The sequence below is a fragment of the Lissotriton vulgaris genome, chromosome 9 (genome assembly GCF_964263255.1).
Source record: "Lissotriton vulgaris chromosome 9, aLisVul1.2, whole genome shotgun sequence".
NCBI lineage: Eukaryota > Metazoa > Chordata > Amphibia > Caudata > Salamandridae > Lissotriton > Lissotriton vulgaris.
Genome location: NC_141697.1, coordinates 1,219,764,426 through 1,219,978,940, shown reverse-complemented (window position 1 = coordinate 1,219,978,940; position 214,515 = coordinate 1,219,764,426). Strand labels below are relative to the sequence as shown.

Here is a 214,515-nt window from a genome sequence, read left to right as displayed (position 1 = left end):
AGCCACAATGCTAAGTAAAAGGTGGTAAGCATCTCCTTGAGAGGGCCCCAGTTAAAAGAAACAGCCACAAAGGGAAGAAACAATTTCCTTAGAATTAATTGTATGACGAAAATAAAGAAGACGAAAAGAAAGTCACCAAACCACCCTGAATTCAGGGTAAACAAAGTGCCAAACATACAGTCATACTGAAGATAGAACTGAACAATAAGACTACTGAAAAAAAGAGTGAAAATAGAGAGACAAAAACGCATCAAAAAATGAGAAGAAAAATAGTGGAACAAATGTGTTGTGCCACATCCTTCTCGGACTTATGCCATCTTATATGAACCAGCCAGAAAATTACATACCAGAAAAAAGGATGGCATCATGGATATAAACGAATTTAAGGCTAGTTACGTGCACGACTTCAGGAGAATGGTGGTTTAGAGAATTGGCTATCTTAGGAAAAAGAATTCCATGTTTGACATCCTTCAACTACACTGTGCTTTCACACTTCGACAATCATTTCCTTTCGGCTGAGTGCAGATATTGGCTGAGTAAAATGAAGGAAGACAGCTCACCACACCCAGCATTACGACCTAAAACCAGCTTTCTTCTTCTCGCAGGACTATTATGTACTTCGACTTCAGGCAGGGTTTTAATCTGCAATAGTAAAACTGTTAGATGTGCACAAAAATCAAAACATAAAATCAATTTTTGCTATTGAAGATAGCTTATCAGGTTGCAGGATTGCAGCCACGCTTCTTGTTCAAACTTTGCAATGCTAGGATCTTCGAAGTGGGATTTGGCAGAAACCTAAGTTGCCCAGAGCCCACAGGGGTGAACAACAATCTTCTTGAACAGAGAACAATACATTTCCTCTACAATGTGGTCAGGGGTTGCCTCTATTGGCCACGGAGCGCAAACTGACAAAAATATGATGACCAAGATTTCTGAAGGCCAAGAGGAAACCTGCGAGGGGAACCTCACAAAGTGTTATACCTTTATTACTTGTATAACATGTACTCTAGCCCTGCTGCCTCCAGCTGCTCAGCCAGAGTGTGAGTTGGCCATTGGAATGTTGGTGTGCCTGTGATGCGTGGAATGCCTGGGTGTCTGAATGGGATGAATGTTGGCAGTTGGAGATGGGCTGAGCAGCTAGGCAGGCTGCTCCTGGTGGGGCTGGTACCACACTAGGCTGGCTGGATTCAAGACAGATGTATCCTGAACTAGAGACTTCATAAAGAAGACCTAAATATACATCCTGGCGTCTTTCCACAGAGGACACAACATAATTTTGGCCACGAGCAGACTTGAACCCTAGAGACTCTTGGTACATCACTTCATAAACAAGACCTAAATATACATCCTGGTGTCTTTCCACAGAGGACAACACAAAGGTTTTGTATGTTGGCTAAATCTTGACAAAAAATACCTAGATGAAGGCTCTGTTTATTGCTGTAAGGTGGCCTAATGTGAAACTGGCATCTTCTCTGCATAGCTTTGATGGAGTAACATGTGATCAACTGGTTAGTCTCCCTGACGAGGAGAAAAACCCCTACATTAGAAAAAAAAAAGAGTCTATTGGTGTTACTCTCTACCACAAAACATTAGTGATGGCTATAATCTAAAACGCAGCATGAGACTTTAAGAGAAGGGTAACTTTACTATTTCAAATCTTCAAATCTCAGATGATATTTTCCTCATGGTCAAAAAATAGTTAGTAAAGTGCAAAAGAGAGCAGAATCACAAAAAAAGATCAGTGACTAACATGTTAAGTCTATTTTTTGTAGCATCCGGGTGACTATGAAACTTTCGTGCACGGTGCAGATCAAATTATTTCTCTTGGAATTTGCTCTTAGTTGATGTAAGTGTGAGGCCTTTTCTTTGGGTCTTGGGCTGGAAGCTGCAGCGTTCTGGAATGTCTGAAGTTAATGCATGGGGTATTTAGATAAACCCAAATAAAGGCCGATATCTATATTGCCTTCCCTCTTTTTATTAATACACAACTTGGAAGTATTTCATATAATTTGAGCTCTGTGTATGCTCTCCTCTAAGTGTCTGCAATGAGCATGCTCAACCCTACAAAAAAACTTGTCTGCAAATACTCAAAAACAAAATGTTAGAATTAAGCATCTGTCTTAATAACAAGACTTTAATCAAAAAAGACTTAAGATAAAGTCAAATTCTGCTGGAATAAATGTTTCCTTCACATGTGCAGGTTACCATTTGGCATCAACTGCGCCATCTCTGTCTGCCATATGGACAATAGCCACTTTTGCTTCAAACACCAGACCACTTAACTATGCACCACCAATACCATGCATAAAGGAGGTCACCTTTCAAGAGTTACATGCAACCTACTACACTATTACACCTTAAAACAACTATGGAACTCTGTCACAGTTAAAGCAAAGTGACCTTGCCATGGTCCCTTAAGGTATATGAACAATCTTCTACATGCCAGTACCTTCAACCTTTTCCGCCGTATGAGCTTTAAGATGTTGGTAAACCTCTGCAATGTCCACCCTTTACTAAGCACTAACCTTCCAGTGAGGTTTAACGAAGCCTTCAGCAAGTAGGAAGTTTGTGTAACAACAAAACCCTGAAAATAAAGTACATCATATGATACGGTCAGCATTTAGAGGACCGTTTAAATGATAAATATGACGTCAGATGATTTTCGTTTCTTTTTGACACTAGCGCTGACTAGGAATCTGGCACTAATTGCTCTCTCTCTTGGAAATGATGTTCTATTTATCACAAACTATTAGACGGTCGCTAAACAAAACTGCGACATGCACAAACAGAAGTCAAGAAATTAGTACTTCCAAGATCCTATCTTGTGCATCAATTTCTAAATAGGGTGCTTAAACTCAGAGGCATGAATGTCGATTACAGGGAAGAGGTTTACCGGAATTATGGCAGGCTCAATACAGCTGTCTTTTGAGGAGGTCAGCAACTGGAGATACTGTGCATTTCAATTCTGGACAACTTGGGGAACTTGGTACCTCGAAGAGACCTTCTTTCAGATTTTCAGTCCACTAGGCCTTATTCAGGTCTTCTTGGACAATCCGGTTCAGTTCCTCTCCACGTTGGGAAGTGCAACTTCTCTTCTAACGCTCAAGTCATGGCATAAATATTCTCTAGGGCATAGGACTATTCTCTAAAGGAAGGGATATGGAATCCTATCCAGAACAGACCTAATTTTGGGATGGAAGCTCAATGGATAAAAACATGCAACCACATTTTCCATTTACAAAGGCATGTGCTGCAGGGCAACTCATTTTGTGGAGCCATCCTTGTGTTTCCAATGTACATCAAGTGTCAATTTCAAACAATGAAGAGCACACACATAACTCATACATATATTCCTCATGAGACAAGGCAAGTGGCCCCAGTTTGGAGGGCCTGTACAGATCTTTGTGGGTACAGCAGTCTCCCCACCTTTTTAATGATACAGTGGTGCAGTAAAAAAAACACCTGTCAACTAGGATTCCATTGCTGAGCATCTACTATCTTCATGTTTAGTGACATGCACCGCCTTTAGTTTGGTTGGGGATAAACCTGGATGTAGCCCTTTTAAACAGACCTTCTCTGCTGTTAAACACCTCTTGCTAAAAGTTAGAGCACCCCCAGTGGGGTTGCAAAATATGGAGTTCATAGGAAGAACATAAGGCAGGTTAGAAAAAAATATTCAGGGCGACACAGCTTTAACGAGCCATGCAGAGACTGCTTACAGGAGACAAATAAACATGGGGAAAACTAACAGGGCTGGCTTTTTAGTAGGGAGCGCATTTGGTAATAGCTGGGCCACTTTATGTGTTTTCCCAGGCTGTCTTGATCGAAAATCTAATAATGGAGCAACACTTTAAGCTACAACACGGAAGATGGGAAACAGGACCCCTTTCGCTGAACGGACATTAGATTTAATCTGTACACTCAAAGAAGAGGATTATGAAAATGAGTCAGAGGTCTGTGTTGCAAGTGCTGCATAATCAACAAAATACTGCATAACTTTTCCTTTTGTTAAAGGGTAGTTTTTGGTGGCTCTTTAAGAAAGCCTATGTGGGGTGCACGTTTTAACTTATTGGGCAAAAGCTGTTATTTGAACATTTTATCAAGAAAATAATGTAAAACATATGAATGTACAGGTAAGATTAGGGACCAACACCGTCTCGTTAATACCACCTAAATTATACAAACTGCATATCCTTTCTAAACAAAGGTGCCACAAAGCAACAAATGTGATATGGTTACACCAGCAAACATATATACTGAGTCTCAGTTACAAGCTCCCCTCTCACTTTGACCCTCGGGATGGTGGTTATTTGACTGTTTCAACCACCTGCGTTTTTCTCCCATTCACTGTATACATAAGTATTATGTCTTTGCCTATATTTTTATGCATCCTCATGTCATACAATTTCTTTCTTTTCCTCTGTGTATGTAAAGCGCTCTGATATACACGGGTCTAGCTAACGCTATATAAAACTTTATAAATAAATGCCCCATCACAAAAACCTGAAGGGAACCAACAAAGAGCTTCTTCTTGTTCCCTCCTCAAACTGGACTGGCTTTTATGGACGGCCCTCCCAAGCCATGGCAAACATAAAAACACTCCATAATCAATGGTTGAAGAAGGGCAACCCCAAACTCTCTGTACTGCTCGTCACTGTCTCTCTTGTTAGATTTGTTCAAATTGGTTTTTGAAAAATGTAAACACGTCGGTAGCCGGAACTAAAAACTACGTTGAAAGGAAACCGTTGAATGGATTGCGAACAAGTGGGGCCTCCTTGAACCCACCGGCAGCCAGGCCCGAGCAGGGCCTCCTCACACCGCCACACAGGCCCTGGGCCGAAGGCAGTCCCCACGCTCCCTGGCTTCATTGGAGCACAAGAGACCCGTCAGAATTCACAGGAGCTAGCACCACTGATGTTTACAAAGGTCAAAGGAGCCGTTTCGGAAAGATACGTGGTACAAAGCATAGGTTTTGATGCGCTCCCGGTCCCCCTCAGGTAAGACCGAACCGCCCTCTGTCAACGACTGTCACTCTCTACCCGGGCCCACTGCGCATGCGCCGCCGCTTCCGGAGGGCCCCAGAGGATCTAACCAGGCGCGCGCGCCCCTTTAAGCCGGTCTGTCGAGCGGTGCGGGGCTCTCGCGAGACGTGGCGCGCGCCCCCGGAGCGCCCCGCTCTGATTGGTCGGAAGGCGGGGGGAGCGAGAGTGCCTACCGATCGTAAGATGGCGCCCGGGGAGCTCTGAGGAAAGAATAAACACACGGCGGAGGAAAAGTGGAGCGGGGGAGAGCGGCGGGCCCGGTGCCACCCGCCATACGGGAGCGAGCCGCGGGGGTCAGCGCGTGGGTGCGGTGAGTGCCTGGCCCTGGGGACTGCGAGGGTGGGCGGTCGGGGCGGGTATGCCTGCAGGGTGGGCCGGCCGCCACTGACAGCTTCATGGGAGGCCGCGGTGGGGGGTGGAGGAGAGGGCAGAGCCGGGGGCTGCAGGGCCTCAGCCTTCAGGTGGGAGGGAGGCCGGCCGCGGGTGGTGCGCACGGTGCCGGGGCGGCAGAGAGGCCTCTCCAGAGGTGGAGAGCCGCTGCCTGACCGGAGCCTCCTCCGCCTGCAGCCCCTGGGCTCCAGGCCGCCTGCAGAGCCGGGGCTCCGGCCTGCTCGGGCTGCAGGTCCCGGCACTGACAGGCGCGCTCTAGATCCCGGCCCTGGAGTTGACATGTTGTCCGTGTCAGTAGAAAGCGGACTGGGACGGGCAGGAGCATAGACATAGGAGAAGGGTTCCCGGGCCTGGCTGCGCGTGCACTCACGGGCCGGGGTTTAAAGGCTCGTGAGTACTCCCGGGACTGCTGTGGGGTTACTGTGTCTGCAGAAGCAACGAGGGAGAACCCTTGGAAGCCTTCTGCTCATATAGTATTGTATATACGTTCCTGCCACCTCCACTAGAACGGAAACTCCTGCGATCCCTTGGATTGGGAAACATATGTGCTCTCCAGTTATGCAGTGGGAAAGGATCTCTTCCTGTGTTAAAATGCATACCACTGACATCCTAGGGATATGTGATTGAAACTTTTTAAGCATATAATGTGCTCTGATCACCATGATTAGAGTAGGGAATGTTGTAATCCAAGGGATTAAACACAAAATTAACGTGGCCACATGGGGTTTGTATTGATCCTTGAACGCTGGACGAAAAATCTGTTGCCGGAAGTATGGAATGTAAATACTGTGACCATATTGAAATAAATAGTAATGTTGCACCCGATTGGCCATATTTGTTGGAAATGCATTTGTGGAGAATTGCCTTGCAAATGAGCAAGCGACATACATATTCAACATTATATGATGTCGTATAATATCAGGTTGGAGTCCAGTGAGTAGTAATGATGCAATAGTCACCGAGTATTTAAAAGTTTCAGGACATTCACAGAATTCAAAAGTAGACAACAGTGGGAAGCTACAAAAGCCCACCATAATATGTTAAACACCGTAGATAGAGAATGCATTGCAACGAGGGGAACGCCCGGGCAAAGAAGCAACTCTGAAGTTCAAGCCATTGAAAGCATACAGGTACAATTAAGAGACAGCCTTTTGCTTTGGCAGTGCTTGTTTCTCTCATGCCTCTGTGAACATGTATTGTTGGGGAAGCTGTCATCTGTCAAAAAGAATTGACTAAAAGCGAAAATATTGTTTGCTGTGAAAAGGCTTAGTTGTCACTGCCACTGAGGGTACTGGTTTGTGTGTAGATGTATTCCTTTTGAAACGACCAAGTTTTTCATTCTCGGTGAAGTGGGCCAGCTGCTGAAGTAGGTCGTTCCCTTGAAAGACAAATGTAGTTGACACAACAGACCAATTGACCAAGGGGGCTTTCTCAAAGCCCCAATTTGTAAGCATTCTAATCATACAATTTTAGTGACATCAAAAGATATTGGTTAATCTCAAATTTAAACACTGAAGGCACGCTACAGGTTGCACATGTTACAAACATTACAAGTATCATTATAGCATAAGAGAAATACCAAACCGAGAACCTTTGTAAAATGCAAACAAGTAGAAGGAACAGGACAACATGGAGATATGACACAGTACCATAAATACCATCAAAATACGAGTAGTTGACACATTATTCTGTGTAGAGAAAACCGAGGAAAACGGCCGCATCTTCAGACACTGTGGCTCTAGAAATCATTGGAACATTACAGTCCTTCAAAAGTAAGCATCGGGCAGCCAAAAAATGATGTGACCCAACGGCTAGGGCAGTGGACTTCGAAGCTAGGGAACCGGGTTCGTGTCTCAACAGGGACGCTCAACATCCTGTGATTTTGGGCAAATCACTTAATCTCCTCGTGCCTAACGAAAAATTAAATGGGTCAGTCTGTAACCAACTGCTGCTATGTAAAGCGCTGTAACCAACTGATGCTATGTAAAGCGCTCGGATACCGTCGGGTCTAGTTCTACATAAAAGTCCAATAAAGGAAAAAAAAGGATGTGAATGTGGCGAGTAGTAGACATCCATTAAACTGACTATCATTCAAGCACCAATAGTACAGGAATGGAAAGAAATAACAAGCATTGGAAATGCAATAGGTCTCGCACCATTAGAGTTAGTGCTTTTAGAATTGTTTATGGGTTTTTTTTGTAAATGTTTAGCATTTTTGTTTCCTGTAGCCAATGCTAAAGTATTACAAATAAAAAAAGCCATAAACATTTCTAAAAGCTCTAACTGAAATGGTCTGAGAACTATTGCACTGTGTGAGGGTGGGTGAGGGTGAGGGTGAGTGAGGGTAAGTGAGGGTGAGGGGTTGAGGGTGAGTGAGGTTGAGGGTGAGTGAGGGTGAGGGTGAGTGAGGGTGAGGGGTTGAGGTTGAGGGTGAGGTGTTGAGGGTGAGTGAGGGTGAGGGTGAGTGAGGTGTTGAGTGAGGGTGAGGGGTTTTGAGTGAGTGAGGGGGAGTAGTTGAGGCTGAGTGAGGGTGAGTGAGAGTGAGGGTGAGTGAGGGTGAGTGAGAGTGAGGGTGAGTGAGAGTGAGGGTGAGTGAGAGTGAGGGTGAGTGAGAGTGAGGGTGAGTGAGGGTGAGGGGTTGAGGGTGAGGGGTTGGGGTTGAGGGTGAGGGGTTGAGGGTGAGTGAGTGAGGGTGAGGGGTTGAGGGTGAGTGAGGAAGAGTGAGGGTGAGGGGTTGAGGGTGAGTGAGGGGGTGAGGGTTTGAGGGTGAGTGAGGGTGAGGGGTCGAGGGGGAGGGGTTGAGGGTGAGTGAGTGAGGGTGAGGGGTTGAGGGTGAGTAAGGGTGAGGGGTTGAGGGTTAGTGAGGGGTTGAGGGTTAGTGAGGGGTTGAGGGTGAGGGGTTGAGGGTGAGAGGGTGAGGGGGTGAGTGAGGGTGAGGGGGTGAGTGAGGGTGAGGGGGAGTGAGGGTGAGGGGTTGAGGGTGAGTGAGGATGAGAGAGTGAGGGTGGGTGAGGGGTTGAGGGTGAGGGGGTGAGGGTGAGGGGTTGAGGGTGAGTGAGTGAGGGTGAGGGGTTGAGGGTGAGTGAGTGAGGGGTTGAGGGTGAGTGAGAGTGAGGATGAGTGAGAGTGAGGGTGAGTGAGGGGTTGAGGGTGAGGGGTTGAGGGTGAGTGAGGGGTTGAGGGTGAGTGAGGGGTTGAGGGTGAGTGAGGGTGAGGATGAGTGAGAGTGAGGATGAGTGAGAGTGAGGGTGAGTGAGGGGTTGAGGGTGAGTGATGGTCAGGGTGAGTGAGGGTGAGGGTGGGTGAGGGGTTGAGGGTGAGTGAGGGTGAGTTTGAGGGGTTGAGGGTGAGGGGTTGAGGGTGGGTGAGGGGTTGAGGGTGGGTGAGGGGTTGAGGGTGGGTGAGGGTGAGGGTGGGTGAGGGTGAGTGAGGGTGAGGGGTTGAGGGTGAGGGGTTGAGGGTGAGTGAGTGAGGGGTTGAGGGTGAGTGAGGATGAGTGAGAGTGAGGGTGAGTGAGGGGTTGAGGGTGAGGGGTTGAGGGTGAGTGAGGGTGAGGGGTTGAGGGTGAGTGAGGGAGAGGATGAGTGAGAGTGAGGATGAGTGAGGGTGAGTGAGGGGTTGAGGGTGAGTGATGGTCAGGGTGAGTGAGGGTGGGTGAGGGGTCGAGGGTGAGTGAGGGTGAGTTTGAGGGGTTGAGGGTGAGTGAGGGTGAGTGAGGGTGAGGGGTTGAGGGTGAGGGGTTGAGGGTGAGTGAGTGAGGGGTTGAGGGGGAGTGAGGGTGAGGGGTTGAGGGTGAGTGAGTGAGGGGTTGAGGGTGAGTGAGGGTGAGGGGTTGAGGGTGAGTGAGTGAGGGGTTGAGGGTGAGTGAGGGTGAGGGGTTGAGGGTGAGTGAGGGGTTGAGGGTGAGTGAGGGTGAGGGGTTGAGGGTGAGTGAGGGTGAGGGGTTGAGGGTGGGTGAGGGGTTGAGGGCGAGTGAGGGTGAGGGCGAGTGAGGGTGAGGGCGAGTGAGGGTGAGGGGTTGAGGGTGAGGGGTTGAGGGTGAGGGGGTTGAGGGTGAGGGGTTGAGGGTGAGTGAGTGAGGGTGAGTGAGGGGGAGGGGGAGGGGTTGAGGGTGAGTGAGGGTGAGGGGTTGAGGGTGAGTGAGGTTGAGGGTGAGTGAGGTTGAGGGTGAGTGAGGTTGAGGGTGAGTGAGGTTGAGGGTGAGTGAGGTTGAGGGTGAGTGAGGTTGAGGGTGAGTGAGGTTGAGGGTGAGTGAGGTTGAGGGTGAGTGAGGGGTTGAGGGTGAGTGAGGGTGAGGGGTTGAGGGTGAGGGGTTGAGGGTGAGGGGTTGAGGGTGAGTGAGGGTGAGGGGTTGAGGGTGAGGGGTTGAGGGTGAGTGAGGGTGAGGGGTTGAGGGTGAGTGAGGGTGAGGGGTTGAGGGTGAGTGAGGGTGAGGGTGAGGCTGAGGGGTTGAGGGTGAGTGAGAGTGAGTGAGGGCTTTAGGGTGAGGGGTTGAGGGTGAGTGAGGGTGAGTTTGAGGGTGAGTGAGGGTGAGGGGTTGAGGGTGAGTGAGGGTGAGTGGCGTCGGTGTGGTGAGAGGCGGATGTGTGGCGACACAACAACAAAGAAGCAGCGAAAACAAAGCAACATATGGCTGGGGAGTTGCAAAGACCGTAAATTAATTATAAAGGGAGGTGAGATAATGAGAGCACGTGCTCAGTCCCCTTGAAGGGGAGGGGGCAATGGCGGGCGCGAGGCAGAGACTGCAGAGTGATGCGAGGCTCCGGCGGGGTGGAGTGTGCCTTACTGGCACTATTGTCTGTTTAACACATTCCCATTGCACATCAAATTACACCATATCGGTCGTGTTCATATAATGAGTATAACTCTGTCATAAGCAGCGAGGATACTAGGGCAGCGACGCTCAAGTCTAAATTAAACTTGTTGTTGAATGGTCTGCAGCAGATTCTTTGAAGTCACAACAGGATAAGAACGCAAACTCCGAAAGTGACGGGTGGGAACTCCAAGCTGCTGACATCACTGAGGTGCAGGAAGAGGTTGAAAAGAAGAGGTCCGAATGAACTACAGACTTGGGTATAGGTCCCGTTTTCTATTTCATGGGCGCCTTACTACATGCGGAGGAAGATGAGGATAACTACGCTCATTAAACACTACTAACACTCTATTCCGCCAATATCCTGCATATAGGTACTGTCCGTCTTTTAACTTGCACTTACCTGGGTGTGGGCGGCCTCCCGTCTGCTTGGGGCTCACGAAGCCAGATGTTTTCCAACAAGTGGTAAAAATCCACACTGTTTTTACAGCCTTACTCGCGCCGTACCGGCCAATATGGCCTTACCACAGCCCAACAGCACGCCATAGAGACATGCGCATGCGTGTAAGGGCTGGACGAAGCGGCAGGTGTGACGTAGCCAACTCGCCAATAGACTTAACAAAAGACTGTGGTGTATACTATTAGCGGAACGACCATATTGAAGTGGTTATATTTTGATACAGACATAACTTCAAATGAAAATTGAGTTAAAGTAATATTATTTTAAGGAAAAATATACATATTTTATTATACGAGTAGAGATACTTCACGTCTGCAGTATACTTCGAATATGGAATCTAAACTGAGCCATTCATTATTTTTCTGAAGTCGCAATAAAAACAATACTGATAAATACAATGTTTGTTGATTTTCTTTAGTGATGGCGCCACTTGAAGGAGTAAAAAAAATGAAGGAAACTTACATCCAAAATGTTTCACCGTTTTCTACCGGGTTCCCAAAAACAAAACAAGTATTGTCCGTATTGCGGAAACCTGAATGAAGAATAAGTGAATATTGTAACAAAATACAGAGAGAGTAAGAGGCAACGAGTAACGGCTTGAGGAGGTGAGGGAAGGGCTAAAGGCAACAATGTCACCGGGTGAAAAAAAGCGAAAGAGAAAGCAGGGTAACCTGATCCAGGAGGGGGGAGGAGGGAGGAGAAATGCGTCTCGGCCGGAGCAGGGGGCGGAACCGGGAGAGCGGGCTTTGAAATGTACTTCACACGGCCGGCCGGTCGTGAAACTGAAAGCATGGCCGGCCGGCCGTGAAAGCCTTTGATGCCGCAGGGGGTGGAGCGGCACCAGCTGGGAGAGTAGGCAAGGCAGGCGGCTGGGGGCATGTGCACGCGCTTTTAAGCTCAATGCGCATGCGCATTGAGCTTAAATTTCTCGTGCACTGCAAGGAATCGCCACGATTCCTTGCAAGTTGGATAAAGAGTGGATAAGCCACCATAGTCTCGCTTGCTCGATGCGCATGCGCATCGACAGGCGAGACCTAAAAAACCAGTGCTAAGGGATTTCAATGAAGGATAGCGACACCAAATACTTCTAAAATAAGCTTGCAAGAAAGCCATAGAAACGGAAAGTGGGTGAGCAGTGTGTTCCGTTGGGGCATATACCACTGCGATCAGCCGTTTGGGGGGGGGGGGGCACAGTAATTAGCAGTAAGGGCACAAAAGGAATAATTATACTCTCACACAGGGTCGTAGCCGGAAGTGCCGCCTACTTGCGGACGGCCTCCTTTTATTACCTCCCCGCAGGCCACGTCTGGCCTGCGGATGTATGAATGCGTGAGGGTGTAGTGTGCGTAACAACTAGAACGGGGACCATTACATCTCTATCCAACTATAACCTTTTCTTTGAAAAACAGTTCTCAACAAAAGTTAAAAACGTTATGTGCCTGACCGGTTGCAGGTGCGACATGGCTGTTGCTTGCATGTCCCTCACTTGAAGGATTAGGAACTCAGCAAACGGGCATAGTCTCTGAGTCTTTGACTTTGTCGCGGATTTGGCCGCAATCCATAATGCTGCGAGCGGGCTCCTCCACTTTGTGCGTTTTGCCCCGGGCTGCTCACCATGGCCTCAGATGTCATCGGACCCCCCGTTTGCTCTTCTTCCACGAGTTGTTCGGTTCCGGGTGTTTCACTTCCGCACTCGGTGGCCATGTTCCCCTCAACTTCTCCTTGATCGAGGATGACGCCCTCCCCTTCAGTTGGTGCAACCCTTTTGAACCATGAGGTGTTCCGTGACACCTCTTCTTCTCCTTTCAGTGCTGTCACCATGGTTCTGTTGGTTGAGGTGACGGTCCAGGGACCTGGTTCGAAGCGGGTTTGGAACTTTCCTCCTGGCCGTCTGTTCCTCAGGATGACCGACGTTCCTGGCTCCATCCGGTTGAGTTTTGCCCTCCGTGTGCTGCTGGTTGCTCTGTCTTAGTCTTTCCTGGGTGTCTTCCACAGGAGCCGGGGTTAGTGTCCACTCTGGGCTGTTGGGGAGGAGATCTCTTCTGAGCCCCTGGAACATGAGGCTCCATGGACTTCTCTGAGTGGTGCAATGAGGGGTGCTCCGATATTCACGCAGGAATACATGCAGCCTGTGTTCTGGATCTGCTTGCTCCACCAGGGCTATGCGGTAGGTCTTGTTAAGTGTGCGCATGAACCTTTCTACGTCCCCATTGGCTTGGGGCCATTGTGGGGTGATGCAGCGGTGATGAATTCCCCTCTTCTGAAGAAACACGGCAAACACATTGCCCTGGAACGGAGGCCCGTTGTCGCTGCGCAATACCTGAGGGTACCCGAACATTGCGAAGATCTTTTCCAGTGCTGGTCCCACGTGGCTGAAGGCTGTGGAAGCTACTATCTCCACGACTGGGTACTTTGAATATGCATCAATGACTACTAGGGTGTGTCCCCCTCCGGGGAAACTTCCAAAGTCGACGCTTACTTTGGTCCAGGGCTCCACACACGCCTCTTCGGTGATAACGGGCTGGGGCCTGTCTGGGTCACTTGTCAGTTGTCATGGCATGCAGCCCCGCACATGTTCTTCGACCATTTCGTCCAGGTCCAGGAACCACATTTTTTCCCTTATCCTCGTTTTCATCTTGGTGATCCCCTGGTGTCCCCCATGGGCAAGTTGTACTGCCCGATGTCGCAGAGCCTGTGGGATGACTAGTCTGGATCCTCGCAGTAGTATGTTGTCTTCAGTGGCGCTTAGTTCATGTCGGATCCGCCACACTTTCGTGAGTGCTTCTTTGTCCTGCTCATTCTAGGAGTTGGTGTGTCGAAGGTATTCCGCCCAGGATCCTCCTTGTACCGCTCTGTGTTCGGGCATACACAGCGTCGGTGGTGGCAGCTTCTTTGATGTCCTCGAGTGTCATATTTTGAGGGCATGACGTTAGTGCTACCCACTGGGCGAATTCGTCAGTCTCCATCTTCTCCCATCTGACTTTGTTCCCCTGGATGGCGGGATAGAAAATCCGAAGGGTTTTTGGCGCCCGGCCTGTAGACTACCTCCATTTCATAGGGTTGTAGCTGTATCACCCACCTCTCAATGCGAGGAGGGGGGTGTGGTGCCGTCCCCTTGAAGAGGGATACCAGTGGTTGATGGTCGGTGACCATGACGAAGGGGTGTCCTCGCAAATACAGGTGGAAGTGGCTGCATGCCCACTTGATAGCAAGTGCTTCCCGTTCAATTTGTGCATACCTTGCCTCCGTTCGGTTGAGCGCTTTGCTGGCAAACGCCAGTGCGGTCCATTGTCCTGGTTCTTGTTCCTGGGTTAGTACCGCTCCCAGACCTACGGGACTGGCATCAACCAATACTTCCGTTCGTTTGTCCGGGTCAAAGTAAACCAGAGTGGCTTTCTCCAGTAGCGCATCTTTGATTCCTTGGAACGCTTTGTCTTCCTTTGTTCCCCACCTCCAGGCTGCTTCTGCTTTGGTCAGTGCCCGTAGCGGTTCGCTCCAGGTGGCCAGACCAGGTATGAACCGGCCGCAATACGTGGCCATCCCTAGGAAACTTCGGATTTCCGTCGGGGATTTTGGTGCTGGTGTATCTTTGATGGCTCTTGACTTTCTGGGATCCACCTGTATGCCCTCTTGACTGAAGACATACCCGAAGAATTCAATTGTGGGCTGGAAAAACGGACACTTCTCCTTGTGGAGTGTCGCACCGTGAGCGCTCAGTCGTCTTAAGGTGTCTCGGAGATATTTGTGATGTTCCGTCGCCGTTTTGGAGTGTATCAGTATGTCATCGCTGACATTGATGACACCCGGTAGGCCAGAGAGTAGTTCCCTAATGGTGTTCTGGAACACTTCCGCTGCAGACGATATCCCGAAGTTTAGCTTCTTGTAGTGTCGCAGTCCCAGATGTGTGCTAAAAGTGGTGATGAAACGACTCTCCTCAGCAAGGGGTAGTTGGGTGGTACCCGGCATTTAGGTCAATTTTGGAGAACCACTTTGAGCCGTTTACGTCTGCAATAATATCGTCCATCGTGGGTGTCAGATGGCGTTCCCTTCTGATGGCCTTATTAGGGAGGCGCATATCAATGCACAGACGGATTGCTCCAGATTGTCAAGGTTTTTCAACTATTACCATTGGGGACACCCACGGGGTGGGCCCCGATACTTGCTCGATGACGCCCCGGCTCTCCAGTTTTTCCAGTTCTTTCTCCACCATTGGCCTTAAGTGAAAAGGGATGCAACAGTGTCGCAGTGCGACAGGGGTTACTGTCTTGTCAATGTGCAGTCTTACGGGCTCGCATTTGATGCAGCCTAACCCTCTGAAGAGCTCGGGCAATTGATCCAGCAGTTCGTCCTCTTGATGGGATCAGATCCGATTTGCGAATGCTATCAGCCTTAAATCTTCAGCCGTGTGGCTACTTAGCAGCGTGTCGGCTACTCTGTCGATTATGTGGATGGTTGCCATCACCTCCAGGTCATCCGCTTTTATTGGTACTGTGACTTTTCCTTTGAGGGGAAGTGGAGTGTCTGCTCCATAGGCGAAAATGCAAGTTCTTGAGGGAGCTATCGGCGGGCGGGGCCGTAGCTTTTTGAACTGTGGTAGGCCCATGACATTTACCGTGGCTCCGGTGTCGATCACTGCCTTGACTTCATTTCCTCCCACCTGGACGAGGCATGTGGGCTGTGGCCGTCTGCGCCGCTTCAGTTCCCGTGCGAACGAGATAATGTGTACCTCTTCATCTTCCGAATCCGATGATTTATCTACCGTCGGCAGATATCTCCCAGGATTGTAGTGGGCTCCTCCCGGAGTTGGTGGGTCACTCACGGAGAGTTGTCGTACTGCCTTGGTCACCGACTGTGGTTTTCTTGAGGGTTTTGCGTAGTTGCGTCGCCGGCACACTGATGCAAAATGGTTTGGAATCCCACAGTGTGTACATGTCTACCCCTGGGCCGGGCAGTCTTTGGCAGCATGAGGCTCGTGCCCACAGTATCCACACTTCGTTCGGGAATTCTCCCTCCGGGTCTCCTTGGGGTAGCGACTCCGGGTCTGCGTCTTCACGGCATCCACTCGTTCTGTCTTTACAGCAACATCAGTTTTTCCTGGAGGTTTGTTCAGTGCTTGGTCCATCACAGTGGCTCTGACAGCTGATAGGTCGTGCGACCTGGTTAGGATTAGGATGTCCTCTAGCGTAATTCCGGGCTTCCTTAAGATGAGTCCTCGCAGTGTTTTGTCTCTACAGCCTTGGATGATCTGTCTTCGTATGGCTTTAGGTTGATCTTCATCGGTACAGGTGCTGGCGAGTTCCCTTACTCGGGCGTAAAACCGATCCATGGACTCACCCTCTCGTTGCCTTGCTTGGCCCAGCTTGAAAACCTCAAAGTCTAGATTCAACTGCGGGTCAAAATGACCGTTCAGTGCTCTTACCGCCACGTCGTAATCTCCTGCAGCTCCGGTGTCAGGTAGGTGTTTGAACAGCTTGAATATTTCATTCCCCGCGTAGTGGAGTAATAAAGATCTCTTGACTGTGTTGTCTGTTTCTCTTGAGACCACAAAGTAATTTTCCAGCCGCTCTAACCATATTTTCCACTGTGGCGATGCAGTGGACGGGTCTTCCAGTTCACTGAATGGTGGTAGGACCCCTGATGCGGCGTGCTGAAAAGGGATATTTATCTGAGCCGCAGGTGCGTCGTTGTCCCCCATGTCTGGTGATGATACTTGCTGTGTTTGCAGTTGTCTGAGCTTTTTTTTTTCTCAGGGCCCCTCTGTTGTTGTCCTGACTGTGTGCCAGTGCTTGTTTTGGCTGTTCCTGCTTGTGGAGTGTCTTTGTGGTCACCGCGGCTGGTGCTGTTTGTAGCTGCCAATGCTTGTTTCTTCTTTTTTTTGTTGTTGTTTTTTTTCCTTCGTTCCTCTGTGTCCCTTATTTCTGCTTCCCGTTAAAAACTGCTTGTTTTTGTCGTTTGTTGTGTTTTTTTTCCTCTTCCTCTAGCGGGCGTGTCTTGCGCTGCTCCCCACGTGTCTCGGGCCTCCCCGCCGCCTCAGTTTCTCCACACGCGGCTCGCGTGTTGCGTGCTAGGCCTCGGTTGCCAGTGCGCATGCGCGCCTGGCCTGGCTGGTGAACGACGTCGAGCGGCACCCAGCTCCCTGGCCCTGTTTGCGCTTTCGGCGTTCTGTCCCCCGCTGGTCCCTCCTCGCAGCTCCTGGCATTCGCTGCTTACCGGCGGGGTTCTCTTTAGCGGATAGTCTTCGTCCGGACACCTCCCGGCAGTGGTTCCACCGCGTCTCCTCAGCAGGCAGTTTGTCAGGCCCAGGTGAGGTTCTGCTGCTGTGCTGTGGCATTCAGTGATCCCACCCTCCGTCGCCAGTGTTCTGTTGGGGCATATACCACTGCGATCAGCCGTTGGGGGGGGGGGGGGGGGGAGACAACAGTAATTAGCAGTAAGGGCACAAAAGGAATAATTATACTCTCACACAGGGTCGTAGCCGGAAGTGCCGCCCACTTGCGGACGGCCTCCTTTTATTACATCCCCGCAGGCCACGCCTGGCCTGCGGATGTATGAATGCGTGAGGGTGTAGTGAGCGAGCGTAACAACTAGAACGGGGATCATTACACAGTGAACATTTAGAAGCGCAAGACAGATGTTTACAAGTCATTGGCAAGCCCACAAGTAACAAAGCGAAAGGCATGGAAGTTGGTGACTCATAAAGCCAAATGAATAAAATGCTGTTCGGAAAACAGAAAGCTGAAGAAGGTGACATACGGAGTGCATTATATATCAAACACCTATGAGCAACTCAATGGTGGTGAAGCCGGAAGCTTACAGAGATGCATCAAGAAAAGCCCAGGTGAATAGATGACTGAGCAGTCCAAAACCAATTAATTCGGTATTCGAACACAATTAAGCCAGGTGTGCACTATAAACATATAGCATCCACGAAATTCATAGAAATAAAACTCCGCTTCATAATAATTCAGATTGCACTAGCAAGCAAATGATAATCAACGTGGAACACAGTAAAAAAATAAATAATAGGAAGCCGATCACATTGGGGAAAAACAGCAAGAAATGGAATGGCGAAAAGAAGGAATTATGTTGATTAAAAAACATGGAAAACTGACTAAAATGAGAGAAGTACAATGCACGTTAAAAGTTATACAGTACACATATAAAGGTGCGCTTGCTTTGGAACACCATTGAAAGAAATGTTTCTTCAGTAACCATGAACCTTCATAATTAAAAAAATGATGGGCCGTGGGAGTGGTTCTTACCTGAGAACGATGCACACGTAAACATTCTATGTAATAGATGTACTTCAATTTGATTACAAGGCATATGTAAACATTCTGGGAGACCAGTTTATAGTAGAGTTGAGGGGAGGGGTGAGGGGGATGTAATTCTGAAGCTAGTTGAATGCTACTGCACAAGTTGTAATACTTCTGCGTCATGCAGTTTCTTTGCATTGTGTCAAATCTGCCATTACTTTAGTTATTTTCCATTGTGTTCACTTCACACTCAGACCCTTATCGGGAATAGAGATGTTCTGTGTTAACATAGTTTTTTAAAGAAAATGATATTCTATTTGCTCTGTGACTTCACAGACGCCGGAACGGGACTGATAAAGCAATATTTGGCAAGATGTTGGAATTCGAGAGATAAACCAGGTGTCGGCTGGAGGCTGATAGGGGAAGACCAACAGAAAGCACCGATTACGAAAGAGCTCTTAAAGTCCCATGAACCTGATGTTGTGTAATATCCTTAAAGCCTGTTTAATATGAGATCTTACGAGCATCTTCCTTTTCACTTTTCACCATTACAGATGCAAAATTGTATGAACATTGACTGATTTTCTGTAAAAGTCGGTGTTACAGAAAACACTTAAAATAATCCTTTCTTAATTTTGCTGTTTGCAGCAGATTAGCTTGCACCTATGCTCCATCTCCAACTTTCCCACTGTGGCACTTATGGAATTAATTTACTTTTTGCCTCCCTTTCATTGTATCTGGGGGTCTGAAAAAATTGCATGTTCTGTTCCTACCCCAACACGCTTTTCTCCTTTGCAGCTCCTATGATTCGAGTCTTGTCTTGGGGTCAATAAGGCACGAGGCTGCTGGCAAACCGCCATTGCAGCCCGGAAACTGGCTTTCAGTCGAACCATAGGTGCTTTGCGCTCTTTTTCTGATAAAATAGGTGGTAAACCAGTCAAGGAATTAATTCAGGTTTACAGAGCAAAGTGCGTATCCACAGCCACTTATGGCGCAGGGCTATGGGGCATAGAGAAAGATCATTCCCTACAGAGTTGTGAAAATCAATTTCTTTGCCACCTATTGGGAATGTCCAAAACAACATCGACATATATGTCACACATCGAGGTGGGAGTCACCTATATTAGTGACACTATTAAGATGTCCCCTATCCTGCTCTGGCATAAGGTATGGGCTACACAGGAAGCTAATCTGAATAGAGACCTTATTAAAGATTGTCTAGCTCTGGATGGGGTAGGTAACATTACATGGTTATCCTACGTGAGAACCTTACTCACTGAATTGGGTCACCCCGAGTTCTTTGATAACCCTAGTACCCTAGAAGGGATTTCAAGAACAGCACTGAAAAAAAATATGACTATCCGTTTAGATACCATCAGATGGAATAGCGAAAAATCAAAAACTACAGTGCTTAACTATCAGGAAATCACCCCGAAGGATGGAATCCAATCTTACCTAACCCTGGTGCAGATCCCCTACCCCAGAATGCTGCTGACCCGTTTACGTTTGGGGTCTTTTTTCCGTATGGTCACTTTTCCTACTTATAATGATTGGTCTACTACCAAACTTATATGTCCTTGTGATAGCACATCATATCAATCTAACATTCACATCATGTTCTTCTGCAAGTTTTACTCAAACCCCAGGAAACAATATTTGATACCTTTCCTTAAACGTTGGGGGATTCGTAAATGCATATCCGCATACATGAAAATGCTACAGCTAGAAGATAATCATGTAGTTTACGCTGTTTCATGTTTCTTAACACCTTGAATGCTAAAGGTAATCCTCCAGGATGCTGACTTTTCTTGATTCCCATTGTTCATGACGAGCTCAGCTCGTCATGAGTGTATGGAGGTGTACATCATGACGAGCTGAGCTCGTCATGAGCGTCCAAGGGGTTAAAAACTGTTGTAAAATGGAGAAAAACTATGCTCTAAGCCTTTTTGTTTATCCTGGACTGACGATGGTTTTAATGAACTGCCTGCTTTTTAGCAACTTTTAATGAATTTGGATGTAAAGATCTTTTTTCGTACAAGCTATTCCAGTACTGTATTGTCTAATTTAATGATATTTTTAAGTGTTTTTTAAATGTATATATGGATGTACAAATGCTTTTATGATTTTAACTAAAAATCGAATAAAGCTTGTTTTGAATTTGAATTTGACACGAGGCTTCTCCCGCATTTTGCACACTTTTATCAAACTAAGAATTGCTCAAATAGCAGTTGTCAAAATGTTGGCCTTCTATACTCTCTAATACTGAAATTTGTTAATCGAACGGGGCACTATATATTGTGTTTTTTGTCTTGTATGTGATCTGGAATACTCAAGTTTGATTCCACATTGCAAGTAGCAAGGATTTCATCTCTTTAATGAAAATCCACACTTTTTGTTTATTTTTTGATTTTAGATTGCAAATTCAAAACTTTTTTTTCTTTTAGTTCTCCTTGATGTATTTCCATACTAATTACCTATTTCATTCCACTCATTCAGTTTGTTTCCCATTCTGGATATCGAAGGCCCCTTTTCCACAGAGTTTAAAATTCTGTTGAAAAATAGAGTTGAGTATCTAGAAATGGACCGGTCACCTCGCTTTTCCTTTTTTTATTTTTTTTAAATGTAATTATTATTTTTTTTAAATGTACTTTCTACTCCTACGCTTTTTTTTTTTGTTTTTTTTTTTGCATTTACAGGATTGTCTTTCCACTGGACATTCCGTTTCCTTAAATTTACTTTGGGTTTCCAGACCTCAGTTCGTGTTCTCAAAGCAATCGCTGTGTCTGTCATGGAAAGCGATGTTGTTAAAGTGTAATTAGAAATGTCTCCAGTAGGATAAATCGCAACCTGATGTCATGGAGGTGGGGGGAGGGGGTTGTACTGAAATAAAACTCTTAAGTTAGAGCGAAACAAATGTAATATCTGACACGCTTGCTTTAAAAGCACACTAGTCAGTTAGAATGTTCATATTTGGTAATGTCCAAGAAAGTGAATACTCACGTCTGGACCAAGCTAATGTAAAACCCTTTATATACTGAAACTTAAGTTATTAAAATAGAATGAAAGTTAAGAGGAGATTTAAAAAGCAATAAACTTATAACCGAATAGAAATAGTTGCTGCATCTGGTTTCTTATTCTTGACCGATGCCCTCAAAATAAATATTTAACCCCTGGATGTTGTGGTTGTCACAAATGGCAATGTTGCTTATTTGGCTATTGTATCTCCTAATATAGAATGCGGCATCAAGATATGCTTGACTGTAAAATGCTGCTGCTTTTTAATTGGTTAAAGGGTGTCATTTATTTTTAAATATTCTGATCCAGAATATTCTTCGAGGCGTTTTGCCATTTCATTTCTCAAGTGGCGGACAGGCTTATGTTGATTGGGTTGCGATGCCTATTATAAGAATACAATAATCCATCAGCATAGTTTAGGTAACTAGACCAGCCATAAAGACAGCCTGGCAGGCGCTCTTAAGTCGTTGTTGCCTTAACTATGGTTCGTACTACTGTGTTGATGGTATGCTCTCTGTTTGGGTCAGAGATTACATATGTTGGAGGGTTCTCTTATGACCAGGACAAATAAATAAAAGGTTTCAACTAGGCTCTGTACACCGTTTGATCAAGTGCTGTGATTAAAATAGCCTGTCTCTTTTACCAAGAGTAATCAGCATTTGCATATCTACATCCAAATTTAGAGCCTACTGACCTTCTTGACCCTAGTGGTGCAAATACGTATAGATTAGTTGATTTTAGGGTGTAATTAACTGTCTCTCGTTAATCTATGGTCAACATATTATTTAAGAGGGTATAACATTTTCAATCTTTTGAAGGTACTCAGTATAGATATTGAGGAACAATTATTATATTTTATTTGTAGATGTATATAAGTTTTGCTCATCAAATTTCTAAATGGTGACCCTGAAGGGGCAGGCGGTCATCTGAAGACAGTACCATGCATCGAAGTTCTTGGCAGATGCCCGATTCGATGTCTGACGGCACTCTACAGTTAAAACATGTCAAACATAGAGCCATTAAAGAAAACCAACTGTCTTTATAGATTTAATTGTTTAACTATTAATTGTCTTGAGCTGCTTCCTAGATAAAACATGAGTTCTTTAAGTTCATGTTTGAGGCAAGGGATTTCAGGCTTTCAGGCCTCTGACTTGTAGTTTTTTTTCCTAATTGACAATGTTTATGTAGCCTATTGTGATTCGTACTGTTGTAATGTCTGTTACTTCTTGGAATGGTGTACATAGCAGAATAAGTTGTCGAAAGCGAGCCTTCGGATTTTATGGACAAGGAAAAAACATATAAAGTCTCTAATCTACTGCATTTGAAGTCAAGGAAAGTACAGCTATGTATCTGGGTAGTTATAATCATAATCATATAACATTTTGGAGGAAAAAAACTGTAAATGGTTGCCACTAATAATTATATTGACCTTTTTCGTGTTAGTATTGTGGCCTTTCAGTACTGGAAATGGGCTTAAATTCAGTGTTGAATGAGTGGAATGGGATATGGCTTGCTTAATATTTAGAACCAAGATGCTCCTCTGCTCCAGAGTCTTTGCTGATGCTAGCAGGAGCAGCACAGAGCCTGAAGGCACTTGGAATAGGCAGGAGGAGACGCCACGCTCCGTGAGGCCCCAGCCGATTGACGTAACGTCTGAAGGATCAATGAAAAGGAGGACTCACAAGAGGAGTTTTGTTCTTCGTTTCTCACCTCACAAGCTGGTCTGAAAGACATAATCTGAGTGAGGTCGACTTGAATGGGGTGTCCAACACTAGTGCTGTGACGAAGTGTCTGGCCCTGAAGAATTTGCAGAAAATTTCATGGCAAAGAAACATGTTGGCATGTAGTATTGGTATGCATGGTTAGCAACCAACTCATTGTTAAATTGACAGTACACACTTAGTAACTAATAAAGTAATTGTGATATAAGTGTGATTGCCAATTTTAATCACTATTTGTCACTTTTGTGGAGTGTTCTTGTCTATCACTCTACTGCACATACACATTTTTATGTTTGTTTGGACACTTTTTCTTTGGATAAAATGACCGCCAATGATGAAAATAGTGGGCTTATCTGGTGAGTACCTACCAGTTACCCCAGTGTTGGTGCGCCCGTGAGGGGTCATTTTGTCCTCCACATATTTTGTCACTTTTAAGCTGGTGAAATTTTGGTGAACTGAATGTATTGAGAATTACTTTAAAGTCAGTTTTCAGTCACTGTTTACCTTCTTGGGGACTGTCAGTTGAGAAATGTTTAACAAAAAAAAAAAGCAGGCAAAAAGTGTTACAAATCACTATATAAGATAATAAGAATTGTGGGTTTTTGTATAAAAAGATTTTGTAAAGATACATACACTACGCAGAGTTGAAAAACCATAGCGACATACACTTTTTGTAAATTATATTGCCTTAGAGACCGGGTTCTTTGTGTATTCAATACTTGGAATATGGGGCCTTGGTTGCAAAAAAGAATCCATGCGTGCACTCACTGTGTGTTTTTATTTTTCTTGAACACAGTTTTTGATCAAATTTATTTTATTGAGTTCAGCAAAGCAAAACATTACAGTATTCACAGTTTTAATATAGAGAGATTGAAACTTTGTCCGTTTGCATTTATCCTGCCTCCATACTGTAAGACGAATGCCATCTCAGTATCGTTGACACACCCCATGATGCAGTGCACATCTCTCTGGCTTTCTGCAGCTAACCCTGTATGCTTCATTCTGCTTGGTGACATGAGCTTCACTCTCATTAGCGGGAGTGAAGGTTTAAGTTATGGGCACATATTGAACATGCTTTGAAATGGCAACAGACCACTAATCCAACATAAGCAGGAGTTCCACACTTCTGAGAACGTTGGCTCGGAGATCCTCTCCCATAACATTACAGAGCGCCATTTCATTAAACATTTAATTACAAACCAAATAAAAGACATTTAAATAAGAAAATTAAATTTTAACGAAATTCAGGTTATAATGAAGGGGTAGGGTGAAGACTATAGATATGAAAAAGTCGTCCGGTTCAGAGATATGGTTCATAGATGGGTTAACCGTTTGAATGAAAGATAGCCGTAGGGTACTGGGCAAGATTGTTTTTGATTAGGGAAGGGAATAAAGAATACAGGTTCATGTTTGGGCGTATGATCAGGACAAAGGCTTGGGTCTGGTCAGTGTTGAGATAAACATCTATTAACATATAAGGTCTGAGTAATAATTGGTCCAGCATAAGGGTTTGAGTGGCGTTACTTTGAAAATAGGAGGGAGGGTAGTGTCATGGTTATGATAATCCAAAGGGTGGATTATGTTGGGTCCGGTTTAGGATTTGATGAAGGGTTAATAAAGTTGGGTAACCTCGCAGTATGGTCCCTGTAGGTGAGGTTCAGGTCAGCATTAAGGTTTGAGTACGTTTATGATGTAGAGTCGGATCAAGGCTAGAGTGCGTGCATATGTACCTGGTATTTATATAGCGTGAACCTAGCCAAAACAAAGGCAGCAGAATGATGTACAGTGTGAAAGGCCAGGTTATGGTAAACAAGTGTTAGGGGAGGTGGCTAGTTTGTGGACTGTTAATGCATTGTGATTTAGTGTTTTGAAAGAGTTGGAGTAAGGTTTGTCAGAAGTATGGTTTGGTTTTAGAAAATATTTTGGGACATATCTTTTAAAATATTTACAATTTGTGGTGTTTTTTAAAAAAATCAGTGATGTCTTTGAACGCAAACTATAAACCAAATAATTTTCTACGACATGTCAGTGCAGAGTACGACAGGAGCTGTGGGTTCTTAGAAATTGGTTTGAATTGAAAAAAAATAGGCACATAGGTGATGGTAAGTTCTATCACGAAGTAAGTTTGAATTGTGATGTACAGGTATGAGTAATGTCAAATTTTCACTTTTTTGCACTTTCTGCTACAGGGTGACGTTTCCCTATTGCTGAAAGTATTTCTTACTGTTAGCCAGTTGTGGTAATTTGTGACTTGGGAATAATGAAAATCACCTGTTGTCTTCTGAGATTCAAACTTGTGTACGACCGATTGATGCATCAGAGGCTTAAATCAACTGAACTGTACTATTTGTCTAAAAGAGGAACAATTAGCTGGGTTATTTATCTGTATGTAGCGCGTTATCCTTTTTCTGTACTCTACCTGGAATAGTTAAACCTGTTTTACAAAAAACGAAAGATTTAATACATTTTTGTTTCTTCCAGACACTACAGGGAATAGTCTTTTTCTTCATGTTGCTGTTTAAAGGCATAATTTTGTAGTCGCGTAGATGGATTTTTATATGAAAGTTCAATCGAATAATTAAATTCCTCTGTTTCAATACACAAAATACGTGTCTCTGGAAATCCAAATTTGTAATCCTTTTGTGTGGCACTTTGCCGGAGATTTATCCCATGTAGCCTCGAATTCTGAATCTGAATAGTTGTCAATTTACCACCTCCTCCTGTTTCTCCTACCTTCGCATTGGTTTCCCTTGACTTGCAATTTTTACTATCCCCTCACCCCTTCCTGCAAAATCTTCGGTAGTGGTGGTTGTTAGTTGGTCTCCTTCATTTCAGCCTGAATGTTCTGTGTATTGTGGTAATATGGATACCTTTTCTGCTGCTCAGAGCTTCGTGCTAGTTCCTTCAACAATTTCTTCCCAACTCCTGTCAGCTTCCAGTGGGAGCAACATAATAAAGTATAGGCGGCAAGTAGTGTATGGATAGACATGTATTCTATACCTTGGATCATGAGGATAATTCTGTGCTGTTGTGCCGTTCGGAAATTGTGTGACTTAATGAATTTCTCAAGTCTCTACCCTAGTTGACACTGCAAAGAATTTGTGCATATATGCACTGTTGTACCAGTGCGTAATCTGTGTTCCCTGCATTCCATGACGATTACCCAACCGTGAGGTACAGTGTGTAGTTTATTCAACGACAGAGTGTCTGCATAAATGAAGTAATCAGTGGGGCGAGTCGATCATCTTGGCGTATTATTTGAATAGTCCTCAAGAAATTGAAATGGTCCGTTTTCAGAGCGTTTTCCAAAAGTATTGTTTGCTTTTGCATGTAGTTCGTAGTTCCTATTTAAAGTGTGTGATATCAGACTACTATTCGGATTTTATGAACCGTAAGATATTTGCATGCATGGAAAACGACCTTGTAGCTCGAATGTGACACGTGCCTTTCGGTTTCTGGTGATAGGTTAGTGATGTCTACGGTTTTCTGTGCATTATATAGTTCTGCTCCATAGCTCATAAAAAGGTTGCCAGGAGTGTTTTTTTTTTCTGATTTCGATCTCTTGGGAGCCGCTATGGTGTTTGTCCTTTCTGTTTGGCCCAAGGCTAGTAGAGCTTGTCGTTCAAATGCTTTTGCTTTTATGGATGTTGGTAGCTAATTGTATGTCCAGTTAATTATGTGTCTGTTGCCCTGGGCTGAGAGAAGAAATTAGATGCTTTTATAGTCGAAGTGAGTATTCATGTGTGCCAGCAAGTTTCATATGGTATGTGTGTGAACTTTCACGCAAGCGTCCTGTAATTCTCACAAAAACGGATTTAGTACCCGTGACTCACAAGATTCTACATGTGGGTTTTCATGGTGAAGCACCGTCTTTCAAGATGGAGAGGCTTCTGCTTAGCTTCGAAGCCTTAAGGAAAACAATTTTAACGTTAACTCGTATGAAAATGGCTCTTACACTTTTTTTATTTCAAAGTATTTTATTAAATTTTACATACAGTTATCATCGCTTTACCATTACAGGGTATGAGCCCAAACTGGCTGTCTTTGTCATGGTTACATGTTTGACTGTCCCCCTTTCCCCTGACTTGCTAGGAGAATGAGTGGTTGAGAGGGAAAAGAAAGAGAATAGAAGAGAGAAGGGAGGAGATATACAAGAAGATTACTTTAGTCGTGGGCCTATTCTGGGCTTGTGGTGTTATGCTTTGTGGGCAGGCGCCCTTCTTCAGCTGAGTTCACAGTGGTTCGTAGGGGTCCAGGTAATCGTCCAGTGATGTCCACATTCCCCTGGTTGCTGGTCTCCAGGGTGAGTTCCGCAGAGCGGTACTGTCTGCGCCTCTGAGGTACGTCACCCAATTGAGCCAGCCATTGAATGTCGCCTTAGCTGTATCCTTCCAGTTGGATAGTGCAATTTTCACTGCCAAGGTCAGAAGGAGATCCAACAGGTCTCTGTCGTGCTGTGAATCTAGCTCTGTGGTCATAAATACTGTGGCATGGATAGAGAAATATTTTTATGAAAATTACTATTTTCTCTCAGAACACTTTAATTTTTGGACAGTAGAAGATGAGGTGTGCTAGGTCCCCCTTTTTCGTTGTTGCAGTTCCAGCACAGGTCGTTTTCCCAGAGGTCTAGCACTGCTAGACTAGCTGGGGTCCAGTAGGTCTTGTGTAGCGGCCAGAATTTTGTCTGAGCTAGTACTGGTGAGATTTTGTTCCTTGAGGGGGAGGCCCAGACGAGATTCAGTTCCTGCTCGCTTAGTGTGGTGCCATGTTTTTTTGCCCAGTAGTCCGCTGGTTTATCATTCATTTTGGTGGCGCTAGGGCGTAGTAGCTTGTATAGGTGTGATAACCTGGTGGCCTATTCTGTTGAGTTTCGTCATGTATTGTATAATTGATGGGTTATGTTGTTCTAAGTTTGCTTTTGTCAGAGCTGTTCTGATTTTTAGGAAATTGTAGAGCTCGATGTCTGGTAGGCTACGTCTCTTTTAGCGTGGTGAACGTGATGGGGTTGCCTCCCTCTTCCAGTTAGGCTGGGTAGGAGAATCCTTTCATCTTCCATGTCTCTATGGACAGGGCTTCCCCCTTATACTTAATCTTGGTGTTGGCCCACAAGGATTCCAATTTAGAGTTCCTTGCACTGTTCTCCATTTTCTTGTCTATTTTGAACAGGGACATTTTTGTGTTTTTGAATATTGGGCTGGAGGTGTGTGTGTGTTTATTGGCTGTTAGGAGTCCCAGTGGTTCTGGGTTGTTTAGGATGGCTCGCTTGATTAATTTCCATATTATCGCCAGCTAATACTACTACTACTACTACTCTCAAAATAAAATGGCTAGTTTGCATAAAACTAGGCATGAGCTGAAACATAGTACGACCATGAAACTCTGAATCTGGGTAGGCAGATACAAGGATCTGTGTGAGACATACACTTGGCACACCCCGAAAAATCATGGGCTTTAGCTATAACTAAGGACTGTCAACAGACGCCTGTTCTAATTTCTCTTGATGATTCCACAGACTTTCTATATTTTTTGCTTTGCCTTTCATATGATTGTTTACCAGTTTCTTTTTTTTTTCTTCCATATTAATATATATATTTTTCAAGTTCTTTTCATTGATCAGTAGTCAGCACTTCGCCCCATATTGGGCAATACAAGAGATCACATCAGGGTTGTATACATACACATATGTTTTTCCATTGATGGTATAACAATAAAACAGAAAACCACCACAAGCATTACCAGATACAGCTCCTAGGCCATTGCAGTGTCATCAAAGACACACCAGTTTGTCTTTAACATCCCATGTGCTTATTTTTAGGTCTGACAGAGTGGCAGAAGTAGCTGTCTCGCCAGCCTCCTAGTTTCGTAATAAAAATATATACATTAAGATGATGTGCTTTGTGTCAGGCCTCTTCATCCACGGTTCTGTTGAGATGTGATTCACATGCTCCACAGCATGAGGCACTGCATCAGCCCTTATTACCGATCAGATGCCTTTCAATGTGAGTGCCGCCATATTGCCAGTTCTTGGGCTCCGCTACCTGAAATGGAGTACCCTCCAGTGCACCAGCTGGTATGGCTCCGCAGCTGGACCAGTGCCGTATATTTGTTTACCATTTTTATTGAATCTTGCATATGTTTTCAAAAGTAAAATAATGTTTTGAAAATTGCACACTTAGATTTACCAATGCTTATTTAATTTACCCCAGAGTGCTCAATATACCTGTGTGTTCTATTCCACTGAGTTAGGTTGGCAGTTTAAATTCTCTTCTTCTTCTTTTTTTTTTTTTTTTTTTTTTTTTTTTTTTATAAATATTTTTATTTGCATTTATCATATAACAACAAGTCATGTCATTATCAGTCCACATAGCCCGCCTGCCCACCCTCCACCCCCCTAACCATACCATTAAAATCAATACTTCCGTTTTTATCTAGCACTGTTTCACCTGCACAGTCTGTAACCCATTCTGTCGTGTTCCCCCCAGAGTTCCCTTGCCCCCCGGTAGCTGTGTATACACCTGCTTCCCTCCCCCCCCGCTCACAAGCCCCCGTCAAGACCATGGTATTTCCTCCACTTAATCCAGACCCTGCCAAATTTTTTCGGGCAGCCCCGCGCCTTGTACGTTACCCTTTCAGCCGCCATATAAAGGCTGAGGCCTCTTCTCCATTCCTCTCTCCGTGGTGTCGTGGCTGCCCCCCAGTATTTTGCCACATCTCTCTTCGCTACTACCAGGGCCAAGAAGATCAACAGTGGGCGGGTGAGATCAATATCATTAGTCATACCATGTAGGACCAGTTTTGGGTCCTCCGGTAAAGGGGTTTCCAGCACCTCACCCAGTTCTCTAAGAATCTCCCCCCAGTAGGCCTGAATCTGCAGACATGACCAAAGTGTGTGGAAGAAATCTCCACCCTCTCTGCCGCATCTTAGGCAGTTTGTATCTCCTATCATCCCCATTTTATGAAGGCGTACCCTATCGAAATAGGTCCTATGAAGGACGGTAAATTGTATCAGACGTAACTGGGATTTAATCGCTACTTCCCTGGGATGCATGAGAACAGTGTCCCAGTCTCTCGTCCACGTCGCCCACATCACTTTCTCATTTTCGTCTATGTGCCCCTAGGTCCTCTGGCATGTTATTCATAAGGGTCCTGTACGTAAGTGACACCGCTCTCTCTGGTATGTGCTCCTGCAGTAGACGGCCCTCCAGGGGTGCATACTCAGGGAGTATGTTGACCTGGATGTCCTTTGCTTGCCACGTATGTCTCAGCTGAGCATATTTAAGGTATTGCGTGGGACGCAGGCCAAATTCCGCCCTAAGGGCTGGGAACGACTTCAGTGTCCCCTTCGCTATCACATCTCCTGACATCAAAATCCCTATATTATCCCATCCTTTGAACCCCTTTAGTTTATTCAAGTCTGGTAGCCATGCGCAGTGCCACAAAGGAGTCTGTCTCGTAGGCTTTTTTTCCCATCCGATAGTCCTATTCGCTCTGTACCACGGCACCAGTGTGAGCATGGTGGCCGACAACAATCTCGCTGTCCCTTTGCCCCCGCATAAGTAGTAATGGTAGGAGCGGGTACCCATCGCATATCTCTCTAGTGCATAAGTGGGGTGTGTAGCTGGGGTATGAAACCAATCGTTGATGGTTACCAAGTGTTCCGCCCAATAGTAGACTTCAGCGCTGGGAAGTGAGATCCCTCCGCTATATTGGTGTCTTTGCAAGGTCGACAGAGCTACCCTAGGTTGTTTACCAAGCCAGAGATAGGAGCGGACTTCCGCATTTATTTCCCGGAACACCCTGCGAGGGAGAGGGTAATATTTGTTCTGGAACGGATAGAGGAACTTGGGGCAGCGTCATCATTTTGAACATAGCCGCGCGACCCAGGAGAGTGAGAGTGAGGGTTAGGAGCCACCACCTAGTCGCGTCCTCTACAAAAGTGCGTAGCATCCATCCGACATTTTTGTCTTACGAGGCAGACCTATCGAGAGTCATAAATACTCCCAGATAGGTGAAGCCCTCCGTTGTCATCTGTAGCCTGTCGTGGAGGTTCGACCATTGCTCTAGGCCCCTAAGGTCGTAAAGTACCGACTTAAGCCAATTAATCTTATAACCGGCATGTGCTCCATAGCGTTCCAGCTCTGAATGTCTTGGCCCCATCTGGAAGCCTTTGATGTCTGGATGCTGTCGGATCGTTGCTGCTAGTACCTCGATTGTTAACGTGAAGAGCAAGGGGGGCAGTGGGCAACCCTGCCTGGTTCCCCGTCTCACTGGGAAGTCCCCCGACAGTCCCATTTACCTTGACTCTTGCTCTCGGATTCGTATATAGTAGACTGATCCATTGCCGAAAATTAGGACCAAAGCCCAATCTCACCAGGACTCCCTTTAGGAAGGGCCAATGGACTGCGTCGGACGCTTTCTCTGCATCTAGCGAGAGAAACCAATGTGGGTCCCGACGCTTACTCACCTCCTGCAACCAGATCGGGAGGTTAAATCTTGTAGCCCTACCCGGGAGAAATCCCGTTTGGTCCAAATGAACCAGGTCTGGGATCACCCTCCTCAGTCTAAGCGCCAGTACCGTCGCTAGTAGTTTCACCTCTATGTTGAGGAGGGAGATAGGACGGTAGGAGGTGCAATCCTCCGGTGGCTTACCTGTCTAAAAAATCGGGATGATTGTGGCCATACGGAGGTCTGGGGGGAGAGTCCCCTCTTGCCTCGCCTCCTCAAATAGTCACAGTATATGGCGGGACAGAAGGTCTGCCGTTTCAAAAAAAAAAAACTCCGCCGGGAACCCATTCGGGCCCGGAGCCTTTCCTGCGCGTAGTCTTGCCAGGGCTTGTTGAACCTCCTCCAGCTTAATGGGAGCCTCCAGGTCTGTGACATCTGTGTCTGTCAGTACCGGGAGTTCGATGTGCTCCAGGCGCCTTGATGCCTTCGGGCTTAGTTGCACGGTATAAATTTCATTTCATTTCATGTATTTCAGAGCATCTTCCTGAGTACCCAGGTCCCTCGCTTCATAGAATGCCCTGTAGTGCGCGGGGAACGCCTCAGCGATCTGGGCGTCTGATCCCTTCAGGTTCCCCTGGGTGTCTCTTACATGCTCTATCCATCGAGCGTCTCTCCCTTCTGCTCAACCATGCCAGCGGTTTGCCTGATTTGTCGCCTACGTCATACAGACGGTGTAGCGTCGCTAGCGCCTGTGTTTTGGCCTCTCCTGTTGCCAGGTCCCTATACTGACTTTGCGCGTCCGTTAGTTGACGGAGAGTCCTTGCGGCTTTCCCGTCCCGATATTCCCTTTCTAGTCTTGATATCTGGGTTTCCAGCGTCTCCAGCTCTTTCTGAACCTCACGTTTCGCCTCTGCTAGTCTGTTTTGGGCCCTGTCTCTCATGACTGTCTTAAAGGCCTCCCATAAGACTACTTTGGAGGACACTGAGCCCTCGTTTTCTGCCATACAGACTTAAACATCTGCGCGAATGCCCTTCAATATGCTCTGTTTCTGCAGGTCCCATACTGATATTCGCCATGACCTCTGTCGCTGGGTCCTTTTCCCCACCTTTACCACGATCGGGGAATGGTCCGATATCCCCCTAGCTTTGTACTCGGCCGAGTCATCTCTTGCTATCGTGTGTCTGGCAAGGAAGATATAATCCAGTCTTGAAAAGACCTTATGTGCACTAGAGTAGAAGGAATAGGCCCTCCCTACCGGGTGCAGCTACCTCCACACATCCGTCAGTCCTATAGCATGAAGTACACCAGAGAGAGTGGTCTGGTTCTGGTCTCTGTCCCCATCTCCCGTCCTATCGAGGGTCTGGGTCATTACGTCATTAAAGTCTCCTCCCAACACCTGTATAGTATCAGACGTATGAAGTAGAATCTCTGTGACTCCTTTCAGTGTCGCTGCCTGTAGTTTGGGTGGTGCATAGACCGGCACTATTGTGCATTCCTTCCGCCTCCATGTGCCTCTCACCCCCACATACGTCCTCTGTGGGTCTACCCAAATCTGCACTATCTGGAATGGTTGGGTTTTCCTCATCAGTATTGCCACTCCCCTCGAGCCTTTGGTGAATCCTGCATGTGCTAGGACTTTATATTACCCTCTCGCTAGGAAACGGCAGTTGCTCCCCTTAAGGTGCGTTTCTTGCAGCAGGACGATATCCGGGCCTATCCGCTTGATGTATGCGTTCACCAAGCCTCGCTTAATTCTACTGCCCAGCCCGTTCACATTCAATGTTATTATCGAGAGACCCTCCAGATCCTGTCTCTCTTCTATGCGTCTACCCGGCATCCCTCCATGTCCCGCTGTGTGTGGTGTTCTGGTTGCTCTCTATTGGAGTGTCCTGCAGTGCGGCAAGTGCGAAACTCCTGACATGACCTGTTCTCTTCTCCTCCCCCCCCCCCCCCATTCACACCCTCAACTGCTTCAAACAGGAAACACCCATAACTCTCCGCCCCCCGTTCAGTCTCAACTTCCACCGAAACAAGACTGTCGGCGGAGAGGGTCTGTCGCTGTCGGATGCCCCACAAGACTTACCTTTGCTTGTGAAGCGATTCTGCAGAAACGACAAGAGCCACCTCCCCTGTACCCACCTGACCCGTGCGGAGAGTGGTACCCAGCAGGGATGAGATGGAACCAGGGAAGGGAGCCAGAAAAAGAACGAAGAGGCTTTGGTGGTTGTGGAGCTTAGGTAGGATCTTTGGTGACAACTGGGGAGACAAAAAGATCTAATTAGTAAAAGACCACACCTCCCGCTTCCAGGGCAGACCTCTAAACACATACAGAAATGACCTCCTCATCCACAAACTCACCAGGGCTCATGTAGACCTCTGACCCCAGGAAATTATGGATGCTCTGATGAAGAAAGGAAAACTAAAGTATAGCGCTCCTGCACGGTAATGCACAACCAAGGTATAGCGCTCCTGCGCGGCAATGCACAACCAAAGTATAGCGCTCCTGCACGGTAATGCACAACCAAGGTATAGCGCTCCTGCACGGTAATGCACAACCAAGGTATAGCGCTCCTGCGCGGCAATGCACAACCAAAGTATAGCGCTCCTGCACGGTAATGCACAACCAAGGTATAGCGCTCCTGCGCGGCAATGCAAACTAAGGTATAGCGCTCCTGCGCGGCAATGCACAACCAAAGTACAGCGCTCCTGCGCGGCAAACGTGAAAACAATGAATAGTGCTCCTACGCGGCAAATGTACAACCACAATATATCGCTCCTTCGCAACAAATGTGCAACAAAGAATAGCGCTCCTGCACGGCAAAGGCAAACGTAAAAACAAATACTAGCGCTCCTGCGCGGTAGATGTGCAACAAAGAACTGAGCTTCTGTGTGGCACAGACCTGACAACAGTGCAAAATTGCGTTGCCTAAGTTCTGCCATAGCAAGCGCTCATACGGACACAGTACGGGAATCGGGAGAGCACACCCAGCGTTCACCTGCAGGAGACTAGTGGGTTCTGCACGGTGAAGGTGTCCCTAGTCTCCCTGGTCTTTGGGCTCCGATGGTACCAGGCGCGTATCCGTCATTCAGGAAGAATCCAAAGCACAGAGCCGGCGGGAAACGCAGCGTTTAAGCGTTTCCCCCGGAAGTGCTTCGGTGGAAGGCAGTTCAGAGAAGACTAGACCGGGACTCGACCTCTGCCTAGAAGTGAGGATCCTGATCGCCTGTATGTGTCTAGCGGCCACTCGGGGACGGCAAGACGCCGTAACATGACAGTCGCCCTCCCTTGGATCCCCCTCTCTTTAACCTACAATTGTGATCTACGTAGCGGGTGTGTGGCCCGTCCCCGCCCGATCAACCTGTAATGTACAAGAACATAACATAGGAATAAATAGCAAACAATAGGTAAAGGGGAGTTTGTAACTTGTGTGCCCCCTCAGTGATGAGCTGCAATCTCAGGTGCCAGTCCTGTCCCTTTTCAGGAATGTGAGTCCTGGGTCCCATTGCTTGGGTCTTCCACCAGTTCGATGCATCCTGCTCCATTTCTCGCATTGCTGTCACCAAGGGATGCAAAGAGTGCCTCTCCTCTTCTTCCCCTCCTGATGATCGCCCCCTGGGTCTTCTTCACCTTCAGAGCGGGCATTTCTTTCCAGACAGCTGAACCTAGACCCTGTCGCTGCTCTTCCTTCTGGTGACGCCGAGTTTCGTCTCCTACGTCCCGACGTGTTGACTCCCGGATAGGGCGTCGTCTGCATTCGTCTCCTGGTCTGCGGTTTTTTAGGTCTTTGGAGGACTTCGCCGAAGTCCAGTGGCTGCCAGCTCGTCCCTCACCCTATTTCCTTCGGCCTCCGCTCCATGGAATGTAGGGCGTTTCTCCAGCCACTGCCAAGCCTCTTCCGGATGGTTGAAGAAGTGCGTTCTGCTGTCGTATATCCCTTTCAGTTTCGCCGGAAAGAGCAACATGTATGTTATGTGCAAGTCCCTTAGCTTCGCTTTTACTGCATCATAGGAGCGTCGCTGTTTTTGTACCTCTTGGCTGTAGTCCGGGAATATCCTAATGTTCGTATTTTCTAGGCGGATCTCCCCCAACTTCCTGGCCTCACGAAGTATTAGATCTCGGTCCGCAAAATTAAGGAAGCATGCAATGACTGGTCTCTGCCTCGCACCCTCCGGCGGCTTCACCAACAGCGCCCTGTGTGCTCGTTCAATAACAAAGCAATTCGAGAACTGTGCTTTCGGAAAGGTTTTCCTCAGCCAGGAATGTAGATAAGTCACCATGTCTGTCCCTTCAATGCCTTCTCTAAAGCCCACAAAGCGTAGGTTGTTGCCCTGTTTTCTGCATCGTCCACCTTCCATAGCAGTTGGCGGTGCGATGCTTGGAGTTCCGCCATGTCTTTCCGGAGGGTAGTGAGAAAATCTTACGCCTCACTGATCCGCGTCTCCGCCGTCGTCACCCTCTCTGTCAGGTTACGGAAGTCTTGACGCAGTAATGTCACCTCCGAGCCTACCTCACCAATCTAAACCTCCAAGGCAGCCCGGGATTCTTGGATATCCGTCCTAGACGCTTTATTTCCCCTGTTAGCAGTTCAGTGTCCGAACGTGTGCCAGAGGCCGGAGGTGTAGTCTCTTTCTGTGGTCAAGCCGTGTCGTAGCTATCCATAGTCTCCTGCCTGGAGGCTTTGGCGGCCAGGTCTCTCTTCCCCATCTCATACCCCTCTGTGCTCTCACCCCCTCAGATGGCTTTCCCGCGCACTCTTCACAGCTTTTTTGTCATCCGTGGGCAGGGGTTGTCTTCCGTAGACCCTTGGTTTGGTGGCTTTTCTCAGGGCTGCAGGACTGGTTTTATCGTCTGATTTAAGGCAGCTCATCGGGAGCTACACCGGAGCCATGCCCAATTCTCTTTGATTGTTAGGTGGTGTTTCCAACTTGTTTTGAGCCTGTATAGCCTGTATAGATTTAAAGATGTCATTTATTTTACAAAGAATGTGTTTTTATGTGTTTATTTTTTAGCGTTGTTTTTCATGGTTGCACTGGCTTGGGTCGTTTTTCTTTTCCCATGGTTCAATATAAACGTATACATCCTGCTTGTGATTTAGTTGCTGGAAGCATAAAGACAAACAGGCCAATGACAACCATTCAGCCTCAACATTCCACCTTCTGAAGCTACTTTGTGAACATTGCTTTTTAGACCTCGCTTGACCGTGGTGCTGTCTGTGATTTATGTGATCGGCGGCAAAAGATCTTTAAGAAGCTGTATTGAGCCATTGAGGGCCATCTAGTGGTCCATGAGGGCTGCCATGTGGCCACCTCCTTTTTTTTGTTTTTCCCGGGGGAGAAACTGTCCAACTGTACTTTTGTATACAGTTGCAATTGTGTTACTATGTGCCTGGTTGTTGCCTTGTTAGAATGCTTATGCTCAGTATAGTAGGCCTGAGATGGTTATGGTCATAAGCCAATGATAACGGCTATATACTTGCTTGATGTACAGGGAAATGCTATGCCAATACCAAAGATCTGGCCTGTCTATATGAAAAGTCATTACAATGGCAGTTAGTCTGGCTTGTTTATTGTGAAAAGTATATGGTAAAGTCAATAGGCCTCATAACAGTGGATCATTATCACATTATGTTACAAGCCATAGAAAGGTATTGTTTGCATTTAATCTCTATTACCATAGTAGGCAAGGGTTTTGGTATTGGTCACCCACTCTGAGAAACCCTGGGAGTAGAATTTAATTGCGATAATTGATTCTTGTTATGACCTATTGAGCGAGACAGTATATGTTTTGGCCAACTTTAGTTTTGTAAATTTTTGAATAACCATCTTTATTGGCATTTTACTGGTTATTCCAATACTGTGTTTCTTATAAGATACATAATAATAGCGTACTTCTTTTTTTTAACAGGATCTGATTCTCAATTTAACACAATTATAATAACTTATATGCCAGTTACATCAAAAAGTTACTCTCCCGCCCTCCCCATCGCCCACCCACCCCTTTTGTGTCTTAATGTCCTTTATCTGTACTTTCTACTAAGGCTCAGTAAGCGTCATCCTGAATGGAGTACGTTTTATCCAGCTTATGAACTGTAGTTTTGTACATATATGTAGTTTTATGGAAGTATGCCTGAAGTGAGCAAGGAATATTTGCAGTGCCAGAATCCTTAGGCCATCTTAAAAGAGAGTATTTTGCTTTGTTGGCTTAACTTTTGTATGACTGATTGTATACTGATGGTTGCTTTGTGGGAAAGCTAAATCTTAGTACAGGAGGCCTGCGATTGTTATGGTGACTAGCCAACGATGACCGCTGGAGCCCTGATCGTTTCAATAGGTAAAAAAGAATTCCCATTTCATAGGTCTGATCAGTTCACTATGCACAATTATGATAAATGCAATTGAGTTTACATAATTGTGAAAAGCATACGGTAAATAGGGTAGGTTGTTGTTTTTCTGTAGTAATACCTACTGATATTTTGTTGCAAGAAATGTCAGATTACCTTTGTAGAGAAGGACTTTGGTGTTGGTTACCACCTCTGAAAATGCTTGGAATTCAATATTCATATTTATGCGTGTGTGTATATTTATATATGTGTGTGATTATGCACATACACATTATATGTGTATGTGTGTGTGTATGTATATATATATATATATATATATATTACATGTATGTAAATACCTAGAGGTCCTTTGGCGCAACGTCTGTCCTGACATTGGTCCGTCTGTCATTTACGTTCCATCCATGACTGCGAACTTTGTGGGATAATGGTTCAGTCATTGGTCTCTTGCCCTGCGAATGACAGCGTTTTCTTTACACATGTCCATCCACTTGAAAATGACATGGCTGTGGTTGGCCACTTTGTCTTCTTTCATTTTCTGTTTTCTCCTTTTTAGGTCTCGACCTCTGCCAATGCGCTTGCGCATTGCAGATTTCGAGACTTAAAGAGGTGGATCCACGAAAGCTAAACCAGGCGGATTGCGCCGAGTGCATGTGCCCGTGCACACGCTTTGCCTTTGCTCTCCGAGTCGCCTGCCTCGCATCATTGCATCAGACCTGCCACAGCAATGCCGAGAGCTTCACTTCAAAGGGATCCGCTCCTCCCGCCCCCTGCTTCACACTTCAAAGGAATGAGCCCACACAAAAGCGAGAGCATTTCTCGGCCGCTTTTAATTTCATTTCGCGAGCGATACGCATTTTAGCAGCCCTCTACCCACCGTGTTGCTCCCTTTCCCCCCACGCATTCCCTGCCCCCTGTTTCTTCCGCCCTTCTCTTCTCCTATTGCTCCCCTCTCCCGTGGCATTTGTAATCCGGCCCCCTCGCCCTCCACTGTGCTGGCGTTTTTTTTTCTCTTTTAGCGTGCTTGTCTCAATTTATTTGTAAGCGATACGCATTTTAGCAGCTACTAAATGGGAAGGAATGTATGAAAAGTAATCAGCCCAACATTTGACAATGTCTATAAGTGGAAAAATAACAGAGGAGGAACTACGCATTACTTTTTATAGGGTCGGAATACTTTAAAAACCGTAATGAAATGGTCTGTCGTGACTTCTAAGTGCCCTCGAGCCACACCTTCTACGCAGCTGTTAACCTCAAGCGGTGCAGAGGCATACCTTACCAGCTTACGGACTGCTCCTCCACCCGCCTCTTCTGCACTGTCCCCGCCCATCTCCCCCCAGTCCCACCTTCCCCGTGGGTGGGTTGGTAGCTCCCCGTCAGCCTGGCTGAGCCCTGCGCTTGCAGAGGGAGTCCCTCCTGCATGAATATGGAATAGGCTGCAATAGGACAGTGGCAAGTACAGCCCCGCCTAACCCCACACTACACACGTGTAAGAGATAGGAGTGGGACATTGAAGCAGACCGAGGGCACTGGCGCAGGACAATTTCCAGATTTATCGTGGCTCTGGTGCTGGCGGCCATCCCTGGAGGGGGCTGCTTTGACAACAAAGCTGCAGTGACATTGTAAGCTATTGGCATTTTAAATGACAATGCCTTTTATTTGTTTTAAAAACTAAAACAAAAATAAAAGGCATTCTCATTTTTTAACATGTTTTTGGCTCGTTTTTTCCGTTGCTGTGCGCTTGTGTTTTGTTTAACATTTGTTTTTGGGCATAACGCTAGCTGTCGCTCCTCCTCCTGTCAGCTGCTGTTGCAGCTTTACTTTAGCTTGCAATGTCTCCCCGAAACTATTCCAGGCGTAGCTTTTTAAAAGGGACACTTTACTGCCCTGTCCCACTTTACCTTTCTCCAGGTCACTTTCCTTCGCGCCTTTTCTAGATACCTATTGCAATTCTGTAGGATGTCCTGCCATTTCCTGTTGTGCTGCGGTCATCAGTCTCTACTCCTTTAATGATTTAATGAGAGGGTTGGCCATTCGTCGCACAGACAGAAACTGACTGCCAAACTTTCACTTTTGTTCTGATCCTCCCTATCGGTTCAGTGCAGTCTGGCATGAGGGACATGCATTGGTAATCAGTAAGTTGCAGTGTATTGCCAAAGTATGACCGATTATCTGGACGCATTATGATGTATTTTGGCGAAAAGCAACAAAGAAGTTGGAAAGAAAAATTGTTACCTCATTTTCTTGGGTACTGGATATGAAAACTAGTTGTAATGTGTGTTGTATCTCTTGTTGTTAGGTCTCGCTGTAGCCAATGCGCATTGCTTCTGTGAGAAATTATGTAGGGGCTCCAGGAAAGCCTAACAAGAGGGCTTTGGAATGCGGATTACGGCCAGTGCATGTGAGGCATTCAATTGCGAAGCTGGCATCTGGACTGCTTTCCCCAGCTCGCGCTCGGCCTCACCATTTGCTCCCCCGCACCCCTATCAGACTTGAAAGGAATGCACTCCCCGGCCCGCTATCTTGTTCTTTTAGCCCTACACTCGCCATGCATTAGCTAAAGCTCACCAGTGGGCCTTTTGCCCCTCACTAAAAGCTCCTCTCCTCACGTCTCTTTCTCGCACCCACGCTCTTTCTGTTACTCCTGGCTCTCTTTATCTCCATTCCTCCCCTGTAGTTCTCTCTCATTCTCGCGCTCTCCCCAAAACATCCCTCTCGCTAACCTACTTTCCCTTTCAATGCTGAATATTGAAAAACATAAGCAGTCGCCAGGTGTTTTTAACTCATTTTTTTTACACTTTCTACGTGCGCACCACTCGTGGGTAATTTTTTTTTCTCCTCCTACCCCTCTCTCTAAGTCTCTTTATCGCTCTCGCACCCATTCTCTTTCTGTTACTCCTTGCTCTCCCTCCGACTCCACCACTCGGAGGGGCACCACCACATCACTCGGGGGGGGGGGGGGGGGGGGCACCACCACATCACTCGGGGGGCACCACCACATCATTCGGGGGGGGCACCACCACATCACTCGGGGGCACCACCACATCACTCGGGGGGGGGGGGCACCACCACATCACTCGGAGGCGGCACCACCACATCACTCGGAGGCGGCACAACATCACTCGGGGGGCACCACCACATCACTCGGGGGGCACCACCACATCACTCGGGGACACCACCACATCACTCGGGGACACCAACACCTCATCACTCAGCACCACAACAGCACTGTCCTTGCTTGCTACCAACAAGCATTGCCATAGCAAATAGGACTCGCATTAGGAAAGTGTAAGCTATTGGCTTTGTGATTAACAATGCTATTAATTTATATATTTTCAAAGCCAACACATATTAAAACAAGCATTGGCATAGCCAATAGGTCTCGCCTTTGGGACCTTTATAAGTATTTAGTTATGCAGCACAATATCCTTGGTGCAACAACATCAACTGTTGGATGGATAAACACTTCTAAGGTCCCAAAGGCGAGGACTATTGGCTATGCCTATGCTTCTTTTGCCACTGCACTCAATAACTTGTAGTTACCTTTATCCAATTATAAAATAAGAACTGAACGTGCTCAAATGCATAGAAAATGTGGGCTGACTGAGTCCGCATGGGAAGGGAAACAGGGTAACTCTAAGGAATGTGTGCTCTTTAACAGAGGGTTAACGCCGGACCTGCTTTTGGTATGGGCGAGCTGAGCCAAGGCTGTCAGTTTTCAATAGGGCGTACAGTGCTGTCTGCATTAAGGTCATGCAGATACCAGAGTCCCTGTCACCTAGCTCCGGTGCTACAGGCACGGTTTAACACACAATCAGCCTGTTTCTTGGCCTCCCATCTCCTGCTGGCACACGCCATTAACCCCCCCCCCCAACAACTTGGCACTAGTGCGAGATGCTACACTGACAACGGCCGACTCTGGCTAGAACAAGGCATTAATTTCTGGAGAAGTTTGCTTGTAGGCAAACCTTGTAAGCCGGATACTACAACCTTGGGAGTAACCATCTGTGCTCCATAGCACTTCCTGGAGCGGGACATTTGTTAGGCTTAAAAATGACAGATGACATGGTTTTCAAACGGTAAACAGCTGCTACATTTGCCCTGAAAAGGGAACGTGGCTTCCAGAGATGACCAGAGTGGACCAAAAAAGGAAGGATCATTTAGTCTAAGTAGCGACGGCTGCACTGACACGGCGCTCTGGAATAGCGGTGCTCCCTCAAAAGAACGGACAACTGAGGTGCGCTCTGGAGTGTTCTGCGGTGAAGATACAAAAAACTCAGCTTTAAATACGGCCACACAAACCCAATGCTGAAACCACGCTCCTTTCTCTTGCTTACTTCTCACCAAGGTACCTGAAGCTGTTACCGTATGTTACACCCAAGGAGTCCTCTGACCTCTCGGTTGAAGATGGGGGGGCTCTAGCTGATATCGTCGCGGGCCTGGCTCGCAGTTTTACTCAGATGGGTGCAAGCAGTACAGCCACAGAAACACAACTCAAGCTCAACCTGCGCAGGCGCAGCCTTGCTCTCTGACCTGGTGGTTCGTACAATGTACATGAACGTCACCAGCCCTACGCAGCACGGCGCAACGCCCCCGCGTAAATGGAGGCGTAACTGTTTTTATTTGAAAGAGAAAGGTGAGTCTTGCACCTTTTATGTAGAGGCTTCAGATGTGAAATCTTTTAGAGAAAGGCCTCAATTCATGTGCACTGATTTACCGGATACCAGATGATGCGAGCAGATATCGCCCATTTACACCCTTCAGTAAAAAAAAAAAAAAGTTAGGTCACACTACTGCACATTAACAGCGTCCTTAATAATTTTAATAACAAAACGTTTTCTCTTTATAACGAAATTTTCTCTTCGTACCCTATTCTGACCTGGCCCAGGTACTGCCTAGAACGTATTTTCCAGATAGCCATGTGGTTGCTGTACTTGTTTTCAGAGGCGAACGTGATTGATTTTTTTATAGCTCGCCAGGATTATTACAGGCACCATATGCGTTTCAGTAGTTGGAACGTACGCCGCAAGCCTATTTTAGCCAGGAGATAAACACTACGCAATGCGGTATCGAGACAGACCGTGAACTGGGTTCTCCCTTTATTTAATCTTTCAGGGTTTGGGGAAAGTAAGTCACACCACATTGTAGAGCCTAGCGGCACTGTACTACATGGCGAGCAGCTTTTCAAAGGTAGTCCTAGGTTTTTGCCCTGGGCCATCATGCCCTCTGGGCATCACTTCTGTCCATGCAAAATTACCACCTTTGAACTGTTTCTTAAAATTCTTGAGGGATTTTTAACATAACCCCCCCCCCCCCCCCGTCCTCCATTTCAAACGCACACACAAAAATTCCAGGGCTGGAGTTCTATTTGTAAATGAGCCTCCTGGTCTGTTTTTTGTTGCACATTATACAAATATGATAGGATTATAGCTGGAACCTACTGGTTCTAAAGTAAAAAATATGCTACAAATCAGTTTCCAATAATTAACTGTAGTGTAATTAACCAGCACCGCCTCACCCCCAAAACCTCCATCTCCGAGGACTCCCAACGAAATGTCGGCACAAACGCATAAAAAAAAAAAACAGGGCGGAAACAGGATACTGATCCCGCCCCTCCAGGACTCCCTGACCTGCCTCATGGTTGCCAAGGCGATATTTCAAGAAATATTGTCGTGATACCGTAAGGCAGGTCATGGAGTCCTCGAGAGGCGGTATCCAGAGCAGACAAATCTGCAAAACAGGAACTTTTTCCAATGGCAGGCCTCCGTTTCGAGAGGCCTGCCAATGGAGAAAATGGGCGTGGCTTCATGCCGTGTTGAAAACCCCTCCTGACAATATCTCTTTGCCTGCAACAGCGCATGCGCTGCTAGCAGGTTTCTACCTAAAAATGTGTTGTTTACACTACCAATAGCTCACACTTTCCTAATGCGAGACCTATTGCATTACAAATAATTGTTATACCTCCCTTTTCATTTTGTTTCTTCTCCCCTTTTTTCATTGTTTACTTAATAGCATACTACACCTTTCCAGGCAGTGGTAAAGGGTCTCTTGGTTGCCAGTCATTTAGCCTCCATTGTGCCACATCCCAAGTGGCTGCTTCCTCTAAACCAGGAGAGCATTATAAGTGCTGTTTTCCATACTGTATAATTATTTCACCATACTCCAAGTTGGCCAAAACATTGTTTTAAATGTGGCAGTTATGTTGGAACTTTAAAACAACGATTGACTATTCTTTGCAGTACCTCTGAAAGACGGACAACCCTGCTGTTAATTTAGTTTTGCAGACAGATTCCCCCTATGTATGTCTAGGCAGCAGCATATTTTCTTTCCTCAACATGTTTTATTTTAATTTATCATGCATATGTTGCTGGGTTTGTGGGAGCATTCATTGGATTTGTGTCAGAGGGTAATTGAAAGAATGAGTCAATGGGTGGATATCTGCATGCATGATCGCAAAGATGAGAGAGGGCTTTTGGGATGGTATTGAGTCCCTAAATTCATAAATGACAATAAAGGCACTTCCATTTGTAAGCTAGTCCTATGTGATTGCCATTACTTGCTCTGAGCAGGCAGGGGGTGCATACATTGTAAACGTGCATAAGAATCTTGGTACTGAATGGTGCTGCAGTTTTAGATAATCTTTAAAAGTCTGTGCAGAATGTTGGGCACTGGCTGCATTGTGGGTTGTACGTGATTGGCGTGTAGTTATTTTCTACGAACGATTGGGGTTGTTTTTCGGATGTAATGGCTGCGCTGTAGGAGCCGATTGTCTGTTCTCTCTTTCCATGGACGGTCGGTCTAGCTCTAGCTCAGGGCTGCATTGTCTGTCGTCTCTTTCCATGATGGCGTCTGTTTGTTGGTAGGCGGGGCTTGGCTCGGGCAGGGCCGCGCGCCGCTGACAGTGAATGAGTGACGTCGCCTCGCGCCCCGTCCTTTCTTCTCGTCGCGCGCCACCCCTGGAATGCTCTTAAAGGGCGCGGATGCAGCCGGGCGGGCGGCCCCTCCGGAGGTAGGGCAGCTGGCACGGCTGGACGGCATTGCACGGGGGAGGGGCCCTGCTGCGCAGGTGGCTTCCCCGCCCCCTCCCAGAGAGGCGGCCATTGTCCAGCGGGCGCGCGCAGCGGCGGGGGCGCTCCTGGGACTCCGGGTACCACAGTGACAGCTGTGAAGAGAGAGGGAGGGGTGTGGTGTGGCACCCATAGGTGCTGCAAGGAATGCATCTACCACCGCCCACACCACTGCAAGCAGAGCCTCCCACCCAGGAGCTTTATCGAGTCTATGGTCCCTGCAGAGAAGAGCATGCCCCCTCCACCTGAACACCCCGGGGGGTGCAGGCACCATATGAGCATCATGAAAAGCACGCTCCCAATAATATCCTTACAGAGAAGAGAACCCCTCCCTACAGGAACACAGCTGAAAGAGCAGACCCCTACCGAGAAGAGCATACCCCCTCCACCTGAACACCCCGGGGATTGCAGGCACCTGCAGGGAAGAATATGATCCTCCTCCAAAGAGTATCATGGAAAGGGCGCCCCCACTCGCCTTACAGGGAAGAGGACCCCGCCCCCCCAGGAGCACAGTTGAAAGGGCAGGCCCCTACTGAGAAGAGCATACCACCCCCACCCCCTAAATACCCTGGGGAGCGCAGGCATCTGCAGGGAAGAATATGATCCTCCAAAGAGCATCATGGAAAGGGCGCCCCCACTTCCCTTACAGGGAAGAGGACCCATCTGCCCGGGAGCACAGGCCCCTACCGAGAAGAGCGTACCTCCTGCTACACAAATACCATGGGAAGTGCAGGTATCTATCTGCATGGAAGAATGTGATCCTCATCCGATGAGCATCATGGAGCCCCACACCCCTTTAGAGTTACAGGGAAGAGGTCCCCTCCCAGGAGCATAGTGGAAAGGGCAGCCCCCAGCTGTGAAGAGCATGCCCCACTTCACATAAACACAGAGGGGAGGGGGGGTTGCAGGCATCTGCAGGGTGGAATGTGATCCTCCTCCGATGAGCATCATGGAGCGCCCCCCCCCCCCACACACACACGAGCACAGGGGAAAGGGCAGGCCCCTACTGAGAAAAGCATACCCCCCCCTCCTAAATACCCTGATCCTCCTTCTCTGAAGAGCATCATGGAGCGCCCCCCACACACACAAGAGCACAGGGGAAAGGACAGGCCCCTACTGAGAAGAGCATGCCCTCCACCAAACATCGCTGTAGGGGAATGCCCTGTCCGGAGTGAAGATCGTGATCATCTCCCCAAAGAGTACCATAGACCAGTCTTACCCCTTCAGATACCTTTTCCCAGCCTTGCAGCATTGGAAAAACTATGCCGATAGAGCGTGCCTTGCAAACCACACTCCAAAGAAGACTGCATGATAAGTATGTACTCCTTTGCCCCTCATCAGCACACAAGAAGCCCTCCTGAGCGAATCCTACCTGATAGAGCAGCATGAAAAAAGGAGGATGGACGACCATGCCCTTCTTTTGCAGTTCTGATCCACATTTCAGTTGTCTGTGCCTTTCCCCACAGTGAGCCATTGCGGGACGGCAAATGTCTTTCATTATGCTGCTTCCAGTAAAGTAAGGTGAAACTCATCAATTCGATTTTTTTCTTCTTTCAGCACAATATATGAGCTGATACGAGATGCTTGTCTGCAGCAAGCAATTGTTTACTGCATGACTGGGGGGAGAAGCTGCAGTACAAGCGAGATCCTGGACAAATCGTGGACACATTCGCCTTTAGAAATACTAATGGGGAAAGTGAGACCCTACAGTTAAACAGCCCTTGATATGGTTTTTGTTTGAGACCCAGAGAATGACGTTCAATACCGGGAGTAGTACAGATCAAATCCTAAGTTAATACTTCAGTTTTCTCAGAAACACTATGCTATATTGCATTGCTACACTTGCCCAGTAAAGTTGCCTTCAGAGATATTAAAAAACTGGAGAAAAAGTTTCCGGTTTATCAAACAGATAAAATAGATTGAGGCTACTGCGAGTGTTATACATACAGCAGCTAAGGGATCCTTAAGGCACTTTAAGGAAGTCAGCTAGAACTGACCAGTTGAAGGAAGTCTCCTTATTCCATCTCCTTAGCCACAATAAGAGCAGTTGTAATTTGATTAGGTAATTTCTATAATCTAGCCCCACTCCTAGGTGGCAAATAAGGGTAGAGGTAGGTTTTGGTACAGCCAACGCCCCATATGTAACGTTTTAGCCACACTTTACATTCTAAACTGTCATAAGCCCACACGTAGGTCTGCCGCCAAATCTAGAGGTGAAGCTAAGTCATCCTCCTTACTTGCAAGAGCCGCAACTTTTGGCGGTGTTCAGTGGGCCCCCTATCGTTAAACAAAATCCAAGATACAGTTATGAAGGGGCTGTACTCATTTTCATATTTTTGACAATGCCCCAATTAACTGCGAGAAGGTTAGCCATGAAAACGCATAACCCCTCTAATATGCACTGAAGGCCAGTTGCAGTCCTGGCTAAAAGAACTGTCATCAGCATAAATCGGCGCCAGGCACAGCGCTACCCTACCCGCAAACAGTCAGTGTTACAGTAAAGCAAGTGTTTGTCCAGGCCGTTGATATATATAGAAATGGAGCCAAAATGCAACCCTGGTGTTCACCTCTAGCTAGTCAAAAGGTTTGGGTTGTCTCTACACTGGGCCAAACCGGACACTGCTGTTACTTCAGAGTGTAGTTCCCTCAGAAAATGAACAGTGCTAGCGTCAACCCCATTTTCGGTCATAATACCCCAGAGTTTGTATCTGTTGACCGAATGCTGAATTGAGATCTTTAAAAGTTAGCTGTAGATTCCCTTCCTTTGCCACAGTATATTTATCAAGAGATAAAGGTTGAGACATTGCTCAATTGTCCCAAGGCCAGTGTGCAAACCAAAGTGCAATTGAGAGAGCATATTTTTTTCGTGGACCCAGGTTTGCACTCGCACTAATACAATCCTGCCCATTATTTTGTTGCAGAATTAATGATTGATTTGGGGCGATAACGTTGGGTACTCTCTGTATTCCTTCTTAAAAATGGGCACTGTGGTCGCATGTGACCAAGCTCTAGGCGGTTCAGTGCTTTGCATGGCCTTGAAAACATTTGTCAAAAGGGGGGCCCACAAATGCATTTTTGCCTTAAAGAGATCCACAGTTATTCCATCAGGCCCTTGAGCTTTCCCATCCGGACATCTGTTAATAGTGTCTGATTTCCACAGCTATATTTAAGCCAGAGAAGAAGGAAAGAGGGGCGTTCAGTGCAATCGAATGTTGGTCTTGTACCTCAATACCGTGAGATCCCTCAGTAGCCTGTATCATGAGAATCATCAAAGTAATTTTGATATTCTGCTAGAACGTTTTTTTTTCTAAGAGTAATAGCAATAGTTACATTTTGGAAGGCTTCCTCCCTTCTCTCTTTTCCGGGCCGATAAGGCTTTCTTGTATTTCTTTCTGAGACTATGCACCAAATCGGGATCTCTGGGAGATACTTTAATCACTTTCAGTAAGCGGCAATGAGCCTTTGAGCAGTTGGAGTCAAGTCACTTATTTCTTTTATAAAGTATTTTGTGGGATGGTATACAAACTCCTGGTCTCTCTCTGGTGAATTCAAAGCTGGAAGTTGTTGCCCCACTGTTACTTTCCTCATTTCAACATGTTAAAAAGTCCACACAGGAAGGAGGCTGTAATTGAGAAAGGAATTGATCTTTTTCATTTTTAGATATAATCATTAGCACTCATTTGTTGCTGAATTAGACAATCATTAGTGGATTAATCACAACCTGAACTTTTTCAAAAAAGCAACAATGGATCGAGATTGCTTACACATTATGATCTCTGTGCACAGATTATAGGACTACATATTTTAGTCCATCTCATATGATCTTGGGAAAACAAGATAGTCAATTAGGCTAGCGCAGCCCCATCCAGTGTAAGTGGGACCTACTGCTGGGTCCCCAGCCAAAGAGTTAAGAGAATTGCAAATTGTACTTTATTTAGAGTAAATTGAAGGCTTCTCCAAAAAGACGGTTACAAAAGCGTGTGACAAAGTCTCCATCTGGCCCATAAATCCATTTTTTTTTTAAAGTAATTTTTATTGCAGACATACAATACGTAAAGCATTACCATATATACATTACATCTCGGTTCTTCCGTGCTCTTGTTCCCATATCGCTTTGTACACAGCCTGCAGGCCCACAGCCCGGAGGTCGGGCGGCGGTAGTTATAAGTACATCTGAAATCTGGATGCTTTTATTAGGTGTAATCTCCTCGCATGGAAATGTGCATGTCTGCTTTTCTCTTTTCAGTATTAACCCTTTTTAACACCCATTAACTAACCCCAACATCTCTACCCGCCCCCCTCCCCTCTTCCCCACCACCCACTCAGAAGGACTCGCTTTGCATTAGATCATGGGTACAATAATGGTCTATGAATTGTCTAAGTGTGTGATGCGCCCGGTGTTTCCTGGGAGCTGTTCCCGTCCAAGTCTGGAGTCTCCTCGTCCTCTAGCAGTATGCTATCTCTTAGGGCTTGTACCAGAGCCTCCCAAGCTGCTGCCGTGTCCAGCGCTCTAACGTCTGGTTTTCGGCGGGCTGCTTGGTATCTGTGTGCTGTCAAAAGCTGCCCACCTGAGGAACTTGTTGAACCATCGCCTGTGTGTGGGGCCCACCCTCGCCTTCCAATGTCGTGTTATCTCTCTTTTAGCGATGATCAGTCCCATGTCTATGAATTTGCTTGTGGTTTTGTTTTTGGGCATGTGTGGGAACCAGTGTAGTATGCATACCGCCATATCAAATTCAAGTGTTCTATCTGTTACTTCGTTTAAGGTATCCCCTATTGCCCGCCAATATTCCCGAAGGTCAGGGCAGGACCACAACATGTGTTCCAGCTCTGCTCCCTCCGAAGCGCATCGTGGGCATGCTGCCTCGGTCACCCCAAAATACTTCTTGATTTTACCAGGGGTTATATAAGCCCGATGTAGCACGTAAAAGTTAATTTGTTGAAACCGCGCATTTCTCATACTGTTCCGAGCTCGTCGCACTAGCCGGGCCCAAGTCGTCTCAGGGATTCCTTATCAAGGTCCGCTTCCCATTTGGTCTTTAGCGCCATTAGGGGCGGCAGGTTCTCGCGAAGCATTCTGGAGTATAGGCATGTTACAGCCTTGTAAGTCCCGGCCGCCATCATGGTGTACTGGCAAGCCATAGTCGTCGTTGGTTCTGCCAGCCCCCCCTTCCAGTGCGCCTGAATGGCCCCAACCACCGCTGCATGCAGAAGGTAACCCCCTCGTGGTAGGTCAAATCGCTCCCGCAGTTCCTGGTATTGAATGAGTACCCCGTCCTCGTAGAGGTCTCCAATAACTTGTATTCCAGCGTCCTCCCTGTAACTGCGACCAATCTCCTCCGTGGAGGAGTGCAGACAGCATGCCCAGGGGTATCTCCGGGGCACATGGGTGTCGCACCCCCGCGCGTCGTTGAGATCTGTTCCAGCCGAGCCTGAACGTTTGTTCCTCGAGTGTCAGGTCCCGAAGGGCAATCCTCTGCTGCAGGGCGATATAGGCCAGGACATGTCGTGGCGTGCCTCCACCTCTATCACTCTCTGGACCTCGGTACACTCGCTCCACCTCCTGCGTGAAAATCTGCAGTTGAGCAGCAAGATAGTAAAGCTCAAAGTCTGGTACATCAAGCCCTCCCTCGTCCTTCGGGCGAATGAGCGTCGCCAGCGCCACTCTGCATCTGCCTAGCCCCATAGGAACGTGGATAACTGAGACTTTAGTTGGCGAAAGAAGGATCTAGGTATCCAGATGGGGAGGGTGCAAAAGTAATACAGAAGCTGCGGCAGGGCGATCATTTTCAGCAAGGAAATGCGACCAGTGACCGAGAGCGGGAGCGTGGCCCAAAAGGCCATGCTTCCCTTCAGCGCCCGCACACATCGGCCCACATTACCCTCCAGCATGTCCACAGCCGTGTGGTATATGTATACCCCCAGGTATTTCAGACAGGTGGGCTCCCAGTGGAGCAAGGGTCGGTGGTCGGGACGACTAGTGTCACGCCGTAGTGGAAACAAGCAAGTTTTAGACCAGTTAACTTTCAGTCCCGAACGGTCGCCAAACCGCCCCAGCAGTCCCTCCGCTACTTCCAGCGCTGTCGTCCCGTCTTCTAAAAATAACAGAAGGTGTTCTGCGTATAAGGAGATAAATTGTTGGCCTTCTCTGCTGTCTATGCCCTTAAAATGCTTCCTTGTCCGGGCCTCGGCCGCGAGGGGTTCGATCGCTAGGGCGAATAACATGGGAGACAGGGAACAGCCCTGTCGGGTGCCCCGCTCCACTGAATATTGGTGCGAAACTAGGGGTCCTATCCGCACTCTTGCCACTGCCGCTGTGTACAGGACACGCGTCCAGCTAATATATCCTTCCCCCAGGCCAAAGCGTTCCATGACTCTATATAGGTAGTCCCATTCCAATGTCTATCGAGAGGACTAGGGGTGTTTGGGCTTCCGTGTATGGGCTCTCCAGCAGACGCGTGAGCCTCCTGATATTTATCGCCGTGTTACGTGCTGGAATGAATCCAGATTGGTCTGTGTGTACCAGGTCGGGCATGTCGTAGGAGCCTCGCTGCTAGTATAGCACTTAATATTTTGTAGTCTGTAGACAGCATGGAAAGTGGTCTATAGGAGGCTGGGCTGCAGCTCTCCCTCCCAGGCTTTAGCAGTGGGATCACGAGCGCCTCGCGCATAGAATGGGGTAGGCAGCCAGCTGTTCTGGCTTCGTTATAGATCGTTTGGAGTCGCGGTGCTAGCAAGTCTAGGTATTTGCTGTAGAACTCTATGGGCAACCCATCTAATCCCGGTGTCTTATTCCGGGCCATCCGTTTCACCACTCCCCTGATCTCTCCCAATTCTATGTCCCTACCCAATTCGTCCGCCTGTTCCTGGTCTAGTTGGGGTAAGTGGAGGCCCTCAAGAAAAATGTTGGTGTCATTCTCTTGCCCCACCAATGCGCTCTTGTATAGGCCCTCATAATACTTCTGAAAACTATTCAGTATCTCCGTTTTGGAGTAGTGAATGTGACCTCCTTCCCCCTCGATCGCCAATATTGGGGAGCATCGCTTAGTGGGGTTTGCCAACCATGCCAGCAGCGTTCCCACCTTATCTCCCTCAACATGAACCCTGAGCATGTAGGCTCGATGATCAAAGCTACGGAGGCGCTCCACTTCCACCGCAACTGCTTCTCTAGCTAGTTTGACCTCATCTTGGAGTTCGGGGTGGCCCGGCCTCGCTTTCTCCGCGTCTCGGAGTCCGCCTTATTCAGATCCTCTAGTAGTATCTTCCGCTTGCCTACATGTTTCGCTATGCACTGACCCCTAACTACCACCTTAAAGGCGTCCCATTCCATCGCTCTAGAGGCTGTGGACCCCTCATTTTCGGTGAAGTATTGGGATCGCCCCCCTTCCAGCGCCGCGTGAAACAGTGGATCTTCTAGGGTCTCGTGTCGCAGCTTCCAAGTCGAGACGCGTGGTATTTCAACTGCCCAGTCTAAACTGGCCAGCATGTGATTATGATCTGAGATTGTCCTGGTAAGGTACTCGGTCCGAGTTATAGTCGGCATCACGACCTGAGAGCACAGTATTGCATCAATCCGGACGTGGAGGTCATGTAGGCTAGAGAAGTGTGAGTAATCTCGTTCGGTCGGGTGTTGCATGCGCCAGGCATCCGTCAAGCCCCACCCCTCCTGCCACTCCAGTCTACCCTTCGTGAGGCGGTGTACAGGGGAGTCCCTCAATGGTGGATGGGATCTATCTAGAATTGTGTCCGCCACTGAGTTGAAATCTCCCCCAACCAGAATCGGGCCCGCTAAAAAGTGTGCAAGTGTCCCTGAGAGACCCGTTAGAAAGGACAACTGTTCAGTGTTCGGGGCATATATACTACACAGCACTATGTCCCTACCCCGTAGTCTGCTCTCCACCGCCACATATCTACCCTCAGGGTCTATTATGTGTGTAGTCGCCTGAAAAGGGGTGCCCGCCCTTATCCATATCAAAGTGCCCCTAGCGTATGCTGAGTAGGTGGTGTTAAAAACCTGACCCCTCCATCTTCTTTGCAGCGCTATTCCCTCCGGTTTTGTGAGATGTGCTTCTTGTAGTAGCGCAATGTGCACCCCCCTGCGAACCAGGTAGGCGTGTACCTTGCGTCTTCTCGTCGTATGCAGCCCCCGCATATTCCAGGTTATACATCGCAATGCATTCGCGCCAGCCATTGTCCCATAGTTCTCGTCGCCGCAGCTCTCAAATGTCCCCCTCCAGCCCGGCTAATGCCATACCCTTGTCTGTTGATTTCTAGTGTGATAGGTGGGCTTGCCCTTCTTACGCTGAGAGTTTCTTTTTAGCTGGTGGTGAAGAGCAGAGGGAATCTGATACTGGTAAACATGAAGGAGCATGCTCCAAGTGGACTAATGCATCGAGTGTGTCAACTACACAGATTTTTCCTTCTGGTGCCAGCGAATGCCAGGGAGGGGAGATTACTCTTGAGATCAAGGGCCTAGCTCCTTTACACTGCCAACTGATTATTTCATAGCAGTACTCATGCGTTCTTCCACAGTCAATTTCTTGCTCTATTTGCCCCCTTTGAATAGTGAGATAGGATACTATGGACTTTGTTTTAGCCATGTCGGCAGCTGGGTCCAGCGAAAGCGTGTGTATATTCAAGCAAGTCAACCGTCAGAAAAATAAAATATCAGGCTGGTGGCCCAGCCTCCTTCGGCAGTTGACTGGCAGATACGGGCCCAGTCAATTCAATTCAAAATATCTTTATTCGATTGTTTCGGCGCAATCATAAAAGTACAGATAAAATTTCATAGTTACAATGTTAAAAAAAGAGGATACAGTATAGAAAAATACAGGAATTCATTGGATTCATAGAACACAGATACAAGGGGGAGAAACAATTACAATTATAAAGTGCAGATTATATGACCATACGTTTCCATTTTATTTTATCAAAATAAAAGCATTGCTGGACATCGATGTATTGCATTATTCTGTGTTTTGTGGAGTTCTAAGTATCTAACTCACAACACCACCTTGAGTAAGCCGTGGATTGCTCGTCTTGGTATCCGCAGGGTCAATTACTAAATGTGTGTACTTGGTGCCCACTTTGCTTCCAGTAGTTGCCACCATAACAGGAGTACTAAAAGATGCTAAGTGTCCCAAGTGAAACCCAGTAACTACTGATTACCCGAATTTCTCGCACACTGTTAAACAATTCCCACATGAATTGCAATGTGGATTCATTGGTACTGCCTCAGAAGAAACCAGCCCTGCTACTGCCCATCTCCCAGACTACCACCTGCTCTGAGACCACAAATTCCAACAGCTGCAGTGGCAGTATTCAGTGGAAAAATAGCCATAACATGTCGGGTTGTTTCTGCCAGCAGCAGCAAGGCCTGTGTGGCATAACACACTGGATTCCCCACCTATGCTTGTTTACGAAGTGTGGCTAAGCCATGCTTACATACATGCTCTTCGGTCCATGTGCAGTATAGTAATCCTTTGGGTTGGTAAATCATGCTATCCAGTTCACTGGCTGCACTAGCCCACTGTGCTCACAAGGGCAGGTGGAGCACTTTAGGATTGGTAAAATCTGGGTAATGCAGCTGCTAGAACTTGCTGCGGAGCTGTTTGTATGAGGCTGGAGGCCATCCCTGAGCAAAGTGGGTGAATGGCTGTGTGCAGTTAGGCGCCCTGCTACTGTAGAAGTACTTGGTGACACCAGTAAACTCATTCGGGAGTGTACTTGATGTGGTGGTCGATGGGTGGTGGTGGACTGCCAGCAGTCATGAGCAAGGGTTTTTGGAAATAAGGAAATTACAAGCCTGAGTTAATGCCCCATGTCCCCAATCCTAGGACCTCTCCACATGGAAAGCGAAGCATCTTTGCTCACCGGTGGTGGAAGAGGACTTCACATAGGAGCAATTGCTGCAGCGTTCTTCCAAGAGTAAGACTCGTCCATATTTAAATAAGTATCCAGCGTGTTTTAAACCATTACTACGCAAGGGGATCTGTTAAAGCGTTTTTGTTGGTCAAAGCAACACCTTCCCAATACCGACAGCACACGCACCCTTCACAGAAAGCAAAATGGTAATACACTAACAAAGGCTCACACCACTCACATTGTGAATCTGCCACTACTGACGGCACTCTCGTGGCCAATAGAATAGCAGTCAAAACATTACAGGATGCACACTTGCCCTTCACACTCCGTTTCACACTTCAGACTATGCGGTCTCAGCGAGGCCAGCAGCCACGTCCCAAAATGCAGTCACAGACTAGCAGTAACAAGCCAACAGAGGCAATCTGTCCTCAGTGTCATGTAGATGTGAAGTACAAACAGCACCCACACACCTCACAGTGTAGCACTAAAGCCAGTTGTGCCTTTCTAATGAATGACGTATAGTGGTTTGATCAGCATTATAGGAAGGCATCAATATTGCTACACAAGGCCCGTAAGGAGCAACCTGGGGACTTATGTAAAGTACAAAGATGCAGAGCGGAATATAAGGCCTTACTACAGAACAGGAGTAAGGAACTGCAAAATCTGTCTTGGGGAAAACTGGTTAGGGCATGTAAGCTGAAGGATGCTAGGGCTTTCTGAATGGTGGCACATAAAATCAGATATATGTGTGCCAAGCCCAACTCTATTAACACTACCATCAGTCTGGAAGGCTGGGTAGACCATTTTAAAGATGTTTACGGGCTGCGCGCCTCTGACCATTCTGAAGAGGTGGAGGTGGTCTTCCCATTAGCCCTGGAATTTACGTATGATAAAGTTTTGGGGGCAATTAAAAGTCCATCCAATAGGGCCCTGAGCCGAGACTGTGTCCCTATGGACCTATATAAATCATCACTGGCTCTGTGGGCCCCCCCTCTTTTGTAATTGTTTTAATGTTGTCTGTAAAGTTGGTTTCCCACAGACTTAGCACTGTAATTGTGCCAATTTATAAGAAGGAAAGGCCGCAATCCCCTGGATGTTATCTTCCAATATCTCTTTTGAATTAATCTGTGAAGCTGGTGGGCAGAGCTGTACTAGAGAGCCTCCTATCCTGGGTTAAGGCAATGGTCACGCTGTCAGAAGTCCAATATGGAAAGGAAAGGTTGAGAGCCCAGAAGGAGGACTACACATTTAACAAATGGTCTGTAATAGAGTATGCAGGGATTCATATTTTTTCATCCCTTGAATCATATTTTGAATGGATCGATGGCTCATGTGATAGCCAATTGCTTACTAAGTTTAGGCTAGGATTTGAAAGGTGGCACCTTGGTTTGCTCCTTTGCCAGTTCGAGCCCTCAAAAGTATTGAACTCTTCCTGTGATGAATCCTCCCTACTAAGTCTGTTGCATTTTACTTTCTTTTGTAAATTTAATGTTGGTCTCACAAAAAGGTTTCTAATTCTTATTATAAGAAAGCAGGTGATTAGAAGCTCTAGACTAACCTTGGTGTATTTGCAATATCTCGACTCACTATCAAATTATGTTAACATTTGTTCTTTTCTAAAATGTACAATTAGCAGATAGGATTCACTGATGTTTTAACTGGAAGTTCTTATTTTATGGTGAAAGTAACATGCATTTTATTGAAACTGCTTTGTGACCGTGGCTCTATTCTTTGCACTTTATTTGTACCAGCCTGCAATGTAAGCCAACAATAAGTGTGTATTTTATTGTTTTTTGCAGTGTAAATGAATTTATGGCACTTTTGGGGATTGCGTGCAGCTGAATTTTATCAGAATTGTATATTCTCCTTTCTTATTTTTATGTGATGGACGGGTATGTTTTTATTTTTGCTTTCAAGGTTACATTTGCGATTGAAATAATGTGAATAAAGTGAAGAATTAATTTCAATATAGGTGGTATGTTGATTTGGTGAATGCAAGAATTGGCAAATGGGTGGATAAACATATGCAGAAATGCATGGATGAGTGCGTGATGGGATGCCTGGAAACATCCAGGCACTTTGTTATAAGCCAGAGGTATTCATGTTTTATTTTGGATTTGTGTTTAAGGCCTCCTCTCGACATAAGGTACAGATCACATGGCATAAATGGTTAGGAACATGTATGCACATTTTGTTTATAGATTTGCAATATGTACATTCACAATTATTATAGAACAGGTTCGACCTGCCTTACAATTTCCTGTTCCCTTAAAGTTTATAGAGAAGTGGTGATTTTTATACAAAAGGTACGTATTTCTAAGTCTTGTGACTTGGAGAGGTACCTACTGCGAAGGGCTGCTTGAATGTAAAGTGAGTGGAATTGTAAGATGTGTATTTGGGAAACTTCAATTGCACTAATGTGAACTTTTTGACGGATCCCCAGCAGCGGACAGGCTTAATTTAAAGGTGGAAAAACTCTGTTAAAGAGCAGCACAATGTGCCAAGTACATGACCACAGATATGAGACCGATGCTGCCTACGCATCTGTTCGTGGAGTTAAGTTCCCAGGAGAACATCATCCATATCTAGCATGGAAAGAAAGTCATCTGAACAATAGTTACTTTTTAGTTACTACTGAGGCCAACTCTGGCCTACACGAGATATTTGGGAATATATTGCGTAAAATAATAAGATTGAATCCCTTTGAACAAGCAAAAATCAAACTAACGTGGAGAAATTGATGGTTTTCAAACAGAAGCTGAAAAGGAAAAGAAGTCTGAACAAGGATAGAAAACAAGACTGAAAACTTGAATATGTGGGGCTAGAGTATGAAGAAGAGTCTTTCAGGAGACCCATATATGAACTTTAATCTTCGAAATACCGAAAGGGCCCTCTGGGGCGAAATTACTAAGTAAGGATAATCTATTACATCTAATTGTAGTTTTAGTGGTAGGAGATCAACAAGACTGTAACTGTATTCATTTGAAATTGATTGTCGGTTAAACAAACCAAAAAGCACCCATAAACCTTAGTATTACAAGAGATCCTTATTCCTTGAGCAGCCGTTGCAACTTCTAGGCTCCCACAGCCAACATGGCCTGGAGATGTGACTGATGCCTTTTTCAGCAAAAACATTGAATCCCAGTCTGAGAATTCTTTGGGTCATGAATCGGGTATACTGCTGCAACTTTCAAAAAGCACTGTGAAGTGCATGAAATGATTACGGAGAGAATGTCGTCAAATTGCAGGTGACCCTCCACTCAGTGTTATTTGTGTGATGTAGTCCATTAATAGGCGGCAAGGGTGTTATTTTGTAGGTCTCACCTGCGATAGCGCATGTGCTCTCACTTGCGATAGATGTTGTATACAACAAGGGGCTTGCGTCCTGCCCATTGCTTGACACTCTTTATTAGCTGCCTGCTAATTAACCAGCGACTGCTGGGTTCACTTCCTCTTCTTTCGGCTGAAGCATGGACCAAGTACTGATTGCTTCAGCTTCATTGTGTCCTTCCACCTATGGTGCTGAGATTGAGGTACTACTTTTTTTTTCTTCTTCCCTTTTTGAATCTCTTGTCATTTATAGCTGTTTCAATATGTCACACTCACTTCAAAGAAGCCCTTTTAATATTAATGTATATTATTACGGCAGATATTATCTGCTTACAAATGTATTTTCACTAAGAAATGGACAAAGCGTAATTGCTGTCTTCAAGTGATAGGATTTTTTTTATGCAAAATCTTATTTTTTCTCCTTCATGCTTTTGGAGATTAACTGATTTGCTTAGAATCACAGGGGTGTTGTGCCGAGACCTAGCAAGCATTGGCAAAGCCAATGGGTCTCGCCTTTGAGACTATTGGCTCTGCATTGCCTCTTTTTCATGCTGCCCAGCACTGACATTTCCGACTTTGGCATTGAATTGTAGCCATGCTTTAGAGCAGTGTGGCCGATGTCCAGCATGGCTAAAAATAATCATAAACAAAAGGAATATGATGCATGTTGCGCTAATGCACTTTAAAAAAAAGTGCATTAGTCCAGGCTGTCATAGCACTTTTAAAATTAGTTTTAGCTACACTGCAAAGCATTCATACTGCTGTCCAGTATGGCTACAAAGCATTGCTAAAGCAAAAAGCTCTCGTAGGCAAGACTTATTGGCTTTGCCAATGCTTGTTAGCCCTTAGTATCGCAACCTGAGTTACTGGATCTATATAGCTGTTTATACATTGCATTTGTGAGTGAACCGGGAGTGTGTGTATCTGGTTATCACTGTGTATGTCTGTATTGGCTAAACCTTGTTAGAGCTCCAGAATAAATGGTCTGTGCCCATCCTTGAATAAGGACTTATCTTGTTGCTTAGGTCAGTCCCATCTCTTCGTGATGTTCAAGGAATGTGTGTCTGCATTGGTACTCTACCTCACACTGTGTCTCTGATTTCTTTTGTTTTGTTCTTCAAGGCCCTTGTACCAAGAACATGTGGGTTTCAAAACAATCCAAGTTTCCCCTTGGTTTTCTGCTTCCTATTTTCATAGAATGCTGGTGCCAGGCTTCAGCCAAAATCCTCCATTTGCAGTTGATTTTATGATGTAATCTAGGAAATTCAGATGTTGGTCTCCTGCACTTTCTCATCTTGGTTGGGATGTTTTTTAGCGCCGGGAAACCCTTTTGGGGTAGCTGTGAGCTTTAGAAAACTATAAAATAAGTAAATAGTCTTAGAAGGTTTAAAAACTGCTCTGAAGGAGGCTGCAGATTCGAGGCCAACAATGCGTATGTGCTACTAATAATATGAGGAAGGCCAGGACTTCACCAACCATCTTCAACATTTCGACAGGTTTCTGTTAGTACTTAGATAGGAAATGGCATTGAATTATTTTTGGGAGAAAAGTTTTGCATTCTATTTCGCTGAAGCTTCTTTAATTTTCTCTTCTTTAACTCACGACATGATTATTTTTAGTTGTGGCTTGACAGCACAGCTTTCGGGAGACCGTATGTGATTAACAGAGTTTTGGGAGCTCTAATGTGAGCGGGGCTTTGGCTACGCCCACATGTTGGTCTTTTTCTGGATTTGATTTGGCAGAATTTGTGTGTTTTTACTGAAAAGGGGGCTTGTACTGCACCTTTTGCCTTGTGGGAACTGTCATGCTCAACACAGCAGGGCTAAGTTGATGATGGTGAGTCATCGATCAAGGCTACAGACCTGATTAGTTTATTAGGAAAAGACGCAGTAGGCCTGACTGATTTACTGTAAAAAGGTTTACTTCTATTAAAGTCAATAGACCTTTATGGGTGGATTGTCAGTGACTATACTGGATTAAAGCTTGTGTAAAGGCATCTTGTTACAGGAATTCTTACAGATTTCCATAGTAGGCAAGGGTTTTGGTGTTGGTAACCCACTCTGATGAACCTGGGAATTAAAACTTCATGGTGAAATACAATTAATAAAGCCAATAGGTATTTAACAGCGGAGTATTGCCCGGTGTTGAAGACTGATATTTAGTTACATGGAATTTCATAGATAAACATAGTAAGCAAAAGTTTTGATCTTGGTCTCCCTCGGATAAACCCTTGAGGTAAAAGTTTTGCGCTATAATAATCATTGTTGGACTTAATTAGGAGGGATTTTATACACTTTTGACAAATGTAATATACATATTTATAATTTGTCCAACTATTGGCCTGGTGACTGCCTTGGTGTCAATCTTATGCTTGATACATTAGCCCTTGGTGCTGGTGTTGAGCCTACGATAAAAGTTATAGGACTGATTCGTTTATATGTTTACTATGATAAAGACAGTGGAGCTGGCCTCTTTGTTGTGAAAAGCATACGTTAAAGCAAATAGGCCTATAAGGTTGGATTGTCATTACACTGAGTTAGACTGTAGGTGTGTAGTTTGTTACATGGAAAATCAGATTGCCATAGTAGGCCAGACCTTTGGTGTTGGTTATGCCCTGTAGCAAACCCTGCAAGTAGATTTTCACTTTGAGAATCATTGTTGGGCATTTTGAGAAGGGTCGCATTTTATTTTGACACCAATAGTTTTGCACATAGTTGCCATTCTATGGCTGTATACTGATTGCTGCTTTGTGGAAGAGCTTGTGTTCATTATCGTATGTGTGATGTTTTATGGTGACAAGCCAATGACTAGCATTGACAAAGCCAGTAGGTCACACCTCTGTACAGCGTGAGTAAATACAAAAGGCCATTTGCCTCTGCTGTGCTGCATTATTAAAAGAAAGAGATGTCACGAGTTGCTCAAATGAATTGTGCTGCTACTGGTGCGTGCAGGATCCAGTGCACTTGCTTCTGTGTGATGACTTATGCGCATGCATTTATCACCATGCATTTGCTTACCTACTGAATGGCGCAATCATTATTTTATTTTTTTGTTTACCAATTCAAGATGTCAGACACCACTTGGAGAGATAAATAAAAAATAAGCATTTCTGACAGCAGTGCAGTATGTGGGAGGTGGAGAAGCACATGGGAGAGAGAGCTGGGAGCATGCACTGCTATGGAGTCCTTTAAGATACAGTTAAGCGAATCAAAAGGATGAGAATGAGGCTAGGCTCCATGGGAGGTACAAGCACAAGAAGCAGAAGGCAAACCTTTGAATGAGACGCAAGCAGATGAGTGAAAATAAAGCCACCAACTTTAGGCCATAGTCTGTTTTTGATATTGTCCACAAGAGGCTTCCCCGTACAGACTGCTTAGGCGAGATCTAATAAAGGTTATATCCATGACCTGTTCATTGGGAACAAATTATGCCAAAAGCCATAGGGCTGAGCTGTTTATTATGAAAAGTTGCAAAAAAGGCAGTAGACCTAAATAATTTATTATGAAAAGCATATGTAAAATTTTGTTAAGCCCATTTATTTCTTTAATGCTTCCCTTGCATTTATTAACCAGCATTTACAATGCAATAGGTCTCGCATTTACGCAAGTTTAACCTTTTGGCATTGTAAATGACAATGCCTTTTATATATATTTAAAAACCAAAGATAAATAAAAGGCATTGTTATTTACAATGCCAATAGCTCAAACTTGTGTAAATGCGAGACCTATTGCATTGCAAATGCTTGTTTTACCTGGCCATGTTGCAGGGTGCAGTACCATATGTGGCCAATAGAGGTCCCTCTTTTGTCCTCTTCTGGTACTGCACCCTAGAGAAGATATAAATCCACCCGCCCCCAGAATGCATTGCATGCAAGACGGCAGGAGTACGACAGGGGAACCACTGATAACTACAACATTGTCAACAAATGGACCGCTGAAGCCAGCAGGGCAGAAAACAGCCTTACAAAGAAGTACTTGCAGGGAAGGGGAGACAACTAAAACAGTGCAAAGTATGGAGAAAGCTTCAGCAAACAACAGTCAGCTTCTTGGCCTGACTATACCAGTGTGGAGGCCATCAACATTAACAGAGGTCTCAACAGATACAGAGAACACTCAGGACTCACAATTAGGGCAGTCTGGTACAGCAACTACAATTTATGTTTTACCAAGAGTATATATGAAAGGGACGGGTATTAAACGGAGGTAACATTTTGCGTTTACTAAGGTCCATCAACTCTTTAAAGAAAATAAAAAGCACTGACCTGGAGTCAGTTGAGTTTAAAGAATCGCCTGATCACCCATGCACAGAGTCAACGAAAACAGTCTGGGCTACACCAGACCTAGTTGAGAGAATCCTAAAGGAAAAAAATAGGTTCAATGATTGGGGCATCAAACTCCAGCCACTTGAAAAACCAAGGTATCCTGACCCCTTGTTGGCCGAACCTAAGCACCAAGAAGAAAACCCTGGCTCTGGACAACCGAGCCCACGATTATTCTCAGTGCTGCGAGGGGCGCGTAGCAACAGCAGAGAGCACAGTGGGAATAGAGAACACATTGCACTTAGGGCATATGCGGACAGAAGCAGATCAACACCGGAGTGGAGCACGGTTACCAGGACAATAAACATCAAAACTGAAAGACCGTGACACTCTGAGAGGCATGCACTACCACTCAAAAATTCACTGAAAATCTGCTCCTAGAATATCAATGGGCTGGGAGATAAGACCTCGGACCTGAAACTGCCATCTTACCTGCAAAAATTTTATATAATTTCACTCCAAGAAATATGGAGTTAGGCATCAATGGCATTGCATGGCTTCAACATGCTTCGCCTACCGGCAACTAGAAACGCTAAATTCGGACACAAAAAGGGAGGTTTAGCTACATACAGCTCCGTAGGCAGTATTTATGCAGCAGAACCCTTACCATACAACCTAGCTCCACCAAACGAAATACAATTAATTCGAATTACTCTACAGGGGAAGACGAGAAAGAACATATAATACTTGTGAACCTCTACAGGGGGGGGGGTGAGTTTGGGGGTGTGTTCCTGGGTGGTGGGGAGTAGGGTGTTGGGGTTTGTTTTGGTGGTGGTGGGGGGTGTTTAGGAGGCATTATCTGTTGCAAGAATCATGGCTGAGTGGCAGAAACGCCTTTTCTATTGCATCAACGTATATATTCTTTGATTTCAGTGCTATAAAATCGAACTATCTTTGTATCATCAACATGTGTGTGTGCTGGTTTATACTATTTTTCAATAATGGGGGTAGACATCGACTTTGTAACTGGAACATCTGTGGGCTAAATGACGGGAAAAAACGTAGGATCTTCTCTAAAATCCTTCAAACTATCCCGGCTGATGTAATGTGTTTACAGGAGACCCACACTGTATGGACAATCGTGTTTTTTAAAGATTTTCTGGGTATGAGTTAGTTGCCTGTTCTCGACAAACTTCTACGATAAGGAGTGTTGCTATCTTGCTTAAGAATGGGGTTGGTTGTTGCAAAAGAGTTAAAGAGGATAAAGCAGGTCGGTGGGTGATTGCAGAATTATTGGTTAATGCTTGTCCTCTTTCAATCTGCTCTGTATATGGTCCTAATTTGGACGACCCTGAGGTATTTAGGAACTTGAATATAGAACTAGCGGCCTGGTCACACCCATTGGTATTTTGTGGCGACCTTAATATTAATGTTTCTAGTCAAATAGATCTGATAATTCATCGTAGCTATATTGGTCGGATTCCCCGAGTGTTCAAAGCCTTGCAGACATTAGCTGTAGAACATGGTTGATTGGTGTATGGCATTATTATCATCAAGATCAGGAGGGGCATACATTTTATTCTATTCCGCACAGCAAAATGGTCCGTCTCGATTATATTTTGCTGTCTGATCACTGTACTGGTGCTGCTAAAATTGAGTTCGCTCCAAGGATGCTATTGGATCATAATCCCATAATTCTTGATTTGCCATGGGATCGTCCTACCAAATTAGTTAGGTCATGGACATTCGACTGGAAACTGCTTTTAGACCAACAATACCAGCAAAATATGAGTTCCTGGAACTTAGAATTTATGGATATCAATCGGGGGACAGCCCAAGACTGCGTTATCTGGGATGCATTTAAGGCCGCGTTACGTGATGAAACAAAAAGCGTTGCATCTTATCAATGGAAGCTTGCCCAGTACCAGATTAAAAATAGGATGGATGAGTTAAGGATAGCAGAGCTTGAATTAAGTACTAATACTCGATTAGGGCATTCGTTGACACGGAGTCAGAAGGCGGTCGTTATATTGAAATCCAATTTGCTCGATCCATTTTATTAGGACTTGGCAGCTAAATGCACACAGTTCCGTACATCAATGTATGAATTTGGGGAAAATTCAGGCAGGGTCCTGGTGAAAAGATTGCAACAAAGGGCTATGGCAAATAGGATTATTCAGGTGAGGGACCATCAGGGTGACCCTCAGTAGACCCCAAACGGTGTCTTGGATGTCTTTGTGAGCTTCTAGTCCAGCCTTTACACAGAGGAACCCAGTATCATCCAAAATCAGGCCTGGCTAGACGAATTTTCAGATGCTATAGATACCCCAACGGTAACAGAAGAACAAAATCGCTCATTATCAGCACCGATCAGCTGGGAAGAAGTTCAAAACGCTATTAAATCCCTGGCCAACGGCAAGGCCGCTGGCCCTGATCTTATCCACCTTGAGTTCTATAAGACCTTTTTGCCAATATTAAGACAAGATCTGCTCACTATTTTTCGGGCGGCTCAAGCTGGTGATATTCCAGATTCTTGGGATATGCTACCATTGTCTTATTTAAGAAAAAAGGAAAAGACGAGCTGAACCCTGCATCATATAGGCCAATAACGCTTATCAATACTGATAGCAAAATTTATTCAAGGATTTTCGCATTCAGATTGATTCAAATTATAACCCCTCTTGTTTCTAATCATCAACATGGGTTTATCCCTGGTAGGGATACAACTGATCATGTTTGTCGCGTTGTCACCCTTCTCGACTGGGCGCAGGTCACCGGCATTCCCCTCGGGGTGATCCTGTTGGACGCCAAGAACGCGTTCGACAGGGTCTCCTGGGCAGTATTGCGTTTGAAGGGTTTAACTGATGGGTTTAACAATGCCCTTCAAGCGCTAGATCTCTCTCCGATGGCAGCTGTTCGCATATCAGGGAAAGAATCTGGGTATTTTAGCATTAGCAGAGGGTCTAGGCAAGGTTGCCCTTGCTTCCCTCTGCTATTTGCTTTATTCATCGAGCCCTTTTTAAGTATGATTGAAAACTGTCAGGATATCTCTTTGGCTACGGAGATGGATTGTAAAGCATTGGCATATGCCGATGACATCGTATTTTTAACGGATGATGTTGATTCCTCCTTTTCCGCCCTAGAGTCTTTGGCTGGGCAATTTGGTGCCATATCTGGCTATAAGCTTAATATCACAAAGACTCAAGTGATTCAATCCGCTGGTGTGTCTCCTTCATTGTCTTCAGCTGTTAGTGTGGCTACGTACCTAGGGGTACAGATTTCGCCAGAAGTGGACCAGATCCCTGACTTGAACTATCTTCCCGTAATTGACTCTCTCCATACCAAACTTGAGAGATTGGATCATTTACACCTATCTCTTCACGGGCGCTGTAATATTTTGAAGATGATTGTTTTACCGAAATTTTTATACCTTTTCAGGTCTATTCCTCTTTTGATTCCCCAGGTAACCCTGGCCCGAGCCGAAAGAATAGGCCAACGGTTCCTATGGGGATATCGTCGGGCATGAAGAGCTCCCAAGTGGACTCAGCTACCTGGGGGGATCGAGGTGGTTGGTCTGTTCCCAGTTTGTTGTATTATTATTGGGCAGCTATGATTCAACACTTTGGCTTGCCGTTGGTGGGCGATCAAGCTAATATCCATACGAGTTGCTCTCCCTCTGTTTATGATATTGTACTTGGTGATGCTGCTAATGGAGTTTTAACGCAAGTTTTAGAACCAAGCTATTTTAAGAAAATTAAATTTAAGACTTGCTGGACCTTGTTGTCCATCTGGCATAAAATTTGTCGTCGCTTTGCTATTTCCAAGCTTAATTACTATACCCCACTTAGCACCTCTGGTTTGTCACCATTCATTTTTCAGGATGGGAGAATGCTTAAATGGAGGCTGTCAGGCCTGAAGGAAATCGGTGACTTTGCCCAAGATGGGCAAATGGCTTCTTTCTCCTTTCTTAAGGAGAAATTTCAGCTCCATTCCAATCATTTCTTCAAGTATTTGCAAGTCAGAAGTTATTTGGATAAACAACTTTCTCAAAATACTAATATGTTTGTTAAGATTCCCCTTGTAGAATTCAAGAAAAAATCTAGTATAGGTGTTCTTTATCAATATATACTATCCGAACTTCCGGATGACTTGGAGGCACAGAATATCAATCTAGCTGCTAAATTTGATGTTCCAATAATAGATCTTACATTCCCACTTGAATTAGCCAGATCTGTTTTAATCTCTGGCACTTTAAGAACTCAAAGCTATATGGCTTTGTTTGATCTTTATTACACCCCTTCCAAGATAGTGAGCTGGGGTGGTGCTTGAGGATCTAGGGGCGACTCCTGCTCTAGATGTAAATTATTTGCTGCAGACGCAATTCATATGTTTTATGCATGTCGGGATTTGAATATATTTCTGAATGAAATTGAGGTTTTTCTTAATCAAGTACTTAAGATTCAGGTTCAGTTAACATCAGAGTTTCATATTACCGGATATGAATATTCAAGTGGTATCGAAAGAACAAGATATACCCGTTCATTTTGGTTTATTGTAATGGCTATGATCAGACTATATATAACATCACAGTGGTTAAGTCCTGAGGCTCCTACTTTTTGGAAAGCTAGGATGCTTGCATGGTATAAATTAGAGTCTTCTGTTTATTTGCTGAGGGGGATGACAAGATGTATAATCGCATCCAAGAATTGGGCCCCTTTTGAGGACTGGCTCTCACACTGAGATATAGTGTTTTTTATTTTTTTTACCGTTTTATTTGATTGATCTTTTTCTTAAACTTATTTATTGATTTACATAATCTGTTTATGTACCTATTTGATGTAATTTTGTGTTTCCTTAAACCTAATGTTTCTTTGTTTGCCTCCTATTAAATTGCAAAAAAAAAGTTAAAAAAAAGAAAATCTGCTCCTGGAATTTCAATGGGCTGGGAGATAAGAACTCGGACCTGGAACTGCCATCTTACCTGCAAAAATGTTATATAATTTTACTCCAAGAAACATGGAGTGAAGCATCGATGGCATTGCATGGCTTCAACATGCTTCACCTACCGGCAACTAGAAACGCTAAATTCGGACACAAAAAAGGGAGGTTTAGCTACATACAGCTCCATAGACAGTATTTATGCAGCAGAACCCTTACCATACAACCCAGCGCCACCAAACGAAATAAAAGTAATTTGAATTACTCTACAGGGGAAGACGAGAAAAGAACATATAATACTTGTGAACCTCTATCTGCACCCAAGCGACAAAAATAAAGGGAGTCAACAATTAAAGGAGGAGCTGGTGAAAGTTATAACAGAGGAGAAAACAAACAACTGGATAATAACTGGGGACTTCAACCTATACATGAGGAAACTAGCTGTTGATATCAAGTCAGAGGAGGATCCATTTGCTTGGGAGGAAATGCCCCAAGACATCAGCACAGATGGAAGATCCACAAACACCTCAAAATCTGTTGTCGTTCTTAGAGCAACTGGGCTCACGTGCATTAAACAGCAGATTTCCTGGAGATCGCCCACAAACAGCAGCTTTTAATAATGCATCAGCAGGGTCCACAATTGACTACACATTCTGCTCTCGCCATATGTTGACAAGAGTAAAAAACTATTGCATTGGAAGCGTAGATTTCAGTGGCCACTTACCCCAAGAAATCACAATAGATCAATCATTATACAAACTGCCCTCTGCAAACACAATCTGCTCAGAATGCACCAAAAACAAAAGAAGAGTAAAATGTAGAACCAGTGATCCCAAGGGACTCCTCTCTTTAGCAAAACAAATCTGGGAAGAAGGGAAAGCAGGCAATCCCGATATAATTGTAGGCTGGGAGGCATTAACAAACGCCCTACGTAATAGCTACAGAGATTTAAAGGGCCATTCTCGAAACAGGAGAATAAAGTGCTATTAAAACCTATGGTCAGGCCCCATCCTACGTAACAACGGCAAACTAAAACAGCTAAAAGTATGGATTAACTACACACTGCGGAGGCTGAAGAGTGATCACTCAGAACTGCGGCAGTTAAAAGCTACCCGGAAAACACTTTTATATGGCAAGACAAAAAGGAGGCCGAGGAATCTCTACACTTCTGTACGATATTAAAAGCAACAACAGTCCACAGTTCTGGAAAAAGATTAATGCCCTATCTAACTCGCAAGGTCAGCACAACAGCTCCAGTGTCACAGAAGATGCTTGGATAAGTTACCTTGAATCCCATTTTAACAAAAAACAGACTCCCCAAATTGGTTTAAATAACCCTGCGCCCGGCACGGAAACCCACCTGCACCAGTGAAACCTCATGGCAGAACACGACCAGAACCTCATGATTACTAAAAACCTAGTTTACAAGAGAATTTTGAAGGGTAGGCGAGAGGGAGTTCCTGGCCCAAACGGGATCCCACCTATACTATTCAAACAAGATCCTGAATTTTGGGCCATAGTCCTAAAACTGATTTTTGATAATATCCTACAGACATCAATAATACCATCATCGTGTAGGAGCTCAATAATCTCACCCATTTATAAAAAAAGGTAACCGGAGCGACCCAAAGAGCTACCGGCTGGTAGCTCTTCTGGACAATGAGGCTAAATACTATGCCGGAGTACTTTTACAGAAATTAACATCATGGGCCACAGAAATCCGAGCAATACCCTATATTCAAACTGGATTTGGCAGAGATATGGGCACTGCTGCTAACATCTGCGCCCTCTCACTAATGATTGACACTGCACTTGTAATCAAACAGCCTCTATACATGTGCTTCATCGATTACAGTTCAGCATTTGATCGTATAAACAGAAATATTCTGTGGCAAAAACTAAAAATGTTAGGTATCCCACCATTACTCCTGAGACAACTAATCCTTCTGTATAGTAACACCTGGGTACAAATAAAGTTGGGGGCAGGAGACCACTTATCAAAAAAGATCAACACAACCTCTGGACTAAAACAAGGGTGTGAACTTGCCCCAACACTTTTTTATCTATTTATGACCGAGCTTGCAGTCCAACTCCATGGAATTAATGCGCCTGCCCTGAAGCTAGGAGGTCGTCTGCTATCTAACATTCTACACTCAGACAACTTAGTACTCATCAGCAGGACACCCATAGGACTACAACGCCTGCCGGACACTACATTTCAATACTCCGACATCAATAGACTAAGCATCAACCAAGATAAAACAAAAGTCATGTGCGTAAATAAACGGAAAACAAAAACAAAGTATAACTGGCACCTGCCAAAAGTTAAGCTTGAAGTCGTACAAGAATATAAATACTTGGGAGTCATGATTGATAGCAAAGGCAACCACAAAGCGCAATGTGAGGCAATAAAAAAGAGGGCATTAACAGCGATTGCACTAAGGAACTTGAAAAATATAAAAGCTGGGCCAAGCTTTCTCCCTCTGACCAAGGTGAAGAAGAGGAGGACATAGTCCATATCATAACCATCTGCCCTGAGCTGATGCGGGAACGCTGGTCACTACTTAGACCAATTTTTAACAAAAAACAAATACGGTCGTGCCGACAGGCAGTGCTTGCAAGCTTTTCTGGCGAAGATATTCAATTAAGCGGCTACCTGGTTAAAATTTTAACTGCAGCGGACCTTCGATAAAAACGGACATCAACGGATCATAAATGAAGCTGTACTGGAACAGAGATGGCGACGACCTTTCAATCCTTTGCGCTCACATCTCTAACTATGTTTTTAAGCATACAATTTTAAGCATTTTTTGCACATATAAGCCTCCAAGGAAATGATCAATAGCCTATTCATCCTTGTACAAACTAATGAATGTTGAGATGGGACTATGCACTACAAACATGCATTTGTTAGCATGTCTTTATTTTGTAGCCAAGACTCTCACTAGCGGGGCAATTCTGTCTCATGAACTGCTGCTAACCTCAAATGATAACCCGTAGTCTTGTTTCTTCGTTTTTTTCAGGGTTGGTGGAGTGGATCCTTTCCGTGATCTCAACGTGTGCTTTTTAATTGTGGTCATAAACCTATTTTAAATTGATGTTTTACTGCTTACAAACGATATTCAATCTTTTTGTAATGGTTTTAATCAACTGCACAATAAACATATTACGTACTTACGTAATTATTACACTGCATGCAAGACAGTACCACAAGTACATTCAACTAGCTCTGTCCATATATACAATTATTGGCTTTGAAATGTGACAAAAGAATTCTATTATATTCCGGATTAAGTTCTACTCTGTGTGGAGCTGATGTAGGGAAGTTATTAGGTCTCATGTAAATGTGAGATGTGCTAGTGAGTAAAATAACCACTGCCAGCGTTACAGAGGACAAAGCTTTTGTTCTGTCTGTAAATCCTTTAAGAAAGCAGTGCTCTGAGGCTGTAATTAATACTTGGGGAGTAACAACACATGTACCAGGAACTACTGTCTGTAAACCCTTTAAGAAAGCAGTGCTCTGAGGCTGTAATTAAAACTTAAAGAGTAACAACATATGTACCAATAAGTGCCCTTATGGGAGGTTACAGGAAGAGACAAGGCGATACTAAGGAGGAACTACTAAGCCTATTGACCAATGAAAAGCCACCATTTTCGAAGGACCGGGACAGGGGCCAATTAAAACAATGTGGCAGAACGTTTCGTTTTTGTTTTTATTTGCAGTGGAATTATTATATTTGGTTTGCACTATTGCCAATAGTATAATAAGCAAAAGTAAAAAAGAAAATTGTCTTTAACACCAACAGCTCTAACTTTAACAAATTGGAAACCTATTGCATTAGAAATGCAATCGATTTTGCATTTGTTCGAGTTACTGGCATTATACATTTTTATCTAGACATGTTGCAGGGTACAGTACACATATGGTACTGCACCCTGTAGGAGATCTTGTAAATCCACCATACCCATAATGCATTGCATGCAAGACAGTACCACGAGTACATTCAACTAGCTAAATCCATATATAAAATTAGTAGCTTTGAAATGTGACAAAATAACTATTATATTGATTCCGGATTAAGTTCTACTCTGTGCGGAGTTGATGAAGGGAAATTAAGACTGTGTCATATAAATGTGAGATGTTCTTGTGAGTGAAGTAGCACTACCAGCCATTTTAGGATTAAGTGCGTGTCCTGCCTGAAGCCTTTTAATAAAATAGTCTCTTCAGGCTGTAATTAAGACCTAGGGAGTAACAACACATGTAACAGGGGTGTCCTCATGGGAGGTTACAAGAAAAGACTTGGTGGTACTAAGGAGGGACTACTAAGCCTATTGACCAATGAAAAGCCACCATTTACAAAGGATGGGAACAGGAGCCAATTAAAAAGATGGTAGGAAAGTGGGCAGAGCTTTATGCATATATCCTGAATACAGCGTATCTCGAAGAGACCGCGCAAGCACTGCCTAGGCGAGACCTAAAAAGGTCATTATGCTCGTTGCAGGGGGTTCTCCTAACCCGCTGATGACTGCAGTTGGCAGCACTAACTGGTAAATTCAAGTTGGGCGACCCAGCCTGTTCCAGGCTCTGATAAGCGCTGATGGGTCCTCTCTTGGCCTTGGCACACCCCACCTTGTGGGCTTCGTTGGCTGGCTTTAAGCTCCTGCTCGGAGCTTTGCTTCCTTGCCCCCGCCTCCTCGCTACCAACAGGATTCTAGCCCATGTGGTCCCAGAGTCAGAGAAACAAAGTGCCAGTCACTTGAACTTCCAAACCCCGTTAAATCCCCATGACTGCATACTGCATGGGGCAATGGGTTGGCCTGTTCCTGGCGCTGGCTTTATTTCCCTGTGAGTAATACCATTTTGCCTGATCACATTTCCTTTTTAAGTCAAGCCTGGGCAGCGCATGTGCTGCTCTGCGGAATGCTGTATTGGAGTATGGAATAGAATCCCCCCACTCTCTGCCCATGTTTGTTATTGGCTTGTGTCACTGCCCTTCATAAATGATGGCTTCTAATTCGTTTATCCCTAGACTTGTTAGTCCCTCCTTAGTACCGCCTTGTCTTCATTTGTAACCTCCCATAAGGACTGGCCCTTTTACTTCGGTTGTTACACGGAACGTCTTTTTTAGTCTGTAAGCACGATTTTCTTTAATGAGTTTCTCCTACTGCGGGCATGACCTGCTTTCCTGCAACTTTCAGTGCGCCATGCATGCTTTCACTTTCGGACTAGCCTGGGACAATGGTTCTCCAGTATTAGGGGTGTCTTTCATAGATTCACATGCTTGAATATTCCCCGTCGTCGAAGTGGGAGTCCCACGGTATATAAAATAGCAATAATGCTAAAATATAAATATATGTAATAACATAATACATAATAAAACCGAGATAATATACACTGAAAAACCTCAACAAAGGTTCCTCCATAGGAATGCAGTATAGAGAGAACTCATTTGCAACATATCCGTGTCATTATGTTAGTCCAAACTGCAGCCAATCAGGCTCAAGCACCCTCTAGAACCTTCTCCTCAGAAGCTCAAGCCCACAGATTTTCTACCGCACGTCGTGTGAAGGGAGTCTCCCTGAGCTCTGCTCAGTTTTCTTCATTCTTGTCTTCTACTTCTGTAGTTCTCAGGATGTCAAGTAAGAAAACTTTGTTTAGGCCTTGCTCCTCCTGTGGGAAGCTGCGTCTGTTTGAGAAGGACCCCCACCAAAAATGTATTTACTGTCTTTATCCTGAACATAAGGTGGCTGACTGCAAGTTTTGTAGAACTTTTCCTGCTAAGACTCTCAGGGACAGGGAAGGTCGTCTTCTTTTGTGGTTGAAGCGCCTTCAGGACAAGGAAGGAGTCTTGTCTGATGCAGAGAGTTTCCAGTCAAGTCCTTCAACTGCTCCTTCTAAGCGAGGCAGTGTTCAGGAGTTGCCTTCTCCTTTCCTGAAGGAGAAAAAGCTGGCCTTAACAGTAGCCCCCGTGAAACCTACTGCTACTGTCACTTCTGTGACTACGCCCACGAGACCTGGCTCTCAGGCGTCTTTTCCAGCCTCTACAAGTGTTTTTACACTTCAGTCAGCGCGGTCGTCGACGGGCTCGTCGACGACCATTCCATCGACGAAATTGGCTGCTGTGGCTTCGTCGACGGTTACTGTGACGACGACATCGGCTTCGTCGTCGTCGACTAGGGTTTCGTCGACTGCTTTCACGACTACGAAAGCCTCTACCTCCTCAGTCTCGTGGACCATTCCTATTATATCGTCGACGAAAAAGCCTCTGTCGACGAAGAAGTCATCATCGACGATGCATGTCCCGTCGACGGCGAAGATCCCGTCGACGACGAAGATCCCGTCAACCAGCTCGTCGACGACTTATATCCCGTCGACGAAGGCTTCGTCGACGACGAAGATAACATCCAAGGATTCGACGACTAAGTTCCCGTCGACGAAGACTCCGTCGACGGCTGTGTCGAACCACTCGTCGTCGACTAATACATCCAAGACATCACCGTCTCCGACAGCTGTTTCTAAATCGTCGTCGACGGCTGCTCCAGTTCAAACATCTACGTCGACGACAGCTTTGCCTTTACCTCCTGGAACACAACAAGAAGACTCAGCATCCACTTCAGGATCACTGTCTTTCGCTAATATGCCTTTAGTGCCTTTGGACACTTCCGCTCCTACAGTCGTTACGGAGTCTTCTTTGAGCAATATCCAGGACTCTGCACTCCAGTTGCCGCCTCCTACTCTTCAGCCACCTTCACCATTGTTGGTAACTGACCATGAAACGGAATCCATCGCAGATGAAAATGTTTTTGATGAGGCTCACAGTCCATCGGACTTGATTATCAAGTGTCAGGACACTAGTTCTGAAGATGACGAGGAGGAGATTGAAGAACAACAGGAGGAACAATATGTGCAAGTTCCTATGGCGACTTTTCCGGTATCGCTGTTTTCCAACCTCCAACATATGTTGGATGATTACAATAGGAGATTTCCTCCTACGCCTCAGGGTACCGGGTCTTTCTACCTCTGAGACCACAGAGCCTACTCAACCTCATCAAACTCCTCTGAGGCAGACTGCTCCACCGGAAGGGCCACATCCGGCTATCCCCACTAATTCTCAACGAGATGTGGAAGATGAATCAGAGCCGGAAAGAGAAGGAGAAGTTGCTCAAGATACAGATGATGACCAAGATCCGGATATGGCAGATTTCGACGGCTATCGAATACAAACGCCCTCTCCACAACAGGGCGATTCCGGCGATTCACCTCCGGTTGACATCGCTAGCTTCCATAATTTGATGGATAAGGCGGCAGACCGCTTCAAATTGCCAAGAGTGCAGCGAGACGAGGACTGCTTTCTCTATGACTTTAAAAATCAGCCTTATAAACAGGTCCACACCATACCTATTATTGAATTTGTGTGGAAGGAGGGATTAAAGATCATGCAGGCCCCTAACTCCTTACCTGCTCAGCTCCCGCGATTGGAGAAGAAATACAAGGCCCCGACGGGCTCACCTGCTTGCTTGCTCTCGCATCCTAAACCAGATTCCGTTGTGACCCAAGCAGCGCAACGTCGGGCGCGTAACCCTGCAACTCCTGTCACTTCTCCTCCTGATAGGGAGGGTCGACGTTTGGATGCGATTGGGAAAAAATTTTCATCCATGGCATCTACTTCAGCCTGTGCCGCTAATGCTTTGGCCATTCTAGGTCGTTTCGACCGACAAATGTGGTCAGACATTTCTGTGCTGGTTTTGTTGATTCCGGAAACATCCAGAGCAGAAGCACACCAAATCCTTCAAGATGGTAAGAGGGCTTCAGAAGAAATAATTGACTGTGCTGTGGACGTTGCGGGTACTGCTTTCCGTATCCTTGCCAGTGCTGCGGCTCTCCGGTGCCAGGGTTGGCTAAAGTCCACATCGTTCCGACAAGAGATCCAGTCGAAGATACTCGACATGCCGTATGACGGGGAGTCTCTTTTCGGCTCACATCGATGAGGCTTTGGAATCGATAAAGAAAGATACCGATACGGCAAAGTCGCTTGGTTCCTTACAATTCAAGAAACAGCCTTTTCGTGGTGCGCGTGGACGAGGCACCTCGTCCGGCATTTCTCGAGGAGGGCAGTCCCAGTACCGCCAGTACAATCAAGGGAACCAGTGTTACACCAACCAACAATCTACTCGTCAGCAGCAGTCCAATCCTTATAGAGGAAAAACTAACTATAGAGGCTCCAACAACAAACGTCCATGACTTTCCAGTTCAGCAGAGGGTTGGAGGCCGAATCTCGCAGTTTTACTCCCAGTGGTCTTTGATAACATCGGACCAATGGGTTTTAGACATTGTGCACAAGGGTCATGCCTTGGAATTCAGAGATTCCTCCACATTCTCCACCTTCAGGCCCGCCACCTTCCCATCTAGAGGAATTACAACATCAGGTTCATCTTCTGATAGAAAAGGGTGCAGTCGAAGTGGTTCCTGTGTCTCAGCGAGGGAAAGGTTTCTACTCAAGGTTTTTCCTCATTCTCAAAAAGACGGGGGAGTGGCGACACATTATGGACTTGAGAGCTCTCAATCTGTTCCTCAAACAACAATCTTTCCGCATGCTGACGTTATCGGAAGTCTTACGACTTCTCTGCAGGGGAGATTTCTTAACCACAATAGACTTGCAAGACGCCTATTTCCATGTGCCAATTATCCATCGACATCGGCAATACTTGAGGTTCAAGGTGGGTCACGATCTCTATCAGTTCAGAGTCCTGCCTTTTGGCCTAAGATCAGCACCTCGTGTCTTCACGAAAGTTCTGGCTCCGGTCATGGCTCATCTGCGTCTTCAGGGAGTTCAGATCTTTCCTTATCTGGACGAATGTCTTCTCAAATCCCAATCTCCTCAACAGCTGGCTTGCGACACACGTCTATGCCAACAAAAGTTCAAGGCTCTAGGGTTAACCATCAATGTGGAGAAGTCACACTTTACACCAATGCGAAGACGAAACTTCCTGGGAGCAATTCTAGACACAAACCTGTCAAAAGCCTTCATCTCCCTCGAACGACATCAGAAGATAATTCGTCTGGTCTCACTCATCAGGTCAAAGCAGTCAGTTTCTGTGCGAACGTTAAAGTCGTTTCTGGGGATGGCATCCTCTTCTATCGCACTGATCCCAAATTGCAGGTTACGCACTCGTCCGATACAGGAGGAATTGGACCTGCAATGGCGTCAAGTGTCGGGGTCGTTCAACGATCAGGTGACGGTCACACCCCGCATGAAAAGCAGTTTGCTCTGGTGGGAACAACCAGCCAATCTAGACGAAGGGGTTTCTTTCCTAGCCTATTCTCCGGATCCGACGTTGACTACAGATGCGTCCATGGAGGGTTGGGGCGCTTATCTCCTGGACCTTTCCATCAAGGGCAAATGGACGGCGACACAACGAACCTGGCATATCAGTCGGCTGGAGTTGATGGCAATCTTCCTAGCGCTCAAATCATTCTTGCCCGTAGTGCAGGGGGAATCGGTGCTGGTTCAGACAGACAACACCACCAGCATGCACTACATGAACAAACAGGGTGGCACAAGATCTCAGCCACTGTCTCGTCTAGCTCAAAGGATTTGGGATTGGGCTCTTCATCACCAAATTTCTTTGACGGCAGTCCATCTGCCGGGGGTGTCCAACATCCTTGCGGATTCACTGAGCAGGTCCGCGTCATCCACTCACGAGTGGGAGATACATCAACCGACTCTAGACCTGGTGTTCCGCCGTTGGGGTCGTCCCATGATAGACCTCTTTGCAACCCCAGTGAATCGGAAGTGTCAAACTTTCGCAAGTTGGCATCCCCATCCACAGTCCAGCGGAAATGCCCTTCTCATGGATTGGAGCGGACTGTTTGCTTATGCATTTCCACGATCCCGTTGGTGCCGAGGACGTTGTGGAAGATGAGCAGGCAACCCTGCCACTTAATACTGATCGCGCCGCGTTGGCCCAGACAGGCTTGGTTCTCGGAACTGCTTCTGCTATCACAATGCACACCCATTCATCTGCATCCACGTCCAGACCTCCTGACAATGGACGACGGTCAAATTTGCCATCCAGATCTATCCACGCTTCAATTATCGGCATGGAACCTGAATACGTTGAATTTGCGACCTTAAATATGCCCCAAGAATGCAGAGACATTCTAGCGTCTGCTAGAGCTCCATCAATCATCAAGACATATAAGCTGAAGTGGAAGCGTTTCTGTCATTGGTGCGCTGCATCCAATGTCCACCCAATCAACTCAACTCCGGAGCAGCTTTTGCCTTTCTTTCTGAGCCTCGCTCAGTCTGGTCTCTCTCATGCCACCTTGAGAGTTTTTCTAGCGGCTATTTCACACTTTCGGCACGATGGCTCAACGTCTCTCTGTTCATCCAGAATCACCCGACAATTCTTTAAAGGTCTCTTCAGAAAGTTTCCTCCAATTAGGCGCCCTCCTCCGGCATGGCACCTCAACGTGGTATTGTCACAACTTATGAAGCCTCCATTTGAACCGATCCACAGAGCAGACATCAAGTATCTTACCTGGAAGGTTGCTTTACTTTTGGCCTTAACATAGTCTCCTCGTGTCGGTGATCTTCACGCTTTCACGATCAAGCCTCCGTATTTACAATTTAAGCCCGATGGAGTGTCACTTTGTACCAATCCTTCTTTTTTGCCGAAAGTACCTACTGATTTCCATTTGAACGAACCTGTCTTCTTAAAGACTTTTTTTCCCGGATCCAAAATCTCCGGCAGAACAACGACTACATTCTTTAGACATCAAGCGTTGTCTGAAATTTTACATTTCAAGGACCACCCCTTTCCTTAAATCCGATCAACTGTTTGTAGCATATGGACGGATGCGGAAGGGACATTCAGTGATAAAGCAGACAGTTGCAAGATGGCTCTCAGCGGCCATATCCTTTTGTCACCAGCAAGCTGGCAAGCCTTTACAACGCCCAGTGAAGGCACATTCAACGAGAGCGATGGCGTCATCCACCGCTTTGTTTGCTGGGGTGCCTCTACACCAGATTTGTCGGGCAGCGACATGGTCCAGCAGGCACACCTTTACCAGACATTACTGTTTATAAGCCATCAACGAAGCGGATACCGCAGTGGGGCAAGCAGGGCTTCGTCATCTTTTCAAATAAGGTGAGCCTCTGTTCCCTCCTCCATTTCTTTTGAGATTGCTAAATGCTTTTAAGCTATATGTTGTTCTTTTCAAGTGTTGAGAATATTTTGCAATCTCAGCTTCTAAGGAGGTTACTGCTATCTATTTTATTCAAGCATGTGAATCTATGAAAGACACCCCTAATACTGGAGAAGAACAATTGTTACTTACCTGTAAACAGGTGGTTCTCCAGTATTGGTGTCTTTCATAGATTCACATGCGACCCTCCCTCCTCCCCTCAGAGGCTCTTTTCTCCTCATACGCTCTTATTACTTGTGCTACGAAAATCTGAGGGCTTGAGCTTCTGAGGAGAAGGTTCTAGAGGGTGCTTGAGCCTGATTGGCTGCAGTTTGGACTAACATAATGACACTGATATGTTGCAAATGAGTTTTCTCTCTATACTGCATTCCTATGGAGGAACCTTTGTTGAGGTTTTTCAGTGTATATTATCTCTGTTTTATTATGTATTATGTTATTACATATATTTATATTTTAGCATTATTGCTATTTTATATACCGTGGGACTCCCACTTCGACGACGGGAAATATTCAAGCATGTGAATCTATGAAAGACACCAATACTGGAGAACCACCTATTTACAGGTAAGTAACAATTGTTCTTGCCGCTTCTTTGAATAGGTCTTGAATTTACAAGAGTTTGAACTATTGGCATTGTAAATGACAAGGTCTTTTATCTATGTTAATTAGCAAAACAGATAAATAAAAGGCATTGTCATTAACAATGCCAGTAGCTTAAACTCCTGCAAATGTGAGACCTATTGCAGTGCAAATGCTTATGTTTATAATGTCCTGCAGCTCCCCAGACTGGTCTGCTTGCTTAACACTCATTTCATCTTCACGTTGCTGCCTCTTGAGCATTCATCTTGGAATGGTATTTGCCTTGTGTTTCAATATTATACTCTTCTAAGATAGCTGCATTGTTGAAAGTATTACGTTGCCAACTGTGGGTCAGCACAACAGTGATACGCTCAACACTTTAGGATCTGGGAATTGCAGTCCAGTATGAAGTTTACTGAGGGGATATCTTGGAATATTACTGTGCATCATTGTTTTTTCGTTCCAAGATGACCAACACATTGCTTCTAAATGTGTCCGCTATATTCGAACTTGAAAACAATACACTATATACAATACTATTGCAAGATCGCATCCTGCTGCTTTTTTTTTTATATTTCAAGCAAAGATAAGAGCTTTAAAATACACATGATTTAAAATGATGTATTTCCCTATGACTTAGGCTCCGAGGATTGGTGTGTCCATGTCCCTTACAGGTATTGTACAGTTTGTAACGTGTGATTTACTTACCTGAACCCTATACTTTTGTAGATGCAAGACTTGGATACCATTTAATGAATCGGTGCCAGCTCGGTGAAAAGGAGATTTTCCTTCGCCAGAGGTATGTATGACCATAACCTGGACTTCTGGAAAATGCATCATTTTATATCTTGTGTACTTAAGGGCCCTTATCTTTTAATTAACAGATGTCTAGACGGACTTCCTTGTCTTGATGAGACACGCGGCTTCTCTCCATCTCCATAGGGTCTAAACTTCAACACAAACCTGTTGGTGTCTGATAAAACTGTTCTTCGAATCTGGGTTCAAATGCTTTTTATTGCGACATAGATACTATATGTTAGGAGACCCCCCAGTGTTTTCTCTGTCCAAGTGTGTTGTGAGTGTTTGCTTATATCTATATATTTTAATGCCTGGAGCACCGTATTGCACGGCACCTTCTGAGCTTTGTTCTATCATTGAGGGCCGAATGATTTTGAAATATTACTATTGATTTTGCATACCAAAAGTGGCCCTTGTTTATGCACGGATCGATTCGCTATTATCCCAAGCAATGTATTATGACATACGGGGAATAGATCACGTATAGTGTAACCCACATGATTATAGTTTGTGTTCACCACACTAGAACTTTCACATTGTACTGAAATCAGTGTGTGTCCCTTGAACATGGATCAAGATGTTAATGTATGGTGATCATATGCTGTGTGTAATCAAACAAGCCCACTCCTTATGTTCAGCCACGCTCAAGGCCCGAAGAAAGAACCTATACATAAAGCCTCAGAGACTGAAATGTTTCGACATGGGAAACTGGGTCAATTAAAGGGTCCACACATTTGCATACGCAACGTGTGAATACAGAAACAAAAATTCGCTGAAAGTATGCCAAGACGTAAATTTCGTGTCTCGTGATGTGACACTGTTTTGTATGTACCGTCAGCAGGCAATGAAACATTTTGAAAAAGTGTAGGATTACATTCTACCTTTCTGTACTAAGTGTGTGCCTGTACAGAAGAACTCTACAAGAAACCGTGCTGAACACGCTCCTGCTTCATGAACACCAGCAACTGACAGCTCGTGAGTTGAGCAGTATTTAGTCACCCACTGTGCTACATCCCATTAAAATCGAGCATTCTGTACAAACGTTGGGTATTTCTGAAACGCAGCTATCGGCAGTGCAGCAGGTCAGTGACACCAGGCCCAGTTCGCCAGGTATAGCCGTCTCTTACTACCCAACAGAGGAGCTAAATTCCTTGCTTACTTTAAGATGCACGTTGCGCTTGCTTTGTCACTGTGCTATTGGAATTATAGCTCTGACAGCGGTGATGTCTCCCATGCCCACTGAAGCAGCAGGAGGAGGGAACAAACATTGGAAATGCAATAGGTCTCGCAGCATTAGAGTTAGTGCTTTTAGAATTGTTTATGGTTTTTTTTGTAAATCTTTAGCATTTTTGTTTCCTGTAGCCAATGCTAAAGAATAAAAAAAAAAAAGCCATAAACATTTCTAAAAGCTCTAACTCAAATGCTCCGAGACCTATTGCACTGTGTGAGGGTGAGGGGTTGAGGGTGAGTGAGGGTGAGTGAGGGTGAGTGAGGGTGAGTGAGGGTGAGTGAGGGTGAGTGAGGGTGAGGGTGGGTGAGGGGTTGAGGGTGAGTGAGGGGTTGAGGGTGAGTGAGGGTGAGTGAGGGTGAGAGTGAGGGTGAGTGAGGGTGAGAGTGAGGGTGAGGGTGAGTGAGGGTGAGGGTGAGAGTGAGGGTGAGTGAGGGTGAGTGAGGGTGAGAGTGAGAGTGAGGGTGAGAGTGAGAGTGAGGGTGAGGGTGAGGGTGAGTGAGGGTGAGTGAGGGTGAGGGTGAGTGAGGGGTTGATGTTGAGGGGTTGAGGGTGAGTGAGGGTGAGTGAGGGGTTGATGTTGAGGGTGAGTGAGGGTGAGTGAGGGGTTGAGGGTGAGTTAGGGTGAGGGGTTGAGGGTGAGTGAGAGTGAGTGAGGGTGAGTGAGAGTGAGGGTGAGGGGTTGAGGGTGAGTGAGGGTGAGGGTGAGTGAGGGGTTGAGGGTGAGGGGTTGAGGGTGAGTGAGGGTTAGGGTGAGTGAGGGGTTGAGGGTGAGGGGTTGAGGGTGAGTGAGGGTGAGGGTGAGTGAGGGGTTGAGGGTGAGGGGTTGAGGGTGAGTGAGGGTGAGTGAGGGGTTGAGGGTGAGGGGTTGAGGGTGGGTGAGGGTGAGTGAGGGGTTGAGGGTGAGGGGTTGAGGGTGAGTGAGGGGTTGAGGGTGAGGGGTTGAGGGTGAGTGAGGGTGAGTGGGGTTGAGGGTGAGTGAGGGTGAGGGGGAGTGAGGAGTGAGAGTGAGGGTGAGTGAGGGGTTGAGGGTGAGGGGTTGAGGGTGAGTGAGGGTAAGAGGTTGAGGGTGAGTGAGGAGGTGAGGGTGAGGGTGAGTGAAGGGCGCCAAAGGGATTGGGGGGATGGGGCACCAACGCAGGCAGCCACAGAAGACCCGGCGTAAGGGGTAAGTGGTAGGAAAAAGGGGTCGGCAGAGTAAAGGAATTGGTAAGACAAGGATATCCTGCACAAGTATATAAATAAGTCCAGACAGGCCACTCTGGATGCACACCTTCCCCCTCGCACGGCGCATGCTCATAGAGACAAGAAGCCGGACATGTAGGGGAAAGGTTTTGTGCACTCCCGGGGTGGGTACCGATCGTGAGCATTTCTTTAAGTAGGGAGGAGGGAGGAAGCATGTCATGGTCCAAGAGGGCAATTAAGGGGTCTAGCAGCAAGGAATGTCCCACGCGGCCTCCCGTCCTCCAGTCGAGCAGGAAGTGGGCGGGGCACAACAACCGAGGCGCTGGGAACAATATGATGGGGAAACAGGGGGGCTTCCTCTCACCCCAGGAGCAGGGCCGGCTCTATTACAGAAGAAGTGCTGAGCACTTGACTGACTCCTGCCATGCATGCCTTCGCGCCCGGGCTGCGTTGCCAAGGGGGAGGCGGTTGCTGGGGTGTAGCGGGGACGGACATGGAAGCGATGCCTTGGGAGGTACCGATCCGTGACCACGGAGGGGCCCGTGGAGGGGACACGGAGCGCTGTCCTGGCAAATCCGCAGTGAGGGCTCAATATACAGTACCGGCGGCGCCCCTTCCACCTGCCCTGACACTGGAGGCCAGGCAGGCGGATTTATGCCCCGTGGGGCAGCAGAGATAAATTTCCCGGTGGCGCCAGATCAATATGATGAGTGTTTCGCCAACACGCAAGGTGTTTTATGAGCCTGAAAGAACAGAGCGCGATCACTAATAATTAAATAAAGCCGGCCTATTAAGCTTATTAGGGGACAGAGCCAGTGAGGAGCGCACCATGCAGGGAGAGATAAGACAGGGAGGAAATGTACATACGGAGAAGTGTCTGCAGCAGCGAGCCGGCGAGAGAAAAGGCAACAGTGAAGGAGAAAAACACAAGAGGCAGGAGAGAAAGAAAACAAGACGGACGGACGGTAGAGAGGGGAGGGGGGAGGAGAAATGCGACACGGCGGGAAGGGGAGGGGGCGGAGCGGGTTAAATTAAACAAACAAACAAGACGGACGGAGGAGAGGGGAGGGGGGAGGAGAAATGCGACACGGCGGGAAGGGGAGGGGGCGGAGCGGGTAAACAAAGACGGACGGGCACGCGCTTTTAAGCTCAATGCGCATGCGCATTGAGCTTAAAAGTCACGGGCACTGCAAGGAATCGCCACGATTCCTTGCAGTGTGGATAAAGAGCGGATAAGTCCCAATACTCTCGCCTTGCTCGATGCGCATGCGCATCGACAGGCGAGACCTAAAAAACTAGTGTTGAAATTCTGCATCAACGGTGGCCACAGCTCTTTAGATACTGTCAGCCAATTTAATAAGAGTACTACTGTGGAATTATTGAAAAAGTATTGTATCAAACTCATGCCATATAACTGTATGTATTATGTGATTCATGCCGATGTTATGACTAACATCAATAAAACAGATTTTAAAAAAAAAAAGGTGGCCACAGCTCAGTGCATATATTGCGCTCCCTTGTCCGCAAAGGGTTATGCGAATGTCTGCGTTGATTGACGGTACGTTTAATGAAAAGCTTTAGGGAGGTGCATGTGGATCGCAACAGTAAAATATTAATTTTGAATTCAGTAAAGATTTGAGAACAGAAAAACAGCATCCAATACCGCGACCTGCAGATACGATGACACATTACGGAAATCAGTTAAAAGATCGCGGACATGTGATCTGTATACTAATTTGTTAATATATACCTTTTCCATTTGGCAGCAGGAGTGACTCCTTGCTAACCGTGGTACCATTAGCAACCCAACATTGGCAAATTTCTCTGATCTATTAGATGAGCAGGCCCATTTTTTAAAAGGATCTGGTTGCCCATATCTTTGATGGGGTACATTGACTTTTTGTGACACCGCTGGGGACTGGCAGTAATCGCCACCGGCTGATAGCCTTTCCTGTTTCGTGGTCAGCAGAGGTATTGTCATTGAACCAGCAATAGGGCCCACCTTCTCTCGGTGGAGGAGCTGCAGTGATTTCTCCACCGTGGGATATCTCTGCATAGAAAGCATCCATAACATTTTGGTTCTCTGCTGCGTCGACCCCCAGATGGGGAAAGGATCCATGCTAGCTTACTGGCAGTTTGCTTAAGTGTGCAGGGAACAGTTGACAATGCACTGTGTCGTTAATATAACATTCCGGTACAGATTCAGGTCCAAATAAATGCAGACATTCGCGTACCCGAGCTATTGGCTTTAATGTTTCTTATCATGTTGCTGTGCAGCTTGGCAGAAAGTTATTTTAAAAAAATGCTTGGACGCATCCTGCGCTAGCACTTTTTTGGGGGCGGGCGGGCGGGGATTATTGCTGGCGGGAAGGCAGGGGCTCATCTTATTGGAGGGAGGGTGTGCATCATGGAGGGTGTAGATACTTTCTGCCTCGCCATCGATTTAAAAAAAAAATGACATGGCTAGTGCTGGCTGTTATACTGCTTTACAAAAAATGAACTGCTGTACAATAAACTGTGCAACATGGCTAAACGTTGAAAAAGCCGTTCAACATAGGCACAACCTTCTGCCTTTGATGCTCGTCTACAGTTTGAAACAAGAATTCGCAAAGCTTGATGTCTTTGTTGAAATGTAGACCCTAGTCAGCAGGGCAGAGCGGGGATGAAAGGATGCAAACAACTGGATCAAGCAGGGCTAACAAACAACTGGATCGAGCGGGGTGGAAGTGAGGAGCATCAACACAGAGGAATGGCTAGGGGGAAGGGGGCGAGCAGCAATGTGGGAGAGAACAGGAGAGACAAGACAAAACCGTATGAGAGGGACGGGGCAAGCAACTGGACAAGAAGGGTCGAGCAAAATGGGAGAGAGTGGGTGAATGAAACAGCGAAGACTTGGACGGGGAGGTTTGGGGGTGACCACGCAAATGCATGCACCCTTATGGAGTGCTCTGTCTCCAAGAAGAAAGTGTCTCCGAAACTGGGAGCAATGGAAGGACATTAGACAAGTAAGCATCACTTGGGGCCATGCTCCGGGGGAAGGACAAGCACATGAAGAGGAAGTGAAGCCAGTATTACTGACTCAAGAGAAGCAAGGAAATAAGTGACCGTGCAGCCGGCAAATGGTAAGCAGTGGCCGAGCTCTAAGCCCTCTGTAAGTAAACAGGGGGGGGGGGGGGGTTAAAACAAACTAAAGAAAAAATGAACAAGGGGAAGGAACATGCTAGCTGGAGGAGAGCGGCACAAAGTGCAGGCTGGGAAGCAGACTTTGGGAGCTGGCATGACATGTCTAAGGGTTGGATCCCTGCTCAGGGATCACCCTCCTGCAGCAGTCCCCAAGCAGTGTTCCAGTATGAAGATTGTGCTGTTCAAAAGAGGAGAGTCTCCCCTTTTTAACGGCACCTCTCCCCTTGTGGTTGGCACTAGAGGGGGAATGAACTGTGCCTGAACACCAATCAGACTGATGGCAGCCAGATCCTAAAGGCTGCTTTCGGTTTTCCAGCCATAACACCAGTGCACATGTTGTGCTACATGTCACAGAAATCCAAGTATCTGAGGCCTCAAGGGCACTTCACACTTTTCACTCTAAAAGCGTTAAACTACAGCTGATCTGCTTTAGGTTTGTCACGTGTTTTGGAAACATCCATGTGAGTTTCTGTGCTGGAATTAATCTGTTATAGCAACACAGATCGTTGTTCTAATCTGAATTGTATGCCAGTGAACTTAAGTGGTCTAGTGCCACAGAACCGAGAGGACTTAGGTCTTCAACTCTCAAACAACAGTATCAACAGAACAAGGTTCTAAGCTTACAATGATCTTGTGCCACTCCATTTTGGGATAGACAGTCATTTTTACATGGTTTCCCTCGGCAGTGCATTGGGGGCACAGCCTGGTGTGAATGGAGTCACTCTGAATGTTGACCTTGCTGCGATAGAAGATAGCCTTCGCACATTTGACTCGGTTATACTGACCTGGCAGGGAAGACCCCGACTTGTATAATAAGGATATTGCAAGTTACAGAGGAGTTCCGTGACAAATTGAGGGGCACAATGGATTATCAAGTTTATTTAGGAGGTCCTGGAAGTTCGAGGTGACTTACAATGTCATCCTAATGTATGGCAGGGGGTACTTTATTCCTTATTGAACATGGTTACAGCATTAACCTTCCCATAAGGTTAATGCTGTAACCATAAGGTTAATGCTGTAACAATCCTTAGTGTGCTGCTCTTTCATATGAAAGAGACAGGATGTCTGCAGACAAGACAAAAACAGAATCTGTAGTGCGAAATTAAACACTCCAAACCGCTATTAGAACTTTGTTGCAAAACATGTTTAGAATTAATTTAATGCAAGTCATATATGACCAACATTTGCAATGCAATTCGTCTTGCATTTGTCAGACTTAGAGCTATTGACATTGTAAATGACAATGTCTTTTATTTATAGTGCTCACTACACCAGCCCATTTTTCATTCATCCATTCTCCATTTTCCAAATTCTAGGCACCCCTGTAGATTTCAATGGGACAGAGACGCAACAAAACAGCAGTGGCTATGGGGGCAAGTCAGTGAAGGCAGCTGGGCTGTTAAAGGGGTGATAGCTTATATGTGAGATAAGAGTGTCAACAGCCCACTGACGGAGAATATGGCTCTAACATACTGAAATGTCACTTCAAGTGACAGAATTGAGGGAACCAACATGGTATGGCTGTGGCATGAGGTTTTGAAAAGCCATAGTTGAGAAAGGTTAGTGCCAGGCCAGTGAGTTACTGGGCTGACTGGGTGATCTGAAAGGGTAAGACCAGGAAAGAAATGACACGCCTTGGACTAGAGTAACAATATGGGGAGGATAGTGGCAGGGCAGTTAACGAGACGCTCTGCTGTCAAATGACTGAAGTAATGGCTGACCTCAGGAAACAGAATGGTTTTAGACGAGGCTTTGTGGCTACTCCCTCTGCCCCACAGCTTTTAACATACCTCACACACCAGATCACTTGCAGCTGTACTTTCACGTGCTGTGCTCCTGCTGTCTAGTTGAGTGCGACTCCGGAATTGCCTTTTGCTCTGAAGCAAAACAACATGGTGGCAGAAGACGCGGATATGCCCACGCAGCAGCAGCCGCACAAACTGAGGAGAGCCACTAGCACAGAGAAGCCCACGCCGAGCCCCACATAGTGATTCTGTGGGGGAAAAAAGCTGTCTGTTGGCAATAAAAGAACTGAAACAGCTCATTATGTTCTTGCAACACTGCTTAAACAACGGCTCCATCTTGGAATGGTAAAATGTTCTTAGTTCAGACGTATTCAATAAATATAACAGTAGGGTGTCGTATGATATGGCGTTTTGTAAGGGCGCTAGTCATTCTAGGCACAACTGCTATTGTTAAAGCAGCAGCGCAGTGTACTGTGCTGGTGAAATGTAAACATATTGGCTTCTGAAAAAAATGTATGCGGTGTGCCGCTCTGCTTAAAAAAAATATATATATATATTATGTTCTGTGCAGTTTCTGTGAGCCGCACATAAGAAAAGGCGTGGCGGTGTGCCATGCTCTTTTTAAAAAAAAAAAAACTGTTGCTGGAGAGCGTGTCTCGTCTCAATCAATCAATCAATCAATCAATCAAGGCATTTATAGAGCGCACTACTTACCCGGAGGGTCTCAAGGCGCTTGCTGTTGCAGACTGGAGAAAGTCAATTAAGAAAATAGTGCTCACAGACATCAAGAGTAACAACACATGGGAGGTAACAGGAGAAAATGAGGGACTACTATTAACAAATCAAAACCCACCATTTACAAAGGACCGTGACTGCCGCCAATTGAAAAGGTGGGTGGAGCTTAAAGTCCAAACCTGAATGCAGCATGTCTCAAAGAGACCGCGCAAGCGCTGCCTAGGCGAGACCTAAAGAGGACTGCCTTCCCAGTCGGGAAAGCACATTTGCGTCCATGAGCCAAATGGCAATACACAACATATGCATCGTTTGTTGCCATTTGCATTAGGTGCATAGCCAGCTTCTACCGGGGGCAGCATAGTGGGGCTGAAGCATCAGATTGTGCTTGTCAGCCTCATCTATGTATGTTTTGTAAACCAGAACATGCACAGAACTGAGTGTGTTGTATCGTCATGTGTGATGGCCAAAAGATACACTTGCCTGCGATTCTGTAATTTGAGAGCTAGCAGTTCTTTACAGCGTAAAGGACTTCAGTCCCCTTTTATAATCTTCTGTTTAATCAGCTCAACTGGAAACCATACGCGGTGTTCTTAATTGTATGGCAAGCTGGTGTGGCCAGAGGAAAGAACTCTGAATAGTGAAATTCCTGTATAGAAATTGGCTAGATACAAGTGGTGTCGCTTGTTTGATAGAGGACTCGCAGGATCCCAAAACATTTTTCCACTAGTAGCTAATTACTCCAGACAAGCAGGTGGTGAAATGCTGGAGTCCTTCCCTGTGTAGGCTGTAGGTATTGATTTTACAAAGTAAGTACAATTTAACACTATACAGAGCTCACTTGCTTTTGATATACTGCTTAAACAGTGCATTGCTCCCCCATCGCACAGCTCCATCTGGTTTCTGTTGCTCTTTGCGCTTCCAGGTCACGTGTTCAAGGCCTTTTTCCGCCCACAAAGACCCACCGCCTTCGCCTCATTACTGAGGTGGTGAATATCTGCTTTCCTGTTCTCCTCCTGTGTCTGCTTTTTTTCCCTTTGCTTTATTGCTCTTTCTCTACGTTTTGCTATTTTTGCTCTCTTTTGCCCTATTTCTATTTCCTTCATCTTTCCTCTTAATCTGGACTTTTTTGTGGTTCCCGCCCCTCCCACCACTCGTCCCCTGCCCACCTTCAGCGCCACTTCCGTCTCCCAGCTGTCCAGCCTTTCCCCTCCCCTTCCCCACAGTTGGTGTAACGAAAGTGTGCCAAAGGTAAGCCCGTCTGTGCACCTGCCCACACCTGGACCTTGCCCAGCACCATGGATCTTTGTTCCGGACCTTCCACAGCTACGACGCCAGCACTCTCCATGCCGACAACACCAGACTTTCTACCTCCTGCCACCTCTCGTCACCGAATCACACCCAGGGCACATTCACCTACTGCAACTGCTCCTTCGTCTGCCTCTGCACACCAGACCCACCAACCGCATGACTCCCAAGAATCAGACCAGATAGCCTTCCTTACATCCTGCTCAACACACGCTCCCTCCACAAGCTTGCCGTAGAGATCCGCGACCTGCTCAACTCCATCTCCCCAGATATCACCTTATTCACAGAAACCTGGTTGAGTTCCTCCTCCGCCCTAGGCATCACCATCTTGCACAAAAGCACCCTCCACCTCACACCTAGCTCAGAAGACCCCTCGGCCAACATGGAGCACCTCCACTTCCAGGTCCAGATCAACCCAAGCACCACCGCCGCGGCATTCTTGTCTAGAGACGTCCCGGACTCTGTTTCCCCATTTTGCGAATCCATAGTCTTTCTCGCACACCATGCTTTCACCTCCACAGACCACATCCTTCTCATCTACCTTAATTTCCACCTGGACAACCTCAACAACCGCATCCCTACTGGAGAACCTCGCCACCATCTTACTCAAATTCCTGGTTACCTCCCTAACTCACTCAGCAGGATGCCCCCTCGAACCAGTCTCCTCCGCAAGCAACATCTCCATCAGCCCCACCTCCGAGCTACACTGGACCAACCATCACTACCTTTGCTTCTCCTTCACCACGCCCACCATACACCACCACGGCCATCGCTACCCTCGCAGAAGCTGGAGCAAAGTCACAGAAGACCAGCTCACCACCTCCCTCAGCAAAACCCCACTACTGACATCCACGGACACCAAAAAAATACCCACTACTGACATCCACGGACCCCAACGGCCCAGCAAGGAACCTCCACCTATGGATCTCCAACCTAGTTAACACACTGGCTCCCCTTCGGAAACCCTCAGGCAAGCAACTCTCCAAGAAAGCCAGCTGGTTCTCTCCCGCCCTCCGAGTCCAGGCGCACCTGCAGACAGCTCGAGAATAGATGGAGAAGCTGCAAGATCTTGACAGACCACGGAGTCTTCAAAACCTCTGTCACCACCACCACCACCACCTCATCAGTACAACAAAGAAAACTGCCATACAGGAACGCATCATCACCAACACACACAGCAGCAAAGAACTCTTCACTTTTGTCAAAGAATTCGCCAAACCCCACTGGGTACCACCTACTCTCAATGGCTCCAGACCTCTTCAGTCCCTGACCAACTGGACCACCCGCACCTCTGACGACACCCTGAGGATCATGAAGAGCATCCACTCCAGAGCCCCATCGGATCCCTGCCCTCACTACATCTTCAACAGAGCCGGCACCTCCATCGCCCCCAAACTCTGCTGCACCATCAGCTGCTCAATTGAGTCCGCCATCTTCCCAGAAGACTGGAAACCTACAGGGATTAACACCCTTTGAAACGAGCATTTACAATGCAATGGTTTTGCCTTTGTTAAAGTTAGAGCTATTGGCATTGCTCTTGACATTATTTTTATTTATGTTTTTTTAACATAAATAAATGGCATTGTCATTTACAATGCCAATAGCTTAATCTCTCGCAAATGCCACACACAAACACCCACAGAGAGCCCCCCCACACACACACACAGCGCCCCCCACACAACCACACAGCGCCCTCCACACATACACCCACACAGAGCCCCCCCCACACAGAGCAGAAGTATGCTACATTTAATGCGAGTCACAGGGCTTTAGATCTCATCCACAGAGGATACCAGACCCTTCTGGTGTGCATTAGTTATCATTCTGCGCAGTCTGTATTCGATCCATCAATCTCGGCGTCACTGGAGAGCGCGAGATACCCGGAAAAATAAAGTGCGCGCGCATGACGCAGCCCCCACCTCCCAATCCTGACAGGAGCCGTTCAACACCCCCTTCGTACGCTGCGCTAGCCTCCAATTTTAAAGAGCAGTTTAGCTAAGAAATGGCACTTAAGTGAGGCACACTGATATATCCGCGGTAAACACAAGTACAATAACCGAGAATATGAAAATATATTTTTTTTAAACCCAGCAATAGAAGCTAAAGAATTGAAGCACTGAACATACAAAGTAAACTGTCGTAGTAGGTGAATGCACAACAATACACAGTGGGCAAAACTGGACTGCAAACCACAGGAAGACTGTCACAGATTGGGACGTCCTCCAGGATGTGAACAGGAGATACCACGCCACCAACAGAGATAAGAACACCACTTCGCCGAGGACACAAAGCAAAACGCACTTTAATAAAAAGCTGCCAACAACAACATTACTGTTTAAGCCGGATTTGTTTATTTTTATCTGTGTGCCTGCCAAAAAAGCTGCATTTCTAGCGCGACTACCACGCCCCGGGTAAAATTATTCCCTATTCTGCTTAAAATAACGTTTCCCATTCAGTGAAGTAATTTTCGGGGGGGGGGGGGCGGTGGCCCCTGGCCCCTCCACGCTGAATGTGTCCTTTTATCCATTTCAAAATTCAGATAAATGTACTAATAAACACGGTGACTCAAAGTGGAGCATTTCCAGAATAACAGTGAAAAACGCAGGCAACGCCTGATGACAGATCTCAAGTGGTCACGTCAGGTGTGGATTCGTTTCCAGGGACTGTTTACCTGGGAATTCTGGAACGTGTGGTTGTGTATGTTCGAGGCATGTGGGCTGCTGAATTCATATCTGTGCATAGTCCGCCACCTAGTGTTGGGTCCGGATGATTGCACATTGTTGTCCTGGAAGAGTCTTCGAAGTATCACGAGATAGGTGGCTCCTCCCCTGGACTACAGTGCGCATGGGCATCGCCTCCATCCCCAGATTGTTTTTTTCCGCCATTGGGTTCGGATGTGTTTCGGTTCCCTCTATCGGAACCGATAGTTGTTCTACTTTTACTCGAGACCAAAAGGTCTTTAGGCTGGGCGTCGGTATAGGTGCGTTCGGGTTTCTTACTGACTCTCAGCTCCGTTCTCTTACTGCCCCTCCACGTGCTTTCGACGCGGACGGGCCTACACTACACCCTTTGCTATGGAGCGGACCCCATTCAAGAAGTGTCCGCTGTGTCACTCTAAATATTCGCACCTCGACGTGCACCCTGTGTGCAATACATGCTTGTCACCGGATCATCGTGAAGACACCTGCATGGCGTGTTCGAAATTTAGAAGTAAGAAGACCCTAAAGATTCGCCGGGCTAATCGGCTCCAGGCTCAATTGTCGGCTTCGGCACCCCCACCGGATGACATCTTCCAGGAATCTGTCGAGGGAGAAGACGACGTACAAGGGTCGGACTCTGGCCCCGCGTCCGAGGAAGAGACCTACGACGAGGAGGCCTACGACGAAGTCTCCGGTGAGGTAGGGGACGACGAACTGGTTTGTGCCACGATGGGAGATAGCTCGGAGGAAGAGCATCCCCAACCAGACTCGGGGTTACTCCCCGTTCTACGGCCCAGGTCGAGGGATCGCCTTCGGGCCTTACCCAAGATCTAACTATGAGTCCTACGTCCCCGCCTCCGGGCCCGGTCACGGACATTTCTAAGAAGAAACCGAAAGTGAAGCCAACTGGTCTCGCACCCTCGGATGCGAAACCGAAACCGAAAGTGGCGTTGGTGAAGAAGGTTCTGGAGGCGTCAACTTCCACGAAACCTAAAATGGCCGACTTGAAGAGCCACGCCAAGATGGCCGACCAGAAGAGCCACGCCAAAATGGCCGACCCGAAGCCCTCTGGGTCGGCGCCGAAGGTGAAGACCTCCGACGCGGCTGCGTCTGCACCGAAAGGGGTCGCGGACCCGAAGACGGCTTCGAAGAAGCGTCACGCAGACGGTGCGGTGCGCCTAGCCATGGGGCGTCGGCCCCGAAGAAGAGGCCTACCGGCGACCGGGCTCTCGGAGACGAGGAGTCGCTCGAGCCGGTTCAGCCCTCGGCATCCCTTACGAGGAAGGTGGGGGACTCCTTAAAGCGGATCCAACAGTCCACTGTGGTTCCCAGCCAGGACACTGTAGTGCCTAGGCCCACGCCGAAACCTGCTAAGGAGCAAACGCCCATTCGTTTTACCCTTCCACCCAAGTCGGCGCCGAAGGCCTTCGCGCCTAAACAGGGCGGACACTCACAGGAGGTATTGACGCCGAAAGCTGCCTTGGTGGTGTCGAAGCTTCGACTCCAGCCGCTTGCGGTGGAGGAACGTCGTGAGGTGCTCATCGACGCCAACACCGGAAAATTGTCGCTCCTCAAACGAAAGATTACGTCGGAGCCGGCCTTGGAACCTTTTAGGATTCCACTCAAGAACAAGAGGTACTCTGCGGACTCGTCGGCTCTGATGGAACCTCTGTCTCCACAAGCCCTGGAACACTCGCCGGCCCATTCCCCCGTGCCTGATGTGGACGAGGAGGAGGCCGAGTACACCTACACTGCGTACTCGGATCCGGAAGAGGAGCATGTGCCCTGGACAGCTGGAGGCGACGCAGACGACCCGCAGTCGGGGCAGGACACTCAACTTTTCGCCGCAAAGACGTCCCCGACGGAGGACTCGGCGGCCTTCAATGCATTAATAGAGAGAGCTGCAGCGAACCATGACGTCGAACTGCACTCAGACCCCGTGGATGCGGACTTTTTGGTCGACACCTTCTCGGTAGCCGAAAAACAAGTCAAGACACTACCAATGCTTAAAGGGGTGCTGAAGCATGCGCAGGAGGTATTCAAAGAGCCCACCCGGGCGCGGGTGGTCAATCCTCGCATCGACAGGAAATATAAAGAAGGCGCCCACGGATCCCACGTATATTAAGGGACACTTGCCATTGGACTCCCTGGTGGTTTCCAACGCTCGAAAGAGGGCGAATTCGCAGACTACTGGTGACGCTCCTCCCCCAGACAAAGAGTCTAAGATCTTTGAGGCATCAGGCAAACGCATTGCTGCACAGGCAGCGAACATCTGGAGGATCTTTAACACTCAAGCCCTGCTTGCTCGTTATGATAGGGCCCATTATGACACATTAGAGGCCATCCTACAACACTTGCCTGACCAATACAAGGAGGCGGGGGAGATGCTCATTCAGGAGGGTAAACTCATTACAAATGCATCCATCAAGTGTGCCCTAGATGTAGCAGACACTGCCTCCAGGGCTATCAATACAAGTGTGTTACTCAGACGTCATGCCTGGCTTCGCATTTCGGGGTTCAAACCCGACATACAAACCACGATATTGGGTCAAACAGTTAATCCTGACCATCTGTTCGGCCCTGAGGTGGACGCCTCCCTAGAAAAGATGAAAAAAGATACCGAAACTGCCAAGTCTATGGGGGCCTTACAAAGTCAACAGTTTCGGGGTGGTTCCTTTCGCCGCTCCAATTCAAGAGGCACCTCGAGGGGACAGGCATCCCAGTCCACACAATACTATAAGGGTAACACCCAGTCCTCGTACAACAACAACAAGGGCAGGGGTGGCTACAGAGGCAATAATAGCAAAGGCAGGGGACGTGGAAACAATGCATCCAGGTCCACCGCCACCAACAAGCAGTGACGTCTTGTCACTTCCCCCCGATCACACTACACCTGTCGGGGGGAGACTCCAGCAGTTCCTGTCGGCGTGGAGGTCCATCACCACGGACAGGTGGGTGAGATCTCTTATCCAGTACGGGTACTGTCTAGAACTTACGTCCATTCCACCGGACATACCGCCAAGAAGCCGTGCTATGTCCGACGAGCACTTGACCTTGTTGCAGCAGGAAGTTCTGGTCATGCTGCAAAAAGGGGCAATAGAGCTCGTTCCATTGCAAGAACGGGGAACGGGGGTTTACTCCCTGTATTTTCTGATCCCCAAAAAGGACGGGTCACTCAGGCCAATCCTGGACCTCAGGCCCCTGAACTGGTACATCAATTCGGAGCACTTCCATATGCTCACATTGCAGCAGGTGCTTCCCCTGCTTCAACAGGGGGACTTCCTAGCAACGCTGGATCTGAAGGATGCCTATTTTCATATTCCCCTGCATCCTTCCCACAGAAAGTATCTCAGATTCACAATCTTGGGCCAGCACTACCAGTTCAGAGTTCTGCCGTTCGGGGTCACCACGGCACCGAGAGTATTTACAAAATGCCTAGCGACTGTGGCGGCGCATCTCCGTCGCCAGCACGTCCATGTCTTTCCATACCTAGACGACTGGCTTATTCAGGCAAAGACGGAACAGCAGTGCGTAGACCACGTGTCACGCACCATTCACCTCCTGCACGATCTGGGATTCTCTCTGAACTACCCAAAGTCCCATCTCCAGCCCGCCCACGTGCGACAGTATCTGGGCGCGACAATCGACACTCTGGCAGCCACTGCGCAGCCGAGTTCAGGGAGAATCGCCAGTATCCAGGCGCTGATCCAACGATTCAGACCCCAACACTCGCTTCCAGCGAGGGTGTTCATGCAGTTGATAGGCATGATGGCCTCCTGCATCTCCATTGTCCCGCACGCGAGACTACATATGCGTCCGCTTCAGGAGTGCCTGGCACGTCAGTGGACTCAGGCTCATGGGCAACTGACAGACCTAGTGTTGGTGAGCGGTCGGGCATACAACTCTCTGCATTGGTGGAATCCACAAAACCTTTGCAAGGGCCGACCATTCCAAGAGCCTGTCCCACAGATCATCCTGATGACGGACGCCTCTCTCCACGGATGGGGAGCGCATGTACTCCACTACACTGTGCAGGGACTATGGACACTTCAGCAAAGGAAGATGCACATCAATGTGTTGGAACTGATGGCAATCTTCATGGCCTTAAAGGCGTTCAAAGTACATCTGTGCAACAAGGTCGTGTTGATCCGGACGGACAACATGACGGCCATGTACTACATCCAAAAGCAGGGAGGTACACACTCTCCACAGCTGTCTCATCTGGCTCAGAGCATGTGGAAGTGGGCCATTCAGAGGAACATCTTCCTCATGGCGGAGCATCTCCCGGGCAAGGACAATCAAATGGCGGATCTGCTCAGCAGGCACAGCCATCAGATGCACGAGTGGGAGATACATCCATCAGTTCTCCTACCGTACTTCCAAAGGTGGGGTCATCCAGAGATAGACCTGTTCGCCACAAGGGAGAACGCAAAATGCCAAAGCTTCGCCGCCAGGTTCCCACACCCCCAATCACAGGGCAATGCGATGTGGATGAACTGGTCAGGCAGATTTGCGTACGCCTTTCCCCCAGCACCTCTGATACCGCTGGTGGCACGCAAGCTCAGGCAACACTCGATGACGCTCATCCTGGTTGCTCCAACGTGGGCTCGCCAACCATGGTACACCACGTTTCTGGAACTCTCCGTGGTACCGCATCAAAGGCTTCACCTCACTCCCAGCCTTCTGACGCAGAGCCATGGCGACATTCAGCACCCAGATCCGCAACAGCTCAACCTGGCGATCTGGCTCCTGAAGTCCTAGAGTTTGGCTACCTCAATCTTCCTCCCGATTGCATGGACATCATTCGGGAGGCAAGGAAGCCCACTACTAGAGCTTGTTATGCGGCTAAATGGAAGAGGTTTGTCGTCTACTGCGTGGACCACAGCATTGACCCGCTAGACGCTTCCATTCAGAACATCATATGTTACCTCTTTCACCTGTATCGTTGTAATCTAGCTTACTCTTCCATCCGCATTCACCTGTCGGCTATGGCAGCATACCTCCAGAATAGGCAGCACCTGTCACTCTTTAAGGTCCCTGCTATCAAGGCTTTTCTGGAAGGACTCAAAAGGGTCATTCCACCAAGGACTCCACCAGCTCCAGAATGGAACCTCAATGTGGTTCTTACAAGGCTGATGGGTCCTCCCTTTGAGCCACTGCACTCTTGTGAGCTCCAGTTTCTAACTTGGAAGGTTGCGTTCTTAGTAGCAATCACATCGCTACGGAGGGTTAGCGAACTGCAGGCGCTCACCATCCAAGAACCTTTCTTCCAGGTACATGCCAACAGGGTGGTGCTCCGCACTAACCCTAAGTTCTTACCCAAAGTGGTCTCACAGTTTCACATAAACCAAACAATTGAATTGCCGGTGTTTTTCCAAAACCCAGAGACGCTGGCGGAGCGTATGCTCCACACCCTTGATGTGAAGAGGGCCTTGATGTACTATGTGGACAGGACAAGAGATTTCCGCAAAACCAAACAACTTTTTGTTGCTTTTGCCACACAACACAAGGGAAATGCAATCTCCAAAGCAGGAATCGCAAGATGGATAGTAAAGTGCATTCAGATCTGTTACGCTAAAGCTAAGCGCACTCTCACTATCCCACCGAGGGCCCACTCCACTAGGAAGTTAGGGGCCTCTATGGCTTTCTTAGGTAACATTCCCTTAGAAGACATCTGTAGAGCAGCCACTTGGTCTACCACTCATACTTTCACTAAGCACTACTGTGTAGACGTGCATTCCAAACAACAGGCAGCTGTTGGTCAGGCTGTTCTAAAAACGCTTTTTCAGACTGCTGCAGCTGGCACGGGCGGCCGCCGCTAATGGAGGGATTGCTATGTATTCTATGCACAGATATGAATTCAGCAGCCCACATGCCTCGAACTGCAAATGCTACTTACCAGTATGCATCTGTTCTTGGCATGTAGGGCTGCTGACATTCATATCGCCCACCCTCCTCCCCGGCGCCTGTAGCAGCTGCAGTATGTATTCATATACACACATATGCTCATAGCATGGTCATCACTCACTTTCTTCACTCCATCTCTGCCAATGGCTAAAAACAATCTGGGGATGGAGGCGATGCCCATGCGCACTGTAGTCCAGGGGAGGAGCCACCTATCTCGTGATACTTCGAAGACTCTTCCAGGACAACAATGTGCAATCATCCGGACCCAACACTAGGTGGCGGACTATGCACAGATATGAATGTCAGCAGCCCTACATGCCAAGAACAGATGCATACTGGTAAGTAGCATTTGCATTATTGCCATGGCGAAATGCACGTGTACAACAAGACGTTTGGCTTTTCCTGCCTTACTAAAAGAGACAGCACGTGTTTTAAAGTTAATATTTATCATTTTCCATGCTCCCTTCGAAACAAAGAAGAATGTCGGGAACGCCCCCGTGTCTGTAGTCCTTGCTTGCTAGAAAAACATATAAATCCATAACATAGTGAGGGGGTGTCCTTTGGGAGTTAGTAATAAGGACTAAGGTTAATATTTCCACATTCTACGCAACATCGGAGGCTTCCACATGTGCCCGTTTCCTAGTGCTGTTGTTCTACCTTCGGTGCTTAGTCAAGAGATAAGAATGCAGATATTTTGAGCGGACATCTCACCAGCCTGTTGCATTCTCAGTCGTGGGTCTCTCCAGAAGAAGCGGCAGAGGCCTTGGACTATGTCAATGACAGGCTGGCAAAAAAGACGCCAATCTATGCACCCGCCATTAACTTACCTTACTAAAAGAGACAGCACATGTTTTAAAGTTAATATTTATCATTTTCCATGCTCCCTTCGAAACAAAGAAGACGTGTGCATGAGTATCACAATATGGCTGCCGCCTGTAACGCACCAGATACAGTGACTTTCATCATTTTCTTTTACAGAGAGCATCTTGTGACAGCCTCGTTCACAGTTCCATCATTAACTTTCCAAATAGACACAAGGTGCAGTCAGAGCGTCTCTTCCGTTTCTTTATAAGGTTTAGTCCCGGCAATAGATTAGCATGGTAGCAAAACTGTTCCTCCGTTCATGTGTACTGCTAAGACGGTTAGACAAGAAAACAGTAAGGTGTGCCTCATCTGGAACCAAGAATCCGCTCCAATCACCGGTCAGCCCGTGCAAGCCCAGAAGCAGCGAGGTCCATCCATCTTTTGCAATCTGCAGGAGCCGCTCGTCCGAGGGGATCTTCCAATGCACCACCCAACCCTAACCCGAGAACTAAAGGTGAGAAATCCCCAATGACCTACCGAAGTTTTGAAATTCTAGGCGTGGCAGCAGACAAAGAAGATTGACTATGCTGCCTGCCTCTACCCGAAAAATGACCTCTTAACTAGCGATAAATAAAGGATTTATATGCTGAGGCTGCTCAGCCCATTTTGCAAATATGTGCTTAAAAGCCAAGAGCTTTCCGTATTGGTGGTGCACGCAGCAGGCCCGACTAGTCAACTCCAGATCCCTAGCCAAAAGACTACTGTGTGTAAATCATTTAAGTAAAGGGTCTGGTTTTCCCTCAAACAAACACTGGCCACTAAAAGGATGTTCAGCACCTGGGTGTGGACGTTCCCTGTCAAGCCTTTAGATCTCATCTACGCATATCAGCTTCAAGCCAACACAATGGCCCGGTTGCAGCATCAACCACATCCAGATAAGTCTGCATGGCTCTTTCGCCACTTCAATACCAAGAAATCTCAGATGTGACTTCGCAAATAGTCATGTAAACTGAAGACCACCGTGGAGGGTAACTTCCACAACCCTTTTGCACTCTAGGTCCTCGGATGCAGAGCATTACATGATCTTAACAACAGACTGCCTCATACAAACACCTTGGTCACCAGAATATCCAGTCTCTTAGCCTACCTGTTAGGAAGAACATAGAAAGAAAAATACTTTGCTTTTACTTGGCAGAAGGTGCCTGACCAACCAAACTTTGTAGTGTAGAACAGAAAGACTGGAACGGCACATCAGAGGGATCTGAGGCAACGTCCTCCGCATCTCCCGGGGTTCCCTCCAGGCCACGGGAGCCCCGCGGGCGCCGCCATACTTTTTGCCGTCTTCCTTCTTCCCCCGGGCTGCCGGGGGCGGGCACTTCCGGCCGGCCGCGCTAGGATTGGCCGGCCGGCCAGTCACGGGGCGGGAAACGGGGGAGGAGAGACGCAGAAGTGCCGGCAATGCCGGAACAGATTCGGGGGCGTTCCCGGCTTTCGCCTGACGTCGCGTGACGTCGGCAAAAGCCAAAGAATGTCGGGAACGCCCCCGTGTCTGGTCCGGCATTGACGGACAGGCCCCTCATCCAATGGCTAGGCTCCATTTACGGAGCCAGCCAATGAATGACGAGGGCCGACCCAAAGCACACTACAGTTCTCATCAGGTTTTCGCCTGCGCGAAAAAGATGCGCAGAGCGCATCTTTTTGGCGAGGCAAAACCTAAAAAGCCCTATGCTCACCCGACAGACCTCAAGAATTGCAGACCCATCTCTCTGCTCCCTTTTCCCAGCCAAAGCCATCGAGAAGGCTTCAACACCCAACTCGGAGTTAATCTAAGCAAACTACATCCTGGATCTCTCCCACTCAGGCTTCAGAAGCAACCACAGCACAGTGTTCGCATTCCTCAATGCCACAGACACCCTTCTGCACCCTCCTTGACCAAGGTGAAACTGCTGACCTCATCCTCCTTAACCGCTTAGCTGCCTTTGACACAGTCTCCCACCACACCCTCTGTGTAAGACTTCACAGCGCTGGCATCTGCGACAAAGCCCTAGAATGGATTCGCTCCTTCCTCACCGGTCGAACAGCTAGTTTAAAACAATCTAGAAAAACTTGATTGCTCAAAAATATTTTTTGTTTATGACAATTTTGATTCTTCAGTGGAATCGCTTATTAACCAAGCAGTATAGCAGATAAGAAGTCTTGTATCCCACCCCTGCACCACCAATGTAGGAAAGTGGCTCTTTATTGTATGATATATCAAAAAGAGATGTTTTGTAAAGAGTCCAGGTTTCCCTTATGAGTGGACAGGGTGCTTCCTATGTCAATCCCAAGGTGCCCTTTTAAGGGGTAGTGTGGTCGAGCAGCATTAGGCTCATCACAGAAGAGTGCAAGACATCTGAAAATACACTAAAAGGTCAATAAAATACGCATGACTCAAGAAGGATATCCACACCAAATTATAAAAATGGCAAGTATCTTTATATATGTTTAGGCATCAAAAGAATTTTTTTCAGGTAGGCACGTTTTTAAATATAAATTATTTTCAGTTCCAAAAGTCGACCATGCAATTTCTGGGGGCTGCAGTGTTATCCTATGGGAGGAAAAGTCAGTGTGGCGTTCAGGTATAGTACAGATACTTACTGGACCCTTCTCCAGGAGTTAGGGTGAGTGGTGAACAAGGTCCAAGGCAGCATCAGCAGAACACCAGCGGCACTAGGGCGGCAGGGTGCTGGGGTGCCAAACAGCATCGGGTTCCCAGTGTTACTCTACGGGAAACGATTGTGGTAAAAAGAGGCTTCAGGCTTTGATTGGCTGACCAGTTGTGCTGACTCAACAGGGGAGTTCAGGCCTCATGATGCTCTGGATGTAGGAATATTTTTGGTCCTCTTCTCCACGGCCAAGGGTTGACTGGTGCAGAGATGTCTTTAGGTGTCAGGTATTCTTACCTAGAGCTGTTGCAGTAGAGGAGGGGGGGGGGCTGCAGACGATGCCCAAAGGTCCACGAGGGGTGAAACCACGATTGACTCGAGCTCTGGAGGGCTTGGGTACCTCCATGGCACTGTTGGCCCATTTCAACTTGGGCTTGGAGAGACGGGTTAAGTGGTGGCTTCAGACGTCTGGTTTTAGCGGTTCCTGAGTCTTCAGAGTCCTTTCTTTGGAGATTCTGCAGATGCAGAGAACAGTTCCATTGTTCCTCCGGGTGTCTTGGTTCTTTATTGAATGCAGACAGTCCTCCCGTGTTTTGGAGGCACAACGGCTGCAGGATGAAACTTCTTAGGCGCAGTTTCAATGGGAAACATCAGACAGGCTGACAGGGCTGGGACCAAGTCAGTTGATGTTTTCAGTTTTTGCGGCTCTTTGTTTTCCTTCTTTGTAGGTAGTCAGGATCTGCTTCTCGGGGGGCCAGAGACTCTCCTAAATACTAAATTTAGGGGCACTAGGGGAGTGAAATGTAGTAGCCAACGGGCCCCTCACACTTGGGGTCACTTTGCCCCTATATGCCCACTTCCGTTTGAATTGGAATAAGGCTGTCCCAGAATTCCTAAGTATGCCATCACATAGATGGCTTCTTCTGAAAAGTCAAGGCTGTCCCAGAATTCCTTAGTATGCCATCACATAGATGGCTTCTTCTGAAAAGTCGTGTCCACCTAAGTTTAGCCCACCTTACGGGTGTTACTAACCTGGGGTGGCATGCCTACCTGACTAGCTAATCTTCTGACCTGTCCAGGTGCCAAAGGGCCTCTGGACAAGGGGGTTGGCTTCCTCTCCTGTGGGGTCAGGCAGATTTGCATTTCAAAGGCGGCACCTCTTGAAGCTTACCGCCTATAAAGGCTAATCAGCAGGTCACACTGTGGGAAGGGGTGTGACACCCCTTCACAGACAGGCTTTTGTTTGGGTCTCCTGAGAGCAGGGGGGCTCTCACTGGGGAGGTCAGAACAGTGTCTCGGGTGGCAGGCTGGCAGAAACTAGTCAGGGAGCACACCAGGGGGCACCGCTAGGGTGCCCTGTAGCTGCATGTATTGGTGTATCCAACTCTGGAATCGGTGTGGGTTTATCAATATGAGATGTTTGAAACTAAACATCCCTAGCTTCAGTGAAGCCTTCATTTAGCTGGGGATCACATTTTCACCAGTGTCCGTCACATGTATCTGAAGGAAACAGTTATAAATTTCTTACCTTCGAATTACCCCCAGGCGTCAGACTGGATCCAGAAAGTTTTTCATCAGCAGTACCCCTGCGTGTCGGAAGGTGGTGCTGGTCGACTCCACATCCGTTGTTTGTCGTCGTGGTCTCCAGACTGACGTCCTGAAGCTACATAGAAGCCGCTCGCCCGCGCTGACATCAGTTCTTTCTTTTTCTGCACCAGCAAGCGCAGATCCGTAGAGACCGGTACCTCCTGTCACTTTTTAACTGACTTTTTTGCGCCTTTGAGTCTCAACCGACTCCTGGTGCATGAGGGATGCCTGGCTTCAAGGCATGCGGTTCCTGTACCAGACTGATGTCGGTGATGGATCCGCACCGCGTGTGCCTCTACTGCCTGGAGCGCTACCAAGGCCCGAAGTCTTTGCGGGAGCGGTCCCGACAACTCCTCGAGGCCCGGCAGTCGGCTCTGTGTTGCTCAAGGTACCGGTCGTGTGTGAGATTAAGGGACCGATCGCGGAGTCCTCACCATTCCTCTTCTAAGTCTTCGCAATCCGAGTCAGGTAAGTCGAAACACAAGAAGTTAAAGAAACATTGTAGCTCTTTGACTTCCCCTCTGCCAACGTGACGAAGGGTGCGGGTGGTGCCACTCCCGCGGCACCGCGTGCAGAGCCTTCAGGGTTGACTCTGGCCTGACCGGGAGCGACCCCTGCCCAGCTTCGTCAATTTTACGAAGCGATGCACACCATCTTTGGGCAGCCCAACTCCGCCAGTGCGCCTTCAGGCTGACTTCTAAGGTTAAGGACATCCTTTGAGGCCCCTAGTTTTGTGCACCAGAGGTCAGTGTCTTGCATGGTTCTGCGCTCCTGGCGTGGAATGTCGTGTACAGGACTGACGTCAGTGCGCAAGGGTGGCGTCTATGTAGCTTCCGCAACGTCATCCCGGCGACCGCGACTCCAATGACTGAGGCGGAGTTGGCCAATGCCACCTTCCGACGCGCAGGGGTACTGATTACGAAAAACCTTCCGGATCCAGTCTCAAGCCTGGGGGTAATTCTAAGGTAAGGAATTCATAACTAATCTATGTTTCTTACAGATATATAGTTACCGAAGGTAAGTAACGCGCTCTTTAAAACTGCTTCCCTGATCACTTGTACTAGCAGAAATGGGACTGACTAGCCCAGGTGCATATCTGCTCATCCAGGTATGTTGTCATGTAAAGTTCAGCATCCTGCCTTAGGACTGTCAGGGCGCAATACACACTCCATTTGTGGGCCACTGCTTGCCATCAATAAGGTTATGACCTATCCAGAGAAACATCTAGTAGACAATTTACACATTAGCAGAACAAGCTAGATCTGTTATGCAAGAGACTGGATTAGTTTGCCAAATATTCTTTTCTCTTCAAAGTGCTTTGTAAATCCATTTTGGCACCTGCATTCCTATCTATGGGTCAAGATGCTGCTTTGAAAAGATCTGCAAGGGATTGTTGTTTGTAACTTTGTCAATTCTGGTCTCTTTAGGACTTTTAAAGACCTGGCGAGATGAATAACTCTCTGGAGAACACAGTTTCCTTCGAAGAATATGTTCGTATGAAAGCACGGACCATTCCACAGCACAGGATGAAGGAATTTCTTGACTCGTTGGCCACCAAGGGTTCGGAGGCCCTTCAGGAGTTCCAGCAGACAGCCACTACTACTATGGTGTATGAACAGAGTGGTAACTGCATCTACACGGACAGCACTGAAGTGGCTGGGTCATTGCTTGAGCTCGCTTGTCCTGTCACCTCAAGTGTCCAGCAGCAAGTCCATCAGCAAGTTCAGCAGGAACAGCAGATGCAGGTTCAGCAGCAGGTCCAGGTAAAATGGTGCTCCATTAACTGACTTCCATGTTATCATGTAGTGATTGGTCTTTCTTCCGTTGGAGAGAAGCAGCGCTCACCATGCTGCCACTAAAAAGTTGTTCTGCTAATGCTGGCATAACGTTTTTATACTTTGGGCACCCTTTTTACCGGAATGATTGCAATGTGCTTTTCCAATGATTGTCCCCTGAGTTGGGACCGCACCCTTAATGCAGAACCGCCAGTGCTCTCCTTGGTTTCCTGCAGCTCTGTGATGAACTCATCACATGCTGTTGCAGTGGGGTGCTTCCTCAATCCCTGCACCTCCACGTGGCGAAGCGCAACCCCCTCCACCCCACCAGGTCACCAACCCCTGCTCCTTTGCCATGCTTGGGAGCACAGGGGCCTTTTAGTGCATTGCAGTCATCCTCCCGGCGAGCACCAGAGCAAGATCTAGGAAACTGTTCGTAGCAACGCCTTCTTTTTTATGCTTGTAAAGGAAAAGCTGGCTGCAGTGTCTAGGACCGAATGGATTGTGACACAGGCAAGGGCCTCAGATCTCCGTTGCCACTCACTTTCTGACAGCTCCAAAACCTATAGCATATCCTCCAGAGGAACACAACCGTGATGGCAGTACGACAACCAGGTATATTTTATGTAATGTGGCTGGTGTTAAATAAGCTCTGAGCAGGATGTTATGTTAAATATACTGGAACCAGGTGTTGCAAGTCCTTGTGTGGATAACCCAGGGCTCTGCACCCACACCTCAGACCTCGCACCATCGATATCCTGTTCCCAGGTGTGTTGGAGCATCGCCAGTGGGTCATGTACCTTATAGGACATAGTCTTTTTGAGCCAGGAAATCAGAGGTTGCCCATTTGCTACTATTTACATGGTCTGCATCAGGGGATGCAGGACTGGTTCTGTCTGCAATTCCCCACAAGCATTCTAGCTCCACCAACGGGCATCTTTGCACTAAAAATTGACTTGCTGTGAGATCAGTTTACTCTGTCAGAAGGTCAAACTGGATCATCGCCTGCCTTGAAACACATCACCTAGGGTGCCCATTCCCACAGCCTCCCAAAGATCCGCTCCCACTCTGCTTACTGCTATCCGAGAGACGCCCATAGAGTCAAATGGTATCTCCAGGGCGTACCTGGAATTCCTGTGTGATTTTCACTTTGTTCCCCAGTGAATCCCATGCACCCCCGAAGGAGGTCATTTGAGGACACTGCCAGCGCCTTGCTAGAATGGAGTAGATCCAGAATCTAAGTTTGTGCCTACATTTCTGCACTCATGTCCACCAGGTTGTGCCCTGGGAACCACTGGTATGGCCACTGTGCTGGGCAGCTAAAGAATAGTGCTCAAACACCAGGGTCCTCAATCCACCGCATTCAGGCGACAGCTGCGTCTCCCCTTGTTCCAGATCCATCCACTCAGCATTGCATTCAAGAGGCAAAAGGTGGTGCAGGAAAGGAGCCTGGGCAACATCACCACTTTCGCGAGTACCGCCTGTTCCTGTACTGTAAGGGTAAGAGAGCACCAGAAAGCAATCTGAGGCAGCAGGGAGGATATTGCTTTTGTGAGGTTTCCATCCTATCATGTCTCGGGCCGAATAAAAGAAATTGATGCTCAGATACCTGAAAGACCGTGGCTCCCATCGAAGAACATGAGTCTCAACCTCCAGCGACTTGCTCAGGACAGTCAGGTGCAAAGAGAATAAGCAGGTCTTAGCCCAGTTGATGCCCATTCCATAGGCTGCTTTCAAGTTGTGTAAGATGTGTATTACATCGGCAATACCAGTGCACACGTCCCTTATATATACAAGGATATCGTCTGTATTTAGAAAAGGAGCATGAAACTGGCTACCAATCTGTATGCCCCAGACCTGTCTAGACTATCTTATCCTCTGCACCAGTGGCTCCACTGCCAGTTCGAAGAGCAAGGGCTAAAGAGGGCAGCCCTGACACGTGCCCTGCCTATCAGGAATGGCTGAGAGATCCGTCAACCTATCTGGACTTTACGTCTGCTCAGTGTAAAAGAGTTTAATCAAACGTAGTAACGGTCCTCGAACACCCATCACCCACAGCACCTCAAACAGTTAGTGCCAGACCAGGATGTTGGAACGCCTTTTCAACATCCAGGACCAGGCACACCAAGTGGGGCCAGCGCAACAGTGCCTCCTGCAAGATTCTGCCATTTCTGGATATTGAGTATTGTAGACCTGCCTGGTATGAAACAATTCTCGTCTTGGTGTATCAGTGTGGGAATGTGCTCCAGCAGTTGCGCTGCCAGCACCTTGCTAAGGATTTTATAATCACTACCCTTCATGGACAGTGGTCTGTTTGAGGCGCCCTCCACCAGTTTGTGCTCAGGCTACAGGAGCGACACCAGAAGCACTTTACTTGTGAATGAGGGCTGATGCCTTTCTGCCTGGGTAGTCAAATAAAGCTCCGACAACCTGGGGACACGGAGGATCTCATAGGTGTTCCAGAATTCGGTAGGTAGGCCATCAATGCCCAAGGTTTTCCAGGTAGGTGAAGCACGTATGGCACCCCATATCTCCTGCTCGGTTATTGAGTCATGAAGGGCCTCCTGCTCTTCTGCAGTATCCTCTGACAGAAATACCAGAATTGCAGGCCCTCACTTGACAGGCGCAAGCCGTAGAGGGCCCCGTAGTGCCTGAAGAAAGCACGGTGGATTGTCTCCTGCATGGTGGCAACAGAAGCGGGAGAGAGATGGATACAAGGGATCGGGTCGCTGTCAGATGCACAGCTTAGCAGCCTCACCAACAGCCAGTCTGACTTACCTCCCTCTGCATGCCTCTTAATTTAGTACCCCTTAAAGACTAGGTTCTGGATCGACTCGAACAACTGTGCATGGCGGTCCCGTGCATCCGACAGCACACCCTCGTCCAACAGCATTGCCCTTGCAAGGCCCCACATCCCAATCGTCTCCCTCCATGACTTCCTGACTGAGGTTGCCCCGCGCCCCAATGACTGCATGAATTCAATGACTGCGGATGACTGATTTTTGTGCCTCCTGCTTCAGAAGGCGCATAGTGGCTGTAGTACTATTTTCTGTGATCTGATGAGCCAGTATCTTGTGGACCATTCACAGAATACAGGATCCTCCAGCTCAGTGGGATGAAAACGCCAGGTAGTGATCTGACTGGGTCTTACCTAGGAATTCCGCCCCTGTTACCTTAAGCTGTAGGATAGGGTGAAAATGAATGCAGGTCATGGGGTGGGGAATGAAATTAATATTCTCTATGTCTAAACAATGCATGGCTTAACCAAGCAGTCTTTACAAGGACTGAGTCTTTGCCATGCATGTCTTAACCATGCATGCCTTCACAACAAATTTCTTTGTAAAGGCATGATTTCTAAAGGTATATATGGGGTAAAGATCCCACCTCAGACTCCCTGCCCTAAAATTCGGCCATCCTGCGCTGGAAGCCCCAGCCCCATTAACTACCCCGACCCCTCCCACCCAACTCTGAGACCTAAAACCTGACCTCCTGCCTCAAGAAAAAAACTACCCCACCCTGAGCCACTAAAACCGGCTCTGCAGCCCTGAAATCTGATCCCTCCCCCCTCCCTCAGCCATAAATCTTGGCCCCCTGCCCTGAAAACTGCTACTCCCCTAGCCCTAAACTCGGCCCGCCCTAAAAACTACCCAGACCCCCCCCCCTATCCGAGTGCAAAAATCAGCCCCCACACCTAAAACCTAGCCCCAGCCCAACTTACCAAGTCACATCCCAGCCCTTCCTGACGCATGCTTTCCAGTTCCTCTCCACGCCCATCTACTCAGATAGCTAGAAAGCTGACTACTTTAATCGCGCATATGTGTGGTTAAGATAAGCGTTCAGCTTGCCGCGAAACAGCATGCTTGTTTAGAGCCACGGTGTAAAGGCAGTTTCCACTCCAGAATCTTACAGTGACCAATGCGCAAGCCATTGTGTGAAGTGTTGCTGCGTAGGCTCTGAAGGAAGGGGGCGAGATCTGGGTTAATTACGCAGTTAAAGTCGGCCCAATGGCCCATGGCAGGAGGGAACCTTTCGTTAACATTGACGATATGCCTCAGAAACTGTGACTGAGCCATATTAGGCACATGTACACTATCTGGCAGCACCTCTTGCCCATCCAACCACCCCTTCGCTCCCCCACTCCACACACACCAGCACAATCAAGGAAAAGAAAGGGGGGCAACCCCCTTGTGTAGTCTACTGTGTGCTGGAGTCATCAGTACGTGGGACCATCATTTCACAAGTACAGAAACGGCTAGATTCTCTTGGAACTGTTAAAATTGCCTCTTTTCAATGAATAGAATCAGTCATACACATCTCATATATTCAGACTTCCACACAGCTCAAATGGAACACTATGAATTGGAACCCCAAAACCAATTGCACTATACACAACAATAAAGAGGTGTTCGAGGCATGTGGGCTGCTGAATTCATATCTGTGCATAGATCGCCGCCTAGTGTTGGGTCCGGATGATTGCATATTGTTGTCCTGGAAGAGTCTTCGAAGTATCACGAGATAGGTGGCTCCTCCCTCGGACTACAGTGCGCATGGGCATCCTCTCCATCCTCAGATTGTTTTTTTCTGCCATTGGGTTCGGATGTACTTTCCTTTACTCGAAGTTCGGAATCGAAAAAAGTTATTCTAAAAGGCCAAAAGGCCTTAGAGTTCGTCGGTATTGTTTTGATCGGTGTAGAGAAACTTTATTTAGAGTTATCCAGCTCCGGACGTCGAATTGGGCCGCAGGGCCTTCTCGATGCCCTGTGGACCGGTCGGCGATGGAACGGACTCCTTTCAAAAGATGCCCTCAATGTAATGCTAAATTCCCACATACAAACACCCTGTATGTAACAGATGTCTATCCCCTGATCATAACGAAGACGACTGCCTAGCCTGTGCCCAGTTTCGATCCAAAAAGACGATCCCGTATCGAAGGGCCGGTAGGTTAATAATGCAGCAATCGGCGCCGGAGCCAGAAAATATCTTCGACGAGGAAGAACTTGTCGAAGCCGAAGAATCGTAGGGACAGTCCGATCAAGACTCCAAACAAGAATCCAATTACTACGTCGACGACGAAGAAGACCTCGTCGAGGTAGTAGACGACGATCAAGGGATTGGAGCTGTCGAGGACGACTCCAGTGACGAAGCAGGGCGAACCGTGAGTACACCACCCCACAAAAACATTACGTCGGTTCCAAAGGCTCAGGTCGCCGGAAGGCCTTAGCCAAGATCTCGATACCGATTCTATAGCCCCGCACTCCAGCTCGGCTAAGAATATTCAAAAAGAGCCAGCTGATAAACGGCATCAAAAACTGTTAGTATCGAAACCAAAAACAGTGGAACCAAAACCAATAGACAATACAGTCTTCGGACCGAACTACGTAGACCCATCAGAGTCGAACAGTAAGGTCGCCAAGCCCAAGGCCAACATACCTATACAGACTCCGAAACTGAAGGCCGTCGACCCGATAAAATCGGCTCCGACTGCCAATAAAACAAAAGGGGTTCTTCAAGAAGGCCTCGATCCCAAAAGGGTTGTCGAACCGAAACAAAGTCAACAAGCCAAAAGTAGTTCCATCGAACTATCGAGCCGAAGCCAATCAATCCAAAGAGGGGCATCGAGCCGAAAACTCAAGGCATCGTTCGGAAACAACAGCTTCCGAAGACGCCTCAAGTTCAAAAGGGGACGATCGAACTGACTAGAAACGTCGAACTGATCAAAACATCAGCTCCAAAGAAACTAACACAGCCAAAAAACAGGGTTGGACTGCCGAAGCCTTTGGGACCAATTAAATTTGGACTTCCAACTCCCCTTGACAAAACGCAATAAACTACGTCAAGACTGGTCGACCCAAAAAGCAGTGTTGGACCGAAACAGTTAAAAACAAAGGCATCAGTGCAAAATACAAAAACTGCTAAAGAGGAGATCTTATACCCAGACCCCTCAGCAGAAGAACAGTCAAAACTCTATATTGACCCTAATACTGGCAAAGTTACTCTCTACAAAAGGAAAGTAAAGACTCCTATACTATCCCACTAAAGAAGAAAAGGGACTGTGCTACTTCCCCTATTCTATTTGAGCCTATCCATCCAGCTATGCCTAACCCATACACACATTCACCCACACACTCCGAGGAAGAGGTGATTGATGAAAATAATGAGGATTACATTTACCCAGTAGACCCTGACCCAGCACCCAGCCACAACCATGGGTGGACTCAGTGGACCCTTATAGCTCTACACTCATTCCAGATACACCTGCATACCCTGCTAAGCCTTCCCCTACAGAGGATACGTCTGCATTTAATGCCCTGATAGATAGAGCAGCCCTCAATCACAATGTAGAGATGCATGCAGACCCCATTGTGGAGGATTTCCTTTTTGACACTTTTGCTACATCAGAAAGGTCTGTAAAAACATTACCTATGTTGAAAGGGGTACTTAAACATGCAGGAGACATATTTAAGGAAACAACTAGGGCAAGGGTAATTAACCCTAGAATAGAGAGGAAATACAGGCCAGCACTATTAGACCCCACATATATTAAGGGGCAACTGCCTCTAGATCAGGGGTCTTCAATCTGTGGGGCGCGACCCCCAGAGGGGTCGTGGAGTCCTGGGAAGGGGGTCGCAGATTGTCAGTTTGCCTTAGTGGCGTAGGGCTGATTGAGGGTGCTCACGGCGGAGGCCTAATTCACACCGAGGGGTGAAAAACAACAAAGCCTCATTCACAAGTAAAAGGTCTTTTAAAGACCTGTTAAGTACTCGGGATGCGGCTTTGTCAGCCCGGCTCACATACACGAGGAGGGGAAGGGAAGGGATGGTGGGAGGGTGGCTGGGGGAGGAGGCTGTAAAGCACAAAGCACAAACCCTCATACCTGGCGCCTGTGTGGGAGAAATGTGCCTGAGAGTCTGTTCTTCAGGTGAGATGTTACAGCCTGTCCGCCCCCTGCCCCAGCAGGGAGGCACAGAGATGCCCTCCCATGAGAGAGGAAGAAGAAGAAGACGCAGAGAGATACTGACCCCGCTCCCCCCCTATGAGAGGGGCACAGAAAAGGTGGGTGATGAATGGATGGATGTGTGGATGGATAAAAGGTTGCATGGATCATGATGGATGCATGGATGTGTGAAAAGGTGGGTGGATGAATGATGGGTGAATGGATGGATGGATGAAAAGGTGGATGGATGAAGGATGAATGTATGGATGTAAGGATGAAAGGGTGGATGAAGGATGGATGGATATGTGAAAAGATGGGTGGATGAATGATGAGTGGATGGATGAAAGGGAGAATGAATGGATGAAGGATGGATGGAAGGATTAAAGGTTGCATGGATGAATGATGGATGTGTGGAAAAAGTGGGTGGATAAATGATGGGTGAATGGATGGATGAAAGGGTGGATAGATGAAAGATGTATGTATGGATGGAAGGATGAAATGGCAGATGGATGAAGGATGGATGTATGTATGTATAAAAGGTTGCATGGATGGTGGATGAATGATGGGTAGATGGATGAAAGGGTGGGTGAATGAATGAAGGATGGATGGATGGATGGATGGATGAAACGGTGGGTGAATGAATAAAGGATGGATGTATGGATGAAAGGGTGGATGTATGAAGGATAATAATAATAATAATAATCCACATTTGTAAAGCGCACAATCACCCGTAAGGGTCTCTAGGCGCTGGGGGCCGTCGGGAAGATTTAGCAAGCTATTGCCCAGAGTCACATGGTGCTGGGCTAATCTGCCGCCGGCCCTGGGGATCGAACCGTGATCCCCAGATTCCGGAGTCAGTCACCCTGGCCGCGGCAGGATGGATGTATGGATGAAAGTGTGGATGGATGAAGGGTGGATGTATGGATGAAAGTGTGGATGGATGAAGGATGGATGGATGGATGGAAGGGTGGATGGATAAATAAAAGGTTGCATGGATGGATGATGGATGGATGGATGGAAGGGTGGATGGGTGAAGAATGAATGTATGATGTAAGGATGAAAGGGTGGATGAAGGATGGATGGATGGACATGTGAAAAGGTGGGTGGATGAATGATGGGTGGATGAATGGATGGATGAAAGGGTGGATGAAAGGGTGGATGGATGAAGGATGGATGGAAGGATGAAAGGTTGCATGGATGAATGATGGATGTGTGGAGAAAGTGGGTGGATGAATGATGGGTGAATGGATGGATGAAAGGGTGGATAGATGAAGTATGTATGGATGGAAGGAAGGATGAAACGGTAGATGGATGAAGGATGGATGGATAAAAGGTTACATGGATGATGGATGGATGGATGTGTGAAAAGGTGGGTGGATGAATGATGGGTGGATGGATGAAAGGGTGGGTGAATGAATGAATGAATGAATGAATGAATGAATGAATGAATGAATGAAGGATGGATGGATGAAAGGGTGGGTGAATGAAGGAAGGATGGATGTATGGATGAAAGGGTGGATGGATGAAGGATGGATGTATGGCTGAAAGGATGAAAGGGTGGATGGATGAAGGATGGATGGATGGATGAAAGGGTGGATGTATGATGGATGTATGGATGGAAGGATGAAAGGGTGGATGCATGAAGGATGGATGGATGTGTGAAAAGGTCGGTGGATGAATGATGGATGGATGTGATGAGGTCTAACAGGCACATTTATGGTTGTCGATAGTTGTTGATGATGATGAGGAGTACCAGTTTCTAGAAACTATTGTTGGAAGGGGGTCCTTAAGCCTAAAAAGGTTTTACAAGGGGGTCTCGGCATCAAAAAGTTTAAAGACCTCTGCTCTAGATTCATTGGTTGTATCCCAAGCACGTAAACGTGCAAACTCTCAAACTACAGGAAAAGCTCCTCCAGACAGAGTCGGAAATTCTTGAGGCTTCAGGCAAAAGGGTAGCTGCCCAAGCAGCAAACACATGGCGTTTTGCAAATACGCAAGCCCTGCTAGCTAGGTACCACAGGGCACACTATGACACCTTAGAGACACTCCTCCAGCATTTACCAGAACCTTACAAGGAACAGGCTGAGGAACTAGTACAGGAGGGAAAGTTAATAACTAATGCCTCCATTAAATGTGCCTTGGACGTTGCAGACACAGCTGCCAGGTCAATTAACACCAGTGTTATGCTCAGAAGACATGCGTGGCTTCGCATCTCAGGTTTCAAAAATGAAGTTCAGTCCACTATATTAAATCAGCCAGTAAATCCAGATTTCTTGTGTGGTCCAGCTGTCGACCACATTCTGGACAAAATGAAGAAGGACACTGACTGCTAAGTCGGTGGGAGCCTTGCAGTCCCAACAACATAGGGGCTCCTTTTGTCGCTCCAATTACAGAGGAGCTGCTAGAGGTACCTTGTCACAGCACAGCTCAAACTACAAAGGGAACACACAAACCACCTACAACAAAAAAAATAATAGAGGTGGTTACCGAGGCAATAGCAACAAGGGCAGAGGGAGAGGAGGTAATACCACCAGATCCTCTACCAACACCATGCAGTGACTTCTTGTCGCTACCCCCAGACCATACAACACCGGTCGGGGGACGACTACAGCAGTTCCTACCTGCCTGGCAAAACATCACCACGGCAGGTGGGTAATACAAATTATCCAAAATGGCTATTGCCTAGAGCTCATCTCCACACCGTTCTATGTCCACAGAACATCTCAACCTATTGCAGCAAGAGGTTATCAGTATGCTGCAAAAAGGAGCCATAGAACCAGTACCTATACAACATCAGGGTACAGGGGTATACTGTCTATACTTCCTAATCCCCAAAAAAGACGGGTCTCTCAGACCAATATTAGACCTCGGGCCCCTAAATCAATACATTCAATCAGAGCATTTCCATATGCTCACTCTACAACAAGTCTTACCACTGCTGCAGCAAGGAGACTTCCTCGCAACTTTAGACCTCAAAGATGCATACTTCCATATACCGATACACCCGGCTCACAGGAAGTATCTCAGATTCACAATACAAGGTCAACACTACCAATTCAAAGTCCTTCCTTTTGGTGTGACAACAGCCCCACGGGTGTTCACAAAATGCCTAGCGACAGTAGCTGCACATCTAGGAAGACAGCATATTCATGTCTACCCGTACCTGGACGACTGGCTAATACAAGCAAAGTCAGCCCAGCAATGTGCCAGCCTCATGTCTCGCACCATTCATCTCCTACACAGTCTAGGCTTCTCGCTGAACTACCCAAGATCTCACCTACAGCCGTTCCATGTACAACAGTACCTGGGAGCAACAGTAGATACTCTAGCAGCGAAAGCATACCCAAGCACAGCAAGGATCAACAGTATGCAACTGCTCATCCAAAAGTTCAAGCCACAACACTCGCTCTCTGCACGAGTGTTTATGCAACTCATAGGCATGATAGCTTCAGGCATATTCATAGTCCCTCACGCACGACTACACATGTGTCCGCTACAACAGTGCCTAGCACAACAATGGAACCAGGCTCAAGGACAATTGAAAGACCTAGTGTGGGTAACCAGTCGTGCATACAACTCTCTGTATTGGAGGAATCCACAAAACCTTTGCAAAGGTAGACTGTTCCAAGAGCCTGTACCACAGATAGTCATGACGGCGGACGCATCCCTGTTCGGATGGGGAGCCCGTGTCCTTCAGTACACAGTGCAAGGCCTATGGACAACACAACAAAAGAAACTGCACATCAACTTACTAGAACTGATGGCAGTTTTTCTGGCACTGAAAGCATTCAAAATACATTTGTGCAACAAGACTGTGTTGATCCGGACGGACAACATGTCAGCAATGTATTACATACAGAAGCAGGGAGGAACACACTCTCCACAACTATCACACCTAGCTCAAAGCAAGTGGAAGTGGGCCATTCAAAGAAACATTTTTCTCATGGCGGATCACCTCCCAGGCAAGGACAATCAAATGGCGGATCTGCTCAGCAGACACAGCCAACATATGCACGAGTGGGAGATTCATCCCAAAGTGCTACAACAGTACTTCCAACAGTGGGGACAACCAGACATAGACCTGTTCGCCACAAAAGAAAACGCAAAATGCCAGTACTTTGCCGCCAGGTTCCCAAATCCGCAGTCGCAGGGCAATGCGATATGGATGAACTGGTCAGGCAGATTTGCGTACGCTTTTCACCCAGCACCAATAATACCGCTGGTGGCACGCAAACTACGCCAGCATCCAATGAACCTAATCCTAGTTGCTCCAACATGGACGAGGCAACCGTGGTGCACAACATTTCTAGAACTCTCCGCGGTGCCCCATCAAAGACTGCATCTAACACCCGCTCTTCTAACGCAGATCCATGGAGACCTACAGCACCCAGATCCGCAACAGCTGAACCTTGCAATCTGGCTCATGAAGTCCTAGAGTTTGGGTACCTACACTTGCCTCCAGACTGCATGAATATTATCAAAGAAGCAAGAAAACCTGCTACCAGAGCATGTTACGCTTCAAAGTTGAAGCGTTTTGTCATTTATTGTAATAATAATGACATCAGCCCATTAGATGCTTCAACGCAAAACATCATTTGCTATCTATTGCACTTATATTGTTGCAATTTAGCTTATTCATCTATACGAATACACTTAGCTGCCATAGCAGCTTATCTTCAAAACAGACAGCATCTTTCGCTGTTTCGAGTCCCAGCAATTAAAGCATTCATGGAGGGACTCAAACGAATCATTCCTCCAAAACACCCACCTTCACCAGTCTGGAACCTAAACATTGTTTTAACCAGACTGATGGGACCACCATTTGAGCCGTTACATTCATGTGAATTCCAATTTCTAACATGGAAGGTGACTTTTCTGGTAGCGATTTCTTCGCTTAGAAGAGTTAGCGAGCTGCAAGCCCCAACTATTCAAGAGCCATGTATCCAAATACATGCAAATAGGGTGGTGCTTAGAACCAACCCTAAATTCATGCCAATGGTTGTATCCCACTTTCATATCAATCAGACAATAGAACTGCCAGTGTTCTTTCCAAATCCACAGTCAGTACCTGAAAGAGCACTACATACACTAGATGTCAAAAGTGCTCTTCTTTATTACATTAACAGAACTAAGGATTTTAGGAAAACTAAACAATTGTTTGTTGCCTTTTCACCACAACACAAAGGCAACCCAATTTCAAAGTCCGGGTTAGCCAGATGGATCGTTAAGTACATTCAAATATGTTATCAAAAAGCAAAACTTGCCTTAACAGTTCCCCCAAGAGCGCATTCTACACGCAAACTAGGGGCACTTATGGCTTTCCTAGGAAACATTCCTCAAGAGGAAATATGTAGAGCAGCCACATGGTCTACCATACATACCTTCACAAAACACTACTGTGTAGATGTACATTCCAAACAGCAAGCTGCTGTAGGACAGGCTGTTCTAAAAAAACTCTTTTTCAAACTGCTGCAGCTGGCACAGGTAGCCACCGCTAAGGGAGAGACTGCTATACATTCTATGCACAGATATGAATTCAGCAGCCCACATGCCTCGAACGGAATATGCTACTTACCAGTATGCATCTGTTCTTGGCATGTAGGGCTGCTGACATTCACCCTCCTCCCCGGTGCCTGTCGCAGCTGTAGCATTCATTCTTTCTTGCATGGAAATCTCCTACTTCACTATACTCCATCTCTGCCACAATGGCGAAAAACAATCTGAGGATGGAGAGAATACCCATGCGCACTTTAGTCCGAGGGAGGAGCCACCTATCTCGTGATACTTCGAAGACTCTTCCAGGACAACAATATGCATTCATCCGGACCCAACACTAGGCGGCGATCTATGCACAGATATGAATGTCAGCAGCCCTACATGCCAAGAACAGATGCATACTGGTAAGTAGCATATTCCTTTACTCGAATGTTAAAAAAAGGGCACATATTTATTCAAATAGTTTAGCTTCAATAACATTTAGTTAAAAACATAACATTTATACAATAATTAGGAAAACGTAGTTCGCAGAAAATATAAAAACGAGCGAAGAGAGACAGACTAAATGTGAATATAATAAATCATGTTGAAGTTACTCCAAATGGAATCCATATATTAATAAATATCAGTCTAAAAACTCATGGTAATCTTAGACATCATGAGGTTCCATGGATGTAACGTATCACACAAAAAGGGCGTTGACGCGTTTCAATGTATGGACTTATACATTTACCACCTTCATCAGGACTCTAACAAGGTTCGTCTCTCAACTAGTAGGTATACAGTTCATAGGCCTTGTGCGTATTTCATTGACAATGAGAAATTTCCTACAAAATAACCTCAGGTATGTCGAGTCCTTTGAATAATGTCGCAATAAGTGGGGATCTCCTGGGACCTTCGTGACGAACTTGGTATACCACCATGTATACTCTGTTCAGAGCTATACTTAATAAAGCAATGAACAACTCTCTTGCACTCTGCTCAAGGAATTTCCCATTCATGAGTCTCTATGAATGAAAGATAGTAGATGTGGGCTCACAACCTGGTGTGTTATCGCTAACACACCGGAAGGCAGAGGGAAGCCGTGATGAAAGGACGGGACCCGTTTAAAACTATTCACTCTCTACACTAAGGTGCGGGAGTCTTTCACCAGATTGCACTTTATATGGTGGCTCGTACAAAAGAATACCTGATCAGGTTGTTAGAGTCCTGATGAAGGTGTACATCTATAAGTCCATATCAGCGAAACGCGTCAACGCCCTTTTTGTGTAATACGTTGCATCCACAGAACCTCCTGTTGTCTAAGATTACCATGAGTTTTTTAGAATGATATTTACTAATATATGGATTCCATTTGGAGTAACTTCAACATGATGATTTATTTTGTTCACATTTAGTCTGTCTCTCTTTGCTTGTTTTTATATTTTTTGCGAACTACATTTTTCTTACTGTATAAATGTTATGTTTTAAACTAAATTTTATTGAAGCAAAACTATTTGAATAAATCTGTGCTGCTTTTTAACATTTGAGTAAAAACTCTTTATTGTTGTGTATATTGTAATTGGTTATCACTGACTGGACCTCAATGAGGATCCCAAAAGTGAGCCGTTGGCGTAATCATCTATCTGCTTGTGTGGCAGCCCTAGAGAGACTGGCATCGCACCGTGGCAGCTTTCCCTGGTGCCACAAGTGTCTCGGTAGTTGTTGGCACGGGTAGGATCTCCGCAGGGTGGCATGGTTATCCTCCGACGAGGCATGTTGCAGTTGTTCTACCGAGTCCCATGCCTCATTCGGCTCTGTAAAGAAGTAGGATTTTCCATTCGCTAGTACTTTTACTTTAGTTGGAAACATGATTGAGTACTTAAGAGCAGTCTCTCTCCGCTTAAGCTTTACTTTACGAAAGGTTGCCCTCTTGCACTGAACCATGAGAGTAAAGTCCGGGAACAACAGGATGTTAACACTTTCAGGCACCTAGCGGCTAGCAGCACTCTGTCCCTGTCCTTAAAGGGCAAGCAGCTCCACAGATGTTTAGGGGCTCCCCTGGTCCTTCCAACGTCACCACTACTGCCGCAGGGAGAGAGGGGCCTCCCCCGATCACTCTAACAACGGGCTCCCCCGCAGAGGAGCAAGGTGAATCCTACTGGGCCGTTCATCCCCAGCCACTGCTGCCGACTGGTGTCCTTAGCTGCCCCTCCTCCCGCGCCACTCGCCACCGCGGAGTGGGTGATCCAGAATGATATTGCTCATGGTGCCAGACACAACTCACACCGCTCACCTTCAGGCCCTGTGCCCCAGCCCAACAGCAGTGTGAATCTCCTGGGTGTGGCTCAGCCGTAGTCCCGGAGTGCACCTCCCCATGATCCCTGGTCCCAGGCAGTACAAAGTTCTTTGATGCCATCGGAGTTTTGGGCCCCTCACACCGGAGTCTCACTGGTCTCATCCACCTTCGTGAGATGCTTAGCCAAACTCCTTCCTGTTCTACTCCTTTCGAGAAAACGAAGTGTTCAACAGCCTCCTATACATCTACCCTGACGGCTGTCTCCTTGGGCGGTATGATTTAGATGATAGATTCTGATGCCCTTTGATTAGCTTGCTTTCAAAGTTCTTTGCTGCTTCTATTATTTTCTGGCCTCAAGAATCAATTTGATTTGAACACAAGTGCCATCCTGAGATCTCTTGTGGCCATGCCACCAACAATTAATGAGATGAACTTCTAAAAGTATATTTGATACCAAAAACATTCCAGCATTCCATTAGTTCTTGTCCAGGTCCGCAACGGACTGACCGGGAGGGGAAAGGTTGTGCAGGATGATGAGCTGTTACAGAAAAAGTTTTTGCATTTACTTCTTCAGACTGAATACCCCATATCCTGCAGTGGTCTAGAACATAAAGCAGTTTGTTCTGCATTTTAGGAATCTTCTTTGAAGGCCTACGTTTTTAGAATTCCACACTTTGTGTTGGAACTCTTCACACACAAATATCAATAGCTAAATAAATGTTCACATATTCACAAAGGGGAAATAAAAGTCAAACATTTGCTTGGCACCCTACAAAAGCCTTCAGCAGGAGCGATTTTCCAAATTTAGACTTCCCATTGTGCCAGAAACTTTTTCTCAAAACTGTCCTCGCATTAACTGCTACCTACAGGTCTAGGTAGTGAGGAAATGTGCAGTCTGCGAGACTTGCGTTGTAGGTTTTAAAATAAAATAAATGTTCCCTTTAAGACTCCATAGGCTTTTGCTACTAATGATGCCTTGCACTGATAACTGCATCGATGGGTATTATCACGCCTAATCTCAAAATTCTCTTTTTGGCTTTCACTTGACATGCTTTATATCTGACAAGCGGAGCAGAGCATTTCTTCTTCCTATCAGAAGGCCTTTTCTATTTTTATTTCACTCTCCTGTGTGAGAAAGAAAGCTGCTCTAGACTCACACAGAATGATCTTCCTTCTATTCCATAAAGGATTGAACACACACACACAAAGGCGAAGAGTGCCTTAATAATAAAGAAGGCATAAGCTACTGTAGGATTTAAGGGGAAGGAGAAGTCCTTCAGGGATTTTTGCGTTTCCACTGGGATGTTGCCTACAACAGCAAATGACCCCCACAAAGGGGAATCTGAGCAAAAAAGTGGAATACAAAAAGGCAACATCTGTTGCATGCCCCGTGGCCATTGAATCCCTCTATCTCACACATGATCACCATTGAGAACTGATTAATTAATGAAGCATCACAATCTCATCCCCTCCAGAAAATCTTGAAGCACATAACTGCTTTACCATTCCATATGCATGACTGCCTCCCCTTTACTGTCAATCCTACCCAGCCATTTAATGTCTCCACCAATTCCTCAACTGGGTTACCACTGTCACTCCTCCTTGTGATGTTGCCCACATCGGCATCAACATTTGTGATGTCTATCTGTCCTGAGCTTCATACCCTTAAGAAAAGAGTGTGGCTGTTGCAGGAAGCTGGCTCTCTATATAGTGGACCAGAATGAGGTACACCATGTAAAGAGTCCAGGCAAACACCAACTGGTTTACATAGGCTCAAATGATAACCCAAATGCTCTCTTTTGTTATAATGTGGGCTAGCAGTTAGGCTTATCAGAGGGTAGTGCTAAGCATTCATTGTACACCCAAAGGCAGTAGGTGAAGGTCCAAGGAAACTAGAAGGTCACCTCTGGCGGCACTGGGGCGGCTTGGTGCAGAGGTGTATTTCAGCTTTGGCTGCCCATTTTACTTCCATGGGGAACGGTCTGGTCAAAAAGCGCTACAAGCTTGGATAAGTGACCAGTCCGGGTGACCCCACAGGGGGGCTCAGTCCTTGAAATGCTTAGGCATGTAGGAACACTGTCAGTCCACTTCTCCTCGGGCAGTATAGCTCGGGTGCAGTGGTGTCTTTAGGCGTCAGATTCATGCTGCAGGAGACACTTGTAGTTGAGGTTCATGCACAAAGAGGCTGCATGAGGTGACTGGGAGTTGAGTCTAGGCGAGCCCAAGGGTGTGGGCTCAGCCTTTCAGGGTCTCAGGACCTCGTTAGCACTATTTCCGCCCTCCGAATCGGGGCTTGGATCCAGAGGTGCTTTGAGGTTTTGGTTGGTGTCAGTCGGAGGCTCACTCTTTGTCTTAGTTCTGCCGAAAAAGGGGCAAACCGGATAGGTGGGTCTCACTGTCCCTGAAGTCCCTCGACGTACAGGTTGCTCTTTCTTGGTGTCTTGTCTTGACACAAAAAGCCTTGGTTGTTGCAAGGGGTCCTGTACCCCAGGTATTGGTATTTATACGTCTCTGGTCGGTCCTGGCATCCCCACACTTGGAGGGAGGATAGATCTAATGTGTGACAGCACAGCGACCTCTTCATGGGTGGCTGCTGTGTTGGTTGTCCCTATAAGCGGCAGGACCGTGAACCGAACCATGCTTCTTTGCTGCCTGCAGTCGCTGCTCCAAAGGAGTTCCCTGGCGATTTTGCCATGCGCTGCAGCCCTTTTGGTTTTTCGGATCCTGCACAGCAGCAGGATGAATCTGTTTCTCCAGGACGGTCGGGTGCAGCAGGCAGGGTTGGTGCCAAGTCAGTCAATGCTTCTCTGTTCTCATTTCATCAGTCTTTCCACTCCTTCTTTGTGTCTTTCGAATCTGAGGCCCTGGCGTCAGGAGTGCCACCTAAATACTGTATTTAGGGGTGTTACAGGGAGTGTCAGGTAGTAGCCAACGAGCTACCTACCTTTTTAGAGTACTAGACCCTCTATATTACCACTTCCTGTGGAAAGTGGGCATTTCCCTTCCCCGGAGGAACTCATTCCACCGAAAACCAAGATGATGGAATTTTCCTGATCGTGTGCACTTCAGGTTGCCCACCTTAGGGGTTGTATTAGTCTTAGGATGAACACACCACCTAACTAGCTAATTTTCCTGGTGCCAAATGAGCCCAGGGCTGAGGATTGGCATTTCCCCTATATGGGGAAGCCATAGGTCGCATATCAAGGCAATGGAGGCCTTTGAAGCCTCCTACCTTGATATGCTGATTACCAGTCATGCTGCTTGGAGGAGGTGACCACACCTCCTGCCAAAGCAAGCATTATTTCTGCCCTCAGAGAGCACAGGCTTGTACTTTCAGGGGGTCAGAAACCTGTCTGTGGTGGCAGGCTGAGCTACACCAGTCAGCTAGAGCACGAGCCGTCTGTACATTTTTAGGGGGCACCTCTAAGGTGCCCTCTAGGTGCATATACTAATGAATCCATCACTGGAATCCATCACTGTGAATTTATCAATGCAAGGTGTTTGATTCTGAACACTATAGGTTTCAAAGAAGCCATTATGGACCTAGGAAAATTGTTTTGATCAGTGCCTCAGTACATACCTTAAGATGTTTTCCCTGTTCACTTTTGCTCTCAATAATGGAACTGGCCTGCACAGGGGCATATCTGCTCATGCAGATATGTGCTCAAATGTAATATAATGCACCCTTCCTTAGGTCTGGAATGCCTTCTGTAGGGGTGTCTTACAAACATTACAGGCTGTGTTGGGGACATGGCACACAGGGTGTGTGTGCCATGTCATGTTTTTACTTTTTAGAACACGTTATGCAGTCTGCAGTGGCAGTCTGCCTGAGTTTAGTGCTGGGTCCCTTAGAGTGACACAAGATATGCTGTAGCTACCCTCTTCTGAGCATATGCCCTGGGTTCCAGGAGTACCACTTACTAGGGACTTGCAGAGGTGCTAAAGGCCTGGTCAGTTCGGGATAAGATGACCAGTTATCTTGTTTTGGGAGAAGAACACTGGCACTGGGGACCTGGTTAGCTGGAACCCAGTGCACTCCAGTCAAAGCTGCATCAAATACCAAGTAAAAAGTGGGGCGACCACTGCAACAAAAACCCAGTTTCCTACAACTTTCATCTGCTGTAGAGCACCGTCAGCAACATTTGTGTCTACCTTGCTTTATTGCTCTCTGCAGAGGACCCACTGCAGAGCCTTCTCTGGCCTCTTAACCCGTTGAGTGCTCTGCACGGTTGAGCTGCACTCATGACGAGCTGCACTCATGACGAGCTGAGCTTGTCACGGCCGTTGGAACGTTCGCACGTGGGGATAATTACCCCGCTGTGCTGAACGTTCGAAAACTGGTGTGGCTGTGACCCAGCTCCACTGTGCCTCATGACGAGCTGAGCTAGTCACAAACACAGCGACGCCGCCCTCCACCCCCGGCACAGCGGGAGGGGGGGGGGGAAACACCCCGCAGAGAAGAAGTTAATCTACCTCCGCCATCAAGAATGGTTTCATCACATGCTTCCTCCCTGTTTTTCTGAGTGCTTTCTTCTGTTTTCGCTCGTTTTTTTTATTTCTTCTTCCTTCCCCCCCAATTATTCTGAGTGCTTTTCCTTCTTTAGCCTCTTTTTTACTGCTTTCTGTTTTTCTGCATGCATTTGTCTAATTTTTACTGCTTTCTCCTTTATTTCTCCGTTTTTCTGAGTACTTTTCCAGCTTATGCCTAATTTTTTAATGCGTTCTCCTTCCTCCTTCCCCCCCCCCCGTTTTTTTTAGTGCTTTTCCTGCTGTTGCCCTGTGTTTTTTTTTACTGCTTTCTCCTTCCTTCCCCCTGTTTTTCTGAGTGCTTTTGCATAGTTTTTTACTGCTTTATCCTTCCTTGCCCCATAATGTTTTGAGTGCTTTTCCCTCACTTTTTTCTTCTCTTGCCTTCCTCTCTCCCTTTTCTTTCTCCTGCTTTTGCCTCTTTTTTTCACCGTTTTCTCTGTGAAGCAGCTAACCACTCCAGCACCTTAAGACCCTCACAATTGATTTGCTGCGCTTTATAAATCTTTATTGGTCACAGTTTAGAGTTTACTGCCTCTGACACCATAAAGCTCTCCGATTGACCATGTTCCACTTTACACTCCTTCAGCCTCCTTTCAGGGATTCGGACTCCCCACTAATGCCCAGAAAAAGAAAGCCGGAGATATTATATATATATATATATATATAATATATATATATATATATATATATATATATATATATATATATATATATATATATATATATATATATATATATATATATATATATAGATATATATATAGATATATAATATTCACTGAATTTATGTCATCACTTAAGAAATCTGCATAGGTAAATATCCATATGACAATTCATGAAATGGCAACTAGAACAAAAAAACTGCTACTTAAATTCTTCATATGAGCAGTGCTAACAGACACCTTTGCGCATTATATGGACAATATATACAGTTTATGCCATATATACATTAGTTACCAACTATATACATTTATTTACAATACATAGTCAGATGGTATTTAGCAAAACAGCGTCAATGCGTCGACGTTTCGGTCTCAGACTTCAACGTCTGTTGTAGCGAGCCTTGGATATTTGCGGTGTTTAAATCCCAGTTCAAATTCCATGCAGGCATTTTAAATATGCCCGAAAATCACGATTGAGAGTGTGGACCGGTCTTCCCTTAATATACAGATTCAGGAGGACTGAATCATTGTGACATTTCAATTATTCATGGTGCAACATTGGTCCTGAGGATGGTCTCGTTTAGTCATGAAGTCTGAGACCGAAACGTCGACGCATTGACACTGTTTTGCTAAATACCATCTGACTATGTATTGTAAATAAATGTATATAGTTGGTAACTAATGTATATATGGCATAAACCTTATATTTTGTCCATATAATGCGCGAAGGTGTCTATTAGAATTTAAGTAGCAGTTTTTTTGTTCTAGTTGCCATTTCATGAATTGTCATATGGACATTTACCTATGCTGATTTCTTAAGTAATGACATAAATTCAATGATTATATAAATATAATCTCCGGTTGTTTATTGAATGATGTTCATTTTTATGACATTTATATAAATCGCTAAATGATATGAAATAATTCCTTCTGGAACTTTTCTGTTTTTTGTTATTGATTATACCCAGTTCCGGGGGAATATTGGGTTGCCCTCTTCTGTGAATACAGAAAAAGAAAGCAGCACAGATAATGTCATTGTCACCTCCTTTGCTGCATTCAGTTCATGGGGATTCAAGGTCTTGGTCCTGTCCCACATCTGCAGGCTCATCATTCATAGATTATGGTGGATAATACAACCAACTTTTGCAATGCGTTAGTGGCTGGAGCCTCTAAATTGAATATCCCTATGTAGGCACCTCAAAACATTTTGGTCTGTGATTAGGACTACGTTTCAACCGAGGGGGGTCCCCAAGGCTGCTTCTTCCATTGGTGCCAGGCTGCTAGATTGGCAGAGTAATTCCTAACTTCTGCTCCTGTCAAAACAGCAACTCCACATTTGCTGAAAAAAATATAAATGTCCTCAACAAGACCCGGACTTAGTAAAGTGAGATCCCAAGTTGAATTCTTTAAATAGTGTTGGCTGTTATGAAACGGCATGCTTCTGCTCCAGAAACATATGCAGTTCTTGACAGGGAGAGCAAATAAATGGTTACAGGTAGTAGAAATGTGTGTTCAACAGCCACAACACTAAAGTTGGCCACTACCCTCCTAGAATATTATGCCTTAATATTCTAGGATGATCTAAAGTAATTCGCCGAAGGCTTCCCTAGGCATTGTGGGCGGGACTTTAAAGAGAAGTTACAAAACTGCTTTCTGGTGTCCAATGAGGTTATTTATTTGGCTGTAGACTCTGCCAATTGGCAGCTTTAGGATACTGCCATGAAATTACTTTTAATCCTGGTCCCTTGATATACCTCTGTGGAAAAATAAAATGGATGTTCAGAGATTTTCATTTTTGATTTGTGTTTTTGTATCGTTAGTGAAGACATTTTGCTTGGGTAGACCTTTCTAATCTAAGCTGAATTATCTGGGCGACATTTTTAAAAATGACAGATGTGTCGCTGTGATGATGTAACAAGATTTACATTATTCCTTTTAGTGTCAAAACATAGTTTTTTGGGGTCAAGTAGTCGTAGAGACTGAAAACAACTCCCCAGAGCAACCTTTCCACCATTTACATAAATAGGGGCTCTGTAATGTGATTTAGCCATCTTATTGGTAATTTATATTAATATTGTTTTTGTTTCAGGTTTTCTGTTGATTCAAATTCGTAAACATAAGCGAAGTAGGTGGTAGCAGAGGCTTTTTACCTCGCAACAGTGTTGCTAACTACAAAATCTGAGGATTCCTTCAACAAAGAAAAATGTGTCAAATACCAAAGTAATCCGAAAAAAGCTAACATCAACTACGGCTGGACACGAGAGTTCAAGAAGCTGCAGAAATACGGCAAGATGAAATTCACAAAAGATTGAAACTGATGGGTAAAGTCGATCAAATATTATATCTTAACAGCAAGTGCTACAAGTTGTAAACAATGGAAAAAAGCCTGGAAAGAAATTGTCAAAAAGTAACCCAAACCAATAAATCATAACAAGAGTCCAGTCTTCTAAGAAAGCGACCACAACCAAACCCAGTGCCCATCCACTTAGAAGATCGATGGCTACCCCCCTTCCACCTCCAACAACTGATCAGAAAGCTTCTGATCACAGTGTGTTATCCGTGGTTTAGCCAGAACAAGGGCCCAAAGTATTGACAAAAGAACAAAGTAAAGAGTATGTGAGTCTCAAAGGGCAAGCGTGTTTTCATCTACTGCTAGTTTCTTCTAAGATGAAGAGTAGCTGATCTAAACAGCAAGGTGAATGCATTTTCTGCAGATTTGCATGCCCAGCCAAACTGCATGTGTGCACACATTCGAAAATATTAATGTACAATGAGCTCCCAGCAGCAACATAACTGCTAGCCTTCAGTTAAGTTTGCACTCTTTGAAAAAGCAAAGGAAGTTTTAAAGCCACTCTTGAGTCCTGGCGACGGGTTTACAGTCCGTCAGATCAGAGAAATAATGGTCAACATTGATGAAACTGTATTGATCCATAATAATGAAAGTAAGATTTATTTGGTGAGAGGTTACAATGGCAATTCTAACAAAAAGAATGAGCCATTTATTATGTTCTCAGCTTATTTGACTCCTGAAGTTCTTGCCGTAATAAGATCACAGGATGCAGTAAAATCAGCAGGAATTATTTTAAGAAACTCCCTGAAAGATTTAGGTTTTGGACTTAATGACAAATTTGTGATGCCCCAGAGCTTAGCAAATCATGCAAGTCTACAAGAATGCCTGATGTTGTCTTAACATGTTTTTACATCATTGGTTAATATGAGCAGAGCTAAGCTGTTACAAACTAAGGTTCTTAAGTTCAGAACAGAAGCCAACAATATTAATGACTGCTTTGAAGATATAAGCGAAGTGGAAGACAATCCCATGAACCAACAGGCTTCTGTTGTGCAAATGTACTGTCTTTTCCAAATCCTGTTTTACATCACGGCAAAAAGAAAACTCCACAACACATGACTGCCCACTCAATCTGTGTCCAGTGCAAAATTAGAGACCTATTCGCTTCAATGAATAGGATTGTGTATCAACAAGTTAAAATGCAAAACCAACAGTTGATGGACAGAATGCAGAACAATGTCATACATTCACCCTAGTACAGAGATCTGGGCCTAAATCCATCACTTTTTTTGCTCACCACACCACCCCAGTTCAGACATGGCCATATGCAAATCAGCTTTGACCCTGTGCCTCATGGGAACAGTCCAGCCCGAACTGCCAAGCCATGTCTTCCCTGGACCGGAATCAAGCATCCTAGGACCGGTTTCTGGCTATCAGCCGTCAGCAGCCAGGATAGCTTGACTCCAGTGGTGTGGAGAGCACGGGACTCACATCTGAGCATGCATACCCGTCCCACTCTGGGTGACAAATGCAAAACCAATAGTTGATGTTAAAATGACATAATACGAAGCAGGAACTTGTTATGTTATGTTATGTTATGTTATGTTATTGGTTCATTTTTATAGCGCACGGCTACTCAAAAAGAGTGTCCCGGCGCTTTTATTGGAGAAGGCAAGAAAACTGCAACATAATAACATAACACCACATGAAAGACTAAAAGAGTAGTGAGCCAGAAATACCAAAAAGAACGGCTACTGAATAAAAAGCCACGTCTTAAGGCCTTTCCTAAAAGCCAATAAGCTAGTGGCACCCCGCAGGGCCAGCGGCAGAGAGTTCCATAGCTGAGATGCCAGCAATCCAAAAGAGCGTCCACCAAGGCGCGCTTTCTTTACCCGAGGGACGACAGCAAGGTGCAGGGATTCCGACCTCAGAGACCTGGTCGGATGATAAAAGACCATTCTCTTTTGGAGATACTTAGCTCCCCCCTTGTGAAGAGCTTTATAGACCAAGGTTAGAGCCTTAAAGGCGATCCTCTTGCGAATGGGCAACCAATGTAACGTTACCAGCAAGCCCGAGGCACTGGAGCGCCTACTAAGGCCGAAGATAGCCCTGGCCGCGGCGTTCTGCACCACTTGAAGGCGCTGCAGCAGGTACTCTGGAAGGCCCAGGTAGAGAATGTTGGAATAATCCAACCTGGACCCAATCAGAGCCTGAACTGTCAGCGTCCTATGTTCCACGGATAACAAAGGAAGAAACCTCCGCAGCATCCTAAGGATGCCAAAGCACATGCCAGACACCCCCAGGATCTGCGATTTCAAGGTTAACCTGTTATCCAGATTCACCCCCACTTGTTGGCAGCTTATGCTATAAAATCTTGTGACTCTGACAGCACACCCCTTCCAAGTCACTTTACCAGGAAAGAATTTACAACTGCTGCTCTTGATAATTTAGAATCTGAAGATGGCACTTTGTCTGAAACATCCAGCACACATGATACTGCCATGGTGCTTTTTCAGTAGCTGCTGGAAAACAAGCTGTGTCAGCTGTAAGGCATAAAGAAATGAAGCTTCAAACGGATACCCAACTGCCTTGCCAAAGTGTGCAAAATCACTACAAGCCATGAACACGTCCCAGTCTACCAGAAAGTTTCAAAGCAGCTGAGGATATAGATCTTCTTACCTGAAGCTGCGGTCCGCAAAACTGATTGTATTATATTGCTTATTTGGTGTGCACTGAAGTAAGATGAAAAGCCAGTTCCTCTGTGGGCTTGAATTCATGCTCTGATCTCCCAGAGTACCGGCCGACTGAAGGTTGGGTTTTTACCAATAATTCCATCTCCATTGACAATGTCCAAAACGTCCTTGCTCGGCTTGAAGACCAGCCTATCCTGCCAATTTTCCGCGATGAAGGTGTTTTCCATATTGTGGCTTACATTTCTATGTGCAATCCGGTACAATTTGATGATCTTTAGCCAATGATGAGCATTTTCCACATGACAAAAGTTGCGTTGCGTTGTGGTGTGCAGGAAGTTATCTCTGTGGATGTGGCATATACAATGCACTTATTGACGCTGAAATCTTTGGAAGCAAAACTGTCCGGTCAGTATTGAGTGGAACTCATTATGTTTGTTTATTACAAGGTAGGCTAATTTTATCTGAGGCTATAGAAACATTACGTTGGAAAGCTTTCTGGAACAAGAATAACAAATTTGGTTTTGCATATCTTGTCTTAGAAGTGAACAAGGCACCGGGTGCACTTCAAAAGACATAATGCAATGCCAGGCAAGGTTCAATACACTCAGTTTAAAACATGAAAACTATGTTAGCAGAGTTTGTCAAAGAATGTGAAGAAAAATCAGAACTTTGCAAGTACTGGGAAAATGTTTTACACTTGATAGCTCTAGTGAAGAACTTGGTACATGCTGATCGGTAAGTTATTGGGACCTGCATGTGAAGACTGATTACTGTGTTTTGAGAATTTGATTTAATAAACTACCTGAGATATGGGTTCTGGAATTTGGATAGAGTGAACAAGCTAGAGGTGAAGAAACCATACCTCCTACAGAAAATTCATCCAAAGACATTTTGTGCTAAAAAACAAAGAGTGAAGTTTCAATGCTGTGACTCCGGATATTAAACTGGAACAGACGATCCAGAGATCACTGAAAAGCTGCAAGGAAATTGTTGGTTAGATACGTAAAAGTGAACATGTTGCACAATGGCAGCTAGTTTACCATGAATTCCTTTCTATTTGCAATGTTTTCAGATAGATGACAAATTCAAAATTAATGGACCATCGTTAAACTGTTCCTCACCACAAACCTGTGGGTTAGAAAGGGGAATGTTTTAATAAACAAGTTGGCAGCCTTCTTCATTTCATGCAGCAGCAAGGAAACTCCTTTGAAACGACTAAGCCTGTGCAGCTGCACAACTTCGTGACCAAACAATACGTGGATAACGATATGAGATCATGTCTACTAGATGTCCTGGAACATGCATTGAAATTATATGCAGAATTGAAGCAGGAGAGATTTGTATTGGAAGAGAAAAGGCTGTTTGTCATAATCACTAAAGTTAAACTTACATGCTTTAATTGCCATAGTAAGAGTTTTGTCCTACCAGCTACTACAGAACAGGTTACAAGAAAACTACTTTCGCAAGCTCACCGAGATGAATGTAGCTTAAAAAAGAGGTGAATTTAGCAAGGATGTTCTGTTAACTCGTCAAAACATTGCTTATGTTTCAGTGAACACTGAGTTTCCAATTATTGCAAGTGGAATGATAGTCAATGAGCAGTTGGTGCCTGCAGAGAGATATTCAAAAGCTACGCGCCATATTGTTCACGAACTTTACAGCAAATTAGAGGAAGCCAACCTTTGTGTTGTGCCACATGTTAAGTGGGCTGTTCAAAATGGTTCCAATTGATTCATTATACTGTCAAATTACACAGCTGTTGTTATTGTGCTACTTAGATTTTTTGAAATGTTCATAAGTCCAGGATTGTCAGTTATTGATACGTTATGGAGCAGGCGAGAAAAGACACTTAATTCCTCTTCATATTCTGTACAAGAAACTTGACCAAGAGATGCCCAGTGTTCTTATCAAGGCACATATTCTTATCGGGGATGATACTATGAGCAAAATTGGAGCTGCTGAACCTGTGACGTTTCTAAAAAGATTTGCTGAGACAGAACAAGACTGACTTTAACTCCTTGTGTGCTTCAGACAGCGTCCGACGTCACGGTGGGCGTCTGCTGACTACGGCCGGGGGCTGTCCGAATCCCGCCCACTCAATAAAACCCCTGCACAGTGTGAAAATTCGTGCAGCGCGGAAGGGGTTAAAGAAGTAGAAAAATACTGTGTGTGACAGTCAGAACCATGAGTTCTGACTGTCACACATTTAACTAACTTAGGTATAGTGAGTTCAAGAGAACGGTCCCGCTAAGTGACCTTCCACCGATGTCATTCTGTGCATGGACACTTGAAAAGCGCATTCTGCTTGATCAGAAGATGTGTAAATGTTTTGGATCATGCATATGTAGGGAAAGATCCATGTGAATTTGGTTGGGAAGATGTTGATGGGGTGCTAAAACCTATGAAATTTCTAAAGCTTCTACCCACGGAACTTACACATACATGTACATGCAAAACCTGTGCTACAAAAAGATGTCCGTCCCTGTCGATAAGCTCTTCTCAAATATTCAACATTCAGCAAACGATTGCTGAAACAAATAGAGTGAATTATGAAAATGTGTCTAAAACAGGAGTGATGAACATTATGTTTGAGGCATGTGTGCGGTGGCTACACATACTTTGCATAGGTCCGCCATCTAGCGTTGGGCTCTGATGATTACAAGTTTTTTTTGTTCCAAGAAGTTTTCTTCGAGTCAGGAGGCTGTGATTCCTCCTCTTTGTAATAATGTGCATGGTCATCGACACCATCTTCAGATTCTTTTTTTCTGCCTTATTCGGATGTAATATTTTGCGCCCCGGTTCGAGACACCTTCAGGTTCCTTTCGGTTCTTTAGTATCTCAATGCGACGGTATTGTCTCAATCGGTTAGTTTATTGCATCTGAGTGATCACCCTTCTGCTTAGCAGGTCTTCGGCTTGCTCCCTAAGCCCACAGGCCAGCCCAGCCAGGCATACGTCCGACACTTTCAACTTTCTTCAGAGAATGACCTGCTAATGGAACGCACTCTGTTCCATTTTTGTCCGAATTGTTACTCCAAATATCCTCCTACTGACCAACGCTCCTTTTTCAACGTATGCCTCTTGCCTGATCATTGAACGGAGAGCAGTGAGGCCTACAAGTCTTTTACATAAAAAAAACACTCCATGACTGACGTGCTAGACTACAAGAAATACAGTGCATGCAAACGGCAATGTACCGGAGGACATCTTCCGTGGACAACAAAGAGGGTGAAGAGGTACACGAGGAATCACTATGGATCCATGATTCCGAGTCCCAATCTGATGATACCTCGCCCGCTTTTCAACTGGCACAAAAGCATCAGTATGTGAGTACTTAGACTGCTCATGGTCCACCACTGCAAAAAGCCATGGCGCACACTGAAAAACTGCTTTGGAAGCCCCGGCCTCCGGCTCATCCCCAAAAGTTTGGCCTGCAGCAGGGGCCCCCACCTCCTCCACAACTGGGTCTCCAGCCTCTCGATTTTCGGTCTTGGAACCAAAATCTTTTCCGGAGCGATCCTCAAGCAATTTCAAGAACGACTCGACCCAAAACAGACTCCAGATTCAGCATGGAACTAAAAGAATAGTGCTCTAATCAGCAAAACCATAATCTTCTAAAAATCAGTTCCTTTTGAAGAAGCTTTGGACATTCCTATTCAATCTTTAAAGAAGAGGAAGGATGCTGCAACTCGCCCATTGCACATCCCTATTCCATCTTCCCCTACCCACAAACAATTTCCAACATCTACTCCACCTCCTCACTCGCCACACTTATCTGAGGCATGTGACAAGTTTCCTCACTCACCAATAGGAGAAGATTATCAGGACATTCGACAAAACATATACCCTGGTGATGCTTGGGGTGATTAGGACATTAAACCACAAGTGGATGCAGACCCTGATCTATATCCCATAATACCATCTGTTGATGCTTCTGCATGTCCGGATTTAAAAGCATGTTCAGCAGCATTCTACCAGGTCCTTTTATATAAAGATTGAATAGAGGAGGATTTTAATTTTTTTAGACTTTATCTAATGCCCAACGTGGGTCACAATATTTACCATTACTTAAAGGCATGACGCGTCATGCAGATGACATTTTTAAAGACCCAGTCAAAGCGAGAATCATAACACCACGTATTGACAACAAATACAAGGCACCACTGTGAGATCCTACCTTCATTAAAGGTCAGTGAATCTCGAATTCTTTAGTAATCTCAAATGCATTCAAGAGGGCAAACTTGCAAGCATCAGGAGATGCACCATATTCAGAGAAAGAATGTAAGCTAATAGATGCTTCTGGATATTGTCTTGCTGCACAAGCAGCTAAACATTGGCGTATGGCCAACAGTCAAGCTCCATTAGCAAGATATGACAAGCCCACTGTTATGAAATGGAGGGGCCCCTTCAACACCTTCCAGAGGAGAACAGAAATGGGGGACAGAAAATTGTTAATGAGAGAACTCATTACCAATAATTCCATTACATACGCATTAGATGCAGCTGACACTGCTGCCAGAGGTACAAACACCAGTAGCCTCTTATGTAGGCATGCATGGCTACGGGTTTCAGGATTTAAGTCTGAGGTACGTCGGGCTATCCTAAATCTACCTTTCAACTAGGAACATCTTTTCAGACGTCAAGTGAATACAGGCCCTGAGAAAATGAAATCGGACACACAGGTCACAAAATCATTAGGGGCCCTACAGACAAGCAAATACTGTGGATCTTTTTGTAGACCCAATTACAATCCAGGTGCAAGATCTGCCACCTCTGACAGCACTGGGTCAGCATACAGAACCCAAGGGCAAACCTCTACTTCAAAAACCTTTTACAGAGATTCTTATAGTGGGAATCATTTTAAAGGAAGAGGCAGAGGGAGCAATACCCGTTCCCCAAATACCAATAGCAAACAATGACTTGATTACCATTCCCCTAGACCACTTAAGACCGAATACTTCATTGGTGTCAAAACATAGCTTTTGGGGGTGAAGTAGTCCTAGGGAAAGAAAATTACTCCTCAGAGCAACCCTTCCGCCATTTTCCAAAAAGGTTGTATAAAAGAGGAAGAAGAGACCTATAGAAATGAAACTAATAATGGTTTTATGTATACACCAAACATGTAATTGACATGGATGAAAAAAATAAATGTGCGTTTTTTGGAAATCCTCTTGTATTTCAGCAAAGGACTTTGTGTGCTATATTTTTATTGCTGTTTTATTCGTTTTCATTATTTAGTCTATTAAAATGTATGCATTGACATGTTTGTGGGCCTTTTACTATTCTTCAATAAGGTTCGTCTTGTGGCCATTCTTGGTCCCTGAGAGATTTTTAGTTTTTTTCCTTTTAATTTCAAACTTGGGGGGGGGGGGTCGTTTTGTGTTGGCAACAGAGCACTTTCTATGTTACCTAATGCTATAAAGGTCAAAAAGGTGCTTTGTTTCTATATAAATATCACAGTAACAGAAGCATGGTTGCTGGTTTGGGTTTCCGAAAGAGAGTTCATCTTTGTCCATGACGCCCTAAAATGCATGTACATATTCCACAAAAAGACCTATTCACTTAGCATAAATATGTTGTATGTTGGGTTCAGACACGTTTTCTACAAGTATTATTGCATAGACACTGATGTGAACACTGATTCCTAATGTGGCCAAGACACTTTTTAAGAATTTTTCCACGTAGAATTCTCTTCAACCAATCATGTGAGTCTATGGAAGATGTGCCTTGGGGAAGAAAGTTACTTCTCTCATATCACTTTCGTATTAGTATCTTCCAGAGATTGAAGTATACTCTACCGAGCCTTGCTTAAGCGGTGTTTTCGCCCTATTTTCTTTTTTAAGTAAAAGAAAAAAGCATGGATATTGACACTGGTCAGTACTGGATCCTTATAACCTAATTAATAAGATAAAGATTTGGAAATGTAGTCTCTAAATAACAAATATTTTGCATCCTTGCATGACCAAGCCTGTGAATAATTGAAATATAGGGGTGCTGAAGCACTATTGTCATTTGTCATTAGCCTTTTCTTTTTGTATATACAAAGCCATCTGAGGAAAGACATCTACTGTGTACACTCCAAAACTGAAACACACTAGCAGTGGTTTAAAAACATCAATTTCCGCTTTTTAGGTCGAGCATTCTCGACCTCTTTTATATACTTTAGTATATACATATTATATATTTAAATGTGCATGTACTTGGTGGTTTCTGGAGATCATCCCTAGGACTTGTCTGCTTCCGCTTAGGGACTTTTTTTTCTGTTCAACTCCCTATATTTAACTGTCTTGGTAGAAAACGACCAGCAGAGATCAGTAAAATATCAGAATTGCTTTCTGCTGAGAGAAGTTTTTTTTTTCTTTCTTTTTTCTGGCAAGTGCGTCTATTTAACTGTCTTGATGGAAAACGACAAGCAGAGGTCAGTAAAATACCAGAATCACAAACTCTAGATTCCAGTCCATCGAAATTGTCTTCCACGAGCACCCGTAGACAATATTATTTTTTTCAAATCTTGTATTTTCAGTAATTTGACCCACAAAGTCTCTGATTTTATATTAAAAACAGAGCTTTAGACTACACCATTTCCCACTGAAAGGCAATATTTCTCACCATGTGTTCCCATACCTGGTGTGTCATGCAGTTTGGTGCATACTTTCCCGCCATGTTAAAGAAAAGTAGATCTTTCAGCAGCACCCAGGCTAATGTGCTGCATAGCTAAATACATATAAGGTCCCAAAGGCGAGATCGATTGCATTGCAAATGCATGTTTATTGTTGTAATGCCTTTGAGGTCCTCAGCAGATCTTTTTTCTCTCACTTGTGTTCTGCTCCTGAAAGTAAACTGGCAAAGGATGACTTTATTTAATGCAAAGCAGTGTGCAAAATGTTTTTATTGTTTAGTAGGAGAAGGCGGTCACATACAGACAAGCCTATTTGGCAAGAAAAGCCATGTTTCCAGAAAGCAAAACGAAGGTGTGTGGGAACCACTGGATGTGAACCTGACAAATACTCATAAGATAGTCCTGTTTTGCAGCTGTCAACAACTACTTCGGAAAACTGTGTCCTTATAACTTAATAGCCCTCGAATTTATGTATTCATTTTAAAATTCTCCCTTGAGGGTATTTTTTTACTGTAGAATTCTGATTTGCTCAGTAATGTTCCCATTTTCTCAATTTCATGAGCTTTAACTGATGGTGGTGGTTATGGCTATGGTACGGTGGCAGCAGTTAAAAGTACAGCCAGTAATTTGTTTTTTTTTTGGTTGATAAAATGATGCACTGCTTAGTCCATGCTTGTCACTTTAAAATAATCCTTAATTTTGGCACAAGTGTGATCTCTGGGAAATGACTAAAATGAAAAGAATGCACACGGCTGAGTTTGTTTTCCATTCTCGATTCTGTCACCTTTCAGATCCAAGAAGTGCTGGCCAGGCCCTGGAATCTTCACTACCCAAACCCCCAGCAGTGCCGACCCAGCCTCTCCCCAGAGGAGTCCCAGGACTCTGGCATATCAGAAGATCTGTTGGTTAGTTTCCCAGGTTTAGCGATCAGTGTTACGCTGTTGATATGCTGGTATAACGTTGTCTGCTCTGCTCATGGTCTGGACGTCCATAGAGTAGAGAATTTGGGTGAGCCAGTGCTGACTGTTCAGCTATTTTGGCTATCCCTAAGTGTCATTTTACTCCATCTGCTGTGTAAGGTTCTTTATGCCGTTTGTCAGGTTCACACCCTCTAGTTCTTTCTGAGCTGAGGTGTTTCAGACATAGCTAACCCTGTTCTGTCCATCTACACACCTAATTCAAAAAACTTGTTATGATTGCCTTCACACTTTTCTTTATCTGACAGTATTCTGTCCAAAGTGGGAGGGAAGGGGTTGGCCTAATGGAGTGCTCTGCCTGGCTTTCATATTGACTTTTTTTGTGGTATGAAGCAATAGTTAAATGTGATTGGACTGCCAGGACAATGCTACATAAATGCCGTTGGAGTGCAGTAAAATACCTTCAAGTAAAAGAGCATAGGCAAAATGTTTTAGAACATAACTAAGCTCTAGATCTGATCCTGGTCCGCAACAAGGAAGCAGGCATAATGTGGTAAATTGTTACATGAAAATAAGTAGAGCAGTAAGATGCCATGTGTATCTTCAGTTTGACCTTCAGCTCTTTGCTAACTAACAATTGACAACAGGTTTATTACTCTAGGGACAGTAGCACACTCCCCAAACATATTTGAGTGTGTCTGTCAAATACGATTCATAAACCTTTTATATAGGGAATCACAAACGCGATAATGAAAAAACATTAATAGCTCGAAACACCAACTCAAAGGCCGTTTCTCTCTTTTAACCCTTTCGATGCTGATGACGAGCTCAGCTCGTCATGAATAATGTAAAATATGATTGTCCAGCACAGTACGGGAAAACTGCTAGCAGCCAAGGTGTTAATGGCTTTTATCCACTTAAGTGAAGCGGCTATGGGTATCTCAGCCTCCAAATTAAATACACAATTCGATGATTACAATTGGGCATTCACTCCCAGTTTGGAAAAAAAACTCCAGTGCCCACTCATTACTACTTACACTTTCCAGCGAGTTTGGTTATGTCACTGGTGTTGAAGCTTCTCTCCAGTGCACTTAAGTTTGAATTAAACATTAAAGGCAGCTCTTTAAAAGCAGTACATAAATTATATATCACCATCTCGTACACATTACTCTTATAATTTAGCAACTGCGCAAATAATTTGGTATATGCCGAACACAATTTACACATGAACCAAAGCATAATTGAAGTATGTAAACTATGTAAAGATTAATTATGAATTTGTACTTTTCCTGACTTTTCTGTCTCTGGAATGTAATCGCTTCTGAAATTGAACGATATTTCCACATGCTGTATGTTAAGTAAGAGCAAATAATTTTTTGCTGTTGGACACACAGGACATGTATCAAGTTTAAAAAACCTAAAACAGTAGAACATTGCAAATATGGAGAGGCGAACAACTCTACAAGATCAATAATGACCACATTCCTTATGAAGAAGATAGCACATGGAAACATGGTGAAAAAGACAGTTGCGAACCGCCGAAAGCTGTTTAGTAATAACTTAGTAACACACAGAAGTAGCCCAGGCACAGAAAGAAGAACGATATCCATAAAAGCCATGACCGTGAAATATTAGGTCCAAACAAAGAGAAATTCAATCCTCCACTCTGAGATGAACCCAGATGGGTTCAACCTCCACCTCAGAAACCGTGTTAAATCACCTTGATTTATCCTGGACACAAACCTCACATTCAAAGAATACATTACCAGGATAAGCAAGACTGATTGTACTAGCTGTCCCTCCTAAAGACCCGTTCTCCAGAAACTGATTTCAGAGGAGCTATGAAAGCCATCATCCAGTTCCACAAATGCCTTGCTCAGCGACCAAGACGACTCTGCTTGGGCACCCCTGAAGGCATACTACAGGTCTCTTCAAAGACTTATTCAACCCCTTTCACGCAGGGCTAATTCCCCCACAGTGCGAGGAGGAGGGGCAGTGCGCGGCGCCTCTGTGTTCGTGACGAGCCCAGTTCGTCATGCTGGACAGTGGAGCTGTGTTCATGACGAGCTAGGCTCGTCACGACTCCGCCCACTCCTTTAGAATGCCCGCACAGACGGGGAATTAGCCCCACGTGGGCCGTCCGCGGCAATTATGACGGGCTCAGCTCGTAATGAGCACAGCTCCACTGTGCTTCATGACGAGCTGAGCTCGTCATAAGCATGCAAGGGGTTAAGTTCTACCTCATCGTCCCTGCTCTAAGAACTACACTGGCATCCCCTCTGAACCAGTATCCACTTCAAAACCAGGTATTATCATCTACAAGGCGTAACGGCAATGCTCTAACATTCCTACCACCTGACAAGAGCCAACAAGGTACAAGAAGTTGGAAAACAAAAAAAATGAACATAGGCCATCTCCATCTAGGCAGCCAGGATCTAGAACAGCATACCCAAATGACATAAGCACTTGAAACCACCTTCTATTGAGAAAGAACCTGGAGATGGATCTCTCAGAAGAGCATTATTCACACTCCCCTCTCCAAAGTAGTACTTACCTTTTTAACTTCCTTCTTGTAATCATTGAAATCGTGTTGCGCACACCGTTGTTCAGTGTTCCATTGCCTACCCTCTACATTTGCGGTATGCAAAACCACAACATGCATAGTTTCCTTACAAAATCGTGGAGTTACCTAGCTTTACTTTTACATCACATGTTTAGGTTTGCATCCAAATGCGGTTGTGTGCTGAGCACAGTGAAAGTAATTCCCGCCTGTTGTCTTGAACTTATTTCAGCTGCAGAATTGAATGCAGCTGCAACTCCTTGACTGTCAGGATGTCTGTGCACTCCTGTGTCAAACACACCAATTTTTTGCGCAAAGCCTATGCAAACATGAGGCCAGTTCCCTGGCATTAGTACCTTGTGCTTGTGACGCACATTTTCGCCTTAAGGTTGTCCTGTATTCATTTTTATGATGTTCATATACGTCCTTGAGGAAGATGCATGGTTAATGGAGAGAGAGTTTTGGTAGACCAACCAAATCTGCATTACCTGTATCTAAGCAAGATATATAAAATCATGTAGTACCATCCTGCAATCTGCTGCTCGAATGGGATTAGACATTTTGCTCCACAAGAATAGTTAAGAGATGCTACCAGTGCTTGAACATTCTTTGGGTCTTTCATGTGGCAAGAATGAACCTCTCAAAAACCTGCAACTCAGGACTGGGACAACTTCTTTTGCCAGCAAGCTTCACGAGCCAAGAATAGATTAGTAAATGGAGCTACACAAACTTTATATTGTAATCTGAAATTAAAAATGAATTGCACTGTAAACAGTTACAATTTTTATATCAGGAATGTTCCAGAAAGTAGTTTTTCTGGATTATCTTGTAATTTCTGCCACTTCCTGAAGTCGCATATTAGCAGTGCTTTGGAAAGCCACAGTTGATTAAGCTTTTCTGCACGCCTAGATAAAACTGTTGCTTCCATAGTCTGGCTTTATAATGTATCCTTGCTTCATTGAAGGGCCCACAAGAAGATGCATGATGTGTTTGATTTACTAAAGGGTGATGCAAAAATGTTGACAGAATTCTAGTAAATGTTGTTGGCAAATTTGGTAAAGGGTGCTCCATTTTCAACAACCAAAGCATCTTTTTGAAGTGCAGTGGAAAAGTTATCTCCATTTCGCCTTGCTTGCACTTGATATGCGACTGTTAACCTATTAGTGCAATGAGTTCAGCATACATCATGTCCTTTAAGGCTCACCGGGAGGCTTACAAATATTAAATGGCCATGGGATGGGCATTGTGGCAAGAACTTTGAAAAGTAAAGTGCAACAATGAGGCCCTTGTTAGTGAATCTGAAGGGCACCTAAAGCTGCGTTACGTAATTCTGTACACCGGTATGTGCAACCGTTTGTTTTACACTATTGATTCTAGTGTCTTATGTTTTCCATATTCCTGCATTCCTCACACAACCTATATTTGCTTGCGCAAAGTCTGTGCACGTGATACTTTAAAGTCATGCCTGAAAACCTCATAATCACAGTTTTGTATAGTTTTTTAATGAAACATTTAGTTCGTTTACTTGTACGGTATTAAATTCAGTGAGAATTAGGCCATCTACATAAGTAGTTTGAGAAAATACAGTACAGTGAGGCACATCGAAATGCGTCTCCCACAGTGTCACTACAACAAAAGGCTGAATAACCTTAGTGAATGTTGATTTTCAGCTTCTCCCCCTCCCGCCCTTCAAATCATTGATCAGCCGTATACATCTAAATTTCTTCGTCTGGGAATCGCTGCTTTTTAGGTCTTTTGGATGTGTAGTGAATTCCTGGGTGTTTCTGGTGCTCAGGACCAATCCTATTCCGCCTCCAATTCAAGGATGTATGCCTCAAGGTCAATAACTACAAGTCTTCAATTCTTATGCCATCCCCTGATCATGACTTTTCGTGCCTCCTGAAGGATTACAGTGGTTTCAACAGAGTTTTTGTTAGTTTTTAGATAGTTTTCTATGGCCGTCCGTTTATGGGCTTTAGTTGTGGGGTCCTGGAGCCACCAAGCATCAAGACTCCACACACGTCTGGAACATTGAGGGCAAATCTGGAATTGTAGCTCTAGCAGACAACGATCTGACAGGCTCTGACATGAGTGAGAGTGTCAGCTAGCTTATGGGGATTCCAAACTAGGAATAAGGAAGTAGTCCAGTCCGAAAAACACTTTGAGAGCTCCGGAGTAATAGGTGTATCCTTTCTTTCAAAGGTGGAGAAGTCTCCACCGATCCTCCAGACCCATTGCCGCTAGCAGTTACTTACAGTTGCCTACTTTCCATTTTCATCAAAGCTACTCTTCCTGAATTTGAACTAATTTCAGAGCCGTAAATGCAATGTTCCTGATGCGTCTCCTATTCTTTCTGTTTTGCACCCATCCTCAATATGCCAGAAGTGATTTTATAACACTTGCCAGTTTGTTGAGTAATAACAGCTGAAATGGATTGAATCAGCTAATTTGGAGTGATGTTGATTCTGAATTACACTAACGCTTTTAAAATGGTACTCACTGATGGTTTTTGTTTTTCAGGTGCAAGTCCACCAGTCTCCCCAACACGTAACTGTTCAGCAACTTTCTCCTCAGTTGACGGGGCATCAGTCCTCTGAGCAGCCGATCCAGGTCCAAGTACAGATCCAAAACCAGGTGCAACAGCAGCAGCAGACTTCCCAGAATCTACAGAACCAGTCCCTTCAGAGTCACAGCCCTTCTCACCAGCTGTCCAGCTCCCAGCTGCAGCAGGGCCAGCTCCAGGTGCAACACGTGCAGGCACACCAGATCCAAGCGTCTGAACTTCAGGAGGATCACATTCAGCACCAGCACATCCATGCTCAGCTTGTATCTGGACAGGCTCTTTCTGGAGGCCAGCAGATCCAGATCCAGACTGTTGGGACTCTTTCACCGCCTCCCTCGCAGCAAGAATCCCCACGAGAAGGAGAGCGGCGGGTCAGTAGTTCAGGTGTTCTTCAACCTGTGAAGAAACGTAAAGTGGACATGCCCATTACAGTATCATATGCTATCTCAGGACAGCCAGTTGCCACAGTGTTGGCCATCCCACAGGGACAGCAGCAGAGTTATGTGTCCTTACGGCCGGACTTGCTGACGGTGGACAGTGCACACCTTTATAGTGCCACTGGGACCATTACTAGCCCAACTGGAGAGACATGGACCATCCCTGTATATTCTGCACAGCCACGCGGTGATCTCCAGCAGCAAAACATAACTCATATTGCCATCCCCCAAGAAGCCTACAATGCCGTCCATATGAGCGGCTCGCCAACCACCTTGACGACTGTTAAGCTAGAGGATGACAAGGACAGGATGAAAAACTCGCATGAGGAAATTGTGCAAACACTTGCAAACTCTATTTTTCCTGCACAGTTTATGAATGGTAATATACACATTCCTCTGGCAGTGCAGACTGTAGCGGGGACTTACCAAAATGCAGGTCATACTGTGCAGATATGGGACCCCCAGCAGCAGACAATGTTGCAAGAACAGGTGCAACAACAAACACATCAACAACAGCAGCAGCAGCAACAGCAGCAGCTGCTGCAAGTTACATGTTCAGTAAGTGGCACAAATTGCAGTTCTTATGTTTGGTTCCAGAATGCCATTTAAGTTGTTTAATACTTGCTCTACTCCACAATCATGTAGATTAGCATGATGCAAGTTAAAAGCAGTATTTTCTTTTCAGTAACTTAGTGGGTGCAAAAATCCATGGAGTATAACTTGTATGAATCCCATAAATGTTTCATAGAAATGGGATGTCTAAAGTCTACAAAACCTTTTTAGGGGAAATTGATAGGACTGTTTGAGTGCTCAGAAGGGACGGTAGCAGAGTTCTAGTGTGATTAGTGCCGTGTTCCACACTGTTTCTTTCTAGTGTCCTATAACCATCCGCCTTCTTTGGCCGCTCAAGGCTCTTCATGTTGTTCCACCTCCTGCTCCGTGTACCATGATAAGGATGGACACTCACCCGCCTGCCTATTGGAAAGATGTATCGCTTTAGGTTAATTTATCATTCATAACTCAAATGGGGTCTTGGAGCCACCAAGTGACAAGACTCCACATGCGTCTGGAACATTTAGGGCAAATCTGGAATTGTAGCTCGAGCAGACAATGATCTGACCGGCTCTGACATGAGTGATTGTGTCAACTAGCTTATGGGGACTCCAAACTAGGAATAAGGAAGTAGTCCAGTCCGGAAAACACTTTGTGCGCTCCAGAGTAATAGGTGTATGTCAAGGTTATGTTATTGATTGTCCAGACCCATTCTATAGTAGGAAGATTCTGAAGTGCACCAAATTCTGATGATCTGGGTTTATTGGTTTGCTTTATTGGTTTTCATAAATGGAGTCTGATCTAAATGTTTTCACCCAAGTAGGAGAGGTGTGGGGAATGGAAAGAAAAGAAAAAAATAGTGTGGATTGCATGCACAAGTGTGACTTGAATTTGCATTGGGGAACATTTGAATCCACTATGGAGGCGAGGTTAAAGAACAGTTCTTCATTTTAATAGAAATCAAAAGGTTTCACTGCCCTCAACAACTTGCATCCATAAAATTGCTTAAGAAAGGAGTGTGCCTTGTTTGATTCACATGGCAAACATCTAGGTGTTTTAATTCATTCAAAGATATTTATACCTTCTAATGACATAGTAAAACTAGATAGGCCTAAGAGTAGCAACGCTATGAATGATAAATGTTTCACGCAACCTCACATATAGAAAGATGTTCTATGAATCACCAAAACCTCAGCTCGCTGGAGCAGCTAGATGGCTGGTACTTTCTGGTATGACACTCTTAAGATTAAAAAAGATTCATGTCTTAAAATGGAATCCTTTATTCTGAAAAATCCCAATTTTTCGAAAACCCCACAGGAATGAATTCTGTAGACATAGGGGTTTTGACCTATTCCATGTTTGTTTGTTTTGGTCCTCAAAAGTGGTCATGTGCCCAATTTAGCCTCTGTTTATGTCCCAAATTTTCATAATTGCACCAAACTGAGACAGTAGTCACTCGGTTGTTAATGCTCATAACACAAAAAACACGGTCAAACATGGTCTTGAACTTACGCACTCCTTTTGTAATAAGATTAGACAATCAACATGCAGTTAGCCCATAATTCAAAATAACAAAGGATTAGTGTTCCCAAGCCATCATGTCTGGGACAAACGGTGTTAGTCAGAAAATGAAAAGATTGCCCTTCGCTGTAATATGCTGTCTGTTACTTGTAGCCTGGTGCAGCCTGTTCAAGTAGATTCTTTGATTATTCTCTAGCGTGACCCACCTCTTCCTAAAACACCACCTCTCCCGAACTCCCTTCAGGGATATACTGTAACTTCGCTTGAATCGAGTTTATTAGTGCATCTGAAGGTGTCCTAGATTTGGTTCATATTGCTCAGAAGGTTCCAAAGTGTGGCCGGCGTCTCAAAATTGGTGCTCGCTTGCAAATTGGAAATGTTCTTCCTGTCTAATTCCGAAACAACCAGAGCAAACGGTCACCATATTTTTATGGCAAGGTGGCCTTTCTGATATTATGCCTATTTCTGGGGTTAGTAAAATGTGGGTGCAGAGCACATGTCAAAGTATGTTTTTTTCATATTGTTTACTATGTACAGCAAATGGATTCCAAACAACAGAAAAAGACACATGAGCACATCCAAAGTAGAAATACATAACACTGCATGTGCTCATTGGAAAAACGTCTTAGTCTTCCAGTGTTCATATGTATGGGGAAGGAATGCAACACAAAAAGCACCAGAATGTGAGCGTTGATGCTGATTTATTTTTTTTTTTTTAAGTCCGGGGTTGGCCAATACCTTTACATTTTACTAACATCATATGTATAATATACTTCTTTATAGAGGCTTTCAGACAGCTCTCTTCCTGCATTGGTCAGTTGTTACCATTCACATTTTCTTCACCCTAAGTGCAGCTTGTCAGCCCACCTCTGCCAATGGCTAACTTCAGTGTGAGTGACTGCATTCTGCCGTTTTATAAGGAACGCATCCACACCGAAAGGAGTACCCTTCATTGTCCTGAACTACAATGACACAGTATGCTTTTTGAGACCCAAAAAATAGTTTTGCTTTCAGCTATTTAAAAAAATAAAATAATTTGTAGCGAGGGCTTAACAATTCACCCAAAAGCAAAGCTTTAGAACCGTAAAACAACATGAGTGTCCCTCAAGACCAAAAGCCTCAGTCAATTTCAGACAATTGGCTTTGCAATCACTAGTTTCAATTTTTTGGAAAGCCAAATTTACATGTCTTTACCCCCACCTGTCAGACATTAAAATAAGGGCCTTTACCTACTCCCTCCAGACCAATAGACGCATAGTCAACACACCTTTGTTGACTTTCCTCAGCCTGGTACAGCAGCCATGGAGGAATACTTGGCCCTGCCTTCGTGAAAGTGAAATCCAGCCACATTGTTAAAGGGATATAGAAGCTTACTTTACTTAAGACTCCACCTCCTCTCACCTTGCCCCAGGGCAAGGCAGGTAAAAAAAAACATTCGGGATGCTTCCCTGTACTTTTAACCCCTCCGCAGCTAGGGCAACCCACACAAGTGAGGTACCATTTTTATCTGGAGACTTGGGGGAATGCTGGTTGGGCAGAAGTTTGTGGCTCCCCACAGACTCCAGACCTTTCCATCACAGAAATGTGAGGGAAATGTGTGCTGTTTTTTAAAACATTTTTTACATTGTTTTACAAAGCTAGAGGTTTGCAAAGAATTCTGGGTAACAGAACCTGGTGAGAACTCCACAAGTCACCCCATCCTGGATTCCCCTGGTTGTCTAGTTTTGAAAAATGTACAGGTTTGCTAGGTTTCCCAAGGTGCCGGCTGATCTGGGGTCCAAAATCAACTGCTAGGCACATTGTGAAAATACGGCCAGTTTTCCCTGGACAAATGTGATGTGTTCATGTTGCATTTTGGGCTATTTCTTGTCGCGGCACTAGGCCCACCCACACAAGTGAGTTACCATTTTTCTGGGGACAATGGTGGTTTCTTGTTCTGAAAAATTATGGCATAGTAATGCAAGGAAAATGTGACTTTAGTCACATTTTGAGGTTTGCAGGACATTGCGGGTAAGAAAACCTGGTGGCATCCACAAGAGAGAGACCACAGTGCCTTCCTCTTGGTATTTAGTTTACGAAAATATCTAGAGTTGGTAGAATTTCCCTAGTAAGAATGTATTCCTTGGCAGAGAAAGACAGAAAAAACAATAATTACTGCACAACCATCTATTCCTCAATACACAAATAATGACTGGATTTGGCACAAGGGTGAATAATGGTTCAATATATAAAATTTTATTAGCGAGATATCACAAAAATGAAATGCACTGTTCATAATTGAAAGGACATAAACCTGAACCAGTAACTCACAGCTTGCGAGCTGTAAAGCCGTGGCAAGGCAACAACCTTTTTAAGGCCATTCATACACCTTTCATACGTGTGACACATAGAAAACCATCCCCACCGCCAGCTGCTGGCCCAATACATTATAACACTCACATCAGCAGACTATGCCATTCAATGACCAATCACTTTCATATGCTCACCTGCTGGACACAGCAATCACACCAGCTAACGGATTGTGTGGACTGGCGTTTGGCTACCAGTGTGTATAGTGACCAGCAGCAAGTCACTACTCTCCCACTTCCAGCCAAATGCCTGTCCACGCACGCGGCCAGTCAAGCGCCTGTCCACACACGCCGCCAGTCCATGCACAGCGCCATCATATTTTGTTTTTTTACAAAAAAAAAAACACAAGCAAATTGTAAGTATATCCACTTCATGCATCGGATGACCCCCGGCTGTCCGACGTCACGGTGGGCCTGTGCACGGACGGCCCCCGGCCGCCCGATCTGCGCACACGTCAAATTCCACCACACCCCGGTGGAATGTGCGCCATAGCGAAGCAGATATACAAAACTACAAACGCAAATGCTCTAGCTAAATACATTGTACTAATGCCAACATTGAAACAAAACAAAAATCTAAAGCAATACAGACCTGGCAGTTCACTTTTACACTTATGGATGCTTCCAAAAACTCTTTTGCATGTGGTACTTTCTAAAACAAGCAGGCACACACAGAGCAGGTTTAGAAAGACAGACTGGGCAGTACAATCAAGTCTCCTTTCACATACCTCTTCACATACAGACTCTACATCTACTGAAAAGTCTTTTTTGGGCGTGGGAGGAATGTGATCAGGAAAGTGGCGCTCTTTCAATCTAGCCACTTCCTCACCACTACAACTCTTGGAACATTTGCCTGTTCCACTACAACAAGGCTGCCTATCACAGACTCCTGAAACTTAACTAAAGTCATCCTTGACTCTGGAGAACATTTCTTGAAGACAACAAAAGCATTCGAAGTTGCTAAGTGGAAAAGATTTAAAGCAAAAGTCTTATGCCAAATGTAAGCCTTACGAAGAGCAGTGTAAGGTTCCAACCCATGTACCTATTATAGTCTAAAATGCACACAGGGTTGGGCACTTCAGCAACCTGACCCCCCAGTCACAGGTGAAGTACTTTCATCATGGATGGTAGTCCGCATGTAGACATCTCTCTTGTCTGAAAACTTCACAGCTAGAAGTTCATCTCAAAGCACTGCACTGTTCCCTCAAGCTTTTGACAGACAAGTTATTTAGGGAAATGTTTACGGTTAGTGCGGATTGTACCAAAAGCAACAATATCCACTTTAACCAGTTTCCTGAACAACTGCCTTACATATACATGGTGACCTTTGTTTAAAAAAAAAAAGTCCTCTTCCAAAATCCCGCACAATTTTCTCGCTCACTCCGAAAGCTGACTGACCATCATGGGAGGATCAATCCTATAATCCCTACCGGTGTACACCCTGAAATTAGAGACATAACAAGTCCTACTCTCACACAGCATATACATCTTAAATCCATAATATGCCCTCTTTCTAGTAATGTACTACTTAAAAACCAAGTGGCCCTTGAACAAGTCCAAAGACTCTTCCACAGCTATTTCTTTCCCTGGAGCATAGATTTTAGAAAAGCGATCTACGATGTGATCAATGACCGGCTGAATAATAGAGAAGACAGTCACAATCAGAGTGATCTTGTGACGAAGCAGAAGCAAATACCGATCATGACTTATGATTGTAGGAAATATAGCCGTTGCCCTCAAGGGGCTAGTAGACCAATCTGAAGAAGTCGACAGCTTCCTTATCAACTCCATCAAAAAAATTAAACTCTAGCATTTCAAATGTTTCAGATTTGTGGGAGTCCACCGGTTATCTCTAGAGTGGGGCCTAAGTCTGTCACTGTTGTCCCTCAAATACTTTTCAGCATACAAATTAGTCTTCTCCACAATCTCCTCCAAAAATACCATGTCCATAAACAACTGAAAAAAGTATAAGAAAACAGTTTTCAGTATCCACTCTACACCCTGCGACACCAGTAAAGGCAGGCAATGCCAGCTTCACCATGGCTGGGTTAACCCATAGATCAGCTTTTCCAATGGGAAGCCTAGCAGTCCCAGGCTGCAATCCATATGCCTCTTGTTGCACTATCGGCATATCAATGTCCTCCTCTAAAACAGGTACTTCATCTGCACTGAGAGTGGCATAATCATCAGATGATTCCTCTCGGGCAGAAAATTCACTGCTAGAATCTTCCATTCCCTTCTCTGCCTCAGATGCAGAGTCAGTCTCTAAACTGTGGTCAGAGAGACTCGAAAAACATACCAACAACCTGCTGAATAGTCATCCAGCTGGCCATAATCCTTACTAAGAAAGGAATCTTCACAAACAAGTCAACAGCTACCAACACTGTTCAAAATAAGTAATAAAGTGTGGCTTTATCACAAAGATCTAAATACTCAAAACTATACCACTCACTTGCCAGAGACCGCTTGACTCAACAGCACCTACTCTGCAGAGCAACAGCAAAAACCAACAATATCCCACTAGAAAGAAAAAACAAACAAACAAAAAAAATACTCGCAGGACAACACAATACACATAGAGTACAAATGCAAAAAAGATTTTAACAAGCAATAAAACAGAAGCGAAGCAAACTGCTACTATTACACCATTTACAACAAGCATTTACGATGCAATGGTCTCGGCATTGTTAAAGTTAGAGCCATTGGCATTGCTCATGACATTATTTTTATTTATGTTTTTGTAAAAACATAAATGACTGTCATTTACAATGCCAATAGCGTAATCGCTCGCTAATGCGAGACCTATTACATTTGCTCCCACACAGAGCCACCCACACAAAGGCACCCACACACAAACCGAGCCGCCCACACAGTCATTCACATAGAGCCACCCACACACACACACAGCCACCTACACAGAGCCACCCACACACACACACACACCCACACACAGAGCCACCCACACAGAGCCACCCACGCACAGACAGACAGAGCCACCCACGCACGTACACACAGACAGACCGAGCCACCCACGCACACACAGACAGAGCCACCCACGCACACACAGACAGAGCCACCCACGCACACACAGACAGAGCCACCCACGCACACACACAGACAGAGCCACGCACACACACAGACAAAGCCACCCACGCACACACACAGACAGAGCCACCCACGCACAGACAGAGGCACACACACAGACCGAGCCACCCACGCACACACAGACCGAGCCACCCATGCACACACAGACAGAGCCACCCACACGCACACACAGACAGACAGAGCCACCCACCCACCCACACACAGACAGACTGAGCCACCCATGCACACACAGTGCTAGGACACCGTTAGCACTTGCACGGTTATAGCACTTTTTTGCTATGGTGGGCGGGGGTGGGCCAACAAGTACAGCAGATGAAAGGCAGAAGGGAGTAAGCAACATGACGGATGGCAGATGGGGGAAGGCAATATTAAGTAAAGCAGGAAGAGGGCAGAAGTGATGGGAATAGCATCACAACCCAGGAGGAGAGTGGAACAAGGCAATAAAGCTAAGGGGATGGCTGGGGTACTGATGGGAACTGCCAATTTAGCAGCTCGCTCTTGCAGGAGAAAAGGATTTAGATGGAATGTGACCCTTTAACTGTTCAGATTCCAGGGAGACCGCTCCTGCCAGCAAACAAGAAAAAATCCCAACAGACTCAATACCTTCCCTGGATGTTTTCTAAACTCCCCTCTTATTTTTCACAAATATTGTCATGCACGGTACACGTTACACACATGAATTGTATAAGCAGATCAACCAACGGTCCCACCTGCCAGCCACTGCAAAAGAAATAGGAGATAGGTAAATAAATAAAAGCTGAAAGGTCCTACATTGTTAACGGTTTCAGCAGTTTCCAAATAACCGTGTTCACCTAACACCCCCGCCCCGCGCCCATTGCTCACTTCGGTGCACGGACTGGGAAGAAATTGCCTTTTTATTTGCCATGTATATAGCATTCCTTTCAGTCAGAAGGCGACCTGTGGCCATTAAAGCGTTAATCCAACATAAGTGCCTCCTGAACAGCTCCGGCAGGCAGATGATAACAACTGTTGTAGTGATCTCAGTAGGTAACACAGAGTGCTGGACTTGGCTTGTGCACCGGCTCTAAGAGCAAGCTAGACCCTTGGCTCTGGTTCCCTCTGTACATTTGTTGACACGCCCACCTCTAGGAGGAGCCATGGGGTGGGTTTCATTTCATACTGCCATCTCAGCTGTTCGGTCCATTTGGTTGGTGTACTGTTATGCAGATCGATGGTCCCCACGTTCTTGAATCCCATAAAACATGCAACCAGTTAAACCTGCCCCAAAAGCTCTCGACAGGCAATTTAAACCTAGTTATTGAACCCGCAGGAGATTCTACGTCACCTCTGGTTAACCCCACACCGTCACATCTGCTGTGGGCCACACTCGTCTGCTTTAGTGCCACTGAGTTCTCGCAAGTCGCTAGCTTGGTCTTTATGTTACAGAACTAATCCAGCGCCGCGCAGCCATTAGCTTGCTAATGTCTCCGGTCTCCTACAAACTGCCGCTAATTTATCAAGAAAAGGCAGTTGAGAGCCCTGTGCATGCGCGCTGTGTTGTCGCCGGCGGCCGCTTCATCCCAGATATGTGACTATCATTTTTTTTTTTTTTGCTGCACCCAGTGCCCGTTAAGCCTCTGAATTAGTATGTCGAGGCTAATCTATACCCCATACGCATGGCAATGGGGATCCTGTGTGGCTTTGGAGGGACAGAGCGCTCTGCCTGCTCTCTCACTGCACATCTCCGTGGGAGACCCGTCCATGCGCAAGGACTGGACTCCCTGTGAGGGCAGGCGGTGAGGGAATGCTGCAAGAGAAGAGTGAAATGCAGAAATGCTTCCAATAGACAACCAGCAACAGGAAGGAGGGGGCCGCTCAAGGTTAGGGCGACCAGAAACGGAGTATGTCAGCAAAGCGAAGCTTTTAGCAGCGCCGCACGCTGGTATGCAGACTCCCCCTGCATTCCAGCAGGAGCGCGTCGCGATCCGGGCTGCATTACCACTGTGGAGACAAGACCTGGCCGCGCGCACAACGTTATCCTATGGGGAAACGCTGCGCGCGGCCAGGTCTTGTCTCACTTCGGCGTCTCAGACTGCTGAGACGCCGACAATAGTTCTCTGGCGAGAACGCGCTTTTCAGCTCGTTATAGCCGAGACCTAAAAACCACATTCATGCAGGGAAATGATACTCTTCTAGAGTAAATGGTGCAAAAAATGCTTTCTTACCCAACACATGCAACTTCACAAACTTCAGAACTGCCAGTGATGAAATTGCTACCTGGTACATCAGTCAAAAGAGCAAAAACTTTGAACTATAATAAAAAGGTGAAATTAAATATTACAATCGCAAATCTCAAGTTATAAAACAATTAACATAATAAAACGCTATGTCACTAATCCCATGCCAGTCCACACACACTGCCAGCCGAACTCCAGAAATACACACAAAGTTTTTTCCTAATGTCTAGTGGCATGCCTGCCCCCCTTGCGGGCATATGGGCCTACAAATATAAGACCGAAAAACGGGCAAGAGTAAATCACTGATGCCCCATCCCATTGGTGCAACTCTTACCCAAAGAGGCCACCACAAACACAAATATATACATATCCCTGGTGGTAGTGGGTTTTCTGGCTCTCGTGAAGAGAGATGGTCCTCCAAATAGGGCTGATGTACCGCACCCGGGTGGGGGAGGGGACAGAAAACAAGCAAAGGTTCTTAATACCCCTAGTGGGGGGTTAATCCTTGCCCAAGGGACAGCTGCCATGCATGCTGTTACAATATCCCTGGTGCTAGTGTTTTTTCTACCCCCTCGCCGATAGATGGGGCACAAAATAGGTCCAATCTGCCCCCAGGGAGTTAAGAAAATGGCAGACTGAAAATGCCCCCCTTTGAAAGCAACCCTTGGCCAAGGGGTCGCTTCCTTTTACAAAAAAAGAAATCCCTGGTACTAATGGGGGCATTCCTGCTACACAATCTCAATCCCATGCATGATCGTGCAGCAAGAATGCCCTGCAAAGATACATCGGGAAAGGACAAACTTTCCTCTCCCCCAATGCCTCTGTGCATGCTGAAAGTCCACTCCTCCCCACTCCCACCCCCTCCCCCACGAGCTGATCGCAAATGCCTTCTAGAGCATCCGGCGGTTCTTCATGCGCAGACATCATAGAATTGGTGGGGCGGTGTCAGGGGTGGCATCCCTGTTTTTGGGGGTTAGATGGCCGGCCCATGGGGAAGGACGGGGGGAGTTCCAGCACTTCCACCTTGGCTGGGTGCTAAGACTGAACGGTTCCATCCTTAGCACACGCCCACCGTGGCTCCTGACGGAACTGTTCCGTCATGAGCACCGAAGGGGTTAATCCCTTCCCCCTTCAGTAATGAGTACTGAAGGGGTTAATCCCTTCCCCCCCCATTCTCTCGCTGCTTCTTACATACTGTGTGTACTGAAGAAAGAGGAGCCTTTGCAACACAGTGTTTTGCCTAAGTCCAGGAGTGTAGATTTCTCTCCCATTCTCTCTCCTAAACCTCTCCTTTAAAATGGAGAAAAACTAAGGAGACGCAGGCCTGTTGTAAGAACTAAGCTATACAGCCAGAGCATTAAACTTACACGGTACCTTTAAAGGTTCTCCCTTTCTCCAGTGTCCCATTATGCACCAGGGGTGACTGTAAGGTGAATTCATTTTTATGTAGATGAAGGAATCAGGACAAAAACACAAAAAAAATCTGTATTTAACCGTAATCCAGTGAGGCGGGAGGATTGCTTATGACTTTGATGAGGATTCCCCTTGAAGAAAACCAGGATTACAAGGTAGAACCTTTACTTTCTCATCCAGCGGATCCTCTGCAGTAGTCCTAAACGCTGAATAGAATAGCAAGTTCATCCGGCCATCTTTTTTTTTTTTTTTTTTTGGTGGACAAGATGATGAAATACACAAGATATCCTGTATTATTCAAAATGATTCTATAAAGAGGCCTGACCTAGTTGTGCATTATCTCTTGAATCTGAATTGAAACAGTGTCTAGTAAAGGTATGTATTGATCTTAATGTAGCAGCTTTACATATTGATGAATTAGGAATATTTAAGAGCTAAAGAAACCTGCTTTTCCTCTAGTTGAATGGCCTTAGGTTTACCAGCAAGTGTTTTTATTTCCTAGTTGGTAAGAGAATTATTCAAAAAACAATACATCTAGAAATCAATTGTGCAGTTTCCCCCCTGTGCTGGTTTATTGAGTTTCCCATTGTTCATGACGAGCTCAGCTCGTCAGGAGTGTATGGAGGTGTACATCATGACGAGCTGAGCTCGTCATGAGCGTCCAAGGAGTTAAGAGGACCATAGTTCACAAATAGGTGATCGGATTGCCTAAATTCTTTTGTTTTATGCAATTAGAATTTTAATACCCTCTTCTTTACATCCAATGAATGCACAGCCTTTTCCGCTGAATTAGAGGGATTAGGGAAGAAAGTTGGGAAAGATATTGTCTGATTGACATAAATCTGATATTACTTGTAGAAGGAAAGAGGGATGAGTTCAAACCGCAACCCTGTTTTTTAGGAAATACAGTATAAGGCTTGTCTGTGCATAAAGCTTGGATTTGGCTAACCCTGCAAACAGAAGCAATGGCTACTAAAAATGCTGTCTTCCATGATAAATGTTGTATAGTAGCTTTGTGAATGGGTTTAAACGAAGATTTCATTAATCTTAACTAGCTGTTGAGTTCAACGATTTTAGGTTGGAGTGTAGGATCTGACCCCCAAATTTGTAGAAAAGATCCAGTCTGCACTGCGATTTTGTGTGTGGTCTCTCTGACAGGTGAAGAAGATCTGTGAACCACCATTGCCGAGGCCATTCTAGAACTATTGGAATCATTCTTGTCTTGGAATGCTGAACTTTGAATAACACCATTGGAATCAAAGGGATGGGAGGAAAAGCGTAGAGCAATTTCCCTGACCAGTTTATCAAAAGGGCATTCTCCATGGATCCTAGTTAGTAATAATCTTGGGGTCTAATGCAGGATAGCCCCATTCTTCGAATGATGTGCAGAATTTCGTCTTTAAGCGTCCAGTAGTGATTTTCTTAAATTATTCAACTTGATGTATCTGCTTGTTTGTAGTGTACTCATGGAATATGTATTGCTGTGATTGTTAAATTGTGTGCTAGAAGCCATTTCTAGATGGTCTTAAGTTCTAGCTATATTTGTCTCTAATGTGTACCCGCTCCCCCGTTTGTTCAGATAATAAATTGTTGTATTGTCTGAGCAAGGATTGAGTTTGTTTTAAATGAAGGGAGACATGATTTGAGAGTGCTATAGACAGTTCTCCATTCCAACAGGTTGATATGATAAGATTGTTCTTTCTTTGACCAAGTCTCCTGAATTTGAAGGTAGTCCATATGAGCATCCCGTCTCAGAAGAGAAGGAACTGTTAGTATAGTTTGAGTAGGAATGTCGGTGTAAAGGAACTCCTTTCAGCAAATTGGATTCCTAGCACCACAAAGGGAGATCCTGTGCTGGTTATGCATTATATTGGTCTCCCTGCTCCCTGATTTCTGGCTCCACTGATCCTCCAGTCATTGCTACAATGGTCTCTCATTCAGTGTCCGAAAGATGCATGATGCCATCAATCTCAGCAACAACGAAACTTGTCACACTGATGCATGGGGAGTTGTTTTCAGCAGTTGACACTTCTGTTGGATGAGTAAGAGTCTCTCTTCCAAAGGAAACACTTTTTTGCGAGAATGCTGTGCATTATAGCTCGCAAATAGTTAATCCTTTTTACTGGAACGACTGTTGATTTCTGGAAGTTGGTTTTCAGACCTACGGTTTGTAAGGTGTACACTGCTGTTTGAAAGGGCTCCTTTGCTATGACCGGAGACAACCGCTTTATCAACCAGCTGTATGCACATGTTTATATACTTAGGTCAGATATTCCATGAGGAATGCATTTTTTGTGTTGTCAGTGACTTTGGCCCCGTTTGATTGTCTCCACGAAACATTTAAAAAAGGTGCACATTTTTTACTTTTCACTGATTGGCTGCCAACAACATGAGAAAAATGTTGCGGGCAGCCATTACGGTACTTACTAATCATGTTTATTTTTATTTTTTTATTATATATTGGGGGCAGGGTATGAATACCCTTCCTCCTTGGCCCCCGCGGGGGGAGGGACCCAGCGGAATCCCACCTAGGGCTAAAAACAAAAAGAAATGGGCAAAAATTGCAGTGATCCCGTGGGACTCCAGTGGGATCGTTAAAACAAAGCAGCCCCGGCTGCCTTTTTTTTAATGAATGAGTGGAGAGTGGCCACCCTCACTTAGCCTTTACAGGCCCCAGGGAGCCCACACCTGGGGCCAAAAGAAATTTTGATGGGTTGGGAAGGCGTGTGGCCCCCCTTCCTGGGCCATCAGTCCTCAGGGTGGGCACGTAGCTCCAAACTCCCCGAGCTATCACAGGCCACAGGGATCCCACCAATGGGGCCAAAAACTAGGGGTGGGAGGAACTCGCAGAGTTTCAATCTGCAGAATTCTGTAGTTGGCTAATAATTCCACGAGATTCCGCAGAGTGCCGCACATGGCGAAATTCCAGTCTGTCGCACTGAAAATAGGTCTTATTCATCAACTGACCCTGCGAGCCCTTTGATTTCATTGACTGGACCTGAAGTACATTGTTCATGGCAGCCTGCCGTCCCAGTGTGTCCCGCTCACCCCTTCCTCCCTGGTTCTGAAGAGCCAGCTTAAGACCTGCCATGGAGGCAGCAGCCATCTCTTGTAATCCTGACATGAGGAGACATTCCGTCCTAGCCCTTCAGGCTCTCCGGAGTCCTCCTAGAGGTCTGACACGATACAGCGTATATCAGCACAAAAAAAGAAAAAGAAGGCATCACCGGCCTACCCGGCGTAGCAGCAGTAGGCACACACTGGAAAATCATAGACCTGGGCTTGACTTGTAGGTGAGAACCGGCTCCTTGAAGCCGCAAGCGGATGGCCAAAGCACCATATCAGCAATCTTACAGGCTTGTTCCCGAAACTGCATATATGAGAGCAGCAGACTACTGGCAGGAGGACCGCTTTCATAGCACCTTGTAAAAGCCGTATGCTGCTAGCTTCATGGGCGGAACGCTGTCTGCAGAAATCTGAGCTAAATGTAGTCATCACAGACCCCAAGCCATTTTCAGGGTTAATGTTCTTGACATCTGGATCCTGTGTAATCTGCAAAACTCAAGATCGACACACACTGCCAAGATATTACTTGCTGCATGGCTCAGTGCATTGAGCGCTCGCTCCTGACAACTGCGGTCTTTGGAAGGCTATGCTGCTGAATGATGGCCAGCAGATTCAGGCAAATAGGATGTTTTCTGAAGTAAGTGTATTGTCGCACACAGGCTGTGATGCAGATGTTGCCATGGTGACATTTGTATTTATTGCAATCAATTATGAGCATTGTATTGACCTTAACGTAGATGCATCGAAATCACGGCTCCTCCAAGAATACCACCTAATCGCAAATCCTTTTTCTCGTCAGTAGATTATACAAGGGTTTGATGGTGTGAGTCGCTTACTGCTTAGCAAATGGAACATTTTAACATTTCCTTTAAGAAATTCCAGTTAATTAAACCATCAATCACAAATCCCTTGCTGACCGAATAAAATATAATTTGACAATTGACTCACTGTAGAATAACTGGAAAGTACAAAATCATCAAGTAATGCCAAATGTTGGATAGAAATTCATATTTAGCAGTAAACTGGTCTGGCCACCACCATGGAAAGTGATTCAGACAACTGAATGATACCTACATGACGAGTCCAGTACCAGGAGTGAAAGGTTGTGCCTGTGCTGCTATACTGTGGGTGCAGTTGAACTTTGACAATTTACAGTTTGAACATAGACCGAGGTTCAGCAGTACCCAAGTTTTCCAACATTTTGCAAAACCCAACATTAGCCACACTCCTCACTGTTTAGGCTTGTAAAGTAGTGGCGTTATTCTGCATTAGTACACTACAGGCAAAATCCCACCAAAGAAGTTGTCCTACATAGGTGTATTGAAGTCCATTACATCACATCATGTGACCTTGTTTTAAGCACTTGTATTGCAAACAATCTTTCATTTTCAGAACGTGCACATCCCTCTTCAGATAGGCATAACCACTGAAACTAATTAATGATCTTGATTTTCTGTTTGGCCCCTTGATTGCATTCAATGGCTTGCACTAATGCATCAGTCAGAGCACTTTTGCTAAACCGTTCTTACGCAGTTGTCATGTGCACGCAGAACAAAAGATTTCAAGTATGTTTTACTGGCTTTCTGGATGCGATAACATTGAGAATATCCTTCAGCAGTCACGCATGCATTTTTCTACAGCAGCCTTTCTGCTTTTCTAAATGTAATAACATTTAAAATCTCCTCTCTGTAACATCAGACCGCATCCAGGTTAATTATGCTGCATTTCTAAACCTGACTAAAATGACCCTCCTTGCCCACATTTACATGCTTTACCATCTGATGAGCCACCGAGGGTTATTGAAGGACTGCAGACTATCTCTTGTCAAGAGATCATCCTGTCTTGAAGAAATGCTGCAATATTTATTTTTACAATTTACAGACCAGGAACAGTAAAGAAGGAAAGCAGGTGAAGTGTTGTGCAGTACTTCTGTACCAATGCAGCTTCACCTATTGTGGTGTCAACCCTGGAAGATTGACTTAATATTAGTTACTAGCCAGTCACAAAGATTCCCTTGCTACAGTCCTCACTTGCATCTTGGCTGCTTTGATAATGTATGTAGATGGTTCATGGTTTATAGCTTTTTTTAAATTTTTTTTTAACAGTGATGCAACCAATGTTTGTGGTTCAAAATTTTCAGGCATCAAGATCTCGTTCTTCAACCTTGGTTTGATGTGTGATTTATCATTTCTGTTATTAAGCTTCTTTGTGATTGAATCCACTGTCTCCCGAGCTCCCTTTGCAGGAGTTTGTCCTCCTGTTCTGTTTTTGTATGGTCTGGTGTGGATGTGCAGATTTCGCCAGGCAATTGCTTGCGAATCACCAGGAGAATGTCTGGCCACATGTTTGGCGCAATGATCATATATTTTAATTGGGCTGAAGTTGTGTGCTTCCGCAGAAAAAAGTGCCTGCCCTCCATACAGCTGTGATCATTTTGTTTATCCAGCTTCCTGGCTTCAACTTTCAGGGTCACATAGGATTCTGTAATGCTATTAAAATGTCTTCGAATACTAGATAATTTATGATGGTTTCTCTGGCATCAGCACAGATACAAGGGCAGTCCTTAACCTACATCTTTAGGCCTGGCTTGACAGTGCAACTGTCACTTATCCAGTATTGGGGTATCTTTCATAGATTCATATGCCTGATTCATATCCTGTCGTTGAGATCAAGTAGTAGTTAACAAATCTCATATGCTATAATGTCTCTAAGCCACGTTTTCAATAGCCTATCTATGTCCTTTTAAAAAAGTACCAAATGTTGAATACAACTAGTCAGCTTGCTAGCACACTCTAGAACTCTCCCAGCAGAGGCAGTTTCCCTCTGATTTTTACCGCACGTGGTGTGTGAAGGGACTGAGTTCTACTCGGTTATTTCTTCAAACTTTCTGGGATTTATTTCTGGAAATCAAACTTGACCAGCATGTCTTATTCAAAAAGAAAGGAAAAAAAGGCCTTCTCCGCCCATGTAAGACCTGCGGCAGAAAAAGTGTTTGTGGATGATCCACTTAAGGACTGTATTTATTGCCTCCATCCCACCCATGAGGTAAGCCAGTGCAAAATTTGTCGCACTTTCTCTTCAAAGGCTGCGGGGAGGCTGCTTTTATGGCTCCAGTCCACAAAGCAACTGAAGACCTCTAATGAGGACAGTGATGGTACATCCAGGCCTCACAGGAGAGCCAGACCAGATCCCTGGAGGACACCTCTGGAGATGGCTGGAAACTCCTCAAACCCTCCCACTACAGTAAGAGCTCTAAAAAGGAGAAACATCGTAAAGTCTCCTCAGAGCCTACATCATCTCTACCTACACCTGCGAGCCTCTGCCACAGATTCTGTAAGGCACAGAGACAAAAAACCATCTTTGATGCAGTCAGACTTCATGATCGACGAGAAGTACTAGTTTCATCATCTACACAGTCGACAGCAGGAATGACGACCGCAGCCATCTCAGGACCTATCTCGTTTACAAAAGTCTTTCTAAAAGCCCATCTACGGTGAGCATTCCGACTCCGCCGACAATATCGGCAAAGACAGCATCTTCCTCAATCCCATTGATGTCCATCCCATCGGCGAAGACTCCTTGGACGAAGGCACCGTCAACAGAAATTCCTGTATCCGTGGTTGTGGTACAGGGGACGCCACAGTAGACGATGGTGAAAATTGCTAGGGTGACTAAGACCTTGCTGCATGCAGACGTACCTTCATTTAGTAAGGTTTTCCCTTCGCACCTGTTGGACCTACAAGACTCTGAGGATAATGGTTATGGAATTTATGGGGTGGCTAACAGCCAGTCTTAATTACATGGTTAAATGCCAGGAGGAAGACGATGAATATGAGGATGAGTAGCAATATTATCAGCCGTATCTAGCTCCACCTCGCCATTACCACCGTCCACCACTTGGAATGTACCTGCATGTTTCACTATACTAATTCAGCACTGGTCCTCTATGGGTCCCGGAGTAGCGTGGTACTCACCGTAAAAGCGCTTCGACGCCTTGTCAGGGGTAGTAAGCGCTATATAAATTACAATACAATAAGGCTATCATCCTGAGCCTCGTCCTAGAGAGATGTCACCCTTGCCACTGTCTCTTATCCAGGACCTTCAGGCGATACTGGCTGACTATAGACCGGTTTCCCCATCAGGATGACCAAATAGAACCTCCTCCTCAGTCATAGCCCCCAGGAACATCAGCTTTACCGCCACCAGTGACACCTGCAATAGCGCTGCGACTTTCAATACCGGCGCCTGACCTGTAAAATGAGGACAGATCCCAGATCCTCACCCACCTACAGATCCTTGAGACGATTACATCATGCCAACTCCCTTCCCTCTGCCACATCAGCCAGCGGACTTGGCTCCTGAAGACATGGGGGTCCACAATGTAATGGTAAGGACGTCCACCTGATTTCGTCTTCCGATGACTGTGAAGAATACAGATTGTTTCCTATATGACTTCAAAGAGGAAACTAGAAAATCCATTCAATCAATCCCCATAATTGACTGTATTTGGCAGGAGGGAGTGAGCATTATGAAGACACCTGCCGCGGTATCACCGGTACTCCCTTAAATTGATAAGAAATTCTTGCCTCACTGGTCACATGAAGCTAGATTCCGTCATTTCACAGGCAGCACAAAGATAAAAAAAATCTAGCTACTCCTATCTTAACTCCCCCTGATAAGGAAGGGCATAGGCTGGACAGTAGGGGCAAGCTTTTTTACAGCATGGCTGCAGTTACAGTCCAGGCGGTCATTGCTTTATCCATCATCGGTCGCTACGATGTGGTCTGACATTGCCTCTATGCTAGACCTCATCCCTGAGGATAGGAGGCTAGGAAGATCCTTTTGGAGGGAGAGTGAGCAGCCTCGGAGACCATTGAGTGTGCTATAGATCTAGCTAACCCAGGTTTCCGCCTGCTGGCAAGCGCGGTAGTGTTAATGCGCCAGGGATGGTTAAAAGCCACTACCTTCAGATCCGAAGTGCAAACAAAGATTTTAGACATGGTGTTTGATGGTGACTCTTTGTTTGGGAAGCGTTTTGACTAGGTGCTATTGCCTATTAAAATTGACACTGCAAAGGTTGGGCACTGTCCAATAAAGAAAAATGCCTTTCAGAGGAGCAAAAGGACATAGTTTCAACCCCATACAGAGGCGGTGATCAGAGAACCCATCAGTACCAAGCCTATCCACTGCAACACAGGAAAACCTATCAGCCTCCTACTTACCGTGCGTCTTTACGGCTGGTTTCTCTTGTCAAGACATCCACCAAAGAACACCTACTCAGGGACGAGATGCTGGAAGAAAGCAATGATCTAGACCGGGTACCAGCTTTGCCCTCTACCCCCTTACCCCTCCAGTGGGTGCAAAGGTCTCCAATTTTTTGTGACAATGGGAGAACTTTGGTCATATGCTATAGTTCACGAAAATACCTCCCACTACTAGGGGTCAGGGTTTCCACTCCTGTTTTTTTCTTGATAAAGATTACATTGGGGGATTGAAGACCAATACTGGATCTCAGGAAGCTCAAGTTCCTAAGAAAGTAAACATTCAGGTTGGTAACCTTGGCCAAGATCCTGCGTCACCTCAACAGAAGACTGCATAACGTCACTCAATTTGGAAGATTCATATTTCCACATCCCCATCCATCGAAAATTCCTCAGGTTTACGGTAGCTGGTACCCACTACAAATTCAAAGTCCTCCCTTTCGACCTCAAATCAGCACCAAGAATATTTACCAAATTCCTCACTCCAGTAGCCGCAGCTCTACTTTTTCAAGGTCACCAAGCATTCCCCTACTTGGACAACTGGCTGCTGAAGGCACCAACAGCAAGTCAAGGTTGTCTTCAATTGTTCAACAAGCTAAGACTGATAGTGAACTTTAAAAAGTAATTGTTTCTTCCCAGCCAAATCATACCATTTCTGGGAGCTAGACTAGATACAGTCCAATGCAAAGCCTTTCTATCGTACAAACACCAGATAAGACTGCAGCGGTTGGCTATGACCATCTCAAGAAAAATCAGTTTTTGTAAGGAGGTACAAATCGCTCCTAGGAATGTGCTAATTAGCAAGAGACCTAGTGCCTTTAGAAAGACTCAAGGAGAGACTTCACCAGGAGGAACTTCAACAACAGTGGCTGAAAATATCGGGATCCTTCAAAGACATTGTTTGGATCACCCCGGTTATGAAAGAAGCAATGCAATGGTGGTACCATAGACCAAATCTTTCGAAGGGCCCCCCTTTCTTGATAGAGATTCCTGATTACATCCGGGCAATGGATGCCTCTATGGAAGGCTGCGGAGGACAGATACAGGACCTCCAAATTCAAGGCGAATGGTTCAGTTCTCAGAAACTACAGCACAGAAACAGTCTGGAATTAAAGGCCATATCACTCTCTACAGGCCTTTCTACCAAGGATAACCGGTGCCTCCGTCCTGGTTCATATGGAGAATATGACCAGTATGTTCTACTTAAACAGGTGGGAACCAAATCTCACGCTTCCGCAGGAAGCTCGAGTTATGGAACTGGACAAAGGAGCATAGAATTTTTCTCCGAGCCGAACACGTTCCAGGCTTTCTCAACACACTAGTGGATGCTCTCAACAGACAATTGCCACAAATGGGAGCTCAGTCCGCACCATTTGGACAGAGTATTTGAATTGTGGGGATAACCAGCACTAGACCTATTTGCCACAGACGTCAACACCAAATGCCGGTCCTATGCCAGCAGATTCCCTCTCCCGGGGTCTCGAGGCAATGCCTTTTCGATGCGATGACCAGGGATATATGCCTATGCCTCGCCCCCCACCCAACCGCATTGATCCCCAGAGTACTGACCAAAATGAAGCTGGAGCATTGCCGCCTGATACTCATTGCTCCCAGGTGACCAAGGCAACATTGGCTCCTGGAACTTTTTCATCTTCCAGAATCAAGACCCATACGACTGCACCAGTCTCCTTCCCTCCTGATCAGGAACAACAGACCGGGGTGTTTTCCGGACTCTTCATCACTGCACTTCGTTATTTATTTATTTGAGTTTTATATAGCACTGTTCAGACCCAAAGGTATCAGAGCGCTTTACAACATTTGTCATGCTTAAAACACAGTATCACAGTAGTATGTACATTGACTCGTGACGCATCACGTAGTATTGACGTAAAAAGCACCATGACTTGTGACTGGACTAGATCAGAGAGGGAAGGCTAGAGGAGGGAGTCGGGAGGAGAGTGAGGTAGGAGTCTTAATGTCAAAGTGTCTGTGTGTTGTTGTGGGTAGACTTCTGCATTTGGGCGATAGCTATCCATTCGGGAGAGATCGGTTGAGGAAGAGGACTTTGAACTGCCTCAAATAAGAGGGGCTAGTCCTGATGTGGACTGGGATTGAGTTCCAGATTTTGGGTGCATTTCATGAGAAGGATCGAGATGCGTCATTTTTTTTGCAAGATTTCGGAGCGATAAGGAGTAGAGTGTTGGTACTCCTGAGGTTTCTTGTCTGACCGGCCTTGTGGAGTTTGGAGGCCAACTAGGCAGGTTTAAGTGTGTGCAGAGCTTTATGAGCAAGGCAGGCAGTTCTGAAGTTTGCATTCATTTCGATTAGGAGCCATTTTAGATCTCTGAATGCAGGCGAGATGTGTTCATATTTCTTCAATCCGGTAACCATTCTGGCTGCTGCATTCAGAGTTGATCTGAGGGGAGCGAGGTGCGATTTAACTGATCCTATGAGGGTTGCATTCCCGTAGTCTAGCCTGGACAGCACCAGGGATTGAGTAGCTTGTTTGAGATCGTTAGGAGGGATGAAGGGTTTTATTTTGTTGAGAAGTTTGAGGTTGAGAAAGGCGCTCTTTGCAGTGTTCTTGATGTGTTTAACTATGTCTAATTGCATTCCTGGCTCCTGAGTCCTTGGAATTCAGGTACATGAACATCTCTCTGGAATGTAGCAACATTCTCACAAAATCTAGAGCAGAAGGTACCAACGAAACGTACAGGCTGAAACTGAAACAGTTCTGCTTTTGGTGCCAACGAAATGACTTTCATCCATGTCAAGCATCTCCAGAGCAGATTTTGCATTGCTTCCTCTCCTTGGCAAAATCAGGTTTGGCTTTCGCCACCGTTAGGGCCTCCATCTCTTCCCTTTGTGCCTCAAGCTTGGTGAAGCAATTTATGAAAGGATTTTTCTGCACCTTTCCTCCGGTGCGAGCACCTCCCTTGGAATGGAAGCCTAATGTAGTCTTAGCACAGTTCATGAAACGACTATTTGAACAGATTCACAGACCTGAATAAAAGTTCTAAACATGTATGGTCGCTCTTCTCCTGGTCCTCACCTCCGCTAGGCGATTGAGTGAAATACAAGCATTCACCATCAAGGAGCCTTTTCTACAATTTAAAGAGGATTCTGTGATTGTAAGAATAAATCCTACCATTATCCCTTAAGTACCATCTCTGTTCCACCTTAATGAGCCCGTTATACTCTGTTCCTTCTTCCCTAATCCATCAACGCCAGCGGAGCAGGCATTACATGCGCTTGATGTTAAAGGATTCATCAAGTTCTACATTCAGAGAACAAAGGACATCCGAAAGACTGTTCAATTGCTTTTGGGTTACGGCCAAGGCAGGTAAGGAACTGCGATCACTAAAGCTACTGTTGCAAGATGGATTTCCGCAGCAATTCAGTTTTGCCACATCAAGGCTAACGGGCCCTTGACAATAAGGACTAAAGCTCAATCCACCAGATCAGTAGCCATGTCAGCAGCCCTTTTCGCTGCAGTGACACTGGAGAAGATTTCTCGTGCTGCGACCTGGAACACGACGGAACAACATTATGGCCTCTTTCGGTGGTTATCCCTACCTATGACTTGCAGGTCGTACTTAAGACACTTCACTCGATGTTAGGTTGGAAATAGCGAGGATGAATGTTAACTCGCTCATAAATGTCTGCCATTGCCTAGCTTTTGCTAGATTCATGTCCTTTCTGTTTCCCATCTCCACTGCCTTCTTTTGCCAAGTTTCCTATGAAGCTAATTTTCTTGAATGGGGGACATAACTTGTCCTGTTTGATGTTGGTCAGGGTGGAAAGTGCAGTTCTGTATGTATGGTTTGATCCTTCAGAACCTCTCAAAATATTGAAACCTAGCTAAGAAGTCATTTTGTGAGGGTTGTGGCAGTGGTACATGCAGTGGACACCACTTGCTGAGATATTAGTCAATGCTCTGGTCAGAATCCCTGATTTCACACTTGAAAGGAAGTGGAGCCTTGCAGAGTTTTTGTCCATGTTCAGAATGCGCCATGGGTATCTATTCACTCCTCGATCTAGTTTAGAGTTGGAAATGCTCAGCAGCAGAATAATCACCACCTAACTGACATCGGCTTGGAGTCTGCAGTATACCTGCAGAAGTACAGCATTGGAATGTAAGATTTGACTATGGCTCAGCATAGATGTTGAATAAAGAGGAACTCCTGCGTACCCACTGGGCATGTGAGCACATAAAGAAACAAAATGAGTGCTTTAACTCGGCCAGACTAAAATTAATTGAACCTTTAACAATCTGTTTGCAACTTGTTCTCTTGGCAGTTTCACAGATCCTTAGAGGAACACTGGTATCAATTCCATTGGGGGCAATAGTTTGGTAATTTGTGGTGAATTCTCTCCAAGTCCCTTATGAGCCTGAGAGGACTGCCTCGAGAATCCTCAGTAGCACCTTTAGCATATAACAAAAACCTTTGAGGAAAAAAAACTAATATTCCAATGCCCAACACTAGATTGCATGTATAGAGCCTTGCATGTGAAATTGCAACGAATAACCTGCAAACCTAGAAAGTGAACTTTCTCTGTACACCATTTCTCCATTAGCTCATTCAAGCTGTATCTGATATCTAAAGGAATATCAGAAGGGGAAGAACGTTTTTTTTTTTTTGAGGGCTCTACATATGGAAATATCACTGTCACCGCCAATAGACTGAAATTAGAAAGACGGAATATCAGGTTTTCACCCCTTTGAAGCTGTCTGAAGCATTCTTGACTTGGTGTATTCTACAACTTATAAAGCTATACATCCAGAACACAATCTCTTTTGCTCAAGGGAGGGGTTCAGGCGTGTCAGTGCTAGGGATGGTCATGATGATGCGTGTGGGGTTAAGCATCAATGTAGCTTTCCTATTCAATAACCTCTTGTTTGTATTATGAAGTGAACCTTTGTTTTAGAGAATACTGGTCCTTTCTCTGCACACTGTTCTGGGTGTTCATTGATAACAACGGAAGCAAACACTTCCAAAGATAATGTGAAATAACTTGCCACAAGTTTTAATCCCATAAAACCTAAAGCATTGTTTGCTTTTCTTGTATAGAAATCAGCAGTTTAAGTGTTTGTTTGCCTTTTGGATCGCAGGCCCAAGCTGTCCAAGTTTCTGAAGTGGACCCTCAACCTGAACCGTCACCTGAACTTATGCTCCCTAATTCCTTGAAGCCAGAAGAAGGACTTGAAGTGTGGAAAAACTGGGCACAGATGAAGAACGCAGAGCTGGAAAAGAATACCCACAACCGATTAGCTCCTATTGGTAGTGAGTGTCTGAACATCCAGTCTTTTCACATTCCTTGTGGTGTACAAAGTTGAATGCTTTGAAAAGAGTTGAAACATTTGCTTACTGGTGTTTAACTTGAGCAAGTGTGTGCTCCTGAGCGGTCCTTCACAAACATTTCCTCCTAACACCTTTCGCCCAACCTTCTCAGCGCGGCTGTATGTAGTGTTTTGGAAGTAGGAGCATTTTGCTCCATAATTTTGGAGGCTGTGGGAAAAATCATTCTGTTATGAATTAGACATGCTAGTTTCCGTTCTCAAAGGTAAATATCCCAGGACGAGTAACAAATACTTTTTCACTTGATCACAGATATGTTTTTCTATGGCAACACTTAGATGAAAACCTGTACATTCTTTCAGATGAGGCAGCAATATGGTAGTATGGTTGTATGGTATGGAGCTTGATATGTTGACAAAGAGAGCAGGTGGGCACATTTCTGCATATCGTTTACTTCACATTGCATGCCCTGTGGCCATTTCTGCTCCTGTTTAATCCGTTCATTTTGTTCTGATGTTTAAAGAATAAAGCCAGGTGCTCAAGTGCTTACCTGGAGCGCTACTGGAGAAGTGAACTGGATCTGAGGTTGTACTGGAAAATGTGAATTCAATTCTGTAGGAAAAGCAGAGCAAACATGGCCAGTCCAGATTTGTGTAGGCTCTGCCACCACTGTTACACTAATGGTTTTACCAATTTGTGCTCTAAAGACAAAACACAATACACAAACAGCATGGATATGGATGCATTATAATTACAGTAAGCAATATACTGCACAAATGTGGTGTTATGACCCCTAATTCTGACCTAAGAGAGAAGTAAATGCAGTAGCCTATGAGATGTAAGAGGGTGTTGAAGCATGAGTGAGGCTGTGCCTTCTCGGTTAGGCAATAAATGCATAATTCAGCAGCAGTCTGAGTGCTTACAAAATGCACAGGCGATTTGCAACCATTTGCTTCAGAGAGTCTAACATTGCATTACTGGTTGCCTGCTATGATGCTTGTAATTCGGGGAGTGTGGCCACCACTTATTTTACCATGGATTCATCCCAGTGTGTGTAATTAGGCAAAAGAAGAAAGCTAGTTTGAACCATTGTGAAATCTTGTTGCCTCCTTCTGGGTTTACTAAATGTGGGGTTCTGTTCAACGTTTGGGACCATGGTATGCTAGCCATTTTCCACTTACTGATTGAGATCCAGTTGAAAATGTCCCTCTCCAGCTTCAGGGTTGGGATCATGAGGCAGTGATAGCATTGACCTTGGCTGCCATGTCAAGTTTGCTGTTGATGATTATCCTGAGTTTCTTGGCATGGATGGAGAGGGTGGTGTCGGTCCTAGCTCGGTTAGCCACCGGTTGAATTCCCATGGTGATCTCGATTTCATTCTTGTCACTGTTCTGCTTTAGTCTTAATGCAATGTGCGATTTCAGTCATGTTGGGCATTAAACTTCATCCGGGTACTGGGCGTTTTGTCTGTGAGGAAGAGAATTAGTTTGGTATCATCAGCGTTGAAGGGGATGTTTATCTTGAAAGCAGATGATTCTGGCTAGAGGCAGCATGTATGCGGTGAAGAAGGTCTGGCTCAGGGAGGGTTCAATTCACCTGATTTGTAAAGCACATGGCTACCCAATACCGGGCTTCCCATCGCTAGCAAGAGTGAGAGAAGGATACTTAGGTGAAAAGCTAGGTTTTTAGTTTCTTTCTGACCCTCAAAAATGTGTCCTCAGTTGTCAGGCTAATCGGTAAGGAATTGCAGAGTTTGGGTGCAAGGTATGTAAAGGAGCAGCCTCCACTTCTGGATTTTTTGATGCTGGAGACCACCTGTCAGTCAAGATTGTTAGACCTAAATGCTCGGTTTGTCCGAAGAGAGGTGACCAAGCTGAAGGAGGATATGTGAGCCCCCTTTGTGTTTTGCCTGATGTGTCGTGCATAGTGCCTTAAATTGTACTCTACAACTTATGGGCAGCCAGTGGAGAGTTTTAAGTGCTGTCTGTGCTGACTGAGTTTTTGCGATACCTAACAGTATTCGTGCGGCAGCGTTCTGAATAATTTGACGTTTTTGATGACCGAGACTGGGATACCCAAGTCAAGGCGAGAAAGAATCCATCCTTAGATCACAATTCTACAGGACTACTCTGGTTGGTCGTTCCCCCTCTGCACAGCACCGCCTGTGCCTCGCTGTCGTTGCTGAGGAAGTTCGAGGCCCTCCTCCACCCGCATGCTACCACCTGCGCCTCATCCGCCAGTGATAGGCCGTAGGTTTGCTCATCCTCCATTTTATTGCCTGTATTTTCTTTCATTGCTCCGGTTGTAGTGACTGCATTTTCATTGTTGTGTCTGTGACTGCTGTTGTCTGTCCCCCCCCCCCCCCCCCTACCGCTGCTTGTACGTGGTCTGTGCCCGTTCTCTCCCTCTGTTCCCCTCGCTGCCCCTGTGTCTCGCTGCCCGGTTTTTCCTTCTGCTCCCCTCGTGGCCCCTGTGTCTCTCTGCCCGTTTTTGCCTTCTGTTGCTTAGCTGCCCTTGCAGTCTGTGACCTTTCTGCCTTCTGTGCCACTTATTTCCTCCTCAATTGTTGTGCCCTTTTGCCTTCTGTTTCCTTTGTCGCCCCTCACCCCCCCAGCCGCTGTGTCCACTGCGGCTCCGCCCCCCTGACTGCCCATTCGCTGCCCCCACCTCCCAGTTGCTCCTCACTCCCACCTCCCCATACATGCCGGCCGCTGTGCGGTCGCACAGCTGGCGCGCGGCAAGCCCGTCTGCGCCTGGACCGCGCCCAGTGCCAGAACCCCTGTTCCCCGCCATGACTAACGCCGCCACTACGACGCCAGCACTCTGCATGCTCTCAACCCTGGACGGACCCACAACTGCTTCAAGGCCGCCCCGAAACGCACACGCGGTCCCTTCACCTGCCGGAACTGCAGCTACACCAGCCACAGACCCGACGAACCACCCGCCAAGAAAGACCTCAACCACCTCTGATGCATACTACTGAACACCCACTCCGCACGCAAACACGCCGTTGAGCGCTGGGACCTGCTCAACACAACCTCCTCGGACGTCGCCTTCCCGACAGAGACCTGGTTGAACAACTCCTCCGCGCCCGACATCGCCATAGCCATCCCAGACGACTACAATATCACCCGCAGAGACCGCACCAACAGTCGGAGGAGGTATCGCCATCATCCACAAGAACAGCATCAGGGTCTCGACTAGCACCGATAACACGCTCAGCACTGCCGAACACATGCATTTCCAGATCCACACAGACCCCAACGGCACCCTCGTCTACCGATCCCTCGGACCCCGCCCCCAGTTCAGCGAATCCATCGCCGACTTAATCAGCGCGCACGCACTGACCTCCACCGACTACATCCTCCTCGGGGACCTGAACTTTCACCTTGAGAACGACGACAAACTCCTCAACCCTGATCGATAACCTCGCCAACCTCGGACTGAGACAACTCGTCACAACGCCCACCCACTCTGCCGGCCACACGCTCGACCCCGTCTTCTCCTCAAGCCCGGAAGCCTCCGTCAGCCACACCACCGAACTCCTTTGGACCGACCACCGCTGCATACACTTCACCTTCCAGAAACCCACCACACGCCATCGCACCCAACAGATCCCTCGCCGCCGCTGGAGCAAAATCACCGAAGACCAACTACATGGGAACCTCGCTCTCAGCCCACCCACCAAACCCTCCAATACCGACGTCGCTGCCCACAACCTCAGACGCTGGATCAAGAACTGCGCCAACACTCTCGCCCCACTGAAGGAACCCCCCCACAGAGACACCAGCAAGAGGGCCAGCTGGTTCACCGCAGAGCTCCTAGATTCAAAGCAAGCCTGCCGGAAACTAGAGAAGAAATGGCACAGTGAACAAACTCCGGACAGCCACGCAGCACACAAGGATGCCGTCCGCAACCACCACCACCACCTCATCAGGGCTGCCAAGAAGACCTCCTCCAGGACACCGCACACGACAGCAAGGAGCTCTTCAACATCGTGAAGGAACTCTCCAACCCCAGCTCCAACCCAAACGACATCCCGCCGTCGCAAGCCCTGTGTGACTCCCTTGCCACCACCTTCCACCGCAAGATAGCAGACATCCACGACCGCTTCAACACCCAGACAGCCCCAACAGACAGCAACACAACAGACCCTCTGCACACCATCGACCATGTACCCTTGCTAGCCTGGACCAGCGTGAGCGTCGATGACACCATCAAGACCATGAGCACAATCCACTCCGGCTCTGTCAGACCCATTCCCGCACCATGTCTTAAACAAAGCAAGCAGCTCCATCGCACCCCACCTACGCAACGTCATCCATCTCTCCCTGGAGACCGCGACCTTCCCAGAGAGCTGGAAACACGCCGAGATCAACGCCCTACTCAAAAAACCCAAGTCAGAACCAAGAGACCTCAAGAACTTCCGACCGATCTCTCTGCTCCCCTTCCCGGCCAGGTCATCGAGAAAATCGTTAACGGAAAGCTAACCCGATAACTCGAAGAGAACAGAATCCTGGACCCTTCCCAGTGAGGGTTCTGCAGCAACCACAGCACCGAGACCACCCTCATCTGCGCCACCGACGACATCAGGACCCTGCTAGACAACGGGGAGACTGCAGCACTCATCCTCCTAGACCTCTCCGCCGCCTTCGACACCGTCTGCCACTGCACACTACGAGCACACCTCCACGTCGCAGGGATCCGAGACAAGGATCTGGAATGGACCACCTCCTTCCTCCCCGGCAGAACCCAGAGCGTCCACCTACCCCCGTTCCGAAGCCTCCAAGATCCTCTGCAGCGTAACCCAAGGATCCTCCCTCAGCCCGACACTGTTCAACATTTACATGGCCATGCTGGCACACGTCGCCTGACAGCATGACCTCAACATAATCTCCTACGCCGACGACGCTCAACTGATCCTGTCCCTCACCAAGGACCCCATCACCGCCAAAGCCAACCTCCATGAAGGAATGAAGGCAGTCGCTGACTGGATGAAGATCAGCCGTCTGAAGCTGAACTCGGACAAGACGGAGGTCCTCATCCTCTGCTCCAACCCCTCAGCCTGAGACAACTCCTGGTGGCCAACGACACTGGGCCCCCACCGACCACGCACGCAACCTGGGAATTATCGACTCAACGCTCTCAATGACCAAGCAAGTCAATGCCGTCTCCTGCTTCAACACCCTCTGCAAGATCTACAGATGGATCCAGACAGATACAAGAAAGAGTCACCCAGGCCCTCGTCAGCAGCAGATTCGACTACGGAAACGCCGTCTACACGGGAGCCCCGACCAAGCTCATCAATCGACTACAACGCATCCAAAACGCCTCGGTACGACTGATCCTCTGTGTACCACAACAACACGGCCACTTCACCCCCCACCTGAGAAACCTGCACTGGCTCCCCGTCAACAAGAGGATATCCTTCAAGCTCCTCATCCACGCACACAAGGCACTCCACAAGACCGGCCCAGCCTACCTCAACAGACTGCTCTCCTTCTACACCCCCAACCGCCAGCTACGCTCCACCAACCTCTCCCGCCACCGTCCCGCGCATCCGAAGAACAACCACCGGCGGGAGATCCTTCTCCCATCTCGCCACCAAGACATGGAACACCCTCCCACTGAGCCTACCACAGACCCAAGACCTGCTGACCTTCAGGAGGACACTAAAGACCTGGCTGTTCGATCAGTAGCACCCCCCCTGCGCCTTGAGACCCTTGCGGGTATGTAGTGTGCTTAACAAATGACTGACTGATTGATTGGGAGCCAATTCAGAGTCTTTCTTAGGGCTTTGAACAAATGTAGGTGCACTGAACACAATACAGGACGTCCAATTATATTTTCTTTATTTTCGTCTTATTTCAAAATCGACAATAGTTCACAAAGACAGCCAACGTGTTTTGTTCCCCAAAACCAGAGGTTTTTGGGACTTCATCAGGGCTTTAATTGATAATGACAGAATCTCACTAAGGTGATAATAAGTGGCGATTCCTGGAGAGGAAATATAGTCTCCCGAAAATGTCTAATACCAGACCTAATACATCACGATACAACTAAGTTTTCAGGAGATGGCATATGATAACAATAGTTCATGAAAGAGAGAGAAACCCAAGATTTAGGATTAACAATTAAGAATTCCAGTAGTTCCACAATTTATGCCAATTCCTTAAGTAGAGATTACATTCCAAATAAAGTGGTGCTGCCACCGTGATAAGTGGTCTTGCCTTCTGTCTGGAACGCCACCATTTCTTAGGGCTCTCAGAAGGCCGAAGCAGCAGCCAGACACCAGCTTTATTTGGGAGGCCATGGACTCTTACAGAACTCTGTAAGTGGGTGACCGAGGTATACGGTGCCAGGCTGACTGACTGGGTGCTTCCCGTTAGAAGGAGCAGATTCATTGGTGTGCTTATCCTTGGGTTCCAATGTTGTGTAGGCATTGGATGAGGATGGGGTGGTAGAATGTCAAATGCTGCGAATAGGTCCAGGAGGATGAGGGCCACCGTGCCTCCTCTGTCCCCAGTTAAGCGGATGCCATCCTGTGGCAGCAGTGTGAGCAGTTCCCGTGCTGTGGTTGGGTCTGAAACCAGTAGTAGTTAATGGCTGTTGAGGTATTCAATGAGGTGTTTGTTCATGATTTTCTCTAAGAAAGATTTTTGTCGGTGAATGTGGGGGACAGTGGCGGCTCCTCTATTGGGGCGTTTGGGCGCCGCCACCCCCTGCTTTCTCGCCGTGCGAGAAGGCAGAAACAAATGGTATTTATTGCCTTAATAACTTCCATTTGTTTCTGCAGAAGTTCCTGGTTGAGAGTGGGCGGTGTTGCTCGAGGGCAGGGGAGTGGCTTGCCCTCTGTTGTTCATGCTGACTGTTTGGGCAGCCTCAGGCTGCCCAAGTAGTCAGTATAAACAATAATGGCAAGCCACTCCCCCTTCCCTCGAGCAACACCGCCCACTCCCTTTTTCTCTATGTATCCTGCTGCCTGCGCCTGCCCATATAGAGAAAATGGCCCAGGTGTGGCGCGTGCGATGCACCTCACCTGTTGTGATTGGCGGAGGAGAGGGAGGGAGGGTCCCTGTCCTGATGACGAGAGCTGCTGCTGGAGGACGCAGGACGGCGGGAGCTGAGGTGCCGCGGGCCGGTAAGTTTTTTTTAAATTTTTTTTTTTACTTCAATAAACCCCTCCTGCCTCCCCACCCCGCGATGACCCCATTTCCACCCCCCTCCCACCCGTCATATGCCGGCCGTAACTGTGTGTTAGGTTAAGGTTTTGAAGTAAATACAAAGTCCATGCACTGAAAGAAAACCCCGCCCCATTTGGCTGAATCTAGCGTCCGTGAGATGTTTGCTTTTATTACCTAAGAGCCTCAGTATGATTTCATAATTAATTTGACTTAAGTTTTTATTTTATTTTCTGGTATTTCCCATACACCCATTGCCACTATATTACCCTTCTGGGTTTAACATTATTCTCGCACGTTTCCACGTACGTGCCCAATGAAGCAACCGTTTTCCACACAGCCTCATTGGCCTTGCTAGTTTATTCCAGTAGCGATTCTCAACAGTCCAAAGATTAGGCTCTGACAAGCCATTGCGGAGCCATTTTACCTAGAATGTCCCCCAATTATATCAGAAAATGCCCCACACTCCCGTGCCATCTCACTCCATCCACCCACACAATTCCATCACATAGTGCCAGCTGACCCACGGTAGCATCACTCAGTAGCATCCACTCACTGTGTCATCTTAGTGGCCTCTCAGACCACCATCCAACCTGTAGAGACATCCCACGCACTGCGCAGTATTACCACAGCGCCACCTCACCGCACATACAAACACACACAAACTGACTTGTTTCATTTGAGGTATCTGGCATTTATAAATCCCCGACCCTTAGTGTCACTGATGAAATCTCAATGAGACACCTTTTCTGAAAGCCCCTTGGAAGTCTAGATCACACTTGTACCTCTGGAATTCCATAACCGGTGGAAAATGAGAAAACAATTTCCCCTTGAAAAATTGCCAACGAAATTTGGGGATACACTAGCTATCCTTTCTAGTGTATCCACTTCTGTTTGTGAAAGCACACTGTCTCCAACATGGAGTTTCCAGTAGAATCTTGAAACCTGGACTTCAGCATTTCTAATAAAGTCTTAGAACAACGTTCCCTTTTTTCTGGTTAACGATGTATTCTGGCTCTTCCCTGCGTCTGCTCTCTGATAGTTTCAATGCCCACTCTCTACCTTACAGCCGCCACAATGATTGTTTGATGCATAATCACTAGCTTAACAAAGCACCCTCCCCCAGGAACTCTTTAAGTAACCTGACATTCACAAACATTACCGATTTTCCCTTTTATTTAATACACCTGGAGGGGTTACAAGTAGATTCTCCGTCCTCCCAAAGGAGATAGGAGCATCAGTGCATATGAGGAAGGTCTGCGTGTTAGGTTTTGAAGTTAATACTTTGTATTAACTTCAAAACCTAACACGCAGTCACGGCCGGCATATGACGGGCGGGTGGGGGGCTGGGTACAGCATACATATTCGGAGCATGCTGGCAGACAACCAAAAGATATGCTGCAGCCTGGGCTGTAGACTGTAACCTCAAAAATTAGGAATGTATTTTAGCAATATGAATATTTAGGTCTGCAAATGGCGTGGGCTGTGGCCTGTAAGCCCAGCAATCAAGAATTTTGTTGAAAATAGTAATGTTTTGGTCTGCAAATAGAATGGGCTGTGGCCTGTAAGCCCAGCAATGAACAATGAAAAATGTTGTTTTAGCAGCAGAAATATTTAGGTGCGCAGATGGAGAGCCGATGCTATGATAATGCAAACATAGATATATTGAGTTGGACAGTTGATTGTTACTGTGTGAGTAGATGCTGCTTTGTTGAGAACATGTTAGGTATGCCTGGGATTTGTGCTAAGCCCTTACGGTGTCTTAGTAAGCACATGTTCCATGGTTTTTCTGCAGGATGAAATGTATTGTAAAAAGCAGGAGGCCTTTGTTACATTTTGAAGTCCTTGACAAAGGTAAAAGATCTAACTTCAGTATTTTAAAAAACCAAACCATGTGCATTTGGTATAAAAAAGGGATGACACTTGCTTGTAATGTTGGAGCCTCTGGGTGTTCAATTTGTCTCATGCTATGGGGCAGACAACAGGCACGGTCTGAGTTTACAACTTTAGTTGCCCATGTGATATGTCTTTAGTGTATGTGTGATTTGTAACCTGGTTATTTTGCCACGCCCCCTGAGTGCAGTATGGCTAGCATTTTACACTCACCACTTTCAAATGTCACCAGCCGCCACTGGTGGGGGATATGCTGTTTTGTTGACATTATTTATGTGTGGGAAAAGTGTGAGTTTGGTGTTAAAGTTTTCAGCGAGGTTGCAAGTTTTTGGTCACTGGGGTGGGGGTCCCGAAGTCCTCGGGGAAAGGTTAGAGAGAAAGGGCTGACCAAGCCAAAGAGCTGAATTTCAGCCCTTTTCTATTAACACATACCAAGTTATTCTGCTTCGACTAGTGACTGAGCAACAGTGAAAGCTTATAGAGGGTGCCAGAATTGTCTTTGAGTTTGAATTGGTGGTCCAGTGCCATCAGCATATATTTGGTACTCAGTCTTGTGGGAACCAAGGATGACTGCCAACGGTGTCACATAGGCATCAAATAGAAAGGGTGATAAGGCAGGCCCTTGACTTGCCTGTAGGATGTCTGTCTTGGGCGGGGGTGCTACAGTAGTACTTGCTTTTAAAGTTCATCATGGTCTGATCAAAGAACCATAGGTTATTTTAGGTAGCCTCGATTGTTCTTACCTTTATTGTAAATATCTGTCTAAGAGATTTACACCTAGTTTCACCACTTTTAGGACAAGTATGCAAAGTGTTGACCTTCTCAAGAGCCTTGCTATAGACCAGAGAGGAACTATATCATTTCCAGTCTCTGCTGCCACGAGAAATCTGGACATAAGCAACAGCAAAAAACATAATCCTTAAGATGTACCAGGAAAGCAAAACATTAATGCAGTCCTGTTAGGCAGACAAAAAGTGATGGATGCCATATGAATAGAAAATGAGAGATGACTTAGAAACACATAGATACATTTGCCAAAAATGTTGTCTTAGCATCCGGATTTTACCATCTAAAATTACTGGGCAATCTCACCCCACCCCCTTTAAAAATAACCGCTTGGAATTTAAACATATTACTTGCAGTACGTGTGCACAAGTTCAAAGGGGTGTTTCATAACTCAACTATGAACATTTGATTCTAAAACTACGTTTGTGGCATGTGTAGCTGTAGATACACCTCCTCTGCATACCCCTGCCATCTACTTTTGGGCTCGGATGTGTACAACTTGTTTTTCTTAAAAGAAGACTCAAGTCACCAGGTATGACTCCTCCTATGACTGGTAATGCCCTGGGTCATCAGTCCATTGTTAGATTGTTTATCTCCACTGTCCGGTTCGGACATGTGTTACTGTTGTCCTAGTCAAACTGGACACTTTTTGATAGGTCACCACTACTTTTTGCCTGGTATCTGATGCAATTTTGACAGAAGGGCGCACTGGGTTTCTTCTAGCCAGGTCCCCAGTGCCAGTCTATCACTAAAACTGTACACTTGGCAGTACCTTTAGCACTGTAAAACCATAGTAAATGGTACGCCAGGTACTTAAAACATGGAGTCCTAAAGAGTGTTGTTCAGGGTTGCAGCATGTATTATGCCAACCTAAGAGACCCACTCAGCACCAACATGCGAACTGCCATTGCAAACTGCGTGCCATGGTGCAGAAAAAAGTGAAGACCCGATATGGCCCACCTCTTGTGTGCCATATCCGCAGACCCTGCATTCAGTATAAGTAAGTCACCCCTAGAGCAGCCTTACAGCCCTAAGGCAGGGTGCATTATATTACATGTGTCGTCATATCTGCTTGAGCAGATACGCCCCTGTGCTGTCTAATTTAATTACTAGATAGTACAAATGAACAGGGCAGCTATCTTAAGTACATGTACTGGGCACTGGTCATTACGAGTTTCCCCAGCTACATGGAGGCTTCACTGAAACACCTAGTGTTTGATATCACACACTTAGTCTTAATAAAACCCTACTGATGCCAATAGTGGATTTATTGAGACATGCACCCAGGGGGCACTTTAGAGGTACCCCCTGAAAACCACCAACCTCCCTCTAGTGTACTGACTGACTGGTGTAGACCAGCCTGCCTTAACTGACGGACCGTTTTTTTGACCCCGGCAGGGGGGAGCCCTTGCTCACCAAGGTCAGAAACAAGGCCTGCTTCTGCCAGAGGTGTTGTCACCTCCTCTAAGCAGGATGGCTAAGTAATCAGCTTATCAAAACAGGAAGATGCAAAGGCCTCTGCTGCCTTTGAAATGCAACATCTGCTTCCCCCAAACAGGCTGAATGCCACACCTGGCCACGACCCGTTTGGCACCAGCTAGGCGGGAAAATAAGCTAGTCAGGAAGCTTGTTCACTTTCAGGCTAGTTAAACCCCTAAGGTGGGTTACCTATAGTGAACATGAAAAGTAGAATTCCACCATCTTTATTTTGGGTGAAATTAGATACCCTTGGTCAGTTTATGCCCACTCCCCACAGGAAGTGGTCATATAAGGGGTGTATGCACCCCAATGGTAAGTAGCCCGTTGGCTAATACTTAACACTGCCCTCAATGTCCCTAAATTGAGTATTTAGATGGCTCCCCTAACACCACGAACTCAGACTTGACGGACACAAGAAGGGGGCAAAGAAGAGCAAAGGAGCGAGAACGGAGTACCAGCTGTGGAGGTTTTGGTGCCAAACCCTGCCCTGACACGGACATGTCCTGCTGCTGTGCATTTGCCAAGAATCCCGGTGGATTGCCAGCAATCTCCCTTGGAGTAGAGGAGTTACTTGCTTGCCGGCACAAACAGCAAAGCCTGGTTCACCATTCTGCAGCTTCCCGGTCTCACCAACTCAGCAGCTGCCCAGGAAGAGGTCACTGTGCTCCAGGAGGTAAGATCTGTCTCTCCACCAAGTGAGACAGCGCCAGGACCAACCAGAGCCATACAGCTTCAGTACCCGGGGCACCAGACCTCTTGCAAAAACCAAAGCCTGTTTGAGTCCAATCTGGCCTCTACTACCGGGCAGCCGATGAGGTAAGCCAGCACCGTATAGACCCACTTCAAGAGTGGCCCAGCTGTCCTGTTTTTGTCATCTCTTCTGACGAGACCGACAACCATGTGTCGGTGATGCACTCACCCACCCAACCTAACCACTCTGCACCCGAGCACCTCAGTCTGGGTTCCAGAGAACTGACTGTGCTTCCAGGGCCCATACGAACTATGCCCCCTGTGTTGGGAGCTCCCGGATTTATTCCTGTCCTCAAGTTTTTCTTTTAGACCAGAAACGCCTGCAACTGGCTGAACAGATTGGAGAAACATGGAGAACGAGGAACTGCAGCTTGGTGAACTCCTTCAAAAAAGGATTCTTACGGGAATCCCAGTGGTCGAATGCATCCTCTGATGGAGGATATTGTCTTTCATAAAGGAGCACAGATGCTGGTGGACACGGGTGTGATGCTGATAATGACTGTGGATGACTAGTGTTGAAGCCCGAGCTGCTAGAGGCGTGGAGGTGACATACTTGAAGATGAAGGGATAGCGGGGCTATTTAATGCAAAATCTGTGTTTCGGGACATTAAAGGAAGATACTTAATAGTATTCAGGACACTGGAAGCATTGTATGCCTGTTGAATGTCTGTGCCCCTAACGGGGTGGAGACTGCCTTTTACCTTAAACTGATTTAAGTGGTGATGCCATGGTTGGAAACTTAACATTTGTGCAGGTGACTTTGTGATGACTGGTGTGATTAACAGAAACTTCACTAGTCTAAGATATGTACACAGTAAACGGGCAACTGAATCCCCTGCTAGATGTTAGATTTCTGAGAATTTATGGGGAGAAACATGCTTTTCATTTTTCTCTCCGCCACATGGCTTAAATAACCAACTATAAAAGTTCTTTAATCACTTTATGGGTATGGATTGGACAGATGTTGGGTGTCTTTCATCCTTTGCTATGTATTACCTACCCATATTATAGGGTCTGACCTAAAGTTTCTGTGGAGAAGGAAGGAAAAATCTGTATGATTCTCCTTTGCATTTCTTTGATTTCAAGAAGCATGTGATTAAGAGTCACTTACACCAACTGGGGGTCTGCGACCACAAGATTTAACAAGTCTGATATGATGAATGTGCTGATGAGTCTAAATGTCTGAAGGGGTAATTGTGGAACACAGACAAAGCAGCCTGTATTCAGAAAAAGAGCTCTTAAATAGTCAGAACCAATAATCCATCTCTGTTTACATTCACATTTCGTCATCATGAATTACATATGAATAAACAGCATGAAATAATATGATCATATTGTGAGATGCTTTCTGCGTAAGTAGCTTTTAATTGTGCTTATTGCAGATCTGAATGTGCTACCCATTGCCTGCGGTACTGGGATAAATTGCAATGTTTTCCTTTTTAGGACGGCAGCTGTTGAGGTTTCAGGAAGATCTGGTTTCCTCTGCAGTGGCGGAGTTGAATTATGGGCTCTGCTTGATGTCGCGAGAGTCTCGGAATGGAGATGGAGAGCCTTATGACCCCGATGTTCTCTATTACATTTATCTCTGCATTCAGAAGGTGGGTAAGACACTCCTGTTTGTTGTTGTGCACATACATGTATGCATCTCAGGACCTGTCTGTTTTCTTGTATTTTCTGCTTCTTTGACCACATTTGGTAGGTTGAGTAGAGATAAAAGATTAGTTGGGAGCGGTGAAGGAACGGGGGTGGGGGGGTTGAGAAGTCAAGAATGCCCTGGTGTTTTTCTTTAAAATCACATTCTGAGCGACTTGGTTTGAACTTAAAAAGAAAGCAGGCTACCGTTGATAGTGTTAGAGTGCCAGAAAGTAAACATAAAGAAAGTTAACATTTCTGTATTTAAATACAATTTGGAGCCACCTACTCCTCATAGTCACTTGTGTGACGCTTGTTCTTGAAGTTCTGGGGCAATCAGTAGGTATGGGGCTGTACCGGCGGAGGGTATTGCGTCACCAGTACCAATGCATTGCTGTTCGAATAACCAATATCGTCCTTTTGGTCACTTGACTTTGCAGTGTTGCAAAGGCATGCAGTTGGTGTCTGTTATTACAGGTGGTAGTATGATATAGAAACTCCGATAAAACGACGCAGTAAATGATGCTCAGAAAATTAATTGTCCGGTCAGAGTTTTTGGGGAGACCATTTGTCCGTTTTCCTGCTGAAGGTTCAGGCTCTTTTGTATGTTGTTCCCAGTATTTCCTAGTGCCGAAAAAGGGCAGAGGCCTTCGCGCCCAGGTAATCTAATTTCTCCCTGCTGAAGGACACTTTCAGTTTGCTTACGGTGCCCAGGTTCTAGCTGTACTGGATCCAGGAGACTGAAGCAGGAGTTATGCCTGCAGGATCCCTACTTTCATATTCCTGTCCTGCAGGCCCATAGCCTCTACCTGTGGTTCAAGGGAAGCCACAAGCATTTTCGATTTGCCATGCTCCCTTTTAGCCTCAGCAGTGCCCCTTGGGTATTCACAGAGGTAATGGTGATGTTTGCAACAAACCTTTGGAGGTTGGGAGTACCAGTCTTCCTACTACCTTGACCACAGCTGTTGATGGCAGGCTCTCCCGTGTCAGTCGTGGCCCACCTCCAGACAAGTGAACCTCCTTACATCTTCATGATCAGTGTGCCGAAGTCACGCCAGACTCCTCCGCAAAGGCTCTTTCATTGGAGTCATCTTGGATATTGGTGCACTTTTGGGCCTTCCCTTTAAAACTAGTTCAAGACATTTGGGCTGTGATCGTGAAGCTTCAACCTTGGTCTTGGGTCTCAGTGAGTGGCTCTGAGGCGTCTTGGACTATTGGCCTCCTACATTCTGCTTGTCGACCATGCTGGAAGTCCTATGCGGGCTCTGCATATTAAGTTTTAGTGGGCCCAGCCCCAAGGGAAAGTGTAAGATTCCATCCAGGTTTCGGAGGAGACTGCAAAATATCTGCATAGGTGGCTACTCGACTGCCATTGTATAGGGACAGATTCCTCTCTTCCTCACATGGCGACAGGTGAATCACTGCTGCGCAAGGAAGGTGTAATATGGGCGAGATGGAGATCAACGAATCTGTCTTTTGGCTGAGACCTGTCTCCATATCAACTTGTTGGAGTTGTAGGCCATCCACTTAGCTGTGAAGGTTTATCTTCTGTTCATCAAGGGAAGGCTGGTACAGGCTCTTAGGGGCAACACCACCACCTTGTGGTATTACAGCTAGAAAGGCTCAGTGTGCTCTGTGCCAAGATGCCCTGCACCTCTGGTCCTGGCTGAATTGTCAGGGCATCTTCTTGATAGTACACCACCTGGCAGGATCTTTGAATGTCAGGACAGATGAAAGCCGGTGGCAGATAGCGGATCACGAATGACAGCGACACCAGGAGGTGGCCCAGGGAGTCTTCCAGCAATGGGGAAAGCCCTGGCTCGAGCTCATTGCCACTGCTAAGAACTACAGTGTCAACACTTCTACAGGTTGAAGTTCCCAAGAAGACTCTCTGAGACACATTCCATCTAGAGTGGAGCATGGGACTACTATATACCTTTCTTTCCCGAGATCTGTACAATATCATGAACTGGCCCAAGTCATCGTAGTGGTGCCATATTTAGTGTGGAGAGTATGGTACTCAAAACGTCTGGGCATGAGCATCTGTCCTCCAATCAGGCTGCGACATTGGGCAGTTTTTGTTGCAGCAGCAGGGCAGGATCTTGAACCAGGGCCTGCTCAATTTACACCTCCATTCATGGAGATGAAGCAGCATCATTTGATTTTTATTTGAGCTACCTCCCGAAGTAGTGGATTTCTACCTGGCGGCTAGGCGTTCTTCTACCGAATCGATTTTATGCCGAATGCAGGGGCAAATTTGCAGCTTGGTGTGGCACCATGTAAAACGAACCTGTTGTGAGTTAAACTGTCGGGTGTGTTGCTGTTTGTTCTGTCTTTCACCTAGGAAGGACTTGCTGCAGGAACTGTTGAATGTGTATTTGCTGAACCCAGCTATCTTTGTTCAGATCACCTGTTATGATGCCTTTTTCTCAAAGGTTGATCCACATGTTTAGTCTTAAAACATTGGTTCAGCCAAAGTTGGTTCGTAAATTTGCCCTTACTTTTGTTAAATGTATTCCTTTTGAGCCATCGCACAGCTGTTTCCTATGTCTCCTGACCATGAATGGGGACTTTCTCATCGAGATAACCTCAGCAAATCACTTGAATGGGCTTTATGCTGTGTCAGTCCAATCGCCCTATACTACCAGCTTTCCGGACAAACTGGTGCAGTTCGCTATAAAGCGGCCTTTCTCCCCAAACTTGTGACTTCCTTTTATGCTGAGCAGTCCATCTTTCTTCCAGCGTTCTTTATTCCACCTCACCCCTCGAAAGAGGAACGTAGACTCCATTGTTTGGACCACGAAAGTACACTCAGCCTTTACATTTATCGCACCGCAGACCATTGGGTGGGCAATAAACTCTTTGGACGGTTCTCTGAAGCAAGCAAAGGCAGGGCAATACCGAAACCAAGTTTGTCCGGGTGGTTACTCCTCTGGATTAAGATCTGCACAGTGATTGCCAAAAAGAAGCCTAAAGAAGGGTTGAGAGCCCATTCCTCCAGGGCCAAGGATCAGGTGGCATGCAGAGAGCCTGTATCGAACATTTGTAAGGCTGCAATAGGGACACTGGTGCAGATGTTCACAATGCACTACTGGTCGGACAGCCAGTTATGACAGGAAGGGATGTTCGGTCCTGCTGGACTTTTTGGTTTGTCATTACAGAGATCGACCACCTGAGTAGATACGACTTGGATATGGAATCTAAAGGGGAGGAATCTGCAGTTAGAAGTAGCCATCAGAAGAACAAGTTACTTAAATTTGGTAATGCTCTTTCTTGTGAATACTCTAACTGTGGAATAGACTGTTTTTCCATCTAAAAAATGCCCCAGATTAGTAAGCTGCACACTGGCAAAACCAATTCGTTTTTGGGATCCATGTCCGAGGGCACAGACTATGTCAAGAAAGAAACTCCCGTCCACACACGTTTGGTGGTACCCATATGCGGCTCCAGTCGTCACTTTGAGGTTGAATAGAGGCAATGCTGAAGCCAATGACGCTACCTATTGGCACACGGAGGCTGGGCTGAAAAGTCATAGATCCAGCCTGGTGCCTGAGGATATTCGAAAGGTGAGGAATGTGTAGTTAGTTTTTCCACTAGAAATAGATTTGCCAAAGATAAGTAACTTGGTCGTTAGGTAGTCCCTTTTTAACCTTTTGGCTTTTCTTTCCTCTCTACAGTACCTTTCTGAAAATGGGCGCGTAGATGACATCTTCTCCGATCCTTACTACGTTAAGTTCACAGAATGGTTCCATGAAGTGCTAAAAGAATTTCAGCCACGTATCACCAATCTTGGTAACTACTCTTGTTTTTGTCATTGCAACAAACTGTTCATTTTAATAATTGGTTAGATTCTGTACATGCGGCTTTTAAACAGATTATATCAATTGCCCTGAACCTTTTCAAAGAGATGGTCGAGGTAAGAATCCTAATCTACACCCCCACGCAAATTTGCCAGTACATAGAGCGCTGACACCCCTGCTTTTGCTGTACCTTGGAATATCAAGAGATGTGGTTGTTAACATCTTTATGTACTTGTACCTTTGATCACCTCTGCTTTATTTTTACAGGCTATATAATTCCCAGTCATGTAACAGAAGAGATGTTATGGGAATGCAAGCAGCTGGGCGCTCACTCCCCAGCCACCCTTCTCACAACACTTATGTTTTTCAACACAAAGTAAGTACCTGGTAACTCACTTAGTTATATTTACAACACGCATTTTTATAGTATAGTAAAAATTTGCTGGAGAGAATGATTGATAGATGCAGGAATCCATACCACCTTGTGTTTATTCTGTACAGCTTTAAATGAACATTTAAAATGATCTTTTATTTTGTAAAAAAGTTAATCTATCAAAGTTGATTTTAAAAGAACTGTTTGAATAACTGAATGTTTATTTTTAATAAAGCGTTTTTAATTACGTGTCATCTAATAAAAAAAAATGAATACAAACTTTTTACATTTCAACTATTGGCAAGTGACCTTACATTAATTACTTCCCTAGCCTTCACACCTCTCAATGGTTTTGACACTGCACTCTCAAAATTCAAACCAAACACAGTTAAATTGCACAGGCCACTCATCATTGTGTTAGGGCTCATGCCCTGCCTCCCACCCGTTCCGGAATTTAAACCTTGTGTTTGCACTCACAAAGCCCACAAAAACATCTTTCCTATTGCGAAATACCAAACTGCTTCACAGTTCACCCCATTTGTCAGCACTGACCTCACCCTCCAAATGAACTTGTATGGTATGAACATCTTGATTACAAACTCCCTTGCCACCACTTGGTACTACAATCGCACAGTAGCACTGGAACATGCAGTCTAGAGATTTGTGAAATGTTCAGTACATGATGCAATTTATGAAGAGCAAAAAAAATGTAGTTTTTTTTAATCTGCTGTTTTTTCATGTTGAGATCCTTCACTCAAGTGTAATTGGAGTATTTCAGCTTCATGTCACTCAGTCATGTTGCCAAGACAGGCAGGGAGGGGTGCTTTGTGTTTTGATCTGCAGTGAGCCCTTGTTAATTTGCAGTGTTATCTAGGAAGGCCAAGTGATGTCCCTTTTCACCGACACAATCATGATCCCTCCGTTGTATAGCATTTTAATCCTTCACGTCGTACATTTAGGGGGATCTGCTTCATGACTGTCCTCTTGGCCTTGATGGAGCTTCTTCCTCGAAGTTTGTTTCTCTTGTAAGAAGGTGAAATGAAAAACTGCAGCGGTCAACCTTCTGATGCATTTGTTCTAGTTTTGTAATATCTTGTTGCAGAGAAATGTGCAGTTTACACAAACTCCTCCCTCTGCCATTGAATGACCTGGTTCTTACTGTTCTTATCTATACCCATTTTGAGCAGTTGCACAGCTGTCCTCTGTCTCCTAACCCTGAAGACAGTCAATCTCATTACAACAACTCCAGCACATTGCATGAATGAGCTTCAAGCTTTCATTCCAGCTGCCTTACACCACCACCTTTCTGGATAAACTAGTGCTGAGGACAAAAACAGCTTTTCTACTGAACGTTGTGACTCCCTTTTAAGTCTGGCAGTTCATCACTCTTCTGACTCTTTGCCCCTCCCTCTCTGCTCAAAAAACAGAAGACTGTTGTGAAAAGCGATGAGTCCTTACATCAATATTACGAAAGACCATTGGGTGGGTGATCATCTCTTTGAGGTTTTTCGGGGCAAAGGTGCGCAAGGCAGTGGAGAGAAGACCTTTGTCCTGGTGGATAGTCCTCTACATTAAGATCTGCTACTCGTTGACCAAAAACTAGCCTCCAGAAGTATTGACTGCCCATTCCGCCTAGGCTGCTATCAGCGTGTGCCTTTTCACCAGGGCCAAGGCGGCTATCAGTGCGTTGTCATGTGGAGTAAACATCCTGGATATTTGTCAAGCCACTTTCAGCACATTACTTCAACATCCACATCCTAAGGGTAGGGCAATTTGGCTGTTCAGTCTTGCTGGACTTCTTGGTATGAGTTCTTCCACAGGCCCACCAACAGGTGAGGGTCTTTTTTGGGTATCTATTCAAAAAGTGAGAAATCGGTGGTTAGAATATCCATTAGAAGAACACGTGACATACCTTCGGTAATGCCCTTTCTGATGAATTTAACTGCTAACAGCTTTCCGGGCTCCCACCTCCCCATTCTCTAAAATGGACTATTTTCCCTCTAAAAAGGGCCCAAATTTGAGATCCGCACATTAGCAAGAATAATAATTTTTTGGGCTCTGCATACAAGAGCACGGACAGTGCCTCAAAGAAACTGACTTCAGCGTCTCCGGTCTGTTCCGGGGCAGAACAGGTTTGACGTGAAGCCTGCATGAGGTCACCCATCGGCACGCTGGAGCTATGCTAAAAATCTTCCGGATCGAGTCTGTCTCCTGGGGATATAGTAAAGGTGAGGAATCTGCAGTATAGCATCGAACAGAAAGAGCATTACTGAAGATAAGTAACTTGTTCATATCCTCATTCAATTGAAAGTTGAGATTCTTTTTCTTCACCTTCTATTAGTAAAATCTGGTGAAGAAGGAAAATGAAGGCGTTAACCTTAAGCAAGTTTTTTTTTGTATTGCAGAACCAGGGTAGGATGGTCTGGACCTTATTAATACCCCAAACATGATCTCTTATCCACGTGGGAAATTAGTATTTTAGCTCCATGGCAGTCATTTTGGCTTGTTTATTTTTCCCAGAACAGTGTTCACTCTTTAAACTGTCCATGTACATAGATTCCTCAAAGGTTTGCAGAACATGTTTGCCTTGAAACCTTGTAGGCCTCCCCCTTGGAATTGTAATGTTGTGTTCACTGTTCTCATGGGTCTTCCCTTTGAACCAATGCATTCTTATCAGTTGAATTTGTTTTGTGAATGGTGGTACTTCTGGTGGATTTTATCTCTGCCAGAAGTGTGAGTGAACTTCCTGCTGTCTTTAGCTGCTGTTATGTCAAGGTGTTTCTTCAGTTACCTTCTTTTGGCCTTAAGTTTTGCAATTTCATGTTTGAAGTCTAGTTCGTTGCCAGCTGTTTTCCTGTTTCTTTGTCCTACGAAGCTGAAGCGAGGCTTCATAGGCTCGGACAAATCCAAGGTTTAAAAATCTTTTTTTTGCCTTCTCAGGGCGCTCCTTGGGCTCTTATCTCTTGGGGGCTGTGGCTGATCTCACTTTGATAGTGCTGTTATATAATCCTCCCTTGTTAGGTCTTGGCTATAGGCCACTTTAGCTGTCTGACAAGAGCTTGTGCTGGACGCAGTCACAGGCTGCAGGTTCCATTCCATCAAGGAGGGGGGGGGTCTGTCGAAGAGCCAGGTTTTGAGGTTTCTTGCGAAGATGGGGAGCGATGTTGTCTGTCTGAGGTGGAGCGGAAGGGCGTTCCATGCTTTGGCTGCGAGGAAGGAGAAGGAGCGGCCTCCCGATCTGGTCTTTCTGGTGCGAGGGACCACGGCGTAGGAAAGCTGGGCTGATCGTAGGGTCCTTTGGGGTGCGTGGAATTTGAGTCGGCTGTTCAGGTATGCTGGTCCGGTGCCGTGCAGGGCCTTGTGTGCGTGGGTGAGCATCTTAAAGATCCATTGAAAAGAGTTAGAGCGGCTATAATGATGTCGAGGGGCATGTGCCTCCATACTAGGAGATACGTAGGACACAGTAAGGCCAAGAGATGTTGCTCACTACTTCGGTCATGCTGTCTGGTGTGGGAGATGAAATACTGAATCTACTTTGGCATCTTGGGAAGGAGTTCAGGTAAGGAATATGTGGGAGCTCGCCAATCCATCACATAGAACAATAGTAAAAACACATAACTGGGACTCTTGCATTTATCATGTCTGAAACGTGTGAAGGGTATCTGTGTGCAAAGTTGAGTGTCTTTGTGTGTTCCCTGTGTTATGAGAGGACTAGAACTGGAGCTCACTGGACTTCACCTGTGGGTTGCACAAGGTGGTGAGCAGGTGTAATCCTTATAGACTTTCTAGCATACACATATACATCTCTTGTTCCCCTGTCTGGAGGTGCAAGAGATAGCCAGGTTCCCCCTGCAAAATGAAATGGCCAACACGTACCCACCTGGGCCCGCCTATACTGATCTTAGAATCTCACGGAGCCTGTAAACGTGGTGATCAGGAGTGGGAAGGATGGTCACCCACGTTTGGAGGACTTATCAGACATTCAAAAGGTTCAGCCTTCCTAATTGTGCTGGTTTGGCTACTAGTAGAAGAAAAATATTCACCTTCGCAGAAAGTGCTTGGTTCGTCGTTTTAGCTCTGCACTGAGCAGTTCATCTGTACCACGGTAGAGAAAAATGAAAGAGCTTTGAGTAAAACTGCTGCATGTGTGTCATTCACACTCCAGACTGGGCCTAAGTCTGGCAAATGAGGTGTAGTCCTGCTGTTGCTTATCCTGCAGAAAGAATGAAGACCTACCTGCTAGCATTAGGAGCTGGACTACACATGCCAAGAGAGGAAGTGATCTGGTGCAAGGGGAAATCATCAAGGGTCTGCATGGACGACCTCTTGACAGTGACTACCAAGGTGCCTGACGTTCCCTCGACCCTAGTTATCCAAGAACACATCATCTGGGGCAAGAAGGTCCTTTGTTGCTTTAAAACATCAAATGCAGTGAGCCTGCTCCATTCCCAGAGCTTCCTTTTAGCCTTGGGGTCCTGAAACCTACTTTCTGTACTGCCCCATTAGATCTGTACATATTTGACCATCTAGTGGTTCTGCCGGATCAGCAGGATCAGATTTGCCTGAGCAATACAAAAATTTGTTATGCACAATCGTCTGGTACATTCTCTCAGTTTTGGACTCCCAAGGTTATCTAGTGGCGTTATGCTGACATTTCTGCCTACTATCCAATGCCATATGAATTTGAGCTTCCTTGGAGAGATTTTTATAGTAAATTGTTGTTTGTTTGACACCTTGCTGTTGGTTAGTGACAGAAGAAATGATTCTAGGACCAGGTGGACTTCAGAAAGATTGCGATTCTACCACTGTCTTCCCAGTTGAATGAGCGCAGACTCTATTGATATACTATATACTTTTGACATAGCCTTGCGTTTAGTACTATCACTGCACAAGATGCCATCAGCCCCAGGGCAGATATCTCTTGCTGTAGGATAAGTGGTTGTGGCCAACCTGAAGCATTTCCATTTTATTGATAAGTGTCTCAGACAAAGAAGACACTTTTGGTCAGCTTGAGTCCAAGATTGCATCTACGTCATGATTTCTCATGGTTGGGGTTGTTTTAGACTTCTTTTAATGCACATGAAGACTTGTTTTGTTTCTTTCATTTGGACTGTAGTCTGGAAATCTTTCGACGGTTTCTGTTGTGATCTGGCTTTCAGGTGTGAGTCATAAAAATATTCACAAACAGTCCTTTCAGAGAATAAAGGCTACTAGCATCAAGGATTTTGTGAACACTCTGTCAGACAGCCCAAATGGCAAAAATTGTGTTTCTTGGGAGTTGTTACTTGAAAGTATGAATCTTGGACATTTATTGAGGGCTTTATCCGCTATAGATTTCTGTTACATTTACTTCTCGTACAGGTCTTTTTCCCTCTGCACCAGAACACCCTGCAGGTATCAGAGTGGTTTATAAGTCTATTAACATAATATTTTCCTGTCCCCTTGACGGATCTATGGAAATACCTAGTTTGGAACCAGCATTATAAACTTCCTTTTACTCATTTGTTTGCTATTCTTAAATCCTGAGTGAGTCTGTACTTTATAATTCTATCTTACAAGGGGTATTTCAAGTATGCCTAATTCTGTGTTTACTTGTATGCTCTCCCTATTTTTTTCTTTAACATGCTTGAGAGTAGAGCCCTATGAGAGTGGTTGGATGAAACTTGTGTTACCAGTGAGAGAATATGCTTAGATTTGGGAGAGTAGCCATTGTTTACAATAAAGGTCACCTATTTGTCGTAGGTTTTTTTTCCCTTGCTTTTTGGTTTTTTTGGCCCGCTCTTTTAGGTGTGTGTGTGTGTGTGTGTGTGTGTCCTGTCTCCGACTGGTGGATAATGGTGAGGGTGGTGAGAGGGGGGTCATTGCCTATTGCATTGCAGAGCTTTTCCTACCAGAGTTGACAGCACTGATTTAGTTGACGAATAGGGAACAGTAATTATCATGTAAAAAAGCAATCTGAAAGAGACACTTTAGTGATGGATTCCTTATCTTAGAATATCACCAGGCCTCAGGCTGGATGCGGAAAGTTTTTGGCAGCAGTACCCCTGCGCGTCGGAAGGTGGTGCATCGGTCGACTCCGCGTCAGTCTCCACAAGTCTTATTATTCTAGGACACTTCATCGCCTGGAAAGGGTCTATAGTGCTATCTGCGTTGGGGGAAGTGGGGTAATTTTATCATATACTCCGGGAGTGCCCGGAAAGACAAAGATTTTGTAATAGGGGTACTTCGATGTATATTTAGGGTCAGTAGACAAGAAGTACCATTGTCTGCTAAGTGGCTCATTTTGGTTTTATCCGGAGGTGAGGCATGGCCCACTTATCAGATAATATGGATTAGGAAATATTGCCTGAGCCTTGGGGGCGGAGAGAACCCTGCGGGTTGCAGACAGAGGCGGATGTAGACTGGTGTCAAAGAACAGAGCAGGCGGACTATCCGGGTTGGGCTGCCCAAAAAAAATGGGCAAAGGTCTGGGACAATTGGCGCAAATACAGAGAGGCATCTGAGGTATAGGGCGGGGGGAGAGGCTCCACTCTGTATAACCCCGAGATTCAAGAAAACCATTCTTGTGTGCAGAAACAATTCTGTCAGCATAATGTTTCACGATGATAATGTCATGACCATGGTAATTTCTTTTGAGGTGAAGTCCCTTCGATAGGCAATAATCTGTACTCCTGTTAATTGTATACTGAGCAACAGTTTAATACAAATTATCAAAAAAAAGAAAGCGCACTTAAATAAGACATTGAATTAAAAAAAATGTTTTAGCTATAGCAGTCTGTAATTAAGGGACATGAACACATTTGTGGGCAACATAATCGTTAGTGATATTATTCTGTGAGAACATATTTAAGAAACATGAGTGAGCTGGTCTACAGATAGAACATGATTAAGGTCCTGTGTAGAAACCAGCAAAGTAGCAATCTGCTCACATTCACTTTTAGCGACAAACTGTTAGTTTGGAGCTTGATACATTTTGTTATTGCTTGCTCATTTAATAGGCTCTGTCAATCGATTAGCTAAATATTTTGATACTCAATATTAAAATCTTTATCTTGGTTATGGTTGTCAGTTAAGATAACTATTTCAAATTAAAACATTTATAAGCTAGTGGCAAGTTTTTTGACAAACCAGAAGCCTAATACAAACTACCTTGAGTTCAGATTTCACAGCATCACCGAGGGTATTTGGTAGATTATCTACACAAGAACCTAATAGAAATTAGAATTAGAAATAGAATACTCTGGATCATCTTTAACTATAGAGCAAGTCTTAGACCTCAGTCAATGTCAAGAGAACCTCCTACACAATGCATGATAATCGGCATATGCTGTTAGGTCAACAACCTTAGCTGATCCACTAATTATTTGATTGGACTAATCCTTTCCTTTGTTTGCCGCATCTAGAACAACATGTCTCACTTTGCTAGGAATGCAGTCAGCAAAATGGTCTTATCATATCTAGACACTTGTGCCGTAGAATTTGCTTTCTTTAAGTTAATGGTTGCATATACCTCATATTATTTGTCCGATGAATCCATTCTGTGATTCTCTTCATCCGTGTAAATGGAGCATACGACAAAGTAGAAAAGCACCTTCACTGCAGTTTTGCCCTGGAGGCTGGAATTTTTTTATTATTGTAACTTTGGAGGTGAATGGAGATAAGAAATACTGCATTACAGTCTCTAACAGGCCTGGATCAGTGGCATTGGAGGATGGAAATATGTCCAAAGTTCTAGTGTTTCAAATATCGTCGAGGAACTTGCTTGAAGTGTTTCTCATAAAATGCTTGAACAGAAAATTTGTTCATCATCATTTTGAACCTTGGGTAACGTTTGACTTTAGTCACCTTTAAATCTGAGGTCCACTTTGTTCTTCCTTTTAAAGAAGTCACTTTTTCTCCTGACTGATCAACTGAATGTGGCCAGCGTGTTAGGATTTAACCGAGGGAGTATATACTCTGACCTTTTCTATGTGCCAGCTGCAGCCTGACCAGTGATGATGTCGTTTTGGAACTAGTTACTGTGGGAACGTGACATTTGTAATGTCACACATGTTCGACTCTTGGACAGCAAGGGGCGCTTAGGAGTGGCTTATTTAATACTTAAAATGTTTTTTCAACCTGTTGAGTGATTTTTGGCAGGGCTGTGCAGCAGGCTTCACGACTACACAGGGTACGCCCTCTTCTAGGGGATGGCACAAGAAATGCTGCAGCCCACAAGTGGCATTTAACCTTCCATGCCATGGGTGTACTTCTTCTCCATATACTATAGCTTTCTACGCAAGATTTTTATTTATTTTTATTTATTTATTTTGAAAGTTTTATATAGCGCGAACAAGATCTTTGCAGATATCAGAGCGCTTTACAAAGCGGGGAATACAAACATGAGGGTGCATAACAGGCCATTCGGTATAGTGCCATAGTAGACAATAAGTGGGGTGGGGTAGGTACATGAGGGAGCATGGTAAAGCCGATACATTGATAATGCAAATAGTACATACGTGTAAGCATAGACAGTCAGGTAAGTAAGTAAAACAAATAATACGAATCATCGAAGGGATCGAGCAAATAATACAGATCGGTGCAGAGACTTTAAGAATTCACGTTAATGGATCAGGTGTATTTGGCTATGAAGATAGCTTTTACTTCTTTCTTAAAGAGTGCGATGGAGGAGATGAGTCTGGTTTCAGGAGGGAGTGAGTTCCATATCCTGGGTGCCATTCCTGAGAAAGAGCGTTTGTACGTTTTTTCCTTCCGGAATCTTCGAGGTTTTAGCAGAAGATTGTTTGTGCCTCTAGTGTTTCTAGAACCGCCAGAGATTGTCAGCTTCTGGGTGAGGTATCCGGGTGAGCTCCGGTGTACAGCCTTGTGTGTCATGCAGGCGATTTTCAAATTTATTCTGGCTTCGAAAGGCAGCCAGTTCAGAGATTTCAAGTCAGGGGAGATATGCGAGTGCTTTTTTGATCCAGTGATGAGTCTCGCTGCAGCGTTAAGAGAAGCTCTTAGGGGTGCAGTAGAAGTTAGAACGAGCCCGCAGAGGGCTATGCTGCCGTATTCTATTCGAGGGAGGACTAGTGCTTGTACTGCAGTCTGGAAGTCTTTGGCTGGGAGGAAGGGTTTAAGTTTCCTCAGGGTATTGATTTGGTAGTTCGCTCCTTTAGTTGCCTTGCTGATATGTTGCTGCATGTTGAGGTTGGTGTCGAGTGTATGCCTAAAGATTTTGCTGAGTCCACGATGGTGGGTTGGACATTGAGTGCAGTTAGGTGTTTAAGCCAAGTTTGAGTGGTGGAGATCTTCGCGGGGGTGAGATCAGAAGGAACTCTGTTTTCAGAGCATTGAGTTTGAGATGATTATCTGCAAGCCTGGATTGGGTGTTTCTGATCGTTGAGTTTAGGAGTACAATGTCTTTGGGGGATTTTAATTTGAGATATAGTTGGGTGTCATCAGTGTACATGTGGAAGAGTACATTGGATGTTTGTAGCAAGGTGGTGAGAGGTTCCATGACTAGGTTGAACAAAGTTGGGGATAGGGAGGATCCTTGGGGGACGCCTTACGATACAGGTATTAGCGAGGACATCAGGTTGTTGTTCTTGAATTTCTGCGTCCTGTTGTGTAGAAAGGAAGTGAACCACTTGAGAACAGTCCCAGAAAGACCCATTCTTGTGTTTAAAAGTTCAAGTAGCTTCTCATGTTTAACGGTGTCAAATGTACCAATAAGGTTTTAAGTCCATTTCGACATATTTATTGGGCGAGAGCACATGCACTGACTGGGCACTAGATGGCAGTGTCCCCGTGTTGGAGTTTAAGATTACCAGCTGCTAAAACCCCCTTAATAAAACGGGGGACAACCCCAAAAGGGGTCGCTTTGCAACATGTAGTGTTTTATTGAACGTATTCAGAGGATTACAATACAAAGTGCATTTTTTTTAAAGCAGAATTAAATATACAGCATTTAAAATCTTTTAGAAAGCGAAATTAAGCAACAATTCCTATGACGGAGAACCGGGATTGCAAGTAAGTAATGTTTTCATTTTGTATTTAGATTGTGATCAGTGTGTTTCTCTTCTGCACACTTTTAGGTTGGAAAATAGTGACAGGCACGCCCCTTTTTCCACAAATTATTTTGCACTGTTGAAGTCCAACTTGTCCTGTGTTATATGGATATTCCATTTGGCACAGACCATAACAGTTAACTCCAATTGCTTTTCTGCTGTGTTCATTTTGGACCGCAAAAGAATACACCCAACTAATAGTGTATTTATTAATATAAATTTGTTTATTTTTTCTTTCAGGTATTTCCAGTTGAAAACAGTAGACCAACACATAAAACTGGCTTTTTCAAAGGTCCTGCGACAGACGAAAAAGAGTCCTTCCAATCCAAAGGACAAGAGCACAAGTATCCGGTATCTGAAGGCTTTGGGAATCCATCAAGCTGGTCAGAAAGGTAAGGATGTCTGATAAGTCTGGTACATTGTTGCTTACAATACTATCACAATTGGTTGTCCTTCTGGACCTTCTGTATTATATTTAAATACTGAGGTATCAATGGCTATATGCAGGATCCCAGAACACATTTTAGTAGGTAAAGTTTTAGTTAATGAAAATGATCTCTTGAAGGAGACATGCCTATAGTAGGCCACAATATCCATCTTTTCTCTTTAAAAAACATGAGCGAACCAATTCGAATGAAATGCAAACCCTATAAATAGTCAATCTGTCTGAAAACCCCACTACAGTTCTTCCCAAAAATAGAGTTGGGAATGTTGCATGTAAGCATCACCCTTTAGAATCAATTATTTTTACTATGCGGAGAGGACATCTCAGAACACAGCCCAGCTGCCTACATCAACTTGCCGGCAGGGCGGATACATACAGTAAAGACACAGCGTCTGGGTCTACACCCCGAAGGTCGACCCCGCGTAACTGGAGAAACTCCGCCGCCCCACCTGAGTTACAGCCACCGCTTTTATAAGGAAAGAATCAAAAGGAAACCGAAAAATCAAAACCTCCCCCTCCCTAGCCCTGCACCCGTAGCATCGCCCTTTACATACATGTATTTGACTCTTGGACCTCATCTATCACAGAATAAACTTAGGTGATAGGCAGTTCATTTATTCAGGATGTGCCAAGGCAGAATCCAGCAACATTAGTTTCTAATTATGTGCCTGGCTTTATGTGGATGTGGGTGTTCTGTGTGTGAATTTAAAAAAGTAGCACAGTGAAGAACCAAGATTGCAAGATAATACGTTTTATTTAATTGTTATGGGATTATATTGGATAGTCGTAAACATAAGAATAAAATAACCTAATCTCTTTACTTTGATGGGGGGGTACAACACGAGATTAGGGGTAAACAAGTGAGAATCTAATCATGGAAATAGATTTTGCAGCGAGGCCTGTTTTCTCTTCTGATATTGAAGTCACTGAGATAAATGATTGTCAAAGGGTTTGACTAGTTCCAGTTCTCTTAAAATCAGGGCCATCAGAACATTTCTCGAGAGAGAGCATCTAACCATATAGAAATCTCCATGAATTACAGAAAGATACCCCTGATGGAAAACTTGGATTGTTAGTTAATGAGCTATCCTTTATCAAATCATTCTCCCTGATTTGGATGAAGGAACGTTATTTGTTTGTTTTATAAATTATCCAACATGAATATCTTCATTAACTTCATAAATATAGCCTGTTTTCTTCTATGCATTTCCCAGAACGTTTTTTTGCAGAAAGAAATATTTCATCCAAAATATATTTTAAACATATTCTTTAAAGAATAAACAAAATGATATCTTTTAATGTATTATTTTAACTAATTCGATTTTTTTTATTGGTTTACAGTACTGGATTGAAAATGACTTTTTAGTTCTTCCCTTTGAAACAAAACTTTCAGGCAATGTGTTTAAAAAGGCAAGAACTTCATTGTAAGCAGGATTCTCAAGCGTCCCTGAATACATTCAGTGTTCCAGCAGTTAATTTCATTTTGTTAGGTATTTAGTGAGATTATATGAAGTCATCTCACCCACTAGTCTGTGGCCATAATGTTGACTGGATTGTTTATAAATTTAAAGGGAGAGTGTTTTGTAAATGTACGCATATATGTAAGTGCACTTCCCTTTTGTTGAAAGAAGTGCAAATAGATAAAAACTCTTTTTTGCAGCCTGATAAAGGCTAGGAACGACCATATTTCAATTATTTTTCTTCTTTGAAATGTCTCCAAATATGGAAAAAATAGTCACTACATTTAAGTATTGCCAAATTCTTTGGGGAAAGGAAACCTACGGGAATGCAGGGCAGGCTGCATAAATTAAAGCCATAAAACTGGTAGTGTCTTTAAAGGCCTCCCTCACCTTTCCTCCTGTGCCCCCTCCACCTCCATCATGCACCAGAGGTAACAGGTCAGTTCTGTTTTCTGGCTCATGGCAACAGGATCTAAGAGCACTGAGCTCAGCCTTCCTTCTTTTTTTGGTTGTATTTTATTAATAAATCCGAAAACCCCTTTAGGACTAGGAAGGATTTAACCGGTTTTCTGACTAGAATCTTTTATTTTTCCAGTGAGAATGCCTTCACCTTTTGTGAAATGCCCTATCTGTGGCACGAAAGAAGACAATTCAGACCCCCTTGACCTCTATGGTTACCAGAGGATCGCCACCCTCAAGACTATGGACTCCGTCATAAAATGTCCAGGAGGACCCTGAAAGACAGGCAGAAGATCCGGCTGCATGGCATCAGGAGAGACACTTCAGGCAGCAGCTTCAAGACATTCCCAGGAGCGAGGAGAAGTTTTGTAATTTTCCTCTGGGCTCTCCCCATGCTAAGGACACTTCCCCTTATTTCCTAAGCGCCTAAAGAAACTACATTAAAAAGGAGAAGATCACTGTAGGAAAGTATCCCTTTCTGACATGGTCACACCCACTTTTTGCTTGGTACATGTGGTTTTGACAGGAAGTGCACCGGGTTTCTGCTAAGCAGGTCTCCAGTGCCAGATCTCTTTCCCAAAAATATACAGTTGTTCCCCCAATTGCCAATACCATTAGCACCCTCTACAAGTCCCTAGTAAATGGTTCCCCTGGTACCTACATAGGGCCCGAGGTACTAGAGCTGGTCCCCCAAGGCCTGTAGCACAATTGGTGCCACCCTAAAGGACCCTTCACCAAACTCATGCAGCGCTGTCATCACAGGTTTCATGTTTGGGTGCAGGCAAAAGTGAAAAACACGACCTGAAACTCATCCCTGTGTGCCATGTCTCCTAACACTACATGTAGTATTTGTAAGTCATTCTTACTCGGCCCTAAGGCAGGGTGCTTAATAATGTTCCATGTGAGGGCATACCTGCATTAGCAGATATGCCCATGTGCTGGTCCGTTCCAATACTGCCAGTACAAGTGAACAGGAAATTCATTTTAAGTACATGTGCTGGACAATGGTGAAAACAAGTTCCCCAGCTACATGATAGCTTCACTGAAAATAGGGATGTTTGGTATCAAACATCTCATATTCACAAACCCACCCTGATTCCAGTGGTCGATTTATGAACACATGCACACAGAGGGCACCTTAGAGGTGTCACCTGAAAACCTACCACCCAAGACCGATTTGTATCCTCCCAGGGTGAGGGATTTTGCTCTCAGGAGGTCAGAAATAAAACGTAAATGGGTAGAGGGTGTTCATACCCCCTCCCTCAGGACAACCTACTGATGAGCACTCCTAGGCCGGCGAGCTTGAAGGAAGCTCCTACCTTTGAAATGCGAATTGTTCTCCTCACAGGAGAGGAGGCCAACCCCCCTTTGTCCAGAGCCCTTTGACACCAGGATTGGCAAGAGAATTGCTAGTCAGGCAGGCGTTACTACCCCCAGGCATGTACCACCCCTAAGGTGGCCTAACTTTGTGTGGGTACAACTTTTCAGAAGTGGCCATCCTTGTTGTCACACTTGGAAATCTATGGGGAAGGGTTAGGACCACTTCCCACAGGAAGTGGTCATATAGGAGGTGTAGTGACCCCATGGGTCAATAGCCCACTGGCTACCACCCTACACTCACCTAACGCCTCTAAATTCAGTATTTTGGGGAGCCCCTGCACCAGGAAATCAGATCCTGCCGATCTGAAAGACAAAGAAGGATGTGAAAAGTTGCATCCTGCAAGAACTGAAGACCCAGCATCTGACCTGGTGCCATCCCTGCCGTCCTGCCTGCTGACTTTAACAATTGCAACAAAAGACGACTTGCCCTGCAGATGCGGAGTTCCCTAAACCCGGGGACCTGCCAGTACTTCACCCAGGAACCAAGACCTCCCAAGAAGTAGCAGACCTGCTTCCCTACAACCTGCAGGCATCCAAAGACTGCTGTGAGGACTTCGTGACTGCAGAAATCTGACACCTGAAGACACCACTGCACCCGTCTCTCCAAGCCTGAGTTGAAGTGGGCCAACGGTGTAGTCGTGGTCCCCAGCCCTCCAGAGACCTCATCCACTGTGGTTCTGTCCCCATTGAACTATCAGTCGCCTGCAGTCACTGCACGTAAGCCCCTCTACCGCGACTGCTCCTGGTAAGGAAAGCCTGACGGCTAAAGATACCTCTACACCCGTCGCCCCTGGCCTATCAAGAAGACCAAAGTTGTCCCTTCATCACCGAGTATCGTGAGGCCTGAGCCCCCTGTTGGTTCAGCCTGACTGGCCTCCCAGTCCGAGCCTGCAGCATCTTTACGTGAAGACAGATTCCCATGGAGTAACATTGGGCACCCAACACTGTTTTGCACCTGACCACCCTAGTGCCAGTGTTCTGATGGTGCTGCCTTGGACCTTGCCCACCACTCACCTTAACTCCTGGAGATTAGTCTCAAAAGTCACTGTACTGTGCCTGAATACCGCATTGACTTTTCCTCCCATATGATAACATTGCAGCTTCTAAAAATTGCTCTGAGTGTCGAATTTTTTTTTAACTGAAAAGAATTTCTATTTGAAAACCTGCTTCCCTGAACCAATTGCTTCCGGTGCCTAAACATGTATAAAGATACGTGTTCGTTTTATAAATTGCTGTGGACCTCCTTATTGATTTTTGTGTCTCATTTGTTGACTAGTATGTGTATTTGCAGATCTCTTGCACTCCTCTGTGATAAGCCTAAAGCTGCTCGACCACACTATCTCTTAGAACATCACCTTGGGATTGCCATAGCAAGCTTTTGTCCACCTATACGGGAACCCCTGGACTGTTTTCACGATATACCTAGTTTTGGTATAGCACATAGTTATGCTCTAGATATCCTAGGAGGTTTTGTTCTCTTTCAAGGTGCCCTAGATGAGATAGTGAGAGGTCAAGTTCTCACATAAGTCCTAGGAAACTTGCTCACTCCTCTTTGGACTCTTATTATATTTAAGATCCATTCCTCTATCTGGGACTTTTGAGTGACTTGATCTGAGTATCCTTTTGCGAGAATATCGCGTATTGATGACTTCCTTGAATGGCCTATTAGTTAGGGATGCAGTAAAATGTAACATTCTGTTTTAACACCTACTACTTCTACATTCGTAATCTTTGAGACATTGCACCACAGGGCCACCATCAAGACATTTAATGATTTTAGTCCCAGGACTTTTGGAACCAGCAATGCAGCTATTTGTTTCCCTAGCACCTGCAAAATCTCCTCCTACTAGACAGCAGAAACAATATAAAGCTCCGGAGCAGAACCCTCTGTTCCTTACAATAGATCCACGTCCTGATTAGGTCATAGTGTCCGCATCAAGAAAATTGCAAGCCTTTACACCTTTTTCCACTGATCCCCCACATAAAAAGAGCAAGTGGTTGGACACAGTTCAAATGAAATGCATGGTACAGCAGTCAATGAACTGAACATACAAAGTGCCACTGCAGGGCTAGTCTGCTACTTGGTAGTGCATGCTGTTCGTAAACCGGCAAATGCCCATGGAACTACAGATGCTCTGCTGTCTGAAAACGACAGCAAAATGATTGATGCTGAAGGGAAAACGGGTTGACCGACTATCAACAACTCACTGGCTTATTGCAATCTCAGGGTTGTTGGCGAAATGCGATGGTGCCCAATGGGGCAAAATGGGGGACCTACTGAAATATTTCCTAGACTGATACAAGCATAGGGCGTGGGAGATTGTCGCTGAAGGGCAAATACTCTTAACACGCTATCAGGTTGGCCCTCGATGCGACTGATACTGCGATCAGGGGCATAAATTGCAGCATGATAATCCGTTGACATGCTTGGCTCTGTGTGTCTAGCTTTAAGCCAGAGGTCCAGCAGCATCTGATTCGCATGCGCTTTGATGGGAAACTTCTGTTTGGGCATCAGCTTTATCGGATGCTGGAGAAAATCAAGGCCACAGCAATCTGGGCTCGCCATTCTCCTTTGCCCCATACAACTTTACGTCACTAACAATTTTGTGGCCACTCCAAGACTACCTTCACTGATGCGTCTCCTCATATCAGAGGCAGCAGCAGCAACAATCACAAGCCTCCTGAGGATAGCCCAGGTGTGTCATTAGGGGAAACACAAAGGTAGTGGTAGGGGTGGATCAGTTAAGGAAGCCACAGCCCCAAAGCAGTGACTTCTCTCCCTCCCACCTCGACCACAAAGCACCTGTTGAACGTCTGCAGGGGTTCCTCTCAATTGTAGAGCAGATTTACTGCCTGAAGCCTACACCCTCCCCACACAAGCACTCCCTTTCACCACCAAAGGCTCCTACAAGACAAAGTAGACACACTCGTGTTCAAAAGAGCCATAGAGCCAGTGCCACCCCATCAACGCAGCAAAGGGTGTACTCCCTGTGCTTTCTAATTCCTAAAAAAGATGTGTCCCTGAGACTTGTACTAAACCTCTGACCCCCCTCAACAAGTACGTCCTGTTAAAGCATTTCCACATGGTCACGATCAAGGATGTCATTCCTCTGCTGTGACAAGGAGACTTCATTACTGCCCTTGACCTGAAGGACTCCTATTTACACATCCCGATCCGATCCATCCTGCACATTGCCATACCTCAGGTTCATGGTAAGTGGACAGCACTTTCAATTCAAAGTTTTTCCGTTCAGAGTAACTACCACCCCATGAGTGTTCACCAAATGCCTTGCAATGGTAGCCGTTTATCTACAGAGTAGCAGCATTCACGTCCTCCTGCATCGCAATGACTGACTGATAAATATTGCAAGCAAGCGTCTGGCTCACACACAGATCACCTTAGATCTCCTCCACAATATTTTCAACACCCGCCCTGAAAATGTTGATGTCCCACTTAAGGAATTGAATACTGCTGTATCACATTGGCTTGCCAATGCTGTAAATACCGTCCTTCCCCCCCCACCCCGAAACTTTTTAGATCTCACCGCTGCCCGGCACCCTGGTTTTCTGCCGATCTGAAGGCCTTGCGTACTAACTGCAAGGCTCTTGAAAGAAAATGGAGGCATTCCTACTTTGCTTCCCGCAAGATAGCCTACAAAGAAGCCTTGAAGGGGGTACCATTCCCAATGTAAAGCTATGAGAGTTGCGTACACTGTAAATACAGTGACACAAGCACAGAACTGTCCACTCACTCTTTTTTCGGTTGTTAAAAAACTGACAGGAGCGGATACCATCCCGACTCCTCCGGTCCTGGAGGAAGCTCAGTGTAATTCCATTGCGGAATTTTTCATTGCCAAGGTCGAGCGCATATACGACTCTTATGAGCGCTCCCCTGACAGTAAATCAACATCAATCTGGACCAACTGCCATGAATGAACTACCGCCTTCAAAGAGAGTGGTAACAAACTGGCAACTGTTTGACGATATTTCATTTTTGTCCTGTCTGAATAGCGTAAGATCTTGCTCACCTCGTGATCCGGTACCTGCAAAGATTTTTAAGTTGCTGGATCTCGAATCGCGGCGAGTTCTCATGAGACTCTTGAATGCCTCCTTAAATGAGTCTCACGTGCTACAGGATTAGAAGCACGCAATGGTTGTCCCTCTCCTAAAAAAGGCTGGAGCTGATACGTCCAACCTTGCCAATTTCAGACCTATATCCCTGTTGCGTGTTCTATCTAAAGTGCTGGAGAGACGTGAACACTCAGCTGACCCATCTGGTACAAAATCAGGGTTTTTTACACCCTTCCCAGTCCGGCTTTCGTGCGCATCATTCTACTGAGACTGCGCTACTCGGGGTAACGGAGAGGCTACGGCACGGTATCGATCGCGGAGCAACTTCTGCCCTCATCCTTTTAGATTTGAGCGCGGAGTTCGATATTGTGTCTCATTCCATCTTATTGAACTCTCTTCGGTACCTAGGAGTAGATGGTCCTGCATTGGCCTGGATTGCCTCCTTTTTAAGTGAGCGCACTTTCCAGGTCTTTTCTACGAAAGCCGCATCTACCATCTGTCCCTCTGCGTATAGCGTCCCTCAGGGGTCTATTCTCAGCCCCTTATTATTTAATATTTACATCAAACCCCTAGCTTCCATCGTGGAGGACGCTGGGCTGACCATTTTTTCATACGCCGATGACACTCAAATTGTTTTTTCCCTCTCCAGCACTGAAGGCGACAATGTGTCCAGTCTGAAAATTGGATTGTCACGAGTGGCTGAGTGGATGCAGAGGCATCTCCTCAAGCTAAACGGTGACAAGACCGAGATTGTTATCCTGGGGAAATATAAAGATCTTTGGGGCCCGCAACATTGGCCTTGTGCCATGGGCCCCCTTCCTCAACCGGTCTCTGTGGTTCGCAACTTGGGATTCCTCATAGATGACAAGCTCTCTATGAGGCAACAGGCTACCAAGGTGGCTGCCATCTGTTTTACCACCTTAAGATGGCTCCAAAAAATTCTTTGGATGTTGCCATACGCCACCAGGAGAACTGTCCAGGCGTTAGTAACATCTCGCCTGGACTATGGTAACGTCCTCTACCTTGGTGCCGATGCTGCGACCATAAAGAAACTGCAGGTTGTACAAAATTCATCGGCCCGACTTTTATGTAACATCCCGAGGAGATCCTCGGCTACCCAGGCTCTTCGCGATTTACATTGGCTCAAGGTCTCGAGCCGCATTAAATTTAAAGCCCTGTGCCACCTTTTTAAAATCAAGGAGGGCTTAGCCCCGCTGTACCTTCAGAGTCTTGTTCAATCTTACAAGCCCAATCGTTCATTAGGATCTTCGGCTAATTGTGACTTTGTTATTCCAAGATTTAAAGTTGTGAAGATGGGGGGGAAGATCTTTCTCCCATCTTGGCCCTGAGTCTTGGAATGCATTACTTACTGCTTTGAAATCTGAGACGAATGTTTTGCTTCCGTAAAAAACTGAAAACCTTACTTTTTCAATAGATTTTCTGCTGCTCTAGCTGTTAATAATACTGTCGTGATGTCCACCCTTTCTTCTTTAGTCTATCCCTTGCGCCGGGAAACCCACTGCGGGTAGCTGTTGCGCATTATAAGTTTTAAATAAATAAATAAATAAATCTGGGTTTTACTAACAATGTAGGCCAATCCCACATTTAACAATCACAAATGCATCCGAACCTAGGGGTAATATTCAATTCACTCACCGGAAAGCTTATTGCAGTCCTGCAAGCGTCCAAGCCTTTCAGTTACTGCTTCCCTATTTTTCAACCAAATCATCAGCTAACAGTCTGAACAGTGATGCAGCTCCTAGTGGGCCAGACTCTACTACATACCCGTTTCCAGATCTCTGCAACATCCTCTGGCTTCCCACCGCTTTGGGGGGAGAACTGCTTTACATTCTATGCACATCCTGTGCATTTACAGCAACACATGCCACAAACGGAAAATGTTACTTAAGCATCGGTCGCGGTACAAAAGGGGGTGGGGATGGACGGAGCATCTGAATCAAACAAACACTCACACCCAGTAAAAAAGATCTGGGTTTAATCCATCACCGTTCTTTAGCCCACTCTGCCACCCCAGTTCAGACATGGTAATATGCAAATCAGTCTGACCCTGTGCCTCATGGGAACAGTCCAGCCCGAACTGCCAAGCCATATCTTCCCTGGACCGGAAACAAGCTTCCGAGGACTGGTTTCCGGCATTCCAAACCAGTTGCTGGGGCACTCCAGCCCCAGCTCTGGCGCGAAACCGGACAAAGGATGGGGGGTGTAACCACCCCCCTTCCTGGTCCCACCCATAGGAGGGACCTAGTCACAGTACAGCCCCCTTTAGGCGAATAAAGGTAGGATCTGGTCCCATTCCAAATTAGAATAATCCTGATTTGAAACTACAAAGAAGAAACTCTGGACTTCGACTTTCTGCTCCACAGAAGACTGAAGAAAATCTCCCTTTTGGCCAAGGAGTGACCACCCTGCACAAGCAGGCACCATCAAGCGTCTTAGCGGTTCACTTTGTCGTCCTTTCCGGTGGAACCAGACTTCAGAGCCCGACGAAACCCGGACTTCCTTACCTCTCCGACCTCTACCTACATCTGCAGCACAGCTGAGATCCGTGGGTGCGACTAGACACGTGGGACCGGCCATCTTGGAGAAACTGCACTTTGCTTCCAGCACAACTTCAGAGGCATCCTCGAGAAAGTGCTTTGGGGATTGAGAAGCCTCAGCCCCAAGCAGCTCCTGCACAGAAGACCAACCCTCCAGCATTCACGAGATCTGCGTGGGGCCCTTTTGCTTGATTGCTGCTCGACGCGTTGTCTGGTCACTTGCCGGCTGGCTAGTGGCCTCCTAGACGACTATTCTTGAAATCCACACTGCTGGTCTGGTTGCTCCAGACTGGCCCTTGCTTCCCTGCAAAGGAGAAGCACCTCGGACCCTCCTGGTCCGCACCAGACGCCATCTCCACTCACCGCGTGGGTTGCCTTTGCCAAGGCCTGTTGACTCCGAATCCGGATCAGACACCGCCGACAGCGAGAGCCTGCATGGGACAGCTCGCGCCTCGATCCTGGTCGTCGAAGACACCTCCTGGTCCATGTGGCTGCAGAGTCAAGCGTCCACTCTTCACCTGATCGCGACGACAGCATCTGGTTCCTTCCTGGTTCCACTCCGGTCACTGGCTAGTGACTGTGAACATTGTCCCCTCTGCTTTCAGGTCTCCATCTTCCTCGATCCACCATTGGATCGCTCCGGACATCATCCTCCTGGTCGCCTGCAGCATCTTTCTTCAAGGCTCCATTGACTTCAACGCGGAAACCCGACACACTTTCACACCTATGCACCCGCAGCCCGTGGGTGAAGTAACGAGAGCATTTCGGTGCTCAAAGGTAGATTGACTCTCCTAGTGTCCAGGTATCCTGTAGTTTTAGTCGTAACCAGTCAGACCTGTCCGTACTCACCTTTTTCGTAATTTGTTCTGCCCATTGACTTCGTACCGCATCTCGCGTGTGAGTTCACACTCTGCACACGCATCCCGTGGGCCTCCTGCTCCTTACCTAAGGTTAGGGTAGTGTGACCCAGCGATCCTACAGCCTCTGGGCATCTTCATTTCTTCTATCGATTTCCTTATACCATTTACTTAGTATATGGTTTGTCGTGCCCCTAGGGCACCATTGTAATTTGTGCAACTTATCGTATTTTTCTTAAGAGTCTTGTCATGTGCTTAGCCCTCTGATCTCATAAAGAGTTCAGAGGTGTTTTGTTAGTAATAAATATATTGTTTATTTTCATAACAACCTGTGTGGTGTCCTTTCACTTGGTATTCAAGGGGTTATATGTGGTAAAACAGCTGGCTTCACATGCCAAAAGAGTTTAGCCTAAGACTGCTTTGTCCATGCTACCATTAGGATAGCTGGTCTATAAGATTGACTTGCAACCAATCACCATAAGGGTTGTTTGGACTGATACAAGGTGATCACTAGAACTAGTGAGCATCATAAATCAGGCCAACTTCTCACAACAGGGGTAACAATAACAAAGGCAGAGGTAAAAATAATAACTCCTGCTCTGCCTCTACCCCTGCCCAATGACTCTTCCCTGTCCCATTCCACTCCTGTCGGGGGAAGACTTCAACAATACTTGCCAGCCTGGGAAAGCATCACATCAGACAGGAGGGTGCTCCAAATAATTCAACCAGGTTACTGTCTGGCACTAACATCTACCCCCCCCCCCCCCCCCCCCCGCCCCCCCCAAACATACCACACAAGCAGCGTCCAATGTCACAAGAACATTTAACATTGCACTCCTGCCGAAAAATGCAATAGAAATAGTTCCAGAGTATCAGAAAAACAAAGTAGCATACTCCCTATCTTTCGTAATACCAAAGAAGGATGGATCTCTAAGACCCATCCTAGACCTCAGACCTCTAAACATTTACATACAGTCGGATCATTTCCATATGGTCACACTCCAACAGGTCCTTCCACTTCTGGTTCTAAACGGCTTCCTTGTCACTCTAGATCTCAAGGACGCCTACTTCCATATTCCCATCCACACAGCGCACAGAAAATCTCAGATTTGTGCTAGACTGGCAGCACTACCAGTTCAAAGTGTTCGCATTCGAAGTTACAACAGCGCCAAGGGTGTTTACCAAATGCCTAGCAGTAGTAGCAGCTTACTTAAGAAGACAACATATTCATGTATTCCCATATCTAGACGACTGGCTCATAAAAGCCAGCTCATACAGCCAGTGTGTGCAACACACTCACACTACTATTCAACTGCTTCACGATTTGGGATTCACAGTAAATCGCATCAAATCTCATCTACAACCCTTGCACATACAACAGTATCTCGCCGCTACAATAAACACCCAACTAACACTAGCTTATCCCTCTCCAGCCAGGATAACTAGTGTACAAACTCACCTAACTAAATTCAAACCGCAGCACTCGCTACCAGCTCGAGTGTTCATTCAGCTCATAGGAATGATGGCATCTTGCGTGAGGTACTACAGATATGCAAGACTGCAAATGTGTCCACTTCAAGAGTGCCTAGCACGCCAGTGGAACCAGGCTCAAGGTCAATTAACAGACCTAGTGTTGGAAGACGGTCGGACTTATCGTTCTCTGCAATGGTGGAACCAAAAACCTTTCCAAAGGACCACCGTTTCTAGAGCCAGTTCCTCAAATAGTCATGACAGCGGACACATCGCTCTCCGGCTGGGGAGCTCATCTACTGCATCACACCATGCAAGGCAGGTGGACGCCGCAACAAAAGCTACTCCACATCAACCAGTTAGTTGCTAGCTGTGTTTCTAGCCCTAAAAGCGTTTCAAACTCAAGTGTCAGGCAAAGCTGTCTTGGTCCGCACAGACAATATGACAGCTGTGTACCACATAAACAAACAAGGGGGGACACACACTCTGCAGCTCTCTGTTAGCACAGCAGATATGGAGATGGGCTATACTACTAAAGATCTTCCTCTTGGCCCAACACGTCCCAGCCCATTCTACAAAGAAAATAGGGGCTTCCATGGCATTCTTAGAGAACATTCCCCTAGATGATATATGCAAAGCAGCTACATGGTCAACACTGCAAACATTCACAAAACATTACTGTGTAGATGTGCAAACTAAACAACAAGCCACTGTGGGCCAGGCTGGACTAAAAACTCTGTTTCAAACAACTGCAAAGGATACTGGTGGTCGCCGCTAGGTGTGGGTACTGCTATATAATTTATGCACATTGTGTAATCTGCTGCTCATATGCCTCGAACGGAAAATGCTGCTTACCAGTTTGCATCTGTTCTTGGCATGTAGAGCTGCAGAGTTAGACGCCTCCCCGGCTACCTTTATCTGTTCCAGTATTATCTTAATTAGATACAAATCACATGGACATCACTACCTCTTGTACAGCTCCATCACTACCCTAATCGCGAAAAACAATCTGGGGATGGAGCCGATGCCCATGCGCGGTATCATCCAAAAGAGGAGTCACGTATCTCGTGACTTCCAAAGACTTTTTTACAACAAAACAAACCGCAAATATCCGGGCCCAACACTAAGTGGCCATCTATGCACAGTGTGTAACTCTGCAGCTCTACATGCCAAGAACAGATGCATACTGGTAAGTAGCATTTTCCTTGTTGCACCTGTGTACCCCATTTTTTAATTGGACTTAAATGATTTTGCAAATGTATAGCAGCATACCACCATTTTGTCAGCGGTTTCAGGGCACTTTTTGTTAAAGTTCAGATTGTCTTTGAATAGTGTTTCAGTGACATCCCGACGTGCAGTAATGTTATAAGCGTAATTCCATAATGAAGAGCAAGTGTTGCAAATAAAGTAATTTTACTTTTATACTGCCAGCAGTCTGTCCTTATTGTCTTTGGCGATGTGTTCTCCAGAACTGGATCCTGTAGTCAGAGGCGGGCTTTCTAGTGATGTGTGCAGTGGATTTCCCAGATATCAAACCTCTCTTCTGACTTTGTTGTAAAGTGGTTTCCAATTTCACCTTAATGAAAGGCGCCACTTTAGTCTTGTGTACCCTGTGTTCTAAGCTAACAGTATAAAATAATTTGGATGTGTTTGAGGATTCATTTTTAACAACTGAAATATTTGTCTCCATTGGCCTTTTTTGGTTGATTTGGGATGCACTTGCATTCATGATCAGATATGACATTATGAATTGTCCTTTAACTCTTAGCGTACTCAGCACTTTTCCCACCCAAAACGTTGCTCCACCAGATGTAATAGGGATATCCATTCAATTACTCAGTCTTTCTCAGCCGAAGAACATTTGGGCTAAGACCTCACCATCACAAGTGCCATTCTGATCATATCTGTAATCGCATTGGCGCTTGGCTCCTCGAATACCGTTTTTCACATTCAAATCATTGGTGCAGCTTGATAACTTCTTCCCAAACTAATGTATTCTTGTTAAATAAGTTATTTGTGAACTCCTTTCTCTTGCACTGCTCCAGAATAGTATCTCCACTCAACTTTGGACTACATGTCACAATGGTCGCGACCGTGTCATAATTGTACTCCCTGTTTACTGGAACTGCCACTGTGATGATACTGCGGAACATAAGCGCATGTACTGCATTGTCTCTAATATTGAATTACATTTATTTGGAGGATTAGGAGTGTAGTCCTGCTGAGAACTGAAGGAGTTGCATTGAGACTGACTAAGTCCCTGTCATATTGCAGTGTTCCTTATAACAAACCTGTTTTATTAAAGTATTTTTTAAATTTGTAGTTTCTTCTAAATATATATATATATATATTTTTCCATTAAGTTACAGATGACATGTATGCAGAGCAGACAGAAAACCCAGAGAATCCACTGAGGTGTCCCATAAAACTATACGATTTCTACCTCTTCAAATGGTGAGATAACAAATCTGTCTTTGTGTGCATGTAAATATGTAGTAAGGTTCATTATCCCAACACTGTCTATTGTTTACAACATTTCTAAATTGGTTTGCAGAAGCGGGTAATGTTGCAGGAGTCTAGAATAGCTTTGTTGTGCTGATGCATTCTTTCAGCAAGTGTTCATGCAGCAACACTAATCTTCACAAAATAGATTGTTCCTCCTTTCTTATGATCTGTTACAGCTACTTGTATGTATGTTTTAACAGCTCTTCGTCCTCATTCAAATGTTTTTAAGTCTTTGCTTGTGTCATGAAAATCTATGTGCATGCCCTGATCACCATACCTTCTGGTTCGCTATAACCTGTCGTCTTTCGCTAAATTCTTATTTGATTGAACTCAAGCCATTCTTACTGGCTCCAGCAACTAAAGCTGCTTCCAGATTTAATATGAACCTAAAGCATCAAGGAGCAGAGGGTCATGGAATGCTGAATCTGAGGTTCTAATGACCTTTCATACCAGGTTTTAGGCATAGACAAACTTCCCTGGGCCTAGGGTCAGGCCTTGTGTCACGCTCCCATATAGTTTGAATGTAAAAGGGTTTTTCTGAGGGTTAGCAGCTGTTTGTACTGTTACAAATCACTTCTCCACTGACTGATACTGACTTGGTCGTACCTCAGCACCCCTAGCGTCCCCTCTCCCATCACCCCCCCCCCCCCCTCACCCCCCACCCCTCCTCTCTGTGTTCCTGCATTAGTGTCTTGGCCAATGTTGCCTTTTATGTTTCCAGAGGAAACTAGGTGCTCATTGGTCCATACATACATATAGTGGATCACTCGCCCATCCTCCTCACTGAAGGTTCTTCACTCGTGACATTAAAAAGCCTGGTATAGTGCTCCCAGGGTGTGCCCAGACTTTCCTTTCAGTTCCATGTATGGATAGGGGCTGTCATTTGTACTTCTTAGTACCACATCCCATATGTCTATTTTTCAGTTTTCGCCTCATAATTTATTATTTTATGCATGCTTCAGAGGGTGAGTCCTGGCAAACCACTTCCAGCCAAGCATGGTCCACATCCAAGATTTCCAAAGTTAAGAACCAAAGGTTGACCATCGTCTGTGCACTTGCATTGGTCTAAAGTAACCATTCTTCATGAGAGCCACAAGAGAAACTCCATCCAACCCCTCTGCACCTTACTTTGGTCTTGGGAAACAGCAGGCAGTGCCATGGTGTTTCCTATGTTCAGTGCATGTTGGCGCACACTTGGATTATCTGCCTCGGCTCCTCCGACAGAATGCATAATTTTCAGAGGTGCAAGTGATGCATCCCTGCTGGGAGACATGCCACTTCTAGCTGAAATCGTCATACCACCCCCAAGAGGTCCAGCAGATTGTACTGTAAAAGTTTTGATAGAAGAGAGTGTATAATGGGGAAGCTCTCAGCTAAATGCCTAGCATTGGTTTCCTCATAGCCTTTTCTAGTCAATCTGCTTGTTGCATATAGAGAACCAGTCTTTAGAGAGTGAAACTTCATTTTTGTTTTAATCCAACCATAATTGCACCCTAGTTCTTAACCTGTCGATATCATAACATTAATATATTACCCAATGACAGTAATCCTTATGTAGTTATGGTTCAAAAACCCTTTCCCTTGAAAAGGGACTGTTTAGCCTATAGCTTTTGGCCTGATTGACTCATTTGTCACTTATATAGCCAGCTAAGTAGCAACACGCTAATTTTCTTGATGATGTATGCAGGGGGGAAAAAATAAAGGGGGGATGGGGCGTTAAAAAAAGAAAGAAAAGTTGCCATTCCTTATTAGCTCCCATTAGAAATATTGCTTGCGCTTACAGCAAAACGGACTGAACTGATTTACCCCAAACTTGGCAAAAGAGTAGACCTTCCCTCAGATAGTGTGCTTTCATATGTTTGGTGTAAATCAGATCATTAGTTGTGGAAGTAGAAGTGTATGAAATAATTGCCGCAAGGGCTTTAAACTGTGTATTTCTCTGACCTTTAAAATCGTGATTCAGAAATTTGTGAATCCTGTCAATTATTTCAGAGTTTTTATTAATGGTGATCGATTAATAAGGGTGATTTCTTCTGCCCCCCCCCACACACACACACACACACACACACACGCCACCATCTTGATGTTGATTTTTTTTTTATATATCTTTGATGTTCACACTGGAAAATTACTTTCCGTAGAATGTGGCTGTAGATACACATGCTCTACACACTCCTGCCGTCTAGTGTTGGGGGCTTGGATGCCTGCATGAAGTGCTGGTACTAGTTCTCCCCTAGTCGACAATGCACATTGGCTCAATAGTTATATTGTGTTGGGTTTTTTCCCATTGGGTTTGGACTTCTACTGATCTAGCTCTGTTTTGTGCTCAATAGCACCTTCGTTGGGCCTTTTCGACCCTTTGATTCTAGTTGTCCTATAACAAACTTCACAGATCCCTACTCTCACTTCATTGTTGTTCTATGAACCTCAAAATAGACACTTCACTTGTCACCCTTCGGTTTGGCTTCAGCCCCCTTCCAGGGTCTTCCACCACTCGTCTCTGATGTGTTCTCGTCAAGATTGCCAGGTCTGTGATGGAATGGGTGACCTTCCAATACTGCCCTAAGTGTCACTCACAGTATCCTGAAGTCTGTAACCTTTGACTCTTGCCTGAGCACAAGAACATGCGTCCAGTCTACCTTACCTTTCGGTCAAAGAAGACTCTTCGATACCTATGCAAATAGAGGTGGGCACATCACAGAATGCAGAGGTGAGATGAAGATGACATCCCCGACATCTTCGGGGAACGCGTCGGCAAGGTGGTGGAAGAAGCTGACCCTTAGGGGACCCAGCTGCTGCAGTCCAGCTCAGAGCCGAGCTTGTCCTTTGAATCTGAAGGGTAACAACAACAAGGTACATAGGCTCCATGAGCCCCGACAACGTCTACCATGAGTATGGTCACTACCTTGTCCCAACCCATGGCCACGCAACTGCTAAGCACCTCCCCAGTGGGTCCCATGCATTGAGCATAGCCACAGTCATTCCTACTGGATACAAAATTATGCACCAGGAAAGACCCCATAACCAGTAAGGTGGCGTCCATGGTTGAGCAGGTGGAGTTTTTCGGTGGTGCAGCTGGGGGTCCGTTATGTAAGGTCTTGGAGAGTGGGAGGAGTGGGGGGTCGGTGGGTGGATTAGTGAGAGGCTGGGCAGTAAAATGCGATTGACGTAGCAAAAAGTGATAGAAGAAACCAAGATGCAAAACGGAGCAGTAAGAGGAGCAAAAGATGCAAAAAGGGGCAGTTGATGGAAACAAGGAAGGAAAGGTTTGTTTCAGCTAAGATTCCATGATAAATTTCCTTGCCTGGGTAGATAATCATGTTGGAATTACTTTGCGTGTTAACAAATTTGTATTTACCTATGAACTAAAAAGTGTCTATTTTTTCAGTCCGCAGAGTGTAAAAGGTCGAAATGATACATTTTACCTGACCCCAGAACCAGTGGTTGCACCCAACAGTCCTATTTGGTACTCCACCCAACCAATCAGCAGAGAGCAAATGGAACAGATGCTCACCCGTATACTGGTCATCCGAGAGATCCAGGACGCCATTGCTGTTGCAAATGTCAACAGCATGCACTAGGAAACTCTTTGTGGCTGAGAAGATAAAGAAAATATGTAAAGGAAAACTGTACAGACTTTTACACTAATATGATGCCTAACTTCTTTTTTTTTTTTTTTTTTTTTTTTTAAATTGGTGTAGTTTTGAAGCCCTTTTAGGCTTCTTCTGTTTAAAATAAAGTATACAAGAAAACATACCCAATGTTCATCATAAAAAAACTATTAAAACAACTTGTTTGAACGTCTTGTGTACTACCTTTCAGAAAAAATATGGAAGCTAAGCAACATTTTTTTTATTGATAAAAGGTATTTGTGTACTGACGTAGCCGGGCATTTTCACGGTTTTGAAGATCTTTTACCGGCGCACATTAGAGGGCTTGCTCTGCATACTGAAACTATAAACTGTTTTTCTTTTTGTGCAGAAAGTAAAGATGAATAATCATCTTAAATGGGAAAATACTTGACTAGCGTTGAGACTGTAAATGAATAATTATGCGTTTATAACAAAAATAATAAAAACTATTTCTATTCTTAGAGATATTTTTAGATGTTGTTGTAAAGACATTTTGCTTGTTTTTTGTGGCTTTAGTTCTATATGTGCCTGGTGGAATTCTTGTAACATACTTTGTGTTTCATATAAACATACCAGCTTGTTTTTAATTTAGTCTTATTCAGTTTTATTTAGAATGGTTACCATATGTTCAAGGCATGTGGGCTGCTGGATTCATGTCTTAGCATAGATCA

The 214,515-nt window shown here is 45.7% G+C and overlaps 1 protein-coding gene across 7 annotated transcripts; it reads left to right on the top strand.

Moving 5' to 3' along the window:
* Positions 1 to 5,156: 5,156 nt before the first annotated feature.
* Positions 5,157 to 214,307, top strand: QRICH1 (glutamine rich 1). 7 transcript variants are annotated; one of them, XM_086939330.1, is made up of 12 exons: positions 5,157 to 5,352; positions 79,456 to 79,525; positions 103,975 to 104,310; positions 136,615 to 136,728; positions 141,821 to 142,858; positions 166,878 to 167,049; positions 180,597 to 180,751; positions 184,463 to 184,577; positions 184,853 to 184,961; positions 195,248 to 195,399; positions 210,071 to 210,161; positions 213,601 to 214,307. In XM_086939330.1, the coding sequence occupies exons 3-12, from the start codon at positions 103,996 to 103,998 to the stop codon at positions 213,791 to 213,793; spliced, it is 2,454 nt and encodes an 817-aa protein (XP_086795456.1). In that variant the 5' UTR covers positions 5,157 to 5,352; positions 79,456 to 79,525; positions 103,975 to 103,995; the 3' UTR covers positions 213,794 to 214,307. The 7 variants fall into 7 exon arrangements, with proteins under 7 accessions (XP_086795456.1, XP_086795458.1, XP_086795460.1 ...); XM_086939331.1 differs by lacking the exon at positions 5,157 to 5,352 and adding an exon at positions 44,359 to 44,490; XM_086939332.1 differs by lacking the exon at positions 79,456 to 79,525 and having other exon boundaries at positions 5,180 to 5,352.
* Positions 214,308 to 214,515: the final 208 nt, after the last annotated feature.

Bases quoted from the DNA above. Each gene is read 5' to 3' on its own strand.
- QRICH1 (XM_086939330.1), top strand. From the start codon at position 103,996: ATGAATAACTCTCTGGAGAACACAGTTTCCTTCGAAGAATATGTTCGT. The intron at 104,311-136,614 runs GTAAAATGGTGC...GTCACCTTTCAG, and splicing joins AGGTTCAGCAGCAGGTCCAG to ATCCAAGAAGTGCTGGCCAG. The intron at 184,578-184,852 runs GTAACTACTCTT...TTATTTTTACAG, and splicing joins GCCACGTATCACCAATCTTG to GCTATATAATTCCCAGTCAT.